Genomic DNA, 288358 nt, shown 5'->3' with positions numbered 1-288358 from the left:
ATAGAAGGTCCAGCAGTTGATCGGCAGAGCTCGATTGCTCGTGTTCGCCGGTTCCATCACGTTCACCGTGGTGGAATTGGCTAACGCGCCGTTGTACCGAAGCGGAGATTGCAGGTTCAAGTCCTGTCGGTGAGCCGTTGTATCTTTTTCGAAATTTTCATGATATTTACGGCTTATGTTCTTTCGTTCTTTGATAGTTCATGTTTCTCTAATTTCTTTCATCACATATGAAAATGTGATCATTTTCAGGTACAAAGATGTACCAAGCGATTTCATAACATCAGTATTGATTTCAACAGAGCAACACCTCCCTGTGTAACTGGTCTGCTCGGAACCTTGAGCGGCACTGATTGCTTCTTCATCTGACCGTAAGTTGCGGCAAACCCGAAGCAATCGACCATGTGCTCGTTCGGCTAAAATCCCGAGTCGATGGGTGGGGTTAGAGAAACAAGAGAGATCAATAGAGGGAAAGATCACATGCGGGATATACATGGTGTTTCGATAGAAGGTCCAGCAGTTGATCGGCAGAGCTCGATTGCTCGTGTTCGCCGGTTCCATCACGTTCACCGTGGTGGAATTGGCTAACGCGCCGTTGTACCGAAGCGGAGATTGCAGGTTCAAGTCCTGTCGGTGAGCCGTTGTATCTTTTTCGAAATTTTCATGATATTTACGGCTTATGTTCTTTCGTTCTTTGATAGTTCATGTTTCTCTAATTTCTTTCATCACATATGAAAATGTGATCATTTTCAGGTACAAAGATGTACCAAGCGATTTCATAACATCAGTATTGATAACAGCATGGTGTTAGATCCTGCTTCAGTGATAAATACAGCTAGTGCTTCACTCTTGGATGGAATGACACTCAATGGAGTGGGTCAACGGAACGGGATACGAAACTCTCAAAATCGTACGCTGGATTTGGTTTTCTCGGATGATTCTATTTTGATTAGCCTCATAATCGAAGTCAGCGATGTCGTTGTCCCTATAGACAGGTACCACCCTCCTTTGGAGTTCTAAATTTCATTCCCGTGTCCCATCGATTTTGTCGAGAATTTCGATGCATCAGCTCGTGACTTCAATCGTGCGGATTTTGATACCATGAACCGTATTCTGTCTGGAGTTGACTGGTCTAACATTCAAAGTTGTACTGACGTAGATGTGGCTGTTGATACATTGAGGGCAATTCTGGATGACGCTTTTGAGAATACCGTTCCCCTGGTGCGACCTCCTCTCCGACCCCCTTGGACTAATGCTCACTGGAAGCGGCTGAAAAAGATACGTTCGAAATTGCTGCGGAAGTTTAGTAACTCCAGATGTCCATTCGTCAAAAGCAAGTTGAACGCTGCGACTAAGCAATACCGAATATGCAATCGAATTTGCTATCGCCGTTATGTGGATCGCACTCAGAGTGAGCTTCGTCGCGATCCAAAAAAGTTCTGGAAATTTGTGAACTCTAAACGGAAGGAGTCCGGGCTTCCAGCTACACTCCAATTGAACAACCGTATTGCCAAGTCACCTGCTGAAAAATGCTATCTTTTTGCGACGCACTTCGCTAGTGTTTTTTCAGATAAGTCGCCATCTGCCAGTCAATTGAATGCTGCCGTAACACGACTACCTGTCGATGTGCTCGATCTGGATGTTTTTGCTGTTAGCGAGGAAATGGTTTCAGAAGCTATCATTAATTTGAAAAATTCGACTTCAGCCGGACAGGACGGAATACCGGCGTGCGTACTGAAAAATTGTCGCAATGTACTGGTGAAACCTCTTACGCGTATTTTTAATCAGTCTCTAGAACAGCAAAAATTCCCTGCCATCTGGAAAAAATCATTTATGTGCCCAGTATACAAAAATGGTGACAAAAAAGATGTTCTTAACTACAGAGGTGTCACATCGCTAGCTGCCTGCTCGAAGGTGTTTGAGAAGATCGTCAACAATGTCATGTTTTCAGCTTGCCGGAACTGGATCTCTGAGAACCAGCATGGATTTGTTCCTAAACGCTCGGTAACTTCAAACCTGATGGTTTTCACATCCTTCTGCATATCAAATATGGATGACGGCAAACAAATCGATGCGATATATACCGATATTTCGACGGCATTTGATTCTGTAAACCACGATATTCTGCTGAAAAAACTGCATCGATTGGGGTTTTCCGAACGAATGTGCGCGTGGATTAGAAGCTACCTAACGGATCGTCGATTGGCTGTTAAAATTGGTTCTGCTGAATCCTCTGACTTTATTCCAAAGTCCGGGGTACCCCAAGGTAGCAATTTGGGTCCTTTACTGTTTACGCTGTTCTGTAATGACATCAATTTGTTGCTCACTGGGTGTGGAGTTTTGCTGTATGCGGATGACTTAAAAATATTCCTAGTCATAAACAGTCAATCTGACTGCCTCGAGTTGCAACGCATCTTAGACACAGTTGTGAACTGGTGCGCTAACAATTTACTTGTTTTGAGTGTTGCGAAATGCTGTATTATCACATTTGGGCGCAGGAAAAATCCCTTTGTGTATGATTACAATGTTATGGGCGAGCAATTGCATCGTGTTGAGGAGATTAAGGATCTTGGCGTTTTGTTGGACAGCCAAATAACTTTTAAGCGGCATTACTCTAAGGTACTCGAGAAGGCTAACCGTATGCTGGGATTTATCATACGTCTGAGCAAAGAATTCACAGATCCGGTCTGCTTGCGAGCTCTGTATTGCTGTCTGGTGCGATCAATACTGGAATCCGCGAATCTTGTATGGTGGCCTTTTGAAGCCGCATGGACAGCACGCTTTGAAGCAATTCAACGTCGGTTCGTACGTTACGCTCTTCGAGAGCTACCTTGGGAGAATCCTTTGAATTTACCGCCATACGCACAACGTTGTGCCATGCTTGGACTTCATACGCTGTCGGATCGTCGTTCCATCGGTCAATCGCTGTTCGTGGCAAAAATTCTTCGGAACGAAACTGATTGCTCCTGGCTTCTTTCTCGCTGTAATATTTATGCGCCAGAACGAACTCTACGAAATAGAAACTGGTTATCTCTGGAACCGAGAAGTACGCGTTATGGAAGCAACGACCCTCTTCGTTCAGCAAAAATATGCTTCCTTAATTATTAAACTATCTTTGACTTTCATGTATCCACTTTAACCTTTCGACGCCGTATTGAATCTGAATTAAGTGTTCAACTACGAAGTTGAGTAAAACTATCGTGCTTTGTACAACTAACATTAAGATGATCATTAAGACACCCATGTCAGATGATTTTATTTTATATAAATAAATAAATAAATAAATAAACAATGTGCTGAAATTCATTTTATTCAGCCCAAAGTTTAAGTTCTTATTGAAATTTTGAAGTAAAGGGTGATACGGTCAAAATTTGGTCAAGGGAAACGCGTGTAAATCGGTGAAATCGTGTATTTAAAAAATCAAATTAAATTTTTTTTTCATGTTTAATTAGTATAAAATTCAGGAAAAATATTCAGTTAGGCTTCCGCTTTTCCAAATTCGAATTGCCGGGCCTTACGCTTAACCCCTGCCAGTTTGCCTTGAACTGCTGCTCGCCCTTGGCAGTTTTTTTGGTCTCCTTTAGGTTCCGCTTGACAATAGCCCAGTATTTCTCAACTGGGCGGAGCTCTGGCGTGTTGGAAGGGTTCTTGTCTTTAGGGACCACCTGCACGTTGTTGGCGGCGAACCACTCCATGGCCTTTTTATCGTAATGGCAAGATGCCAAATCCGGCCAAAACAGTACGGAACAACCGTGTTTCTTCAGGATAGGCAGCAGACGTTTATTCAAACACTCTTTCACGTAAATTTCTTGATTGACAGTCCCGGAAGCTATGAAAATGCTGCTTTTTAAGCCACAGGTACAGATGACTTGCCAAACCAGATATTTCTTCGCGAACTTTGACAGTTTCATGTGCTTGAAAATATCTGCTTCCTATCCCCTTCCTTTTGCCGTATAAAACTCCTGTACCGGAAGCTGCTTGTAGTCGGCTTTGACGTAGGTTTCGTCGTCCATTACCACGCAGTCAAACAGTGTCAGCATCGTCGTGTACAGCCTCCGGGATCGCGCTTTGGCCATCGTATTTTGTTTATCATCGCTATTTGGAGTCACTACCTCCTTGTAAGTCGATAGTCCGGCTCGTTTTTTTTTGGCTCGATGCACAGTTGTAGACGATACACCCAGCTTATTTGCGGCATCTCGGAGAGAAAGGTTAGGGTTTCGCTTGAAACTACCGGCAACTCTCTTTGTCGTCTCAGCGGCTTCCAGTTTTCGATTTCCCCCCGATCCAGACTTCCTGGCTGTCGACAAACGTTCCCCAAACACTTTAATTACATTTGTAACGGTAGATTTGGCAACTTTTAGCGATTTTGCCAGCTTTGCGTGCGAGTAGCTCGGATTTTCGTGATGCGCGAGTAAAATTTTGATACGCAGCTCTTCTTTCTTGGACGGCATTTTGACAACTGAAGAGTGAAGTCTAAAATCAAAATAGGAGCAACATTCTACACACACACCTTCAAAATGAGGAGTGTTCAGTTTTTTTAAATGCTTAATTGAAAGAAATACGTCAAGATTTGGTTAGTATCAAATTGACCAAATTTTGACCGTATCACCCTTTAGAAAGTGGGGAGAGGGCCCCAATACAATTTTGTTGGTATAACTGGAGAAGTAATTCTGCAAATTGAATCAAATTCTGCTTTGCCATGTGGAGAGTAGGAGGAACGAAAAGGGTTCCATATGGAACATAATTTGACATTATAAGATTTTAGATACCGAAAAAAATGGGATTCATACCTCCTTCCAGCAGTTGCTGATGGGAAGGAGAAAAGAGGGGTTTTTGGCATTATTCGAGTTCTTATCAAGCTATAGAGACCATACTTCGTAGGAAAGGTTGTAATTTGAGACCTTCCCTTTAATCTTGAAAACTTATCAGGCAAACAGAGCGGAATGTGACGTTATTTAAATATTAAAATGTATCAATAGTAGTTTGTGAGCTCTTTCCGCATTGAAAGGAAGAAAGATAATGAATTTATACCAGTAATACATACATTTTGGCATTATTAAAGAATCAATAAAGCTTATAAAAATAGACCGAGATGCATCTCTCATTTCAAAGCTGTTGCTTTAAAATTATGATGAATTATAATAAAATTTGATTTCAATTATGCCTATAAATAAAACAAAATGAAAATAATTTCCGAAAATTTCATTTTTTTTGTAAAGTGTAGCAAAGCACACAGGGTCAGCTTTTCTATTTATAAAAAGAAATCAATGCAATATCTATCTTACCTTTTTACAAACCTTGCTTTCTTAACCCATCTTACCGTCTTATGAATTATACTTCCTTACCAATCCAATTTTGTATCATACAATTTGTTGTTTTCAGTGTTCGGCAACGCTAACTGAAAAGTTAGCGGCGCTAATTGGATTTTGAAAAAGATAAGCAAAACACAAATTTTGCAGTCATCTTTTATTATAATATTGACTAGAAAAGTTGTTAAATGATATCAATAGGGGCAGTTTTCGAACTTATTTTGTAATATTTCTTATATCGACAGTTGCGTCAGTCCACTTCTAGTTTTAGTTAGCGTGTTTGGTGGAAAGTAAAAGAAAAAAAAAATCATCATCAGTTATTAACTTATTTTGTTCTGGAAATTTCAATTTTTCGCATCTTTTTCATCTCTTTTATATTCAAAGAAGGCTTATGCTTAAGACATAAATTCAAGCGCAGACAATTAAAAAAGACGCTTATTCCTATGATTCCAGTCAAAATCAAGATCGAATAGCTTCTGAAATCAATCTTTAACGAAAATTTAAATACCTGATCGGATTCAATATTTTAAATCTGAATGATGCCGAATTTATGACTTCATGAAGTCTATGGCCAAATTAACACTTCAAAAAGGTAGCGTTCTCCAGTTAGCGGAACTAAAAATTAACGGAACTTTCTTATCCGCTAGCTGAAGAAAAATATAACGATAAAATTAATTCGCTTACCGAAAATTAGCGAACTAATTAGCGAACTAATTAGCGATTAGCGGATTACCCTTTTTTGCCGGACACTGGTTGTTTTTATGCCACAAGCTTTAATTAACCAGCATAATTAAATGACCAACTAATGATAAAAATGTTTTTTTTTTTGATTTACAATACATGGCCGGGTTTTGACCAGACCGAACTGAGCGCCATTAGAAAATATAGAAACAACAAAATTTGAATCACTTTTCCACTAAAAAATTTAAAAGATTTTGTCATTAGATGAAAATATTTGCACATAAATTTCAAATGTCTCGAAAAAATGCTGATTGCGTTTAGTTCGGTCTGGTCGAGTCCCGACCAAATCCATCAAAATGATCGAAAAATCACTGATTAATCATAAACTAAATTACCTTTAAAAAGAACAAAATCCAAAGATGTATAGCTAATGATGATGATGATTATGATGATCATGATGACTCAATTACGTCCATTTGGAGCACCTGTATCCGTGGTCTATTCTTGGGTCTAATTTATACAAGAATAGGACCAAAGAAATAAGATCCAATCCAGTGAAAAAACTGGCAACCCAAATCGTGTTCCATCAACTATCAACCAAACGAGTAGAAGTCGAAGCTTTCTATCAAACGACAACTTGAAATCCAAGATGGCGGCTTCCACTAAGCTTTAAAATTCTGCAAATGACTAAAAACCGCACTAAAGCTTTACAATATTGGTATTCGTTGAAAGGGATACACTAGAAGAACCGAACCCTGATTGTTTTTGGCAACCCGCTCGAACATTTTGTGTTGTCAAAATCGAACGATTTTTTTCCCAACTTTGTTTTAACTTAGTACTACATTTTTTATCATGTTTTTGATGCATTTAGCACTTTTCATGTTTTGTCGATAGTTTTTGTTTTTTGCCATATTTGCTATTTATGTCATTGTATTATGTCTATCATGCTAAATGGTGATACGGTCAAAATTTGGTCAATATCAACTTGACGTATTTCTTTCAATTTTGTATTTAAAAAACCTGAACACCCCTCATTTTAAAGATGTGTGTGTAGAATGTTGCTCCTATTTTGATTTTGGAATTCACTCTTCAGTTGTCAAAATGCCGTCCAAGGAAGAAGAGCAGCGTATCAAAATTTAGCTCGCGGATCGTAAAAATCCAAGCTACTCGAACGCAAAGCTGGCAAAATCGCTAAAAGTTGCCAAATCAACCTTTTACAAATGTAATTAAAGTGTTTGGGGAACGTTTGTCGACAGCCAGGAAGTCTGGATCGGGGGGAAATCGAAAACTGGAAGCCGCTGAGACGACAAAGAGAGTTGCCGGTAGTTTCAAGCGAAACCCTAACCTTTCTCTCCGAGATGCCGCAAATAAGCTGGGTGTATCGTCTACAACCGTGCATCGAGCCAAAAAACGAGCCGGACTATCGACTTACAAGAAGGTAGTGACTCCAAATCGCGATGATAAACAAAATACGACGACCAAAGCGCGATTCCGGAGGCTGTACACGACGATGCTGACCAAGTTTAACTGCGTGGTAATGGACGACGAAACCTACGTCAAAGCCGACTACAAGCAGCTTCCGGGACAGGAGTTTTATACGGCAAAAGGAAGGGGAAAGGTAGCAGATATTTTCAAGCACATAAAAACTGTCAAAGTTCGCGAAGAAATATCTGGTTTGGCAAGCCATCTGTACCTGTGGCTTAAAAAGCAGCATTTTTATAGCTTCCGGGACTGTCAACCAAGAAATTTACGTGAAAGAGCGTTTGAATAAACATCTGCTGCCTTTCCTGAAGAAACACGGTTGTTCCGTACAGTTTTGGCCGGATTTGGCATCTTGCCATTACGGTAAAAAAGGCCATGGAGTGGTACTCCGCCAACAATGTGCAGGTGGTTCCCAAGGACAAGAACCCTCCCAACACGAGAGAGCTCCGCCCAGTTGAGAAATACTGGGCTATTGTCAAGCGGAACCTAAAGAAGACCAAAAAAACTTCTAAGGACGAGCAGCAGTTCAAGGAAAACTGGCTTTCTACGGCGAAGAAGGTGGACAAGGTGGCTGTACGAAATCTGATGGCAGTGGTTAAGGGGGGGTAGGGTCTAACTGCTATAAAAAAACCACCATTTTCACGATTTTTTTCTAGAGCTATCGTTCAAAAAAATGTATTCAAATTTTTTGCATTATACAAAGCATTGTTAAAAGAACATTTAGTATTTTTTTCGTAGAAAAATATTGAAAAATGAGCCGGTGACGGAGCACTTTCGAGGATGCTTTTTAAAAAACAGGATTTGCGGTGGACACTGTATCTCAGCACAGAATCATCTGAAGTCAAAAAATCAGAGCAAAATATTTTTAATAGATGTTTTTCTGGACCCCAACGTTTTTATTTAACTTAAAAAAAATTTTATGAAATTTTTGTGGCTGTTTGAAGTTCAAAACTACGATTTTTCACGAAAAAAATCCGCCATTTTTCACCAGTAAAATCTCCCCAAAGTAAAAAAAAAACAAAAAACAAAAACGTTGGGGTCTGGTATTTTATATGTAGAAAACATGTTAGTCGCCCCAAAAAGAGAAAACATGTTCCAAATTTGAAAAGAATCGGATAAGCAGTTTTCAAATGACGATGTCCACGGACTTTAAAAATGTGCTTTCGAGAAAAACGCGTTTGAAGTTTCTGCTCTTGCTTTCTTGCAGTCTAAGATAGGAGGAGATAAAGGCCTATAATTTCTACAGTTTTGCTTCAATTGACTTGAAAATTTGACACAACATTCTTGAAATGTTTTACGATAAGAAAATAAAAAAATAAAAAAATCGATTTTTTGAAAGTGTTAGACCCTACTTCCCCCCCCCTTAAGTGTAAGGCCCGGCAGTTCAGATTTGGAAAAGCGGAAGCCTAACTGAATATTTTTCCTGAATTTTACACCATGTAATTAAACTTGGAAAAGAAATTTAATTTGATTTTTTAAATAAACGATTTTACCGATTTACATGAGTTTTCCCTTGACCAAATTTTGACCGTATCACCCTTTAATATGTCTTAATTGTATTGGTCCTATTAAAGCGAAAACTATAAGGTTATGTTGTTTCTGTTATTTGTTTGATTTAGGGACATGTGCCAAAATCGGATGTTTCCAAAATCGAATGTTGCCAAAAACGTCGGGGTATGTATTGTGGTTGCTTTGTGCGATTTTGGGTCACTTACAGCATTTCAGAGTAAAGCGAAAAGAGTAAATCGACTATTAATCGTTTAGCCCTTTTGCCCAATACCAATATTGTTGGGGTTTCATACGATTATAAGTCATATACAACCTAGGATCCGAAATTGGATCATTTCTCCTTATCGTCAAGCGAGAGAATTCTCCGCCGAAACAAACATGGTGTATTTTCTCTCTGCTACAATCCCGCGTGACATTTTATCAGCCTAGAGAGAGTTCCGCAAAGAATCTTGTTTCATTGTATCCTACGGGCAGACGAATGCAACAGATCACCTATCTATAATGAATCAACTCAACGATGATAAGCGACATTGAAAATACAAGTTGTCGCTTATCACCTCTGAATGCTATCTGTGTAGAGCGACTCAAGAGACAACTCTGAGCGATGTATTATCCTTCGTTTGTTTCCGAGCTGGTTTGGTTGTAGCGTTCAGCAGAAGGATGGAGCATTTTTCCTAACAAATCGTATGCCTACACGTATTTTTAATTTATTTGGAATTACAACATTTTAAAGTTTAGAGGCAACCGCCATCTTGAATTTGGATGGCGTCAAATAACGAACTTCGACTTTTACTGGTTCATCTCTTTCAACGGCGAAAGTATGCAATGATTTCTTTTGTAAACGATATTGTTTCGCAGAGAGTTGATACAGCAGAACTACTTTCTAAATTAAATTTTTACGCGCCATCAAAACGACTTCGAAACCGTAATATATTTGCTCTCAATCACCATCGCACAGAATACGCAAAAACTGGACCAATCAACAGCATGATGAACTATTATAATCAACACTGTGAAGCCATTGACTTTACAACATCTCGGCATAAACTCAAAGAGTATTTTAAGTCATTGATATAATTGACTCACAAACATAATTATTTTTATATTTTTGTATAGTTTTAAGCAAAACCAACAATGTATGTGTCTACTAATGATTGACGAAATAAATAAATAAATAAATAGAAGGTTTTATGATATTTTCAGTTATTTACAACTTTGAAAATAAAAGCGGATGCCGCCATCTTGTATTAATGCTGGCGTCAAGTAACAAATTTTGTTCCTCCTATTTGAACCCTTTCACTCAATACTCATATTGTAGAGTTATTCATTCCACTTCCGGTAATTCGAAATTTTCATAGATTTTTTAATTTTTTATTATTTTAACTCAAAATCAACACACAGAATTTTTCAAAAATGTTTTAAAACGGGAATTTCAATTCAAATATGTGCTATCTAATATGAGCGTGTCCTGTTTTGACATCTTGATCGAGAACTGTGACTAAGTTTTATGGCGGTTTAATAATCAGGCACTGAGTGCTATTATAGAACATGCAAAAGAAAGCTTGGAGGAAACTTCTAAGTTTTTGTTTTATTATAGTTGAAACATAGCATTCCTAACTCTTTGTATGTTTAATGGAAGATTTATGAGCATTTTCAAAACTATCTGAAAACAGATGGTCGATTCAAGAATATAAGCATTTTGCATGACCATAATAAAACCATCATAAAATGAACTGCTCAAAAAAGCCATAATAAAACCATAATAAAACATCGAAATGCTAGTTAGCTTGATCTGTGTTACTTGGGATATATTCTGACCAACTCCTTTTCTTAGGAACAAAATTAACAACAATATGTCAGCCTGAGTTCTTAATTTTAACATATCTATACTGATTTAGGATTCTGAAACGAAACCCATGATAATGTTGAAAATGATTGGCTGATTTATATTCAAAAATCTGGATTTAATCCCGGTTATGTATCGCCCGAGCAGGCCATAAGAAAACAGTTTAAGTAACTGCAACAATGCAAAGTTCTGCTGGTACCGAACCAGGGGGAAAATGAAGGGGGCGAGAGAGGAATGTTTTGTTGAAACAAACAACAATGAAAGCAAAATCGTAGGACTAAGCAATGAGTGAACAAAAGCACACAACCAGTCCGGACCCAGTATGAGGGTAGCTATAGCGTTCGTTGTCTCTCTAACGAGAAGCAACGATTCCCAACCTCCCAAGATCTTATCGGGAAGCGCTCATAGGAGGAGCGACCTAATGCTGGCTGGCTTATCTTCATCCTGCATTTGTTTCGTAAATAATAGAAAATCTAGTGGAATCATGTGTTCGAGACACAGAAAGCCTCCGGGGGTCAACAATATGCAGGAATTGGGCCCAAGACCGAGAGTCGGTAAAGGGCGGATGAGCCAACTTGAATACAAATTTGCTCGCATGCTTATGGCCATTATAGTCTCAAACAGTCTAAGTCGTTTCAAGGAATAAGACCTCCCGTTTCGGCCCTTTTGCCCTGCCTGACAAATCTTCATGCCGCAAAGGTATGAGAGCGAGACAGAGTGGAGGGTTTGCCGTGCACATAGCCAGAAATCTATCTTCGTCGTTAATCATAGCCTAAGTTTTTCTGGGTCCGAAGACTTTCCATTCAGTATGCGTCGTCCTTTGAAGGCTTGGCTCATGCTTTGAAACTGGGAAAAAGGTACAAAAACGGCAAAAGAGCAGCAGATGAAACAGCAGATTTGCTCGAGACACTAATTAATTCTGATCTCGAATTTTGTTGAGCCCAATTTGCGGAGGTGGCGGCGGCGGCGGCGTTGTTGTGGAATGGCGGCACGGCGGTTGCTACTTCTGTTTGTCGTTCCCAAGAAAGATTATGGGATGTGGCAGCAAATTAAATTTGTGAGGATGTTCTGGCACTAACCCAAAGACGTTGTAGTATCGTATCGTCTCATAGATCAACGCCATCTGTTTCAAAGGAATAATCCTGGACACATTTCCATTTGATGATTTACCTACTATCATTCACCTACATACAATGATTGTGACAAATCTGAATTGAGGTTATATTTTTAAAAGGGGGGGGGGAGGGATTGATGAATCTCGAAATATTATGAAAACATAAAAAAAACTTTTGATGCAACGTTTCACAATAGGCTCCATTTTCACGATAAGTTTTCGAGTTATGCCTACCCCCCATCTCCCCCTCCATTCTCCTTGAATAAAGTCTGTTTCACATAGAATATGGTCGGATAAAATAGATCATTTCTCCGCAAAGAAATGAAGTACATCAAAAGTAAAAATGTCATTTTGTAGGATTTTTATTGCACTTTAAGGAAAAAAAATACATAAAAATCATTCGTCAGCTTTTCAAATGAATTTTCGAACTTTTTTTGTGATACCACCCATCATTTTCTGCACAGTACTGCTGGTAACCTCATTCGCCATCTTGTTCCACCACTTTTCCATTTGAGCGGGTTTTTTTTTTTCATGGTTCTGCCACATTTCTTCAGTTTGCGTTAACTATTGCCCAAAATTTCTCGATGGGACGAAAATCCGGTCAGTTTGGTGTTTTGATACTTTTTTCAACAAAATCGATCTTGTTCTCCTTATACCACTTAACGACATCCCGGCCGACAGGTCCGACCAGAACTTCACCGGACCTTCGTGGGACCGAATGAATGGCAAAACCCTCTTCTGGAGACATTCTTCTTTGTAAACATTTCCATTCATTGTGTCCCCAGTGATGAAAATCTTAGTCTTCTTCCCACAACTACAGATCCCTTGCCAAATAATCAACTTACGAGCAAATTTATCTGCGAAAACAAACTTGAATCTACCCGCAACATTCCCTTTACGCTTCGTAAGGTGAAATTTGTTACCGGGTATTTGTCCAGAATCCATTTTGACGTAAGTTTCGTCGTCAATCAAAATGCATCCGTTGTACTTGGTCAACACTTTCTCGTACCTCGTCTCCTTGCCCTGGGTTTGGCAACCAGGTTCTTCAGATTTCTCGGATTAGCTATCCAAAAAATTTCAGGCGAGCTCCCTTCCCCTCTTCCTATCTCCCCACCAGAAAAGAGAGGGGTACCAAACCAACATGAAAACATTCTTCGAAGGGTGGGTGTTCCTAATGTTAACATACCTTTTGATTTTGCCTTTTTGAGACTTTATTTTCGACTTGTCACATCTACAAAAAATTGATACGGTTCATCTTAACATTAATTATAAACACAATTTAATTTGCTAGCTCCTAAATATTTTAGTAAAAACCGGTTTATTTTGAAATATGTCCAAATTGCACAGAATTCTTAGCATGTTTCTTATAAAACACAGTTTTAGAAGTGGAAGATTTAAGCTCAACTTTTCAACTAGTTTTTTTGCAAATTTTTGTGTGATTGTTAATAACAATGATTTTTTTAAATAAGACTGTTAAAATCATGTTTTATTCAAGTAAAAACTAAAAAAATGCTATGTCCATAATAAGGAACACTTTTTTCAGTGTTTTCCTAACGATGGACATAGTCTAAGTATTCTAAACTATATCGAAGTTAAAGCTTTTTTTAGATGAATATGATTGACGTAATGTAAATAAAATAAATGATTGACGTTGAGTTGTTAAAATTTATTTTGTCTTATCTTTTTTTCAACTAACGGAAAAATAATTGGTTATACGTTAAAACATGATAATTTTGTTTAACTAAAGTGTATTTCGAAGAAGTTCTGGAAATTGAGAAACCATGGCTATAATTGAATTTAAGGAAGCTTTTAATAAAAAACCATGTGTCTATTCCAAAAGAAAAACTTATCCATATTCATGACTTGATGGGCATGAGCATTGTACAAAAGTTCAAACAAAATCTATGATCAAAAATTCAAATGAACTATTTTTAATCATTGAACCATTTTTTTCTACTTTTACAATACAATCGTTCTCTCGAAAATTGCAGGAGATTTCAATATAAAAATTACTCCAATGTGTATTTCAGCTGAAAACTGATCGAAGTAGAGCATATTGATATTATCGATCTTCAAATACCTTATTGAAGAACAACAGGAAAACTTCTTGGAGTCTGCTACAAACCAGGAAAATCTAAATTTTTCACATGTATTGAATGGGCGATGATAGTCTAAAGCTTCTCAATTCGTTCTCAAATCGAAGATAAATCTGAAAAACCTTAACGCGATAGAAAGCACTCAAAGGTAATTCTTTTATCGAAGAAAATTATCTAATTCCGTATTAATTTTTTTTTATTTAATCATTGAACATGTAACAAACTTGCAAAGCAGATGATTTTTTGGAGCTCTTGAAGTTACCTCAGACGCCACAAAAAAGAAAACATCGTAACTTCAGAATAAATATTTTCCTGTTCAATCAGCTGGAACACGCATTGACGAAATTACAAAAGCAATGGATTCAAACAAGTAGTTTGATGAGGAAAAAAAGGACTGAAGAAAGCCTTTAAAATATTAGAAAATCAAACCATCAAGTTTCAGAGAGCTTCTCAACGAGAACAAAATAGGAATGGAAAATGTGAAATATATTGTAAACTTATTTGTATCCATTACTTAAAATTTTCTACTAATTAAAATATAATAAATGTTAAATGAAAAAAAAAAAAATGCTGAAAAAAAGCAAGTTGAATCTGTCTGATTTTTTTGAAATCATTGATTTTTTATAAGCTCAATACCCACCACTTTCTTCAAAACTGACATAAACGAACTTGTTGTAGAACTTTAAAAGGCATGTTTTCTCCGTTCGTATTTCCAAAAATATTATGTTATGTAAATAAGGGATGTTTTGAAAATTTTCTCATTAAACTAATGAGAAACATAAACATATGCAGAATTAGGAACAAATATTGGGTACGCTGATACACTTTTCCTTTATTTGATGGGACACCAAACTGACGTAGTCAACAAAATAATGGTTTTGTCAGTTTTTTTTTTAAATTTACAAAAACATGCGATTTTCAACCTACTAAGAAAAACGGGTGAGTTGCCACAAACTCTGTAATTCATGAAAAATCAAATGTAAACGTTTGAAAATTTAATGTTTTTGATACATTTGTGATGTCATAACGCATAAAGCACCAATTGCATTAATTTTTGATTTTGTTCGGATGAAATCTTACATTTTTTTCTGTCAAAAATAATTTTAAGAAAAAAGTGTTAATTTGCTGCATACATTTAGGGGTAAAAAATACTACAAAATATTCTGTTATCTTAAATCATGTAAATAAATCTTATGATGGATGAAAACTTAATTAATCAAACGCATATTTGAATTTTGTTGCAATTTGCCGAAGTCAGCTAACTGAATTATAAAACATATTTATTCAAAAAAACTTGGTGATTGTCCGAAAAATATTTATACACCTACAGTGTTGGTATTGGATGATGAAAGCAATATAAAGTTTGTAGGTGATATTATTCAGCCAATCCGTCATACGAGGTAAAGTTTATTACGGCATCGAAAAATGTTAAAATTTGAACATCTATTGCTCGATTTTTTAAATTTATCATGAGAATCAAAACTTAAAAAAACTCTTTCACGATGTTAAAAACTTTGTCATCAACAATTTGTTATCATTCAATGATAACTTTATTACTGTATATTGAAATAAAAATTTAATGAGTGTTGTGGTACACAAATGTTACATCTAACCCTGCTTTTGCATGATGCCCCGTTTGACGGTATGTTAACAATTAGGAACTATTAGTGCCGAATTAGGAACATTGACACACTTTAAAAAACACATGCTTTTTCAAAAATTAAAGCTTAAAATCACCATTTCAAACTTCAACCGAGTGCCTTAAAGAATTTGGAACTAAGGCACCTAAACATTTTATATCTTGCAATTTAAGGTTTGGCTTACTCTTATCCAATCTAATAACTCCTGACAAAATATAGCGGAATAAGGCACACCTACACTACTTACACAAAACCACTCCCATGTTGTAATTGGTTTCAGACAAACAGAAATAAATTCATCATTTAAAAAAATACGTCTATCTGACTGTTTATAAATGTGGGGGTTTCCAGTGAATGTTTAATTATTATCCCGGACTATTTTTTTAATTTTGTTCGCCGAGAATTTGAAAGCTTTTAACTTCAGGTTTAATGAACTCTAAAGCAATATTTTTTCCGAATAAATCATATGTGACTTATAGCAGTTTCAGTAAGAGATGTTTTTTCGTTTTTTTATTTTATTTTAGAAGTTGAAATGCGAAGAACCAAGTGAATAAAATTGTAGAAAATGTTCGGAACTTTTTCTACTGCCATTAAAATATTTCTCTTGATGTTATTAAAAAAATGTCGGCAGTGGAAACGATTAGGAATAAATTTACTTAAGGAGTGTCAAATTGACACTCAAGGTTTGATTAGGGAGTTTTTTTTTGGGCTTTAAGGGAGTGCCCATAAAAAAGCTTATGATGAAAAATGAAAGATTACATGAATTCAATAGTGGCCCCTGATGAAATTATTTTGTTTTGATACACGTGAAAAAAGTTTTAAGCCCCAAAACTTCCAATAGTGTCATATTAACACTCAAGAGTGGATTAGGGTTATGAAAATTTTACTTACTGGACAAATTTGGATGCTTGAAGAATATTTATTCTGCTGCAAAAAGATGATTTTCTCAGCTCGAATCTTATAACTGATCCGACGAGGCTTTCCGAATCGTATATAAATGTTGAGTGCTGAAAAGCGCAAATTCCACTAATTTCCTTGAAAATCCATTAATCAACCTACAAGAAGCGCATTTCAACAAATAACAGCATGTGGACGACTATGCTATTGACTAAACTGAAAATTTCTAATCCATTATGGATAGACCTTTGGACAAAAAAAAAGGTTTGTAAAAAGCTATTTTCGATACCATTTTCCAGTGTTTTCTGCACTGAATTGCAGTGAATAGCAATTAGTAATTTATGCATCAAGTTGCAAAACTTGCATTTTTTCAGCACGAGTCTGAAATTTATCCAACGAAGCTTGTTGGGTTGGATTTTTACGTCGAGTGCTGGAAAAATCGAGTTTTCCCAGCAAACATTTTTGTAGGTATATTTTTTAACAAACTTTGTTTCCCGTTTCATATACCGTTATCCGGGGTAATTTTGATCACTTTTTTCAATATTTTCCGATTGTTCTTCCTGTTAATGAGAATGTGGCATGTTTCATATTTTTAAAACTAGTACTGGACTTCTATGTACGTAAAACATGGGTGCAGAAATTAATTTGACTACTTTAAATTTGATTTAAAAATCAATTTCGTCGCTGTTCAGGAATTGATGCACTATCAGTCTCCATTTTGACGGTTTTAACAAGTTTTCTTGATCATAAATGATACAAAACACCTTCAAAAATGTTCACAAATTCTAATATAACAATTTCACCTTGCATTTTGACGTTTTGTTTTAAAAAAATTCACAATCGAAAAAAAAACAATGATGCTGCATACATCTAGGGGCAAAAATAATTGTAATTGCTAAATAGTTTTAGCTTCAAAATACAAATGAAATTTTACCATAACACATTCCCCTAGGCTCTCCCACTATTTCCATTTTCATTTTCTTTTTTCAAAGCTAATCATTTTATAGGATTCCTATCCATTTTCCCAATAAGGGCTTACTCTCGGAAAATGTCCATCCTTTTAAAATATCAAAAATATATCACTAAATGACTATAAAAATAGCACTATAACTATACATATACAAAGAATAAAAGTTATTCTTTCACATTCAACCACTTGTTTGCTTATAAATACTTTTTGATACCAACAGGAGAGCTGTTTGTTTACAAGCCTTGGAAAAAACATAGATATTTTAAGATATAGAAATTATATTTTTACTAACAGAAAACAATTTCCAATACAAACCAAATGTTGTCTATTTGATACTCATTTGATGGGCTTTCAAACGTAGAAAACAGTTTTCAAAAATTCAAACTATAGACTAAGTTATTGATGATAATGTGGAAAAATTCATTGATGTTAAAAGTTACCCCGGTGGTCAAAGTTACCCCGAAAAAAACAGCATTTACCTGCCAAAATGGAGGCATATACATATTTTTAGCTTTTGGCGCTTAAGCGATAAGAACTATACAAATTGGACGATATTCAACATCTTATTCGTACTTCCTCAAAGTATGCGAAAGAGCACAAGTTTTGCTCAATGCATGTAAACCGTTGCCAGCCAAAGGGTGATACGGTCAAAATTTGGTCATAATCAACTTGACGTATTTCTTCAATTTTGCATTTAAAAACCTGAACACCCCTCATTTTGAAGGTGTGTGTGTAGAATGTTGCTCCTATTTTGATTTTGGGATTAACTCTTCAGTTGTCAAAATGCCGTCCAAGGAAGAAGAGCAGCGTATCAAAATTTTGATGGCACATCGCGAAACTCCGAGCTACTCGCACGCAAAGCTGGCAAAATCGCTTAAAGTTGCCAAATCAACCGTGACAAATGTAATTAAAGTGTTTGCGGAACGTTTGTCAACAGCCAGGAAGTCAGGATCGGGGAGAAATCGAAAACCGGAAGCCGCTGAGACGACAAAGAGAGTTGCCGGTAGTTTCAAGCGAAACACTAACCTCTCTCTCCGAGATGCCGCAAATAAGCTGGGTGTATCGTCTACAACCGTGCATCGAGCCAAAAAACGATCCTGACTATCGACTTACAAGAAGGTGATAAACAAAATACGACGGCCAAAGCGCGATCCCGGAGGCTGTACACGACGAAGCTGGCGAAGTTTGACTGCGTCGTGGACGACGAAACCTACATCAAAGCTGACTACAAGCAGCTTCCGGGACAGGAGTTTTATACGGCAAAAGGAAGGAGAAAGGTAGCAGATATTTTCAAGCACATGAAACTGTTAAAGTTCGCGAAGAAATATCTGGTTTGGCAAGCCATCTGTACCTGTGGCTTGAAAAGCAGCATTTTCATAGCTTCTGGGACTGTCAACCAAGAAATTTACGTGAAAGAGTGTTTGAATAAACGTAGGCTGCCTTTCCTGAAGAAACACGGTTGTTCCGTACTGTTTTGGCCGGATTTGGCATCTTGCCATTACGGTAAAAAGGCCATGGAGTGGTACGCCACCAACAACGTGCAGGTGGTTCCCAAGGACAAGAACCCTCCCAACACGCCAGAGCTCCGCCCAATTGAGAAATAATGGGCTATTTTCAAGCGGAACCTAAATAAGACCAAAAAAACTGGCTTTTTGTGGCGAAGGAGGTGGACAAGATGGCTGTAAAAATTGATGGCAGGGGTTAAGCGTAGCAGGCAGGCCCGGCAATTCGGATTTGGAAAACAGAAGCCTAACTGAATATTCTTCCTGAATTTTATACTAATAAAACTTGAAAAAGAAATTTAATTTGATTTTTGAAATAAACGATTTCACCGATTTACACACGTTTTCCCTTGACCAAATTTTGACCGTATCACCCTTTACAATATTTTTACAATATTTGCCGCTTTTCTCATTAGACTATTTTCCAAATAACCCGCATGCAGAATAAATTTGCAAACATGGCGGACTTTTTATCATATCCGTTTTATTCCGACTTTAAGAAACCATAGGTACAATATCTAATTTGTCTGCCCACCTGGTATCTGAACGGCTTTACATGTTTCGGAAAACTGATCCCAAACATTTTGCCGATACACCATGCTGCAGGGTGATCCCAAACTTTTGAACGATAATTTAAGTAGCTGTTTTATTTTTTCAAAGAACTAGCAATTTTTTTGTACAAAATTCCACGAATGTGTTTTGATAAATATTGAATATGGATTTGATTGCTACTCGAATTTTGAAATTTGGTTCATCTTACCCTGAGATAATCGGGTATGAGTTTTATGTGCAGATTTTGGAAAATGTGCCACAACTTAACTGGTACTAGTCATATTCTTGTTTTTCATGCCTACCTTTACAATCTTCCTTTTTTTTTCAAACGTCGGCTAGTTTTCTCTTTCCGATTTGATTCTGATCGATTTGGTCCGGTAATCGAGTCAACAGTCCGATACCGGACCATCCAAGGGCGGATGAATCCATCGTTCTAGTTTTTCCTTAGCTCAAAAACAGAACAATTACTCAGAATCCATAACTAATTGTATGGCATCATGTTGTGCAACGTGAGGTTTTTTTTCCTCCTGCGTCAACCTTCGCAAATAATACCCTTGAAACAAGATGCCCAACTACCATCGACGACGAAGAAGACGTGCGGTATCTTGTTTTTTAATGTAAAGCAGCAACCTTTCGATACACAAAAAGGAACGATTGTGTGAGGCTTAGAAAAAGAGACAGGAATGAAAGAGGCTATTGTAGCGGAGTGCAGTGGATGCGGGGTTCCGTCGAGGGAGAAAAAGGAATTTCGCTGTTGTGTGACACATATGGAACAAAAGGCACGCTGAATGAATCGCTATCGCATAGCGTCGCTCCCCGGGTATCACGTTTTGAGCCAACAGCAGTCAGCAAAGGCCTAGCTATGTACCTATGTGTATCGTTCGTGTCGTTTGCCTGTTGTTCACAATTTATAATAGAGAAAAAGACCATTCTGCACATGAACATGTACCGACTAACAACATACAGACATTAAACCCGTCACTTGGTGTCTACATGTTCGACAATAAACAAGCAGCAGTAGTGCCAGGGATAGGAAACTTGCTGACAAATCCACCCCGTCCCACCCTGCCCAAACCTCGGCCTGATGAATAAGAAAACATATCCACTCGGATGAGAGTCGGGCGCGGGGAAGCCGCTTGGCCCGGGAAAATGTTACAGAAGACCTTCAAGTGGTATCATGTAACGCACCACCAAAGCAGTAAAAGCAGCAAAGAAGGAACCCGAACGACAAATAGAAGACACTAGGACGGATGAGTGACTCAAAAGAACCTCGTCAGGCAACAAGATTATCTTTTCCGGTCTCTCGATTCGACTGCTTTTTTTTGCTCACTGGCAAGGTGATACAATAATATGGTTGAGAATATCAAATTCATGTTGCCGCTTGATTGCGATTCGAAAAGTAGAAATAATAATAAAAAGTCGTGGAAAAACACTCAATCCGATATGTTACTCATATTTTGTTTACGGTTTCTAGTGCCAGGGGCGGGGGTTCGCCTGATTCAATGTCATGTCGGTGACGCGACTTGTGTGCAGGTAATATAGAGGCGACTTGGCAGATTTATTTTGTTCAATAAATTCTGCTGGTGAAGCATCGGCATCGATGTACCGTTGAAATTGACACGAACTAGTCTACGTCGTCGTTGACATTTCGAAAGGTTTTCACAAAAAAAAGTTTGAAATCGAATTTTATCGCTTCGATGGTGACTGATAATGCTGATAATATATGTATCGTCTGTACACACACTTGAAAAAAATCCCAAAAAAATGTTATAAGATATTATGTCAAAGTAGAATTCGTACCTAAAGGATGTTCGGTTTAAAAAGTGGTTAAACCAAATTTTGTGTTAATAGATAATTGGTTTATAAAAAAAAAAGTATCTTTCTTTTGAAAGTTCAATATAAAAAAAGGAAAAAAACTTTGTTAAGGTTCCGGTCGACCTTGTCCAAATCGGCGAGCCTTTCGTTTCACGGCTGCCATCATATTTTGTACGGTCAACTTATCCACTTTCTTTGCCACATAACCCCAGTTCATTTTAACACGTTCGTCGCCACCCTCATTTTGGTAGTTTTACTAGCCGGGCCCAAAGAAATTTTCAGAGAGAGAAAGCAAAGTGGGAGAACTCTCATATTTGAAACGTGTGGCGAAGCTGAGCGGTAAACTCAAGTAAGAGAGTGTCACACGCTTTTTGATGTGACGGGGCCCCCCAGGAAATACACCCGTCACCCGAATATGGATGCCGTGGCGACGAACGTGTTAAACTGCTTCTGATTGCTAGCAGTTTTTTGGGAATTCTTAAAGTTCTGCTCAACTATCGCCCAACATTTTTCGTTTGTGTTCTGATGTGTTAGGAGGGTTCTTATCCATGGGCACAACCTGAATGTTGTTAGCAGCATATCACTCCATGGCCTCTTTGGCTTTCTTACAGAAAGGCATAGCGAACGGTCAGTTGAGACTATCATTAATTAAGGGTCCAAAACCCACTTTATATATACCAATCGACTCAGCTCGACGAGTTACGAAGATGTCCGTAGATTTGTATGTTCCAATTGAAATTTTGTAACCTAGTGTTTTCCTATTCTGGGTTTTACGATTTTGATGTATTTATTTTCAAAAAATTGGATTTTTTTTCCTGTAGCTCAAATCTTTTTTTTATAATTTCTTTATATGAAACGGCTCATACCTTAAGGATTTAGGGAGCCAAACTCGTTTTGTATGTTTACAATTGTTTGCTTAGGTCTACATCCCTTCATCACTTTTTTCACTTTTTGAAGAAAAAAGAGAATATATAGGGAAATATAAAAATGAAAAGGATTATAGACGAAGATCAATAGATTTTAGAAAAAGGTATATTTCGAACATGTAATCAATGTCTATCGCAGCTAGTACATCTCTTACTGGGGTGCAGAGTGGTTTTCCTCGGGCCCTAGGTCGTATCTTAAAAACAAAAAAAAACATAATAGTTTATAATTGTTCTATTCCATAGTAAATATCATACTTATGTTGGCTCCAAAATAGGTAGCCATTTGCTCAGCAACAGCAGTCAGCAATCGCTAAATTAATTACGGAGGCGATCGATCATGAGAGTTTAGGAGGCTAACCCTGTCGTGACTGATACAATCGATTTTTCCTAAACTTCACTTTCCTACTTTAATTCTCACTTTTCTTTCCAAAACTATCTTTCTTATTTTTCCGACTTGCAAGAAAATTATCTACACTTTTCAAGAACACTTTACTGACTTTTTTTCAACCGATCCCGATTCATTTACTCTCCGAGAAACTCTCCAAACAGTATAAAGATTTGTTCAATCATAGTCTATTCCTCCAAAGGAGCTTTTTCTTCTCTTGACACTCATTCAGCTCTTACCTTTTTATTTCATAGTTGCTAGTACACTTTCGGAAATTGATTTGAATATTTTAAGATGGATTGAAGTCTTACACAATTTCCCATTCAAGTTCGTTTTATACAATAGATATTGTTATTTATGAAATAGAACGTTTGAAATATCCTTACTATCAATATTCTTTACAACATCCAATAATCTCTACAAACCCCTTGACCACTAGTGAGCGTCGAGAAATGTGGCTTTCAAACTTAAACAGTTTGAAATATGTTGATAGTAAATGAACTCGTTGAATATCAGTTCACGTATCCTCCAAAAAACGTTCTGCCCATCTTTTTTGGCTTTCTTACAGAAAGGCATAGGGAACGGTCAGTTGGGGATATCATTAATTAAGGGTCCAAGACCCCACTTTATAGGTACCAATCGATTCAGCTCGACGAGTTACGATGATGTCCGGGAATTTGTATGTTCCATAAAAACGTTCTTAACACATTAACTCCTATTCTAGGTTTCACGATTTTGATGAATTTAGTATCAAAAAATTGGATTTTTTTTCTTGTAGGACCTATCTCAAAACCAAAAAAAAAACAAAATTGTTTAAAATTTTTCTATTCCATAGAACATATCATGCTTACGTTGGCTCCAAAAAAGGTAGCCATTTGCTCAGCAGCAGTAGCCAGCAATCGCTAAATTAATTACAAAGGCGATCAAAAATTTGACAAAAATTTCAAAAAACAGCAGAGAATCGATCCCACGCCATCTAGCATGAGAGTTTAGGAGGTTAACCCCTTGACCACTAGTGAGCGTCGAGATATGTGGCTCTCAAACTTTAACAGTTTGAATTATTTGGATTATAAATGAACTCGTTGAATATAAGTTCGTTTATCCTCCAAAAAACGTACTGGGCACCTTTTTTTATATTGAGTTTAGTAATTTTTGCTATCGATTTTCTTTAATCATAATCTTTTTTATAGATTAATAATAAATAATTCAGAAATAAGGAATCCATTATTGTGTCATTTATTTCCAAAGATAATTGACACTCTGTAAGAAAGCCTCCAATCCACTGATAAGTGTATTAAATCGGGTTTTTTATATTGAGTTTAGTTATTTTTGCTTGTGATTTTCTTTAATCATAATCTTCTTTTATAGATTATTCATATATAATTTAGAAATGAGGAATCCATTATTGTGTCATATGTTTCCAAAGATAATTTACACTCTGTAAGAAAGCCTCCAATCCACTGTTAAGTGTATTAAATCGGGTTTTTTTTTATAATGGTAGGATGCCAAATCCAGCCAAACTAACAAAGACAGGTAATGTTTCGTCAGGAAAGTCAGCTTACGCTTTTGAAGACACTTTTTCAAGAAAATTTTATTGACTCAAGCCACAGGTTGGGAAAGTGAGCCTTAACTTGGCATGCTCCTTATCTTGGCATGCCAAAATGCATTTTGATGATTTAGATGTCAAACATGGGCCCAAAAATATTTAAAAAAAAAATCAAACATCAAACTACACATAGCTTGCCAAACATGATATTTCTTGGAAAACTTTGAAAGTTTAATATGCTTGAAATGTCTGCCACCTTTCTCCTTCCGGTTTCAGTATAAAGGGTGATACGGTCAAAATTTGGCCAAAGGAAAACGCGTGTAAATCGGTGAAATCGTTTATTTAAAAAATCAAATTAAATTTCTTTTTCAAGTTTAATTAGTATAAAATTCAGGAAAAATATTCAGTTAGGCTTCCGCTTTTCCAAATCCGAATTGCCGGGCCTTACGCTTAACCCCTGCCATCAGATTTTGTACAGCCACCTTGTCCACCTTCTTCGCCGCAGAAAGCCAGTTTGCCTTGAACTGCTGCTCGTCCTTAGCAGTTTTTTTGGTCTTCTTTAGGTTCCGCTTTACTATAGCCCAATATTTCTCAATTGGGCGGAGCTCTGGTGTGTTGGGAGGGTTCTCGTCCTTGGAAACCACGTGCACATTGTTGGCGGCGTACCACTCCATGGCCTTTTTACCGTAATGACAAGATGCTAAATCCGGCCAAAACAGTACGGAACAACCGTGTTTCTTCAGGAAAGGCAGCATACGTTTATTCAAACACTCTTTCACGTAAATTTCTTGGTTGACAGTCCCGGAAGCTATGAAAATGCTGCTTTTCAAGCCACAGGTACAGATGGCTAGCCAAACCAGATATTTCTTCGCGAACTTTGACAGTTTCATGTGCTTAAAAATATCTGCTACCTTTCCCCTTCCTTTTGCCGTATAAAACTCCTGTCTCGGAAGCTGCTTGTAGTCGGCTTTGACGTAGGTTTCGTCGTCCATTACCACGCAGCCAAACTTCGTCAGCATCGTCGTGTACAGCCTCCGAGATCACGCTTTGGCCGTCGTATTTTGTTTATCATCGCGATTTGGAGTCACTACCTTCTTGTAAGTCGATGGTCCGGCTCGTTTTTTGGCTCGATGCACGGTTGTAGACGATACACCCATCTTATTTGCTTCCGGTTTTCGATGTCCCCCCGATCCAGACTTCCTGGCTGTCGACAAACGTTCCCCAAACACTTTAGTTACATTTGTAACGGTTGATTTGGCAACTTTTAGCGATTTGGCCAGCTTTGCGTGCGAGTAGCTCGGATTTTCGCGATGGGCGAGGAAAATTTTGAAACGCTGCTCTTCTTCCTTGGATTTTTTTACAACTGAAGAGTGAATTCCAAAATCAAAATAGGAGCAACATTCTACATACACACCCTTCAAAATGAAGGGTGTTCAGGTTTTTTTAAGTGCAAAAAAAAAGAAATACGTCAAGTTGATATTGACCAAATTTTGACCGTATCACCCTATACATTTGGCTTTTTATTTTGGCGAAGATCATTCACCACTTACTAATTTAAAGCTTGCACGAATTGTTAACCTCGTTAAAAACTAGTTATAAATTCTTTTTTACTTTTTCTATCTTCTCCTGAAGATACAGGGATAACTTGTGAAGGAAAAGTTTTTTGCTCTAGATCTGCCAGGTTCTCGCTTAAAATGGTTTTGCAATACATTTTAACCTGATTTTTGTCTGTAGGATGAGCCAGAAAGAAGAATTGACCTTTTTATCACTTATACAATGGGAATGTTCGGATTGCGCTTGATTAAACCTTCAAAGGTGAAATCATGTTCTTTACCTTCAAGAAATCAGTCATCCTCACCTTTATTCCAATTTAAGACCATCATTAAATTCCCTAAAACCCTTGAAACAATTTATAACATGGACTTTGGTCGAACAGTTGATTTCCAGCTGTTTTGGGGTTTTTCAAAGGAACTTTAGTGAGTTTGCCACGATCCTCTCCAAAAAATTTTATGAACTTATTCAAAACAGCTTAAAAGATCGTCACCATATTTTGCACATGTAAACATTCCATTGCTACGTAGTTTCATTCACAAAGAAAGTTTTGCATTTTTTTTTTTTCAAATACACTCCTTAAACGATGGAAGCTTGATTAAAGTATTTTTAATGTTGAACAGTTTCTAAGCAATCAAGTTTCTAAGTAAGTATGCAACTTTCACTATTCATACCACATGGGAGCAAGGTTGCCGAAATCACAGAAAAATCTAAAATTTCACAGAATTTTTAAACTGTGACCCAAAGATGGGTCTTGACTCAAACATTCAGTCAGCGAAACTTTTTTTGTAGAGGAATGAAACCAACTGTGTTAGATGAAATTTCAGGGACTAGATAAGAGAAAATCGATGTTGAAAAACATGCGAAAAAAATTCGCCTTGTCTCCCGGTAGGACTTGAACCATAACTGACAACCCGTGCAGTATATGAGAAGGCAATGCAAATCTTGCCGTGCCTAAAATATCCAAATTTGAGTCCAACTACCGTAAGATGAAAAGATGGGAATAGAAATAGACCAAGAAAAAAGATTATGATCACATGAGAGAACTATTCCCTTCATTCCGATAGACATCTACACTCAACCAGTATAATATTCATACGCCAGGTTGGTCTCCTGTAATAGAATGTTAATACATGGGCCCCGGAGAGGCGCAAGATGTGGGTTCAAGTCCTACCGGGAGACAAGGCGAATTTTTTTTCGCATGTTTTTCAACATCGATTTTCTCTTAAAGTCTGCTTCATTTAATATTGGAACACAAACAATTGCGTGTAGTTCAGTCATTTATTAACGAATTCATAATTTGTTTTTCATACAAATGTAGCATTTTCTTTACTCTTTCATAAAAAAAAATTTAAAAAATTATTCATTGCTGTTTCGAAGAAATTCTCGTACTTTTCCCGTAATACGGCACATTAGGCGGCGCACACCCTTTTCGTCCACCGTTTTGGCGATTTGATTCCACCAGTTCTTCATTTGAGTCATGTTCCTAACAAGTTTTCCCTTTGCCTTAAGCCTCCGCTTTGTGATTGCCCAGTATTTCTCTATCGGCCGGAACTGGGGGCAGTTTGGGGGGTTGAGGTCCTTCGGTATTACGCTGACCCCGTTCGTTGCGTACCATTCCATAACCGTTTTGCTGTAATGGCAGCTTGCGAGGTCCGGCCAAAACATTACTGGACGGTCGTGGGCACGAATAAACGGCAGAATCCGTTTCTGTAGGCACTCTTTTTTGTAGACTTCTGATGTCATTGTCTTGTCAGTGAGAAGGACTTTGGTTTTCTGTCCACAACTGCATATCCCCTTCCAAATCATGTACTTGCGGGCGAATTTATCCGCAAACACGAACTTAAATTTTGCAGGTACATCCCCCCGAGCCGTCGCCAAATAAAATTTTTGACCTGGGATTTGCCCAAAGTCCGCCTTCACGTAGGTATCATCGTCCATCAGAATACATCCGTCGAACTTGGTCAGCACTTGGTCGTACAGCTTTCGAGCACGGATTCTGGCCACATTGTTCTGCTTCAGCGTCAGATTTGGCTGTTTGCTGGCTCGGAATGACCTTATTCCTTCCCGGAGACGAATTCGTCGCACCGTACTGTGAGCGGCCTGGAACTTATTGGCCAAATCGCGGTCTGAAAGATTGGGATTCCTCTTGACGGCCTTGATGACTTTCCCACGCAGTTTCCGGTCGACAGTTCCACTCCGACGCTTCGAATGCGGCTTCCGAGCCGTCGCCAATGTTTCCTTGTACTGCTTGATAACACGCCATACGGTATTTCTGGGCATTTTAAGCTGTTTAGCTAGCTTCGATGCCGACAACAATGGATTTTCAAGAAAACTGTGCACAATTTGATCTCTCCGTTCGGCTTCCATGGCGGTTGTTTACAAAATGCTATCGTTTGGTGTTATGACATAAATACATGGTGAAAGGTAATGAATTTCCCGACACGTGGGTGAAAAAAGTTTCTAAATCCGTCCACTAGGAGCGCCACAATGAGCAAAAGAATTTGTTCCAATATTAAATGAAGCAGACTTTATCTAGTCCCTGAAATTTCATCTAACACAGTTGGTTTCATTCCTCTACACAAAAAAATTTCACAGAATTTTAAGCAAATTTCCATCACAGAATCTGTGTCACAGAACACCGAATTTTGGAAATATCCACAGATTTTAATTTATTTTTTTTTTAAATTTTTTACGTATTTCCGAAATTATAAATTTAATATCAACAGAGATTTTGGATTTCTAGCTTGTTGTTTTCAAACATGCTAAGATTGGTAATGTGAATTGGTTTTACTAAGTGAAATGTAAAAAAGACTCATTTCTTCGTGACTTTCCAAAGAAACTTATGCTGTTTCATCACAGATAACCATCACAGAATTTCTGGGTAAAATCACAGAAAGTTAGTTTTTTTCGCAAAAACACAGATTTTTTATCGGCAGCCTTGCATGGGAGGTGATTTAAAAAATTGTAGTTTTTTATCCTTTTAACTTTATTCATTTTCATTTATTAAGTTTTGTTCTGGTCAACAGAATACACCGTCTAAAACCAATCGGGTGCTAAAAGAGCAGCATTTGACAGAAATATCACGGAAACAGTTTAAAAATTATCTTGATTAACACTATTTTATACATCAAGTCATGAACCTTCCATATTTTTTGAAAGTTTTTTTTTCTATCAGTGCAAATGTGAAAAGTTTTAGCAAAGTTATGGTCAATTTAAAACTTGGTAAGGTTGAAGAATATCTTTGCAAGTATATTCCAGCGTTTCTTGACTGAAAATTTGGTGCGGAAATGTTTGCTTTCTGCAGCCCATAGAGATATTCAGATTTTTTTTTACATGAATGATGAGTAAGCTGTAATAACATTAACACAAAATGAACTTACTACTCCGATTACCATTCTCCAGTAACATTCTTCTTTACAGAAGTTCGTGACAAATAGCTGTTTCTAGTTGTACTCGAAATTACCCCGTTATAAAAATACGCCAAAAAAGGGATTTTCCCAAACTGCCCCCTTCCAAACCACACATAACATTGCATTGATAGTACATAAAATCTACCACCCCACTCCCCTCGAAAAGACAGACCGAGAAACTTTTTACATTATTCCCGGCATTTGCATTTGCATTTGCAGCGAGCTGCCAAACCGAATAGACTAAATGGGAGATGGTGGGTGCACTGAACAGAACAAGTCTGCGGTGCAATCTACGTTTTCCATAAATTTAGAAACACACCCGCGATTGTAACACTTTTATGGGTGCCCATTTCCTCCGGTTGGTCTTTGCCTTCAGGGGTGCCTTCCTAGAACATGGAAGGAGAGGAAGGCCGCTGCCGCTGCGAACGATTTAAATTCAATAAAATGATGGCAATAAAATTACGGCAGCGACAAAACCAGGAGCAATATAGTGTGCGCTACTAAATTGTAATAATGCGGCCAACAGTGAATGGCGCAGATGCCGTTTCATTTTGTTGTGCTCTCGTGGGAAATGGCTGGAAATTATATGGGCTTGCTCAGTTTTGATGGATGTTGTTACTCTGTAGAAAAATAAGGTTGCAAATAAATCTGGCAGTTTGTGGAATCAATCCATAGACCTGAATCACTTAGCCAGTACCTAGCGTAAACATTTAACAGTTTCTGCTTGCTTGTTGTGATATCTTTTCATGTAATTAAAAATTTATGTTACAGAATATTCAAAAAATACATCAAATTCTATAAAATTATATTCCTCGGACACTGAAGATTGCAGCAGAATAATTTTTAATCTTATATCTCAATATTGCATCGCAAATGGCGGGTGTCAATAAACATGGATAACGTTGTTTAGCTCCAAAACTACTTCGCTGGACGATTTTTTGAATTTATGTACTATTGAAAATTCAAAATTACTTACACAATCGAAAAGTTGAAAACTCAAGGCATATCCAGCATTTTTATCAATATTTTACGATGAGCTAACCATTGAAAAACATGAGCGAAGTTGAGGCAAGGTTTCAAAAAAGTACAAATCTCCAGGTTCTTTGATTTTGAAAGAAAATAAAGTTCCACAAACTAAAACAAAACACTTAAAGTATTTGAACAAGTCATGGGTTGTGAAATTTAGATCAGTGGTAGGCAAATTACAGCTGATTGAATTTTTAGGAGCGACTATTTCTGGACCTTGGTAATTTAAGTGTTAATAGAAAGCGATACTTTTACGTGATTAGTTGATGATCGGAATTGTTACTGATAAGAATAAATGTCTTTTACAATTTGTAGCACAAGTATTCAAACTTCTCATACACACATGAAAAATTACCTATCAAACCATCATGAATCGACTATTTTTTATCTTCAGATTATTTCAATCAATATATGAATCAAAAATATCCAAGCGTGTCCGAGATATTTGGATTTTAGTTAGTGTTGTTTAAAAAAATGTCCGTGAGGGTTCAATGAAATAGAAGATGCAAAATAAACAGAAAATTCACTTACCTATTCCTGAAATTTAATCATTTTTGGGTTACTCAAAGATTCGAGTTTATATTTTAAAAATTCGCAATTTTTCAGTTATCCTGAAGTATTCAAAAATATATGCACTGATCAGCTGAGTCGAAAATTTTCGATTTCTTTGAGGAATTCCCGTCCATTTTCACTGCTTTCCCGAATGAGTGGCCGTCCTGACTTTAATAGCTATTATTATCTACTATCTACTATTTTGATTTGGATCATGTTTTTAAATCTAGATTAAATTTGTCACAGTGTTTGTGACAGTTTTGTAATAACATAGTAGTAAGCTGTTTAAAAATAATAAGAGCGTACCTCTTAACTGAATTCTTAAGGTTCCAGCTGTTTTAACAAACTCTCTTTTTTTGGATTGTATCAGCGCTCCAGAGAGAATGTGCGAAATCAGTGTTCAGAGAGAGAGAGAGAGAGAGAGAGAGAGAGAAAATGTGTGAATTGTTGCAATTTGTGAAGCAGTTGTTGAATTTTCATCATTACCATTACCATTATCTCTCTATTTCAATACCTCGTATAAATACCGATTTTTTCGAAGCTTTTAAAACCAAATATATTGAAAAATATTGAAAATTCCATTTTTTTTCATAAGTATTGTTGAAAAAAGGACGCTTAAAACAATTAATTAGAAATTAAGGTTGCTTAGCTTATTCAATTTGTTCAAAGGAAAACCTCACAAGTAAAATTTTAAGCTTTATTATGGTCAGCAAAATTTTGTTAGGACTATAGCATTAATCTTCATAAAAAGCTAAAGCGCATTCTATAACATCACCAGAATCTCTCTAAAAAGCCAAAATCTGACTATTTGACCCTATCTTAGAAACGTTATCATGACCAATCATGATGCTTTAACATTTTGGTCACCAAAGCTTTCATAAACATGTTAGCTATTTTTGTTTTTTCGATTCTGTGAGTTCTCGGAGGTTTTTTTATTTTTTCCAGCAACCATGATGGTTGATGAATGATGATTGCATTATTGAGATAAGATCTGGTTAAAATAAACAGCCAAAACACCAATGTTTAAACCAAATTATGAGCATCTTCTCTCAAGATTTTAGGCGAAATGTGTATGAAATAGTATCTTAAAATAAATGCGCCTCGTCAAATCTAATGGTCAATCATGATGGCCTTTTTTGATGAAAAAAAGACCTGAATAAATATTTTCAAATACTTGCATTATGAATCGAAATCAACATGGCGTCATTTTTCCCTTCGATTTTCAACTAACATTGGGTTAGTCTATTCAATGCTTAGTAGCTTTTTAATGGTCAGATAATTGGCTAATTAGTTTTAGAATGGTTTTATGAGAGCCATATAAAAAGCAAAAATTTGACGTTTTTCTCGCAAGCCAACCAATTACACGCTTAGGGTGAGTTCCTCATATCTGAGTTAACAACTTAAGTACAGTAAATGAGGACAGACTTTTTGAATGAAAAGGGATTGGTTGTGAATGACCCATGGAAACCATGAGTTGAAGTCAAATTTCGTTGTCTGACGCCATCTTGAAATCCAAGATGGCGGTTTCCGCTGAACTATAAAATGTTGTAATTGACTTAAAATCGCATGAAACCCCCACAATATTAGTTTTAGGTGAAAGGGCTAAACTAGAAGAAGTGGATTGCTTTTCTTTCCGAAGCCATCTTGAAATCCAAGACGGCGGCTTCTTTGTACTTTGAAATGCTTTTAATCACTGAAAATCGCATGAATGCCCCACACCCATAAACTGGTGGATTAATGCAATTTTTGTCATTTACAGCATTTAAAACTAAGCTAAAGCCGCCGTTTTGGATACCAAGATGGCGTCAGATAGCGAAATTCGACTTCTACTCGTTTAGCCCTCTTACCCAATACAGACCCCGTTCGTTTTTGGCAACATTCGATTTGGCAACACAAAATGTACGAGCATGTTGCCAAAATCGAACGGGGTCTGTACCAATTTTGTTGGGGTTTCATGCGATTTTAAGTCAATTACAACATTTTAAAGTTCAGTGGAATCAGCCATCTTGGATTTTAAGATGGCGTCAGATAACGAAATTCAACTTCTACTAGTTGATTTCCTTCAACTAATACCCATATTATAAGGGTTTTATGCGATTTTCAGTCATTTACAGTATTTTAAAGTTGAGTGGGGGGCGCCATCTTGGAAATTGAAATGGCGATGGACATCGAAGTTGGACTTCTTCTCGTTTATTACTTTCACCTAATAACCATATTGTGAAGGTTTCGTGTTATTTTCAGTTTTTTACAGCTTTGAAAATAAAAGTGGAAGCTGCCATCTTGAATTAAAGATGACGTCAAGCAATAAATTTTGTTCCTACTATTTGCGCCCTTTCACTCAATATTCATATTGTAAAGATATTCATTCCACTTCCAGTAATATGAAGTTTTCCAAGATTTTTATACATATTTTTTTATTTAAACTCGAAACCAACACACATAACTTATCAAGAATGTGTAAAAATGGGAATTCTTATTCAAATATGTGCTATTTAATCTGCGAGCGTGTCCTGTTTTGACATCTTGATCGGGAATTGTCACTAAGTTTTATGGCGGTTTAATAATCAGGCACTGAGTGCTATAATAAAAAATGCAAAAAAAAAGTACTAAGAGCAAACTTCTAAGTATATGTTTTAATATCGTTTAAACAGAGCATTCATAACTCTTTCAAAACAACTAAAACAGTATGTTTAATAAAAGTTTTAAAAGCGTTTTCAAAACTATCTGCAAACATATTCATGAATATGAGCATTTTGCATGACCATAATAAAACCGGCATAAAACGAGCTGCACAAAAAGTGCGAAAAATAAAAACATAATAAACATCCCAATCCTAGTTAGCTTAATCAGTGTTACTTGGGCTTCGTGGTTAAACCGGCTTAACTCATCTTTAAACTGACAGCGCTGACAATAATGTATGAAATCATAAGTGTGTGAAATTTCATACATTATGGAAATAACTAGACCAACACATTGAGTGTGTAAAAGTATTGCTGCACATTAATGTGAAATGCCGTTTAAGGAACCTAATATGTTCGTTTCACACATTTTTCAAAAACATTTAAAACAATAAAATATGTGAAATGTACATAGCCTAAAGGGTGAAATGTGATAAACTCAAACCCTTCTACTTGGATTATAAGAACGCCGATTCCGATATCATTTCTCGCGTACTGGCCACCATAGACTGAGAATCTGAGCTCGAACTAGCAAACCCTAATACTGCAGCCGAAACTTTCTCGCACATCCTCAACTACGAAATCGACCGTCATGTGCCGGAACGCACCGCCATTGCTAATTCTCGGACTCCATGGGCTACAGCAGCTTTGCGACAACTGAAAGCGACAAAAAGGCGTGCCCTTCGATATTACAACAAGCACAAATCTCCGCATACCAAGGAAGAATATGGCAAACTCAACTTCGCCTAAAAAAATCCAGTCAACGCAGCTTTCAAAACCATCTTAGTCGGATTCAGCAAAACCTCAAGACTAACCCAAAAACCATCTGGAATCACGTCGTGAATCAGCGAAATGAACCTGGAACACCGTCCTGCCGGTTTCTGGATGGCATCATGGCGAACTCTGACTCCGAAATCTGCGATCTCTTTCCCAATAAATTCTCGAGCATCTTTGATTCATCTTCAATAACCGACGATCAACTGAATTGTGCCATCAGGAGTGTTTCACCACTCTTTAAACGGTATTACAGTCGAGGATACAACAATCTCTGAAGCAGCCAATAAGCTTAAAAACTCCTTCTCTACGGGCCCGGATGGGATACCAGCTACCTTCCTGAAGCGTTTTATGCCTTTTTTTGCTGACTCCTATCAGGTTTATCTTCCAAGCTTCGCTTGACCAAGCAACCTTCCCCTGACTGTGGAAAGAAGCTTACATGTTCCCGGTTCATAAAAAAGGAGATAGGAAAGATGTCAATAATTACCGAGGAAATTCAACTATGTGTGCTATAGCCAAACTTTTCGAATTGGTGGTTTTAGATCCCATTTTCATGTTCTGCAAGCATAACTTCTCCAACGACCAACATGGATTTATGCCTCAACGCTCAACTACAACTAACTTGCTGACCTTTACCTCGTTTGTGCATGAAAGTTTTGCAAAGAAATCCCAAACTGATGCCTTCTATACCGATCTGTCTGCCGCATTCGACAAGGTTAACCATGATATTGCTATCGGAAAGCTCGCGCGTTTAGTATTTTGTTGATCTCTTATTGTCTGGTTCCGCAGTTACCTTACTTGATGTAAATTGACAGTTCGTACGAGTTACTGTTTTCCAGGCAGTTATCAACTTCATCAGGGGTGCCTCAGGGAAGACTTTTAGGGCCGTTAGTATTCCTCATCTACTTCTATAACGTGGTGCAACTTCTTGATGGACCAAAATTAGCGTATGCCGATGACTTGAAGCTGTACTACTCTATCAATGGCCAGGAAGATGTGAACTTCCTGCAGAACCAGTTTAACCTCTTTGCCTTCTGGTGTGAAGCCAATCGCCTACCTTTAAACCGTAGTAAATGCGCAGTAATATCATTTTCCCGCAAACGACGCCCGTTCTCAGCCGTATATTTCCTTGGAAACGATGCAATCCCTCGAGCTCAACACGGATCTTTATCTTGGTGTGATACTTGACGTGCGGCTGGATTTTAAGAATCACACCAACTATATCGTTGACAAGGCCTCCAGATGCCTGGGTTTTCTTTTCCGCATTACGAAGGATTTTAAGGACATCTACTGCCTGAAGAGTCTTTACTGTAGTCTGGTTCGATCGATCCTTGAACATGCTTCTGCGGTTTGGTGCCCATATTATCAAAACGGTTCTGATTGCATCGAAGCCATCCAACGACTTTTTTTGAGGTATGCCCTTCGACACTTAAACTGGCAAGACCCTTTTCGACTTCCCAGCTACGAAAGCCGCTGCCGCCGACATCGATACGCTGCAAGCCCGCAGGACCGCCACTCGTGCGTCTTTCCTCGTTGATCTGCTTTCATCAAGAATTGACTCTCCTGCACTTTTCGAAGTTCTTCCACTTAGCGTCCGATCTCGTGGTTTGAGCAATCGGGATCTTCAGCTCTTCGTTGCTATTAGACTAAACAATTACGGGGCCAACTCTGCAATATTGGCGTCATCAAGACTTTTAACCGCTTCTCAAAGCATTTTGATTTTGACGTTTTGAAGGTTGTATTCCGAAGAAGAATTCTTAGTTCTAAGTTCAGTGTAGATTTGTATTTGTTGTTAGTCTCTTAATTTTAAATATCATTTGGATCATATCATTTGGATAATAACTAAACAAATAAATACCTTAATTTTACGGCACCTTACCTTTGGATCGGAGTTTTTATTAAATGCTTCAGCAGCCGCTATGGATAGATTACGCATTCAGATGGATATTCAAACCGGATCGTTACGCGAGTGTTAGCGTACATCATCGAAGTTTTATCGGCTGTTCGTTTCGTGACTTCTTCAAGCACCGCTCAAACATCATGATACAGAAAATATACACAACAGGTACACCAAGCTATATCTATCAAAAGTTTATACCATTCAGAAGTTATCGAGTAAGGAAATTGGTTATCCCAAGAAATTTTACCGCTCACTACAATGGCACACTATTTGTACGAGGCATTGTCTACTGGAATCAGATACCTGATGGAATCAAAATGAGCCATAAATAATATCGTTTTTTTTAAGAGAGAATGTTTAGCCAGGTTAGGTTAGGATAAGATATAATAAGTTTAGCCCCAGAAATTCTAATCACTGTTTTTTTTTAATTTTTTTTTTTTTTGTTAACCCAGTGTTGATCAGATTGTATCTTGAATTGTAAGAATAAATAAATCAATCAAATCAAATCAAATCAAATCAAATCAAACAATAGATCGGGCCGCGGTGGTTTTGAGGTAAAGTATTCTTCCGCTATTGTTCCTTCGCTGTCATCAGATGATGATCGACCGTTCGGCAACGCTGCTACTCACGTCAGCAGTCGTTGTCAATTGTTTCACTTATTAATTTAAAACATATTCCTGGCTGGCGAATTCTGCAGTAAATTTGTTTGCTTTTAATTCATAAAAGTTGTGCAGTTCTGAAGGATAGGTAGAAAACCCAATAAATTACCCTAAACAACCTTGTTTCGCGAAACGAAATAACAATTTTGTTCGATTTCAATATATCATAGACCCGAAAGAAAGTGCTACTACCATGGAGATCAGTGTAATTTTTCCCATAATTTCACCAGTAAATGGCCGAAGTGAGACGAGGCATCTGACTTTGAATAAAAACTTTACCCATGTCCAACGCTTTAGCTAAAAGGAAGTAATTTAGAGAGTAGAGGAAGAGTACGAGTGTTGGGGGAAAATATTCACCCTAGTTTTCCGTCGCAATTTATGGCCCTCGGCCGCTTGGCACAACAGCTATTGGTGCTGCGGCCTCGGCGAGGATGATGAAGTTTCAAATCTTGTGCACACTCTTCCACCAACGAAAAAAAAAATATACATGAAACAACAGCCGAATGCTGTTAAAACAGGGAATAAATTAACTAAATTATCATACACTTCTGATTATATTTCATAAAGTGTAATTACGCCAGAAAAGCGCGAACCCAAATGTATACTGCTCCATCAGAAAAAGGGGTGGAGAGAGGTATAATTCTACCCGGAGATGGGTTGGAGTGGGTCGGTACTTTTATTCCTTGCTTCTCTCCACTGCAACTACCTAGTCGTTAGGATATAAAAATTAAACTTGGTAAACGATATGGCTGCAATTATGGCGCGAAGAGGTGCACGGAAGGTTGGCCGGTTTCCTGAATGGCCTCTGCAGATTATGACTAGATTTTTATTTGGCCCGCTTGCTCGGAAAAAAAAACGTGGTTCTTCAAATCAACTCGTTTTTGGAAGGTTTTTTTGAAGTTTCTCATCGCGAGCATCTGCTAGTTAGAAATTCTTAGACATTGACGAACCGGAACGCCAAACCAAATTAGAAACCTAGAAACCCCATAGCTAGCCATTAGTCGTGGAATCGGAGAATCCTATCCGGTTCATTAAAATCTTGGATGGCGGGTTTCGTTCAGGAAGAAGGTAAATTAAATGTTCAATCTGCTTATTTACCGACGAGCGACGCCAGTTGAGGCTGGATTTCGGCAATATCTACTTATTGGACGGGAAAACGTGTATAGCTGTAACAAATTGAGAAACAATATCCGCTCGCGAACATTTGGCAATTGGTTTGTGGATTCAGGCAAGTCGAACATTTGATTTTGTTCTGTCGAACTCAATTTGTCACACTCTAATTACGGTTGGTTTGGAAATTTTGTACCATCTGCGGGGTTTCCCATGAACCAGATCATTGAGTAAACAGTCTGATGGGAATGATTCAAAGTTGTTCAAAAATTTTGCAAACTTTTGGCGTACCATCAAACGGGGCACCATTAGGGTGTCCCAAAATTGCATTACTTCTGGGAATCTGGGGGCTCACCCTCCAAATGGTAGATTAGGATGTGCCGAACAAACTTTTGTATGGGGCCGACTAAAAAAAATCATGTTTAGAGGTTCCGCAAGCGCGATCTTTAAAAAAAGTCCACTTTCAAAAGATTTGATTTTAAATAAATTCTGGGTCCAAAAATGTTCATAAAATTTATATATTTTATATTTTTTTAATTTTGTTTGAGTTAAAAACTACACGTAAAAAATACAAAATGAACCAAATTTGTATCAAAATGTAAAACTAGCAAGCTATTTTCAAGAAAAAAAATTTTTTTGGTCCAAAAATTTTGAATTCAACTGACCAAAATGTATACCAAGCGTAGAATATTTTTGATACCAATGCCATCAAAAGATGCGGATTTTTGTGCACTTAAACTTTGCTGAACAAAACATGTGGTTTGTATCAACGTGTGAACAGCTATTCACGATTTAATGCTTAACAAAAATAACAAATTAGGATATTTTTTATTTAATTTATCAAATTTGTCTTAATAAATACCTACTTTAAAATCAAAATACTTGCAAAAAAGGACTCTGATGGTTTAAAGGAGTCATCAGAAGGCCATATGCCGAATTTGAGCAGAATCGAACAACAGGAAGGGGTTGCACTGAATCTAAAGTGTGAAAGGGATTCTAAGACATAGTGTTCTAAAGAAGCATAAAAAACTGGTTTTTTATCATACATTTTTGTCTTTATCAATCGATTGTTTGGTTATGTAAGTTTTATTAAAATTTCAATTAAGACTAACATTTCACTTGAAGACTGCAACTCGATTGGACTTAAAACAAAAAAGTTATGGCTGTTCAAAGATTGTATTTTGGTTACAAATTGTCCTGTAAAACTCAATGAGTAAAAAGTACTCATTGTGTGATAAACGACAATTTACCACAAAAATACAATCTTGGAACAGCCATAACTTTTTTGTTTTAAGTCCAATCGAGTTGCAGTCTTCAAGTGAAATGTTAGTCTTAATTGAAATTTTAATAAAACCTTCATAATCAAGCAATCGATTGGTAAAGACAAAAATGCATGATAAAAAACCAGTTTTTTATGCTTCTTTAGAACACTATGTCTCAGAATCCCTTTCACACTTTAGATTCAGTGCAACCCCTTCCTGTTGTCCGATTCTGCTCAAATTCGGCATATGGCCTTCTGATGACTCCTTTAAACCATCAGAGTCCTTTTTTTTGCAGGTATTTTTATTTTAAAGTAGGTATTTATTAAGACAAATTTGATAAATTAAATAAAAAATATCCTAATTTGTTATTTTTGTTAAGCATTAAATCGTGAATAGCTGTTCACACGTTGATACAAACCACATGTTTTGTTCAGCAAAGTTTAAGTGCACAAAAATCCGCATCTTTTGATGGCATTGATATCAAAAATATTCTACGCTTGGTACACATTTTGGTCAGTTGAATTCAAAATTTTTGGACCAAAAAAATTTTTTTTCTTGAAAATAGCTTGCTAGTTTTACATTTTGATACAAATTTGGTTCATTTTGTATTTTTTACGTGTAGTTTTTAACTCAAACAAAATTAAAAAAATATAAAATATATAAATTTTATGAACATTTTTGGACCCAGAATTTATTTAAAATCAAATCTTTTGAAAGTGGACTTTTTTTAAAGATCGCGCTTGCGGAACCTCTAAACATGATTTTTTTTTAGTCGGCCCCATACAAAAGTTTGTTCGGCACATCCTAATCTACCATTTGGAGGGTGAGCCCCCAGATTCCCAGAAGTAATGCAATTTTGGGACACCCTAGGCACCATGCAACAGCAGGATTACATTACAACATTTGTATACCACAAGACTTTTAAAATTTTTGTTTTAATATAATTTAAAACAGTTATCATTATGTGATATTTAAATGATGATGACAAAGTTTCTCTCATCGTGAGATAGTTTTTTAATGTTTTTGATGTTCATAGAATTTAAAAAAAATCAAACAATAGATTAAGGCCGTGCGAAGGAGGGGGGGGGGGGGGTTTAGGGATTTAATCCCCCTCCCCATGGAGATTTTTTCCAAGTTCTAGAAATGAATAAATCGGAGTAGCGGAAAATTACTTGATCATGTGATTAAAAATAAGTGCTAAAAAAATGCCAGAAAATTGGCTCGCCTCCGACGGACTTTTTTTCAAAATTCTTTTTTTTATGTCAATTCAAATTTTAGATAATAATCTTTGAATTCAAGAAATATGATAAAATTGATAATATTAATTCATTTTTCTTAAGTAAAATGTAAAAAGACGCAATTTGACATGACTTTTGAATCAAATTAATGGAAAAAGCATCACAGAAAATCGTCACCGAATTTTTGGGAAAAATCACAGAAAGTCAGAATTTTTCGTTAAAACACAGAATTTTTTTTTCGGCAACCTTGCTTAAGACACGATATGACGTTCACGAATTGATACTAATTTTGATTGAAATTTCGATTTGCAATTCAATAAACCTTTTGTATTGCAACTCAAACCCTACCTCTTCTTTAGAGTGGGATTTTAAAGTGTAGATTAACAAGCTCAGAATTTGAAACCAACAGTTTTTTATTTACAAATTCATTCATCAATTACTAATCTTCTACATTAACAAGTTGGTAGCCAGGTGACAGGTGACAGGCGTTTTAGAAATGCTCAGCACTACATTCAAAAAGAAAGCAAAGAATCCAGCTAGATGCTAATTTTGGCGGCTCTGAATCCGAAATGCAACTTTGAAAATAGATGAAAATCATTTAAGAAATTTCAGCATTTTTTTTTTGTTTCGATTAAAGTCGGTTTACCATCTTTATGGCATTCGTGGCTTTTTATCAACGTTGCAGTTGGCGGACAGTTATTGAAAAACTCATCCGGTACAACTGTGTTCGATATTTTCTCTTTGGCTAGAACTAGCGGACATCGGCTTAGGAAGCAACTGACTTGTCAACTGAGCTATATGACAAGCCCCTGCACATTTTTCCAAAACTGTAGCAAAATGCAAAAAAATATAAAAAAGCTTTTAACCCTATCAGGGGAGATAAGGGTATAATGGCCACCTTAAGTAAAACGCTTATTTAATCATAGAAAATAGCCATAATATGTGAATTACATCATATTTTTCTTGTATTCTAACACTAAAATAGTCTATTTCCCAGTTGGCTGAAACTTGATAAACTAGATAAAAACGATTAAAAATTCATTTTAAATTTTTTTTCCAAAAACTGAAAACCAGTCACTGTAGGGGTATATTGAGAACCCCCCCTGGGGCAGTATAAGCACAATTAATAGAAGCATGATGAGCGTTTTCTGCCGAATTCAACTCGATTAAGTCAGGTGAGTCGTAGATTCATCAAACAAAGAAATAACAAAATAATCTAGGTCTGTTTGTAGAATTCGAACAATTAATACACGCTCATACATTATGTTTCTGGTGCTTTGTTTGGCGGATGATGCTACTAGCCGTATAATGTAACAATAAAAAAATCGATCACAAATGGTAAATGGAGAAAAAAAATCACCTCGAACAGAAATTGAACTCTAGTCTTTTGATTACCTCCCCGGCACCTTACCAACAGGCCACATCGTCAGATGCAAACAAGTCAAGCTGTAGCTCTATAATTCATCGAGTTGAATTCGCTGCTAGATTATACGGCAGAAAACGCACATCATGCTCCGATTAATAGTGCTCTGTTTGCCACGAGCCAACAAATTCAAGTATAAACGTGTTTTAAAATTGATTTAAGTGAAAAATAAAATTGTTTATAATAATTAAAATTGAGAAACAATGTGTACTTCATGTTGCGGTGCGTATATTACAGATCAAGATTCGATTTGATTTGATTTGATTTATTACATCATCTGACAACTTATGGTCTCCATGACAATTATTAATACTACTATTTAACTAACCTAAGTCTATACAATGCAAATAAGCTAGACATGACACATAAATTTAAAAGTCTATAATGAACGATTTAAAAACAGGTTGATACTACTCTGCAGTTCGGAAGATTTTCTGATTTTGTGTTTGAAGGTTTCAGTGGACATCTGGAAGTCGTAGAGAGGGTAGAACCAATTGAATAGTTTGGACATAATTCTTTTTTTTTTTTTTTTAAATATGTCTTTATTTGTATCAAATCATGATTACACTTATATTACATTATTGCATTAAACTGGGTGTTCAGCTCAATAATGAACTGTTCATAGCCCTATAAGTAACTAGATTATAAAAATTTATTTATAAGATTTAAATTTGCTGAGCGCAATCAAGTTTTTAATGTAGGAGAACATCCTGTAATAGCAAAAATATTTTATACTTAAAACTAAACACTATCTTATAATTAAACTAAACATAAAGAGAACGAATCTCTGCGATGGAAGACTGCATCGATTTGCCTCTGAAGTTGGAGATGATTTTGTTGGCCATCTCTTCGATAGATTCAATGCCTGCAATCCGATGAAGATCTTCGGTGCTGTGCCAAGGTGGAAGCCGCAAAATCATTTTCAGAACTTTGTTCTGAATCCTCTGGATGGCCTTCTTCCTCGTCGCGCAGCAGCTAGACCAAATCGGAACTGCATACATGATCGCTGGTCGGAAAACTTGTTTGTAGATGAGCATCTTATTTCGCAGACACAACCGGGATTTCCTGTTGATGAGAGAATAAAGAGATTTAGTGTATTTATTACATTTAGATTGAATATCTTCAATGTGATTTTTAAAAGTAAGATTCCGATCAAGTGTAAGTCCCAAGTACTTCACGTGATCAGACCATTCTAATGAAACCCCATTAAAAGTTATGGAATGATTTTCATTAGGTTTTAAAAAATTTGCTCTTGGCTTATGGGGAAATAAAATAAGTTGAGTTTTGGAAGCGTTAGGAGAAATTTTCCACATTTTCAAGTAATTCAAAAAGGAATTTAAATTTTGTTGCAATCTACTGCGTACCACCCGTAAATTTCGACCTTTTGCTGAAAGCAAAGTATCATCAGCAAATAATCTTCTACCTTTTCCTTCTGGTACATCAGGAAGATCAGAAGTAAAAATATTGTATAAAATTGGCCCAAGTATACTGCCTTGAGGGACACCAGCTCTAATGGGTGTCCTTTCAGAGCATGAATTTTGATAGCTTACTTGTAAGGTTCGGCTAGTCAAATAATTTTGAATAATTTTGGTGAGATATACAGGAAAATCAAATCGAGCTAATTTAGCTACTAAACCTTTGTGCCAAACACTGTCAAAAGCTTTTTCAATATCAAGAAGAGCAACACCAGTTGAATAACCTTCAGATTTGCTAGCGTTAATCATATTAGTTACACTCAAAAGTTGATGTGTAGTAGAATGTCCATGACGAAAACCAAATTGTTCATCAGGGAAAATGGAATTCTGATTAATGTGAATCATCATTCTATTCAAAATAACTCTCTCAAATAGTTTACTTAAAGATGGAAGCAAACTAATTGGTCGATAACTTGAAGGCTCTGAAGCACTTTTTCCAGGTTTCAAAATTGGAGTTACTTTGGCATTTTTCCATTTATTGGGAAAATAGGCCAAGTGAAAACATTTGTTGAAAATTTTAACTAAAAAATTTAAAGTGCTTTCAGGCAACTTTTTAAGAAGAATATAGAAAATCCCATCTTCCCCTGGAGCTTTCATATTTTTAAATTTTTTGAAAATCAATTTAAGTTCATCAATATTTGTCTCACAAGAACTTTCAAACACATTTTGCTTAGAAAGAATATCATCAAATTCTAGGGAAATTTGAGCATCAATTGGACTTACAACGTTTAAATTAAAATCATGAGCAGACTCAAATTGTTGGGCTAATTTTTGAGCCTTTTCTGAATTAGTTAAAAGAAGTTTATCCCCATCTTTCAAAGTAGGAATTGGCTTCTGGGGCTTTTTCAAAATTTTAGTTAATTTCCAAAATGGCTTTGAGTAGGGTTTTATGTCCTCTACTGCTTTAGCAAAATTTTCATTACGAATGAAATTTAAACGACGTTTGATCTCTTTTTGAAGGTCGCAATAAATTAATTTCAAATAAGGATCCCTAGAACGTTGATATTGGCGTCGACGAATGTTTTTCAGTCGTATCAAAAACTGAAGATCATCATCAATTAAAGGTTGATTGAATTTATGTTTAACTTTAGGTATTGAAGCGGCTTTAGCATTGACTATTGCAGTTGTCAAATTTTCTACAGCCAAATCAATATCTTCTATTGAATTCAGTGGAACGTTTACATCTAAATTACGTTCAATAAAATTCATATATCGCTCCCAGTTAGCCTTTTGAAAGTTAAAAGTTGATTTTAAAGGGTTTTCAATGGGACTTTGGGATAAAGAAAATGTTACTGGAAGGTGGTCTGAATCGAGGTCTGCATGAGTAACTAATTGACTACAATGCTCGCCTAAATCCGTTAGAACCAAATCAATTGTGGAGGGATTTCTAATTGAAGAAAAACAAGTATGCCCATTAGGATATTCAACAGTATAATAACCTGCAGAGCAGTCATTAAACAAAATATTCCCATTTGAATTTGATGAAATATTATTCCAAGATCGGTGTTTTGCATTAAAGTCACCAATAATAAAAAATTTAGATTTATTTCTGGTGAGTTTTTGTAAATCTCCCTTCAAAAAATTTTTCTGTTCACCGCTACATTGAAAAGGCAAATATGCGGCAACAATTATAATTTTCCCCATAGAAGTTTCTAATTCAATTCCAATTGTTTCTAAGACTTTTGTATTGAAAGAAGGAAGAAGTCTAAATTTGAGACGACTATTGATGACAATAGCTACACCCCCACCTTGTCGATCAAGTCGATCATTTTGTAAAACTTTAAAGAAAGCATTGCTTTTCAAGTTATTGTCTGGCTTTAAAAAAGTTTCAGTGATGGCAGCAATATGTATGTTTTGAGTTTTCAAAAATAAAAAGAACTCGTCTTGGTTAGCCAGCAAAGATCTAGCGTTCCAATTCATAATATTTAAACATCTATTTGGATCCATGAGGGAATCGTAAAGTCATAATAATTTTGTTAGCATAATTAAAAGAAGTTTGGAAAGCTTCAAACATTGAATTTGCTTTCAACATAAGTTGCATCATTTCCATTAAATTTTGATGCAAAAATTTTAATTTTTCCTCAGTAATCTCACCCAAATCAACAAAATTGTTCGAATCAGAAGAGGAAGGAGAAGAAAAAGTATTTGAATTTTGGGGATTTTCCCAAGCCTTCGCATGAACGTTGAGACTTGGTTTTTTCCCATTTTTATTAGTTAAACCTGAAGAGAGCAACCCATTTTCAACCACCTCTGAGAACGATAAACAACGAGTCTGGGGCGCAGAATCAGCCCAGGTAACATTAAAATCACTTCGGGTATTACCCAGCCGTGATTCCAATGTAGACCGAGGCTGAATGCGAACAGGCAGGTTGTTTGCCGGCCTGACGTGTGAAGACGAAAAAGAGGAAGGAGGAGAAGAAACTTTTCTGGAAACTTTGGGATTTTTCCTAGAAGCAATAATTTTTGCCCTGATGGGACAGTCTAGCGAATTCGAGGAATGATTACCTGCGCAATTTGCACACTTAAAAAATTCTGTTTTTGGCTTATCACCACCAAAAAGGCATTTAGATTTTTCATGATCGAATGAGCCGCAAAATATGCATCTGGCATTCATTCTACAATTTTTAGTGCCGTGACAAAAAGCTTGACAACGACGACATTGCGTAATATTTTGTAAAAAATTGGTATGGGATTTACGAAAAGGTTCAAATTTTACTCGACAATGAAACATAAGACGAGCCTTTTCCAAAATTTTCAAATTATTAACCTGATCCTTTTTAAAATGGATCAAATAAAGTTCAGGAGCAAAACCAACACTACTGGTATTATTCGTGTTGGTTCTTTTCCTCATTTGAATTACTTGAATTGGAGAAAAACCGAACAAAGAATTTAATTCAGCTGTGATCTCATCCGGTGTCTGATCGCCAGTGAGACCACGAAGTACAACTTTAAATGGACGATCACTTCTAGTGTCGTACGTAAAAAATTGGTGTTTTTTATTATTCAAATAATTTAAAACCTTTTGAAAATCATTAAAAGATTCCGCCAATATACGAGCAGTTCCCCTTCGACCGATCTGAAAAGAAATCTTCACATCCTTGACGGAAGTGACGATTTCTTTTCGAAAGGCATTGAAGTCAGGAATCGTGACCGTTATTGGTGGAATCTTTTCGTTTTTAAGAGTATAAGAAGAAGAAGAAGGTTTCTTAGTACTCTTATCAGAATTAAATATGAATATTTCCTCATCACCGATGTTATGAAGGACATCGAATGAATTGGAAATTTCAACTTTTTTGGCAGATGGCCCTGGATTAGGTTCAGCAATCCGTTTTCTTCCGGCCCTTGAGCCGGCCGAAGACTTCCCCATGCTGGAAAGAAAAGAGAAAATATGAATAAAAGAAAATGAAAATAATTTTAGCACTGAAAAGTGCTGATTGAAATACAGGTAAGGAAAAAATAAATAATGTAAAATGTTCCTGCAGGTACACAGCAACGATACGATGCTCCGGCGTACGTGTTGACGGCTCAACGGTACAGATGGAAGTGAAGGACATAATTCTAATTAGTTCGTTCTGCCCGTAGCACGTTCTGCGAAAGTCGATGCGAAGGAACTGACGTTGAAGTTCACACGGGATAGAAGACGTGGGGCATCAGATTCATCGTCGATTAATTTCTTCATGAAAACAGCGCGAGCGATAAAGCGTCTCTCAAGAAGTGTGTTTATATCCAGCAATTGGCAGCGATGTTTGTAATCGGTGAGCTCCTGGTAATTCCTCCAAGGGAGGCGACGAAGGGCAAACTTAACAAAGCGTGCCTGTGCGGCTTCAATCCTGTTCGACCAATAAACTGCGTGGGGGCACCAGATAACGGAAGCGGTTTCAAGGATCGACCGAACCAGCGAAAAGTAAAGAGCTCGTATACAATATGGATCCCGGAATTCTTTGGCAGTTCTCATTATAAACCCAAGGTTTCGATTTGCTTTGGCTAGAATGTAGCAGTAGTGGTCTCTGAAGGTCAGTTTCTCGTCGAGTAGAACACCGAGATCCTTGATGACTGAGACTTGCAACAGCGGAGTGTCAGACATTTCATCTAGTCGGAGAGGATTTTCTGCCGAACGAAATTACCGCGCATTTGGGAATACTTACGGTCATATGATTCAGATTACACCAGTCTGCAAATTGGTCAACATAACGTTGGAGGGTTAGGCAGTCGTTTTCATGTTTAATTTTTGTAAACAGCTTCAGATCATCGGCGTAGACAATTCTGCAATCCTCGGGAAGTACCGCTAGAACATCGTTGAAGAACAGAGAGAGCAATGAGGGACCCCCGATGGACTATTGAACTCCATTGATTCACAGGAACCCAGTTGAACTGACATCCGCCTGTTTGGCAGGTAAGAGCCAAACCAGGAAACAAGTGTCGAGCACACACCCAGGTGTTTCAGCTTTGCAAGTAGAAGTCGATGATTTATACGATCGAATGCAGCTTTCAGATCAGTATATATGGCATCAATCTGAAAGCCATCCTCAATGGCTTTGATGCAATAGGAGGTGAATTGTGTCAGATTAGTGTTGATTGATCTTCCCGGAAAGAAGCCGTGTTGATCTACTGATAGGTATGATTTAGCTTTAATCAGGAGGCTATTTGAAATAAGTATTTCAGTCAGCTTTGATCCTACGCACAGGGACGTCACACCACGATAATTTTGAATATCTTGTTTGTTTCCTTTTTTAAAGGCAGGGAACATCACCGACTTCTTCCAACTTGTTGGGAAGGTACCAGACGATAGCGAACGATTAATAATCGTAGTCAAGGGTTTACAAAGATTCTCAGCACATTTTACGAAAACAATCGGGGCAATTCCATCAGGACCCGGTGAAGCTGATGGTTTGAGCTTATTGATGGCGTGTTTGATTTCTGTTTCACTGTAGATTGGTACATTTACATTCATCGCGTCTTCCACAACGTGCGATAAGGCTTGGGTGATTTCGGCTGGCTCAATATTTTCCGTCGTAAAAACACTTGCAAAGTGTTTCGCAAACAACTCACATTGACCTGTGATCGAGTCACAAACTTCGTTCTCGAGAAACATTTTCAAGGGGAGTCCTTCTTCCTTCCGTTTGGTGTTCGATAAATGACCAAAACCTACGAGGATTTTGCTTCAGATTCATTTGAGTCTGGTTTAAGTAGCGAGTGTATAGTGCACGGTTGTAACGTCCGTAAAAATAGCTGGCGGATGTGAAAGCTGACTGTCGGATTCCGGTGATAGCTCCAGGATTTTAAGGCAGATGCTCTCATACGTTTGAGGCGTCGTAACTGAGGATTTGACCATGGCGGTTTTGGCACAGGACGCTTCAGAGGTACGGTTTGCTGAAGAAAGCTGTTAACAGTGGACGAAAAATGTGCTACTGCATCGTGTATGGATCCCGCCTCAGCGAGATAATGATATCTTTCCAAATAAAAAAAAATTGTAGAATATGATTTTTTTAAGATCATTGTTTTTCTGAAAAAAACAAAATATCATCGATTCATTTATAAACTAATATACTCCATATCACCGAAACAAGAGATGATAGACATAATCGTACAAATGAATCATTTCAAATCAAATATTTCCAAACTAATTATTTAAACATAGCACCAACAATGCATTCCCCTGATAACTCATTTAATTTTATAAATAAGTTTTTTAAATAAGGCTTTTTCATTGGAAATTTTTTCTATTGAACTGTTGAAAACATAACCTAAATTTCACGTATAGTTTTTTCAATTTCCAAAATTTTCAATCTTTAAAATTTTCTTTAATTTTTTTTTCTGTTTAAATTCTGTATTTTTGTTTAAGGAAACGTAATCTTCTTGGAAGCCTATAAATCTAAATTATTAACAAAAAATACCTTTTGAAGCCTAAACTTGTCACTAATTTTCATTATTTCAAATTTTCTTTAAAGAAATGTTCATGATTTTAAATTAATCTTATAAATGTTCGAAAATTCATCAAATTAATTTTGAAGCCTAATACGTAATATCAACTAAAATAGTATTTGATTTGTGCTTCAGTATTTACAACAAAACTTACAATTCATTATTTTTATTTTTATCAGTTTCTTATTGATCATTCAAGAATTCAAATTTCCCCAACTGTACTTTATCAGTATAATCTTCAAATGGCGAATTAAACTTGTAAAGTTAATTTTGTGAACTTAAAAATCTACGTTGTTCGTCTTGATTTTATCAGAGACTTAGAACATTGGCACTCTTGAAATAAAATAAAATATATTCTTTTTTTATCAAATTCAATTCAAACATCAACCATATGTTTTGAATAAATTCTTTTTGTTCAGATTGATATTTCCTTCCTAATAGGAAATTCCTATTTCAACTCGTGACACAACAACTGTTTTCCAATTTCAGGATATTTCTGTGGAATTTTTCTTTCAACCCTTCAAGTAAAAATAAGAAAAGAAATTTAAATTAAGATGATTAATAAGGCTGGAACAAATATCTATTTCTTCTTTTGTCAACACCACCCCCCCCCCCCCCCCTTCCCCCTTCGAAATTTCGAAAAACCCCGAAGGGGGAATTAAATAAAGTTTTAAGTAATTCATGTTAATTTCAATGAAAAATACCAATATATGAAAGATTACAATACCAAAACACAAATTCAAGAAGATGGCAGTTATTTCACCTTTTGTTTTCTTCATTTGATTCAATGATTCTATAAAAAAAAATACTTGATTTAAAGGTTTTGTGCAACGACACAGTATGCAATTTTGCTGAAAACAAGCTTTCGTGCAACTTTTTCCAATTTATTTTCGCACGGGCCTGCAATAAATGTACAAATTTTAACATTTTTCGATGCCGTATAAAACTAAACCCAGTATGACGGATTAGCTTAATAAACTAAGTCGATTTGGGGTCATTTTTGAATTTTTCAAACCCTGGGGTCTTAAAAGCTTTGTTTTGGTTCAAAACTCATCCATGATTTTTTGGGAATTTTTAAGTAACGTTAATTTTTATGTTTGTGTGGGAAAACTGAATATTTTGTACTGAAAAAACAACATCATTTTTGATTCTTCTGTGGAACCAAGCCTGCTTATAGTGTTTGTGCCAATTTATAAATTCTCTAAAGGAAATTTTCCTCTGAATAACAGCATACCGTGGTTGAATTAAAAGGAACCTTTCGATTGCCTTGATTCAGATGAATCCCCTAATTTTGTCAGGTTTTAGATAAAAGAGCCAAGATTTGTCCGGCCAGGATACGTGCCAAGAAAATTCCGACAACCTTATTTTAGGTAGTTACTATATCTTTATTGATTCAATCAAAAGCAGTTTAGATGTTTCAGTGTTAGAATGTCATTTCAACTTAGAGACTTGATATGATATGTAAACAAATCTTATATCAGACTTCAATGAAACAATTTAAAAACCAAAAAAAATGGCCAAATGGACGATAGGTCGAATGGTCCGTAGGCTGAATGTTTGTTGAGCCAATGGACGATAGATCGAATGGTCGTCAGACCGAAATATCAGTATGCCTAATGGTCATTTGGCCAGAAGTTGTTGCTAGGCCGAATGGACGGTAGGCTGCAAATATGTCAGGCCGAATAAATTTCTGATGAAATAGCGTAATGGCGCAATAAGTCATATGACTTAAAGATATTCGCCCAATCCGAGGAATGGATACTAGGCGAATGGACGGTGTGCCGAACGCATGTAAAGCCGAATGCACGTTAGTCCGAAAAGATGGTAAAAAGAATGGATGTTATACCGAATGGTCGTTAAACTTGGCAGCCTTTGACCAGATATTATGTGTATAGCACCAAACCGAATAGCGACAGTAGGACTAGCGACGATTTTTACTAGCGGTATTCCTGTCATTCGCAGGATTGTTTTTCTTTTTCAGTCCAGTAGGCGATTTCGATGTAGTACTCGAACATTGTTTATGTTATTTATTATACATTTTCCTTAGGTCAACAGTCGCATGCTTCTAGTCTCCTAGGAAACTCGCACTGCGTCGTTAATATTTTCAACGTCGCGACGTATGCGACGTGTCGCTAGTAGGTATAAAGCTGCTATGATTATTACCGCTCATATTTCAGATTTTTTCTGCATGCATAATAACTTATTGAACCAATGCGCTACTCCATTAAAATTCATTCGGCCTATCATGTTTCAAGCCTACTGTCCATTCGGCCTTGCAACCATTCAATCTAGTAACCATTAAATCTATCATTAATTCAGGCTAAGGATCATTCGGCTTAACATGCATTCGGGCTAACATCCATTCGGCCAAACAGCCTGCGGCGGGATAATCTTCGTCGGTAAGGAGTCTACGAGCCTAGGAGATAGCGTAGGAAGTTCAGACGCGTATACTGCAAGTATTTTTGAAATGGCTCTTGCGGAATATCTTTAATGCTAAGTGGAACTTAAAACTGAAAATCCAACAGAACCCCAAGGAATCAGACATATGTACCAAATAGTATCCACTACAATCGGAATACAGAAGAATGTTTGTTATTGCTTGCTTAATGTTTAAGAAAATTCAAAATAAAACTTTAGAGGGATCTCATCAGTTCTAGCTTTTTCCGCACTCTTCTGAAAGTTCATCGATTTAGGTTTATTTTTATATTTTTTTAAGAATGATATAAACCAATTTCAAATGCTCAGTTCGAAAGATTTGTTCATTGCATAAATTTTGCGATGCTTTTCATTACACATTCTAAGAATTCAATTCCAAGCTTTCACCGGCGTTTAAATACCAAAACGAGTTACGAAAACGTCAATAAAGATAGGGCTTCCTTTTCCCAACCATTTCACTTTGCAATCCCGTACCGGTTACATTATGAAATCAAACGCTTTGGATGATAGCATTTCAACATTACCAAATCACGTCGAGGCAGAGGGATGTATCGTGCGTTGAACCATCGCCCTTGAGGCTGTTTTTTGTGTGCCGACCCAGGCACCATTCGCTCCGATCAACCGTGAACGCATCATTATCTCGTCAAGTGTTGTATTTCAGTCTCGAAACTCCCACTTCAAACGAATCGCACAATTACATCCTCCAAATCGTGATTACACTTTCCCCGCTCTTCAAAAAGAGGTTTCTACGAAAATCAGAACAAATCCGTGTAGGTACCCTTTTCAGAATTGTTTATTATTCTCCCGAAGCGAGATTACCGAACGAGAGCAGAGCCGCGTTGGCAAAGGACAAAGCAACAAATTAGGAAAAAAGGGGCAGATCAGGCAACTTTTGAACATTTCGGTCCAAGATAGTTTTGGCGGTCGATGGGTACCGAAACGTGCCGAAGCCCGGAGCAACAAAAATCGCACTTACCCGGGGATTTTCAGACAAAGCATCCTTCCGAATCCCAGTAGGCCTATATGAGTAGAAGCGAGCTAATGGGATTAATTTATGAGTTGCCCATGTGGAACATGAGCAGGGATTTTTTCGCTTTGTTATTATTATATTCTAAACATGGCTTACCCAGCTGACGCTCATCGATCTGCATAATCATCCCTTTCAGCGGGAGGTTTTCTTTAATTTTCTAAGCTTTTCGATTCAAACATAAAAACGGAGGTTTTAATTTCTCATTCGTCTGTTTACCCATGTGAATTGATTGGGATATAGAGAAACCTTAAATAATATCATGTATTCAACTTTTATTAACTTTGTTGAAACATGACAAGTACTCTTACACTGAACCTCTACTAATGCCAATATAAGACAAACATACGAATTAACGTCCATTCGAAAAAAAAAATTGGAGAATTCCCAAATCAATAAATGAAATTTTCAATTTTGCATCATTTTCATTAAAGGAGAATACGGATACTTGATCCCCTTTTCTTATTTTCATCATATCTTTTTGGAAAAATTTTGCAACTCACCGTCTTCAGCATGTTCGCACAGCGTGTAATTTCAAGTTTAAATGCTCCTTAAATTAGAACGATACATGAACTCGTAGATGAACTAGAAGCATTGTCGTGATACTAAAAAAATTGTGATGTTTATTAAGTTATAGGAGGCTTGATCCTTAATTCAGGGTGCCCTGACCCTAGGAAAAAAATCTTGTAGAATCCGGGATAAAAGGTCCGGTGACTATTTGTTGCCGTACTAAAGGGTGATACGGTCAAAATTTGGTCAATATCAACTTGACGTATTTCTTTCAATTTTGCATTTAAAAAACCTGAACACCCCTCATTTTGAAGGTGTGTGTGTGTGTAGAATGTTGCTCCTATTTTGATTTTGGAATTCACTCTTCAGTTGTCAAAACGAAGTTTGACTGCGTGGGAATGGACGACGAAACCTACGTCAAAGCCGACTACAAGCAGCTTCCGGGATAGGAGTTTTATACGGCAAAAGGAAGGGGAAAGGTAGCAGATATTTTCAAGCACATGAAACTGTCAAAATTCGCGAAGAAATATCTGGTTTGGCAAGCCATCTGTACCTGTGGCTTGAAAAGCAGCATTTTCATAGCTTCCGGGACTGTCAACCAAGAAATTTACGTGAAAGAGTGTTTGAATAAACGTCTGCGGCCTTTCCTGAAGAAACACGGTTGTTCCGTACTGTTTTGGCCGGATTTGGCATCTTTCCATTACGGTAAAAAGGCCATGGAGTGGTACGCCGCCAACAACGTGCAGGTGGTTCCCAAGGACAAAAACCCTCCCAACACGCCAGAGCTCCGCCCAATTGAGAAATACTGGGCTATTGTCAAGCGGAACCTAAAGAAGACCAAAACAACTGCTAAGGATGAGCAGCAGTTCAAGGCAAACTGGCTTTTTGCGGCGAAGAAGGTGGACAAGGTGGCTGTACAAAATCTGATGGCAGGAGTTAAGCGTAAGGCCCGGCAATTTGAATTTGGAAAAGCAGAAGCCTGACTGAATATTTTTCCTGAATTTTATACTAATTAAACTTGAAAAAGAAATTTTATTTTATTTTTTAAATAAACGATTTCACCGATTTACACGCGATTTCCCTTGACCAAATTTTGACCGTATCACCCTTTTATGCGTCCAAAACGAAATTTTTTGAGCAAGTTTTAAAACATTATCATAAAAATTATCATAAATTTTTTTTAAAAGCCTAAAATTCGATTTAAAAACAGATGATGAAAAAAATTTTTTTTTCATATTTTTCCTAATTTGTGTTGAGTAATTTCTGGGTTTTAACCCCATTTGCAAGGATATTGCCCGGATTTTTGGTCGACATTTTGAAATCAAATGCCGGATTTTGCCAGCTTTTTGATAAGAAAGCTACGATAGAAACACCAAATTGATTAAACGTTTTGTAGTGAATGCTCGAGAACTTCAAAAAATGGTTGAAATTTGTAGAGGAAAAATTCTCAAAAAATAACTATATTGGTAGTATATGAGCCAAAGCCATAAAATGGTTATTTTTAACCATAAACTGTTAAATAAAAACGGGCGTGTGCCGTCTTTCAAGCAAAAATTTTTCAGGTTCGCAATACCGAGGGTAGGTGGCCATATTATCCAGAGAGTGATCGAATTTTTGTTCTAAGAGTAAATCCAGTGTAGTCAGTGCTGTTTCACCAAAGAGAAATAATAATAATATCTCAACTGTTTTCTATGGGTGTATTGAATAGACTAAATTGCATGAGATAAAGCACCAAAACTTTGTTGAAATTCTGAAAACTGATGGCAGTATTTTGTTTACCTCCCAATAGGCTAGGAAGTTGTTTTGATTTAGGTTCTCCCAGACTGGTCCAAGTTATTTTAAGATGTTTATTATTTGTTGTCCAAACAAGTCGATTCTCCCATTTTTTGGTCCTCCGCAATTCACATCCTTGTGAGAATTAGTTGAAAATCATGGTGTGTGGCAGCCAATAAAGGCCAGTGTACTTTTATATCTTCTTTCCTCCTCATTTATTTGTTCTTTACTCCGGCTTAGAAAATAACCATCAAACGTGTCTCCGGGCACATTTAACGTTTTTTCACACCAGCCCGTCCTTTTCCATTCCGCCGACAATTGCTATGTGCCATCCATCGGATGCACGAATAGCTCATCATCATCGCATCCGTTAACAACCGGCCATCCGTTCGAGAATCTTTAGGCCGTTCTCGCTAATTAGGGTTACAGTACCCTCTGTTCATTAGCAGAAGACCTGAAATTAAAAATGAAGAGAAAAAAAACACAAATAAAACCACTCATCATCTAATTCCACCTTTCGGAAGACGAATGCTCAAATTAGGGAAAATTGCCGCTCACTGGAACCGAGACCTGACGAACCTTTCAAGGAGCCCTTTACTGAACGATCCGAATCTCTGGAAGCTCCCTTTGGTTCAAAACCTAGTCGAATTCGTCAAGTCAGCCGTGAATCTCAACTCAACCGAGCGAGAGTCTACGATTGTTGCCAAACGTAAAATTCACGGAACGACTCGACCAGTGCGGTTAGCAAGAGCTTTGAACCCCGGGCAGCTGAGAAGAAGCAACACAAAAAACAAGCTCTGGCCGAATAAGATCGGCATGCGATTATGGTATCGTTCGTTGATCAACCGTCGCTGTACCTCTACACAGAACGACAGGGGGTAAAAGATTAAGACCAGACGTTGTTCCTACCGATGATCATCATCGGTAAATGGCATCAGCACCGTCATCGACAGCGACGCATCGTTAACATCAGGTCGAATTAGGGGCCTCTTCAGTGCAGCTCATCCGTTTGCCATTGCTCATCGTCAGAGTCAGGACCGGAGGAGGCGAGCCACACAAGTCCACAACGCCGTGCATCCGAAACCGGCTCAAATGATTATGAGCTATTAAAAATTAATTATCAGCTTAGGCTAAAGGCAAGGATTTTACCCCCGTTATCGACTGAAATGAAAGGTTGCTCTATAGCTACTGAAAAATCGACGTCGATGAGGTTATTGTAACTTGAGTTTAACGCGTCTTGGTAAGTAATATGGCATAATTTTTTGAGTAACCAAAGCAAAAAAAATTTTTGTATAAGGAAGGAAAAGCAAATGTGGTTCTATGACTTTGCTTTACAACGCTCAGCACAACTCATAAAAAATACTAAAATCTGTCATCAAGGTTCAAAAACGCGTTTCTTGATTTTGACATGATATAAATACCATTTTGTTCTTTCAGGTGTATAGATAAACATATGAAGAAAAACTTCACTCGATCTTTTCACCTTCGTTCTCACTTACTCTCTCCAGGCGAGATCCTAATCGGGAACATACATTCGCAAAATAAGCCTCTAACATTGGAACCCACGCCTTAGAGATGGAATCCTTCAGAGAATCGACACATGGGTGAAAGGATCCAAGGGAATTTGGGTTCATGTCCTTTGGAACAGAATAGGCCTCATACCCCTCCAGGACAGTTTTAGAATAGTGGCGTGATGCCAAATCTATCCAAAATAGCGGAGCTTCATCGTGCTGCTACAAGAACGGCAAAAGGCGCTTCTCGAGGCACTTAGATTTGTAGATCTCGCCATTTAATGTGCCCTTTTTCACGAATGGCTCACTCGAGACCAAACGAGATATTTGAAGGCGAACTTCGACAATTTCTTCTTCTTAAATTTGTCGTCCATATAGAATTTGATTCTGCTGGTGAAAAACTCGAACCCCGGAATTTGCTTAAAATCGTCTTTTAGTTACGTTTCGTCGTCCATCACACAGCAGCCATATTTTGTCAGCATCTTCTCGTAGAGCTTCCGTGCTCGAGTTTTAGCCGTCGATTGTTGCTGCTCATCGCGCTTTGAGAAGTTCTGTAAATTGTACGTAAGTAGTCTAGCTCTTTTCTTTGCATTCTGGACGTAGATCTGCGACATGTCGATCTTTTTAGCCAAATCACGACTTGAGACATTGGGATTTGCTTTAATCATCCACTTCACCTTTCCCCACTTGTTTTTGTTCTCCGGTCCTGGTTTTTTTTCAGCTCCTTTGCCGTGGTCCAAGGTCAACCGCTCCTGGAACCGCTTCAACATTCTGAGGGCTGTTGAATGGTGAATGTTCAACATTTTCCCAACTGCCGGTGCGACAGGTCAGGAAATTCCAGGTGTTTGGAAAGAATTTGTTCTCTAGACTCGCGTTGGTTCACCTCCATTTTCGTTGAATCGAAAAACACGACTTCGAGTTTGACAGCATTTAAACAATACACATCAATGAGAAAGTATGCAACATTTGGTTTATTTGAAAAAAGTTTCTCGACATGACTCTCAGCTGCTGCTTCTTCAACTTAAAGAACAACATCACTTCGAGCACTCGTCGCAGTACTTCAATTCGTACTGTTATCAAGTGACGCTTAGCGTTTGCCTTTGACGATGCATTGAAGTCATCTTTAACCAATCATGAAATGGAATAATTCGAAATACCCTTCCTTAGCCAGCCTCCGGATTGATTTTACAGGGTTTTACTTCACTTCAACGTGAAGACCATTACCCGGCTTTCGTGTACATGATTCATCAAGGAGAAAACGTTTTAGGCTGTAAACAGTCGTTAAATGGCATCCTACAACCACCACAATTTGCTTACAATTCTTTTGGGCATCTTGCCGATATAGCATACACTGTAAGGCTAAAGCATGGATCACTACAAATCTGGACGCACTGTTTATTATACCATAGCGCTCCTAGTTGTCGGATCTAGATTTTTTTGACAGTTCTTTGTTCGGAAATGTGTCCTCTATCAGTGCTGAAAATTTCATTACGATTCGTTTTGTTTAAAAAAAGTTACACGTAATGAAAACCGCGAGACGAAAATTAATTTTGGATACTCAAGTCAAAAACCCGACGTGGTCGGGTTCAAAAATCGCGAAATTGTTAAAAATGGTCAAATCAACCGTATGCAGCGTTCTCAAACGTTTCCGTGAGATGCATACTATCGATCGGCAGGTTCATACCAAGCGTCATAGTGGAATTAAGGATCTGAAACTGCATTTGAAGGTGTTGAGAACGATCGAGGCAAACACAGGGTAGTCGGACTACGACATCGCCAAGAAATTCAACGCCGACCAGTGCACCGCCAGAAGGATTCGTCTGCGCGAAGGAATACGATCCTATCGGGCCAGTAAGCAACCAAACCGGACATTGAAGCAGAAATTAGTAGCCAAAGGACGTACCCGGAAGCTATTCAAGAAGACTCCAACGAAGTTCGACGGATGCATCCTCATGGATGACGAAACGTACGTAAAGATGGATTTTGGGCAGCTTCCTGGCCAAAAATTGCATAAAGCCACTGCAGTGGTGCACTGCACTGGTCATGGTGATGTCCCCGGCAAGTTCGAATTCGTGTTTGCTGAGAAGTTTGCAAGAAAGTGTTTGATCTGGCAAGGTATTTGCAGCTGTCGACGAAAAACTCCGGTTTTGGTGAAAAACAAGACCATGAACTCCGAAATGTACAAGGAGGAATGCCTGGAAAACTATTTTTTTCGTACATTAGATCTCACAAAGGACCAGTTAAGTTTTCGCCAGATTTGGCAAGCTGCCACTACAGCAAAGAGGTACTACAGTGGTATCGGGCCAACGGGTGGATTTTGTCGAAAAGAACATCAACCCACCCAACTGGATTCAGTAAGTTTGTGCTGTAGAGACAACACGCGTTTTTTCCGTCCTGTGTTATTTCACGTGAAACGCGTAGAAAAGTTGGAAGAAGTGCCGGAAAGAAAGTAGTTTTGCAGCAGGCCAGTAGATTCGGTCTTTGATCGCCGTCGTGCCAGATTGGGACAAGCTTGATTCCCAGAAATCGTTTTCCGTTATCGGACAACCAGGTCACCATCTTGGCCTGTTCACCACGTCATCTTCATCAACCGGGAGCTTGGTAGTTGGTTGAGCACAGAAGGTGTCATCAGCATCATCAGCCCAACAGAAAACCATCATCGAGCCATTGTTTCATCGCTCATCGAGGTAGCCGAACGACCACACCAAGAGCTATTGTTAATAGTTTTGGATGCCATCGTCGTTGGATGTCGAACGAACTGGAACGCAGTGGGTTTAATCAGTGCATTTTTTTTAAAATAATCAAACGAAAACAAACATTTGTAAATTTTTATTTTTCAATTTTCAACTAACATTTCTTTATTACCCTATTCTTTTCTATCTCTTGTTTCTTCTATTTTAAACAATTTAAATAAAACGGCGTCCTTATATTTTTCTTCAAATTATGAGTGAGAATGGGGGGTCAGATCAGCCCGCTCATTCTTCACAGGAATCTATGGATTCTGAAGTTGCTTCTCCTGTTAAAAAACCGCCCCGTATAAAAGTTTATCCAGAAGACACGTCTTTTAAGGGTCCATGGGTTGTCTTCTTCCGTCCCAAGCCGAATGGAAAGGCATTGAACGTGGTTCAGATCAGTAAAGATCTGACTAAGTGGACTTCCGTATCAGAAATAACCAAGGTGCGACCAAATAAACTACGCGTCATTGTTTCTAATCAAAAAGCTGCAAATGAGATCGTTGCTAGCCAGTTTTTCACCTTAGAGTATCGTGTATATATCCCCTGTCGAAATGTAGAAATCGAGGGCGTTATCCACGAGATGAACTTGACGGAGGAGTATATTATGGACCACGGAGTTGGGGTATTCAAGAATCTAGACTCGACGTTTGTCAAGATCTTGGATTGCCGCCAACTAAAGACTTCTTTTATGGAAGAAGGGGTAAAAAAATACTCCCCGTCAGGTTCATTTTGCGTCACGTTCGAAGGTACTGCCCTCCCTCACTACCTTTTGATAGATGGAAGGTTGAGGCTTCCTGTACGGCTCTACGTGCCCCGCCCTATGAACTGCGACAAGTGCAAAAAAATTGGACATACCACAAATTATTGTTGCAATAAACCGCGTTGCGTTCATTGTGGAGAATCTCATGAGGACGGTTCCTGCCAGGCTGTTGAGCGAAAATGCGTTTATTGCGGAGGCAGCCCTCATGAGATTTCTACATGCGGGGCATTTAAGAGCCGGTGGGATCAACAGAGGCGTTCTTTGAAGGAACGTTCTAAACGTTCCTATACCGCTATCTTGAAGAGCGCCTCTCCGCCGGCCCATCAACACTCTGGAAACGTCTTTTCCTTGCTACCAGTTGACGAAGTTGATACTGATGCTTCTGATGAAGGACTCCATTACATTACTATCGACAACTCTAGGAAGCGTAAAAAAGTGACTTCACTCAAAATTCCCCAAAAAGTTCCTGTAGCAAGCCCTTCATCAAAACGTGGTGAAAAACCGCCGCCGGCGGAAAAGCAGCTGCCTCCTGGATTTTTTGGCACAAACTGCCATTCTGAAGAACCAGCCGTTGCAGGACCATCGAACACTCCAAATTACAATATATTTTCATCAACATCAGCTTCTCAATCAGGGTTTTTTAAATTAACCGATATCATTAATGGTATTTTAGGATATTTTAATGTTTCTGACTCCCTCAGAGGCATTGTTTCCGTCATGCTTCCCATGGTAAAGACCCTCCTTCAGCAATTGATGCAAACTTGGCCCCTTCTTTCAGTGTTTATCTCTCTCGATGGCTAATTTAAGCCGAGGGGTCGGAGATATCACTGTTTTACAGTGGAATTGTCGCAGTCTAATCCCTAAAATGGATCCGTTTAAATTTCTTCTTCATGAAACTAATTGCGATATTTTTGCCCTTTCTGAAACATGGCTTTCTTCTCAATCTAACATCTCATTCCACGATTTTAACATTATCCGTTTGGATCGCAACGATTCTTATGGAGGGGTGCTTTTGGGGATCAATAAGCGCCACTCCTTTTATAGAATCCACCTCCCATTGATAGGAGGGATTGAAGCTGTTGCTTGTCATACAACCATAAGAGGTAAGGACTTATGTGTTGTCAGTTTGTACTGGCCTCAGAGAGTTGCAGTGGATCGAAGTCACTTAGAGGACCTGTGCTCAGTGCTTCCTGAGCCAAGGTTGATCCTGGGTGACTTCAATTCACATGGAACTGTCTGGGGAGAACAAATTGACGATAGTCGTTCTACTCTTATCTATGACATTTGCGACAGTTTCAATCTAACAATATTGAACACGGGTGAAAAAACACGAGTACCTAAACCACCTGCAAGACAAAGTGCAATTGACCTCTCACTCTGCTCAAATTCACTATCATTGGATTGCCAGTGGAAGGTAATCCATGATCCCAATGGTAGTGATCACTTGCCAATCGAAATAACAATCAGCAATGGGGTCAATTCTTCAAATCCAATTAATATGGCTTATGACCTCACAAGACACATTGATTGGAAAAAATATGCGGATGCTATTATATCTGCCATCGATACTGTAAATGACCTACCTCCTTCAGAGGAATATAACTTCCTGTCAAGTTTGATTTACGATTGTGCTGTTCGCGCTCAAACAAAACCAATCCCAAACTCTTTTCGCCAAAAACCTCCTAACCCATGGTGGGATAGTCAGTGCTCGAAACTTTACAGGGATAAGTCAAATGCATTCAAAGTTTTTCGAAAAAATGGAACCCTAGATAATTTTCAAAAATATTTTGTCCTAGAAAACCAATTTAAAAAATTGATCAATGGTAAAAAACAGGCTTATTGGCGTAACTTTGTGGAGGGGTTGTCACGCGAAACATCCTTAAATACATTGTGGAAAGTGGCACGTAATATGCGCAATCGATCTCAAACGAACGAAAGTGAAGAGCTTTCTCATAGATGGATCTTTAACTTTGCACGAAAAATTTGTCCTGATTCAGCACCTGTGCAGAAGATTATTCGTGCTGTACCACCAGGTAGGAGTGAATTGGATTCAAACTTTTCGATGGTTGAATTCTCACTTGCTCTTCTTTCTTGTAATAATTCAGCTCCGGGAGTTGATAAAATAAAATTTAACTTGCTGAAAAACCTTCCGGATGCCGCAAAAATTCGCTTGTTAAATTTATTTAATCAACTCTTGGAGCATAACATTGTTCCCGAAGATTGGAGACAAGTGAAAGTTATAGCTATCAAAAAGCCCGGAAAACCTGCATCCCATTTCAATTCCTATCGTCCAATAGCGATGTTGTCTTGTATACGGAAATTGATGGAGAAAATGATTTTGTTCCGATTGGATAAATGGGTGGAAACAAATGGCCTCCTCTCAGATACTCAATTTGGGTTTCGCAGGGGCAAAGGAACAAACGATTGTCTTGGTTTGCTGTCTTCAGAGATACAAATAGCATATGCAAAACGTGAGCAAATGGCTTCAGTATTTCTGGACATAAAGGGAGCTTTTGATGCAGTCTCAATAGAGGTTTTGTCAGACAAATTGCACTCCCGAGGTCTGCCACCTCTATTGAACAACATCTTATACAGCTTGCTTTGTGAGAAACATCTGAACTTTGCTCACGGAGATATTGCAGTTAGAAGAACCTCTTACATGGGCCTCCCTCAGGGTTCATGTTTGAGTCCTCTTTTGTATAACTTCTACGTAAGCGACATCGACAGTTGTATCTCCGAAGGCTGCACTTTAAGACAACTTGCAGATGATGGCGTTGTATCTGTAACAGGATCTACAGAGTCGCATCTGCACGGACCTTTACAAGATACTTTGAACAGATTGTCATCCTGGGCTTTGGGGCTTGGGATCGAGTTCTCTCCAGAGAAAACAGAGCTGGTGGTTTTCTCTAAGAAACGTAGACCTGCTCAACCGAAGTTTCAACTCCTAGGCAGAACGATCACTCAATCGAGGTGTTTCAAGTATCTCGGGGTTTGGTTTGATTCCAAGTGCACCTGGAGAGCACACATTGAGTATCTGAAAGGAAAATGCCAGCAAAGAATTAATTTTCTCCGTTCAATTACCGGCACCTGGTGGGGAGCCCATCCGGAAGACCTGATCAAGTTGTATCGAACAACTATTCTCTCAGTGATGGAATATGGTAGCTTCTGTTTCCAATCAGCTGCTAAAACACACTTCATTAAACTCGAACGTATTCAATATCGTTGTCTCCGAATAGCAATGGGTTGTATGCCTTCAACTCACACCATGAGTCTCGAGGTTTTGGCAGGCGTACTCCCTCTTAAAGATCGTTTTTTCTCTTTATCTCTTCGGTTCCTCATCAGGTGCGAGGTCATGAACCCATTGTTGATTGCAAATTTCGAAAGGCTACTTGAGCAAAACTTTCAAGCAAGATATATGACCATATATCATGAATTCATGTCTATGCCGGTTGATTCTTCATCATGTTCCCCCATTCGTGTTCTTCACCCTAGCTACGACAATTCTTCTGTCCAGTTTGACTTGTCCATGCAGCACGAAATCCGAGGAATTCCAGATCAACATCGTCCGCTTATCGTTCCTAGGATTTTCCATGCTAAATATGGGCACGTCAGTGCTGAACGAATGTACTTTACTGATGGTTCTCTTTTGAATGAGTCAACAGGATTTGGAGTGTTCAATGAAATATCTAGCGCTTTTTACAGTCTTCAATCTCCATGCTCAGTATTTATAGCAGAGTTAGCAGCTATCTACTGGGCTTTAGACAACATAGCCTCACAAACTGCTGATCACTTTTATATTGTAACGGATAGCCTTAGCTCTGTTGAAGCTATCCGTTCAATGAGGCACGTAAAGTACTCACCGTACTTCCTCGAGAAGATACGAGAAACACTGAGTGCTTTATCTAATCGCTGTTTTTATATCACCTTTGTATGGGTCCCTTCACATTGTTCAGTATTGGGCAATGAGAAGGCTGACTCTCTCGCAAAGGTAGGTGCCCTTGAAGGTGATATATATCAGCGCCAAATCTCCTTCAATGAATTTTTCTATTTGATTCGTAGAAATACTCTCGCCAACTGGCAGCGCAAATGGGATGCAGATGAGATGGGTCGGTGGCTCCATTCGATTGTCCCAAAGGTGAAGCTTAAACCATGGTTCAAGGGTTTGAACTTGAGCCGGGATTTTATTAAAACATTTTCCCGACTCATGTCCAATCACTGTTCCTTAAACGCGTTACTGTATCGTGTAAATCTGTCTAGCACCAATCTCTGTACCTGCGGTCATGGTTACCAGGACATTGAACATGTTGTTTGGTCATGTGAGGTCCACTTAGTCGCTAGAGCGCAATTAGTAGATTCCCTCCGGGCCCTGGGAAGGCAACCTTATGTACCCGTAAGAGATGTGTTAGCTGCGTTGGACTTAACTTACTTTTACGAACTCTACTCATTCTTTAAATCTATCGATCTTATTCTTTAATCTATCCCTTTATCTGTTACTAACCCTAGTTTAAACAAAGAAATGTAAACATTTAAAAAAAATGCCCGTGGCTCCTTAAACCTACAGGATTAAGCCGTTTCAAATAAACGAATTAAAAAAAAAAAAAAAACCCACCCAACTGCCCTCAATTCCGCCCTATCGAAAAAATTTGGGTAATTGTCAAGCAGCAGATAAAGAAGAATGGTAGGACGACTTTGGATGCAACAGAGATGAAGAGATTGTGGAGCAAAATGGCCGCTGAGGTCAGCGAATAGGGTGTCCAAACTATAATGAGTGGTACTCGACGAAAACTTAGAAAATTCATCAAAACAACATCGGAATAATTTTTTTTATTATTTTTCCTTTAAAGTGCAATAAAAACCCTACATTTTGATTACAAAACATTTTTATTTCGTTTACATAGCTCCGAAATAGACCTGTTTCAATGCGTCCAGATTTGTAGTGATCCATGCTTTAGGTGTTAGCTGATCGGTAGAAGTACAGTGAACCCCTATCAATCTGGCACGCTTACCACTCATTAGACTATGTTGCAGGGAAGTCTAAGACTAAGGTAAGACTCCAAGGCTAACCTTTATTCAACGTTAGCAGTTTCCACCCCCACTTTCTTATAGCAATCTATCTAACCTTTTCACTGTGCTGCGAGAAAGTTGTGAGAACGTACTTCTTTCGGCGTCGAGCTCGGGTTCGTTGAGGACAGCTGAGCGATCGACAGGTTCTCGATGAATGCACCCGGCCCCACCTTAGGTGCTGAACCGGGCACGGTTTTGACTTCGAAGGTAAGCGAAGTGGCGAGTTTCAATGGCATACCTGGCCATACCTTAGGTGCTGAACCAGGTACCGGTGTAGGTCAAACCGACGGCGTAACGGTTGTCGGTCGACGGCGTAGAGCTTAGCGCACGGCGCTCTCAAGTTGAGTTTAAATGGCTTTTAAACTCGGAACAGCGGGATCCTGTTGATGTTCAGGGCAAATTAGGGAACGGTTTTTGGGGCAACGAACAAAATGGCGGATGGTTACCTGATGTTCCGTCAGCTGAGTATCCTTTTCAGCTATCCACTATCACAGGTCCACAAGTTTGACCAATATCAGAATTATATTTGATACTACTACAATTTTGTCTTTAAAAGTAGTGTTCAAATGGTCGTGTCTTTAAAAGCGGGACACTTTGTAAAGATCTTTTGGTGCTTGATCTTTCTGCGTTGGCGAACTATCAGAAAACGCCTTGGGCCCCGATTGTTGCCCTCGTTTTTTGTTCGTATATTTCGCCCGATTGTATATTTCGCCTCTTCACTCTACATTAGCGGCTCACAACTCCTAGTGGCCCTCTGATGGTGGGTTGCCAAACGAACTTTTTCGCCATATCGTTCGCCGGGTTAGGGTGGCTGGGTGAACTACCTCGCCAATGAGAAACCCTTAACCCCCAAGAACACCACTGCAACATTATTTAACCAATCTACAGCAAGATCACTGCGACCTTCTTCGAAAGACTAGCAACGGTTACAACGCTCTGATTCTCCTTGACTCAAATTTGTCGACCTTTCCGATAAACAGTTTGGTCTTCGGAAAGCCCACAGCACGGTGGATGCCATTCGATCAGTCATCGAAGGAACAGACGAAACCAGGCTGAGAAAGAGGAGTGGAGACCGGTGTTGCGCAGTGGTCACCCTTGACGCGAAGAACGCCTTCAACAGCGTCTGTTGGGCAGCGATTGCGTCGTTGCTCAATCATATGAGGATTCCGGCATATGTCTGTAGGTTGGTGGAGTGTTACTTTCGTAACCGCCACTACAGTAAATGGCCAAAGAGGGATTAGAAACAGTCTCGGCAGGGGTTTCACAAGGATCGATACTTGGCTCGGTATAGTGGAATCAACAGAGGAAGTCCAGCTACTCACCAGAGTAGCACAAAAAGGAGTGAGCTTTAAGCCAAACCAAGCAGAGCCAAAATCTCAAGTCATTAGAGGAAAAGTCATTGGTCTCTAGCAGTTAACCTCGAAAAGAGGCGGAGCACACGAAAGTCGTGGTAACCAAGCGAGCCTCGAGTTACGAGTGAAAGCCGGACCTCAAGTCGTCAAATGAGAGGTTTATAACATATGCTGGAGTCTTGACTTGAAGAAACCGAGTAAGCCGATGAGCGCAGAAGTGCGAACTTGGTTTTTCATCCTGTCTTAGTTGCAGATCCGGATGGGAATTATGACCAGAGGCCCCAGATAGACCTTATGGCGTAGAAGTACATAGTATCTTTAGAGTCGACCAATTGCACCCATGGACCCAGAGTAGCACAGTGGGGTTTTCACGCAATCTGAGTTTGCTTTCAATCAGATATTTTTAAGAATCGTCGGAACGGTCTGAGCCAAAACAACTCAGAATAATATGAAATTTGTCACTGTTTCAAAAGAGATGACAGTTTTTAAAAAGAAAAATAGGGTTAATACGGAAAAAAACGGTTCCAAAATACGGTTCCAAAAAAAATCAAATTGTTCACGTACCGTTGGATTTGCTGCAATATTTTAGAGGACATCTGAGCTACTAAGGAACTGCTTAAAACATATGTAAATTGCTCTAAGATTTTTAAACGTCGTATATTAACAATTCGAAATTTTAGAGCAAAAGCGTTACAATTCCTGCCTATCCACCTTTCTTTCAAATTCTAAATTAATAAATTTCTCTCAAGGATATCATCCCGCCGACATGTTCTAAAATTTCGAATTAAAACATAAATTAAAAAAAAATCCATGATTTGATTACCTGACATGGCGGCCTTGTTTTCAAACTTTAATACTATCCATTCAGCCATTACATTTTATTTTAATTCACTATGAATGGTTTGTATTGTCGTGGAGATATTTTAATTGTATGAAATTTTACGCTAGCCAACATACGATCAGCCTCGTTTTAGAAGGAGGACCCAGTTTGTACATGGCTAGCAGTAAGTACTGCAATTGAACAGCCGGGCTCTGGGTCTCGTTGATCCGAATGCTGTTGCCCTTTCGTATGAATTGAACTCCGGTCTCCATTGTCGTTATCGTCATCATAATAATATCCATTATTCAGTCGTTCTTCATGGGGCGGCGTTTATTGTTGAGTGTTTTCAACGATAGATGCGGTTTTTATTTCTTTATTTGCTGCCGCAGTTGCGTCATGGCTCTGCTCGTTCCGACTCCCGGGGAACTCAACTGGGAGAAATTATGGATTTCAATGGTGATCGTTGTTGATCCAATGAAATGTTAAAGATGTACGTAGATATTTTAGAGTTCTCATGTGAACGAACCTGGATTCAGGCTGTGGTGTTTTTTTAAAAACCCATTAAGCGTCTTCTGCAATCATTTTTGAAACATTAAAGAAGTATGTGATGCATTGGAACAGCTCTTCTGAATACATACTGGTATTGTGAACAAACTGAATACCTATAAAATTTCAATTCAGTAAGTATATTATTCATTTACTTTTATATTGCGCATTGTATCTTTAACTGTGGTTTTTTTTTTTCAAATAATGTGGCTAGTGTTGCATTGGATAGCCTAACTTTGTAATAATGATCCTCCATTTACTAAATATGGTATCTTACCATTAAACCTCTTGGGTTATTAACATGGAATGCTTTGAAGCTCTATTTGTCCTGCAACATTTTTTCCTTTCGTTTCAAGGAATGCATTTTTCAAACGGGCAGGTTACGGAAAATACATTATCTGTACCACCTATTATGGAAGTTACAATATGGAACCACAGGGAACCAAATAGTGTATTAAGATTCATTTAAAAATTTCACCGCACTTCAATCTTATGCCTTACTGACAAAAAAACGTACCTTTTTGCAAAATCATCTTTCTTCATTATAAAAATAAAAAAAATAATAAAAAAGAAAGCGATTAAGTCGTCTAAGTCGTTTTTTACACTTGAACGAGGCTGTTTACTAAATAAGTTTTGACGAATGTTATTTAAATTCATTTAAATAGTATTCATCCAATCACATCTGTAATTTTGCTCTCAAATATCGAGTTACGTTATTCAAACGATTTTTGTAACATTTCCCAGTGATTCCTAAACTCTGCCTTTGACACAAAACCGTTTGTCCTTACCACGTATGTATATTTCACATTTTGAAAGTTAAGTTTTCCCCATACACAGGCCGTCTGTTTACAATTCCACTGCATAGAAATCGACTGTCACCTCCAGCAGTGCGTCTCGCCATTGAGCGCGCTGACTCTGTCTGGAGCAGACAATTTCGGGCCAGGCCTTGTTTGAATATTCATTAGCAATGAACATTGAACTTTTTTCCGAGCCCTGGTTCCGTACTGAAACCGAACGCACCCATGTAGCGTACTGATTTTGTTGAACCACCCAGTCATTTTAAATTATCGCTTAGATTGTGATTCTAGTTATTTTTTTTCTACTCGCTACTCGTTCCATTCCATACAACAATTCCGCCTGCCAAAGGCCAAGCCCCGGGTACAAATTCAAATTTCAATTCAAACGCGCTGCACGGTCGCGACCAGCCGATGTCATCCACACCAGCATAAAATCGGGAATAATGATCATGGTGATGAACACTTGCTGTGAACAAAAATGCGACGAACGCTGCTGGCAAAGTGGGAAAAATAAAATAAAATTGAACGGGTCCCACACCATGGCGACCGTGAAAGATGTCTGAGCTTATAACAACAACGATACAAAAAAACGAATAAAAGATGTGAGGAAAGATTTATTTAATGACAGTTTCCTATCAATTTAAGCCTCCATTCATTCAAATAGAGACACATGATGATCGTTTTGTCAAGTTACGTGGCCATCGCAGCCTGGGACAGTCACAAGTTTTTTTTCACCCTCCATTTGCCGCATGCTGTCATCCAATAATCAAGTACATGCCTAATGGTACTGAGAGAGCGGGACAAAACGTATCGAAGCCGTTTTTCACTATCGTTGTTGGATGCTATTTGATCCAATCTCTGGCTCGGCCATTAATTGAATTTTATTGATGAAATATACTCTGACTAACTCAACGAGACATCGTTTGAGAACCGGGAATTAGTTGGGAAAGATTTGAGATCTGATTGTGATTGAATGTTTTATCTTCGATATTTGCATTTGAATCTTTGACTTAATTATATTTACTTTGGTTTTGCTTCAGACTAACTTGTTCTATTGATTTGTATTTCATACATTCAATTCTTATTTGGAGATACATATCAGTGTCCAACACGGTATTATAAAGCTGATTCTAAAAGCTGTTCGAGTGTTACAACTCTAAACAGGACAATACTCTCCATTTGGTGAGTCTTAATTTAGCAATATAAGCCTTCCAGTTCCGTAGAAATGATCCATTCAAAAACTTTCGATTTCCACCAGCAAGAAGCGGGAATAACAATCTGGACCTTGAAAGACAAACTTTCAATTTTATATATGTATGTATGAACTACCCAATAGATTACGTCGATTCGGGGTCAATTTCTTACTGCTTCACTAGGCACCCAGCAGCGGTGTCAATTAAATTTATTGTTTATCAATGCCAAAAGACATACCCCCATTAAACAGTTAATGACTTTTTTTGTCTAATAAGATACGAAGTTACGGTCTTCGAAAAAGTTGTTCAGCAAAAAAATTCCTTTGGAAAATTAACAAATGCACACAAATACTACTAGCAGGCTCGGTTGCACAGAAGAAACTAAAATGGTGTTGATTTTTCAGTACATAATATTCAATTTTCCCATACAAACCTAAAAGTTCACATTTACTCATGTAAATATTATGATCTTGTAATAAATGACCTATTAGCCTAAGTCGTCCATTCAGATTAGAACAAAAAATGGATCCAAGATTTAGCTTTGCAAATGACTTGACAAGTAATTCTGAAATCTAAGTTCCAACCCTCTAGAGCCATAAAAGGAATGTATCAATCGATAAAACCACTAACGAGTTGTACAGGGTGTCCCATTATGTCTAAGCGCGATTTTGATACAACCTGCTCATTCTGGATGACGTTTTAACAGCTGATTTCTACTGTATGTTGTTACTTACAGTTTAACTTAAAAGTTTTTTGTATCGTGAGCTACAGTGTTCATAATTTTCGTGAAAATGAGATGCATTTTCCCGGAAAAGTGTACTTTCCCCAACATCTCGCTGATTCAGTTGACGAAAATGTCAGAAGTAGGCATTGAAGCGGTCCAAAATTCGATTCGGCAGTATCGAGAGGAACAAAGCTTTGTGGAAAAAAATTAGGGCGGAAACCGAGTCCGGTGAACCAAACTTTGGACCAGAAAGTCATGCGTGCTTACACCATCATGAAGGCTGCCTCAGTTCGGGATGTGGCCAAAAAATGAGTTCCACTCTCCATGGTGCCAAGGTAAGATTGAGTCAAAAGATATATGAAAAGCAGAATCAGACGAAGCGGAGTCAAAAACAAGCTGCTTGTTTGTTAGATGCAATGGTTTATCAAGCCATATGTGAGTGTGGCACACTGACAAAGCGAATACAGCTATTTACGTCCAAGAGTGCCTGAAACATCGCCTGCTGACCATGATCGGCAAGCGTGATCACCCCTGACCTGATTTTTCGTCAGTTCACTACTTATAGAAGAATCCTCTCTCAGCATCCATTTCATCAACTCTCCTCTTGACGACTCGAAGCGTGACTATGGTACGATCTTCAGTTCGTCACGTGCCGATCGTGAGTCGCTTTTCTTGGACTTACGCCGTCAAAGCACTTGTTTGTATCCTTATACAACGAATCAGGTGAATTTTGCGAAGACTTTTCGTTCTACAGTGACTTTAATGACTCATCTCCATTCTACCCCACAGGTGAACCTCGCCAGTGAAATAACCTTTTTCCTACGAAATCTATTACGAAGAGTGTCGAATCTTTCTCTTAAAGCTTCAATCGTATGGAACAACAATAAACGAATGCTCGCTCGGAAGTGTAGTTTTCCTACTCACGAGCGCAGTGTATCACCAGATACACCCCTATCACACTGCATAGTGCATCAAATTTGAAGCATCGAGCTACTCACCCAACTCCGATCTGGTCAATCTACTTCAACTGAAATAGATTTCAGTTTAACCCCTTTTTGCATTGCCATGGCTTCAGACCCGCTTTGCAAGGATCAAATTTCTTAAAGATTATTCTAGAGACAACGAGTACGCAGTACGTTGAGCTCGTGAATAATTAGATTCGCTTCCCGTTTCGATGCTATTTGTAATGGGAGAACAGTTAGTAGGTTTTCAATACTCGCTTCTTTTGTGACGGCAATGGCACACGGAACTGAAATACTCTATTGGATATCAACAATCCAATGGTTTCTAAGGTGCAAGCAACTGCAAACGAAAAGACTTAGCCCTCGAACGATGTGTAACCTGTACATGACGCTCATTAGACCGGTTGTTCTCTACGGGTACAAGACTTGAATATTGCTCGAGAAGGACCTTCGTGCACTCAGAGTATTCGAGTGAACCATCTTTGGCGGCGTGCAGGAGATCGGTGTGTGGAGACGGAACACTGGCGCAGACGCAGTCAACCATGACTTCAAAAAACATAACAATTGAGAAAGAAATATGAGAGCACCGAGAAGTTCCCATCCGGAGGTAGGGGTCCACGACGATTTCCAGCTAGGCAGCTTGCTGCCCAACTGGTAAAAACTGGCAGAGGACTCCATAGCGGAACTAGGAAGAGAGATGGGTCCTTCCCGTGTCGAAGGCAACAAAGGAAGCGATAGCAGAAATGAAGGCTGGTTTTGAGCAAGCAAAACATTCATAAGGAGGTCATGGACAGGCTTGTCAAGGCTATAAGCTATGGCTCTTTTTAAAGAGGTAAACAAAGAAATTCTCAAGATGGTTAAGTGCGCTAAATGGTTGCGCTACTTGTAGAGGAACGGAACAGGAGAAATTCTCTAAGGCAAATGCCAGTCACTTGAAACGGATCGATACCTTCGTTCAAACGGTCAGAAATGAGTTCATCACTCCGAGAAGCTCTAAGAGTTCGAAGTGGAAATGAGGGTCACCAGATGATTCAAGGCCTAAAACCATGAAGAAGCGGCCCCGAGACCCAATGGTTCCAGGAGACCCTAGCCAATCGGACGGCAAAAGTGACAGGCTCTACCAGGGAGCATCCTCCAAATGCCAGACAGTGGCGCGTTAACGCGGGAAGGTGAGAGCTACGAAAACAAACCATTAGGGATAAGAAGTAGTATAGCCGCGTTAGAAAAAAGGGTGGAACTATCGTAGTTGATCCACCAGAGAGCACGTACGGTGACATGCTTCTTCAGATGCGAATCGATGATAAGCTTCCTGGACTAGGTGAAAACGTGATGTTTATCAACAAAAAGTGCACCCTTCAAGGTGCTTGCGGAAGAGGTTCCAGGCGAGAAGGCGGAGGTCATGTCATCCGCATCAAAAACCTCGTCGCAAATACGGCAGAAGAGGAAGTCAGGACAGCACTATTTAGTCGATCAGTATAAGATCGACGAAGGCCAGATCTTGATCCCATTGAGACTGGGTCCTCCAAAATCCGGAACACAGGTTGCATTGGTGAGGTATCCAGTGGCAGCAGCAAATGCCGTAATCGAGTCTGCAACGATCTGCTGGTCTTGTACTCGCTTTCTTGGAGCCCTTTTTTATTAGTTGATCACCCAGGTGGTAAATCATTTTCACGGATCTCCCCAGTATGCTACTCTGGGTCCTTAGGTGCAATTGTTCGACTAGTACTATGTATCCCTACGAACTATGTACCCCGCCATAAACACCACCTGGGGCCTCTGGCCATAATTCCCATCCGGACCTGCAACGAAGGCTGTACCCGTGATTGGAGACCAAGTCCGCGCTTAAGCGCTCATCGGCTTAATCAGTTTCAAGTCAAAACTTCAGCATATATACCCTGCCCCTTGGAACGATTCAAGACTATGGACCTCTCCTCTGACGACCAGGAGAGACCAATGACCTTTCCTCTAACGATTTGAGATCTTGGCTCCGCTAGGTTTGGCTCGAGACACTCTCCTCTTCGCCCGTTCGTGTGCCGGTCTAGAGCACCTTATTTATCCTGGACATGCGCTTGTCACAGCACACGTTCGGGACTTGACGAAACTACTCGGACGATTCACCGACTCAAGTGACTCACTCTCCGACGACGTGATGTCACTCTATCCGAAAGCATTCTGCGGCGTGAGTACTCTTCTCTCTATGAGTTCGGCTGTAAAGAAGGTAAAGTCTTATCCTCGCAGCTTCCATCTTACTACTCGGATACTCCGCGTTCTACTCGGATACTTCCGCATTATACTCGGATACTCCGCCGCGGTAGAGGTATCCTACATAACGTTCGCGAAGTATCTAGCTGCTCGGCATACGCATAAGGTAAAGTCTTATCTTTGTATGCTTTACTGCTAGGATCCGTCGCACACTACTCGAAGGTGCTCCACCGAAAGTGTATTTTGGGGCTGGCAACTTTGGGGCTGGCAACCCTAGGCTTTTTGTCCGCCGTGTGCGAAATCAAAATCAGCTTATCCTAGGCTCGCTCCTGTCACAGCACACGTACGGGTCTTTTACGTCTTACGACGGTAATGTCATCCTACCCGGATCGAGTGGCTCATCCGACCGCGAGGTGAGACCACTCTCAGGTCCGAGAGTATTCCGCGGCGTGAATACTCTTCCCTCTGCGAGTTCGACTGCGAAAAAGGTCAGGTCTTATCCCCGCAACTAGATAACTGGTGGAGCACTTCATGGAAGCAATATGTACGTACAGTGCATAAAGATCCCACTACTGTAATAAGCAGCGAGTCTGCTTTGTCAGATATGGTCTTCCCATATTTTGATACGGATGAATAAAAAAAAGCATATTTAAACTCCTACCAGTAAGTATCAGTTTCTCAAGATAATGGACCCTTAAAACTATTGACTGCTTTCATAAAACATGTTACATAGGACGATAAAGCTAACAAGTAGAGCAAGCTGCAGTAGTTGCTGAGAAAGTACGAAACGCGCCATCGTTTTCGTGCCATCAATCTAAATAATTCATGTCAGAATTATTGAGAGCAATTCATCATGAACTCGGGGTTTCAATACCGAGAACCGAGAAGTTTCATCAAGTGAAGGACCCAGAATATGGGAGAAGAAGGCCCTGGGAAACGATACATTTTTCCTCTGTAGGTAGGTACCTACTTCTTATTCAATCACGAACACATCAACGGTGGACAACTGAGAGTGTGCCATTCAAGGCATGATTGATTCCGAAGGGAATCTTCCGGACCACTGCCTCGTCTACTTCGCCCGTTGTGTGTGTTTGCCTTTTGTTGGCACAAGCTCTTCCGTGTGCCTGGATGTGCCTGGATCGGATGACACAGCAGAGCACAGCACAACACGACACAACACAATAACACCGACCATCCATCCGGATCCATTCATTCAGTCATCCATGGAGAGCCACAGCCAGCTTTTGTGTCGCATTTTACAAAAGGACGTGACGCGGACGGTTATCGGCAAAACAGATAATGGGCCAGTGTGGAAGTCAACTTTTCTTGATTTATTGGGGAAAATTTCCAGATGGATATTAATGCTTTTCACAGTTGTAGCACGTATTTGTTACTGGTAGGTTTTAGCGCTCCCGGGCCCTACCCTCAGCCTTAATAGGAAAAGAAACCGCGAGATGTATTGTCGAATTAGTCTGCTTTTGATAAAACCCTCAGATACAAAAAAAATGATGATGATGGTATGTTACGATATAATGGCACTATGATACAATGATGCAGTATACTAAATGTTCCCAATGCAATTTAACTCATTGTTGCGATCGAAAGCGCTAGAACGAGGACGGTATTTTTTTTTTTGCTTGTTTCTACCATCGCTGACCCGTTTTTCTAAAATTATCCGGCCAATTTCGCTTCTCTATTGATCATTTCCCTTTTATCTTCAAAATACATTTCATTGGATGCCTGGTGAACGACAATTCCGAGACACAGAAGCATAAAGCTTAGTTCTTTTAGAAATGGGACACTTTCATTTGCTAATAGCTCGTTAACTAGTTATTGGATATTAAAAATTTTAACAGCATTTTGTTGCCTGTAAAAAGTACTATTCGACCTATTTTTTTCAAAATTTAAAATTTACGCGTTTTTGAGATATGTACGATGCAAGAGAAAAAGAAAAAAATAATTTTGCCCAGTTTCCTATAAAATTCGTCATTATCAAATTGATAGCTGACAAAACCGTTGATTATTCAAAGAATTACTGAGTTTTTGTGGTGGATAAGTATGCAAACACTGTCAATAATGTCCACAAAGTTCAAATCAAGCATTGGAGTGAAGCAGATGATCGGCAACAACGGTTAAGGATCATCAAGGAATGCAAGTCTCATACCAGCATTTTTAATTTTCAATAAACGAAAAACTAAGGGTAGATCGCTGAAATGTCCAAAACAATTTTCTCCGATAAGCTGAAAGTGTTGCCTAATGATGACTCATTGAAATCCAACCTCAAACAACCATTTTTTGATAGTTCCAAAGCTCTTAAGCTGTAAAACCGGTACCGAAAAAAAAAACGTTTAAAAATGTGGTCAAAAATAATCAAATTTGTTCATTTCGAAACAACTGTATCCACTAGAATGCTTCCAGTTTCCAGTTTCCAGGGAAGTATTGGACCAAAAAGTATCAGAAATTGAAGAAGGAAGGTGAAGCCACCTAAAATATAGATTTTAAGAAGTATAAGTTGGAGAAACTGATCAATACCATGACTGAAAAAAGTGTGCGCCGGCCAATGGGAGATACCAAGAATAAAGTAGAAATTTCTTTAACAAAAAACGGTAAATATTTTTTTTCAAATTTTTTCATGAAAGATCATAACATTGCCTTCTTTTTCTTCATAGAAAGTATTTCGTTCAAACGAATGGTTTTTGAGATACAGGCATTCGAAACTGTCCCATTTCTAAAAGAACTAAGCTTTAAACGGAGCCAACTCATAAAAAATGAGCACCAAAAGGAATGGCTGTGGTGTAGCCTTATGTGCCATTTTTTACACTCTTCATTCACTTCAACAATGTTCGAAATTATAAAATATGGACCCAACGACCGTCGCTTTCATTCGAAAAGCCGCATCGGGAAGAAACAAAAGCTTCTCGAATCTTTTTATGCTTTTTTCTGCGTCTTCCGGCATTGTTACTTTTCCGTTAGAATCGTGGGCATCCTGCAGATCGTCCTCGTAACTGTCATCATTCATTTCATACCGATTCGTTGCGATTATGTGGATTCCGTTTATGTTTATTTTCTTTTCATATTTTCGTTTTTGTATGTTCAGTGGCTGTGGCGATGGAGGGTTGCTTTCGTGTCGGGTTTCCGAAACAAATGGAAACCCCGAAATGTCACACATCACGACACGGCGGCATGTGTGTGCCAATTTAATCGTCTTTTTATTCGCTTATGTGCTTTATGTTTCTATCCACGAGAGTGCTCCTGGAATCGAAACGGTTTCACTAAAACTAAATCGTTTGTTCGCTACGTGAGCTGTTTGACGATGGCGGGACTGTCCTTTCGGGTTTTTTTCTGCCATCGACTCTTCACTGATGGAAGGTTTGAAGAATTCGGTTTTTTTTATGTACCTACATATCGTTCTATCACTAATAAAACTAAATAATAGTTAAGATATGTATGCAACAATAGCAACCTTATTTTTATTTAATATCATAGTATACCATCTCACGACATAACTTGACATAATTCCTAACATTCACTCGGTCCATGGCAACCTTTCTTCAATTTCTCGGACATCCCACATTCGCCAGATCACGCTCCACTAAGCCTAACCACCTCAGTCGTCCTGCAGTCTTACAACTTATCCCGCCCAGCATACCCGTCCAGCCTTCGCCACCTTCTGGATACTGAGTTCACCGTAGAGTCACGCGAGCTCGTTGTTAATCCTTTACCTCCAGACTCCGTTCTCCTGCACGCCGCCAAAAATGGCTCTTAGCATTCGTCATTCGAATATTCCGAGTGTGCGCCGGTCCTCCTCGAGCAATATCTACGTCTCGTGTCCGGTCAAATGAGTGTCATGTACAGGTTAAACTTCGTGCGAGAGCTAGGTCTTCTCGACCTCAGTTGCTTGTAGAGTCCACAGTAGGCACGATTTCACGGCTGGTGTCATGCCTGCGGTCACCAGAGAGTCGAAATAGACAAAGTCTTCGACTATCTCCAGCTCGTCGCCGTCGATTGTGACCTTGTTATTACTGGACAAGCAGGCTATGTCGGTATCGGATCCGCAGGCCAGCATATACTGCTTCTTGCACGTATTGATCATTAACCCAATCCTTCCTGCTTCACGTTTCAGTTTACAGTAGATCTCTTCCACTGAAGCAGATGATCTGCCGACTATATCAATGTCATCGGCAAAGCAGATGAGTTGACTGGATCTGTTGAAATCATGCAGGATAGACCATCACCTTGTCAAAGCCCCCTGCGCGATTCGAATGAACTCGATAATTCACCCGAAATCCGCACACAGTTCCATCCATCGTCTCGCCTTGATCAGTCTGATCAGCTTCCCGGAAAAGCCGTTTTCGTCCATGATTTTCCATAGCTCGTTATAGTCGTTCGTGTCGTATGCGGCTTTGAAGTCGATGAATAGATGGTGCGTAGGGACTTGGTGTTCCCGGCATTTTTGGAGGATTTGCCGTAATGTGAATATCTGGTCCGTCGTTGACCGTCCCTCCATGAAGCCTGACTTCCCACGAATCTGTTTGCATGTGGCGTTAGGCGGCAGAGTAGGATTCGGGACAACACTTTGTAGGTGGCATTGAGGACAGTGATCGCTCGGTAGTTCTCACAGTCCAATTTGTCGCCCTTCTTGTAGATGGGGCATATTACCCCCTCCTTCCACTCCTCCGTTGGCTGTTCTATGTCCCAGATCCGGACTATCAACCGGTGTAAGCAATCGGCCAACTCGTCCGGGCCCATTATGATGAGTTCAGCCGCGATGCCATCCTTCTCAGCCGACTTGTTTCTATTCGGCTGGCGAATGGCTTCCTTAACTTCACTCATCGTTGGGAGTGGCTCCTCTACGTCGTTGGCAACGCCGGCGATGTACCTTCCCTTGATCTCCTGCATGTGCGCCGTTCAGGTATTCGTCGAAGTACTGCTTCCACCTTTTGATCACCTCACGATTGTCCGTCAGGATGCCCCCGTTCTTATCCTGACACATTTCGGATTGCGGCACGAAGCCTTTGCGAGATGCGTTGAGTTTCTGAGAGAACTTTCGTGTTTCTTGGGAACGATGCAGCTGCTCCAGCTCCTCGAGCTCCTCCTCCTCCAGGCGGCGCATTTTCTCCTGGAAAAATCGGACTCACTGCCTCTTCCGCTGTCGGTGATTTTCCACATTTTAACGGGTGCCTTTTTGCAACTGCTGCCCACGCGGCATTCTTTTCGTTCATCACCCTCCTACACTCCTCGTCGAACCAGTCGTTCCGTCGAGTCCGCTCCTCATAACCGATGACGTTCTCCGCAGCACTGTTGATGGCTGTCTTGATGGTATCCCAACAGTCCTCGAGAGGGGTTTCGTCAAGCTCGCCCTCTGCCGGCAGCGCTGCTTTGACCGATTGCGCGTAGTCACCGCGACCTCAGGTTGCTTCAGTCGTCCGATATTTAACCGAGGCGGACGCCGGTTTCGTGTGTTGTTCACTACGGAGAGTTTTGGGCGCATCTTCACCATCACCAGATAATGGTCTGATTCAATGTTGGCGCCTCGACAGGATCTGACGTCGATGATGTCCGAGAAGTGCCGGCTGTCGATCAAAACGTGGTCGATCTGTGATTGCGTTTGGCACGGTGATCTCCAGGTGTACTTGTGTGGGAGGCGGTGCTGGAAAAAGGTACTACGGCCATTCGTTTGGAGGCGGCGAAATCAATAAGTCTGAGGCCGTTTTCGTTGGTCAGCTGGTGCGCACTGAACCTTCCAATTGTCGGTTTGAATTCCTCCTCCTGGCCGACCTGAGCATTAAAATCCCCGATGACGATCTTGATATCATGTTTTGGGCAACGGTCGTTTTCACGCTTCAGCTGCGCGTAAAATTCGTCTTCGTCGTCACCGGTACTTCCGAGGTGAGGGGTGTGCACGTTGATGATGCTGATGTTGAAGAACCGGCTTTCTCAACCGGCACATTCGTGAGTTGATCGGCCACCACCCGATCACGCGGTTTTGCATCTTTCCCATCACTATAAAAGCTGTTCCAAGCTCGTGTGTGTTGCCGCAGCTCTGGTAGATGGCACGACTATCTGGGTACGTTCATACCGTGGAGCTCTTCCAGCATACCATCTGCAGAGCTACGATGTCAAATTTGCGGCTGTTCAATTCGTTGGGTATTGCCCACAAAATTTAAAGATCGGCAGTTCCATGTTCCAAGTTTCCAATCGCTATTCCCTTTTCGTCGCGTGGGTCTTTGCCGATTTCCATCCGAAATTTGTTGTTCGTTGTTCATTGCTTATGTTTTTTTTGTAGTCACGGGCTCGCGATACCCGCAGCTAACCCCGCTATATCGCAGGAGGACCGTCTTGATGTTGCTGTTTTGGGTCCCGAACACCACCAGGACGTTGTTGCACTCCGCACGCCGCCCCTGATATGGAGAACAGACGCGTATGAAGCCCCCTAACTCAGTCTGCATGCGACCAAAGCATTAACCGACCGGGGTTGAGTACCCGATCTCCGCTAAGGTTGCTAGCACCACGGGGAGGTAGAGAACCGGAATTGCAGACAAGAGGTGATATGACCACTATTCGAAGGTTGGGTGTATGGGGTCTCGAGTTGCACATGATCTACCGTTCGCTAGCCAATTTCTTTGAATCAATTATCTATTTCTGACTTCTGATAGTGAGTGTTGGATCAAATAATGAGTTTTAGTTCTACAAAGTTAACCTTATTTATTTATATCCATAGTTTCGTTTAATATTTAGCATCAAAGCATGAAAGGAATAAAAGGAGATCTAACATTTCCTCATTTTCGAATTGGGTTTTTATTTACATTGATCAAATTTTCATGGAATAACAAAGATGGTATAGTTCTATTCTCAATCTAACTAAATACATTTTTAACGTTTTGAAAAAAAAACACACGTAAATCAATTCATGGTTGTCTTAAACTTATTAGTTGAAAATTAATATGAACAGAAGATTTTTCCTTAGAATATTTCATTGTAATCTGTTCAGTTTTTTGGAATATGTTGAAACTTTGTCAGTCACACCGTTGAATATTATTTTCCTTGAGTAATATGACATTCTTCAATATGGCCGGATTAGCAAAATAGCGGGGTAAATTGCGGTCATCAGAATTTTTCCCGCACGTATCCTTGCCGGGAAAATCCTAGATATTTTATTTTTAAACCTTACAATATCGGGGCATTTGATTTTAAAATTTTCAATTCAGATTCTGGACAATACCAAGCAAATTTGGGTTTAGTTCACTAACTACTCTACAAATATAAAACAGAAAGCACTTGAATGATTTATTTTTCATCGAAACACATCAGCAGATTTTAAATCGTTTTTTAAGTATCCAGGAACCGTTCATGATAATTATGTTAAAATTTCCTTAAAAAGTTTAGATTTTAAAAGGAATGACTAAATACGAGATTTTTGTTTCATTTTGCAAATAGAGTGAATAAATCCGAAAATATCCGGGCTTTTTTTATCGAAATCCTGAAAACACTGGTCGGCCGGATCGGGGTCTTTAATTTTTTCATTCAATATCCGGGCTAAATAGTCGAGGTAAAACGGGGCCAACTGGTAAGCTTTGGGTAAATCAGCTGAAAAAATGTAAAAGTTGTCTTGATTGTTAAGCAAAAATTACTATTTTTTGTTACTTACGAAACCAGTCTACAGGAAGCCACCACCGACCAAAGACGGAAATCTGTTCTCCAAAGAGACCCTACACAATCCTCTCTCCTTTCCTCAAGTCAAACAAACTCTAACAGTTGAGTCGCCGCGACGATTACGGCTTACAAACACAACACAAGTGAAGTAAATACTCGGCACAACAAAACTTTATGAGTTAAATGCCTTAATAAAACTAATTGTGAATAAAAAAATATTCTAATTTAACGAATGATGACATTTCTTACGAACATTACTGCCTTTATACTACCCCGAACGTGGCCGTCACCCTAAATGGTATACACTGTTTTTGTAGTGGTGTGATTTGTGACGCCACCGTTACTGTACCGAACGTTTTCTTCACATTAGATTCAACAGTTTAAAGATGAATCACCGTTCTTATTGCACTGTTGGAGGATGGTAGTGTAATTGTTTAAAAAAAAGGTCAGATAAGAAACGATGACACGGAAACATTCATCTTTAGGACTAAGGATTTGTTAAATAGGAATAAAAGTAGTCCTGTCACAATAACCATTTATTTTTGATAATGACATTAGTGATGTTTCATTGGACCCGATGCAATTGTTGAGAAAAAAAAACCTATGTAGGTGTATGCCGTCAGCCCAAAATTAATTGAATGTTTCTTTAATTATACCGGTGCCATGTAACGATCAAGCTAACGTCAGTCTAGTTTTGTTTTGTTCAGACATTGACAAAAAAAAATAAAGGTGTCCCACGAAGTGGCTCGAAGCTACTGTAAAATTGAGTCAGCCACATATACCGGCCGGAGTATCTTCACTGACGTGAAATGGCCCCTACGTACGATGTATGTATGGCAATGGCGAAAGCAGTGCTTATAAATTATATTCATTAAAAACTGTTCCATTCTCGGGGTGTGCAAGTGCGCCAAAGTACGTACTTTCAAGTCCGGACAAGACCGGCAGCGGAATTGGGCAGCTCCGGCGAACCACCGGGATCGTGGGACGTTTTGCTGCTTTAATAAGTCAGCTTTGGTCGACAACGAACAGCAGGGAATGGCCGTGAGGGCATGCTTCTGGCAACTTTGTGGTCCGCTCCCATTCCGGCTCTAATTCACGTTACCATTTCGGTCTGGCTGTCTTGTGTTGTCGTCGTGCAGTTTCAGTCGGCCACTCGGTGGGAGAGTTTTCTACATAAATATCGCATTTAGGAACACCCGCCCATCCTCCACTCTTTGCTACATACAATTCACATTATTTTTATTTAGTCTCAGTGCTTCTATTTTTCGGCTTTGGTGGTGACTTTGGCTCCGCCTAAACTTGACACCTCCCATCCCACCTCTCGCTTTCCGAGCACGTTCAGCTGCTCCATTCACGTTGTAAGGTGCTGTGTAACGGCCTGCACTAAACTGGTAAAATGAAATAAAATGTTACATTGTTCATAAATAAACCGCTCAGACCTTTAGCAGGGTTTAGCAACACATACCGAAACACTCTGGAGAATACGTACGGGAATAACACAAAGTTGAGCGAACTCGAACGAATTGGGTTTGGGGCACTCCTGGGGCGGGCGATGATGTAGTGCAATGTGCAAGTTCATGGTGCACGATGCGGGAGCTCTTGCTGGGTGGCCAATTTAAGAATTATTTTTATCTTCTTCTGGGTATAGGAAACTAAACTAATGTTATGTAGCATTTCATAAAACGTGATATTCTGTCTGGCAAAAAATATGGTTACAGAACCAATCAAAAGTTGATTTTCAAATTTTCATTTGTTTGATAGCGGTGAAGCATAAAATTTGGAGCCAACGCTCTATGGTTTGAACATAAACTATTTGAACTTTCATACTGATTTAATTAGTGTAGATTATCACGGTGTCTCTGATAGAAAAATTTCATTTATTCAACCTTTCATTCAACCCTAAATATGAAACAATCAATCAGGGGTGTTGAACGTTCTATTATTTTTTAGATTTTTTAACCATTTGAATGAATAAACCATTGAAGGCAATTCATACTTATCACTGTTGAAACACTCGTCTTACCTTGAGCGTCGTTATTCTAACTAACTCCATGTGTCTAGTAAAATTTCCAGTTGTAAGCCAGGAAAATTTCCTGGCTACAACTTTGTCGAAGACATCAAAGTGATAAAAATTAAGAGAAAAGAATTTTAATGTCGCAAACTGAGTGATATTATTTCATTTGAAAAATCTGATAAAATCAATCATTGTACCAAGTCCAGAAATAGTATCCTAACGACTCAGTTATTGTCTGCAAAGTTTTAAAATGTGTAGGATGGTTTATTTATGTTGAAAAATCAATATTTTGTATAAATTTGATCAGGATTATATGAAGAAAAGAGCATTCATTGGGTTTTATTATAAAAAAAGATGCTTCTGCTTTACTTGAAAATTTTGTTACACATTTCATACTTTGAGGCTGATGTACAACACGATGCCCCATACTGCCGTGATATGACGAAGTGACGTATATCCATTTTTTTCGATTTTGACTTTTTGACGCTATTGTGTGCGTTTTCCTATGAGCTATCAAATGCTTTCAACAAATCTAGAAAATATCGAACAGTTTTTGAGAAAATCGATAAAAACGAATCGCCAAAAGTGCGATTTATACGCCGAAGTGACGTATATCGATTCGTTTTTGAAAGTGATACAGAACAATTTCAATAACCCGTATAATTTACAGGCGATATTCCTCAGATTTGAAATCGGTTGACAATCGGTTTAGAATAAAATAAAAAAGCCACCCCCCTCCCCCTTTCCTCAGAATAAAGGGTTCTCAAACAAAGAAGTTGTCGAGCCTTTTTGATAAATAAAATTTGAATGCAAACGTCGACATCTACATTAATTGAAAAAAATCGAGAAATTATTTATAATTTGTAGAACAAAGCTAATTCTTCATTAATTTAGCGTTGTTTTTGTTCAAAGAAATTTGTTTGAGTGGTCATTTGTTTGTAATAAGTTTGTTTGTCAAGCAACAATATTGTTTTTTAAAGATGTGCACTCGAATTTTATTAACGAGAAGAATTCTGGTTTCAAAAATGAGATAATGTTTAAAAAATTCAAATATTTATTTAGTAAGAGAGTCATAAAAAAAAACAATAGTTATAAATTAGAATTCTTCCAGAAACTTGTTTTCTTCGAGCTTTTCCCAATAATCTTTCTTATTATCTGGCATTAGTGGACAAAGTTTCTTTAAAACCAACTTTAAAACCGAACTTTTGTTCGGGCAATTGAAGCTTGTTTTTTGTATGTTTTGGTTCACTTGCAGCTGGTGAGAGTGAAAATATATTTATATTACATGTAGTATGTGAAGATTCTCACAGAGATTTGGTTTTTTTTTCAAGGAATTATCGCTAAAATAGACAACTGTACGGATATATACGGATGACTGCTTTTCCTGACCTTATTTCTAAAATCTTAAATCATAGACCTCACAAAACCCCCGAGTATGCATTTTCGTCTCAAACATATGCAAGATTTGATACCTGAACCTATTGTTTACCCCGCCTAATTTACCTACAGTTGCGTTCAAAAAAGAATGAAATAGCCTGAAGCTGCGCACCCACTTCAAACTTCGACAAGCTGCCATTTCTCTCTCGGTTGATATTTTTTTATGAAATTTTCACACAATCTAGTTCAACTATTCAACTAACACTCTACGAAATTTGAAGTCTTTACAATGACTGGAAAAAAGATACAGCTATTTCTGTAAAAAAAAGCGAAATTTTAATTGCTTCATTAAATATGCTGTATCTTTGACAATTTTCATTGAAAAATCTTGAAATTTGGTCCAATGAACCTCATTTTCTACCCGGCACCATTTTTGATCACGTTCATTGATTTTGACGAAACTTGGCCTGGTACTAGATCAAACATTTTTACATCTTTCACAGAAAAAAATATGGACTATTACGTGTCATTGAAAACGGTTACCGTTGAAATAATTCAACCTGTAATTCAGAAATCACGTAATTTTCAATTGATTGGTTTAAAATTAAATGTTAAATAATTTGTTATTACAGCAAATGTCCTGTAACAAAAAGGAGCAGGACATGTACCGTAGTTTTACAGGTCGAAGCATTATTTTTAAGTGAGAGCATTATTTACAGGCTGGTTTCGTGCATATGAATGTAGTGTGTCTTCGCTGTTGCTGCCAAGTCACGTTAAGAAAAAAAAAACACCGCAGGCCGTTAATTTCGGAAAACTCCGTTAAAAGACCATAAAAGTACTGAAAACTCAGCGCACCAAGGCCGAAAACATCGCTAGCGATGAAGGTAAGTTTCAAAATCGTCTAGTTTAGCGATAATTTTAATATTTTCTACCCCCCCGTACAGCTCGCAGTAGATGCGAAAAAAGATCTTCACCATCCGGCCAGACAAACACCGGAACAGTAGACTGGGGCAAAAATCCGGAAAAAGGTGGAAGTATCATTCGTGAAGAATAAACATTGGAAACAGGTCAAAAAATTCAACTGCATAATTCCAAAAATTATTTTGAAACGTGAAACATAAAAATTTAACATCAAAGTGTAGTCACAGCGTAATGTACAGTGAACAGTATACAAAAGTGAGATTATTCATTGTTTAAAAAACATTTCTTCAATTGTAGCCAAACAAGGAAAGAACATTATTAAGAGCATCTTCGAGTTTCGAACGTTTCAATGGAAGATTCTAGTGTAGTCCAAATTTGATAAACTTGATCTTCAAAACCATCCGATTCACCAAACGGTAAGTGTATAAACTTTTGTAATTTGGATTTACATTTTGCATATATAGTTATCTTAATAATGCCTAAACATTTTAATTGTGATTTAAACAAGAATAAATTTGAGAAAAAAAAATATGAATTTGCATCTTTCTTAAAAGATTTAGAATCAGAAAGACCGGGTTTCATAGGCATCAATTTTGAAACAGGCTTGCCAAACAATTTCGCATATCTGGTATGCAATGCAGAGTTTTAGATAATCATTGTTATTTTTGAGCGAATCCAATTACTTATCGATATTAATAGACCAGACACGAATGACATGAAAGTGTTGAAGTGTAGAAAGGTCAAAGCCTTTATTGTTACTCAATTGATTGCATATAACTGCAGTCTCAAAAAATTGGCTTCTAGTCCAGTCACAAATTTCAAAACTTAAGATAGATCAATCCTGTTAAATACATACACTGTAGATCACACTTTCATTTTTTTTTAATTTAAGAACAATTCCACTTTGTGATACTTACTTTACGCCACATATGTTTAGAAAACTTTCTTCAGATTTACGTATTACAAATTACTCACCTATCGCTTGACAATTCATTAAATAAACATCCTAATCGTCATAGCAAAATGCTTAAGCGTAATTTTTGTGATTTCTGCTTCAGTGCCTATGCGAATCGTTTTTTAAATCCCCGATTTTGTTTCAAAATCGCAATAAAATTCCTTTTTTCCTGACGACAATTATATCGACTCATGTTGTATGGTGCTGTTAACAAAAACCAACATTAGTACGTGAACCATTTATTCTTGATATTATCAAAATAAATCGTTTACCTTTCAGAAAGTCCTTGTCCAAAGTTTTTTTTGCAAGTAACATGTTTCAAAAATTATTACTGATTGGCCTAACGAAACAAAAATTGAAAATGATTTATTTACCGGACTCATCGGAAATAAGACGAAAGGAAAACACAAAATAAACAAATAAAAAGCCTCATGTCAAACGGAGGGCTTTAGGCGCACGCAGCCCCTTCGAAAAGCCTTTTAAACTTGCTGAAAACAAAAAGGGCATATAGTTATTCATTTGAAATTAGGCTTTTTTTTATATTTTGACTTTAATTTTTGGGTATTTAAATTGCATAAATACATAAAGTCAAACTTTGTAATGTACCAAAATGAACCAAAATTTCAAGTTTAAAAAAACTAAGGGATTTGTCTCCCTGCCCACCTTAAATGTTGTTCCAGAATTTAAGGGCTCAAACTAATACACGTACAAGCATCAGATTACTTCACCTACCTTTCACTCATTTTTCGCTTCTGCCAGATTTGCTTATCAATTTCAATTACCGTGACCGGCCCTAAGTCTGCGCAGTTCATAATTCTATGTATTTAGTTATTTTAGCACACAGATTCTTAACAGATTGTTTTAACTATATGTGTTACGTTTTTTAGTTGACTTCAAAATTGGTATTATTGTTATCTATCTTTTAAAATCTGCAGATGACGGTATCAGCTACCCATAACTAGGGTTGTTTACGGTAATTAAAATCTTTGTTTTGCGTAATATTTACATATAGACACTATAATTTAGAAATTAAAGTGTCTATAGTAATACATCACGAGTATCTACTTTTTTGAATAAACTAACATAAGAATCATAGAAAAGCAATTTATGTGTCAATAGAAATTGTTCCGTGTTTATAGAGTTTATAGAAACATGTAATGTTTTAAACTTCATAGATACTAAACAGTTTTTTCTTTTGGGTAATTGAACAATTTTCGTTGAACGGTAGTAACTTAAATATTAGCCGGTAGGATCTAGAAAAACACTTCGAACTTATTTCATGAATTATATTTATTGTACATAGCTTTCCAAATCAGTTTGCGGTCTTTTATATTATCAACCATATTTTCGAAATTCACAGGTCTGGATGAGAATCGTTCCATGGCTTATGTATTTTTCGAGCGAACATGAATCACCTAGAGGCCGACGTTACTTCAAAGGACTGCTCATCACAGACTTATTTATGTATTCGAACGAAGCCACCAAGTTCGTTGAAAATCATAAAATCTGTGTCAGAAGTGATAAAACTTATAAAGTGATGTGTCACATTTGTAAAGCAGTTGTGCGTTAGAATGTAGATGAATGTGTATGTATATTTCGAAATTTTTAATAATATGAATAACTGAGATATTTGAAATGTGTTTAATTTAACGAAAAACATTCATTCCTCAACTTTAATCGACGACATGTTTGAACTGTTCCTTCGAATGCCGTGAACAAGGCTAAATCTCATGAATTTCCAAATTTATAGTTCACTTTGAATACCCAAGTAACCATAAGCACTAAATCATAGCCCTTAATCAACACTATATTCCCATATATAACTCTGTATTAATGCTTGTTTTGCACTATATGCGTAAATAATGCAGATTTAATGCTAAAAAGGCGAAATAGCGGGCTGATTAAATGCTATCACAACATAGCCTTTAATAAGCATTACAATTGCTGAATTAGTGCACCATCAAAACGTCATTTTTCGTAAGCCGTTTAAAAGCATCAACAATGCATACTTAGAACACCTTTTGTTTACTTAATTATTATTTTTTGAATAATTAAAATGAACAAAAATCAAAAGAATAATTAATTATTATCTACAACATCAATCAACATGCTGAATGGAGAGTTATGCCTGCTTAATGAATTCTTCTATGAAATAAGAAGTGAATATAATTGACATATGGATTACATTTGATGAGTCTCGAACCGAGGATCCCGCAGCAGCCTTTATCTTTCCTTGCGCCTTGATCATTTCGACCACTCTTGATGCTGATAAGGTGGATGAAAAAAACCCGTACTTCAAGTACTGTCCGGGTCACACCACTCTTGATGCTTGTTAACTTTGTAGAGTAGCTCTATATGTGCATATAGTGCTATCATTAGTGCTAATTTTCTGTATTGCTTCTATGCATTAATAATGCTTATATAAAACTAAAAGCATTATGAATGTTGATATAATGCCAACTTGCATTAGAAATGTTGATTTCATGCTAACTTGCATTAGAAATGTTGATTTAATGCTGATTCAGGGTTTTGGCTTAATGCTTATGGTTACTTGGGTAGTATCAACACAATCCTTATTTTCTATAGATTTCACTTTGGCGAAAAAACAACATCATCGAAACAATTCAATTACGTGCAGATTGTTTTACTGGTCGCTTGAAATTACAGGTCGCTTGCAATTACAGATCGCTTGAAATTACAGGTCACTTGATATTACAGGCCTGTAATTTTAAACTATCCTGTGAATTGCCATGTCCTCGGTCTGTAAAATTACGGTAAATGTCCTGCTCCTTTTTGTTACAGGACATTTACTGTAATTTTACAGAAAATAATTTTTGCTGTGTTGGACCTTCCAAGATTTTCCAATGAAAATTGTCAAAGATACAGCATATTTAATGAAGCAATTTCAAATTTCCCTTTTTTTTACGGGAATAGCTGTATCTTTGTTTCCAGTTATTGTAAAGACTTCAAATTTGTAGAGCGTTAATTAGATAGTTGAACTCAATTGTGTGAAAATTTCATGAAAAAATATCAACCGAGAGAGAAATGGCAGCTTGTCAAAGTTGGAAGTGGGTACGCCGCTTCGCGCAAATTCATTCTTTTTTGAACGCAACTGTATGTCAATTTTCATCTAAATCCAATGTAAAACATGATGAGTCATCTACAAATCTGACATTTTCCTTCATTCCTGGTAATAATTAGCACCCACTTATACCGAATTTCAGTTCTCTAGGTCTTATCTTAACGCTAAAACTAGGGCTGAGAGGGCAATTGAGGTCAAATAAAAAAAACTCACAAACGAACAAACGGAAAATGTTTTTTATGTACAAAGAAAAACATACCTTGAGAAGTTTCTCCGACAGCATCACTAAAATTTTCTTCCTCACTCGAATACAATTTAAGAAGATCCAACGCACTGGCCATTTTAACTAAGAACGAAATTTGTTTCAACTGCATGAAAAGACTAAGGATAAATGTCACTCCGACGGAGAATCGTCTAATCAAAACAAACGTTTTTACGCCGAACTGACGCATATCCATTTGAAGTTATTATACGAATTTTACGCAAAATAAAGAGTTGTGTTTCAAAAGGCTGCATTTGTCATCTATCTATGCATAAATTCTACAGATCACATTTTATGAAAAGTCTCAGATTAACGAATAAAGAGGAAAAAGAGAAAATCGCTTTTATTCGCTTAAAACGAAAATGGTTTATACGTCACTTCGGCGTAACACGGCAGCATAGTGGTCATATCACCTCTTATTCACAATTCCTATCTCAACCTCCCCGTGGTACCGGTTAGGGTGCGAGTAACATAAGCGAAGATCGGGTATCCAACCCCGGTGGATGCTTTGGTCCTATGCAGACTGAGAAGCACACGCACACGTCTGTTCTTCAGGTCAGGAGCGGCGTGCAACAACAACCGGGCGTCTGTTCCCTAGGTCAGGGGCGGCTTAAATAGCGTCTGTCTCGCAGCGAGCGGCTGAATTTATGAAATGCAACTCCCGCCGGCTAAGTCCAAGACAGCAGCCCAATCGCGTGATAGGGACCTTAGGCTAACAACCTACTGCTCCCGTTTATTTAATTGTTACGGAATCCGGAAGAAATTACCGACCTGGAACCTTGGCGACGACTTTTTGCATGAAAACACGGACACGAAATGGAACTTGGAACGTTTTAACTTATTAATCCTTGCCCAACAAGGCAAGTTGGCTCAACTTGCTAGAAAAACTAGCCGCCTCAAGCTAGAAATTCTGGGACTAAGCGAAGTCCGTTGGCCTAACACTGGAGAACACAAGAAACAATCCGGGCAAGTCCTGTTTTACTTAGGAATATGAGGAGAACACGGATAAACGAAAGAATAATTGTAGCCAGATTTAGAACACGGGCTATAAATCTTACAATGGTCCAGTGCTATGCGCCAACTGACGTTGCTGATTTGCAGAAGAAAGAGCAGTTATACAGTCAATTGAACAGCGTGGTTGAGAAAATTCCTAAGGGGGAAATTCACTCAGGCGACTTCAGGACCTTGAGCGCATCATGGAGCGCCATGATCTAGGACAGATGAGCGAAACGGAGAGCTGTTTGTTGGAGAATCCGGTGGTGAAAAAAACTTACGTTGAACAGCTAGAATCCCGAGCCTCGGAATTGCCGATAGACGGAACAGTCGAAGAACAGTGGTGTGGAATCAAGAATGCCTTTATAACGACGAGCCACGGTACTCTCGGTAAATTTTGTGGAAGAAGAAGTGAATGGATGTCGGATGAACCCTGGAGGATGGTCGATGATCGGAGAAAGGCGAAAGTCAGAATTGAGCAGGCATGTACCGGGTCTGCCAAAGCAGCCGCCCGCCAAGAGGTTTACAAACTCCTTAGCCGAAGAGGGAGAAGAAGCCGCCGCCAGTGAAGTTATCCAATTACTTTATGACATTTCTCGCCGCCTTAGCGGTGCAAGGACTAATGCAAGAGTGCAGCTAAAAGACCGAGCAGGTCAGTTAATGACTATTCGAACAGATCAGCTCAAACGATGGACTGAGCACTTCAAACAATTCTTCCAAGTCACGAATAGTGATGGCCAACAGAATCCGCAGCTCGAAGCGCCAACAGTTATTCGCATTAATGGCGTCAATTTGGAAGCGCCCTCGCTGGCTGAAGTAGAAGCGGCCATTAAAAACATGAAATGCAACAAAGAACCAGGGATTGATTGCATCCCTGCTGAAATGCTCAAAGCCAATCCTGGCTTGTCAACACGAATGTTGCACCGTCTTTTCGCTGACACTTGGGATACTGCAACATTCCCGGCCGAGTGGATGCAGGGTATCCTCGTTAAGGTCCCGAAGAAAGGAGACCTGACAGAGTGCGGTAACTGGCGAGGCACAACGTTGATCCGTACAACTCTCAAAGTACTCTGCAAAGTGATCCTGAACAGGATCCAGGAGAAAATCAACGCTACACTCCGATGGCAACAAGCTGGATTCCGATCTGGTTGATCATCCCAAGTAACCATAAGCATTAAGCCAAAACCCTGAATCAGCATTAAATCAACATTTCTAATGCAAGTTAGCATGAAATCACCATTTCTAATGCAAGTTGGCATTAAATCAACATTCATAATGCTTTTTTGTTTTATATAAGCATTATTAATGCATAGAAGCAATAAAGAAAATTAGCACTAATGATAGCACTATATGCACATATAGAGTAGCCCACTGATTTATTTGTTTTTGGACTATTTCTTTTTCGAGTGGTGCTAGACGTCGAGGCAACTGCTGAATGGGGGTTTCATCTCTCAGCACAATTTTATGCTGCACTCTGGTTTCCTTTTTGTACTCAGGGCAATAACCGTCGACCAACTGCTTGACTTTTTCCCGCAAAACGCAATCCACAATATGAACATAGAGATCATCGGTATCCAATGATGATGAGATACGATGAACAAACTGTTCATCATTGGGGAAGAATTTGGAACCACTCACTGACACACTCACGTCACCATGCAGAAGGAGGTTACGCCCGAGCAGAATCTTCATGTCGAAATCATCATTGCTGAGTACACTAAACTTCAGGATCATCACTGTTCCGTCAATATCCACTTGCAGCATACAGGTTCCCATAGTCCATACGGGTCCACTTATAGTCTTGAGTTCTTGTTTTTCACTGTGGTTGAGCTGTGATCCCATTTCTTCAAGAAAGTCGAATCGCACTAGGGAAACAGCTGCACCACAGTCGAAGAACGCCTCGGTTTGGATCGAGTTCACGATTACGGTTAAATAAGTTCCATTTTTTACAACCGATTTATCGCCGCACAAATTCACTTCATTTTTCTTCGGGCAATCCCTCATTAAATGCCCCGGAAGTTTGCAATTATAACACACTTTCGGTTCTCCAGGACGCGCAGCAAACGAGCCAGTAACCCTCCCTTGTTTCTTCGCACCGCTTCGCTCATTCCCGGTCGCAACACGAATTTGTTTATTTGACTTTGCGTTTTGATAAATTCGCAGTTTTTCCTTGAATTCATCAACGGTTTTGGCACCATACAAAATAGTTTTTTCAGGTCCATAATCAACTATTCCGTTTACTGTGTGCACTATGATCGATTCAGCGTCCAAATCTGCTTTCGATCCCAACTCGCGCATCAACAGATAGTATTCGGTGACGGACTCCGATTGGAGCTTTTTACGATTGCGCAACTTTTCATGAACAACTGCACTATTTTCAACGCAATCGAATTCACGGATAAGAAAATTTTTCATTGCTTCCCAATTCGTAACGTGACGGACCGTATTCAATGACGACCTCGCGAGACCGGTTAACTTTTTCTTTGCCACCACATACTTCCGAAGCTCCGACAAACCGATGGAGTCTGCCATTTCTTCGAAGTCGAGGATCCATTTCCGAACAGAATAGTAATCTGTGCCAGAAAATTCATTGAATGCAGACTCAACTTCTGCAACTGTGAGCCTCGCAGCTTCATACGTTGCATTGTTTACACGATCGGCGTCAATTTGCCCAGAAGCACTTTCATTCCAAAGGCACTCGTTCTCACTTCTAGCTCTTTCTTCATGATCACTTGGTGTCAAGCTAGGTTGTGTTCGCGGATGACGTTGCGGGGTACTCAAACCGGTAGGCGTATGCGCACGCAAACGCAAATCTTCAATTACACCGTGTAGCCGAGTATTCTCCGTGCGTAAATCACTCATTTCATTTCTGATCTCTTGCAGTTGGTGCGTCATATTTGCAAGAGAAGTGTTAGAGTAGTTTAGCTGATCTATGAGACGAGCGAAATCTTCACCATTTATACTCCAGCGTGGAAGAGGGTATTGCGGAGAACCAGGAGGTCCGTTGAACCCAAACGGGTACATAGTAGTTGTGATAATCGAACGGGTTGTGTGTGCAGCCTCGACAAAAGATTTACGCGCCACGTTTTCCCGCCCTTTTCAACACAAGCCGATATCACACTTTATAAAGCTGAACTGAGATCACTTTTGCCTCGAATTGCTGTTGCCACTAAAAATCAGTAATTTTCACAATGAAACTGACTATAAAGTTTTCTCACGTTCAGATTAAACTGTTCTGCAAAAAAAATCAACTTTTCTAGTTGGTCGTTCTTTTGCCGTTCATACTCAACTTATTGCGGAAAGAAAGTTCTGATGGGTCACGAGGTTCCCGGACGAGCCCCCAAATTTGTCGGGTCCAGGACGGTTCAAGCCTTTAAAACCCCTCAGATGACCACCCAATCCCGGTTTTCGGGTCCGAAAAATAAATAAGACGGCGACTAGATTACAATTTCTTCTATTTCGCACTTTTCGCGACACCGAGTTACTGCACGGTTAGTTGAGTACTGTCCTAGTCGGCACGACACTTGCGAACTAGCTGTACAAGAGGAAATCCAAAAGTTCATATACTCTTAATCTACACTTGATCGATTTTTCTAGGGATGATCAATCCGACATTTATTTATTTTTTGTTCATTTTAATTATTCAAAAAATAATAATTAAATAAACAAAAGGTGTTCTAAGTATGCATTGTTAATGCTTTTATATGGCTTGCGAAAAATGACGTTTTGATGGTGCTCTAATTCAGCATCTGTAATGCTTATTAAAGACTATATTGTGATAGCATTTAATCAGCCCGCTATTTCGCCTTTTTAGCATTAAATCTGAATTATATACGCATATAGTGCAAAACAAGCATTAATACAGAGTTATATATGGGAATATAGTGTTGATTAAGGGCTATGTTTTAGTGCTTATGGTTACTTGGGATGTGTGGACCACATCACAACTCTACGAATAACACTAGAACAAATCAACGAGTTCCAGGTCTCTCTTCTGATGATGTTCGTTGATCTCGAAAAAGCATTTAACCGACTGAACCACGAAAACATCTGGGCTGCACTTTGACGACGAGGATTTCCAGAGAAACCAGTCCATCACATCTTAAACGAGGCATTTTCGGGCCAGCTCCTGCAACTACCGCTTGATTGTAGACCAAACCGAGGATCGCCGTGGAATTCTTCGTCAATGAAGCAATTGAACGATCTTGACCTGGTCGACGATATTGTTTTGCCCGCCCAAAGACGACAACACATGCAGAGCAAACTCGACGACCTCACCGAAAGCGCCAAGGTCGCAGGTCTCATGGTCATTGTCGTAAATAAAGACCGAATCGATGGGAACCAACAAAGAAAATCCTTCCAATTTCGTCGAAGCTGGACCACAAATTGAAATAGTAGACTGCTTCCAGTATCCTGGCAGTCAAATGCAGTGTTAGCGAGTCTCCGAAACATCCCAGATCTCTTTACAAACGGAAATCCGAATCTTCAACTCGAAAGTCAAATCCGTATTGTTGCAAGGGTGCGAAACTTGGTGCACATATTCGGTGACGACGCTAAAACTGCAAGTAAGTATTCGTGAATCGCTGCCTGCGGAATTTCATCCCCGATTGATGGCCTGGCAACTGAGATATGCCGAGATGCGCTTGACTAGAATCCAGACGGGCATCAAAGGAGTGGCAGACATAGAAGCCCGTAGCCGCGTAGTCTAGCCGCTGATATAAGCACAGTTGAAGAGAAGCTTGGCTGGCAGCAAGTGAAGACGCTGGCTCCGGATCACCAGCAGTCGAGATTTGCGAACCTGTGCGTCAGATAATTGGCACTGGACCTTGAGGTAGGTAGCCAATTACATGCCAACGTATAACTAAGAATTGAACTGCGTTTCGTTTTTAATGATATTTTGCGAAGATTAGAATGATTAAATCTGCTGTATTCATGTAAATAAAATTGTATAGTTTATGAAAAATTAAATCACATCGTACGATGTTTGGCTGATAAAGATGTTTAAAAGATGGATATTTAAAAAAAACTATTCTGATGTTAATGAATTATCTGTTTTGATCGTTAAAACTCATTTCTGTGTTAATTAAGCACGTTATATAAAACCGTATTCAAATCTAATTCGGTTCAATTGTGCGAAACCAGAAATACATTCCTAGTCCGGTTGGCATTACTGACAACTTGTAAAAATCGATGTAATGCTAGCAAAAAATATACAACTAAATGTCATTTCCTTAAATAGTCTTTCCTAGGGAAAACATCAGGCAGCCCATAAAATGCCACCTTTTCTTTGAGCCACACCCAACCAAGAGCGTTTAAAACGAGCATAACTGACTCACACCATTTTTACGGGAAAGCGCACAACTACCCAGCAGGAAATTCAAAAACAGGAGTAGTGCAACTCCCCTTTTAAAAGAAACGGTCAGGAGCCCACTTCTTTCTGGTTTGGATTTTTTTTGCCATCATCTACCTACGGCTCGTAATCTATTTAGTGCCGGGGCAGAATGTAACATTAAAACATTTTTGGCAAAGAATGCACCTACCGAGTGATTCAGCAGGACGCTCAACATACTCCCCGTAGCAAGATACCTAAATATAGGAAACGCAGACGCGGTGACCAGCAAGGTATCAACTGAGAATCCGGTTTTATGAAAAAGCTCCGTCAGATCCAAAATGTTACCAAAAAAGTTTGACTGACTCTTGTTCAAAAATTGAATCTGAAATTGCTCTTGAGAAAACACGCAGTCTAAGAGCATTGTCCTCTTTCAAGGACCATAAAACGAGAACAAATATCTTCTTTTGAATTTTCCTCCCAATGTATGAATAGATCATTTTTGTGATATGCATTTAAATCGTAGTTATTCCATTCAAAATCCCCTTTGGTCACCCCAACGGAAGGCGATGAAAAGCAGACATTTCTAGTTCAGGATTCCACGGAACGAGAATATAACAGTAAAAAAGCAAAATGAAAACTGCATTCTGTGCTGGTTTTTCGGAATCTCGTTGGCAGTTTTTTTTGTCGTATGCTGCTGACTTGCTTTCCTCTGTCTCGAGGAATCCCGTAGAAAAAAAATGTTCTGCACTTTCTATTTTTGCGTTGTAATTTCCTTGCGGGGAGTCAGCCACCATTTGCCGTCGTGGCACATTACCGGTACCGACTGTGCTATACTGGTACCGAACCGGCTAGGGCGGTTCGGAATTAGTTTTATTATTTTGAATCGACTCACGGCTGTTTGGGTGTATTCTGAACGGGATACCCGGTGTAACATTTGTGTGTGTATTTCTGGAAGTAATTCATGAAGAACATGAAGAAGTTCGTAGAGCCTCCGCATCACCTTGTAAAAGATGCAAATTTGTGCGGAAAACACAAACAGGCATGATTTTTTTTTTTTATGTTTTATTTGTCTAGTTTATTTTTAGATTATTTAACATTCAGTACTTAAATAAAATTTTAACTCATTTGTGTCGATAGTGCTACTGGTTTGGTTAATATAAACTACTAGCTGATCCCGTACGAACTTCGTTTCGCTTTAAATCATTGGTACGTCAAAATGCGTTTAGAAAATGAATTCGAAACATTCTTTCAACAATTTTGGGGAAAAAAAATCAACAGTGTTTAAAGTCGCTATTAGGGGAGATGAGGGCATAACGAGCACCCGAGGCATAATGAGAACTACGCTTTTCTACGAAAGTGCGTATTTTCTTAAATAAATTTTCATGAGGATTTGTTTCGTACTTCCTATAGTATTAATTTTTCACAAAAAAAGGAATCTCCTTATCATCTTTACAGAGATATTTAAAAAAAAACTAGCTTGGTTCTCAAGTTACGAAAATATTATAATTTTTGAGCACCACGACATAAGCTCTTATAATCTTAAAATAACCTTGATCTATAATGTACGCACTGCAACATGATGTACACATTGTTTCTCAATTTTTACAATCATAAAATTTTTGATTTTTCACTTTTATCAATTTTTAAACACGTTTTTACTTAAATTTGTTGACTAGGGGCATATAGAGCACCATATTATCGAGGCATAATGAGCATTTTCTGCCGTAGAATCTAGCAGCGAATTAAAATTGATTTATAGCGCCACACCTTGACTAGTTTTCATCCGACAATTTAGCCTATTGGTAAGGTGTCGGAGAGGTAATCAAAAGACTAGAGTGACGAGTTTATTGTTACATTATACGGCTAGTAGCATCATCCTCCGAAAAAAGCACATAATATATGAGCGTGCGTGAATTCTTTGTATTCTACAAACAGACTTAGATTATTTTGTTATTGCTTTGTTTGATGAATCTACGACTCACCTGACTTCATCGAATTGAATTCGCTGCTAGATTCCCCGGCAAAAACGTACATCTTGCTCTGATTAATGGTGCTCATACTGCCTCAGGGGGGGTTCGCATTATGCCTCCACAGTGGCTGGTTTTCAGCTTTTGGCAAAATTTTTTGAAATGCATTTTTTAACGTTTTTATCTAGTTTTTCACGTTTCAGCCCGTTGGGGAATAGGCTTTTCAAGTGTCTGAACACGAAACAATAATGTAACCTCCATATTATAGCTATTTTCTATGGTTAAATAACCGTTTTCCTTAAGGAGGCCATTATGCCCCCATCTCCTCTATTACTATTACTTGAAATTCAAATTAAACGGTTGATTGGATTTTTATTAAAATTTATGTGAGAGTGTTTTCTTCTCGATCGGTTGCAAAATCTAGACATTATGGCAGAAACATGTCCTATTTGTTTATGTGCACGACTCTTTTGCTTGACCTTCACACATAAATTGGTATCAATAACTGCCTCGAACAAAATTATTGCACAAAACACTGAACTTTCAATGAAACCCTCTTTTTCTGTCCCATGGCCCGAAATTCGATAATTGAAACCAATTTTACATTCCTCAAAACTCCCTTGTGCCATTTTTTCTTTTCAAATTATATGTAAAATTACGTCAGGAACTTGAAAACAGTGATCAGTGAACATAGACGCCCCTTTCGCCGACCCTTGACACGGAACATGCTACCTGGAGTCAATTGCTCATAGTTTATAACCCTCATCTGAACATTTTCATCTCAATGCATGATCACGACAATATCGCGAAAACAGTGAGCAACTAACATGGACGGCCTTTTTTTACCACGATTCAAAACTTGACACCTGAAATCAGCCATCTTTTCTGTTAAACTACCATGTGTCAATTTTCATTACAATTCTATGCTCAATCAAGAAAATATCGTAAAAATAGTGAACAGATAATAACCCCTTTTGCCGACCCCTGAGTCAAGATTTGAAACCTAAAAGCAAGAGAGCGTCCCTCAAAACTCCTATGCGGAAATTTTCATCTCAATCCAATGTAGAATAACGTCAAAATCGCAAAAACATTAAAGTTGGGTATGGACGACTCCTTCAGCCGACTTCTGATCCGCAATTCGAAACTTGAAATCGATTGCTCGTCCCTCAAAACACTCATGTGCTAATTTTCATCACAATACGATCTATAAAAACGCCAATATCGCAAAAACATTAATCAGTGGATATGGACGACCCCTTTGGCCGACCCCTGACCCTCAATTTGATAACTGTAATCGATTGCTCGTCTCTTAACACACTCATGTGCAAATTTTCATCAAAATCCAATGTAAAATAAAGCCAATATCGCAAAAACATCAATCAGTGGATATGGACGACCCCTTTTGCCGACCCCTAACCCTCAATTTGATAACTGTAATGGATTGCTCGTCACTCAAAACACTCATGTGCAAATTTTCATCACAATCCGATGTATAATAACGTCAATATCGCAAAAACATTAATCAGTGAATATGGACGACCCCTTTGGCCGACCCCTGACCCTAAATTTGATAACTGTAATCGATTGCTCGTCTCTCAAAACACTCATGTGCAAATTTTCATCACAATCCAATGTAAAATAAAACCAATATCGCAAAAACACTAATCAGTGGATATGGACGACCCCTTTTGCCGACCCCTGACCATAAATTTGATAACTGTAATGAATTGGTCGTCTCTCAAAACGCTCATGTGCAAATTTTCATCACAATCCGATGTATAATAACGCCAATATCGCAAAAACATTAATCAGTGAATATGGACGACACCTTTTGCCGACCCCTGACCCTACATTTGATAACTGTAATGAATTGCTCGTCACTCAAAACACTCATGTGCAAATTTTCATCACAATCCGACGGAAAATAACGTCAATAACGTGAAAACAATATTTGTCTTGTATGGACGACCCCCTTCAGAAGAGTCGTCCAAAAATCTAAAAACATTTTTCATCATTCCTGGTCCTAATGAGCATCCATGCCAAAATCTCAGATCTCTAGCTCTTAAGAGCGGCTGAGTCTATAGAGGACAAACAAACAAACAAACAAACAAACAAACATACAGATAATTGCTTTTTATATATATAGATGTAGTTAGAAAACAGTTTCAAAATATCTACTCTTTGATTTAATCCTACTCGTTCAAGCGTTGGAAACAGTAGGTCTTGAAAAGAAAAGTTCATTCGTCTGTCTATAATGTCTTCAATTTTTCTTTGAAGAACAGTCCATGCCGGTAATACTCGAGTACACGTCGCAAATTTATGTTCAAGTGTCTCAGTGTTATTACAGTGATCGCAAAATTCACAGTTTACTCTACCCATTTTATGCAATAACTGTTTGTGCACTACTTTTTCATTCGCTAACATGTAAAGAATATCTCGCTGCTTAGAAGTTAGAAGATGGCAGGCTACGTTTTTCCATGTTCGAGGCCAGTTGACATTAGGATGTTTCATTTTTCTTTTGGGTCTGTCAGTTTGTTGCAAGAACCAACAGTAGATGGATGCCGAGGACGGTCGCTGGCGAAGGTTTCCTGGGAGCTGTAATTCAGTTTGTGCGATGAACTTCAAGCATCGCAAATCACTAGGAATGTTGTGGATTGCACTGTTTGTTTGTAGAAGGGAATCATAGAACGGGATGCTTTCTGATTCGCAAAGATGTCTATTCAGCAGTAGAGCTTTGCTTTTAAGAGCCGGAAGATGCAGGTTGAGTCCTCCTTCGGGAATGCTTCGCGCAAGCTGTTGAATCGGGACCCGTGTGGGAGAATTCCTCCAGAGGAAAGAACCAATCGTACTTGCTAGTTTAGCAGTATGTAGACAATACGGTGGAAGCAACGAAGCAATGTACCAGATCCGAGAGGAGACAAAGATGTTCAGCAGTAGAACTTTCTGATGGATTGTAAGTATTCTGGTAGTGTGTAGCCAAATGAGTTGGGAAAATTTGATCACTATTGCGTTCCAGTTGAGGCGAATCATGACACGGATTGAATTCGCAAAAATAACTCCAAGCACCTTGAGAGTATGTTCCGTTTTTAGTCAATCGGCATTCAGTGGGGATCCATTGATAGCACCAACATCAATAGAACATGTTTTCTGGAGGTTCAACCTTGCTCCCGATACTCGCTCGAAGCTCTCAAAGAGTGTTTTGATTGCTTCAATTTTTTCGGTCGATGTCACAACTACAGTTACGTCATCGGCATACGCAACTACCAAATCGCTCCCACAGATTCGTTCTAGCTCTCGTAATAGAGGTTGCAAATATATTACGAATAGATGCATGGACAGAAAGTCTCCTTGTCGTACAGATCGTTGGATAGGAATTGGGGAGGATAGGTGGCCGTTAACAAGTATTCGTGACGATGCAAAATCTAGTCCAAGCTGTCGATGAAATACCTGGGAACGATGATAGACGGCCGGTTGTGCTTCACGAGCCCCGTCGATTACGCGTGCAAAAGAGTGACAATGGAAATGTTCAGCTGATCAAGGTTCAAAAGTGTACGCACGAACACCAACTTATCGTCTGCGGACCAGACACGACAAGTCGATGGAAATCAACACAGAAAATCGTTCCAATTTTGTGGTAGCTTGGCAACAGGTTGAGAAAGTGGAGTGCTTTTATTTAGTATCTTAGCAGCCAGATTACACCTGCTGATGGTACCAAGAAAGACAGCGAAACCCGGACCAGAAAAGCCCGATTTGCGTCTCCAAAACACCAGTTTTTGTGAATCGCTGGCTACGGAATATCATCCTCGTTTGGTGGCCTGGCTACTAAATCTCAAACGTGGAACTAAATCGCAGGTCATCAAAAGGCGCTAAAAATCGAGATTCGGAAACGTTAGTGGAGATGGATTGGGCACACGCTGCGGAAATATAAAAACGAGAATTGCAGAGTGGCACTTGACTGGAATCCAGATGGGCGTCGAAGAAGAGGCAGGCCCAGAAGCTCGTGGCGATGTAGTCTAGCCGCTGAAATCCGCACAGTTGACGAAAACCTTGGATGGCAGCAAGTGAAGACGCTGGCTCCGGACCGCCAGCAGTGGAAATCTTTTTTTTTTCAGCCTTATGCGTGGAACAATCGGCGCCGGACCCTTAGGTAGGTAGATAGGACCTGTCACGACAGCTGCCAACATCGTACGGAGAGTATGCGAGGATGCCAATACTTGACGCGTGGTCCTGGTCAGCAATGAGTTCAGCCGGATTATGACTGCCCTGCAGGGGAGTTGGAACCAGCACTAGTCCGCGATTGGTGTTGGATGAATCCAACGCCGGGATGCATCCAAGTTAAGTGCCTCCGAACCTAGCAGTAAAGCATACAAAGATAAGACTTTACCTTCTGCGTGTGCCAAGCTGCTAGGTGCGCCATCTACGCTGTGTAAAATATCTTCACCGTAACCGTCAGGGAGTAAGAAGATCGCGCCCCCTGAGACGGAGGCTGCGGGGTAAGACTAGACCTTCTCCGCAGTTCAACTCGAAGGAGGAAGAGTATTCATAGGATGACATCATCGTCGGAATTCATCGGAGTAGTCAGCGAAAAAGTCCCCTACGTGTGTTGTAACAGGCCGCGAGTCTAGAATAAGCTGTTCTCGATTCGGTACATGGCGGGCAAAAAGCCTAGGGTTGCCATCTCAAAAGAAGAAGGAAGACCGGACCACGGATAACGAATAATGTGCCGCTATTAAGCCTACACCTTTTTTGAAGATAAGACTCTACCTTATACGTATGCCGAACTGTTAGGTACGTCGTATACGTAGTGTAGGAAACCTCCACCGTCGTAAAGTATCTGAGAAGAAGGCGCCCCTTGCAACGGAGGCTGTGGAGGATAAGACTAGACCTTTTTTGCAGTCAAACTCGTGGGGGAAGAGCATTCACGCCGCGGAATACTCTCAGATAGAGTGCCTTTTCGTTGTCGGCGGGTGAGTCATTCGAGTCAGTCCAGGATGACGTCTTCCTCGGAAATCACCCGAGTAGTTCCGTCAAGTCTCGGACGTGTTCTGTGACAGGCGGGAGTTTAGGATAAGCTGCTCTCGATTCGGCAAACAGACGGGCAAAGGAGAGGGAACACAAGCAGGGCCAAGACCTCAAGTCGCCAAAGGAGAAGTCTGGTCTCAAACTCTCAAATAGTCGACTCGAATAGAGGTGGAGCCCACGATAGTTGTTGATGAAGAACGGGCTCCAGCTTCGAGTGAAGGTCGAACTTCAAGTCGTTAAAGGAACGGTCCTCAATCTTGAATCGTAACTCAAGACGGAGTTATATGCTGGAGTTGATTTGGGAAAGAGTACCGCCGATGAGCGTAGAAGCGAGGACGTATGGCGTAGTTGCAGGTCCGGTTGAGAATCATGACCAGAGGCCCCAGGTGAACTTGTGGCGTAGGGTACATAGTGTCATAAGTCGTCCAATTGCAGACATGGACCCAGGGTAACATACTGGGGGACCGTGCCTTGGAATGCAAACCGTAAATAGGATTTACCATCTGAGTAACACACTAATAAAAAAAAACTTCAACACAAATCGATTGCCCTTGTACAAAGATATATGGGGCGTAAAAAGATTGCAAGCGAAAACAGATAGAATAAAGTGCGCAACTTCAATTACATCTGCTTACCGAGGTTAAACCCACTAAAATATCTACCCTCTGCAAAAAGACTCCGATTGGGCCGTTTATGAGCACATACTTCATTGTAAGTTGCGGATGCCTCCACGAAATGGCTTGGGGGACGTATACTGAGGCACATAACTACTGCAGCGGTGGTCCATCAAAACGTGTCGTGAGTAATTTCTAATGTACGGAGCCTTCCTGAAGAGCGACTATTGAGTACAGTTTACGTAGCTACAAAGCGAAAGTAATGTACCAGAAACAGGGTTCGCCGTTTTTACAGGTTAACAGATTCGAATATATTCTAAATATTCAAAGTGAGTGAACTTGAGAAATTTAATATGTGATATTATAACCAGTAACCTTACTGCTACCCATAAGTGTTTGATGAGAGCCCTTGTACCTTAACAAGGAAGCGTTCCCTAGTTCGGCTTACTATGGTTAACTAGATCAGATTCAGCCATAGTTGGAGTCAGGGGACTGAGAATCATCGTCAATGATCAAACAAATTTGACAGCCAATGATTGAATTTGTTATAATTTGTGGCAATTTGTTAGAGAGAATTAGAAGGTTTAAGTTAAAATGAAAGAAACCGGTGCTCAGAGAGAGTGAAAATGTGCTAATTGTTGCAAATTGTTGCAATTTGTTAAGCAGTTGTTGAATTATGATCATTACCAATCCAAATGCAAAGAATTCTCTCTCCACTGCAATCCCTCGGTTGGAGCTATCATTTACGGTAAGCAGCATCAACGTGCTCACAAAAACAGGAAGGAGTTGGGGGAGATATTCTTGAAAGGATGCAAAGTCTTTGACCTGCGTATGATGTACAAAAAAAACCTCAATTTTGTTCCGCGTCATTCGAATGGAAGCTCTGAAACTAGACTCCCGAATCTAGGATTGCTGGTAAACGTGAATGTCGACCAAGTGCACCGTGACGTTTTCTTCGGAACAGCGAAGTGTCCCGATGACCCTTAAATCAATATCCTAGATATGTTGCCCTTACCGTGCTTCTCTGAACAAGATGTTTACGAAAAGTTGTTCGCTGTTGATCCAATTAAAGGTTCAGGTCCTGACTGCATACCGCCATCGATTTTAAAATATTGTGCTGCATCCCTAGATGGTCCGATTTGCAGTGTTCTAAATCGGTCACTTAATGAACGATCGTTCCCTAGCGCGTGGAAAATCGCTGCTATTTCTCAAATATACAAATCGGGAAATACGCACACGAAAATTACCGTCCCATCTCAATTCTGAATTCTATTTCCGAAGTTTACGAAGCTTTGATGCAAGAAAGACTGTACGCCGCCGTTAAACCGTTCATATCCGAATCACAGCATGGCTTTGTGAAGAAGAGGTCGACTGTTAGCAACTTAATGTGCTACGTAAGCTCAATCAGTAATAGCCTGGAAAAAGGTTGTCAAGTGGACTCGATTTATATTGATTTTGCAAAAGCTTTCGATCGAGTCCCGCACTATTTACTTATCAGAGAGTTGGACCGACTTGGTTTTCCAACTTGGTGACTCGGGTGGATCAAGTCGTACCTCACTAATCGCTGCGCTTTCACGAAAATTAATGGATCACGATCTAGTATATTCGAAACCCCGTCAGGAGTACCCCAAGGAAGCCATCTCGGACCGCTACTTTTCATTACATTTGTAAATGATCTATGTGAAAAACTCCACTCCGAGAAGCTCCTGTATGCTGACGATTTGAAGCTTTTTAGGATAATTCATAGTAATATAGATTGTATGGCACTGCAAGCTGATATCGCTAGGCTTGAAAGCTGGTGCCGCTTGAATGGAATGCAGGCTAATGCAAAAAAAAATGCAAGGTAGTAAATTTTACTCGCTCACGAAATATCGTCAATTTTGACTACCGCCTATCTGAAAGTTATCTTGAAAACGTGAAGTCCATTTTAGATCTCGGAGTGAAGATTGATGACAGGCTCACATTTGCTGAACATATTGCAATTACTTCCGCAAAAGGTTTTTCTGCATTAGGATTTCTGCGTCGAAATACCGAGGATTTTGACGACATCTATACTTTGAAAGCTGTTTACTGCGCATCAGTACGAAGCATTATGGAATACGCTGCACAGATATGGGCTCCTTTCCAGAGCACACAGAGTTACCGCCTTGAACGTGTTCAACGTAGTTTTATAAGGTATGCTTTACGGCGCCTTCCCTGGACTGAACCGTTTCGTCTTCCGTCTTTCGAACAAGGATGCGCCCTTGTAAATATGGCCACACTTGAAAAACGTCGTACCGAACTTCAGCAAACTTTTATTTATGACACCCTGACTCATCGTGTTGACTGCTCTTACATACTCCAGCGTGTCAATTTATACGTCTCCACAAGGACTCTCCGACAACGCCAGTTTCTTTGGATACCTTACCACCGTACTGCGTATGGTCGAAACCACCCAATCAACAAATGCTGTGAACGTTTCAAAGTTGTGTACCATCTGTTTGATTTTAATGTGTGTAAACGTAAATTTAAACTAGACATAAGTAGAATAACCTAGTTTTTAAGAAATTTGTCTGTATGGTAATTCCTCATCCAAAGACCAAGTAACAAAAAAAAAATAAAATGTTGAGTACAATATTTAGATAATCGGAACATATTAATTGATCATACAATGCACTTAGTAACGGGTCTCACTTCAAGAAGATCTACTGAAAGGTGCGTAATATCACTAAGGGTGTAAGTGTAGTGGACAGAGAATACATTTACAGCGAGAAATAAATAAACATACATGTTGATGATACGTAAAAGTTTTCGGTCTACATCTATGAATGGCTGTGGTCGCCCGTCCAAAAAAAGGAAGACGGATCGCACCGTGTCGGAGTAGATTGCTCTCTCGGCTTGGATATTTCGTGTCGACTGCACCTGTTATAGAAACGAAACTTCTTGGCATTCGTTCGAATTCGTAGGGGGAGAATATTCGCGTCGCAAACACACGAAAGTAGTGGTTGAAAAGCAGCGTTGCCAGTTTTACGGATTTCTTCGTGTCTCCGAAGATCTACGGTTTTTGATCAATGTTCGAAAGCTACGGATTTTCAGTTTTCCCTATGAATTATCGAAATTTGCCAGGGAATCATACGGATAAACGAAAGTTCTACTTGACGACCAAAAAAAAGGTCATCGAATTCAAAAGAAGTACGTTTTTTGCCCTTTAGCCAAACCTACGGATTTGGAAGGTTTGCAATCTGGCAACGCAATCAATGAAAACCGGGTTTAACGTCACGAGTCCTGATATCAAGTGTTTAGAGGATAGGATATCTCGAATCGTGTCAGAAGATGCGGAGTAGTATGCTGAAGGTAGTAGCCTGAGTATGGTCTCTTAGCCATGGATAGAATAACTCTGCAGGATTGACCACCACTAAGTGATAAAATAAGAACGAGTATGCCACTATTACTAGAACAGCTTTGTGACGAAAAGCTGACCCTTAGGCTGATGTCATGCTGAAGCAACTAGCAACGCAACGCGTTCACACGACAAACCAGCTCTGATTTGATCTTCATGGAAAAAGCGCAGACCTGTCATACTGGTCGCTTTGTAAAGCGCTACAAATCTGATGCCAGTGTGTTTTGTAGCGCGACTAGTAGGAAATCCAATGGGAATATTGTTTTTTCTCGTTTATAAACAGTGATTTCGGGTTTTAACCACAATTATTCGAAGATCCGTCCAAATTTGTGATAATAAACGAAATAATATCCGAATCGACAAGAAAATTTTCTTAAATTCTTGGTTCCCGCAAAAATAACAAGGAATTTTGTCGGTTCAAATTTCGGCATTCTTGCAATCCGAGCATGATCTGATAAGTTTTTGACGGTTCCCGAAAGAAAGGAGACGATTCAAAGCATTATCAGATGTAAAGAAGTGATGATTTGTAGGGAATTTTAAAGCGACTTGTCGCGCCAGCATGACATCATAATGCGGTGCAACGCTTTCTTATTGGAACGCGTGAACGCGTTGCGCTGCTAGTTGCTTCAGCATGACATCAGCCTTAATGTCGTTCATATAAATGACGATAATCTCATGTCCTACAGATGAAGCATTTGGCTTAGAGTTGGCCGGACGTATTCACGTATTTCCGAAATCCGAACTATATTTCGTTTACCGGTTTCCGTTCTAAACTTTTCCTTGGCGCGTCTGTACCTTTCAAATATATTTTCTCAACTGAATCTTTCATCACTCCTCCCTACAAGCCCTGAAGAATGTTCACGCACACCAATACACATTCCCCATTCTTTTCGAACCGCGATTCACTAACCGACTTCTGAATTCATTCAAGCACACTCACACTACTCAGTTAACGGAAGGTATCGGCTATCCCTTTTTACGTTATTCGCCAGCACGTACATGCTCAATGGAACTTAATCATCTGCAGCATACACTTAATTCTATTAGCTATTCTTTTCTTTTATTTACTCACTCCTATTCTCTACAGTAGTATCACTCTATGGACGAAGCGTATGCGAGTAGTGTCGTTCCCCACGTAATAGTGAAATCGTGGAAACGAGACTAGACATTCTCCGTAGAGGATGCCGTATGGAATATTTTGCGGACGGGGAAAGCACTGCTAAAAGTAGTTGTGTTGAAATGAGGCAACGTGAGGGAGTCGAGTCCAGTATAAGTGACTCCGTATCGTAACGCCTTTTGATTGCGCCTCTTCCTGACACTGTCTCACCCCACGTGATTCTGTCGCGTTTGGCCCAGGCGTAGCCGGTGCTTCCAGACACCTCACTCGATTCTGAAGCGCGTCTTGTTGCTGATAGCACTTCTTTCGGACACTGATTCGTCACTTGCAACCTCGTCGGGTCTCATCTGAGAATAGCTGGTGCTTTCGATTGCAGCACTCGATGCTTGCGCGTAAGTGGTGCCGGTCGTAGCACTCGCGCCGTGGAAGCAATCACTTCTTGGACTTACGTCGAGATCACCAGATTTGTAAAAACCAACTCGAAACGATGATCAAAGAATGAATGGCCAGACTTGTTCTGATGAAGGAAATCAGAAATTAATGTCGTGCAGATGATGATCGAAGCAAATCAAAAGAAATGGCCGCAATATGACCCTTTTTCTTAAGCTTGTGCTTCCTTCCACCCGATCTTTCTTGGTGGTCTTTCGACTGGAGTTTTTTGTGGTGCTTAGTGGCTTTACTCTTGCCTTCCAAGGTAGCTTGTACTTCCTTCCGCCCGTTCTTTTTGATGGCCTTTCGACTAGAGTGTTCCGTGGTGCTAAGTCGCTTCACTTTTGCCTTCGAGGTAGCTTGTGTATACCAGTTTCTGGAATGGAGTTTCGGGTGTTTGTAGCGCTCTGAAGGGGCAATTGTAGGACTCTCTGTCCCTGGGTCGTCGTTCCGGATCCGTCTTCCTGGACTTTATCCCGATCAATTTCTCAGATCTTCCTTTAGATCCGCCTAATGATGTCCGGATGTGATCGGAACTCGCGACGCTGTTTCGTTTTAGAGACTTTTTTCTTGGGATTTTCAACCAATTGGTTTATTCATCCCCAATCGTTTTCGAGACAATAACCCCGATTCGAATAAGGCGATAACTCATCGCACCGGACTAATTGCTCGCTCACGCTTTACACGTGGTACTCCAACAGCCGGTTCCTGTTTTCTTCCATGCCACGCAGGAATTTTTTTTTTTTTTTTTTTCCTGGGATTTTAAAGCCTGGACGTTATTCATCCCCTAATGCCACGCAGGAATGATGATGACAGTTCCTCTGACACACGCTTAACGTTTTTCACTCATAACTGGATTGGTTTCTAACGATTGTATGCTGAATATTTTCTGCATGGGTTTGCTTCTTGCGTAAGCGTGTTCAATGTTCAGCACGGTGATGTTGCTTTAGTGTGGGATGGATTACTAAAATAAAATGTTTCCTAATTGCTTATCTTATCATTTCAAGAATTCACGACAGAAAACTAAAGCGTACTCCGACAAATAGAATGTTCTACTTGGGTTAAAAAACTGTTTGAAAAAATGTGTTCATGTCATTTCCTTATTTTTTTTACAAAAATAACTCAACTGCTCAAATTTTCAGTGACTTTAAGTGAATAAGAAGGAAAAAGTAAAAAAAATAATTCAAATTTCACATTTGCACTTTAAAGACAGAGCAAAACTCAGTGAATCATCCTAAGTTAAACGGACCGTAAAACTCACAATTACATCTGACAGCCACTACGGGGCACAGTGCAGTGGTTTTCAACTAATCTAATGCACAGAAACGATGACTAATTGCTTCCCAGATCGGACAAATAGAGCAAGATGTTGGGGGCGTTCGTTAGAAGAATGAAAAAAAAAGACGACGGAAAAACTGACTCACAAATGGTAATGCAATATGATACCAGCCGGCCGGCGGTCGGCAGTCTGTGGTGACAAATTAATGATGATTTGAGTTGAAAAATTCAGCTTGAGCAATGTGAAAATGAGTTTCTGAATCTGTTAAACTTGAAAATAACTATACTCTCAGGATTTCCAAAGAAATGTCTGGAACGAAAAAATGTTATGAAGAGGGCGACAGGGCGAAATTGAATTTAAAATGTTTCCCCTCATAGCTTTGTTCAATCGTTCAAAACTTCTTCTATGCTGAATCATCGCTCGATAAAACATGGCCAAAATATTTTCCATTGTCACACATATTCGTGGATATTAAAAAGTTTCGCCACGCTTGATGGTTGCACGAGAAGGGCGTTCTCATCGTCGAGATGTATTTTAGCGGCGGGAAACAGAGCAAACAAAAATTTACGCCACAACTGTCACAAACATTGGCTGCTTTCCGATGACAATTATGATAATCCTCCTAATGAATCGTGCCATCATGCAGCATCAGAAGCAGAGCCAGCATCATCATCATCACGAAGCGATTCAAAGAAGACACGCTGGGCAGGAAGTGTGTTGTGTTGGGGTGGCAGGATCGCCGGAGTGAGTCCAGATTCGATGTATCATTTATTATTATTAACATTTTCACGGTGGGGGAAGCAAATGTCGATCCGACTGCCGTCGAATAATTTGACGGCAGAATATTCAATGGAATAAAATGGTTGAAAAAACCAATGAAGTATCACTGTCTCTCCCTGAACTCATCGCTGTCATTCCTTCCACGGATGGCTGGAGCTAAGGCACTACCTTCTTTGCGACGAGCCGGGATTTTGAATGGGCCCGAGATTAGTTGCGGGATTTTGTGTGTGTCTATTTTTCATCCTAATGAATGCGACCGGGGACATTCAAGACGGCTTTTTGATGAATGGTTCCGCGCAGCAGTTCCAGCTGATTTGTAATTCCGTGCTCATAGGAAGCCTTTAGAAATCCGTATGTACAGAAACGTGAAATTACCATTCATGAGGCAGCATGACCGAGCGAGAATCAGGCGCAATTATGCGAAAGCCGTAGGACGTGAATGTTCTTCGAACCAAATCAAGGAATTGATGGCGGGGTTTCGGTACTTATCTGCAACTGTGTCCTGTATATCGATCGAAGGAGCACCTACTAAAAATTTATTACGCGAAGGGTTCTTCAGAATGAATCGCACCTTTCACGTCATAATTGTATCAGGTTCATCTACACTCAATTCTTTTTAACACTTTACGGAACGCGATGAAATCCTAAAGCGAAAACACCAATATTCGGAGTTTTGTATCCCGACAACCGTTAGGAGACAACATTCTACAAATTTTCATTTTTTTTAAGTTGGTAAAACTTTTTTGTTTGATTACGTTGAATATAGTTTCATGGTTAATTTTACAGCTAAAAAGCTGTTCTTCTAAGTGTACAAGGTATTCGTGGAAATCGAACTACGAAAAATCCCTTGTTTGGTTCCAAATTGTTAAAATATTTTCAATTTGTTCTCTACTAGGGTCTTTAACAAGAGAAACATACAAACCATTTCTTTACAATGGCATTCGAAGTGAAAAACTTGCAATATTTTATTCAAGACCATGTCAAGTTTAAGGCGAAATTTGAAAAATGACAAAAATGACAAAAATGACAAAAATGACAAAAATGACAAAAATGACAAAAATGACAAAAATGACAAAAATGACAAAAATGACAAAAATGACAAAAATGACAAAAATGACAAAAATGACAAAAATGACAAAAATGACAAAAATGACAAAAATGACAAAAATGACAAAAATGACAAAAATGACAAAAATGACAAAAATGACAAAAATGACAAAAATGACAAAAATGACAAAAATGACAAAAATGACAAAAATGACAAAAATGACAAAAATGACAAAAATGACAAAAATGACAAAAATGACAAAAATGACAAAAATGACAAAAATGACAAAAATGACAAAAATGACAAAAATGACAAAAATGACAAAAATGACAAAAATGACAAAAATGACAAAAATGACAAAAATGACAAAAATGACAAAAATGACAAAAATGACAAAAATGACAAAAATGACAAAAATGACAAAAATGACAAAAATGACAAAAATGACAAAAATGACAAAAATGACAAAAATGACAAAAATGACAAAAATGACAAAAATGACAAAAATGACAAAAATGACAAAAATAACAAAAATGCAAAAATGACAAAAATGACAAAAATGACAAAAATGACAAAAATGACAAAAATGACAAAAATGACAAAAATGACAAAAATGACAAAAATGACAAAAATGACAAAAATGACAAAAATGACAAAAATGACAAAAATGACAAAAATGACAAAAATGACAAAAATGACAAAAATGACAAAAATGACAAAAATGACAAAAATGACAAAAATGACAAAAATGACAAATTGACAATGACAAAAATAGCGAAAATGACAAAAATGACAAAAATGACAAAAATGACAAAAATGACAAAAATGACAAAAATGACAAAAATGACAAAAATGACAAAAATGACAAAAATGACAAAAATGACAAAAATGACAAAAATGACAAAAATGACAAAAATGACAAAAATGACAAAAATGACAAAAATGACAAAAATGACAAAAATGACAAAAATGACAAAAATGACAAAAATGACAAAAATGACAAAAATGACAAAAATGACAAAAATGACAAAAATGACAAAAATGACAAAAATGACAAAAATGACAAAAATGACAAAAATGACAAAAATGACAAAAATGACAAAAATGACAAAAATGACAAAAATGACAAAAATGACAAAAATGACAAAAATGACAAAAATGACAAAAATGACAAAAATGACAAAAATGACAAAAATGACAAAAATGACAAAAATGACAAAAATGACAAAAATGACAAAAATGACAAAAATGACAAAAATGACAAAAATGACAAAAATGACAAAAATGACAAAAATGACAAAAATGACAAAAATGACAAAAATGACAAAAATGACAAAAATGACAAAAATGACAAAAATGACAAAAATGACAAAAATGACAAAAATGACAAAAATGACAAAAATGACAAAAATGACAAAAATGACAAAAAGGCAAAAATGACAAAAATGACAAAAATGACAAAAATGACAAAAATGACAAAAATGACAAAAATGACAAAAATGACAAAAATGACAAAAATGACAAAAATGACAAAAATGACAAAAATGACAAAAATGACAAAAATGACAAAAATGACAAAAATGACAAAAATGACAAAAATGACAAAAATGACAAAAATGACAAAAATGACAAAAATGACAAAAATGACAAAAATGACAAAAATGACAAAAATGACAAAAATGACAAAAATGACAAAAATGACAAAAATGACAAAAATGACAAAAATGACAAAAATGACAAAAATGACAAAAATGACAAAAATGACAAAAATGACAAAAATGACAAAAATGACAAAAATGACAAAAATGACAAATTGACAATGACAAAAATAGCGAAAATGACAAAAATGACAAAAATGACAAAAATGACAAAAATGACAAAAATGACAAAAATGACAAAAATGACAAAAATGACAAAAATGACAAAAATGACAAAAATGACAAAAATGACAAGAATGACAAAAATGACAAATTGACAATGACAAAAATAGCGAAAATGACAGAAATGACAAAAATGATAAAAATGACAAAAATTACAAAAATTACAAAAATTACAAAAATTACAAAAATTACAAAAATTACAAAAATTACAAAAATTACAAAAACGACTGAAAGGAATTCCAATCATTTTCAGGCAGTTTAGTTTTAAGCGAAAACAAAAAAAAATGTTTTGTTTTTCAACGCTAAGGGATTTGTATTTAAATCACATGTTTGACAATGTTGAAATAAAACTTTATTTTTGAATTTTCCAAATTTTGTAAGTTTCAATGTTAATATTCCGTTGATTCTTTCTGAAGTTATGCCAACAAAATTGTATCAGGGCCCCCTTCCCTATGGACCCACTGGAAGAAGAGTGGTGTCCCAAATAGTGGAGGAACCATTTCTCGTGCCCTAATTATTTTCCATGTGAAATTATATTCAATTTGTTAGATGAGTTAGACAGACAGACAGACAGACAGACAGACAGACAGACAGACAGACAGACAGACAGACAGACAGACAGACAGACAGACAGACAGACAGACAGACAGACAGACAGACAGACAGACAGACAGACAGACAGACAGACAGACAGACAGACAGACAGACAGACAGACAGACAGACAGACAGACAGACAGACAGACAGACAGACAGACAGACAGACAGACAGACAGACAGACAGACAGACAGACAGACAGACAGACAGACAGACAGACAGACAGACAGACAGACAGACAGACAGACAGACAGACAGACAGACAGACAGACAGACAGACAGACAGACAGACAGACAGACAGACAGACAGACAGACAGACAGACAGACAGACAGACAGACAGACAGACAGACAGACAGACAGACAGACAGACAGACAGACAGACAGACAGACAGACAGACAGACAGACAGACAGACAGACAGACAGACAGACAGACAGACAGACAGACAGACAGACAGACAGACAGACAGACAGACAGACAGACAGACAGACAGACAGACAGACAGACAGACAGACAGACAGACAGACAGACAGACAGACAGACAGACAGACAGACAGACAGACAGACAGACAGACAGACAGACAGACAGACAGACAGACAGACAGACAGACAGACAGACAGACAGACAGACAGACAGACAGACAGACAGACAGACAGACAGACAGACAGACAGACAGACAGACAGACAGACAGACAGACAGACAGACAGACAGACAGACAGACAGACAGACAGACAGACAGACAGACAGACAGACAGACAGACAGACAGACAGACAGACAGACAGACAGACAGACAGACAGACAGACAGACAGACAGACAGACAGACAGACAGACAGACAGACAGACAGACAGACAGACAGACAGACAGACAGACAGACAGACAGACAGACAGACAGACAGACAGACAGACAGACAGACAGACAGACAGACAGACAGACAGACAGACAGACAGACAGACAGACAGACAGACAGACAGACAGACAGACAGACAGACAGACAGACAGACAGACAGACAGACAGACAGACAGACAGACAGACAGACAGACAGACAGACAGACAGACAGACAGACAGACAGACAGACAGACAGACAGACAGACAGACAGACAGACAGACAGACAGACAGACAGACAGACAGACAGACAGACAGACAGACAGACAGACAGACAGACAGACAGACAGACAGACAGACAGACAGACAGACAGACAGACAGACAGACAGACAGACAGACAGACAGACAGACAGACAGACAGACAGACAGACAGACAGACAGACAGACAGACAGACAGACAGACAGACAGACAGACAGACAGACAGACAGACAGACAGACAGACAGACAGACAGACAGACAGACAGACAGACAGACAGACAGACAGACAGACAGACAGACAGACAGACAGACAGACAGACAGACAGACAGACAGACAGACAGACAGACAGACAGACAGACAGACAGACAGACAGACAGACAGACAGACAGACAGACAGACAGACAGACAGACAGACAGACAGACAGACAGACAGACAGACAGACAGACAGACAGACAGACAGACAGACAGACAGACAGACAGACAGACAGACAGACAGACAGACAGACAGACAGACAGACAGACAGACAGACAGACAGACAGACAGACAGACAGACAGACAGACAGACAGACAGACAGACAGACAGACAGACAGACAGACAGACAGACAGACAGACAGACAGACAGACAGACAGACAGACAGACAGACAGACAGACAGACAGACAGACAGACAGACAGACAGACAGACAGACAGACAGACAGACAGACAGACAGACAGACAGACAGACAGACAGACAGACAGACAGACAGACAGACAGACAGACAGACAGACAGACAGACAGACAGACAGACAGACAGACAGACAGACAGACAGACAGACAGACAGACAGACAGACAGACAGACAGACAGACAGACAGACAGACAGACAGACAGACAGACAGACAGACAGACAGACAGACAGACAGACAGACAGACAGACAGACAGACAGACAGACAGACAGACAGACAGACAGACAGACAGACAGACAGACAGACAGACAGACAGACAGACAGACAGACAGACAGACAGACAGACAGACAGACAGACAGACAGACAGACAGACAGACAGACAGACAGACAGACAGACAGACAGACAGACAGACAGACAGACAGACAGACAGACAGACAGACAGACAGACAGACAGACAGACAGACAGACAGACAGACAGACAGACAGACAGACAGACAGACAGACAGACAGACAGACAGACAGACAGACAGACAGACAGACAGACAGACAGACAGACAGACAGACAGACAGACAGACAGACAGACAGACAGACAGACAGACAGACAGACAGACAGACAGACAGACAGACAGACAGACAGACAGACAGACAGACAGACAGACAGACAGACAGACAGACAGACAGACAGACAGACAGACAGACAGACAGACAGACAGACAGACAGACAGACAGACAGACAGACAGACAGACAGACAGACAGACAGACAGACAGACAGACAGACAGACAGACAGACAGACAGACAGACAGACAGACAGACAGACAGACAGACAGACAGACAGACAGACAGACAGACAGACAGACAGACAGACAGACAGACAGACAGACAGACAGACAGACAGACAGACAGACAGACAGACAGACAGACAGACAGACAGACAGACAGACAGACAGACAGACAGACAGACAGACAGACAGACAGACAGACAGACAGACAGACAGACAGACAGACAGACAGACAGACAGACAGACAGACAGACAGACAGACAGACAGACAGACAGACAGACAGACAGACAGACAGACAGACAGACAGACAGACAGACAGACAGACAGACAGACAGACAGACAGACAGACAGACAGACAGACAGACAGACAGACAGACAGACAGACAGACAGACAGACAGACAGACAGACAGACAGACAGACAGACAGACAGACAGACAGACAGACAGACAGACAGACAGACAGACAGACAGACAGACAGACAGACAGACAGACAGACAGACAGACAGACAGACAGACAGACAGACAGACAGACAGACAGACAGACAGACAGACAGACAGACAGACAGACAGACAGACAGACAGACAGACAGACAGACAGACAGACAGACAGACAGACAGACAGACAGACAGACAGACAGACAGACAGACAGACAGACAGACAGACAGACAGACAGACAGACAGACAGACAGACAGACAGACAGACAGACAGACAGACAGACAGACAGACAGACAGACAGACAGACAGACAGACAGACAGACAGACAGACAGACAGACAGACAGACAGACAGACAGACAGACAGACAGACAGACAGACAGACAGACAGACAGACAGACAGACAGACAGACAGACAGACAGACAGACAGACAGACAGACAGACAGACAGACAGACAGACAGACAGACAGACAGACAGACAGACAGACAGACAGACAGACAGACAGACAGACAGACAGACAGACAGACAGACAGACAGACAGACAGACAGACAGACAGACAGACAGACAGACAGACAGACAGACAGACAGACAGACAGACAGACAGACAGACAGACAGACAGACAGACAGACAGACAGACAGACAGACAGACAGACAGACAGACAGACAGACAGACAGACAGACAGACAGACAGACAGACAGACAGACAGACAGACAGACAGACAGACAGACAGACAGACAGACAGACAGACAGACAGACAGACAGACAGACAGACAGACAGACAGACAGACAGACAGACAGACAGACAGACAGACAGACAGACAGACAGACAGACAGACAGACAGACAGACAGACAGACAGACAGACAGACAGACAGACAGACAGACAGACAGACAGACAGACAGACAGACAGACAGACAGACAGACAGACAGACAGACAGACAGACAGACAGACAGACATAAACTTTTTTTTACTGTTGCAGCAAAATGTAGATACATGAATGTTGCATCGAAGATCAAATGGTTTAACCCACCGGAGCAACAGCAGCGGGTCAAAGATTAACCATAAATTTACCCTATCGCTGCCGGAAGTTCAACTTTCCAGTGGATGGTTCCGAAAACCAATATATAACGGTGAATCAGATAAATTTTAATATCAAATGTGGATCGATTCGTTCTGCTGATGCATGTTAAAACGACCTTTAATTCAACCTGTGTCCCCGGCGTTTATTCATTTATTCATTCATTCATCGCTGGCGTTGCCCTTTTTTCCGTTAAGGTAATCGAAAATTGGTCTCATCGAACAATCGAACTATCGCAGTTGAGTGAATCTGACGCTGCTGGGGGAGTTTCGGACTAAAAAAATCCAACTTCAATGATCGAAAAGGTTGATTCTTGTTGCTGCTGACCAGCTGACGCGCAACAACATTTTTCTTCATTTGAATCGACCGATTCCAGAGAGCAATTACGCAGAGCCGGGGGCGCCATAAAGCGTACAGAATGGCACCATTAAAGCCCATGAATCGGGTCTCTGAAATCGTTTCAAATCGTGGTGGCACAATGTGTTTTATGTATTGTCGTTTTTGTTTTTTTTTTCAATTTTTATTGAATTGGCATCAGTCACATTGTCTTGCGTCTTCTTGTGGGTTTTACTTCATGGCGCGGCTGCTGGCTGCCATAAATTCTCATCGGGCGATCGATCGATTGGAAACGGGGAAGGTTTTTTTTTTATTATATGACAGTTTTGATAATTCATTTTTATTGGTTTCTTTAGCTACTTCGACAAACCCCTCGATAATGCTTTGCTTAGGGTTCGTTTTTTCCTTCCGATCGCATCTCGCTAGATTCAAATCTTTTCCGATGAATTTGGTTCGACCGTTAAGATTTCCCAAAATAGGTCGTAAAATAAAAACCGGCTGTCACGGAATTAGAGATGCTACAGACAATTCGATCGGAATTGCAATTAATGGCGATTCCAGGGAAACAGGCATTTTAACCGGCATGTTAAGCAATACGAAAGTAGAAAAATGAAATATCAGGTGCAAATCTTATGTTCCAAATCCAAATTTCAGATTCAGATTTCAGATTTCAGATTTCAAATTTCAAATTCAGATTTCAGATTCAGATTTCAGATTCAGATTTCAGATTCAGATTTCAGATTCAGATTTCAGATTCAGATTTCAGATTCAGATTTCAGATTCAGATTTCAGATTCAGATTTCAGATTCAGATTTCAGATTCAGATTTCAGATTCAGATTTCAGATTCAGATTTCAGATTCAGATTTCAGATTCAGATTTCAGATTCAGATTTCAGATTCAGATTTCAGATTCAGATTTCAGATTCAGATTTCAGATTCAGATTTCAGATTCAGATTTTAGATTCAGATTTCAGATTCAGATTTCAAATTCAGATTTCATATTCAGATTTCAGATTCAGATTTCAGATTCAGATTCAGATTTCAGATTCAGATTTCAGATTCAGATTTCAGATTCAAATTTCAGATTCAGATTTCAAATTCAGATTTCAGATTCAGATTTCAGATTCAGATTTCAGATTTAGATTTCAGATTCAGATTTCAGATTCAGATTTCAGATTCAGATTTCAGATTCAGATTTCAGATTCAGATTTCAGATTCAGATTTCAGATTCAGATTTCAGATTCAGATTTCAGATTCAGATTTCAGATTCAGATTTCAGATTCCGATTTCAGATTCCGATTTCAGATTCCGATTTCAGATTCAGATTTCAGATTCAGATTTCAGATTCAGATTTCAGATTCAGATTTCAGATTCAGATTCAGATTCAGATTTCAGATTCAGATTTCAGATTCAGATTTCAGATTCAGATTTCAGATTCAGATTTCAGATTCAGATTTCAGATTCAGATTTCAGATTCAGATTTCAGATTCAGATTTCAGATTCAGATTTCAGATTCAGATTTCAGATTCAGATTTCAGATTCAGATTTCAGATTCAGATTTCAGATTTCAGATTTCAGATTCAGATTTCAGATTCAGATTTCAGATTCAGATTTCAGATTCAGATTTCAGATTCAGATTTCAGATTCAGATTTCAGATTCAGATTTCAGATTCAGATTTCAGATTCAGATTTCAGATTCAGATTTCAGATTCAGATTTCAGATTCAGATTTCAGATTCAGATTTTAGATCCAGATTTCAGATTCAGATTTCAGATTCAGATTTCAGATTCAGATTTCAGATTCAGATTTCAGATTCAGATTTTAGATTCAGATTTTAGATCCAGATTTCAGATTCAGATTTCAGATTCAGATTTCAGATTCAGATTTCAGATTCAGATTTCAGATTCAGATTTCAGATTCAGATTTCAGATTCAGATTTCAGATTCAGATTTCAGATTCAGATTTCAGATTCAGATTTCAGATTCAGATTTCAGATTCAGATTTCAGATTCAGATTTCAGATTCAGATTTCAGATTCAGATTTCAGATTCAGATTTCAGATTCAGATTTCAGATTCAGATTTCAGATTCAGATTTCAGATTCAGATTTCAGATTCAGATTTCAGATTCAGATTTCAGATTCAGATTTCAGATTCAGATTTCAGATTCAGATTTCATATTCAGATTTCAGATTCAAATTTCAGATTCAGATTTCAGATTTCAGATTTCAGATTCAGATTTCAGATTCAGATTTCAGATTCAGATTTCAGATACAGATTTCAGATTCAGATTTCAGATTCAGATTTCAGATTCAGATTTCAGATTCAGATTTCAGATTCAGATTTCAGATTCAGATTCAGATTCAGATTTCAGATTCAGATTTTAGATTCAGATTCCAGATTCAGATTTCAGATTCAGATTTCAGATTCAGATTTCAGATTCAGATTTCAGATTCAGATTTCAAATTCAGATTTCAGATTCAGATTTCAGATTCAGATTTCAGATTCAGATTTCAGATTCAGATTTCAGATTCAGATTTCAGATTCAGATTTCAGATTCAGATTTCAGATTCAGATTTCAGATTCAGATTTCAGATTCAGATTTCAGATTCAGATTTCAGATTCAGATTTCAGATTCAGATTTCAGATTCAGATTTCAGATTCAGATTTCAGATTCAGATTTCAGATTCAGATTTCAGATTCAGATTTCAGATTCAGATTTCAGATTCAGATTTCAGATTCAGATTTCAGATTCAGATTTCAGATTCAGATTTCAGATTCAGATTTCAGATTCAGATTTCAGATTCAGATTTCAGATTCAGATTTCAGATTCAGATTTCAGATTCAGATTTCAGATTCAGATTTCAGATTCAGATTTCAGATTCAGATTTCAGATTCAGATTTCAGATTCAGATTTCAGATTCAGATTTCAGATTCAGATTCAGATTCAGATTTCAGATTCAGATTTCAGATTCAGATTTTAGATTCAGATTCCAGATTCAGATTTCAGATTCAAATTTCAGATTCAGATTTCAGATTCAGATTTCAGATTCAGATTTCAAATTCAGATTTCAGATTCAGATTTCAGATTCAGATTTCAGATTCAGATTTCAGATTCAGATTTCAGATTCAGATTTCAGATTCAGATTTCAGATTCAGATTTCAGATTCAGATTTCAGATTCAGATTTCAGATTCAGATTTCAGATTCACATTTCAGATTCAGATTTCAGATTCAGATTTCAGATTCAGATTTCAGATTCAGATTTCAGATTCAGATTTCAGATTCAGATTTCAGATTCAGATTTCAGATTCAGATTTCAGATTCAGATTTCAGATTCAGATTTCAGATTCAGATTTCAGATTCAGATTTCAGATTCAGATTTCAGATTCAGATTTCAGATTCAGATTTCAGATTCAGATTTCAGATTCAGATTTCAGATTCAGATTTCAGATTCAGATTTCAGATTCAGATTTCAGATTCAGATTTCAGATTCAGATTTCAGATTCAGATTTCAGATTCAGATTTCAGATTCAGATTTCAGATTCAGATTTCAGATTCAGATTTCAGATTCAGATTTCAGATTCAGATTTCAGATTCAGATTTCAGATTCAGATTTCAGATTCAGATTTCAGATTCAGATTTCAGATTCAGATTTCAGATTCAGATTTCAGATTCAGATTTCAGATTCAGATTTCAGATTCAGATTTCAGATTCAGATTTCAGATTCAGATTTCAGATTCAGATTTCAGATTCAGATTTCAGATTCAGATTTCAGATTCAGATTTCAGATTCAGATTTCAGATTCAGATTTCAGATTCAGATTTCAGATTCAGATTTCAGATTCAGATTTCAGATTCAGATTTCAATTTCAGATTCAGATTTCAGATTCAGATTTCAGATTCAGATTTCAGATTCAGATTTCAGATTCAGATTTCAGATTCAGATTTCAGATTCAGATTTCAGATTCAGATTTCAGATTCAGATTTCAGATTCAGATTTCAGATTCAGATTTCAGATTCAGATTTCAGATTCAGATTTCAGATTCAGATTTCAGATTCAGATTTCAGATTCAGATTTCAGATTCAGATTTCAGATTCAGATTTCAGATTCAGATTTCAGATTCAGATTTCAGATTCAGATTTCAGATTCAGATTTCAGATTCAGATTTCAGATTCAGATTTCAGATTCAGATTTCAGATTCAGATTTCAGATTCAGATTTCAGATTCAGATTTCAGATTCAGATTTCAGATTCAGATTTCAGATTCAGATTTCAGATTCAGATTTCAGATTCAGATTTCAGATTCAGATTTCAGATTCAGATTTCAGATTCAGATTTCAGATTCAGATTTCAGATTCAGATTCAGATTTCAGATTCAGATTTCAGATTCAAATTTCAGATTCGGATTTCAGATTCGGATTTCAGATTCAGATTTCAGATTCAGATTTCAGATTCAGATTTCAGATTCAGATTTCAGATTCAGATTTCAGATTCAGATTTCAGATTCAGATTTCAGATTCAGATTTCAGATTCAGATTTCAGATTCAGATTTCAGATTCAGATTTCAGATTCAGATTTCAGATTCAGATTTCAGATTCAGATTTCAGATTCAGATTTCAGATTCAGATTTCAGATTCAGATTTCAGATTCAGATTTCAGATTCAGATTTCAGATTCAGATTTCAGATTCAGATTTCAGATTCAGATTTCAGATTCAGATTTCAGATTCAGATTTCAGATTCAGATTTCAGATTCAGATTTCAGATTCAGATTTCAGATTCAGATTTCAGATTCAGATTTCAGATTCAGATTTCAGATTCAGATTTCAGATTCAGATTTCAGATTCAGATTTCAGATTCAGATTTCAGATTCAGATTTCAGATTCAGATTTCAGATTCAGATTTCAGATTCAGATTTCAGATTCAGATTTCAGATTCAGATTTCAGATTCAGATTTCAGATTCAGATTTCAGATTCAGATTTCAGATTCAGATTTCAGATTCAGATTTCAGATTCAGATTTCAGATTCAGATTTCAGATTCAGATTTCAGATTCAGATTTCAGATTCAGATTTCAGATTCAGATTTCAGATTCAGATTTCAGATTCAGATTTCAGATTCACATTTCAGATTCAGATTTCAGATTCAGATTTCAGATTCAGATTTCAGATTCAGATTTCAGATTCAGATTTCAGATTCAGATTTCAGATTCAGATTTCAGATTCAGATTTCAGATTCAGATTTCAGATTCAGATTTCAGATTCAGATTTCAGATTCAGATTTCAGATTCAGATTTCAGATTCAGATTTCAGATTCAGATTTCAGATTCAGATTTCAGATTCAGATTTCAGATTCAGATTTCAGATTCAGATTTCAGATTCAGATTTCAGATTCAGATTTCAGATTCAGATTTCAGATTCAGATTTCAGATTCAGATTTCAGATTCAGATTTCAGATTCAGATTTCAGATTCAGATTTCAGATTCAGATTTCAGATTCAGATTTCAGATTCAGATTTCAGATTCAGATTTCAGATTCAGATTTCAGATTCAGATTCAGATTTCAGATTCAGATTTCAGATTCAAATTTCAGATTCGGATTTCAGATTCGGATTTCAGATTCAGATTTCACATTCAGATTTCAGATTCAGATTTCAGATTTCAGATTCATATTTCAGATTTCAGATTCAGATTTCAGATTAAGATTCAGATTTCAGATTCGGATTTCAGATTCATATTCCGAATTCGGATTTTAGAATTCAGATTCAGGTTTCAGATTGAGAATGCATTTTAAGATTTTAGATTCAGATTTCCGATTCAGATTCACTTGGTAACATAGTGATTCAAAATTAAATCCAGATTCCTGATTCGGTTTACGAAAATACGTAGAGTTTTATTCTACAGGAATGCTACAAAGATGATGTTTTTTTTGCATTTGTTTTTTTTTATTTGATTTACGATACTTCACCATCCCTTGTTTTGACTTAAGAGTAAATTCACTGGTGTGTGGTACAAATTTTGACATTTTGAAAATTTTACCATGCAAAAATGTTTTCCAGATCTTTGGGCGTTGTATTTTTTTACAGCACTGTTTCTATTTCAGCCGTATGTGATAGAAATATTGCTATTTTTCCATCACAGCATGCGAAACTACAACACGTGTTGTTAAAAAACTGGAAGGCCACAGATCTTGAAAATGTTCTTGCATGGCGTAATTTTCAAAATTTGCAAAAAGTGACAAAATTTCTAACACTTTTTCCCAACACCAGTGAACTTGCTCCAATACGACTTAAAAACATATAACTGAAGGTTGTAGGTTATATTTTTAAGATAAAAAATTAAAATAAGAATAAAGGTACAGACATGAGAATTTGGATTCAGAATGATTATTTCTAAATAAATAACTTTATAACTTTGATTAAAAATTCGTAGAATAGGATTTCGGTTTAAAATAATGTATTAAGATTTTAAACTACAATTTATAAAAATGCAGATTACGAATTCGATCCGGTTCCCTAGTTGAGAATTTTCTAACTAGAAATATTAAATACCCAGTACTTAATTTTTTCCATAGGATTTTCCTACATTCTTATTACCCATGAGAAATGTTTCCGATTTTTAAATTGAAAATGTGAATATGCATGTTTTTCATAATGATTCGTAACTTCATTTCAAGCTTTCTTATCTTTAAATCACGAGTCTCATACATCCATACATACATACATATGTTCTACTGGCAACGCTGATTTTCATCATGTGCAGCTTTTACTTCAGTTGAAGCTTTCGTTAGAACTTGAATGGGGGGAGAAAAAAGTCTGAGCTTTACTCATTGGTTTCACTACTCGCCGCTAGGAGGTATATTGAGCGCTCGAGTAGCATGAAAAAGCATAAGCATTGGGGTGGCTAAAATTTAAAGGTTTTTATATGAAAAAAATCTTTGTTTTTTTTTCACTTAATTTGAACTGTCAACAAGTAGCAACTACTCTAAGCGAAACCCGAAAATTGCAATCATCGCATACAAATTATATAAGTAGGTACATCGTTCCGGGTAACGATTTTGTTTGTTTATGACGAAAAAGTGTGACCCCGTGTCAGTGGAGAATAAACGGAAACGCTTTTAGAAAGCACATGTGATGCCACGTTTTTGCCCCGATTGTGTATTCACAGTACACTATCCAACTGGTCTACTGCGTTAAGGAATGTGGAATCAAAAGTCAACCACGCTTCCTGTACAGAGTAATCTGTTTTACGGCGTACCACAACTCTTTCATGCTTTCCAATTCCAAAATTCCCTAGACACAATTTTCAACACCTATCCAAAACTTTATCCTACGAAGCTCATCTGATGCTTACCTATCCGTGTGTTTTTCGTTCCATAACAACTTCTTCTATAAACATACTTGAATTTACAAATTAAAAAAGGAAACGAGGTACGATTTTCAATTCTATTGGAACCCATAGAAAAACTTTTTTTTTCAGATAGGAAAGTTTTCTGAGGGAAAATGTTTCTGATTTTCATTTTTTTAAGTTTAAATTAGCTCAAGGATTTCGAAGATAATTTATTAAAAACATTGAAAACCACCTTTTTTTATAACATTTATCTGTGTTTTGTATTTCGATAAACCTTTTCAGTTTTAATTTAACTTGCATGATGTTATTTGATGTTTTTTGTTGCTCTTTTTAATGTTTATTTAGTTCGTTTGTTATTTCTGGAGGAGAGAAAAATCTGGATAATGAGTTTCATTTGCTTATTTGTTCTTCTGACTCTTCTCTTCGTTAGAAATATTTATTTGCTGGAATATATGAGTGAGTTTATGTATCTAATTAGTTTTAAATCCTTCTTTTGCTAGTTTAATCGTCTATATTTGCAGATACGAATCAAGTGAATATTATTCATAAGATACAAATGTGTAAACTGTTTGCGTGTGTGGGTGTTGGTCTCGTGAATATATGTGCTAAAAAAATTGTTTCAAATTGCAGTTGCTGCAGTTCCTTAAACTCTACGTGAAAATTCCTATTAAAAGCATTCTGAAAATGATCCCATCAGTTCAGTTATACTCAGCCAAACTCGTCCAGAAGTTTGACTCTGAGGATGTATGCTGTCGTTATTTTTAGTTGTCTAGTTTAAATACAATAGTGCTTTGAAATGCGTTCTAATTTCTCTGGTTAAAAATTGATGAAATTCCTGACGCGACACAGTATTCTGTTCAAAACTCTTCTTCTTTCAGTGGAATAGCTTCGTTTTTCAACCTATGAATACTTTAAATTCCTGAAGTTTTTCAATAATACAATAAACCTAACGTAACAGGCGAAGCAATATTCTTCGATTTTTTCCGAATTAATCAACATCATTCCATTCTTCCGTTTGTTTTGTGTTTCATCATTTCTGTTTTTCCACGATCATGAACCGTATCAAATCACTTAGGTATGCATCCATGTTATGTTTTTTTTTATTACGAAGTGTTAAAACGCTGTTCGCTCGAAGTGAATATAAAGGTTTTTTTTAACAGATTATATTCGTTTGTTTTTTTATCTTTTTTTTTTTTTTATTCTTGTCTAAATATACAAAGATCTCGATACACATCTATTAAATAGGATAATAATCGTACTCACACCATCTATATTTTAATCGTAATAGTTATCTTCGTTTACTGTAGTTGTTTGTTGAAACATATTCTCATATCTGCTAATATTAATCTTTCTATTTTTATCTCAATATGAAAGGAGGCAAAATTGACCGGAGTGTTTGTTGTTTTGTGAATTTGAACCACTAGGGGATAACATTAATCCATAATAGAACTTGGATTTGATTTTTTTATTTTTGTAAGAATGGAGAGGTGAGGTGAGATAATCGGACATTTAGCGATGTAATTTATTACTGTGTCTTGTTTCCTCGCGTTTCTTTCTCTGTTAGGTCACTTATGCCGAATAATGTATACAGTTTTCGGTTAAGAAAAAGCTAACAAACTTCTTGCCCAAATAGTCTGTTACAAACATTTGCTCGTAAAAAAAGGGTTCGTTCAAGTATGTTATATGAATTTGTTCCGCTCTTTACCACAGTTTTTACATGTTGCTTAAAACTCACTAAACCGTCTACATTCTCTATAAGGTTTTTTTTTGTTCGTTTACTTTCTCCTATCGTTAATTGTTACAATTCTAAAATCTTGTATGTTTCATCTAACAACACACAGTTTCTATAGATTGTGTATCTGTCGTAAAAGGTATAAAAATTATATAGTGTTTTTTTTGTTTCAAAATACAATTTTTGGTCCGATGGGTTCCACTAGTGAAGTTCATTATTTTCCACGCACATACAATTTACTGCTACAGCCCGTAGACGGGAGCGATTCGAGGAGAAGATACACACTTGGCTCAACTACTATTTGACATTTTTGTTCGCACTTTGCAAGAAGAAACTCACGATGGAATTCCTAATTTTTTCCCTAGTATCCACGCCTTGTCTGTACACAATTCCTAAACAAGTAACAACAAAACAACGAAGTGTTTTCTCTTTAATACTCAACAGTTAAAGCATCCAAACGAAAAGATAAAAAAAAATTAAACTTTGCTCAAAACCTGTTTGCTTGATTTAACTATTTTATACACAAAATAGAATTTACCGTGGCAAAATGTATAAAATCAACCCCTTTTTGCTCTACACCTACACATTAGATCAAGATGTTCTGGTTCAACTGAACCGAGTCAATTCCTTTCGAATGGTAAGCAGTCTAATTGGAGGGGTGGGTTTGGAGTCTCAATATTCATATCGTAAAAGGGGGGGGGGGGGGGGGGCCTCAGTGCGCACTGCTTCTTAGTGGACCGCGTCGATGTCCCGCTGGGCCCGGGAAATTTTCACCTTGTCCTTCGGTGTAATGTTCTCGCCCGATTCTAGCGCAAACATTTTCATCTTTTCCTTGAACGACAGCTTTTCCGGGACCGGGGTGCTTTCGGACTTCTGCTTCTGTTGCTGCTCGGCCAGGCGCCTGGTTCTGGGGTCTCTGTTGATTGGGGCAGGAAGGGAAACATTGTTAGTTTGTAATCAGCATTTTCTAAGCGGTACGTTTCAATGAGTATTTTTATTTCATTCTAATTGAAAAAAGCGTTCATTTTTCCCTTACCTAAACACATAATATAAGCAATAGGAATGTTGTGAATAAATTGAAAACTTCTGTGGCTAATCAAAGCAAATTTTAAAGCAGTGATTCAGAAATCACTGTCCTGAGTCAAATTGTATCACTAGAAATACTTTGGTAAAATTCATCGCTAACACGGACATAATTCTGTTGGCCGATAACAAAAAGTGACTAAAAACCATTAAAGCCTTTTGATCAGTCCGTCAGTTCGCTTTGATCCGTCGAAGAGTAAAGACGTGTGTCGTAATTTCTCATTCCATACAGAATTGAATTCCAAGATTTTTTTATGATTGGCAGCAGTGAAAAATGCTGAACCAATCTAGACCAAACTCTTTCTTGCCGTCTTCTTGGATGTTGAAGGAACCGTCTTCTTTGATGGTGGAGGAACCGTCTTCTTGGATGGTGGAGAAACCGTCTTCTTGGATGGTGGAGGAGCCGTCTGCTTATCCATCCTGGTGATGCTCTCACTACAAGAATCGTTAAACGAATGAATCCACTCATTTTTTTTTTTCAAGGAATTTAACAGCAAGCTGTCATTCTTCCCAAAATGAATCCACTCAGACTGGGTACGCTGCTTTTATAGCGTCTAATGCCCGAGAGAGAGAGAGAAATGGGAGGAGCTTAACGCACGAGTTTACAGATATGGAAATTTCTGTTCAGAACCCTTACTGCATTGAATGCATATGGATGACATGTTCTATTGAACAATTTACTTTCCGCTTCCTCATCTATATTCCCTGCAACGTGTTTTCTCGAGTGAATTATATTGGTTTTCTCTCAATCACGGACATACTGATCTAGTGACATTAAAGTGTATTTTTTCTCGAACGGTTATTAGTCTGACTATCCGATCGAAACAATGAGTTTTGAATGTCGGTGGATGTGAAACCACCCTGGGGTGGCCCGCACGGACAAAAAAATTGCCGAACAATGCCCACCTGGATGGACCAAGGTTTATTCGAGCAGGCACAGTTTCTGATCAGCGTCAACAGTCGTCCCGGCCCTGTATTCGATGTAGGCAATGGGGCTCTCCAGCCTGTGCAGTCAGGCAAGTACCCTTCTTCAGCTTCCGTTGCGTTCAGTGACTGCCTCTCAACTTCCAGAACTCGTCCCAACGATCATCGGAACACATCACGACAAATAATTGACGCATCTAATTCATCTAATGGTCTGCGGCTGTACTACCAGAACGTGCGTGGATTGAAATCCAAAATCGCTGAATGCTTCGTTGCTTCATCAGAGCTCGGTTTCGAAATCTACTCATTCACCGAAACTTGGCTCGATTCATCCGTACCGTCAAGTCAGTTATTCGGTTCTGACTATAACGTATTTCGTTGTGACAGAAGTAGTGCCAATAGCCGTCGTAGAAGAGGTGGTGGGGTCCTCATAGCGGTTTCAAGCAAGCTTAGCTCATCAATCGTAGCTTTTAATACTAATAGCATAGAAAGTTTGTGGGTGAGAGTGTCAAATGATCACGGCTCATTTTTGATCGGAACAGCTTATGTACCGCCGGAAAAAAGTTACGATTGTACAATTATCGATTTGCATGTTGATGCATTATCAGATGCTAGACTACAACACCCTGCATGTAATGTAATTCTTCTTGGTGACTTTAACCAATCGCAATTGTTCTGGATTCCGGGTCAGAGCAACAACATGGTGTTGGAATCTTCTTCCATGATAAATTCTGCTAGTGCTACACTATTGGATGGAACGACATTGAATGGAGTTAGTCAACGAAACGGGATACGAAACTCTCAAAACCGAACGCTGGATTTGGTTTTCTCAGATGATTCTATTTCGATCAGTCCCATTATCGAAGCCAGTGATTTCATTGTGCCGATAGACGTGTATCACCCTCCTTTGGAATTTGAAATTTTCTTCCCGAATCCTATCACTTTTGTTGAAGATTTCGATGTATCAGCCCGTGATTTTAATCGGGCGGATTTTGATACTATGAACCGTGTTCTATCTGAAGCTGACTGGTCTGAAATCCAAAGTTGTACTGACGTTGATGTGGCTGTTTGTATATTTAATGCAATCCTGGATGACGCTATTGATAAATCCGTTCCCCTGGTGCGGCCTCCTCTTCGACCTCCTTGGACTAATGCTCACTTGAAGCGGTTGAAACAGACACGATCGAAATTGCTACGGAAAATCAAATTGAACGCGGCTACTAAATGTTACCGGATATACAACCGACTTTGCTATCGTCGTTATGTGCATCGTACTCAGACTGAACTTCGTCGCAATCCAAAAAAGTTCTGGAATTTTGTAAACTCCAAACGGAAAGAGTCTGGGCTTCCAGCTGTACTCCAATTAAATGATCGTATTGCCATGTCAGCTGACGAAAAATGCGACCTTTTTGCGACGCACTTCGCCAGTGTTTTTTCAGTCAAATCGCCAATCGCTAGTCAATTGAACGCCTCAGTAACACGATTACCCATCGATGTGCTGGATCTGGATGTTTTTGCTGTAAGCGAGGAAATGGTGTTAGAGGCAATAATTAATCTGAAAAACTCCACGACAGCCGGACAGGATGGCATACCGGCGTGCGTACTGAAAAAGTGTTGCTCTTTACTGGTGAAACCTCTGACAAGCATTTTCACTCAGTCTCTGTTCGATAACACTAAAGAGTGGACTGTAAACACTCAATAAAAACTTTTAAAAACAACACTTCGAGCGATTAATCAACGCTCCACTGCACTATCACCCCTTTCCGACGATGGGGGAGCAGTTTTGTTTCACTCCAGTACTGGGTTTTCGGATCGAGTTAGAAAACGTACGCGCTCGTTGGTGGTTGCAATCAAACTTAAACTTTATTGCCGTTTGTTTACTTCTACCAGTTCGGCTCTCTGGCACTCTCGCAACATAGCGACGGTGTAACAGTGAGACAAAAAACTTGAGCAAATAAATGACCGTTAGCACATCTCACTTGGGGCTTCTATGAATGACGGAATCTTACTACCATTTCTAAACATTCCGGCCCCCTTGAAATCACCGGATTTCAAAACTAAACTCATGAGTATTTAAGGCAAATTACAATTCGATATTTCTTACATGCTACTTCTATCGTTATATAATAATATTTGCGACATTTTCGCCCAAAAACTTTCACATCTTTTGAGGGTGATGAACCCATTTAATTCCCTTTTTTTTTTAATTCAATTCGAAGTTCATTTTATGTTATACAACTCGAGAATTTTTGATTTCTAGGTACAAATTTCTACGGCATCTATTTAGGGTGATGAACCCATTTTACCCCCCTTTAGCTACGCCCATGGAGAACTCTCTTCCAAAATTCTCTCATCCTTGTGTGGTTTGTTTTGATTCGACAATTCGTTTGACTCGAACTGGATAGAATCAAGCTGCTGATCATTTCAACTGGACCACATTTCGACGATTCCGGTTGGTTTTTTTGGAGTTGGACGTTGCAGATTTCTACAAGGTCGCTTAAATCGGTACCATGCGACCCGTAGAAGCTGGTGTGACCAAGCGGCAACTTCTAAAGGTGAGTTTTTTCCAAGATTTTCTTGCGTGCCAATCATTCTAGATTATTCTCTCGGCCCAGGCCCTGACGATTTTTTTTTTCAATGTTACCGAGAACTGCCAGTAAGTGCACTTGCACTTGTATTTAAATCTAGCCATGATCAGCTACATCCATTTTCAGGTTCTGATGCAACTTCTTACGATGCGTTCAACTAGGCAATCAATCAATGGAAACAGTGTTCTGGGTGAACTCATTCAAGTAAGGCGCCCTCGGTGAGTAGGTTTTCCATCAATTATAAACCGACCATAAGGTGATGACCGATTCACTCCATTTCAGATGTATTGCAGCAACACCTGAGGACCGTCGCACGATGCTACTTGGAACTTGAGGCCTAGGTGTTGACAGTAAGGTGATTAGGCCAGGCTACCAGGTACAGTAGCTTCGCCAAGAACTCCGTAGGATAGTGGAACCCGTGCCTATGGGGTGCTTATGATGATGGACGAAATAAAAATACAGGTACAAAGTTAATAATATTTCGTTTTTTTTTTAGAAATATCACATCCTGCTTTGGGTACTTCGCACCGAGATTACCAATCATGCAAAACGAGATGCACCTTTTCCAATAAGGTTATCAATGAAAATGTTTTCATTCATAAACTGCCACAGACGAACAGACGCAATTGTTTTTAAATGCATTCAAAAATTTAAACGCCGATAATTGCTGCTTTTTTATACCCATCTGACTAACACAATCTGACATTTTGGCACTCATTGACCACGCACAAGCTTCTTACTCTTATTATGAAGCTACGAAAGTTTGTCTGAAAAACTGCTTTGAATTTTCAACCAATATCAAGAAACAGTCTTCTGATTCTTCAACAGTAGTTTTTCGATAGCTGACGTGCACATTTGCTGACCATTATTACGACATTGCTTCAAAAGATGATGCCCTTGCAAACTATAAGTAGATGTTTTATTTAGGATTCCGCCAATAGAGCGTTTGACAACCGGCCCCCGAGGCGCGTCATACCGTTTGAACAAAAGAGTTAAGCTTAGCGATTCTCGAACAACTTTCTACGTAACAATTTTCTCAAATTCTTGAATGTCTTACAAACACAACTCATTCTTTAAACTGCGAACCAAATTGCGTTTTCAACGGACCATCTCGTTGCCACAACCGATTTTCTTTAACAGTAATTCGAGTTTATTTTTTTGCTAATTGACGGGTCGACAATATCTGACTACAGCTGTGGAGCGCAGGTACCAAAAAGCTTGATGAGCTACCTCTGACGCATTACAAGAACCCATGTAACTGTACTTACACAAAATCTTTTCCAAAACCAAATCAACGTGGCGATCAAAATGGCATAAATCAAGATGCATAAAAAAAAAACGTTTCTCTTCGTAGTTTGCGTACTCGATTACCTTCAATGAGGAATGTTCAAACAAAAAAATAGGCTATCCCTGTGTCATACTTCGAACCAAGGTTTTTTCACAGTTGAATCTTAAAAATCAAACTCTAAACTGACTCATAATCTTTCAAATATGTCAGAATTCACTGTCTGCTCCAACTAGACAGCCGTCAAAATAGAAACTATTCCGAAGAATTTTCGAACCAATCTGATGCTATGCTGATCCATCTTCAACTTGCTGTTTCAGACATCTTGTCGCCAAATATGGAGTACTATCACTCCCTTACGTCCCGTCGTCAACTCGTAGGTTTTTTTGCTGGTTCCTGTGATGTATCTCGTCACCTGTCCGCTGAATATGTTGATCCGGTTGCTGTACTTGTACCATCCTGACCTCTTGACGTCGGCACTGATGGCGCATCGGTGCAAACGGAAGCGCATGATGACCGACAACAAATCGTTCTGCACAGTAGGCCTCACCATCAATACATCGTTTAACGGAACGGCCGTTGAGGTGCGACACGACGCATCAAACACTACGCGTAGCTTTGTAGATGTACTTTCCGGTTTCAACACTTCGTGACGTGGTAGATAACAACTAGGTTCAATTTCTGACACATTCTGAACGTTTTTCTGACATTACCTACTTAGATAGGATCCATTCTGACTGAATTCTGACAAATATCAACTGACATATCTTTTTAGCATTCTTTAATATGTTCCATCGACAAATACTGACCGACTCAGCGATCAATTTCCAACACAAGGCCTTAAGTTCTGCCCTTTGCAGATAGCCTCCCAAAGTGAGGAACCGACTCAACGCTTTTTTCCTCCAGATTCACCCAATTGGTGCAACATACTAGGTTTTTTCGGCAATGTGACGACGAATTACTTTCCGAATTTCTCAACGTGATTTCATTGAATATCTGTTCAAAACCTGACTCATCAACTGACAAAATACTGTTTTTTATGATTCAAACTCAAAACTTAGCAATCATGGTTTCCAAATGTGCAGTAAAACGGACAAAACAATCTGAACTTATGTCTATGCAACAGGTTAAACGGAGCAATCCGGAACTCTTCCGGAAACAACCCAACCAAACTCGGTTTCTTGCAGAGTTGGACCATCGTTCGAAACCTTACATTTGTCTGATCGCAACAAATCGCAGAAGTACTCTGCCCCAATAATCATATCTATCGGACCCGGGCTCAAAAACTCAGGGTCCGCCAATACCAAATCATGAGGAATCTTGCACCCTTTGAGCGATACTTTGGTGGTGGGCAGATTACTTGTAATCTTAGGTAACACATGAAAACTCATATCTTCCGAAAATGAAGAAATTTCTGACACACGAGGCCGAACTCTCGCCTCAACTGACTCAATTGATTTAGACGACTTGTTTCCAATACCTTGGACTTTTAAAACATTCCGACTTTTCCGGAGATTCAATCTGTTCGCAAAGCTTTTCGTAACAAAACAATATTCGGAACACGAATCCAACAATGTTCTCGCAAACGCATGGTTACCAAACCGATCTTCAACTCGCACTACAGCGGTTGACATCAAAACTCTAGATGAACGATATTTAGCGCAATCCGGCCTTGGTGCCGCATTAAACGTAAAAGAATTGTCTGTGGTGTGTTGTGGTTGAGTGTGGCGAATGCGTGTTTGTATTATGGGGTAGGAATGAGTGGAATTCTCTTGTGCTTGAGGATTTTTGTACGAATTTTGACTTTGTTGATCCTGTCTAATCAACTCTTGTTCTTGACTTTGACCAGAAGGTCCTGGACGATTATTATTATGATATGATTGACTGTTGACTGTCGACTGGTTTTGTGAAACGGAGCTCTGACTCGAAAAACTGTTAAAACTTTTGTGCAACATCGAATGGTGCTTTCTGTTGCACTCACGACATGGTCCTCTGCTACAACGATCCGCAAAGTGACCAGAACCCAAACAATTGATGCAGAGCCGCTTCATCTTGACCACTCCAAAGCGCTGGGGCACTGACATTGCTCTGAACTTGCTGCACGCAGATGCTGGATGAAACGAATTTTCACAGAACACACAGTTGTTCTGGAATCTTGACGAAGTATGTACTGTTGTCCGCTGTCGACGAATCTCGGTTTCTTCATGCCTACTCGGCACAATCGATTGCAGAACCAACGCTTGATCTCTCAGAAAGTCCATCACTTTCCGGAATGTCGGCACGTCTTTAGAGTTATGATGACTCTCCCACTGACGAAGTGTGACCGAATCCAGACGAGTACATACCATATATGCGAGAATAGTCGACCACTTCTCCGTATCTTCGCCGATCTTGCCCAGCATCTGGATATTTCTGTCAAAATCACTGACTAAGCGATTCAAAGCTTCTCCGCTTTCTTTCTTTAGAGGTTCGATGGCAAAAAGTGCGTCCAAATACGCCTTCACGATTAGCTTCTTGTTTTCGTATCTCTTCTCTAGCATATGACAGGCTATCTGGTAATTATCGGCAGACAGTTCGATGGAGCTGATTTCCTGGAGCGCTTCTCCGCTTATCGCTGACCGTAGATAAGTAAACTTATCGATATCGGAGAGCTGATGGTTGTTGTGGATCAAGCTGTCAAACATATCCCGGAATGGAATCCAATCTCGAAGTTTTCCATCGAAAACTGGCAGCTTGATGTCCGGAAGCTTGACACGGGATATAGTATCAGCTCGTTCTGCAGACCCAGATACACTCAAGACCTCAACCTTCCTCGGACGCAACGCAAGGAGTGCTGCTTTTAGGATGCAGTACTGCTCTTCGACCTCCAGCGTTTCCTCGTCGAATTTGGCTTCACGCTCCGCAGTCTGCTTCTGCAATCTCCGTTTCTTAGCAGCCTCTGACTCCTTCGCATCGTCTTTCTCACCATCACTGTCTGCTACATCCAAATGCACTTCGATTTTTTGTCTTACTAGGTAGTATTTCTTGATCGTCGACTCTAACAGACTCAGTCTGACTTCTACTTGGCTCTCATGCAGCTCTGGCTTATAGTCTCTGACAAAATTGGCGACTCCCTTCATGGAAGCCCGCAACTGTCGCTCTTGCTTTTTCAAGATGCTGTAATCTTCCATTTCGATAAAACTTATCACTCAATTTTGAAAATCGCAGCAAATTTTTCCAATAAAATATCACCAAAATCTCACACAATCGCAGAGCAAGTCGAATTGTCTGTGATATCACTTTCCTTAATTTAGCCAATAGGAATTCTACCAATAATTCCAATCCGACACAAAACTGACTGAATCACCAATCACTTTGTGTGAATCACTTTGATTCACTTAGATATCCAACACAATCTGATTCACATGAATCCTAACACAATCTCTGACCAATTTCAGATAACCGATCTGACTCAAACTCAATGAATTTACTCAAAATCCAACAAAGATTCAGACTAAACTGACTCAAAATCGCTCTACGTTTCACAAAACTGACCTTGACTGGGAGTCGCGACTTGACAGCCAAAGCGGAATCAACAATTCGAAAACAAGAGTATCGAATACCTCAGGGAATTGCACAAAATATTAATCAACTACCCAAAATACAATTAAAATTTCAGTATTTATTTTCAACCACTAAAATCCAAAAAACCACACAACAACAACCACAGACATGCGCTACTTATCCGAAATTATCCAATAGGAACTCCAAATCCGTCCGAAAATCCGAACCCAAAAGGCCAACTCCGGTTGGGATCCACTGTCTTCCACCTCGCTAGGCTCGATCACTAGCGGCTTGATGATGCTCCCAGGAATCCGCGATGGCGTTCAGCAACAAAACTAGCGCTTTGTTCGTCTTTGCGCGTCCAAAATGACGGCTCCTTAACACAATTGGAGCGTCTCAATCACACAAAATGTCCGGTGACGAAATAGGCGACGCTATACCACAACTCAATTGTCCAAGATGTCCCACAATTTTCACTGGACTATCCGGTTCGAAGGACCAAAAATGTTCGATAACACTAAAGAGTGGACTGTAAACACTCAATAAAAACTTTTAAAAACAACACTTCGAGCGATTAATCAACGCTCCACTGCACTATCACCCCTTTCCGACGATGGGGGAGCAGTTTTGTTTCACTCCAGTACTGGGTTTTCGGATCGAGTTAGAAAACGTACGCGCTCGTTGGTGGTTGCAATCAAACTTAAACTTTATTGCCGTTTGTTTACTTCTACCAGTTCGGCTCTCTGGCACTCTCGCAACATAGCGACGGTGTAACAGTGAGACAAAAAACTTGAGCAAATAAATGACCGTTAGCACATCTCACTTGGGGCTTCTATGAATGACGGAATCTTACTACCATTTCTAAACAGTCTCTAGAACAGCAAAAATTTCCTACCATCTGGAAAAAATCGTTAATGAGCCCAGTGTACAAAAAAGGTGACAAAAAAGATGTTCCTAACTACCGTGGTGTCACATCGCTAGCTGCCTGCTCGAAAGTATTTGAGAGGATTGTCAACGATGTCATGTTTTCGGCTTGCCGGAACTGGATCTCTGAGAACCAGCATGGATTTTTTCCTAAACGCTCTGTAACTTCAAACCCGATGGTTTTTACATCCTTTTGCATATCAAACATGGATGCCGGCAAACAAATCGACGCGATATATACCGAAATTTCCGCGGCATTTGATTCTGTAAACCACGATATTCTTCTGAAAAAATAGCATCGATTGGGATGTGCGTGGATCAGAAGCTACCTAAGAGATCGTCGATTGGCTGTGAAAATTGGTTCAGCTGAATCTTCTGACTTCATTCCAAAGTCTGGGGTACCCCAAGGCAGCAATTTGGGTCCTTTATTGTTTACGCTGTTTTGTAATGATACCAACTTGTTGCTCATTGGATGTGGAGTTCTCCTGTACGCGGACGACTTAAAAATATTTTTAGTCATAAACAGTAAATCTGACTGTTATGAATTACAACGCTTCTTGGACACAGTTATAAACTGGTGCGCCAATAATTTACTAGTTTTGAGCGTTACGAAGTGCTGTATTATCACGTTTGGGCGTAGGAAAAATCCATTTATTCATAATTATGATATTCTGGGCGAGCAGTTGCGGAGATAAAGGATCTTGGCGTTTTGTTGGACAGTCAAATGACTTTTAAGCGGCATTACTCTGTGGTACTCGAGAAAGCTAACCGAATGCTTGGATTTATTAAACGTTTGAGTAAAGAATTCACTGATCCTCTCTGCTTGCGAGCTCTGTATTGTTGCCTGGTGCGATCAACATTGGAATCAGCGAACATAGTATGGTGGCCTTTTGAAGCTTCATGGACAGCGCGTTTTGAAGCAATTCAACGTCGGTTCGTTCGTTATGCTCTTCGTGAACTACCTTGGGAGAATCCTTTAAACCTACCGCCATACGCTCATCGTTGTGCTCTGCTTGGACTTCATACGCTGTCGGATCGTCTTTCCATCGGTCAATCGCTGTTTGTGGCAAAGATTCTTCGGAACGAAATTGACTGCTCCTGGCTTCTATCTCGCTGTCATATTTATGCTCCAGAAAGAACCCTACGTAATAGAAACTTGCTCTCCCTGGAACCTAGAAGCACGCGATATGGCAGTAACGACCCTCTCCGTTCCGCAAAAATATGCTTTCTACGTTATTATGCTGTCTTCGACTTTAATGTTTCCATTTCAACCTTCAAACGCCGTATTGAATCTGACATAAGTGACCAACTGAGAAATTAGGAAAATTATCATGTAATGTACAAATAATATTAAGTAGATCATTAAGACACCTAAATATGTCAGATGATTTTATAACAAATAAACAATAAACAACAATCAACGGAATTCGCGTGGTAAGACTAGCCACTTCTGCCACCTTGGTGAGTAATATCTAAAACCGCCCATAGAATAACCATCATCTTTGAAATGGCCCTCTACGATTACCCTAAATATCCCCCACCAATACCACCAAATCTGAAGGAAATATTACCTCACCATCATCAAACTTGCCCCTGCCCCAAATACAATTTACCCTGTCTCATTCCAAATAAATCAAGATACGTTATCCCCCACTAACTCAAACCGAGCCCCTGCCTCTAAAGCTTTCTGCAATTTAGCAATACAGTGCAGTGGAATTCCAGAGGTCTAATGACCCGACTTCCTGAAATTCGAATCATTACCGCCGAATTCTCTCCCATAGTCATTGCTCTTCAAGACATCCTAACTAATTCTCCCGTTCCGGAAAACCTCATAAAAGGCTATGAACTATTGACAACCTCTGATCCGGGACGAAATAGCTAAGGGGCTGCATCAGCCATTAAAAACAATACCCCACACATACCTACATACCTCCAAATACTAACTTTCATGGACTCTCAAAAAAAAAACCACAAGATCTTCTCCCTCAAATTCCTCCCCTTTTTCTCATTATTTCCGACCCCAATGCTCATTCCACAGCTTGGGGCTGCCCATATACCGACAACAAAGGTAATTTTATTGAAGACCTCCTTTTATCAGAAAATCTAACGTTACTTAACAACAACCAACCCACTGGAATAGATCCTTCTACTGGTAACCTGACAACTCTTGACATTTCCATTGCCTCCTGGGAGCTAGGCTCCAAAATGTCATGTAAACCTTTAATGACACTCACGGTAGTGATCACTACCCCTTACTAATACAACTGAAACACCCCACCCCCACTGCATCAACTGAACCTAGATGGAAATATTCCGAAGCTGATTGGATTGGGTACCAGTGCGAAGTAGATCGTCTTCTGGAAATAAATAATCCGACATCCATATCCCCTTTTCATCGAACGCTTTTTGAGCTGATAAAAATATCATTCCACGTACCAGTGGCGTTCCAGGTAAAACCGCTGTACCATGGTGGGGCCCCGAAGTTCCCCGAAGGAAAAGATACCGAATGATGATTCCAGAAAACTGATTACCCTCGAATCTTTCAAGGCTGCTAGATCCTCTGCTAGAGCAGCCGTCCGCTCTGCCAAACGCTCCTCCTGACAGAAATTTACTGAAGAAATCCACCCCAGTTCTCTGGGATAAAATAAAAGTTCTCAGTGGTCAGCCCTGAAAAAAAAAACCCAGTATAATCTGCTACTTAACCAACACTACACTAACGACCCTTTCCGTCTTGCTGAAGCTTTCTGCGATCACTTTTCCTCTACATCCACTTCACCCATCCCATAGTCCAAAATGAACCCAATCATCTTGAAGACAATAACCTCGAATACAACTCAGACTTTAGTCTGGTAGAGCTAGAGTTTGCCCTCAAAAAGGCAAAAGGACACTCCGCAGGTCCTGACGAGAAAATCCTTAAAAATCTCTACCTCTCAGCTAAACCCAGTTTTTTTTAAAATGATCAATCAACTTTGGATAGACGGAACAATTTCTGCAGAATGGAAGAATGGGATTGTAATCCCTATCCCCAAACCTAAACTTAATCCTCACCTACTCGATAACTACCGGCCCATCACCCTAAGATTGCTCAGGCAAAATTATGGAGCGAATGGTTAACAGACGCTTACAAGCCGTATTGGATAAAGACCATCGTCTAGATAACCGACAATATGCCTTTCGCCCCGGACTTTCAACAGAAGACTACTTCTGTTCGCTTGAGTCAATCATAGAAGAAACAATTGAAGATGGCTGTCACCTGGAGCCTGGAACTATTATCGCTTGACATCTCCAAAGCGTTCGATCGGGTTGACCGAGCATTGATTGTCAATACCCTAACCGAATGGGGAATATGTGGACGAATGTTTCAGTATATTAAAAGTTTCCTATCAGACCGCTCCATTCAAGTCCTTATTAACGGTAACCGCTCTCAACCCAAACCTTTTCTTACAGGAGTGCTCCAAGAATCTGTCATTGCTCTCACTCGTTTTCTTGTTGCTATTAACTCCTTTTTCAACCAAATACCCCACAATATACAGACTATGATCTATGCCGATGATATATTACTCCTCTCAACTGCCCCTTTCATAAGATACGCCCGAAAGAGAATGCAAGACGCCCTAAATACAATAGGACAAAGGGCCCCCCTGGCCGGCTTTATTTTTTCCCCCAACAAATCCAAACTCCTACACATTGGACCTAACCGTATAAAATTAAACAAACTCCCTCCCCTCAAATTGCTTGATCAATCAATATCCCTTGTCCGTTCAACTAAGCTACTAGGTGTTTGGATTGATGATCGCCTAAACTTTAAACGACACCTCGATCAAGTTCGAAAAAAATGCCAAAAACAAACTGAACATCCTTAAGTTCCTTTGTAATTACACCAGCTCAGCCCATCGTCATTCTCTCTTCCGTTTTCTGCATGGGTGGATACTCCCACCTGTTTTGTATGGACTCGGATTTGTAAGCCGCGCTAAATCAGCCCTGTTAACGAAGTTGGAGCCATCCTACAACGATTGTGTTCGCACAATTAGTTGCGCCTTTAGAACCAGACCAATCCCCTCCATCATGGCTGAAAGTAGGCAGCTCCCATTTGAATATCTTGTAGCAAAACATCTTACCTCAAGAGCCCTACGCCGGTTAGCAACTTCTGGTTCCGAAAACTCGCCACTAATCATCCGAACATATTCCCTACTCCCTAAATCTTGGAATCCCCCTCCTACACCCCATCTGCCCCAGAAACAAACTCCCTTCCGTTATTGGTTTGAAAAACTCCCTCCTATCGACGAAAGTATATCAAAATCAAAGCCGGCCAAGCCTCTAAAGTTATCCTTCCCTATTTCCGTTATTTGATTGAACACAAATACTCAAACCTTTCCCACATTTACACTGATGGTTCCAAGAAAGATAATATGAAAGTTACCTGCCCTAAACCTACCTATGAACCGTAGCCTACCCTTACCATAAGCTTGCTCTGTCTTCAGTGCTGAAGCGTACTCTATTATGGATGCCCTCGAAAACTCCTGTCCTGACTCACATCCTTCAGTCATCTTCACCGATTCAGCCAGTGTGCTGAAAGCAGTTTCTGGAGGTAGCCTCATACATCCATGGATATCATCCAACTCTCCATCTCTGATCTGACTGTTATGAAAAACGTAACACTTGTTTGGATACCGGGTCAATCCGGCATTCCAAGTAACGAGGCCGCCGACCACTTAGCAAGTGAAGCATCCAATTTAGAATCTCCCTCAATACCAATTCCCCAAAAAGATGCTTACAAATGGACTTCAAACCAAATCCAACTTGCATGGGATATCGCGTGGAACCAGAATAGAAATGCCAAATTACGAGAGGTGAAAAATTCCACGACAAACTGGGTAGACCAAAAAGAGAGACAGAATAGTCCTAACCCGATTGCGTATTGGGCAAACACGTCTCACCCATTCACATCTTTTTGATCGTACAGATCCTCCCATTTGTCCCTCCTGTAACACCCAAACAACAGTTAAACACCTCCTTACAAACTGCACCGCCTATTCCCAACCAAGAGGGGATTATGAATTCACCGACAACCTCAGTCAAATCTTGTCACATTGTCCAGTGGCTTTTAGCCTTCTTCAGAAATATTGAACTATTCCATGAAATATAAAAATATTAAAAAAAAACAACAACACCAACAACGACAAGCCACGAAGGATTTTGGGATGAATAATCCCATTGGGCTTAAAATCCCGGAAAAAAATTTAAGCCTTGTTCACATTATTATAATTCAAGTTGCCTAATGTGAGATCGGGCTTAGGATAGTGTCCTTATTGATGAGAGATAACAACATATATTGGTAAACCCCTCGTTATCTAACAGTGTTCTTAAAAAAATGTCCTTTCTGGTTGCTGAAAGCTTTACCACGTTTTTTGCATTTTGGGATTGGGCCTGCTAAAAAGAATAAAGCTTGCTCTTTACTCTTACACAGATTTCCATAAGAATGACAGCTAATCGGAGTGAAATTGGAGTGAAGGCTATTGCTTTCTCTGTTTAACACACAAGAAATCGTATACCCGGGTTGCGAGCGCGCCCATCGCCCATTCCGCAAAGTGTCGTCGTTGCGTTAAGTTGAGTCAATGAAGTCTTATTACTTAACCGTGTTTTGTAATTTTCTGCCGGATGAATGGGTTCCCATCAGGTTATGGACCCAGGGAACAGTGAAAAAGAAGACGACAATAAATTTTCGGAAGTGAATTTGAAAGAACTCAAAAATCCGCCGGGAGTTTTCCCGAATGAAAACAGAGTTATCCCAAACTTTAAGTTTGCGATTGTCGGTAGTGCGGAAAATTCGAGGCATGGAGAGGAAAAACTGCTGCTAGAAAAAAAAATCAATCAAGTTTCCTCAGTAGATAACCTCCTAGATTTGATACTACGGTTCTATTTTTATTTATGAAGTGATTTAACAATTTCAACCAACTTGATCATTCGTCTATAGATTTTACCATTCTCGGCTTCTTACTGATGCCACTATGGGAGAGATACGTCCTTAAAGCCTAGTCCACACTAGGCAACATGAACTGCGATTTTTATCATGAGACGAACTTTGTTGTCTGTTGTTGTTGGAAACCTGAGACGGTCTCAGTGTCTCTCGAAGAAAATGGGAGACTCTGAGACCGTCTCGAGACAAACCGTCTCCTAGTGTGGACTAGGCTTAACGGAACCCTTCAAAGCAAAACACTCACCGGTAGACTTCCTGAGCTCCGATCACCCCTGGGGTAGCCTGCGACTGCATGCTCCAGCTGGCGCCGCTACTATCGGCATCCGGAGTCGTCGGAGTGTGCAGCATCGCCGGCATGGTTTCGTCGATGAAGCGCTGTTGGAAGGAAAAAAATATGTTATTAGTTCCGAATTCTGCTATCCAGGCATCGAAGTACTTACATCCGGATCCGGTCGCTCCATGATGGTTTCCAGGTCGCCCTGGTCTCCCATTGCACCGCCGCCGGATCCACCGCCACCGCTGCTTCCGATGAGATGTCCCGCCTCGGTGTAGCTACTTCCCATGGTACCTTGCATCGGTGCTGGTCCGTTGTTGTTCATCATGTTGGCAGCCGCAGCTGCATCTTCATCGTGGAAGGATACACGCCGATTGGCGGCAGCTGCCGCTGCTGCAGCAGCAGCCGCCGCCGAGGAGTTCGTTTGATGCATACTGCTATTTTGGGTGGCGGACGAACTGTTATTGGTGCTAGCGGTCGTCAGTAGGTTGCCACTGTATCGCCCTAGGGTGTTACTGTTGTTGTTGTTGATGGCGTTTTGGTGTTGCGGCGGATGTTCCGAGATTAGGTTGCTGTTGAAGGTCAGCTTGTTTGAGCTTCCGCGCAGTTTCTGTTGCTGTTGGGACATGATCTGGTAGGAGCTATTTCTTTCGGGAGGCGGTGGAGGAGGCACCAGCCCACTGTTGTTGCTGCCATTGTTATTGTTGATGCTATCCTGCAGATAGCCGTTCATGGCCTGGTGATCGTTCAGTTCCTCGTCGACGCGATCGGCCAAATTGAGCTGGTTCATATCCATGGCAATTTGGGACATCATCTGATTGGCGTTGGTATTGTTCATTGTAATTTCGCTCAGATTGAGGTGCTTGTCGTAGCTGGCCGATTTAACGGCAGCCGCCGATTTGGACGGGGACGAGGGGGTACTGTTGTGCTTGAGAATACTCTTCGGTTGGATAGCGGCACTGGCCGTGGCAACTTGTTGCTGGAAACTGGCAATGGTGTTGGCAACCGAGTTGTTGGGTTGGCTACCATCGACGGAACCGGAATCCGATTCGGCTACCGAGGGCATCTTGATGTCGACCTGCTTCATTTTGGTGAGCGGAGCCGTGATGGTATTTTGCGCTTGGGTGAGACGGACAAGTTCTTGCATTCCTACCGGATCCTTACCGTAGGGGGAGGGATCGTTGTCAAAGTCGGGATCTTCTTCCATAGCCCGTCGTTCGAAATCTCGTTCCAAGGTAAGGGTTCGCAACTGTTCGTCCTGCTGTTGCGTTCGGTGCCCAAGGGCTTGTAGGTCTTGGATTTGTTGATCTTTCCAGACGCGAATTTGGTCCCGACGGATTTCGGTTTCCTTTTCTTTTTCTTCCCGCTCCCATGGGTTGCTTCCGGGAGCGATCATGCTTTTAGATTGAGGGGGGCCCGTTGGGTAGAATCCAACTTTTGGTGGTTCCGAAGCACTGTACGGTGCATTGAGAGTGGTGGTACTGCCCGGGCCAGTTTTGAACAGTGGATGTGTGTTGGTCGGTGGAAGAGGTGGTTGATCTTGATCCGGGGCTCGAAGTAGGGGTTTCGGGGCTGTCGATGGAGGAAGCTGCTTGTGTGAAGTAAGGGGTGTGCTGGGATGAGGACTAGGACCACCAAAGCCGCCTGGTTGTGGCAATGAGGGAGATGGCATCATAGAAGAATCTGTGTTGTGGGGACGCTGCTGTTGGGACGGAGGTGGGACGACCTGGTTGCGTCGTTTGAGCAGTTCGTTCATTTCTGCTAGCTTGGCTTGACCACGGAGAAGCGAAGCATGGTGCTGTTGTTGTTGATCACCGGGATACAGCTGAGGAGACATCATGGGACTGTTGTTCTGATACCCGAGCCCTCCGGCAATCATGTTCACGTTCTGCATGCTTTGGCTGGCCGAAATGCCTCCCGGATGAGGACCGATCGAATGATGATGGGCAGTTGGCGGCCCCGTTTGATGTTGTTGCTGCTGCTGGAAGGAATGTGCTATGTTTGGCATAGAAGGTGCCATCATTTGGTTCAATCGAAGACTTTGCTGGCCCTGTGCATCCCGTACAAAGGTGTTGGGACCAATTTGTTGCTGTTGCGGCGGCATTTTGTGCAGCCGATTAACCGTGGCGCTGTTGCCGGGACCTGGTTGTTGCTGCCCCGGCATACCATAGCCGATGGAACCAGTTGGTGCCGTCAGGAGCAGGGAGTTGGGGTTGGGATTGTTGTTATTGCTGCTGTTATTGAAATAGGCAGATGCTGGACGGCTTAGAATTGGTTGTTGCTGGGATTGCTGTAGTTGATTGCTTCCGCCGCTGCTAATCGATGCCCCAGGAGAGTTCAGCGATGTCTGCAGTGGCATTGGAGGTCTGTTGGTAAAAAAAAAGAATGAATCACGTGTTTTAGAGAAAATAGTATAGACATTGGGCTTACCTTTCACCTAAATTAGGATGGCTTTGATTCTGGGCACGGTACACGCTAAGGTTCTGATAAAACCCTTGGTCTTGGCTGGAACTTCCAACCAAATTATGAATGCTTCGAGATTTGTTTGCAGAAGCACCTAAAGTTTTGGGGAAGGATAAACTTAATTTTAGTTGCTGTTACAAAATTCAAACAGGAAATCTAACATCACATTCCATTCGTGGAAAAAAAACGAAAAAAAAATGCAAAACATCGTGAAGCACACAAAAAAATTGTTTAAAGCTAAAACATTATGTGTGATGTGTTAAAAAGTGCACTGATTTTACTCTTTTGGACACTAGCCTGTCAGTATCTTACCGATATTGCCCACGTGGTGCAGTGCCGGAACCGACTTGCTGTTGGCCAGCAGTTGCTGACCGGTGCCGCCGACGGATGGTGAAGGAATCGGGGGTTTGTTGATGGAATGTTCGCTGGAGGATGCCGTGGTGCCTATGCGTGTCATGTCTCGTTCGGACATTCGTCTGCCACCTGCCGTTTTCGACCCAATTATGGTTTAATTTCCGATGAGATTCCGACGAGGCCGGCGCATCCAATAATTTTCGCGAATGACAGATGGCGAAAGTTGCAAAATGTGATAGATGGTGCGGTGAGTTATGTGCAATTGATATGAGTAATGGTAAATATTCTCCAATTTCCAACATTAAATTGTTAATCAACAGGCAACAGCAGAAACTACCATAATGTTCGTACTAAATAAGGGGTTCTATTTAAAAGGATTATTAAACAGCAAACCAGGGATTATTCATTCGCAAATACCGTGATCTACGTACATCATTGGTTCTGGAAACTATTCTACCACTTAAAGGATTTGCAAATACGCATGCAGTTCTAGCTACCAGTCAGCAAAACTCCGCTCAATCTATTCGGCCGGACGTAAATCAACGACAGGATCTAACTAAGGGTGGCCGCGTAGCATCAATTGAATGATTTAACTCAATCCAATTGCTACACGTCCATCTGGGCAAATACACGTATATAATTCCGAAAATGGCTGTTATCGTGGAATTGCAGCCGTATGCAGGAATGCTGTCAACGGAAGGATCAACAAGGTGGTGCTTAAATAGCGCTGCGTTTTGGCCGAATGATGCGGTGATAAATCGTGTCCGGTATTTGCACGGTGCTGGTGCATAAATTAATGATTCTAACTAGCTACGGGAACGAAACTCGGAAATTAAGCGTGGATGTGCGGTCGCTAATGCTCCAGGAAGCAATCAGATTGCCGTCCTACCGGTTTGAAATGGAACCGCTTTCGTGTTTGCATTAATTTTGAATAGAACAATTTTAATTAAATTTCTAATTCAAATTCCGAGATTTTTTTTCGAATCGGCAACTCAAGAGATTATTCATTTTTATCTTCTCATAATTTTAAGCTTTCTATTTCTTTTTCAAGTTTTTATTTTATGTTTCCAATTTTGTTTTCTAATGGAACTTCAACTAAAATTTGAATTCTTTGTTTCCATTCTTATCAACGAGGTTCAGCTCTTCAAAAATCTACCAAAGCGACTGTGTTAGGCGGTAATGATTCAATAATGCAAACGCAAAATGATTTCGAAATACCAAAATATATTGAAACGCTGTAAGGTGTTGATGATCATACTGTCGATTATTACCGCTGGGAATGGTCAAATCGGTGGGGAACGAATTCCTTCCGGTTCCGGTGCGTAGGTGCGATTGATGGATTTGAGAATTTTGATGAGGTTCTGTTGCTTTTTGAGCTGTCGTAGGGTTTGTCGATTGCTGCTGGGGTAGGATGGGCTGAGGGGTCTGCTGTTAATTTGGCGCCCAGGAGGTATTTCGTTGAGATTTGGACAACTTTGGGTGTACATCAGACGTAGTTTGATTCGATTGTTTTCGATGTTGGTGCAATTTTTCCTACATAGTTTGACCTTTTTGAGGATAAATCCGTCTGGTGGTTGGTGGTTCCAGTTGTAGTCGACCACGTGGAACTTGTTCAGATTGACGCTACTTCTGGGAATCGGTTTCCTATCGCAGTCCACCTTTCCAAAATTCTCGGTGTTCGAAAGTTTGCTTCCGGGAGTTTCGCAAGACTCCTGGACTTTGTCTAAATTATCGGCCATGGAACCAAACTCACTCCATTCCATTAGTTGACTCATAATCTGTTCCTCTTCGATGGACGAAAGCTTAACGTCGTTTCCGCTGTGATCACTTTTCTGACAATCACTCAAATTGGGCGTCGACGAAGACAGACGGTTTCCCTTGATCAAAGGCGAACTCTCCGGTTCTTCAGGTACGAAATTGTTATTCCGGTCCGTAGCCAAAGAATCGAAAAACTTAGTCAAAGCTTTAACTCGTCCGCTGTTCGATCCAACTTCTTTGGGACTAGCTTCTTCCTGGGGGATGATCGCGGAACTTCTCCACCGAACCTGATTCAAGGGAGATTTTGGACGTATCGTAACAAGAGTTCCTCCGGGCTCGGTACGGGTAAAATCTTCTCCCAATAGCTTTTTGATAAGGGTACAAGCCGTCGGAATAGGCGAAACCAAAACATTCCGTGAGAAGAGGTCGTCGATCGGGTTCGATACTGAGAGCAAAAGCACGATTCAGAGGGAATTAGTGACACACGATTGGCTAGAGGTAGCTGCCGGTCCGGTCCAACGGATTACGGAGACCACTGCCAGCCGATCGTATCGATTTCATGCAGATTTTTTGCTGAAAAAATGTCTTGTGTATCGATCCAATAACGGAACCTAACATGGGACGTGAATGCACACAGAAACGTTCGAGGGAATTGTTTTGATAACTGATATCGAGCGAGCAACTTCGAGGCACCTCCATGGGAGGAGGATTCTGAACATGCCTGGATTAGGTCGGTGTATGTGTATAGCAAAGTGTTGTAATGTTATCCATAACCCAGACTTCTGAACAAAGTTTGACGGAAAAAATTATTTCAAAATGGTTGGTCCTTCGAACCGGATATTTTTTTCAATTTGCAGATCATTTAAACTTTCAGAGAATTTTTCGTAACGAGACAAAGTACCTCAAGCAACCAAACATATTGAATAATTTCAGAACATTTGAGTTCAAAACTTCACCGATTCCACCTGAAAAATTCCATCAGTAGCAATTTATCTCCTTTTAAATAGATAACGATAGAGGATCAACAAATTTACAAAATTGAAATTTTATATTTTTTATGCATGATTAGTTCTCGAATTTAGCCGAAAATGATGCTTCATATAAACAGAAAAAACATATAGGAGAACTCTCCTAAGTAATGTTTCATTCGTATAACTATTAGCAGAACGGATTCGGAGAACTTCATTTCCATACAAACACTTTTCGACGCCTCCCCCTTTCAGCCTTTAAGAACGAAGATACAGTTGCGTTCAAAAAAGAATGAAATCGTGTGATGCAGCTTCCAACTTTGAACAGCTGCCATTTCTGTCTGGGTTGAACGCAACTGTATAAAGGGATCTTGTTGAGCCATCAACTTGGATAAGGTATGCCCAATAGACTGAGTCGATTTGAGGTCATTTTAGAATTTCTCAAACCCTGGGGTCTAAAAAGTCTCGCTTTGGTTCAAAACCCATCTATGATTTTTGCAGAATTTTTAAGTATCTAATGTTTACATGAGTAATTTTAAACTTTTAGGTTTCTATGGGAAAATTGAATAATTTGTACTGAAAAACCAACACAATTTTTGCTTCTTCTGTAGAACCGAGCGTGCTGATAATTTTTGTGTCAATTGATAAATTCTCTAAAGGAAATTTTCCGCTGAACAACTTTGTCCAAGACCGTAACTTCGTATATTATCAGACAAAAAAGTTATTATTTAGGTGTTGAATGGGGGTATGTCTTTTGCCATTGAAAAATAATAAATTCAATCGACATCACTGCTGGCAGGCTAGCGAGGTATTGCATGACTACTTTTCATGCAATGCTTTTCGAGTCACAAGCAGTGATGTCAATTGAATTTATTGTTTATCAATGCTAAAAGACATATCCCTGTTAAACGGCTAATGACTTTTTCGTCTAATAAGATACGAAGTTAATTATAATTTATAAGTTTTCACAAAAACCATTAACAGACTCGGTTCCACAGAAGTAACAAAAATGATGTTAATTTTTCAGTACAAAATATTCAATTTTCCCATACAAACCTAGCAGTTCAAATTTACTCATGTAAACGTTATTTAAAAATTCTACAAAAAATCATGGGTGAGTTTTGGACCACAACGAAGCATTCTAGACACCAGAGTTTGAGGAATTCTAAAATGTCCCCAAATCGACTCAGTCTAATGCCCAAATGTGTATCTCAAATCATCATAAATAGATAATTCTCATATCAATATCTCATATCAAAATACCTTCTCATGCCGTATTTGGTGCCATTTTTATGCTTTAGTTATTTGCTTTCCCGAGTCATGAAAATGATTAGGGATCTCACACTTTTCAGAGTCCCAATTAGAAAAAAGAAGAAATCTCAGAACATGTTTGAAACATTTTTTATTGCCGAATTATTTGGTTCCAATGGCATGATTATACCATGAATCACACTGACTTGACACTTAGAACGAAATCCGCTCATTTTCTGTCTAATTTTGTCACCTATAGTCAGTATTGCGAACCTTGCAAAATGTGACAAAAAATTCCAAATAGGAAAAAATTACCTGTTAAGCCCGATTGTATCGTCAAAATTGCCTACACCACAAATTGTAATAGACTACACCACACTTGTACAAATGTGATGAAACTCGATGAAATTCTGTCGCTGTGAATACGATTTGCATCGTGTATGGCACCGCTTGAAAGAGCGCGCAAACTGAAAGTTACATATTGGCTGACGAAGAGAATCAACTGCCCAATTCTCTTGAATGAACTTTATGTACTCATTTATGAACTTTAAAGTTGCGAAAGTGATTAATATGTACGTAAAATGTGACTTATTTTGTCCAATTTCCATGAGTGAACTATACCCAAGCAACCAAAACTCGCGTTTTTACTTGAAGATGGAACTCCGAAGTTTACATTTGGATGAAAAAATGTTTTACGGGAGCTTCAGGTGACTCATGTCACGTAAAAGTTACTCAGAGGCTTCCATCGCCTTTTGAAAGGTAAAAATATCGTTAACGGAACTTCTAAGTGCTTTTAATGCAACTTCTTTCAAGAAGGTCGATAACGCTCGCTTAACACTTTCTAACGCCCCGTTAAGATACTTCTAGGTGTTTTAAAGAACCTATATGGGAATTTTAAGCGACAGTTAAAAATGTCTGTCAATTTCTTGTCATGGTATTTGTTTTGTTTATATCAATACTGATATTTACAATGGAGTTCAACGCAAAAAGAAAAATGATCAAAGGTTGAAATAACATGGTAAGATTTTTTTTGGATTTTTACCATCGTTGTTTGTTTTTATTTTCAGATCTTTTCCATCCGCATGATTGAGGAGTATCTAGGCTTTCTGTTGGCGATTTCGAATTAAATCGGCATTCTGGCAGCTCAGGGAAAACCTTTCTCCAGGACCGCGTCCCATTACATATGACAACATCTAGCTGGAAACGGCCTGAAACCGGTGCCGTCGTTAAGGACAACATCCAATTCCTGCTGCAAGACAAGCCCCCTGTGGTTGGTAGTAGTTTCCAGCATCCTTATCGTTGATATTTAGTTAGCCTTTTGTGTGATAATGTTTAGAGGTTCAAATAAATTTGTCATGATGAACATTTTTGTGATTATTTATTTAGTGCACCGAAAGTCCTTAAAAATAAATAGAGTACAATCTATCAACCAACCTCAATCATCGCTCATAAATCCGCTCAATCACCGCTCAGTTTAAATACTAATTATTACAGTGGCAATGAACTATTGCTAATCGTAAGTAGCTTCTGTTTTTAAAACTATGTAATTAAAATTGAAATCAATGATATAGACCATGATAGACAGGCAACCTATTAATCTGACATCTGAATGTCAGAGCAATCTGTCAATCGGATTTTTTTTTCGACGCGTGGAAGTTCCTTGACATTCTCTTAGAAGTTGAATAGCGTTCTCTACAGCCACCTAAACGAACTTGAAAGTAGCTTTAAGAACTTAAATTTTGGGCTGATTAGCATTCTCTTTAGACACAAACGAGAGCTGATTAAGCTTCTATGGAAACTTTTTAAGGGAATTCTGGTTGCTTGGGTATGAACTCATTAATGAACTTGAAAGTTGCAGTGCTTTAAACGTACGTTGTACGGGACTTAAGTCACATGAAGGGCACAAAAGTACTCAAAACGGGATTTAATAAGTCACAAAAAGTGCATTGTTGTGCTTTCTTCCTGGCTAGCTGACTGTCTGGTTGGGCGAATGCACCTGCAGGAATGCTACAAAATCATATCACCACTTCGAGATCTAGTTTCAGTTAGAACAACATCTAGGCGTGGTCTTGTGGTAGCGTGTTCGATTCTCACCAAAGGGTTCGATCCCTAAGCCAGAAAGTTTTTTTTTATCAATAAGTAATTTGATACATGAGTGAACATTCTAATGCGATACACGTAGGAAATATAGGAAAGAAGCAATTGAACAAATCTTGGCAAACTTTGGAATCCGGCGCGTGGTATCATGGCAGCTCCATGTCCTGAACATAGTAAATAATCAAGAGAAGGAGATATGAACCGATGCCAAGGGTGCAATTAAGACAAAGAGAGAATTCCCAAGCAACCAAAAGTCACATATTTACTTGAATGAAGGCATTGAAAGTTACATATTGGCTGACAAAGAGAATCAACTTCCCAATTCCCTTTAGTGAACTTTATGTACTCATTAATGAACTTGAAAGTTGCAAAAGTGATTAATATGTACGTTGTATGTGACTTGTTTTGCCCAATTCCCATGAGTGAACTATATGTGCTCATTAACGAACTTGAAAGCTGCAAAAGTGATCTATACGTACGTTATACGGGACTTAAGTCACATAAAGGGCACAAAAGTGCTCAATACGGGATTTGGTAAGTCACATAAAGGGCACAAAAGTGCTCAATCGGGATTTGATAAGTCACATAAAGTGCATTGATGTGCTTTCAAAATTAAATCACCACTTCTAGTTTTAGTTTCAGTTAGAACAACATCTAGGCGTGGCCTAGTGGTAGCGTGTTCGATTCTCACTACGAAGGTCGGGGTTCGATCCCCAAGCCGGGTAAGTTTTTTTTCAATAAGTAATTTTGTACTTGAGTGACCATTCTGATGCGATATATGTAGGAAATGTAGGAAAGAAGCAATTGAGCAATTTGTCGAGTTTGAAATCCGGCGCGTAGCATCATGGCGGCACCGGTACAGAACACAGTAAATAATCAAGAGAAGGTGATATGAACCGAAGCCAACGGTTCAGTTGAGATAGAGAGAAATTTTTTTGCTCATTTTGCGATTTTTGGAAGCTGAATTAAGAGGCCACTTGAAGCTGAATAGAAGATCATTAAGACTTGTTTTGGAACTTGAAAGTATCAATTAGAACTTAAATTTTGAGCTGCATAGAACGCACTTCATATCAATGATGAGGCTGAGTAAGCGTTTTTGTACCTGTTTTATGGGACTTTTGGTTGCTTGGGTTGTTTGCTCATTTTTAGATTTTTTGGAAGCTGAATAAAAAGGTAGCTGGAAGCTTCTGGTTGCTTGGGATGGTGTATGGTGCTGTATGGTGCTGTATGGTACACATTTCAGGCAAATTACTCAGCCTCAGCCAGGGTGGAACTGGTTTTTTTTGTTGGTTGCAGTTGCTGTTGTTTGGATCCCAACCGATTTAACTTAAACCGTTTGCGCCCTCATTTAAGCAGTGCCATACACGATGCAAATCGTATTCACAGCGAAAGAATGTTATCGAGTTTCATCGCATTTGCACAAATGTGGTGTAGTCTAGTTCAAGGGGTCTCGAATAACCATACAAACATTTACAAACGCACACCAACTACAGATTAAGGCAAAACCCGCGGTTTGGAATAGAAAGAGAATTCTTTATATTTTGGAATGGCAACGATCAAAATTTCACAATTACTGCACTGCCGTACCAAGCATACAGTTATGCATGTGACTTTTGGGTCATTTTCTCTCTTTCCCTGGAAACGGTCCTTTTTGGTGTTAACTTTCGAATAAAAGCACAAACAAATATCTAAGCTTTGTTCTGAACTTATACGAAATTTCTATCAAGGTGGTTGTCTCTATGTTGAACCAACATTGTTGATATTTCTTGGCAAAAATGTCACACTAGAGAAAACTCTATGAAAAATGCAAATTTAAAAAAAAAATCTCTCAAGGCTATGATTATTTAAAATCCAGGTAGTTACAAACGTGTGTATTAGAGTGCCCCAAATGACCCGACATTTGAAAAAGTTATGCGCTGTAGGCTTAAATTGATCCTAGGCCTAGTACAAGGTCTCATGCCAAATTTGGGATCACGGGAAAGGGTCGCTCAACGAGCTTAAAATTTGTATGGGATTTTGAGACATTTTGTTCGGGAGGAACATGAAAATCCAGTTAAGATCCAGTTAAGATAAAAAAAGTTATTAAGCTTAAAAAATAGCTTTCTTTTTAAGGGTGATATTCATCACTATTAATGTGAGACACTGCTTCGAACATTGTGACGCAGCATTAACCTTCCAAAGCCGTTCGCAAAATTTCCGTACAAATCTATTTTTGATAAATTTGACCTGCAGTTTACGTACGTTCTCCTGACCGCAAATATTGACCGATTTCGATGAATTTTAATTCATTGTATAGATAATTTATTCTAGTTTCTCAATATTGAAAAATAAAGTCGAAATATTTTACGAAATCACCAGTAGCTGATTCCGAATGAAAAAAGTCCCGAAAAAGAGCACTTTTTAGAATGCCTATAACTTGAGACAGGTTCCAAATATTGCGATGATTTTATAATATTTGGAATTGTCAAGAATAAATCTATCCATGGATGTATAAATTTTTGATGGTCCAAAGGAAGTTTTGGCCGCTATCCCGGAACTTCCGGTAGAAAAAATTCTTACTTAAAAAAAGTCACCCAATTTTGGCTTTGCATTGCTGTATCTCGGTTACCAATGGATCGATTCTCTAAATTCAAATTTTAGTTTTTTTTCGTTAACTTTATTATTATTTTCGTAGAACATAGTTGGTTCCTCAAATATCTCAGTTGTTCAGTATATGGTAATGAAACTCACATCTTTTTTGTCATTTTTCAAACTCCCCCTCGTGTCGGTTGGTTTACGCGATTCATTAGAATCTCCTCTTTCGATTGACATACATTTTGTGTGGTGTTTTGAAAATTTGTAGCAACGTTTTTCGAATTTACTGAAAGCTGCTAGATTTCAACCAGTTTGGTCCTCGTTTTCAACAGGTTGGTGTACAAATCTCGCACCCCTCACGTAGCTGCGGGAGAAACAAATCCTGTAGCTCTCTTTTTGTCGCTCACCAAATCTACCACCCAACCCAGCAGCAGCAGGAACTAACGTCTCGCCGCGTGGTTTGTTGATTGATTGTGCTGATGCTGATGCCTCTTTGCGTAGTAAATTTTTTGATTTTAAAATAGAAAAAGATTATTTTTCCAAATTGAAATAAGCTTCTTGAATCTTTTTAGATATTTTATCATTAGAATTCTTCAGTGATACATTTGTTTTGAATTTTATCATGATTCTTTTCTGAATTTTAGAATTCTTCAGTGATACATTTGTTTTGAATGTTTTTATGATTCTTTTCTTTTATTTCAAGCAGTGTCTACTGCAGGAGACACAAAATCTATGATTCAAGTAACAAATATTCTGAAATTTTAATCAGAAACTTTAAGCAGAAATCGGAATTTGAATCGGAATCTGAAATAAGAATCTGAAATTTAAAATTGAATCTGAATCTGAAATCGAAATCTGAAATCTGAATCTGAAATCTGAATCTGAAATCTGAATCTGAAATCTGAATCTGAAATCTGAATCTGAAATCTGAATCTGAAATCTGAATCTGAAATCTGAATCTGAAATCTGAATCTGAAATCTGAATCTGAAATCTGAATCTGAAATCTGAATCCGAAATCTGAATCTGAAATCTGAATCTGAAATCTGAATCTGAAATCTGAATCTGAAATCTGAATCTGAAATCTGAATCTGAAATCTGAATCTGAAATCTGAATCTGAAATCTGAATCTGAAATCTGAATCTGAAATCGGAATCTGAAATCTGAATCTGAAATCTGAATCTGAAATCTGAATCTGAAATCTGTATCTGAAATCTGAATCTGAAATCTGAATCTGAAATCTGAATCTGAAATCTGAATCTGAAATCTGAATCTGAAATCTGAATCTGAAATCTGAATCTGAAATCTGAATCTGAAATCTGAATCTGAAATCTGAATCTGAAATCTGAATCTGAAATCTGAATCTGAAATCTGAATCTGAAATCTGAATCTGAAATCTGAATCTGAAATCTGAATCTGAAATCTGAATCTGAAATCTGAATCTGAAATCTGAATCTGAAATCTGAATCTGAAATCTGAATCTGAGATCTGAATCTGAATCTGAAATCTGAATATGAAATCGGATCTTAAAATTTAAATCTGATATCTAAATCTGGAATCTGAAATCTGCAATCTGAAATCTGTAATCTGAATCTGAAATCATGGACGTGAACTTTAGAAATGTTGCCCATCCATTAAAATATTAAATAAAAAAGATTCAAGCAATTCCTACAACAATAAAGTATTCATTTCGTTATCAGCATCAGCACAATCAATCAACAAACCACGCGGCGAGACGTTAGTTCCTGCTGCTGCTGGGTTGGGTGGTAGATTTGGTGAGCGACAAAAAGAGAGCTACAGGATTTGTTTCTCCCGCAGCTACGTGAGGGGTGCGAGATTTGTACACCAACCTGTTGAAAACGAGGACCAAACTGGTTGAAATCTAGCAGCTTTCAGTAAATTCGAAAAACGTTGCTACAAATTTTCAAAACACCACACAAAATGTATGTCAATCGAAAGAGGAGATTCTAATGAATCTCTAGGTATATAAAAAGTGACCAATTTGAGTTCAAATTTTAGAGAAATCACGCTAACAAAATCGCGTAAACCCACCGACACGAGGGGGAGTTTGAAAAATGACAAAAAAGATGTGAGTTTCATTACCATATACTGAACAACTGAGATATTTGAGGAACCAACTATGTTCTACGAAAATAATAATAAAGTTAACGAAAAAAAACTAAAATTTGAATTTAGAGAATCGATCCATTGGTAACCGAGATACAGCAATGCAAAGCCAAAATTGGGTGACTTTTATGGAGTAAGAATTTTTTCTACCGGAAGTTCCGGGATAGCGGCCAAAACTTCCTTTGGACCATCAAAAATTTATACATCCATGGATAGATTTATTCTTGACAATTCCAAATATTATAAAATCATCGCAATATTTGGAACCTGTCTCAAGTTATAGGCATTCTAAAAAGAGCTCTTTTTCGGGACTTTTTTCATCCGGAATCAGCTACTGGTGATTTCGTAAAATATTTCGACTTTATTTTTCAATATTGAGAAACTAGAATAAATTATCTATACAATGAATTAAAAATCATCGAAATCGGTCAATATTTGCGGCCAGGAGAACTTACGCAATCTCTCGGGTCATATAGACCCGAACAGCCTAATTATGGATTTTTTTGAGGGAGCACTTCCGGTGGGCACAGGAAGTTGCCTGGTACTACAGATTGTGTATTTCGTGATTCCCCAGGGAGGTTTTTAAAATCAAATTTTTGCGATTTTTTCTCGAAGAGTTATGATGATTTGAATGTGCGCTTCGGGTCATATTGACCCGAACGACTTTGGAAGGTTAACAGTGATGAATATCACCCTGAAAAAAGTTACCCCATTTTTGAAGCTTAATAACTATTTTATCATGAGTCGAATTGAAATGCAATTTTCGGATGAAATATTTGTCTTAGTTTAAGCTTTAAGAAAAACCGTTTTCAAAAGAAATCGGTCGACGGGAACCAAAGTTATTCATGGAAAACTGGATTTCCATGTTCTTCCCGAACAAAATGTGTCATAATCCCATACAAACTTTAGGCTCGCTGAGCGACCCTTTCCCGTGATCCGATCTGGCCCAAATTTGGCATGAAACTTTTTACTAGGCCTAGGATCAATTTAAGCCTGCAGCGCATAACATTTCACAAGTTTGAAATTTCCCATACAAATTTGGGGCAGTCAAGTGTGTATTTTAAAAACTATTTATCCGGATTTGCCCGGATATTTGATACCAAATTTGGGAACAGTCTGGCCCGGGTCGGTTGCCCGGATTTAATTTAAAAATGCACGGGTTCTGCCCAGATTTTTTTCACTTTATTTGGCAAATCAAACAAAAAAATAAATTGTATTGTAATTTTTGTTTTATTAAGCCACCAAAATTTAAAAAAAAATTGACCAAATTTTGCAAAAATAATCATGAAAGGTTTGTTTTAAGGCCTAAAATGCGATTTAAAATCTGTTTATGAATTTTGATCAAAAAAAAAATTTTGTCATTTTTTTAATTGGATTTTTGTGAGAAATTTCTGGATTTTGACAAAATTTGCCTGGATTTTTGGTCGTCAATTAATAAAAAAAATGCCCGGTGCTTATGTCGCTTGGTTTCCAGCATAAGCCCTGTGATAATTAATGCTTCAAGATGGCTCCAAAGTATTAAGTGCGAAAAGCGTGGCTCCAGAGAGTAATTGAACATGGAAGAAAAAGTTTTTTTTTTTTCCATTTGCATTCTAATAATCATAACGCATGTAGTGGGCGTTAAGCAGCTTAACAAGAACTACGTCATGTCAATCTGAAGAAATGGGAATAACATTTCTTACATTTGAAATCGTGGCTCCAGAGAGTTAATATTCGAGATTTTTTTAACCAACCGTTCGAAAGGGAAACAAAACTGTTTACTGACAACCAATCGAACAGTTATTGACATCTCAAAACAGGTCAGTTTCAGGATAATTGAACGGAAATAAATCATTTAAAAAGGTTTTATAGGAAATCCGAGGAGAAAAACTGACAGTTCCACAAAAAACTGCGTATTTAATTTTTTTTAATATGTAGCCTGAATAATTTTGGAGTTTGTTTAATTTATGTTATGATTACTTAATAACGAATAGTTTGCAGTATTTTGAATACGAAATAAATAGGGAATAACACATGATAATATAAGATCATAAAAATTAAGAAAACATTTATTGCGAATTATGTGTGGAAAAAAATTCTACCTACGAGGAAGCTTTTGATATTTTTTTCGCTTTTCGATTACTCTGTTCGTTGCTTTTGTGATCCATATTCAAGATCTGGAGCTCTGATTAACATATTGATTTACTTATTGGCAACCAAGGTACAAAAAGTATCGGCAACTAAATCCTTTTTTTTTTTTTTTTTTTTTTTTTTTTTTTTTTTTTTTTTTTTTTTTTTTTTTTTTTTTTTTTTGGGATTTTAAACCAATTGGTTTATTCATCCCCACAACTAAATCCTTATTTAAGTAAGGCCACACATAAATTTCAATAATTCTTCTTTTAACTCCGACAGTTGATTATTCTAGACAAGTTTCAAAATTTTTATCAAAAAGGGTCAAAATTTGTTGAGTTAATTTAAAAAGTAGTGATCCAGGATAATTCATTCTCATACCTTTATGATATCGTTTGTTATTGGCTAACACTTTGAATTTTGAATTTCGTCATTTCGCAATCCTGTAGACAAAAAGTGACTCTGAGTTTGAGCAGCTAAATTTTCCCTCATTTCTTCAAAAGAGGCAAGTACGATGTGGTCATACGTTAAGTGAGGCACTGATCTTGGAATTTGTTTGATATCTTCATAACACAGGTTTTTTATGTGTTCAAATCTACAAATTCTACCGTCGAAAACAGCATTCTGGCGTATTAGATTTTTACGACTTGATTTGATTAGATGAGGTGTATCGAAAGAACAAAACATTTTCGTTTTCCTATGAAGAAACCATGGTTTAATTGATGATACCCCTAGTTTCTTGAATAGTGCTCCGTCTGTAGAATTCTGGTCGCAAACAAAAGCTTGATGATCAGATCCGTTCTAATTAGACATGAAATCGGTCAGCGTTATCATAATGAGAGTTAAAAAAATATCCGATTGCTTGTTTATATTCTGTTTTTAGCGATTTGATCATAAATGTTAAGGCGGAAGAAGCTCGTTGGTGTAGGTTTTTTTTCGTGTTTCAATCGAGTTGGGAAGCCACAAAAATAATCATTTTTTTGCATTGGCGATGTAAGTAAGTTTTTACGAGATCGAAATCTTGTCAAAAGACAGGGTGACAAGTCTCTCGTCGTGGGGAAGATTGCAAACCTTTAGATTTATCAAAGCCAAAACTGATGATGAAAATCCTTCATGAACCTCCAACTTCGAAACCCATTTGCGAATAGTTTCAATCGAAAGTAGTGCAAAGAACTTACGCATTTGTCTGTAGGCTTTCGAAGAGCAATAATGTAAAATTATTGCCATATTTTTTATTTTGTCGGAGTATCGACAACCAAGTCCCGTGGTTGTTTTGTTGGAGCTTTACGAGTATCGGATTGCTAATTTTACTCGTTTGCTTTTTGAGCTGCTTTTTCAAATTTGCCAAATCCAAACGTAAAGTTTTCATCTCGATTTTCAAACGGCTTTTTTTGTTTTTGATGTCGGCGAAATTTTTGTTTTTAAATTCTTTTTTTATTTTCAAGCAACACAATTTTCTCCAAAGATGTTGAAAACCTCATGCATTGTTAACAAATCGTCTTAAACTTCATCATCAATCACCTCTTCTCGGCCAATGCATCAACAAAAAAATCCATGCTTTGTGTTGAATAACTTTCATCCACAGTATCCGTCTGCATATTTTCCAAAACGGGTGGGGGTGTTAAGGATGGAATTGCATAAAAATACAGACTGCAATTTCAAATAAAATTGTTGAAAATTAAAACTAAGATAAATTACAAAATATTCTCCCTTACGACTTGTTGTCTCCATTTATAAAATCTGTGCCCCGGAAATGAGCACATCAAATCTGACGGTATTTTGTCAGCGATGAGTTCTGACAAAAATCGATCCACTTTTCCGAAGGTCTATAAATAACAATAAAATTTTCGTTGGTAAGATCATGGATAGATGAGAAAAGTTATAACCATTTTACCTATTTTTCGCAAATATGTTGTAAAAAGAAAATGATGTGAATGCAGTTTTTACATTGGGACAGTCGAAAACTGTACATTGTCTCCCCATTCTTGCAAATATTTCCTTTTTTCGAAACTATCCTTTGTTTTGAATCACATTATATCGTATATATGTACTTTCTTCTACAAAAGTATGGTTACTGTGATATATTGTGCATTTTTTGTTGTGAATTATTTTTGCCTCGGGAAAATTCGCTAATTTTTGTTAATATTTCTACGTTTAGTGAGAACCTTGCTCACATGAAGGCGCGCATGGCGTGTCTCCCATTTTTTTCGCGACTGAGGTATATTGGTTATTATTATATTTGTCTATACTCAACTATACATTTTTATAAACAAATAGGGACGTTTTCCTCAAATTACGGTTCAACTTGATTTTTTTTGGGAAAAATATTAACTATAGCCTTTGAAATGTTAGACAAAGTGTAGCCGAATGACAGTTTTTCGTAGAACTTGGAATCGGTATGCGTTTTGATTCTAAATACCTATATGAGAGCCAAAAATATGTAAGCGATGGTGAGCAATCGCTAGAATAACTGACCTTTATTGTATCTAGGTAGTCGTCAGGTCATATTTTCGGCAGTGTGGATTGGGACTTCAATAGGGTCTTGACCTGGAACTCAAAATAAGGGATCCATGATTGTGTTTTAGGCGTTCCTCCTTTAGTTGAAAGAGCCTAGAAAAATGGGGAAAATCCTGAACAAAACAGGCACATCGGAATCTCTGATAGGAATGCACTACTTATCGAGAGCAAAATCGATTATGATAAGTGCTAGCATAGTGTGCTTGCGGATGAAAATCTCGCTCGTGGGTGTCTTCATCGGTGAATTCCCTCACGTGCTCTATCGAATTGTTGATTCTCTCAACTGCCAGCCCACTCAAACAGCGTTTGTTACGTTGCACGTGCATTTTATAAATATAAATCTTGTCCAGGCATAAGTAACGGTATTACATAACAAATTCAACTTATGTTCTTCCATGGCGACCATCAATTTTTTTCAAACAGTTTAAAGAAACTTGCTGGATGGCTTCTTCAGTGACTATCATGAAGGCACCGCACCACAAATGGTTCAAATTGGCTTTATTTCGCAGGAAATTATTCAACATAACTTTTCTGCTTTATTCCAGTCGGATTTGGCGTCTTTAATCCGGAGAACACATCCGTCGAATGGAGTGTCGGGAACAACGTCTAGGTGGTACACAAGCACGTTATCCCTCTCAAAAAGGGTTTTCTAAATTCAGCAATAAACGACTACCGTGAAACGAAACCTCAACAGGCACGATAAATCGATCAAATTTAAGAAAAAAAAATGTAACTGTATCGCTTCTTGGTGGGTTTCTGTGTAGGTGTCTGTGTGTTGTGTTTGTTGCATTCATCCAGGGGAACGGCGGAACGTCAAAAAAAAATCATTCGAAATTCATTGTGTGCCGGGGACATACAAAAATAGACAATAAAAACGTATTCAATCAAGAGTCCTCCTCAACGTCAAGACTTACTCGAAAAGTTTCTAACGTGTTTGTCTAGACAGGTTGATGGTTTTCACCTTTGCTGCTCACTGATGTTGGCCGAACGTTCGCCGTTATAAATCAGTTACTAAACAACCCACGCCTCTGATTAGTTTACCTTTATGGATGTTAATGGATGTTCGATTATGGGGTGCATCATCACTTGGCACGGATGATTGCTGCTCCTCGAGTCCTCCACAATCCTTCAGCAACCGGATGTTCTTGATGAGCTTGCAGTGGTCGTCATCATCTTCATCCGGTATCTCCCTTCCACCGGCTGTCACAGAGCTACCGCTGAAGAAATTATTATTGCTATTTGATTGAGCCAACGAATGTCTGCGTAATTTTGTCAACGAAATTGCCGGAGAGCCAAAATTATTTGAACCGAAATCCCTAATGAGATGGCCTTGCTGCCGGCCAAATGTTCGGTCGATGTCCTCGAGCTCTTCTTTTCCGTTCTCCTGATCCACTTCTTCCTTGTCAACGTTTTTCGGCTTCAAACTATTGCTACCGATGCTGTTATTGTTACCATTACTACTACCGCTACTAGGCTGTTTCGCTTTACAAAACTTGAAAATAGGTTCACTTGGTGATTTTTTGGTCCCTGGTCCTGCTCGCCAACTGCTTTCGCCAAACGCTTCCTGCTGCTGCTCATCGCCTTCGCTAGACAAAGTTACTTCACTGCCGTAATGGTATCGCTGCTGCGATGATGGCGCAATTCGAAAAGCACAACTATACCCGTTATTGTTGCTATTGAAATAGTTATTATTGATATTACTAGTATGGGCACGGTTTTGATGCAATGAGAAAATATCACTGGAGCCGAATTCTTTTCCGCCTGCACCGGGGCCTTCAATGGCGATTGGAGGTGCTTCATCGTCATCATCAGCCAGAATGTCGAAACTCACCGTCTTGCGACAGGACGAGTTGCTCCCCCTCCGGCTGCCGGGATTGATCATTATGCTGGCGATATTGCCTAAGGTTGAGCTGTGCGTGGGTGGGGGACGATTCATGGTTCCTCCCCGGATCGGGGGTGTAGGCGCTCGATTGTGATACTGCTGCTGACGAGGACGTTGATGATAAAGCGAGGAATCCTCGTCATCATAGCTGATGGAATTATTATTGGCATTCGGTGGGTGCTGCTGCTGCTCTTGATGGTCCCCTGGATGTTCTTGATTATAATGATGTTTATGATGGTGATACCTAGTGCCCTGGAGACGCGCGAGGGTTTGAGGCGAGGGACGAAACAACACCAACCAGGAGAAGGCAGTAGTTTTGAAAGAAACGGGTATCAGGTCACAAAACATTAGTGCTAAGTCTAATCTGGCTATTAAACGAAAAAAAAAACGAACGCAAGACTGGTTGAAAGGTCAAATACTGGTCTGGAAATAACGGACTGAAAAACTTTATGTTGCTAAAGTTGGAAAGATCGTGCTGCTATCAATCAAACTAAAAAAAAAAATACTGAAAATGGCAGCCTCAATCAAAAGAGACGATTTGTAATAGAACAAAACATCTTTTCAACACTCTCTGAAAATAATTTCATATTTCTATTATCAAAAATTCGGGTCTACATGAATCGAAACCGTGACATTCAAGTTTTTCAAATTTCTGTTTTTGAAATCTGGATCAGAAATCTTAAATCTGAATCTGAAACTGTCGTCTAAATCTAAAATTTGAAACCTGAATCTGAATCTACAGACTGAATCTGAAATCGTAATATCTCATCTGAATCTGAAATCTGAATCTGAAATCTAAAATCGGAATATAACATCTAAATCTTTTTTTATTTGAAATTACATGGAGAAAAAAGACGACAGTTGTTCCAATTATTTCGGCTAGTTATAGCAATCATCAAAGTGAAGTTTTTTTTCGCATACAACTATAAATATAATAGATTCAAGTACAAACTGTTCATTGACCTTACTCAATCAACTATAAATATAATGGACTCAACTGTTATGGTATAACTGATTCAATTGTAATTATAACAGATTCAACTACAATTGTATGCTTTATTTTAGGCATCCAACTTTAAATACGATAGATTCAACTATACATTTCTGGTTGAACTCTCACATTTAACTATGAATACGGTATTTTTAACAGTCATGGTATAATTGATTCAACTGTAAAAAGGATTGATTCAACTACAAAAGTATGGTTGATTCTAGGAATTGAATATAGATATAGTAAATTCAATTGTCATTATGATTGATTGTGTGATACTTGAATCAATACATACACATCCAAATGAAAAAAAAAAAACAAAAAAAAAACGACAGCATGTCTTTATATCTTTTATAGGTAAATCCTGCAGACCTTGCCGCCTACTTCTTTCGGAAGTTCTTTTGGCTGAAGATGACCCGAAAACTAATGAAGAAGATCGATAACCGGTCACCCTGAGCTGCTACCGAAACCAAACTTTGCAACACCATCCAGAGCCCAGAAGGAGGTTTCTTTGCCCTAGAGAACCTGGTAAACAAACCGAACCGGCAATTGACTGGTAGAAACCTAGAGTCCAGCCAAAATTTGCGTTCTCCGTGGGATGAACTATAGTGGTTTTGAATCACGTTTCTTCACGTGCTTAGCGTTTCTGAGGTAAGCATGGATTACAAGCTTGCCGAAAAAATACCCAAGCAACCACAATTCCCTTAAAAAGGTTCCATAGAAGCTTAATCAGCTCTCGTTTGTGTCTGAAGAGAATGCCCCCCCCCAGCCCAAAATTTAAGTTCTTAAAGCTACTTTCAAGTTCGTTTAGGTGGCTGTAGAGAACGCTATTCAGCTTCTAAGAGAATGTCAAGAAACTTCTACGCGCCGAGAAAAAAATCCGATGGACAGATTGCTCTGACAACCAGATGTCAGATTGCTAGGTTGCCGGTCTATCATGGTCTATCTCATTGGTTTTATTTTATTTGTTTTGATTACAAAAGCTGCTTACGCCTAGAGAATTGAACCGCTGCTCTCTAGGTTGCAATGAAACTTACCAACTTCTCGACCAATCCAGCAATAGTTCATTGCCACTGTAATAATTAGTATTTAAACTTACTGTCATTTGAGATGATTGAATGGGTTGGTCAATAGATTGCATCTTATTTCGTTTCAAGGACTTTCAGTACAGCATATAAATAACTAAACAAAAATTCTCATCATCAAAAATTTATTCGAAAATCTTAACATTTATAAGAAAAATTCGAAAAAATCTTGAATTCCATTTGTAAATATCAGTACAGATATAAACAAAACAAATACCATGACAAGAAATTGAAAGACAATTTTGACATGTCGCTTAGAATTCCCATATAGGTTCTTTAAAACACCTTCAAGTATCTTAATGATGCGTTTTAGAATGTTACGCGAACGTGCTGACCTTCATTAAAAAAGTTCCATTAAAAGTGCCTAGAAGTTCCGTTATCGATAGTTTGACCTTTCAAAGGGCGATGGAAGTTCCTGAGTAACTTTTACGCGACAAGAGTCACCTAAAGTTCCCGTAAAACATTTTTTCAGCCAAATGTGAACTTCGGAGTTCCATCTTTAAGTAAAAACGCGACTTTTGGTTGCTTGGGTATTCTGTGTTTTGGCGAAAAAAAAATCTGACTTTCTGTGGTATTACCCAAAAATTCTGTGATGGTTTTCTGTGAAGCTATTTCCTTAAGTTTCATTTAAAATTCAAGGAAAATTGAGTCATTATTACTTTTTTTTAGGAAAATCAATTAACTTCACTAATATAACCATATTCTTTCAATCTAAACTTAGAAATCCGAAATTTAAATTGACATTAAAAATTAAAATTTTGATACAACGTACAAAATTTAGAAAATCTGTGAAATCCGTCAATATTCCCGAAATTCTGTGTTCTGTGACACAGATTCTATGGTGAAAATTTGCTCAAAATTTTGTGAAATTACAGACTTTTCTGTGACTTCAGCAACCTTGAGAACGAATTGAAATAAAATTGCTCAAGCATAAATCAAATTCATGAATAAAATATAAAATGAAAAGAACGTTTTAACGCGCTGATAAAATCATTCCAAAAAACCATCTTAAGGGATGATAACCTCTAGAGTAAATAGAAGTAAAATCTACTGTTTTTATAGTTGAACGACCAAAATCAACCATATAAATATAGATGAATCTATTATATTTATATTTAAACCAACTGTTCCTGTACAGTTAAACTTACTCTATTTATTGTTAAATGCACAACATCAATCATACGATTATAGTTGAATCAATTCTATTTATAGTCCAATGCATAATATCAATCATACAACAATAGTTGAATCTTTTATATGTATTGTTGAACGCAAAATATCAAGCAGATGAACTATCACATATATAGTTGAAATCTTCCGATTTACAGCTGGAAGAGAGTCAATTAGGAAAAATGGTTGAATATAGGCGGAATATTGTTGAAAAAACTATGATTTTTTCTCCGTCGTTGTATTTATAGTTGCATCTATCATATTTACACGGAGAAAAAGAGTATGGCATTTCCCACAATAATCTAACAGTAATCATATATATATATGATTGATTCTCGAACAACTATAATAATCAAAATTTCAACAATTCGTACAATTCATACATTCAACAGTCTATAATACATTCAACCATAGTTGTATGATTGATTTTGTGCATTCAACTTTAAATACAATAGATTCAACTATAACGTACGATTGATATCATACATTCAGCAATAATTATAGTAGATTAAACTAAAATAATATGATGGATTTGATTCTAAATATGATAGATTCAACTATAATAATAAGATTGATTTAACGAGGTTAACTATAATTACTGTCAATTTCGATTCTGTTTATATTGGAAGTTATCATATCTTAAGATGGTTTTTTTTCGGCCTGCTACACGATCGCTGCCAGGAACTGGTAGAGAAAAATGTTTCCCCATCACTGGAGAGCGCTTGTGCCATCGACGTCAGGAACTGCCGGCTGAGGCCTAAAAACAGCACTATGATCGCTGCAGGGAACACCTACTGGACTCACACTTACGATTTTTTTTTAATTTTTGCTGATGAACACGGATGAATACTATCGTATTCACGAATCATACAATCATTCATGAAAATATAGTTTAATTTACTGTATTTCTAGTTCAATACCTAGAATCAATCTCACATTTGTAGTTGAATCAGTCATATTTACGATTGAATCAATTATACCACTACAGTTGAATCTATCATATTTATAGTTGAATGTAAGAAGTCAACCAGAAATGTATAGTTTAATCTATTATAGTTATACATAGTTGAGTAACTAAAATCAATCATACAATTGTAGTTGAATTTATCATATTAACAGTTTAATCAATTATACAACTACAATTGAATCTATCTTATTCATAGCACTGATGATGTACAAGCTAAACCTTGAAAAGTGTGTAAAGTCCTGACGACCATTTTGAATCAATTTTATGTTTTTTGGTTGAGCCACTAGATGTCTTCAAGGACACCAGAGAGAACTGTCAAGAAGAAAATGAAATGTAAACACAACAAAAAAACAAACTTTTAGTCAATTATGAAAAGGTCGTATTACTAATTGACGAGTTTCGAGCAAATTGATGTTGAAGATTTGCTACACATTTCTGATTTGCGTTATCAAAATTTTTAGCTCAAAGCTGTTTTTCGAATTGCTACAAAGAAGCATGAAGCAGGGGATTTTTTTTTATTATCTGACAATTTGCGCCGGGGGTCTTCAGATTTTCCCCAAAATTGAAAATTTGGTTCATTTTTGCGACTTAAAAACACATGTATTTTTTCAGATTTCTAACATTTTTATTTTTTGAGTAAGCTTCGGTTAGATTTTTTTGTAAATAAAAAATAACCATTTTTCAAAGCTACATAACTCTGTTGTTTCTCAACGGAAATTATAAATTAGCACATCAAAATGCATTGAAATTTTATCAGCTTTCCAAATAGAAAAGTTGAAAAAAATTAAATAATGACCTTCAACATGAAAAGTTGTAAATAAACTTTAAATGGCGTCTAAAAGTACCGTCTGCACCACCGAATATCTTGCAAAAAATACCATTGTATAGCTCGATTCATGATGCAACTTTCATCTGAAGACACCAAAGTGGGCCATTAACACCTTGAAGAGTTATGAAAGAAATAATGACAATAAATCTCTTTTTTTGCATCGAAAACAAACAATGGGGGAACAACTGCACTCACATATGGAGATAGCAAGCACTTCTAACAACATGGAAACAAAATAACTTATCAAAGCAGGTAAAAAACTACTTTTTCGTGCTTTTTAGAGTGTTTGCAGCAAAACTGACTTTAAATTTTAACCAAAATTCTGAGTATCGTATTGTTTATGTGATATAACTTATAATGGGAATGTGATAATGGGAAAGGTGAGAAAGATCATTGTGAAGCATAATCAATGCCAATAGTAGAAGGTTCAGTCCCTGTGTTTGGGATCACAAAAGTGTGATTAAAAAAAATGAAATATAGACGTGCTTTACATAGTTTTTATATCGGGAGCTAAGCACTGGACACCAAAATCCTTTCCCATTGATCAAAAAAGTATGAGAAAGTGGCACAAATGTTGTAGAAATAATCAAAGAGCTCAGTATGGCCAGCCCAGGCTGAAAAATGATGAAAATATGATACTTTTACCGTATTCGTTTTCTCCATTCGCCCAGTTTTGAGGTTTACCATACTAGAACGAACATAATTCGTCGTCAGTGTTTTACTACCTCGATCGCTTACACACGAATCTTCAGTGTTTCACCGTCCATTTTAAATCAAATCTGGGGAATTATGGATGCAAAACTTAGCGCATAAACTTCTAAAAATGACAGTAAAATGTGCATAACTTGTTGTGACCTGGCGCAAAACTGGATATAAACGAATATGTTATTAGATTTTTTGATATAACGTGAAGTCAGTTTAGCTGCAACACTCTACCGCCCCTACTTTAATAACAGTCCCATATGCAAAAACAAGCAAACGAGAAAATCAGCTTTTCCTGTTTTGGAATACATTCTTAAATTGTGATCACCACTTTCGGCATGAACGAAAATCGTTTCTGGGTTGTCATAATAAATCGTTAGACCTGAAATTTTCGAAATTGGGTTATTGGTAAGGTCGAGAGCACCATTTTTATTCATTATGGGACTGTTAATCGACCATATTGGAAATCTTTCTCAAATCTACTCGCATAACAGTCCCATACAGAATATTTTTTTCTCACCAAGCTACTTTCTAAGACTTAAATTTGATCATTTTTGAACTTCTAAATGCAATTGTCAGAAAAAGAAACATACTTTTGCAAAAAAATATCATGAATTCCACATTTTAAGTTGAATCTTTTTACGATTTTTGATTGCATCCGATAGTTTTTCGCTCAGGAAGTCATTCCTAAGAAAGTCAGACCTGCCTTTAAAAACTAGTGTGCATCATTCGACATCAAGTGAGTTAAAAAAATGTTTAAATGATTCAAGCAATAAACCAAAGACTATTTCGCCGAAAGAAAAATTGAAAAGTAACCAAATCCGTGGTATTGCACATATGGGACTGTTATTCAGGTATATTTCATATTGGACAGCCACGAAATGATATTTTTTTCGAAATTTCTAGAACAAAACCTCTTTTTTTAGTCTTTTATGTTGAAGCCTTACGTTGACCTAAAATGACGAAAATTCATATGGGACTGTTATGCGAGTAGGGCAGTCTGAAAAGGACGAAAAAGTAGTGTTTTTTACCAGCTTTGATAAGTTCTTTTGTTTCCATGTTGTTAGAAGTGCTTGCTATCTCCATATGTGAGTGCAGTTGTTCCCCCATTGTTTGTTTTCGATGCAAAAAAAGAGATTTATTGTCATTATTTCTTTCATAACTCTTCAAGGTGTTAACGGCCCACTTTGGTGTCTTCAGATGAAAGTTGCATCATGAATTAAGCTATACAATGGTATTTTTTGCAAGATATTCGGTGGTGCAGACGGTACTTTTAGACGCCATTTAAAGTTTATTTACAACTTTTCATGTTGAAGGTCATTATTTAATTTTTTTCAACTATTTTATTTGGAAAGCTGATAGAATTTCAATGCATTTTGATGTGCTAATTTATAATTTCCGTTGAGAAACAACAGAGTTATGTAGCTTTGAAAAATGGTTATTTTTTATTTACAAAAAAATCTAACCGAAGCTAACTCAAAAAATAAAAATGTTAGAAATCTGAAAAAATACATGTGTTTTTAAGTCGCAAAAATGAACCAAATTTTCAATTTTGGGGAAAATTTGAAGACCCCCGGCGCAAACCCGTCAGATAATAAAAAAAAATCCCCAGCACTTAATATAAACAGATATGATGCGTGAAAATGAACGCTCAGAGAAGCCTAGAATCTGGCTTGCTTCGTTGGATTGTTAATTTGAAGCTCAACTGGATAAAATTACGGGTTCGTCTGGCTTGTTAAAAGTTACTAGTATCTTTAGTAAAAAGAATCCAGTTAAAATGAACCAGATGATTTTACCTTGTTGTGAATATATTGAAGCCGTCCATTCTTCTACGATGCGCTCTTCAGGTACTTCAAAAGTTGATTCGGCTTGTTCAAATGATAGCATTTAAAACTTTGCACACGTTTCTGGAATTTTATAATTCAAGCTTGTACATCTGTCATTTCGTCAGTCTCTCTAGTGAAAACATTATGATGATGCTATTTTTCTCAGCTGAAATTTATTCGTGGTTCATCTAATTATATAGAGCAATTCATCTAATTGTATTTAAATTTATCTATTAATGAATTTAAATACCATTGCGCCCTTTCGAAAAATTCTTACTTTCAAACGAGCTATCTAGAAACAGAGCCATCTATTGCGCCGATCAAAAGTTACTTATCAAGCAATAGATGGCACTGTTTTTTGTAACTTTTTAACGGCATCTTTAGCACTGGAAATTTTACACAAGTTTCTGAAGATTTTTTATTCGAGCTTGTACATCAGTTCATCAGTGTTTATAGTTAAATGTGAGACGTGAAACAGGAATGTATAGTTTAATCTATTATATTTATAGTTGTATGCCTAAAATCAATCATACAGATGTAGTTGAATCTATCATATTAACAATTGAACCAATTATAAAAGTACAGATGACTCTATTATATGCATAGTTGATTGCGTTAAGTCAATCATCAGTTTGTTATTGAGTCTATTATGTTTATAGTAGGGTTCGAAAAAATCAACTGCGCTTTGATGATTGGTATAACCAGCTGAAATAATTAGAACAAGTGTGGTCTTTTTTCTACGTGTATAGTTGAATGCCTAAAATCAATCATACAGTTGTAGTCTATCATATTAACAGTTCAATCAATAATACCATTACGGATGAATCTATCATGTTTATAGTTGAATGTGAGAGGTCAACCAGTATTGTATAGCTTAATCTCAATCAGGAAAGGTTAGATTGTCTAAGAAGTTAAACAAACCTCAAGCTTCTTACCTGAATCTGAAAACTCAATCTTAAATCTGAATTTGAAATCTGAATCTTAAATCTGAATCTTAAATCTGAATCTGAAATCTCACTCTAAATCTGAATCTGAAACCTTAAACTTGAATCAAAAATCTGAATCTTAATCAAAGATGTTAATTGGAAGTCAATATTCGAAATGTGAGTCGGAAATCTGAATCTTAAAAAGCAATGTATAAACCTAACCCGACTCGAAAATTTGAATCTTAATATGTAGCATTGAATGCTACAAAGCTTCAAACAGCTTCAATTTTAATTTTGGATTGTTCGTGTTTCGGTAAAACGAAGATACTGTAGGAAATTAGAATTTTTACAGAGCATTCGATAACTTGATAGAACAGCGATCTTCCACTAACGAAGAAAATAAAATTTACGTTCATTGATGAATTTCGAGCAGAACTCAAAAAAATTTCATATGTTTTTGAAAGTTGGTAAAAAAAATGTTTTTTTTTTTTAATTTGCCGCTAATCGGCCATTCGCATAAAATTTTCTAGGAAGTGTACTGTACACGAGACACGGCAGCACTGACGGGTTGCAAGGTTGGTGATTTTTTTTTGTATTTAACTTCACTAGGGCCGCATCTAGATGCGACTAAGCCACATTTAAAGGAACAAGAGCTATGCGCTGAATTGTCAAAGTAAAGAGATTAGTTATTTTAAAAGATCTATCCCCCCTTTCCGGAATACGTGTAAATATTGTGGAAGCACCCCATCAGCCTACCCTAGCTTCCAGGTCTTCGTCATCATCGATGAACGGGATGTCGTCCAGGTTGACGTCGGCGACGAAGGAAAGATTGGATTCGGTAGACGGTGCCTCAACCTTGATTTCGAAAACCGGAAAGCTCTCCTGCAGCGGCAGGTCGGCGGGTGGCGTTTCCGGTTCGGCCGATTCGTCAATTTTGATCATCTCTCTGCTGCTGTGGCTGCTGCCCCGGGAATCGAAATCTTCCACATAGATCGATGGGGGCGTGTCGTATCGAGCCGAAGCCCTCAGTCCCACGTTGCTACCTCCGTAGGAGAGAAGCGTCGGGTTTGGTCCTCCTAATGTTATGGTTCCTCCGTTAAATCTACCTAAGCTTCCTAAACTATTGCTTCTGGTGCGATTATTGAAACTGTTTAAGCTGACGGTCGATCGGCAATCCCGATAGCGCGGATCGAAATGGATCTGCTGCAGCTGATCATTGGTGAGAATGTCGTCGTTCGACAGAGACAAGCTGAGCCGCCTCGTTTGATGGCTGATGTCCGGGTTTGACATCCTCCGATACACCTCGTGGTGCGTCAAATAGGGCGTTGAAGCCGTGTGGTTCAACATTGTCTGTAGGGGACGCCGAAGAGAACCCCTCCGGGACAGCGACCGGGAGCTGCCGTGAAAGTTCAGACTTTCGTTCGATCGACCGAAATGATACCGCTGATTGCCTTCGTTGTCGAACACATTGCAGTTAAACTCATTTTCGATTTCTTCAACGCGAATGATTACGATTGATGGGTGTATTAAGCGAGCATGCAACAAGCAGGACAATTAGCGTAAGATATGTTACAAATTACCGTTAAAGTTACCATCGAGTGTATAATCACACGATATACAAGCAGCATGGGAATGATTAGCAATATTACTCAGTTAGTAAGGTTCCTTCTAGCGATTTTTTCTTTAAATAAAATCCCTGCACCATTCTCCAACAGATCTGTTAAATGAAACCCCAATCAAAACTCACCTCGCTGAATCACAGGACTGGGTTGCTGCAGCAGGGTTGCCAACCCATGGTAGATGGCGCCCTGTTTGGCCACCTTCAAAGTTACCACCGGGCCGGTCCGCACCAGATAATCGGCGGCCCGTTCCTGGGTGATACCGATCAACGATTGACCGTCCACTTCCAGCAGCTGATCTCCGGCCTGCAATCGCCCGTCCAAATCTGCCGCCCCTCCGGTGACCACCGATTTGATGTAGATTCCTAAGCGCTCCTGGCCGGCCCCTTTAGCTGCCACTATCGAAAGGCCCATGCCGTTAGCATTTTTGTGCAGTTTTATGATTTGAATCTCCGGCTGCGGTAGCTTGCTGGACATGACACTCGGTGATCGGCCCTGCTGCAACGAAAAACACATCATTTTAAACACTTCACAACAGAAGAACAACTTCAACTAAGCTACTATAAAAACGAAACCCATTAGATACCCATTTATGTTTATCAGATGCTATGGAGTGTTATCACTTCTTCTATTTTTTTTATCAGTGCTTGCAAGTGCCGTAATGTGATAAGAACTTTCTACTTAAAGAGTTATGGTTGAACCATTCATTTGAACCCTCGAGATCCTCGATTGAACCGCCGGTTTCTGACACACCTTTTTTAAATTATCTTGATGTGCCTAAAGTAATTTTCTCTGATACAACTGAAGCATTCTAAGCTGATCATTGGATATTCTATGCAAAGCTTGAAATCCCAGTAAAAACCCAGATTTTCCATACATTATTTGCCAAATCAAACTTGAAATTCGGGAGTCATTATAATTTGTGAAACTCTCTACTGATAAGAGCGACAATGGATGTATGGGAAAAATGACACCATCGAATTTATAAAACAGACCATACTCATTAGGTGAACTGAACCAAAAAATGTACCTGTTCGAAATCTCAGCTCAACTGGGGGTTGCCTCAAAGCGCTTAGGTCCACCTAAAGATCACCAAACCCTGGCGCTTCGAGGTACCGTAAACTGTCGGAGCTTTGATCACCGATGTAACATTGATCAACATGAAATTTTTGCAGATAATCATCATTAACTAAGTAAAAAGTTTGAGTTTGAAAGCTGTTCAAAGATAAGCAGCTTACACTGATCTCAGACTTAAAAAAAAACCATAACCATAACGGAACTCTGACAATGATAGTCCTAATAAACCTAGCATTCCAGATTGCGAGGTTTTATAAGGGCTTGTCCGAATTTTCAGAAAGAAAAAAAAAGAAAAGCCCGGTCCATCCCGCTTGCTCGGATATCGAAGGAAAAAAGATTTATCCACAAGATCAGCAAAATCCAAACCAAAAACTCAAATTGAGTTCGCAGGATTAATGTTTTTTGTCAGATAACAACCTTTTTTAGCTTGGTACATCGAAACAAACGCGATTTTTTAATGGAATTGTGAAATTAACGAAGTGTGAAATTTAACGCCGCTGAGGTGCCTGGATAAACAACAGTTTATCATGTGTTTATATTCAACATTTTCTGTCGATTTTTTATTATGAAAAATACGTTGTCTTTGGCCGGATTCGCTGGTTTTGAAATCCAATGCCCGTGATTTCGAACGTTTTTGGTAAAAATTCCGGATACGTTCAGAGATAAATCTGGAAAACAGAAGGTAAACTTCATTTTCACTTCATTTCATGGTTTTTCAATTTTTCATGGAAATTTTTTTTGCGATTTTTCACTTTTTTCATACTAAAACTGTTGAAAATTTGTAACTTTCTGAAACGAAGGTCTTAAATAAAAGTTCTCTTAGCTAGTGTCATAATTCTTTCATTTTTCTCTCCATAAAACTTATGAATCAAGCTTTTTTAGACATATTTTTTTCGGAAGGTGTTTTCGCTAAGCAATGTTTCGAGATAATACCTTGTAAAGATTTTCAAGCATTGCCATAAAAATTTTATCTTTTTAACACTAGAAGGACCGGCAAATTGAATATACCTATTCGGACCGCGACCAGTCAAAATGACTGGTAAAGGGAAAATTTTTAATATCATAATATTTTTAACTTTTTTCTTTTGAAATTATTTTGTTATTTGTTCGATATCTTTTTTGTTTTAAAATCGAAATATTTTTTCACCATGGGTGCACGGAATCACCTCATTTTCGCTTAGCTGACGAATGCGTATTTGTCATAAAATGAATATTTCAAATAATTATCAAAAAATTAAAACACATTATCTATCTAATTATAAAATCATGCTAGATGGTTCTGAGTATTGACCATGGGTGCACGGTTTCACTTCAATTTTGTTTTAGTAGATATCTTCTAGCATCCACTGCTCTGATATTTTACAACACGTTGCCTATAAATTAAACCTGATATTGTAGGTTTTGAAGCAAACTTTTTCTATAAGTAGAGCAATTCACCTTGGGTGCACGGATTCACCGCCATTCATCAAAAATCATTTTTTTTGCATACTAAAGGTAAAGAATAATGGCTTTCATAGATTCAAATGAAGATTTTTAGTTAAATACATGGTTTTCCACTATGGGTGCACGGATTCACTGCGTTTCAATCAAATATTGAACTTTTTGCAAATTTTTAAAAAGCATTTAGACAAATCTTAACTAAACCAAAGTCGAAACCATGTCTTTCATGTTGAGGCATAATGATTTAAATAACGATTTTCATTTTAGGTTCCGTTTTTTCATTCCTGGGAAAAAAGTATTTCGATTTTATCTTGAAATAATAAATTTATTTATTTAATATTAAAAACAGGTTTTTGCAATCGTGTATTTATCTGATAAGATCTGATCATCATCCAAGAAATTTGAAAACGGTTACCATGGACCGAGTGAATTTTAGGAATTATATGCATCAAGTTATGTCGTGCGACGGAAAACAGTGAAAATAAAAATAATGAATCAACATTGTCAAATGTACACGTTGATTTGTTTTTCCATAAAAGTTTTTTGATTGATCAATATTGCATTTCAAATACCTATCATATCGGACTCAAAAATATTTTGTGTACTGAAGAAAGTTGAAAACTATTTATTTCTATATAATTTTCAACGGCGAATTTACAGCCAATCCGTGCACCCATGTTGAAATATCTTAGCGCCGATGTGGTCTATCAGATAGGCTGGCGCGAGTCTGGTCTAGGTATGTCAGGCGTACTGGGTTCGATTCCCGGTATCGGCAAGAAAACTCTTGGGTTCAAAACCCATAAGTTGCCGACAGATAAGATGTGTTTCCTCTTATAATAATAATGTTCAATAAGAATGCTCAATCAGTTGCCAGCTGACCAGGTAAGTGAAATTTGTCGAACCTAATAATCTAAGAATGCATGTGAATGCATACTTGGGCAGAAACTGTGGTGAATCCGTGCACCCATGTAGGTTATCACATATAAAAAATATTCCGTGCAACTATGTTGAAATATCATTTAAATTATTCAGTTTCATAGCTGATGTCTTCAAATTTGAATAAATGAGTACATAATTCATAATTATTTTACTCATTCTAGATTACTATAAAACATATTTATCACCTAAAACAACTCGATTTCGCGAATGGACAAGTATTAAATCTAACATAACTTTTACAAATCTTGATAAAATTTCGCCAAATTTTGACAGAAAGTTTGATAATAGTTGAGCAACAAAACGGACTAAAAAAATTAGGAGTCAAGTACTCGAAGCGCCACAAAGCGGTCAATCCGTGAACTTTTTCTGAAAATTTTCATGACTTCGCATCGAAAATCGATAATTTCATTACGAATGACACACTCCTGCCCACCATAAATCAACTAAGGCTCATTGTCTTGAATGTAGATTGCAAATAAAACCAAAAGCAAGCGAAAAAATTTTATCTTGTTTGAGTTAGGGTTGTGAATTTTACCAGTCATTTTGACTGGTCACGGTCCGAGTGTCCATGGCGAAATTTTTCTCGCTTATTAAAAGAGCAAGTGAAATAAAAATTACACAGTTTTGTAGAGATTCAAAATTCATGAAAAGTCGTATTTTTGCGAATTTTTAGAGCGCAGTGTTTAAAAGATATTCAACAAACAAAGTGTCCAACCAGTCATTTTGACTGGTGCGGTCTTTCTAGTGTTAAGTAAAATCTGCTATAAACTGACAAAACCAGATCAACATCATTTTAAAAAGACAATTTAAAAAAAAACTTGTTTTGCAGCTCGGCTAAGTTATAAATATTTTAGTCTTAAACCTGGCTGTAATTTGATGTGTAATATCGTAATTTCATTGCTTTGCTTCATATTTACTCGTTGTCATTTCAAATTTACGATTTTTCGTGATTTGTGAACGACCTCAAGACCCACGAGCCCCTCCAGCGCCCTCCAAATATCAAAGTTGAGATCACTGCCCCCAGAGGGCGGTGAGGGTTACTTTGAAAACCACTGATGTAGATGATTCTGACTGAACGAAATATTTATAGTTCATCGGAAAACATTGGTTTAAGGGACTATAAACGGTTGAAACATTCGAAATGGTATCAACTACAAACACTGGAGTTGAAAAAATGAAGAGATTTTTGTGATAATTTCTCTATGTTTTCATATATCGTTGGTAGTGATTTTTAACTTAACTTAGCTCGATTGACTACTCACATCCTCCTCTGATCATTGAATTCGAAATGAATCGTAACTAGTTGTAAAGCAATATTGTAAAGCTATGTTTAGTGTACAAACATTTTGAATGCCATGCTCGAGTTCCACATCGTCAATGTTTACTACTCCGTGATTGACTGAGGCAATCAATTTTGTCCAGAGGTCATAAGAATGGTGTCTGGGATTGACAGCACAATCACAATGAACAAAACTGATGCTTTCTCTTTAAACATCAATAACGGCGCCGGCCAAGTCCTAGTAGTCAATGGATAGAAGAAAACTAGAGAAAAAGGATTGAAAGATTTATAACTCATGCTTCAGGACCGAGGTCACCTCTGCATCCTGGCAAAACAATGTTGGTTTGAAAATGGGTGGTAGGATATGATCAAGAGACATTTTTGACTTGTTCGATCCTGGGGGAGGAAGACTGAATAAAAAAAAAAAAAAAATCTTTCAAACGTCAAATTCCTCTCATCAATCTACCGATCAGTGCCAAGGTTCAAAATTTTACTTTCTTATTTAGTGATTTTTAATAAAACTTGTTTGATGCTGAAAAGCACTTGTTTTGCATAAAACAATAATTTAATTAGGTTTTATTTTGCTCTGGCAAATTCTTAGGGGCCGTCCACTAATTACGTAAGCACATAGGGGGGTGGGGGGGTTTCACATTTGCTTACGATCTCTTACTAGTGGGGTAGGGGGGGTTTCCAAAAATCTTACGTAGAAATGTTACATTGATAATTCGTCACAGCCATATGAAACCATATTACTCAGGTTTTATTTTTTTTTCTCACTACCTATTTGTTCGTAATTTTATATGTTATATTATTAATCTTTTAATCTGTTTTAATTTATAAAAAAAAAGTTGCTGGTTCTATAAAATTAAAAGAGAACCAATTCAAACCAACATGTCACCAGAAAAACTGAATCACATTATTTAAAACGATCGTCGCTATTCGCTTCCACCATAACAATCTTTTTAATTGAGAAATTTATATAGTGGGTATAGTGCGTAAATTTCACAGTCGAAAACAAAAATAAGAGAAATTTATAGAAACAAAAAGGAAATGGTGCGTTCTGACACCACGATTTGAAAACCTTTTATTTCGAAAATGACTTCATCAAGAAGAACCTTTTAAAAATGATATGGGGGCTTTCAGATAATAAATTTCTAGACAGTTTTTTCAGTGATACCAACCACGCCACTACCAACTTTAAATTTTACAAACTATTTACCAAAAAAAATCGTAAAACTTTATCGCTTATCGCTGAAGTGAATCTCAGCTTTTAGGTTAATTAACAACGTAATTGTCGTTAAACATTTTCGCATCAATTCTAGTAGATTAGTAGATTTTTATGATTTTTAGTTAAAAAACAAAACATTTTTTATGGTACCATGTGCTAACCTGATCTCTCACTTGTTTTTAAATCGGAATTTAGATTTTATATTGTTTATTCGATTGTGGAAAATTATTGAAGATTATTGTAACCCCGAACATGCTATGTTATCTTTTCTATAATCGTTTAAGACATTAAATTATGCTTTTCAAATGCAGTTATTAAGTTTTACTTAAAAAGTGCTCTGCTTTGAAGCATGGATGACACATTTTTAATATTTTCAAGCTGGTTTTTGGAAAAAACGTGTCAATTTCTTATAGAATTGAAAACGTAAGATTTTACTAGGGGGGGGGGGAGTGGGGGTTTCGAAAAATCTTACTTTTTCTTACCAGGGGGGGAGGGAGGGTTTGAAAATTTCCAAAATCATGCTTACGTAATTAGTGAACGGCCCCTTACATGATCGGGCGTATTGAGTCGCTCAAATTTCGTCAATGTTTTGAAGCTGATAAATAAAAATGGTTTGAATAATGGTTGTTCTACAAATAGCTATATCTATATTTAGCACCTAAACAACTGAGTTACATGACTCGCTAAACGAAACTGATCATCTAAAGTTTAAATTTTAACGATTACAAATCTTTTCAACAATTGTTGGCTTTTTCCGAACAGTAAAAAAACGATACAGCAAATTTCAGTCTTCCTCCCCCAGGTTCATTCTAATATTTGGTATCCCGTTCTTCTGGTCTTCCTGTATTATTTAGATTATTATTTACGTTTTTCATTTTTCTAAATATTTTTTTTATAAGTCTGTATTCCAACTATTCAAGAAAAGTTCGAAATTTTTCATTAATGTTTTTACAGTTTTATTATGATACATTTTCTTTTTTTTTTTTTCTTATTAGTGGATCTAGACAGTTACTTACTTGAAATTCTCTTGTAGCTTGAACTCAATTTGTAAAGTTTCAAAACGAACAATGAGACTTAAATGCTGGTTCTAAGATGAAGTTAACGGAAGAATGGACATTATTACATAAAAAAAGTTATTCTTATTTGATTCCTACATTTACCTCGAATTCCTTAAACGACTTGAAATAATGATGATATATATTTATTGATAAAATTTCAGAATCAGTTTTAATCGATTTTATCACTCATTATAATAAATACAAAACAATATTGATTTTTTTAAAGAACAAAACAAAAACAATCCTACACTTGATGAAGATACTAATGTTATTGCATGAATTTATTGATGAGCCGTTGATCTTTGCCACACATTGTTATAGTGATTATATTAGACGAAATAAATGTGCTCTAAAAATTTAGAAAGCAAGTTTTTCAAATTTACGTTTACTCTAAAATTTTAAAAAATTTCAATATCCATGTTAATAAAAAAAACGCACAAGTCTGCAAACACAAGTTTTCAATCAACAATCAATCAACACTCCCAAAACATCATATTTTTATTTTATGACTTAACGATTTGGTACATATTTTTGTCCAAAAAATATAGATGAAACTGATTTTTTGTTAGAAAATACAGATTTGCGAAATGCCTTGCGACATGTCCTGTGATACGTAATTCTCGTGACTCGACATTCTCCCAAAATTTTGGTTTTGGTATCTGCCGTAAGACGTAATTGTACGACAAAAAGAGGTGTAAAGCCGTACATTTCAATCAATCAAACGTTAAATTAAAAAAATATTGGAGTTTACGTATTTGACACATTTTGGCATCATCAGATTCTAAAAAAAAAAACGAAACACATCGAAATTTCAAAGGTAGCTATTTATGGGATTTTTTGTCAATCTTATTCTTTTGCTTCTTCTTCTTCTCACATCAACATGGCCAAAACTTGTATGCATCCTGGAAAATGAAAAACTTGCGTTCCTCATTTTTCTTTTCAACATAGTATCTGATACATAACATGAACATGCTTTGCAGATACTACTACGGCCAGGCCAACCATGTGATGAAAAACGCAAAAGATACGGGAATAAGGGAGGAATGAAGCGTGGAGTTCCCTGCCAAACGCTTCATATGATTTCATATGATATAATATATAATTTCATAGGGGTATGGTGTTTGTGATTTTCTTTATAGATAATAAATAAGCAAACAAATAAAAAATAATACAGAACGGGCTCACCAAATCAATGGGAAACGATGATTACGGATGATTCAGGACGCAGTCGAAGCTTAAACTGCGGTAAAAGTTTCTGGGAACGTGGCTTGACTGGATCAGGTGAAGTTGTGGAAACTGTCGGTTTCGCTTCTTCGGAGGAACCGAGGCTAAATAGTAAGGCCTCTTTTGGATTGGCGACTGATCAGATCTATTTCTGGACCTTTACCACCATAAGCTTCAATCTTCAAATATTTCACAAATATCACAAATTTCCAAAAAAAAAACTGTCAAAAAAAAAAAAAGTTGACCGTTTTCTTTATGGAATTTTTTGTCAATCTGTATTTTTTCAGATTATTCTAACATCTCAATTCAACTTTGTACTGAATTTTCAGTATGTTAATGCAATATTTTCGCAATTAAATGATATCCATAAGAAAGGTATTTTTATTTTCACATGTCATAACATCAAACCAAGAGGCGATAGCCAAAATCTAGCAAATGATTTGAATTCAGGATGCCAAAATTTTCCAAAATTAGTTAATCATACTCATGCACCAAAAATGCTGTTCCCCGGTGTTATTAGCTAAAGCATTGTTAAGGCTTTTTTCGACTGCCGAACATTTTCAAATGGGCTTTCAAATTATCATTCCCCCTTTTTTTTCTAAAAAAAAAATAACACAACGCCTTCGGCAGGATGATTAATAAAACAGCACGAAATACTACTCACGTTAAATTGGTGCATGTAAACCGTCCACAGTCCGATACTCGTCGGTTGCGACGCTAGCCGGCACATGTTGGCCATTTGGAACGGACTCAAAAAGTCCACCAGCCCGGCGGGGATTCCTCGCACAACATCGCAGCTGAATCCGTCGTCCGGTAGCAACAGTTGCAGCGGCAGATCCGGCGATTCATCCAACCGTATCTCCCGGCCATCGGCCCGACTCAGCTCGTCGGCCACGGATTCGGCCATCCGGACGGCCGCGTCGATGAGATTCCGCGGAATGGTTTCCTGCGACAGGAGCGCCGCCATTTGAAGGGAGTTTAACCGGAAACACGAACATGCTAATTGTTGCACATCGGTGACGGTAGTTTTTGGCGCCTGCAGGAATTGAGCACACTGGTTGATTTTGGCCAGATGGCAGTCGGCAGCCAGTTCCAGGCCCTGCTTCTCGGCCCACAGTTCCAGCAAAGAAAGGCGCTCGCTCAATGCATTGCCCCAGGCACTGGTGCACATGTGTGATGTCGTGACAAACTGGCAGAAAAAAAAAGATAATTAAAACCGTGAATGTCGTTAGCTTCACGCGATTCGTTTTTTGTTGCCCTACCTTGTTGAAGCAAACCACGTTGATGTAGTGGAACAGCTGGGAGAACAGCTGAATCGTGAGCGCGGCATTGACCCGACATCTCCGCAGCAGGGCCATGGCCGACCCCAGCACGGAAAGTACCAGTCCGGCGGCGGAATCGTGATCAATATTTTCCGACAGGAACTGGTTCAGCGTTTGGGACAGTTCGACCTGAAATATCGACACCAAATTGCGGAACGCCGTCTGGACGCTCTCCGCAAGCACTTCCTGTGCCTGAACGCTGAACGCCGAGATGTGCCGGTCGGATTTGAGAAAGTGCAGAAACTCGGAACTGTTGGCCATCCAAAAGGACAGGATTTTGGCATCGGTGTACTGCTCCTGAACGACGTTCTGGATCAGGTTGGCAACGTGATGGAGGAAAACTGTTAACTTATGAGCACGCTCGGTTGGCTGCAGATCGGGACGGTAGTGGGTGGAGGCACGGTATCTGCAAAGAATCGAAATATGAGCTTCCAGCTAAGCAATTGCTTTACTTGAAACCCCAACTTACCTAGCACAAAGGTACAGAGTGTAAACGGGAGCTAGCTTAAAATTAGGTGAATTGACATCGAGCTCGCTGATGACGGCCTGCAGGAAGGCTTCCTGGTGCTGTTCCGGGAATTCCAGCACCGCCGGAAGAATCGGTTCCTGGCCGCCCGGTTCGTTGGAAATCGAGGCGGCCACATGCGATGGTTGCAGCTTCGGAAAGGCACTGGTCCTAGGGGAGAGATACGAAAGCTTGATTTAATCATCTGTAGAACAAAAAAGAATTCTCATCCTGATTGGAATGGTAACCAATCATTGGTTGTTAGAACACCGCTTCTCATTAGCTTGGAAAAATTGACTCTCAAAGTTCTGACACTTTTCAGTTTTATTCTTCCATGATACAAACAAATTTTAAGCTAGAGCCTTACCATAGAACCCCAAGTAACAATTTCAATTTAATCCCAGTTTGCACAATTTCCTTAAAACTATCCCCTTTTTGACCCCTCCTCCGTCCTCTCTTTCAATTTATTTCTGAATTTTGATTTTCGGAGGTGACCATTTTTTTAACATAATATTTTTAACGTTCTTCTTAATATATAAAGTTTTCGAGGTTTTCGCCAACTTGCGAAGTTAAAAAATGTTGACATGAATACTCAACAAGTAACTGAATGTCAAAAAATACAAAAAAATTTCAGATCTTCACTATTTAAGTCCGTTCGAGCTTTTGGAGGAAAAAAGAATAGTCATGTGAATTTTAAACAAAATGGTCAATTACGAAGCATTTTCAGTTACAGGTTTGTTGTAGTGAAAGTTATATTACTTTTTTGGAAGATTGTACTGTAAATTTGATAGCTTAAATTATTTGGAATAATTCGGGAATTTGAATTTGGGAGATAACTTAAAGTTGGAGGGGGTCTTCCAAACAAAAGTAACATTAATGCATAATTTGAGAACTGATTATGAAAATAGAGGAAAGGAAAATTACTAAAACCAGTGAAGATCAATCTAATTTCAAAAAACTAAGGAATCTAGCAAACAAGAAAATTTTGAAAGCAAAACGCAACTACTACAATAGTGAATTTAGTCAGGATATGACACCGAAAGAGTTTTAGAGAAAGCTTCAAAATATTGGCTTAACAAAGCGTAAATCTAGTACGGAAAATGATTTTCAACCAGATATAATCAATCAAAAGTTTCATGGAAGTTTTACTGTAGACCATGGATCTTATGAGCATTATCGTGCAAATTCATCAGGGTTTGAATTCAGCTACATTCAAGAATATGAAATTATCAATGCTTTGTACGAAGTAACATTAAATGCCGTAGGACTAGACGAAATACCCATAAAATTTATCAAGCAAATTCTGCCACTTATCATAAAACATTTATCACACATTTTCAACAAAATAATCGAAACATCTCAATATCAAAAAGCTTGGAAACTTTCAAAAATAATTCCTGTCAAGAAAAAAAAAATTCTTTCGTACCTGGAGGACAGACAACAAGCAGTTTACAGCAACGAAGAATTTTCGAGATTTCTACCCGTGAATTCTGGAGTCCAAGGAACCATTTTAGGTCCAAAATTGTTCACAATGTATACAAACGATCTTCCAAGTGTTGTAAATCATTGTACTCCACACTTATTTGCTGACGATATCCAGCTGAATTTAAATAGTAAAGAACGTAATATTGTCGAAATCTGTCGGTTAGTGAACCTTGATTTAGAATCAATTAATGAATGGGCGAAGAACAATCTGATGACGTTGAACGCATGTAAATCGAATGCCCTTCTGGTAACTCGAACCGCTTGCACAGAAACACCGTATTTGAAGTTAGGAGGAAATGAAATAGTTTTCGTGGAAAAAGCTGCCAGTTTAGGATTTGTGGTAAACAACAAATTTGATTGGGATAGTCATGTTTTCAATCAGTGTGGTAAAATTTACGGAATGCTTAGAAATTCAAAGTTCAAGTCTTTTTTTCCTCACCGGAACATTAAATTGAAACTTTTTAAGACATCATTTTGCCATATTTCATCACATGTGATTTCCTTCTACCCATATTATCAGCCAGAGCACTCGACAGAATGAGAATTGCACTTAATTCATGTGTCCGTTTTGTTTTTAGCTAAAATCGCTTAGATCGAGTTACTCATTTACAACATAAGTTGCTAGGTTATTCTTTTTATAATTTTATCAAAGTTAGATCATGTTTAATGTTCCATAAAATCGTCAATACTAAATGTCCCTTATACCTGTTTGAAATTCTTCAACCCTCCAGTGGGACTAGGGTGAGAAATTATGTCATACCCAATCATGCAAGCACACATTATAATTGCACATTTTTTGTCAGAGGTTCTTTCGAATTCAATTCCAACTTTAACGAAAAATATTTTAAATTTTAGCGCATTCAAGAAACAATGGTGTGTTGTGTGTTGTGAAATGAATAACCAATCAGAAAAATTCAACGAATAATCGAAAATAGAGAAGTAAACCATTGTAAATTTGATAGTGTATTCCATCAATACTTTAAAAAAAGACAATTGTCTTACGCTTCTTTTGATCAATAAACTAAACTAAACTAAACTAGTTTTGACTATTCTTAAGCTTCATTTTTTGCTTACATGACAAGCAGCTAACAATTTCATGAAAAAAGTTATAACCATTTCAAAATAAAAAATCTGAATCCATTGAAAAGTATTCAAAAATGGCAGACTTTGCTTGCTAGAGCTGTTAATAATTGCATGAAATGTTTTTGAAAAGGCTTTTAAATCAACAAACTCTCTGGCAATGCAAAGCAGGTTTTTGAGATTTTTTATTTCCATCCTACTGTTACACAGCTGGGGATTTTTTTTATTATCTGACAATTTGCGCCGGGGGTCTTCAGAATTTCTTCAAAATTGAAAATTTGGTTCATTTTTGCGATTTAAAAACACATGTATTTTTTCAGATTTCTAACTTTTTTATTTTTTGAGTTAGCTTCGGTTTGATTTTTTTGTAAATAAAAAATAACCATTTTTCAAAGCTACATAACTCTGTTATTTTTCAACGGAAATTAAAAAATAGCACATCAAAATGCATTAAAATTTTATCAGCTTTCCAAATAAAATAGTTGTAAAAAATTAAATAATGACCTTCAACATGAAAACATGTAAATAAACTTTAAATGGCGTCTAAAAGTACCGTCTGCACCACCGAATATTTTGCAAAAAATACCATTGAATAGCTCGATTTATGATGCAACTTTCATCTGAAGACACCAAAGTGGGCCATAAACACCTTGAAGAGTTATGAAAGAAATAATAACAATAAATCTCTTTTTTTGCATCGAAAACAAACAATGGTCGAACAACTGCACTCACATATGGAGATAGCAAGCACTTCTAACAACATGGAAACAAAAGAACTTACCAAAGTAGGTAAAAAACACGACTTTTTCGTGCTTTGTAGAGTGTTTGCAGCAAAACTGACTTTAAATTTTAACCAAAATTCTTAGTATCTTATTGTTAATGTGTTGTGACTAATAATGGGAATGTTGCTTTTACAACCTGGTCATATACTATAATATAACTTATTAACTTTTTGATCGAAGATCATTGTGAAGCATAATCAATGCCAATAGTAGAAGGTTCAGTACCTGTGTTTGGGATCACAGAAATGTGATTAAAAAATGAAATAGAGACGTTCTTTACATAGGTTTTATATCGGGAGCTAAGCACCACCAAAATCCTTTCCCATTGATCAAAAAAGTATGAGAAAGTGGCACAAATGTTGTAGAAATAATTGAAGAGCTCGGTATGGCTAGCCCAGACTGTAAAATAATGAATATATAATACTTTTACCGTATTCGTTTTCTACATTCGCTCAGTTTTGAGATTTAACATACTAGAATGAATATAATTCGTCGTCAGTGTTTTGCTACCTCGATCGCTCACAAATGAATCTTCAGTGTTCCACCGTCCATTTTAAATCAAATCTGGGGAGTTACGGATGCAAAACTTAGCCCATAAACTTCTAAAAATGACAGTAAAATGTGCATAACTTGTAGTGACCTGGTGCAAAAATGGGTATAAACGAATACGTTATTAGATTTTTGGATATAACATGAAGTCAATCTACCGCCCCTACTTTCACAACAGTTCCATATGCAAAAACAAGCAAGCGAGGAAATCAGCTTTTCCTGTTTTGGAATATATTTTTTAATTGTGACCACCACTTTCAGCATAAACGAAAATCGAATCTAGGTTGTCATAATAAATCTTTGGACCTGAAATTTTCGAAATTGGGTTATTGGTAAGGTCGAGAGCACCATTTTTATTCATTATGGGACTGTTAATCGACCATATTTGAAACCTTTTTCAAATCTTCTCGCATAACAGTCCCATACAGAATATATTTTTCTCACCAAGGTACTTTCTAAGACTTAAATTTGATCATTTTGAACTTTTAAGGGGGGGGTAGGGTCTAACACTTTAAAAAAAATCGATTTTTTTATTTTTTTATTTTCTTATTGTAAAACATTTCAAGAATGTTGTGTCAAATTTTCAAGTCAATTGAAGCAAAACTGTAGAAATTATCGGCCTTTATCTCCTCCTATCTAATACTGCAAGAAAGCAAGAGCAGAAACTTCAAACGCGTTTTTCTCGAAAGCACATTTTTAAAGTCCGTGGACATCGTCATTTGAAAACTGCTTATCCGATTCTTTTCAAATTTGGAACATATTTTCTACATATAAAATACCAGACCCCAACGTTTTTCTTTTTTGTTTTTTTACTTTGGGGAGATTTTACAGGTGAAAAATTGCGGATTTTTTCGTGAAAAATCGTAGTTTTTAATTCAAACAGACACAAAAATTTCATAAAAATGTTTTTAAGTTAAATAAAAACGTTGGGGTCCAGAAAAACATCTATTAAAAATATTTTGCTCTGATTTTTTGACTTCAGATGATTCTGTGCTGAGATACAGTGTCCACCGCAAATCCTGTTTTCTAAAAGGCATCCTCGAAAGTGCTCCGTCACCGGCTCATTTTTCAATATTTTTCTACGAAAAATTTTTAAATGTTCTTTTAACAATGCTTTGTATAATGCAAAAAATTTGAATACATTTGTTTGAACGATAGCTCTAGAAAAAAATCGTGAAAATAGTGTTTTTTTATACCCGTTAGACCCTACCCCCCCCTTAAATGCAGTTGTCAGAAAAAGAAACATAATTTTGGAAAAAATATCGAGAATTCCACATTGAAAGTTAAATCTTTTTACGATTTTTGATGCATCCCATTGTTTTACGCTCAGTAAGTCAATCCTAAGAAAGTCAGACCTGCCTTCGAAAACTAGTGTGCATCATTCGACATCAAGTGAATTAAAAAAACGTTTAAATGATTCAAAGCAATAAACCGAATACTATTTCGCCGAAAGAAGCATGGAAAAGTAACCAAATCCGTGGTATTTCACATATAGGACTGTTATTTAGGTATATTTCATATAGGACAGCCACGAATTGATTTTTTTTTTTTCGAAAAATTCTAGAACAAAACCCTCTTTTTTAAGTGTTTTATTTTGAGGTCTTATGTTGACCTAAAAGCACGAAAATTCATATGGGACTGTTATGCGAGTAGGGGCAGTCTTAAAAGGACGAAAAAATAGTATTCTTTACCTGCTTTGATAAGTTCTTTTGTTTCCATGTTGTTAGAAGTGCTTGCTATCTCCTTATGTGAGTGCAGTTGTTCGATCATTTTTTGTTTTCTATGCAAAAAAAGAGATTTATTGTTATTATTTCTTTCATTACTCTTCAAGGTGTTTATGGCCCACTTTGGTGTCTTCAAATGAAAGTTGCATCATAAATCGAGCTATTCAATGGTATTTTTTGCAAAATATTCGGTGGTGCAGACGGTACTTTTAGACGCCATTAAAAGTTTATTTACATGTTTTCATGTTGAAGGTCATTATTTAATTTTTTACAACTATTTTATTTGGAAAGCTGATAAAATTTTAATGCATTTTGATGTGCTATTTTTTAATTTCCGTTGAAAAATAACAGAGTTATGTAGCTTTGAAAAATGGTTATTTTTTATTTACAAAAAAATCAAACCGAAGCTAACTCAAAAAATAAAAAAGATAGAAATCTGAAAAAATACATGTGTTTTAAAGTCGCAAAAATGAATCAAATTTTCAATTTTGGGGAAAATCTGAAGACCCCCGGCGCAAACCCGTCAGATAATAAAAAAAAATCCCCAGCTTTCAAACAAGCAGTCAAAAACGATATTATTAAAAAAATGAATTTTGAAAACAAAAATTTTTTAAAACGTTGAATATCTGTCCTAGGGTACAGTTTAGGTTTGTGCTATGTTCACATGAATTGTACTGCAAGAATCAAGGAATATTTTTCATCCAAAGTTATATTTTTTGGAACTTTAAGTACATCTCAGGCGATTTTTGAATGAAAAATTTTGTTTTCCCTTACAAATTTCCGTACAAAATTAAAACTTGTTGCGCTAATTCAGGACAGAATGGATCGCTTCCAAAAATGTTATTGCTATTTCTGGCCGCAAATACAATCAAAAAAAGTTATGGGAGGTGTAAAAATTTTAGAATTTGAAATTTCCATACAAAGCTTGCAGCGATTTAATGCACATATTCAGCCGTTCAATGAAGTTTTCAAAAATTCAACGCAGCAGCATGTTTACGCACAGAGCGCGATGGAGATTGTTCAATTGACGCTCTCACCGCCATTATGTTCTCTGGTGTCCTCACTCTCTTTGGTTGTCCGACTGGTTTTCTAGGCAGGCAGTGTTGCCCGTACACTTGTTATCCATTTCCTTATAATTTGAGCATCAGGATCCCTATCACTATCCCTATCACTATCCTTATTTTTTAAGAACGTTTTGACTACAAAACCACGACGCTCGCCAGTCCATGGCATGGTGATTACTTAAAATGGCGTCTTTCCCCCACCACATGAAACCATCCAAACACTTTGTTCTGTGAATAAATTTTAAATGCATGAATATGAAGTGATAAACAAATTGACTGGTTCGTCTAGATGAACAAGAAACAGACCTCACTTCATTTCTACAAGATCAAAAAAGCTGCCCTCCGGTAAAATAAACAAAATACGGTGGTCAAACCGTGCGCAAAATATTTGGACCGCTAACGGGAAGATATTTAGAAAAATGGTTATGGTGAGCCAAATGAACTCTTTAGCGACCACCCGACAGGCTATTTTCAGATTATTTTTTTTGCAAGTCTGGTCTGAGCATGATGAATCTAGTATGGTGGTCTCACTTTGGCAAAAAGTAGACGAGGGTTGGATGCGGTGGTGGGAGCGAAACGCAACCGAAATTTGGCAGCTGGCTGTTGGCTGGCTGGCTGGGATGCCAGGTGCTCTGATTTTGCCAATCATCAAGATATTGCTAAGACAAAGATTTCGCCTTGATTTTTTGCAAATATAATATGACGTAGCGCATGATGTAGCCTCTACTGCCGCTTCGATGGTGAAACCCCTGAGTCCGACCTTGATGCCAACGATCCACAGTGGTCCAAAAGGGTCTGAAATGGAACTTTTTTCCTGGTGCCTTTGTCTTTCATTTTAGCTATTGGATGTCTTCAGAACATTTACTAGTAGGATTGTTTCCCATAATGTGAAAGTATCAAAAATTAGCCACAGCCTGCTACGATAAAAATAAAAACACTAACTTTTTTGTTTGAAGATATAGAGACCGAATTTGTTCAACAAAGTTGTAGATATCATCAAAATATGAAACTTTGCTGAAATAATAAGAGCTCTATCTCTATTCAGTGCAGAGTTATAAAGCTTTTAGTTTAAAACAAACTTGAAATTTGTTTTTCGTATTTCACTATTGTAAATTTCGAACTTACATAAATATGATGTTCACAACATTTATTGCGATTCTCAATACTCACATTTTGCACTAGATCTTAAGTCTCTACGACCTTGTCTTCCGAAGTTATCGTAATTTCAAGTTTTATTTTTCTTAATTTTGAGAATTTCTAGGGTACAATGGGCCAAATGGATCCATAAACTAAATATCACATTTGAAGTATGATTCAAGTTCAACAAACTAAGCCAGAAAATATTTGTCTCCACGCGCCCGTTTTTGAGTACGGTCGGCATAAATTTGTTGAATTCTTAGATTTTAACGAGAAAATAGAGGTTGATTGTTAATAATTCTGTCATATCTTCTCAAGGAATGAATTTTCTGTTTTGGTGTCTTCAAATGAAAGTTGCTACATCAAGCGAGCTATTGAATGGTATTTTTAAAGGAGTATTTGATGATACCGTTTGTACCTTTAAACAATTTATAAAGCGTTTTTACGATTTTAACTGGAAATGTTTTTTGTTAATTTTTTTTAAATACTAAATTTGAAAAAGTTAATAAAATTTCAATGCGTTTTGATGTGCAATTTGATGATTTCAGTTGAAAACTGATAAAGTTATGTGCATTTCAAACATGTTTTTATTTCAACGATGACAATAAAACTCTATTTTCTCGTTAAAATCTAAGAATTCAACAAATTTATGCCGACCGTTCTCAAAAACGGGCGCGTGGAGACAAGTATTTTCTGGCTAAGTTTGTAGTACTTGAATCATACTTCAAAATGTGGTATTTAGTTTATGGATCCACTTGCCCCATTTTACCCTAGAAATTCTCAAAATTAAGAAAAAATAAAACTTGAAATTACGATAACTTCGGAAGACAAGGTCGTAGAGACTTAAGATCTAGTGCTAAATGTGCGTATTGAGTATCGCAATAAATGTTGTGCACATCATATTTATGTAAGTTCAAAATTTACAATAGTAAAGTACAAAAAACAAATTTTAAGTATGTTTTAAACTAAAAGCTTTATAACTCTGCACTGAATAGAGATAGAGCTCTTATTATTTCAGCAAAGTTTCATATTTTGATGACATCTTCAACTTTGTAGAACAAATTTGGTCATTATCTCTTCAAACAAAAAAGTTAGTGTTTTTATTTTTATCGTAGCAGGCTGTGGCTAATTTTTGATACTTCCACATTATGGGAAACAATCTTACTAGTAAATGTTCTGAAGACATCCAATAGCTAAAACGAAAGACAAAGGCACCAGGGAAAAAGTTCCATTTTGTGCCCTTTTGGACCACTGTGCGATCGGACAAGCAACATGCAACAGCAACGTGTTTCGAATAAAATGAATTCATTAAAATACTCGAATCATTTCTTTGTTTCCGGAAGTCTAATTTAAATAAAATAAAATAAACTAAAACTAACCCCCTTATTCTGCGCCGCGCGTGAGGTGACGATAGTCGAGTCACCCGATTCCAGTAGTCGCTTTAGGTGAGAAACGTCTTTTAGAATGAACTTTTTGAGTTCTTATCCTAATCTAGTAGTCACCGTGAGGCACAAATCGTATGCTCTGTCACATCGGCTTCGAGAATAAGGTGACAAGACTCACGTGACTCCGACTCGACTCGACTATCGTCACCTCACGCGTGGCGCAGAATAAGGGGGTAAATTTGGTTTGGAGTCTTTTGATCTTCGGTCTACTATAAGCTTCTGCACAGACATACATAGACTTTTTTTTCCAAATTTCTCTGATTTTTCGTCTCAAAACTTATTTCAATATTGCTGAATATACGATTTGGCATGTGAGACCACCATATCAGATTCATCATGGGTCTGGGTTTTATAGAGAAAAATAAGGGAAAAATTGAAAAAATTTGATGTCTAGCACTTAAGGTGGCTGACGAATGACACAATGGAAGAAGACTGCCTCCAGATGCTTTCCCTAAATCTTGTCATCGCGCGAAAACTGAAGTGGAGTAATAAAAAGTCAAGATGTAGTTTTTGTGCTGAAGAAGGACAATCTAGAAAATTTACCACAACTTCGAATAAATTTAAAAACTTGAGTAATTTTGAAAAAAAAGAAACAAAAAACTTTACCAAAAATAGCCTTGATCTGTAAAAAAAAGTGGTTCATAGTAAGCATTACAAATGGCGCACTTGTCGCCCAAAGATTTAAGTCGTAAACTACATCATACGACGATATCTCAAAAACCGCGAGAACTACCGCGAGAAATCAAATGTGCTCATACTTTGGCTGAGTTCAAGAGACTTTGTATTTGACACATAAAAAGAGTAGGTTTTTAAAAAAAGATTATAAGGAAAGAATGTAATATTTGACGCAATACTATTAGTGAATAGACAGGCAAATCATTGTTCTCGTCCGATGATGATGATGATATTTGCTTTTATTATTGATTTTTTGTGGCCTTCTGCCGTCAGTAAAGTAAAGTTAAAAATATAGAGAAAGTCATATGTTTGAGCCACGCGCGCGAAATAATACCAGATTTAAAAAATCAGAAATCAGCCCCGGTTTTTTTAGTTTAATTTGTAGGGGGAAGTGTTCCTAAATGCGCATATTGGGTAATATGCGCATACAGCCGATTGACGATATGGCTGGAGATTCATCATATCTAATAAGTGCAGTTTGAGGGTAATATGCTTTTAACACATGGCATGAAAAAATTTAATTGTTATATTGAGTCAAAAAAATTTAAAAATTCAAACCAGATTTTTGTCAGTTTTGTTATAATATATTAAACTTTAATTATCGTGCGTACAGATTCTGTGAACAAAAATTTTACTGGTTTTTCTTTCTTATTCATCTGGATATCGGAAATTCAACAAATTGAAGCTTTTGGCAAAGTTGTGATATTGGAATAAGAGACAGATTCTGAATGCCCATATCAAGGCAGGTTAAATGCCTATATCAAGAAAAATAGATTAGTCTTATAAATTTACTGCTTTTTATCATTTAAACATTAAATCTACGCTCAAATCACGATCTTACAGCGAAAAAAGAAGAACTGCATACTGATCCGATAAAAATACGATATGAACAAAATATCACTATGAAATATGGCCATATGGCATACCTAACTACGTTTCATGCAAAAGAGCTAGTGAGTGATGTAAAAAATTTCACCAAAATTTCAGTCTGGACGCATGCTTAACATCCGTTTCTACCATTTTCAATTAAATAATATCAAAATATTGCAAGTTTTAGTGAAATATAACTAAAAACATAAATATGCGCATTAAGCCCGCCAGTTTCGGAAATCGGCTATTTTGACTTCTTTTGTTATACAATTATTTTCACAAAAACTGTAAGAGATTTTAACAGAAAAATTGCTCTGACCTATATAAAACAGATGTCCGCTCATGTGTACATAGTTTTCAGACTCCTATCTATTGGAATATGGGAGAAAATGATTGCTTTCCTTAATATTCGCATATAGCCCGCCTCTCCCCTATACTGATTCTGATAGAATATTCATTCATATTAAAATTATCATAAAGATAACTCGACCAGCTCAAACCTGTGTAGGGTATTAAGGTGGGACCATCATCACCATGAAAAAAAACAGCTGACAGAACTTCATGAAAAAATTTAAATGTAAACATTAGGCAGCTTCACTGAAAATTGCATCTATTTCCATTAATGCTTTCAAAAGTTATTCACAAAACAGTTTGTTTCCTTTTTTTTAATACACTCCTTTTTCAAACTTTCCATACAAACCTAAAAACTTGAATTTACTCATGTAATGTGATTCTGCAAAAAATCTAGGATGAGTTTTGAACCTAAACGAAGCTTTAAAGCTTCAATCCAAACATTACAATTGAGCTATATTTAAGAATCCTAGGTTCTTTGGTTTGAAGGTGAAATTTTTTGAACTTTTTAAATTTCATGTTTCAAGTTTATTTAGTTTTAAGTATGTTTGCATAAGCAAAGAAAACATGCCTCTACTTATTCATGGATTACGTTAACGGGATTCAAAGCAAACACACCCAGAATTTATTGCCGAAATAAAGCAAACATAGAGAAGAAATGGATGACGAACAATTTTGTTTAACTCAACAAATTTCGTAAAAACGATTACCCTATAGGTAGAGAACTACTCTTCTAAAAGATATCCTATTCAAGTTAAGATTAATGTTCGCTTCCTTCGCCAATATTCTGAGCTTTCGTTCGAAATCAATTTATGCTAATTCTATTCGAAGCTAATCTATCTCTTAAATTCAATCGCTCTCCAAAGGAAGTATTACTACAGCCAAAGCTCTCGTTATGCAGACATTGATCTTTCTTCTAAGCTACTCGAAAAAAAAACAGCAAACGAGACAACATCACAAGGTTCCCAACACTCGAGTGCTCCCAGAAAAAGCTTCCATCCTTCGCTTCTTCTAATCCCCTTTTCCAAACGATCCAACGAACGAATTCCATTTAAATTATTGATTACACCGCCATTGTTTGGCGCGCCAGGCTTCAATCACTCTCTCGGGACGCGAAAAAAAGAGCCATATTCATGACTACAATTAGCCGCTGGAAGTGCTTCCATTAAAAGGTAACAACGGTAGCTAACACAAAGAATTAGATATAGCCCTATGTAGTACAAGAACTTTTTCGTCCTCATCCGATGCATGGATGGGTTAGCAAATAATCATGGCGGAAACTTGAGCCTGTCAGAGTTAATTTTTGCGGTACAGGAAACGTGAAACGAGATTTTCGCTACAATCTATGGTGGTACAAATTGTATGGGTGTCTGGCCCATATCTTTAAATAAGTATACGTGTGTGTTTTTACCAGATCCCTGCAACGTTATCACTGCCCGGCAATGTTATTCAAACCGTGTGGAGCACATCTCTCAGATTTCCCCTTTTTCCCCTCTTTTTTACAGATTTAATCTTTCGTCTCCTATGCTCTCAAGGCAAAAAAAGCTTAAATCTGAGGAAAAAAAAGCTTAAAAACGAGATTCACAACCACTTATTTAAAAAATGTTGGTCACACGATACATAGACAAATCGTATTACTTTGCAGGGATCTGAACGTTACACGATTTGTCTATGTATGTATCGTGTGACCATCGTCTTTTAAATAAGTGGTCGTGAATCTCGTTTTTAAGCTTTTTTTCCTCAGATTTAAGCTTTTTTTTGCCTTGAGAGCATAGGAAGATTAAATCTGTCAAAAAGAGGGGAAAATAGGGGAAATCTGAGAGATGTGCTCCACAAGGTTTGAATAATATTGCCGGGCAGTGGTTTTTACACACAAGGAATTCTTATAAGGAATTCTATTTTGTAAAGCTCTGCTTTTTTGAACATTTATCAGTCGACACTCGTTATTTCGCGGTCCCGGCAACGTTGTACAATCCGTGTGGAGCACATCTCTCAGATTTTTTTTCTCAGATTTGAGCTTTCATCTTCTATGCTCTCAAGGCAAAAAAAGCTTAAATCTGAGAAAAAAAGCTTAAATCTGAGAAAAAAAGCTTAAAACGAGATTCACCAAGACTTAGATGAAAGATGTTGGTCACACGATACATAGACAAATCGTGTAACGTTGCCGGGACCTGGTTATTTCAAACGATGGTAAAGTGAATCCAGGTAGCGCTAGAATTATGGCACTGCGGTTAGAGAAAGAGCAATTCCACAACACAGCACATACGTGTTGTTTTATCCTCCTTTTTCCTATTGGACTTGAGGCTACTAAAAAGAATAAAGCTGTCTCTTTACTCTTACACAGATTTCCATTAGAATGACAGCTAATCGTAGTGAAATTGGAGTGAAGGCTATTGCTTTCTCTGTTAAACTCATGAGAAATCGTATACCAGGATTACGAGCACGCCCATCGCCTATTGTGCTTTCCCAACAAACATTTTTGTAGGTATATTTCTCAACAACTTTGTTATACGTTTCCTATAGATACATTATAGAATGATCGTATAAAACTCGAAAAAAACAGCATCTACTTACAAAAGTGGAGGCAATTTATTGGACGATATTCAACACCTCATTCGTACATCCTGAAAAGAATCAAGAGAGCGTAAATTTTGCTTTCAATTCATGCACACCGTTGCCGGCCACAATAGTTGCTGCTTCTTTCATTGGACAATTCTTTCAAATGAACCCTCTAATATTTAGTAATCTGGTTGCACTGCTACTCGCAGAGAGAACCAAAGGGTTGTTTTCTCACTTGAATCTCACGCGGAAGAAAAGATTTGCAAACATAGCAGACTTTTCATCATATCCGATTTATACCGACTTTAAGTGATCATTTTTACGATCGTTCACTTATTCGGTAGGAATTGCGAGAAATTAACATTATTAGCGACTTAATCTATCATTTCTGATGCGTTTTTATGTTTGCTGGGTGAATTGACAGTCTGTCTGCCAGGTGTGTCAACCAGGTCGAAACGAATTCTACTGCAGAGTTGGATCGGTTTTCACTAGTTTCGATCGATTTCAACTTGCTTCATTGAACAACTACCTGACTAGTTTCGGCCAAAATATTGGCTCATTTAACAACTACCAGTTGACAGAAACCAGATAAAACCAATTTCTACCTACGATTGAACGAAAGCTAAAACAACCAATACAAAACCAACAGTAACGATCCTTCTATGTAGAGAAAAAACAAAAAAAAATCAGAGACTCTCTTTCTGCTCTCCTTCACTTTTCAGGTGATGTGTTCGCTCTTGCACTCACCGTGGTGTGCTCTTTGTCAATGCCGCTCTTCAATGCGGTGTATCATCGACCTCTCCACACAATTGGGCTTCAGCTGAGGAAAAAAAATTGACGCGTAGGTGTATTTTTCGAACGAAGAATCTTCGTGTAAAGGGAGTGAGGAACGCACGTGCATTTGATAAGTTTTTGGTTCTGCCGAGGAAACTCATGCACGGAGATATGGTTGGCCTTTCTCCTCTGAGCTGTTAGAAAAAAAATTCTCATCAGTGAGAATTTATGTTTACCCCTTTTATGAGTTCGTTGCTATGATTGACATTGTTGTCCAATCATCAGGGTTGGGTTGAGATCTCACTCATTCTCTCACCGCAGTGTCTTTACTCTTGCGCTAGCTTCAAGAGCCAGTCGATTCGTCAATGGACGCTTTTGTTTCTCTCGATAAGCACAGTTATGAGAAAACTCCTCGCGTGCCATGTAAAGAGTGAAACGGTCAAAATTTGGTCAATATCAACTTGACGTATTTCTTTCAATTTTGCATTTAAAGAACCTGAACACCCCTCATTTTGAAGGTGTGTGTATGTGTGTGTGTAGAATGTTGCTCCTAGATGAATTTGGAATTCACTCTTCAGTTGTCAAAATGCCGTCCAAGGAAGAAGAGCAGCGTTTCAAAATTTTGCTCGTGCATCGCGAAAATCCGAGCTACTTGCACGCCAAGCTAGCAAAGTCGCTAAAAGTTGCCAAATCAACCGTTACAAATGTAATTAAAGTGTTTGGGGAACCTTTGTCGACAGCCAGGAAGTCTGCAATGGGGGGGGGGGAAATCGAAAACCGGAAGCCGCTGAGACGACAAAAACAGTTGCCGGTAGTTTCAAGCGAAACCCTAACCTCCCTCTCACCTAGATGCCGCAAATAAGCTGGATGTATCGTCTACAACCGTGCATCGAGCCGGACTATCGACTTACAAGAAGGTATTGACTGGAAATAGTGATGTTTAACAAAATACTACGGCCAAAGCGCGATCCCGGAGACTGTACACGACGATGCTGACGAAGTTTGACTGCGTGGTAATGGACGACGAAACCTACGTCAAAGCCGACTACAAGTAGCTTCCGGGACAGAAGTTTTATACGGCAAAAGGAAGGGGAAAGGTAGCAGATATTTTCAAGCACATGCAACTGTCAAAATTCGCGAAGAAATATCTGGTTTGGCAAGCCATCTGTACCTGTGCCTTGAAAAGCAGCATTTTCATAGCTTCCGGGACTGTCAACCAAGAAATTTGCAGGTGAAGGTGGTTCCCAAGGACAAGAACCCTCCCAACACGCCAGAGCTCCGCCCAATTGAGCAATACTGGGCTATTGTCAAGCGGAACCTAAAGAAGACCAAAAAAACTGCTAAGAACGAGCAGCAGTTCAAGGCAAACTGGCTTTCTGCGGCGAAGAAGGTGGACAAGGTGGCTGTACAAAATCTGATGGCAGGGGTTAAGCGTAAGGCCCGGCAATTCGGATTTGGAAAAGCGGAAGCCTAACTGAATATTGTTTCTGAATTTTATACTAATTAAACTTGAAAAAGAAATTTAATTTGATTTTTTAAATAAACGATATCACCGATTTACACGCGTTTTCCCTTGACCAAATTTTGACCGTATTATCCGCGTCGATAATCGATTTCTGCCTAAAGGATAACAAATAAACCTCAGGTTCCATATCAAAAAAAATATTGAAATACGTAAGATAAAAACAAAACAAGGGGCAAACAAAATAAAAATCGTACAAACACCACACAGTGCCAAGTTTAACCCAGTATGCGATATTCCAATTTCCCTGGTAGCACTTGCATATTTACTTGTCTGCTGCTGGTTGGTAACGATACATGTTGGTTTAGGCTTAATTGCATGTGTGTTTGTCTTAATCAACTCGTGATTACACTGTTCCACCGTCGAAAAACAACCAGCAGCGTGGTTGAAACGTGGCACATAAGTGCAATTAACATTCCTGTACCAGAGGGAAAAGAGGCTCGGTAGTCTGGATGGAAGCACATGTTGTTTTGCACTATGAAGAAGTAAACTTTTTTGCAATATTTATTTATTTGCATAGTTTTCCGTCTCACGACATAACTTGATGAACGTTATTCCTAAAATTTACACCGAAATTTTAGTCCATGACAACCGTTCTCCAATTTTTCGGACATCCACATTAGCCACATCTCGGTACACTTGGTCTAACCACCTGTAACTTTCTTCAAGCGCACCCAAATAGCTAAAATTCTTTTTGAATCAAGTGCTTCAGTAAGATAAAATTGCCGCCCTGGGATGAGTGCCACCAAGTTTGCTCCCGAAAGAGATAAATTCGGCAACTATTCGGCAACTCTCTCTGAGAACAGTAACTGGTCTAGTAGGCTATTGTTCTCGAAAAATCTTGATCGAGCATTATTCAAGATGGAAAACCGAAAGATTGTAAATTTTTGTTTACATTCTGAAAAGAACTTAAATTCTTTGGTTACAGAGTTCATTACATACCATCTAAAACTCACCAAACTTCCAAGAAATGGATTCGTCAATTTAGCTATCGTTGGAAGAGGTCCACGGAAGAGGAGGACAACGTTTATTGTATTTCGAACTGACACAAATGTACAGAAATGCACATTATTTCTGTCAGTTGGTGTGGATTCGGCAACTGGGTTCAGCCCCAACAATCAACCAAAAAATTTTAGAAAAGATGGTTTTCTGCATTGGACAGAAAATTTGTCCACGGAAGTTTTGAGAGACAGGCAATCGATTTAAGATATCAAATTCTAAATATTTTCACCGTGGTTTAACTATGGTTTTATTATGGGATTTTTTGTGCAGCCCGTTTTACGACGGTTTTAGTTTAGTAATGAAAAATGCTTATATTCTTGTTTTGACTATTTGTTTTAGTTTTGAAAACGTTAATGAAGCTTTTACTAAACATACTGTTTTAGTTGTTTTGAAAAAAGTTATGAATGCTCTGTTAAAACCACAACAACACAAACTAAGTAGTTTGCTTCAAGCTTTATTAAGCATGTTTTATGATAGCACTCGGTGCTTGATTATTAAACCGCCATAAAACTTAGTGACTGTTCTCAATCAAGATGTCGAAACCGGACACGCTCAGGTTAGATTGCACATATTTGAATTGAAATTGTCATTTTCACACATTTTTGATAAGTTATATGTGTTGGTTTTGACTTTGAAAAACTTCAAACCACCGGAAGTGGTATGAATAAATCTACAATTTGAGTATTGAGAGAAAGAGCCCAACTAGTAGGAAAAAAATTGTTGCTTGACGTCATCATTAATCCAAGATGGCTGCTTCCGCATTTATTTGCAAAGCTGTAAAATACTGAAAATCTCATGATAGATTAACAATATGGGTATTAGGTGAAAAGGCTAAACGTGTAGAAGTCGAATTTCGCTGTCCGTCGCAAAGCTTGAATTCCAAGATGGCGGCTACAGCTAAACTTGTAAAGCTAATTTTGTAAATGACTGAAAATCGCATAAAATTCTTACAATATGGGTGATAGTTGAAAGAGATCAACGATTAGAAGTCGCCTGACGCCCTCTTAAAATCCAAAATGGCAGCTACTGCTGAAAATGAAAATTTAGTAAATGACTTAATATCGCATGAAACCCCAAGAATGTTGGTATTGAGTGAACGGGCTAAACGAGTAAAAGTCGAATTTCGCTATCTGAAGCCATCTTGAAATACAAGATGGCTGCTTTCGCTTAACTTGAAATGCTGTAAATGACAAAATATCGCATGAAACCCTCACTATATGGATATTGGGTGAAAGGGCTAAGCTAGAAGAAGCTTAGCTTTCCGACGCCATCTTGAAATCCATCTTGAACTTTGAAATGCTGTTAAACACTGAAAAGCAAATGAAACCCCCACAATATGAGTATTGAGAGAACTAGCTAAAAATAACTAGTAGAAGTCGAATTTCACTATCCGACGCCATAATGAAATTCAAGATGTTTTATAATAGCTTTATACCAGCTTTGGTGACCAAAATTTTAAAGCATAATGATTTTTTCGAGGTTTAAAAACTGGTCATGATGACGTTTCTAGCCAGATTTTAGCTATATTAGAGTTCTGGAGATGTTCTAGAATGCGCTTTCGCTTTTAATGAAGATTAGTGCTATAGTCCTAATGAAGTTATGCTGACCATAATAGTGTTAAAATTGTTACTTGGGTTCTGTTCAATAGACAAATCGATGAGAAAATTTGTTTAATTTGTCCAATTTGTTTTGAGTAGTTTTTACGAAGGAGGGTTCTCATCTTCTTTTATAGGAATACTCTTAAGACAGAAGTTTTTTTTTAGTGTAAGGAATATCAAGATTTTATTTTGTAACAAATATATCTTATCGTCTCACATTTTGACAGTTGCTAGCGAAACAAAGTTTGTACGGGATCAGGTAGTTTTCTACATATGTATGTATGATTCATGATTCATATAGTATGAAAAGCAAATTTCGTTTGTTCGTTTGTGTGATTGTCTTCAATAGGCTCAGCTGTCTAGAGAGCTAAAATTTGGCATGGGCGCCCACTAAGACCATGAATGATGAAAAATGCTATCGAGTTTTACGATGACTCCTTTCGAAGGGGGTCGAAGGAGGATGAACAATTGCACTTAGGAGTTTTAGGGGACGGGCAATTGATTTCAGGTGTCGAGTTTTAGGTCAGGACTCCTGACTCAGGAGTCGGCTGCAAAAAGGGTTACCCACATGATTTTCAACTGTTTTCCCTGCGATATTGTCAAGATAATTCACACGATTGAGATGAAATTTTGTAATGGGAGTGTTTAGGGACCTTCAATTGATTTTGGGTACATAATTTTTTATTGGACAAGGGTTCGTCTTTATAAATTGTTCACTGTTTTCACGATATTGTAATAATCTTGCAAGGGTTCAGTTAATTGTCACAAGAGGGTTTCCGGGGAAGGGTAAAGGGTGTAACGATCAAAAAGTGCTCAACTCCAACGATGCATAAATCTCATAATCGAACATTTGCGCGTTCGCGCATTAAATTCATCTGTTTCGTCATAAATGACGAGACATACATCCAAACCGTATATTATCAAGTTCCGGGACAGGAATTCTGCAAGGCAACGGGAAGAAGGAAAGAAATATCTGGTTTGGAAGGCAATGTACTCGGGTGGAGAGAAAGGCTGTATTTTTGCAACAACCAGAAAGTGAACGTCAATGTACATTGGCTCTGTGTTATTTTAGCCGAACTTCCACTCTTGCCAATACGGCATGAACGTCCTGGAGTGGTACACGACCAACAACGTCCAATTCGTGCCGAAGGACAAGGTTCCGCCCAACTCTCCAGAGCTCCAATAAATTATAAACGTTATTTTATCCAAGCACTTTTTGGTCGTTCCACCGTTTAGTTTACTAATGGTATCACTTATTCTAAAACGACCCCATAGATTTGATATACCTATGTTAAACGACATCAAAAGCATTATATATTGTAGCATACGATTAAGGCGTTACATGAAAGTTATTTCTTTAAAAGCATACGGACGAGCACAAATGTCTTTAAAAACCGAGTGAAAAGATGATTTTTTAGTGAAAAAAAAATGAAAATAAACTGATTGCAACAAGGTGATTTCGAAACTGTAAAAAGTGTGTCTTTGGAGCGTATAGAGGACTTTTAAGTTAGCTTCGATTTGCTCTTTTTTTTTCAATCTATTTAAAATCGGGTAACCGTCACCTTGGCGTGGCCGTCGCTTACCTGTCCTGGGCCGAACCGATCGATTTCAAGCTGGATACGGATTTGGTTTCCGTTTCGATGTTGCTGCCGCCGCCCAGCTCATTTTCGTTGAAATCTCCGGTCGCGGTGCTCTTGGCATCGTCATTCAGGGCCACTCCACCGGAAGTGTCCACCGAGTCCAGGCTGGTCATGAGAAGGTTCTGCGTTTGGTGGATGTGCGGCGGATGGGTTCCGATGCTTCCGGGAGCAGGCCCACCCGGATGATGGATATCGAAGGACGGCGGTTTGACGATCTGTGGTTGCTGTTGCTGTTGGTCTAGCAATTTGGCCCCATCGGTCGTGTCGAGGAAGCTGTTGCTGCCTGCCTTAGGTCCCGGAACTGGCTGGACCGAACTAACCGGACTTACCGGGCGGCGTTCCTCATCTTGCCAGGAAGCGGGAGAGGTTGGGGATCTGCTACGGGCGTACACGAGTAGGGTTTTTTTTCGATTTGGGTGGTGGTTTCGTAATGATTTGGTTGATGATGACGAACACATAATGAACATAAAAAGAAAACAAAAGAAAAGGTGCACAAAATGTACAACATAAGTAACAAAACAAAAGCACATTTAGCTAGGGGCGCCAACATTAAAAGCAACAATTAATTACTGTACAAAATGCGGTATCGATTTTTGGTTTATTTTGCCGGGCCACAGAGTGCCATGTTGTCTATTTTAATTGCGGATGGGTGGCAAAATCGATGAGCTTGTTAACACGAACAGTGAAAGCCGACAACGTTAAGGCACATAATTAGCATCGATGGGACCGTACAGCCCATTTGGTGGCAAATGTTCATACCGGGACATTTGTTCTGATGCTAGGTTGGATTTTTTTTTACATTCAGAAAAACATGACACCCACCTTTCATATAAGCACGCCGCATCGAGCTGGGACTGGGACAGGGCCAGGTTGTACCGCCCATCGGAGGGAGAATCGACGAAGCGGTAGGACGCCACCCGACCGAACATTACCACCGAACCGTTCTGAAATGGGAAAACAAAAGTGTATGGTAGGCATCAGTAAATAATTAAAATACAATTTGATACCTCAGCAGAGGCAATTAAAAATTTTCAAAGGATTTCATGATGTGCATTACCCAGATACGAAAAATTGGAATGATTAAATGGATTGTTTGAAAAAAAAATGATTAAAACCATTCCCAAACTTTTCAAAAAGGTCCAAAATTATCTTTGTTCGATTTGAAGTTTTTAAATAAGCTGAATTAATTTATCAGAATAAAAATCATTCCCAAACAAACAAAGGAGCAGCCTTTCGAATCTGCGCTTCTTTAGTCCGTCTTATTCACCGGAACAGACATCATTCTTAATCAAACAAAGCAGCAGCCTTTCTTATTTGCGCTTCTTCAATCCGGCTTATTGACCGGAGCTGGCATCATTTCGAAAAAAAAACAAAGGAGCAGCCTTTGTAATCTGCGCTTCTTCAGTCCGTCTTATTTACCGGAACTGGCATCATTTCAAAACCAACTAAGCAGCAGCCCTTCTAATCTGCGCTTGTTTAGTCCGTCTTATTTACCGGAACTGGCATCATTTCAAAACACACAAGGCAGTAGCCTTTCCAATCTGCGCTTCTTCAGTCCGTCTTATTTACCGGAACTGCCATCATTTCTTAACAAACTCAGCAGCAGCCTTTCAATCTGCGTGTCTTTAGCCCGTCTTATTTACCGGAACTGGCATAATTTCAAAACAAACAAGGCAGTAACCGTTTCAATCTGCGCTTTTCAGTTCGTATTATTTACCGGAACTGGCATCATTTCAAAACAAACTTAGAAGCAGCCTTTCTATTCTGCGCTTCTTCAGTTCGTCTTATTTACCGGAACTATCATCATTTCAAAACAAACTAATCAGCAGACTTTGAATCTGCGCTTCTGCAGTCTGTCTTATTTACCGGAGCTGGTATTATTTCTAAACAAGAAAGGCAGCAGGCTTCCCATACTGGACTTCTTCAGTCCTTCTTATTTACCGGAGCTGGCATCATTTCAAAACAAAAAAGGCAGTAGCCTTCCAATACTCTACTTCTTCAGTCCGTCTTATTTACCGGAGCTGCCAACATTTCAAAATCAAACAAAGTAGCAGCTTTTGCAATCTGAGGTTCTTAAGTCCGGCTCATTTACCGGACTGGCATCATTTCAAAACAATCAAAGCAGTAGCCTTTCTCACCTACTTTCCTTTCTTTCCTCAGTCCGTCTTATTTACCGTAACTGGCATCATTTCAAAACAAGCCAAGCAGCAGCCTTTCTAATCTGCGCTTCTTCAGTCCGTCTTTTTACCGGAGCTGGCATCATTTCAAAACAAACAAGGCAGCAGTCTTTCCATTCTGTGCTGCTTCAGTCCGCCTTATTTACCGGAACTGGCATCATTTCGAAACAAACAAAGCAGCAGCCTTTTAAATCTGCTCCTCTTCAGTTCGACTTATTTACAGCAACTGACATCATTTCAACACAAACAATGCTGTAGTCTTTCCAATCTGCGCTTCTCCTTTCCGTCTTATTTACCGTGGATGGCTTCATTTCAAAACAAGCAAATCAGCATCCTTTCCAATCTGCGCTTCTTTAGTTTGTCTTATTAACCGAAGCTGGCATCATTTCGAAACAAACAAAGCAGCAGCATTTTATTTCTTAAGTCCGTCTTATTTACCGGAACAGACATAATTTCATAACAAACATGGCCGCAGCCTTTCCGATCTTCGCGTCTCCAGTCCGTATTATTTACCGGAGCTGACATTATTTCAAAACAAACAAGACAGTGGCCTTTCCAAGCTGCGCTTCTTCAGTTCAGCTTATTTACCGGAACTGGCTTCATTTCAAAACAAACAAAGTAGCAGCCTTCCAAATCTGAGTTCTTCAGTTTGTCTTATTTACTGGAGCTTTCATCATTTGAAAACCAGGCAGCGGCCATTCTAATCTGCGCGTTTTCAGTCTGTCTTTTTTACCGGAACTGGCATAATTCCAAACCAAACTAAGCAGCAGCCTATCTAATCTGCGCTCAGTCCGTCTGATTTAACGGAACTGGCATAATTTCAAAACAAACAAAGTAGCAGCCTTTCTAATCTGCGCTTCTTCAATCAGGCTCATTTACCGGAACTGGTATCATTTCAAAACGAACAAAGCAGCAGCCTTTCCAATTTGTGCTTCTTCATTCCGTCTTATTTACCGGAACTGGCATCATTTCAAAACGAACAAAGCAGCAGCCTTTCCAATTTGTGCTTCTTTAGTCTGTCTTATTTGCCGGAACTAGCAAAATTTCCAAACAAAAAAACAGCAGCTTCTCTAATCTGTGCTCATCGTTTTAACTGCGCCATTCGTCGTAAACGGACGATTAATAATCGCTATTCAGAATCTTGCTTCAACACGTCCGCCTCTCAGATTAGACCAATACATGATTTGTTTTTCTTTTACACTTTGAATCTTCTATTTCAGTGTTGTCACATTTTTGTTTTATTTGTTTTTTTTTTAGCTTTTATTAAAAGTATGTAAATTCTTCATCGCAGCACCACGAGTAAGGGCGTATATACCTGGTAAAATTATAGTCATTGAACACATTGAGTACCTCTAGATGTTTGTCAATCAATTCTGTCAAAACGTCAGGAAGCACCTGAATTTATAATTTTCATGAAAATCCGACCGCATTCAGTGCCTTTTTGTAGGCAAGCATGAATTTAGAAAAAAAAAATGTTAATAATTTTTCGGAGTTCCTCAATTAATTCTTGAAATCTTTGATTTGGATCATTCCTTTTTTATGGACGTACCCTGAAAGCCCAGAAAAAAAACCCTTGAGACCTTGAGTGTCAATTTAACACTCCTCGATTAAAACCGTGATTTCTCTCTTGTTTTTCAATCAATCTGAGAAATTGAAAATTTAACAAAAGGGTCGAAAAACAACTTTGAAAATTGTTAAAAATTCTCTGTTTCGTATTTTGAATATCTAAAAATGCAAAAATGTGCCAACTTACGTCAACTTTTCAATCAATTTTTTCAAAATTTATCTGATGTGATTTTAACACCACTTTTTTACATTTTTTGTGGTCATGATCTTAAAAAAATCAAAAAAAATATCCTTATGCGCAACGCTCCAACTTCAGCTTTCTTGGGCAATAAGTGAAAAAAAAATTTTTTAGCATTTCGTAGCTGATCCACAGTTTTTTTCCGAAGCATGTTTTTTTCGGACTTTTTTCTTAGACTATGAATAACGGAAATCTGGAGTGTTGTAGCTGAAAAATGTCTGGAAACATATTTGAGTTACATTAAGAGGTTACCAATTTTTTGTGAAAATCGTTTGGGATACAAGGGAGATATATTGGTTTAAGTGCGGAGTGTCAAATTGACACTTAAGTAAAAAAATCGAGGGTTAGAAAGAAAACTAATTAGAAATAAGGTTATCACTCGTTTTAAATCACGAGCAAAAAATTCACCTAACATCATTAAAAGGTGATAAACCTGTCAAGCGTTATTATAACAACTTTATAACAGAAGCGCTATGGTATCAAAGATCCCCATTTTATTGCAAACGCCACAGTTTTACAATACGACAACAGTAGCAGCGGCAAGGATTTCAAAAACCGAAAACCGCCATAAATCTCCCTTTAGATTGTGGGTGGCCAAGATTTTCACCAAAACAGCCTTATTTTTAAGCTAGCGGACAACAGATTTTGTTTATGAAAATTTGTCATTATCGATCAACCTGTGGATTCTTTATGTTCATTGAAAGAACAAATGATTTCATAAATTCTGGATTTTTAAAAGTCCAAACCAATTTGGCCCGCTAGGCATAAGGTTTTTGAAACCTAAAGATCCCTGAATGTATGTAAACATTTTTTCTTCCAAGATACATAAAAAGCCTATAGGCGAACCCATGATTCGAAATTTGCTCCAAAAAAAAATCATTTTCTGCTGTCTGCTAGCTTCAAAATGAGGACATTTTGGTGAAAATCTTGTCCACCCATGCTTTAGATCATTCTCTCCCACCCGGTAGATAACCGGTGTAATAAACCGGGTTTTGTTGCTTTCTCTAAAGCATGACTGGGTGTCTTCATCCGGATCGCATTTTGCAAAGTTTTCCATTCATCGAACCACACCAAGCTGATAGGCACCTACATATTTTTGACTTCCAAAGCAGCTTTATTAGCAGCCATCGGGGTTGGTAAATGTAAAATCATCACCTTTCCAAATCCATTGTCGGGGCCGCATTTTTGCTGCCAAGTACATCTGGCCCTCGAATGGGGTACTTTTTGGTTAAGCCAAACGTCTGGATTGTTTTTCCTCTCTCACACATTCTCCGATAAGAAAGGTGCGGGTGCTAAAAGAAGTGCTTGAATATTTCATGGATAGCTCTTTTTCAAAGACGGTGCTCCAACAGTCGAATTTAGGACTACAAAATAAAATTTCTCCCAAAGATTAGAAGTCCTAACATTATGTCGAAGTTTATTGCGCTAAATTATAAATTCTTCCGCTTAGAATTTCATTGAACACTTACGGACAGAATCCAACGACAAGTATCGCAGCACCATGATCTTGTTGAGGTTCAGGCATAAAAAGGAGGTATCTTGCGCTCCCTTTTGGGACAATTTTATGGAACTAGTTGAAAAAAACTTTAGATGGGGAATCAACGGTGCGAGCTTTGTTAATAGTTGTATTGCTTTACCTTTCGGTTATCGTTTCAAGAATACTAAATACATCGGGGACACTGGCCCGTGTTGAAAAGTTGATCTAATCACGTCGAAAAAGACGACCTAATTCTGTAATCACTCCTCTGCTACCTTAGTAATCTACCCAAAACAATCAATGGTTAAGGTGGTTACAATAGTGTACCCCCTATCAATTTTGGACCTCTGACTTATGACTCTACCTCGTTCTAATGTAACGCAGTGATCTAAAGGAGAGATTGACGGGAATACCTATAACCGAATCTTCCTCATACGACCTCTCATTTCAGGTCGAACCTATCCTCCAATGACCCAAGGTCCAACCTCTCCGCGTAGTGACTACGAAATCAACACTTGTGCCCGTCGCGTGCCGATGCTTAATCCTGGTCTCGCACAACTAACACAGCTCATCTTCAGGACCTAGCGCTACGACTCGGATGATTCTCGACGAAGACGTCTGGAGTAATTCTACTTGGAAGGTATTCCGGTGCCTCGTACCGGTACCTTTTCGTGATACCCACTCGTAGAGAACAGAACAACTCAGGTACTCCTCCAAGGAAGAGGAGCTGGAGTCAACGGCAGTCTGCGAACAGTGTAGGATGACTCCATCGCCGGGGAGCATCTGAGTTGTCTTCGTCCGGTCCCTTGATCGAGGTTACAAAGATAAGGCATCATATTCTGAGTAATGGAGGTCATGGGTGCGCCGTGAACGTGTGTAGGAGTTGTCACGTTCGAAATCCTGAATGTGTGCCGTGACAGGCGCGAGTCCAGGACAAGCTACTCTCGATCTGGTACACGACGGCCAGAAAAGTCGCGGCCCAAAAATCCTAGAGTTTTTAGCCAAAGGGATACAAGAAGACCGGACAACGGTCGGAGTAGACTGACGAGTAGTGTGCGTCCGACCCCACGGTTTGAAGCTACCGGGCCACCGGGAAGCAACAGCAAATGTAACCTGGTATCCTGTAGATTGGAAATGACTGCGTAACAGCGAGGTGACACAGCTTATGTTTGAGCAAACGACAACTGGACAGCGGAAAGGTCATGCGTAGCTGCTGACTGCGTCACGTTTTCCCCATCCAAGCCATGGAAGTAGATTCACGAGCAGGATTCGTGATTGCGAAGTTCAACGACATGATCCATGGTCGAAGGTGTTTGAACCACAGTTTATTGGTGGCTATCACGCGATTGGAGGCGGAGCTATAGGTATCAGAATGGGGGTAGGCTTAATAGCGGAACGTTATGTATAGAATTTCTCGAGGCACAATTTTCCCATGTGTTTGGATAACGTGCTGCTATGAAGCCTACCCATTTTCTCATACCTAACCCTAATGCTGACTACGGCCGGCTTACTACGGTAGATGTCGGAAATCGCCTAGTTTCGCCGAGTTCAAATCAAGAAGACGAGTTCAACGGGCAAGTAACCGAGCCTGGTTATCGAGCAACCAGGATACCCCGTAAGCGAGCTATAAGGACAAGCAAAGAGAACTGCTATAAAGCACTGTGCCAAAGCGTAGATGACGACCCATGGGGTCAAGCCTATAATGGTGAACTCGCAACATACGGTGGCCCGAGGTCGTCGACCGAAAAGTGTCCGAGGATGGAGATCGTTGAGCATTTCTTTCCGCCCCATGGCCCGATACAGTGGCTACTAGGTCCGTACGACGCGGGAGTCTACGACATCCGAAGAAAGTTGCGGTGAATAAGGCTCTAGGCCCGGACGGAATTCCGAATTCAGTGGTGAAGGTATCGGTACAGACCATTACGGATACTTTCAGAGTGGTGTTACAAAAGCGTCTCGACTATGGATTTTTCACCAACCTGTGGGAACCGGCGAAGTTGGTGCTACTATCGAAACCTGGGAAACCCCACAGGGAACCCATCGCAGTAATTCCTCATTTATCTGTTGGATACCCCTGGTTCAATTCTAGAGAGGATAATCTTAAACAGACTAACTATCTGCACAGACAGACAGTTCGATTTTTGGAAATGGAGATCCACATGCGCTTATCAAAAGAAGAGGACAGGTGTTCTACATTACGCCGTTAAGAAGATCGAAGTTAAAATTGTCTTCAACATCGCTAGTGATCTACAAGATAATACTAAGCTTTTTCGAAAATCGCGCCTTGACCTACGAAACCGAAACCGGGTTAAGACTACTGCCCTAACAGCACGTGTTCTACAGGGTTCAATTCTTGGACTTATGCTCTGGAATGCCCTTTATAATAAGGTGTAAGCGCTGAAAATACCAGCAGAAGCGCGGGTCATCGCAATTCCAGATAAAATCGTGTTCAAGATCACTAGCAAAACAGTTGAGAAGGTAGAAGACCTTCCAACGATGTCTGTAGAAAGAGTTGGCATCTGGATGTAAGGAGTCAAGCTTCGGATTGCGCACCATTAAACCGAAGTACTACTCGTGACCACGCACATGAAAATTATTGTTGGAGGACACATCACATCTTCGAAACACCAGCTGAAATACATCGGAGCAATGGTCGACAATCGCTTAAGTTTTGGTGTGCATGTCAAATACTGTTGAGATAGTCCGTCGAAGTCGTCGACTCATTGGTGTGAATTATGTCGAACTGCCATGGTCCAAAGAGTAGCAAGAATCGTCCCTTTGTGAGCGTTGCACTACCGAAACTACGATACGGAGTAGCGGCCTCTAGCTCTGCCCAAGAGCTAGAGCGCAACAGATCGAAATCATGTCAAGGCGTAGCAAACTTCTAACCTTCAACGCTTAGAATGTTGTGAATGAAATGTGTCGCGACGAACTTTCATGGCGATTTATCACCGACGAATTTTCGCAGATCATGTGCGATCAGATACGAATCAGGCAGGAGAGAGAATAAACGGAGAGGAAGAGATAGTCAACCTAACTTAACAAGCTAAAGGAATATCTTGGGCCTCTTATGACACCACTAATCAAAAGCAACGCGGTCTTAGGGCGCGCTATTACCCTAATCTGGACTCAAAGGTGAGGTAAGGCTTTGAACGTCTCATGTACTCGGCAACGATCTTTCCTACAGTAAGGAGGAAGAAAAGGGAAAAAGGGTGTATTGTGTAAGTGCAAGATGTAGTATCATAGGTTAAAAACAAGGTGCACATCAAGCATAAGGAGCCCAAGGTGGTTTGATGAACCCACTCACGGCAGATAGATGTTTCGAGGAGATAGAAGACCTTGCAACGGAGAAAGAGTTGGCTTCTGGATGGAAGGAGTCAAGCTTCAGAGAGCCCACTTTAAAAACGAAGTAATACTCGTGTCGTGACCGACAAAAGAGTTGTCCCGCACATGGGTATTACTGTTGGGGGACACATCACATCTTCGAAACATTGTTATTATTGACAATTTGGCAGCTTGGTCGAGTTTGTTTGTGAGTTCTAACTTTTCGGACCCTTGAGTTCACGGAGAAAAAGACGACAGTTGTTCTTGTTATTTCAGCTGGTTGTACCAAACATCAAAGCGTAGTTGATTTTTTTTTTTGCATCCAACTATAAATATAATATACTCAACTACAATCGATTCTCTACGATTCAACTGTAATGGTATAATTGATTCAATTGTTAATATGATAGATTCAACTACATTTGTATGATTGATATTAGGTATTGAACTATAAATATAGTTAATTCAACTTTATGTTTATGATAGATTATGTGATACTTGAATAAATATATTCACATCCAAACACTACATGTGTTTACATAAGTGTAGATAGTGCAGGTAGCTGGTGTTTACCAATGGAAAAAAAAGGTAATTAGCAAAGGTATAATCGAATAGCATCCATTTGCTTGTATAAATAAACTTGTGACAACATTTTTCCTCCCTTTAGGTTAATTCAATCCAGATGGCGTTTCATCGGAAAGCAGGAATGGTGGACAATGCCAAAAACATTGATCGCTAACAAAATCATATTATTATTTGTAACCATAATCTTTTTCGTGCTTTAAATAAACAAAATATTATAAAACCAAAGCGAAAATAATAAATTAAGGCGAGAAAAATACGAAAAAACAACTGTAAATATAAAGTTAAACGCAAGAGTTCAATCATAAAAGTATAATTTATTCAACCATAATTATAGTTTAATCAACCGTAGCACAATAGTTAAATCTACAATATGTATAGTAGAATGCACAACATAAACAGTAAATTATATTGAAACTTATTATAATTATGATTGAATCAATAATACAATTGTAGTCGAACCTATCATATTTATAGTTGAATGTATAAAACAAATCCTACAAATATAGTAGAATATTTAATAAATAAAGTTGGTCGAGAATCAATCATCAATATGATTGAATTTAAGCGGAATGTTGTTGAAGAAACTATACTTTTTTTTCCTCCGTGTTCTGACCTACGAACGAATCCGAAAACGGGCTACGATTCGGATTCGCAGACGATGTAGTACTTATGATGACATTATTGTTTAAAAAAACAATGTGGCGTTTTCTCATGGCAAGAATAGAATAAAATCGCAAAACACGTACTCGAGAGAAAGACATTTTTTATTCTAAAATATCATTTTCAGAGCCTCGTCAGGTTTTTTTCCTCGTGGCTTGGGTAGAGTCTCATCGGTATTATTTTGATCTCGCTCAAATATCATCCCTGTAACCAGGAGGCAATCCGAAGGAAAGGAGGCCGAAAACAAATCGCTATTCTGTGGTCTTGTGAATGTCTAGGGAAGTTATTCGAAACATTACGACAATCGCTTACTACTGGAGTTTGTTGGATACCGAAGATGAGGCTATCATTTTCACACAATCTGACAATATATGGCCGGAGTGTGATTGGCAGCTTAATAAAATCAGCAGCAATGTCGCCGATTCAGGCTCCGGTAGCTCGGTTTAGCTACCGGCAGTGATTGGGTCGTTAAATCGAACGACCTTACAGCTTCTGCTTCGGATTTTCACTTTTATGGTTCTTTCGCGCGAAAACCAATCTAAAAGCTATTACCTAGGTACTCACAGAGATTCGGGAGTCATATGGCAGTGTAATTTGGATTTTTGTCTCAAGAATATATCAGTGCTACTGGTGTATGCCCGTAATTAAAAAAGAATTAGCAATTTTCCTACCATTAATCGAGAGTGTTTTAGTTTCGAAAATAGAAAACCAGCAACTCAACAACCTCCCGTCAACAACTGCCCCAATCCGCTTCATAAATCGTTTCCGTGACTAGTTGAATTTGAATAAATTCGGCGTCACGAAACAATATCATGCACTCAACATGTAACCACCCTCTCGACAGGAACAAACCTACAGCAAGAACTCCACTCAAAACTTACGGAAATGTTTCCCGGTGCTTGTTTAGCAAAACGCTTATTAAACCTGTATTTCCGGTTCTGGTTGAAAAAAAAAAAAACAGCAAAATGGCGAAATCGCGTGACAAACAATCGAATTAGCAAGTAAACAATCCTAATCGCAAAAATAGTATCTCCTCCATGGTACGGAATTTTTGCGGGCGGGGTTCATAAATCAGAGGCCGGAAGTGGTTTATTTTTATGTAGATTTCTTAAAGGAAGAAATTAGTATTTCCTGAATTGGGCAGATTCCCGAGCATCGGGAAATGTGGCAATGGATTTTCTAAGTAAAAATGGCCAATAAATATTTCAGAGCATGTTTGAAAGAGAAAAGACTATTGTTAAAGCATTTTTTTATAGTTTGGAATAAGTTAACCTAATAATTAATACTGGCTATTTTTAGAAGATTTTGAAGAGAGGTTTTTATAAAAAAAAACAAACACGAACAAGATTAGTCAAAGCCGGAAAATAGATTCTACGGTATTTTAGGTGATTTAACAGTCAAAAGGCAAGGTGGCCGGAAAAAATTCTGTATATTACGAAAAAAAATTCTGACTGCGATTTTCCCTTAAAAATTCTGTGATTTTTTACTGTGGTGGAAATAGCATAAATGTCTTTGAAAAGTCATAAGAAATTGAGTTTTTTTTACATTTTACTCAAGCAAAATAAATTAACAATAAACATTATAGGATTGGTAACAAACATGTTTGTCCAAAACAATGCAATGGATTCAAAATTTGTGTTGACGTAAAAAAACTGTGTTTGGAATACGTACGAAATTCCAAAAATCTGTAAAATCTATGGATATTTACAAAATTTTGTGCTCTGTGGCACAGATTCTGTGATGAAAATTTGTTAAAAATTCTGTGAAATCATAGATTTTTCTGTAATTTCGGCAACCTTGGAAACAGGTTGAAAATGGATAAATTTTCAATTTCTATGAACGACTGTCAAAAATATCGTTAGAAATCTGAAAACTGTGGCTATTTATAAAAATCGATTAATCTCAATTTTCTTTAAATTAAAGGGAATTCCCGGGAAGGACACTCCTTTTTGAAAATCAGCGGTTTTTAACAAGTTTTACCACATTCCCACCAATTTACGGTTTTAAGATCTTTGCGCGTTCCAATGGATGACAAAATCAGCTACTGAAAAAACTTTCCTTGATCTCTCCTCTCCTTGATAATCTTAAACTAACTCGAATGAACGAAGCATACTTTTTCACTTACTCGAAGATGGCTTGCTAACCGTTTAAAGTTCTTCATTATTCATCTACTAAAATATATTTTGTCGCCGATGAGATTAAAATGTGGTACGAAAAAGCTATTTTTTAAACGGATAAGCGAAACTTGAAAAGAGGAACATGGGAAGTGAGATATGAGAAATGAGACCTGAGAAGTAAGATGTGAGAAGCGATGCGTAAACGTGAGACCTGGGACGTGAGAAGTGAGAAGAGAGACGAGACGCGAGCTGTGGGACATGGGAAGTGAGACATGAGAATGAGATGTCATAAGAGATGATAAGTGAGACGTGGGAAGTGAGACGTGAGGAGTGGGACGAGAGAAGGGAAAAATCAGACAAGCTGTAAGTGAGACGTAAACGTGAGACATGAGCCGTGAGAAATGAGAAGTTAGATGTGAGAAGTGAAAATGTAAAAATGTAAATGTAAAAAAAAAGACGTGAGAAGTAAGATGTGAGAAGTGAAAAATCAAACAATCTGAAAGTGAGACGTAAACGTGAGACGTGGGACGTGAGAAATGAGAAGTTAGAAGTGAAAAGTGAGATGAGACATGAGAAGTGGGACTTGGGAAGTGAGACATTAGAAGTGAGACGTCATAAGAGATGATAAGTGAGACGTGGGAAGTGGGACGTGAAGAGTAGGACGAGAGAAGTGAAAAATCTGACAAGCTGTAAGTGAGACGTAAACGTGAGACGTGGGACGTGAGAAATGAGAAGTTAGATGTGAGAAGTGAGACAAGACGGGAGTGAGATGTAAACGTGAGACGTTGGACGTGAGAAATAAGAAGTTTGATGTGAGAAGTGAGACGACAATGGGAAGTAAGACATGAGAAACTAGACGTGTGAAGTATAATGTTATAAGTGGATCGAGAGAAGTGAAAAATCAGTCAAGCTGTAAATGAGACGTAAACGTGAGACGTGGGACGTGAGATGTAAGATGTGAGAAGTGAAAAATCAGACAAGCTGTTAGTGAGACGTGGACGTGAGAAAAGAGAAGTTAGATGTGAGAAGTGCGGCGAAACGTGAGAAGTGGGACATGGGAAGTGAGACATGAGAAATGAGACGTGAGAAGTAAGATGTGATAAGTGATACGTGGGAAGTGAGACGTGAGGAGTGGGGCGAGAGAGTTGAAAAATTAGACGAGCTGTAAGTGAGATGTAAACGTGAGACGTGGGACGTTAGAAATGATAAGTGAGATATGAGGAGCGGGACGAGAGAAGTGAAAAATAAAACAAGCTGTAAACGTGAGACGTGGGACATCAAAAATGAGAAGTTAGATGTGAGAAGCGATACAATACGTGAGAAGTGGGACATGGGAAGTGGGACATGGGAACTAAGTCATGAGAAATGAGACGTAAGAAGTAAAATGTGATTAGTGAGACGTGAGACATAAGACGTGAGGAGTGGGACCAGAGAAGTGAAAAATCAGACAAGCTAAAAATGAGATGTAAACGTGAGACGTGGACGTTAGAAATGAAATGTGAGATGTGAGACGTGAGACCTGTCTCATCCTAACTTTGCATGTCTCATGTCTCATCTTTAAAGCCTCGGAGCTAAGCTTCTAACAAATTCAAAATTTTCTAATTGTGTTCTTAGAAAAAGGGGCCAAATCGGTAAGGAGTGTATTCGTATAAAATGCAAAACTTTGTTTTGTTGATAACTTTTGAATGCATAGACGGAAATGGATGAAAATTCCAGTGAAGCTGCTTAGTAATGTGATGTGCACATTGGCAAATTTTTGTGATGTTTTTTCCAAATGATTTTTAAGATAGCGTCCAATGACGACATTTTATGACATTAATGTTTAGACATAACGTGCCACATTTATAATGTGTACTATAATCCACTCTTCTTCTAATCAAGGCTTTTTGGATGAAATTCTCTGTATAAAATATGCTTGACCTTCAAAATTATTCAAAAATTTCAATTTGGTCGAAATTATGACAAATTTAGCCGATTGCTCTTCTTCGGTAGAAAACAGCATATTTGAATTTTTTTCACTCCGCCACAGTTTTCGCGAGATGGCACGATTTCAGCTCCAACCAAAACAGAGATTCAACCTTGTAAGACCTATTGAAGTGCTTTTCAGGGAAATTGGTCGATTTTGAGAGCAGTATTCTTTGTATATTAAGCCGTTCATCGTGTCAATCGTTATGAGACATTTAATGATTTGCAACTTCATTGGATCGTCAGCCTCCTCGAGTACTAGACATGATTTTTTTTTTCAATTTTTCTACTTCATTATCATCGGAACATCCAGACGAGGCTAGTCAATGGAAAATTTCTTTCTGGAAACCCGCCAGGCATTACGGTATTTAAAATCTATCTCTTCACTTGCGGTCCAAATATTTTGCGAACGATTTGACCACCGCATTTGGTTGATTTCACCGGTTGACAACTTTTTCACCTTGTAGAGTAAAAGTTAGGCCTGTTTAGTAGTCAGCTGGACAAACCAGTCAGAAAATTTTATCTTTTTTATCACTTCCTCTATTGAAACTTTTGGATTGCACTTGATAAATACTCTGACATTCCTTAATTCATGGAATCAATGATTTTCACGTTTATTCAAGTTTTAGCTCATTGTTAGATATTCAGCTGTTTTTGGGTCTTCCACTGGGTCTTTTCTGAATTTTTCTCGATCCTGTCCAAAAAATGTTGTCTATGAGCTTTTGTATTCGACAATATTTAAAAAACCACTTGACAGATTGTCAACGAATTTAGTACACGTAAACATTGTATTACTAGGTAGCATTACTGAAAATTTTATCAAATTTCATTCATGCTCTCAAAAGTTATTCACAGATCTAAGTGTTGATTTTTTTTCGAATACACTCCTTAGGGATTGATTGAATATAGCAGAAGTGAAAAGCCTAACTTAGTCCACACTAGGCACCTTGAACAGCGAATTTTGTTTTGAGCTGAACTTTGTCTGTTTGTTGTTGTTGGAAATATGAGAGGGTCTAAAATTTTCCCGAATAAAATGGGAAACATTGAGACCATCTCGAGACCAATGGTCTCCTAGTGTGGACTAGCCCTAACATAACATCAGCTTCACTAAAAACAAACTCTTACCAGGTTATACAACAAAGTGGCAAGCCATCCGAAAATCATTCGCGGTAGTATTATTCAGCAAAAGGTGCCCATTTAACCCCACCTAAAGGTGCCCATTTTGTACCGTGTTTGTAGAGTTAAAATGCATACTTTCTTGTGAAACGTTCTAGCGGCGTTTTTTGAGAATGAATTTGTATAAAATAAATCGATTTTTGCATCACTCATACGGACTATGAATTCGGGTGCAACAAATGAAAAAAAAAACGCCGCCCCAGTAGGCATCTCGTCTGGTTTCCGTTCCATCGGCGACGCGCATGTTGTTACTTTTGCCCTGTACGATAATACAATTATCTATACCTAGACGCTATAAATAGAGTCGGAAAGCAGCGCAGCGGGTGGAGATTGTTCAATTCCCAGCATGGAAAACCGATCAACGACGATGACGATGACGACGAATGGTTTCGATTCTGTGTTTTTGTTGTTGCGCTTTTTCCCATTCAGCAGCAGCCATCGGAAAATCCATTCGAAAGAGAAAAACGAAACAGCAGTAGCAGCTTAAAACAGTTCTCGCAACCCGGTCTGACCTTTACGAGATGATGAGGGGCAATTTGTGCGAAGCAGAAAATCCTTTCTGCTGTTAGGGGAATTGAGGGTTAATTCGCCCACGTTGAATGGAATCTTTTCCCACTCGAAAATATAGAAAGCTTTCCAGAAGTTTCGAAACCTTTTTTTTAAAAAAAAGGGGGCTTTTCGTCACCAGAAATACACAAACAGAAGCACTTAAATAATTAATAAACATCTTAAACGTTTATTTCTTTAGGCCTTCTAAAGTATGATTTCCCTTTTGGTATATATATATAATTCTTTATTTGAAACGGCTCATACGATTATGTTTTAAGGAGCCAAACTCGTTTACTTTGTTTTTTACAATCGTTTTCTTAGCTTTGCACTTTTTTAAAAGAAAAAAGAAGATAGAAAGGGAAATGTGAAAATAAAATAGAATTATAGACAAAGATCAATAGCTTTTAGAAAATAGTAGATTTCAAACATGTAGTCCAAATCTAGCACAGCTAGTACATCTCTCACAGGAACGTTAGGTGATTTTCAGGTGATATAAAAACTTTTCTGAAATACATCTTTTTTTCTCCGCGCATTTTATACACGGTTCCCCCCACAAGGTTTCTTTCGGTGCTTCTTGGCTTCGATAAAGCGCGCGTGGAAATGTATGACGTAATTTTCCTTTGCTGATGATACCTCACACAGAAAGACAAACGTCATTAATATCATTTTGTACGAAATTATTCGCTACCGGAGATCGTTTCCCCGACTGCCTCATCATGGTAAATATGATAAATGGGTTCAGAAGCGAGTGGAAATGTATACAGAAAGCGAATGAGTGAGAGAAAAAAAAATCTGATTCTGTCTCTGGAGGGATAAATATCGGATACATAGGTGCAATTTATTTTCCGTTTAAAAATGAACGTTATTGATTTACTTTTTTTTCTGATCGAAAATTGGAGCAGCGAAGCTGAGTTTGAAACGACTGCTGGTGCAAAAAAGACGGGTTGAAAAGTGAAAACTCATTAATAAATATTTGCCTGATAAAAAACGAAGGGAACAACATCTGGGTGGCCTTCTTCTGATCTGTTATTTTTTATTTGGAAATATTCAAACCACGATTGAAAGCACTTTGAAATTTTACCCTCTAAAATCCATTTTTTTAATATGATCGTACAGTGGTTTAATAATACGATTACAAGAAACTTTTGAACTACGAAAATTTCATCGTTGAGGATTTATATTTATACATTTTTGTTTCAAATATTGAATAAGCACAGAACCTAAAAAAAAACTTAATTTCCGGTTCTTTCGGTTTATGTTGATAAACAGTTTAAAAGAATTTTCCTTAATTTAAAAAGATTTAAGACAGCATCATAGCTTAATGTTTGTTGATTGTTTGTAAATTGTTCTACAAATAATTGAGATATTCCAACCAAGGTTGCCGAAATCACAGAAAAATCTACCTTTCACAGAAAATCTAGATTTCACAGAAATTTTCAACAATTTTTCATTACAAAATCTGTGTCACAAAACACAGAATTTTGGAAATATTCTATGATTTCTTAGTTTTTTTTAATTTCGTACGTATTTCCCAAATTAAACGGTTACCGGGAATAAACCGGGAAGTGAGATGTGAGAAATGAGAAGTGAGACGTGAGAAGTGAGAAGTGAGAAGTTGGAAGTATCCGTGAGAAGTAAGGAGTGATAAATGAGATGTGAGAAATGAGCCGTGAAAAGTACGAAGCCGAGAGAGGTGAGATATGAGAAGTGAGACGTGAGAAGTTAGGACTGAAAAGTTAGATGTGAGCCGTAAAAAGTGAGAAATGGGTCGTGAGAAGTGCGAAGTAAAACGTGAGAAATGAGATGTGAGAAATGAGAAGTGAGACGTGAGAAGTGAGGACTGAGCAGTGAGAAATTGGAAGTAGCCGTGAAAAGTGAGGAGTGATAAATGAGATGTGAGCCATGAAAAGTGAGAAATGATCTGTAAGAAGTTAGACGTAAGAAGTGTAAACTGAAAATTGAGACGTAAGCAGTGAGAAGTGGGACGTTAGTCGTGAGAAGTGAGACGGAGATGTGATGCGTGAGAAGTGAGCCGTGAGAAGTGAGGAGTGAGAAGTGAGATGTGAGCCATGAGAAGTTAGAAATGAGTCATGAGAAGTGCGAAATAAGGCGTGAGAAACGAGAAATGAGCCATAAGAAATTATCCGTGAGATGCCGTGAGGGCCGTGAGATCTGAGAAATGAGCCGTGAAAAGTGCGAAGCCGTGAGAGGTGAGATATGAGAAGTAAGGAATGAAAAGTTTGATGTGAGCCGTGAAAAGTGAGAAATGAGCCGTGAGAAGAGCAAACTAAGAAGTGAGAAATAAAAAATGACATGTGGGAAGTTCGAAGTGAGATGTGAGAAATGAGAAGTGAGGAGTGGGCAGTGAGGAGTAGCCGTGGAAAGTGAGGAGTGATAAATGAGATGTTAGCCATGAGATGTGAGAAATGAGCCGTGACAAGTGCGAAGTTAGATGAGTGAAAAATGAGAAATAATCATTGAGAAGTGGGACGTTAGACGTGAGACGTGGGAAGTGAGACATGAGAAGTGAGCCGTGAGAAGTGAGACGTGAGAGGTGAGACGTGAGAAGTAAGTCGAGAGAAGTGAGGAGTGTCAAGTGAGATGTGGGCCATGAAAAGTTTTAAAAATGAGTCATGAGAAGTGCAAAATAAGGCGTGAGAAATCAGAAATGAGCCATAAGAAGTGGGATGTGAGAAGTTTAATGTGAGCAGTGAGACATGAGGTGTGAGGACTGTATATCGATTCATGATTAAATTATGTTATTCGTTGAAATAGAATTCTGGAATGTTGCTACACTAAGGTTGCCAGAATTTTTTCAGCACGTATCCGGGCCGGACAAACCGGGCAATTTTTATATAAAAACCTGGCAAAATCCGGGCATTCGATTTCAAATTGACGACCATAAATCCGGGCAATATCCGGTCAAATTTTCTCAAAACTCAGAAATTCCTCAACAAAAATTAAGAAAAAAAAATAAAAAAAAAATTTTCATCAAAATTCATTGATAGATTTTGAACCGTATTTTAGGCTTCCAAAAAACCTGAATCTATCATATTCATTGTTGATTGCGTAAGGCAATCAGCAGTTTGTAGTTGGATCTATAATATTTATTGTTGAATGCACAAAATTAATCATTCAACGATAGTTGATTGAAACAATACATATATTATATTGTGGAATGTATAAAATCAATCAGTAGTGTCAGTAGAAATCAATCAGTAATGTATTGTTGAAATTTTGATATTTATAGTTGGTCAAGAATCAATCAGAATTACGATTGCATATTAGTGGATTATTGGTAGAAATATGATACTTTTTTCTCCATGTATGTACTAAAAGATTGATCTGCACCTGCACTTTGAAATCATCCTAGTTTTATTAATGCGAATTGATCTGAAATTTCAACCTGCTCATATACCGTGACCAACATTATTGGGGACGACATTTTCCCAATCATTCCCTGACCAATCGGTTTAGGGACTTTGGAAGTTTATTGAATCGTGGGTATCGTAAATTACTAAAACATCTTGCCCAATGATGAAACAGTTCGTAGTCATCCCAGCCAAACGTATTTCTCGGTTTTGGTCCACAGCTTCCACAGCTCTCAGTTTTTTTTTTCTAGAATCTGAAAAAAAAAACCAAGCGAATTACAACCGATGTGTGGGTTCATTCATTCAAGATTGACTGTCACCAAAGTGGTTGCAACGTTCTCTTCAAAGGAAATCGTCCGATTCAAAGTTCACCGGGCCATGTCGTAAAGTTGCGGGCAATTTGCAATCGGTCACAGGTGCATCGGCACGGGAAAATTCGATTGGCCCATTTGTTTTATTTTCACTTTCGTCAAATATGCATGGGGCAGCATTATGAAAGCAGCAGCAAAAATGAAATTTTAGCTAGTTTGTGTTTTTCCACTGGAAAACTTATAACGTTGCCCCGGGTATGCTGCCGGTGTAAAAAAGTGACTTGCATACTAATTAATTCAATTTGTCAGCGAACTTGTGAACTACAAGTCCATGGAATGAATTGAATTTTCATGTCTTTCGTGGCTGTTATGGTACGGAAAGAAAGGGCATTGCCGTATATTACAAGGCTGCAGCTGGTCTAAAGAATATACAACATCGGAAGGCTTACAAGGTGAAGATCGGTTGTAAACTTTTGTCGCTTCATTAGGCTCGTTACATTGAAGGTTATGTTTAGATATCTTTAACGGACAACGCAACCAGCTGTTGTGAATAATTGCATGGAAATTTTAGTAATTAAATCGTGAGTGAAAGAATTTTTCAGTTTTTATGCACCAATCTTTTTTGTCAAATGGTTTCTGTCTCTATTTTTTTTTTTATTGTACCTTATTGGTCATCTAAGTTTTACTTGTGATTTTTGTCCATTAAACTTGTTTTTAAAATTGAATTGAATCCGTGCAGGGTTTTCGTTTGTGGAACAAACTTTCCACAACGAACCTGACTCGGGATATTTTCTTTCGGCTCAAAGTCAGAACCAGACTCGTGGTTGTCGCTAAAGGGACACAACCATTGCCACAAGTCAGGCTTGTGGCGTTTGCTCAAGGGAACTTATTTTGGGGCACAAGCTAAACCCGTTTGAAACGCAAGCTCTTTACTATAACTAGTCTGACTGGATTATGTTTTAGCAACAAATTTTTCGTGACGAGTCAGGCTCGTGGTTATTGCTCAAAGTAAAAATCTTTCGCCGCAAGTCAGGCTTTTGGTTTTTAGCTTCAGGCACTAATTGTGATCAACGAGTCTGGCTCGTGGATTCCATTAAAGGCACACATTCTTTGTCACGAGTCAGACTCGTGGTATGAGACTTAAAAACTGTTTATAATAATGTGTTGAAACTTACGGTTTCCTATCTATTCCTTCGGCATCCGGTAAAAGCAGCAGAAGATTTTTGCTGCCACGAGCAGAACCAAAACATTGTTTGTTTTTGTTCCTCTTGCTATATCCAGTTCGCAATTGATAATTGCTGGGAACAATAGGATGTTGATGATGATGACAGTAAAAATGTTTACATCATCACACGGTTAAGCGGGACTACTCAAACTAGGTTCGTGGTAACGCAAAGGTGTTGTCAGAAATTCTGAGAAGAAGTACTAAATTACTCATTGAGAAATGTTAACTTTCCCGGTTAGGGATTTTGACAAGCGGAAAGTGACAAATATAGCTATCGCTAATGTAATGGATAGTTATTTAAGGACTTGACAACCAAATGTGAATAAAACATTATTCTATTCCAAACACTGAACTTGTGTTGAATGACTAATTTCAACCTAATGTTTTCCCGGTTTTGAAGCAGTTGCAAAATCGTAAAAATAATGATCAAATTGATTTGAAAAACATTATTCCTAAACCCACTTTATGGTCCTCTCTTTGATACGCCTTAGTTTTGTTTTCGTAAAAAAAAATAACAAAATATACGACAACTTGAAGCTTGAATAATTAACTGAGGACTGAGTGGATGCGACAGTTAAAATCCACGTCATCCGGACGAAAGTTAATCTCGGAAGTATTGCATGTAACCTGCTCTTGGGATCAATCATTTTTTCATGATGCCCTTCCACTTCCATCCGGGAACGAACGGAAGAAACTGTTTACGTAACAGAGTGACGTCGATTGGGAAAGTCAAACATCTGTGTGTGCCGAAGAGTGGCGCTTCTGTACATGTGACACAAATTTGTTTCTTCTATTTTTCAAGTTGTATTCAGTAACAAATTCCTTGAGCATTTGATAGGAATGGAAACTGAAATTGGAAACACATAAATAACACCACTCGTCAAAGCTTATTTGAAGCAAAAATGTGATTCAGAATAGAAAACTATTCTTGTCTAATCGATTCATTGATTGGCCGCACCATATTTCCTAGAATTCGAAATAGTTGACCTTAACCATACAGGCATCCAAATTCATGAATGAGACGCAAGCACAATAGATTAGAATCCGTGGGAAAATCGAAAAACGCTTTTCGGAACGTCTGTTTATGATCGCAAAGCAGAAGTACTCACGTGCAATATCGTCGGCTGCTGGATGTGATGCCCATTGACAAAGGTGGTTCCGTCGGCATGAAGGGGCGTCACCGTACAGACGCCATCGTGCAGCGATATCAGGCAGTGGCGCGCCTGAATGGAGGGTCCGAACAGCTGCAGCGCATTGGTATTGGCCGAACCGACCTCAATCGGTTCGGAACCGAGCTTGATTCGGCGGCCGCCGTCGCCACTGTGGGTAATTTCGATCAGCATCGGTCCCTCCCGGTCGCCGCTCAGATTGCCACCCCCATTCGAGACGCCCAGCGGCTTTTTCTTCCGCCGGCGCGGCTGCGAATCGGCAGGTCGTCGGCGAACGTGGAACATTATGGATCCTGCAAAAAAGTTGAGAAGAAATTGAAAGGATTAAAACATCGGCAAAGTAACGTCAATGAAAGAAGAAATGTCCATTATTAGTGTTTAAAAAAATCTCAATCAATTTTATCTAATATATAAAGATGAGTTGGACTATATATGTTTGTTAGTTTGTATGCACCTTATACAAATCCACACCGCTGAACCGATCAGCCTGAAATTTGGTACAGAGATGTAGTTGAACCAGGGTAAGGTTTTAGTAATAGTTATGAGCTCCTCCCACCTAAGAGAAGGGACCCTCCCATACAACTTTCGGTTTTATTCACACAAACCAAAAGTCATGGCACACATTTTGCTAACAGATTTTCGTTTCCTTTGGCGGTTTTTTTTTTCACCATCTCCATGGGCCAGGCATTAGTAACGACCATTCAGAGTTCATGTGTACTGGACATTAAATCAAAGCTTGCTGAGCCTTAAGGATTTGAAAGGGGAAACTTTGGCGGTTTTTTTTGTCCTTCTACTGTTCAAAGCACGTGGATATATTTGGATGAAATAATGAGTCTACATTTTGCATTGAAAAAATCAACAAGCCTGTTAGAAATATATTAACTTGAATTGTAGTGGTTTTCAAAGTGCTCTCTACCGCCGCCAAGGGAATTTGAGAGACTACAAAAACGTACAGTGAACTGATCAGTGAACAGTGAATTGTCTTCTTCAGCTGAATAACTTTTAGGAATCAATGATGAAAAACGAATGAACATTTTCTAATAAATTCTAGCATCTAAGAATCAACATATTTTTGGAATCCCCCACAAAGAAAGAAAAATAATAAGATTCTGATCTATAAATTGAATGCTTCGATTTCAACGCGTTGATAGCCGTCGGGGAATTTAAGGGGGGAGTAAGGTCTAACACTTTCAAAAAATCGATTTTTATTTTTTTTACTTTCTTATTGTAAAACATTTTAAGAATGTTGTGTCAAATTTTCAAGTCAATCGAAGCAAAACTGTAGAAATTATAGGCTTTTGTCTCCTCTTATCTAATACTGCAAGAATTCTAGAGCAGAAACTTCAAACGCGTTTTTCTCGAAAGCACATTTTTAAAGTCAGTGGACATCGTCATTTGAAAACTACTCACCGATTCTTTTCAAATTTGGAACATATTTTCTACATATAAAATACCAAACCCCAACGATTTTCTTTTTTTGTTTTTTTTTACTTTGAGGAGATTATACAGATAAAAAATGGAGGATTTTTTCTTGAAAAATCGTATTTTTTACTTCAAACAGCCACAAAAATTTCATAAACATTTTTTTAAGTTAAATAAAAACGTTGGGTTCCAGAAAAACATTTTTTAAAAATATTTTGCTCAGATTTTTTGACTTCAGATGATTCTGTGCTGAGATACAGTGTCCACCGCAAATCCTGTTTTCTAAAAGGCATCCTCGAAAGTGCTCCGTCACCGGCTCATTTTTCAATATTTTTCTACAAAAAAATTACTAAATGTTCTTTTAACAATGCTTTGTATAATGCAAAAAATTTGAATGCATTTGTTTGAACGATAGCTCTGAAAAAAATTCGTGGAAATGGTGTTTTTTTTACCTGTTAGACCCTACTCCCCCCTTAAACGGGGAATTAGAAAATAGATGAGATATAAAAATATCTTGATGAAAATAAATAAGATAATAAATATGACAAATCTGAGATTTTTAGAATTATACAATTCAATTAAATTGGTCACTTTTGAATCATTTTTGGTCATCAATGTGTTCAATTCTATCATCCAATTTTGGAAACTTATGGTAGAACCGTTTAGTACTGCGAATTCAAACACATGATATCTAAGAATTTTAACAGTGATCACCCTTCACCCAAATTATTGGGTTGTTTGTGCCCAAGAATAGAAACATTGATATTTAATTTAAATAAAACCTTTCTCTTAACATTATAATGGTAACTTCAGGTTTAGAGATGATTTGTTTTTGATAACTTCAAAAAACTGTTTGTGGAACTTTCAGCATTTAAGGAAAAGTACTCATAAACTCAGATTCGGAAGTCTCTTTAGAAATTTCTAAGCACAGAAACTTGAATATACCATTGTAAATCGAGATCGTCCATTTTGAAAAGGGGGATGAACTCCAAGAGAAATTTTTATTAGATGAGTGAAAGGAAAGATATAAGAAAAATTATCATTTGAAGATAAAAAAAATAAGGCCAAATCCATTCAAGCTTCCTTGAAAATGGTGGGTGAAAAAAATGTTTTTCATGATAGGATGAATAAGTGTTCATGAGACATTATTTTGAATGTCTTTAAATTAAAACCTCACACCTATAAGTTTTTCTTAAATATGAAAACGATTAACACAGTGAATAATTTAAAAAAAAAACTTTAAAAAGACTAACAAACTTTACATGGCTAAACATGCGCCAAATTTTTAATTATGATGAATATAAAGCTTCCAAAATTTTGAAAAGTCGAATGACTCATTTTGATTTATATTTTATGCGAACCCGAGCAAGGCCGGGTAAAATCAGCTAGTTCATAATATTTTTGTCAGTTTAATACTCGGTTGATTTTCAGAGCTTTGTAATAAAACGTTCAGATTAATTTCCCTCCGCACTTGAAGTTTTGCATTGGTTTTGTTCTTGAATATGGATCTTGAGGAGGAACAGTTGATATGCGTGGAATGCAAAGGTGTTGAGACGAATCCCAAAGCTATTTTAACATGTTCATACTGTTTTACTAATGTTCACCCTCGTTGTGGGAATTTGTTAGGAAGTGCCGCCCGAGGAATGAAATCTCAACCATTTTTCTGCAACTCTAACTGTGCGGGTATCTACTCAAAAAATAGTGGTGACTGGGGATGCGAAATACCCAATCCAATATGATGGATGCTATAACAGAGGACCTAAAATTGGCTGTTCAGGGCGCTGTTGTGAACGAAATGCAGGTGATGAAAGCGGAGTTTAAGGCGGTGACTGCAGCTATTGAGGCATCTCAAGATTTTCTGTCTTCGAAGTTTGACGACATTCAATCAGACTTCAAAGATCTGAAAATCGAAAACGAGAATCTCAAAGCTGAAGTTTCTGACCTTAAACTTTCGCAATCATCACTGGCAAATAAAGTAGACAAACTCGAAGGTAACCTAGATAAAATTAATCGAGAAGCAATCTCAAAAAATGCCATGATTTTTGGACTTCCAATGCCAGATAGTGAAAATACGATGGACCTTGTATGTAAAACGTGTCAGCAAATAGGTTGAAACTAGCAACCTGATCAATTGAATTCCGCGGGTAGATTGCTTTCATCTGGAACAAGAGCTGACGTTTTTGCGCCAAAAAACTTACCTTTAAAGAAATCTCGGTTAAGGAGGAAATATTTAAAAAAAACGCATGCATGGAAAATTGAGTTCTACTGCAGTTGACCCTGACTATCAATCGAACGTGTGGGAACGTTATTTTGAGGGATGAATCGACTCCCCTCTCACTTGAGCTGCTGAATGAATTACGCGAATCTCAAAATTTACTAGGAGTAAAATCTATCTGGCCGGGAAGAGGAGGTGCAATTCAGATTAAAAAAGAAGAAAATTCAAAACCAGACATTGTTGAAAACAGAAACGACTTAAGTCACGTTATGAGCAAGTATTTATTATTGTCCGACAGAAATTTACCTTCAAATGGCACTGAAACACCGGCGCCTAAGCGTAAGAAGGCTTAAAGTTTTTAATTATATCCTAATTTATTATTTTAATTTGTGATGTCTGGATTTTAATTTAACATAATGGATAGTTTAATCAATAAGTTTTATTATGATATTTTAGAATTTAATACTTCGATAACTTGTGATAATTTCAAAACGTTTAGAATTTTTCAGTGGAATATACGAACCATGAACGATCTTGAAAAATTTGATAATTTATTAGAAACTATTGAACAGTCCAAAGTTGTGTTTGATGTAATTGTCATTTGTGAAACATGGCTTGTGAATAATATCTGTTCTTTATATAAAATTCCTGGGTACACATCAATATTTTCGTGCCGCAATCATCCAAATGGTGGGTTGGCCATGTATGTAAAAAATAATCAGAAATTCAAAACTGTTGATAATTTTCATATCGATGGATTCCACAAAATCTCTGTAGAATTGTCCATTAATGGACAAATTATTGACGTGCATGGCATCTACAGACCCCCTCCTTTTCCATTCAATACTTTATGTGATAAACTAGAGTCTCTGCTTTTCGCTTTTCCGGAAAAACATTCTTGTCCTTGAACGTTCCCATTAATACAATAAATAACAATTCTGTGATAAAATATGAAACCCTTCTTGAATCTTTTGGCTTTCCCTGCACAGACACTCTACCTACAAGGCCTAGTAGTGGCAATATTTTAGATCACGTATTATGTAAGCATACCGATGCATCAAAATCTGATGCATCACCACCTTCAATCTTAGCTCAAACGAACAACACTTGAGGTGTTAAGCAAAACTATAATACGACATTCTGTATTAAATGAAAGATTTGAGATTTTTCAGAGGGGAATTGATGTAGTTCTTGATGCTGGTCTGTGCATACAAAATATTATATCAACCTACAACTCATTGCTTACTGCTTGATCGAAGAAAGTAACTAAATCAGTAAAACTGAAGGGCGATTACTGCCCATGGATGACTCTTGATTTGTGGACATTAATGAGAATAAAAAACAACTACATCAAAAGAGTTAATAGAAACCCTGAAAATACTCACTTAAGAGAAATGCTCAGCCATATAACGAAAAAAGTTGAATTTTGCAAAAAAAAAACTTATTATGGAAATATTTTGAACAATACACCGCATTCGCAAATCTGGAAAAACATCAACTCAATACTTGGTAGGTCACGTGATAATCCTATTATAAACTTAACTGACAACGATAAGGTTGTAGAAAATCAACTCGAAGTACCGTCAACTGGGGCAACATGCAACATTTTTCAACTTCAATGGCTCCTAAAATCTGAATGCCTACAGATAATCATACCTCTTGTACATCAAAAGTTTTAAGGTTGATGGGACATCAAATTGACGTCGTCAGAAAAATTATTGGTTTACCAGTTATTTTTTAATTTTCAAAAACATGCGATTTCCACCCTACTAAGAAAAAGGGGTAAATTGCAACAAACTCTGTTATTAATGAAAAATCAAATGTAAACGTTTGAAAATTTATATTTTTTTATACATTTGAGATATCATAACGCATAAAGCACCAATTGCAGTAATTTTTGGTTTTGTTCGGATTAAATTTTACATTTTTTCGGTCAAAAATGATTTTAAGAAAAAAAAAAGTGTTAATCTGCTGCATACATTTAGGGGTAAAAATACTACAAAATATTCTATTATCTTAAATCTAATATATAAAGATGAGTTGGACTATATATGTTTGTTTGTATGCACCTTATGCAAATCCACACCGCTTAACCGATCTACTGTTCAAAGCACGTGGTACCAGTTCGAGGCATTTGATTGCAATAATGAGCCTACATTTAGAATTAAAAAAAACTACTCGCCTGTTAGAAATATATAGATAAGAATAGAGGTTGAGAATCTACTAGAATAGCAGTGTGTAAAGTATGGATACATTAATTCATGTTCATTATGAATTGACTTCTTCAGTTGAATAACTATTTGGACTGAAAACTAATGTTCCAGCTTTTAGGAACCAACCATTTTCATATTTTTGGAACTCCTCATAGGGAAAAAATAAAAAATACTGAGCGTTGTAAGTTCGAGACTGCGATCTCAACACTTTGATTGCCGTGTAGGAATTAAATTTACAATAGGAATAAGACAATTAAACGTTCATTTTATGCAATAAGTTAAAACCAAATCCAACGCACGAGACTTTTAGTAATTTAATCTGAAATGTTTAGTTTTATGCAGTTCAATTTCATTTGTCAACTTTTAAATTTTAAGTAATTATTGATCATCGGTGTGTTCAATTCTACCATCCAATTATAAGAAAACTTAAAAAAGCACATTGAAAACATGCAGAGTAAGTCTTTTATAAGGTTTCAGCGGAAATCTATTTAGAAATTTCTAAGTACAAAATAAAACTTAAATGATGGGTAATCCCATCTATGAGGAGATTTTAAAAAGAGGTCGTTAACATTTGTTTACAACCTTAAAACATTGGATTTTCACTAGATAACAGATTCAATTCAAGCTTCCTAAAAAATGGTGGGTGTAAAATAAGGTTGCCAGAATTTTTTTCCGGACGTATCGGGACCGGACAAATCCAGCCAATTTTAATGAAAAACCTGGCCGAATCAAGCATTTGATTTCAAAATGTTCAAACCGATATCCGGGCAAACTTGGTCAAAACCGCGGAATTATTGAGTAAAAATAACTAAAAATATACTTGCAATATTTTTTTTCAACAAATCCCATCAGCAGATTTTAAATTTAAAGTGTTTAAATTGTGAAAAAGCTTTCAAAATTTCAATAAGTCAAACGACTCATTTCGATTTATTTTTTATGTGAACCCGAGCAAGGCCGGGTAGAATCAGCTAGTCATGTAAATAAATCTTAGGATGGAGAAAATTTTAATGTTAACAAATGCATAATGAAAAACAATCATGTACCAGCATATGGAAACACGATTTATGAGATTTAGTTCTGATTTACATTTTGTTGCCTTTTGCCCCAGTCAGCTAACTGAATTATAAAAATATTTATTTAAAAAAAATTCGTGAATGTAAGAAAAATATTTATACACCAACAGTGTTGGTATTGGATAATGAAAGCAATATAAAGTTTGTTGGTGATAACATTAAGCCAATCCGTCTTACGAGGTAAGGTTTTTTACGGCATCGAAAAATGTAAAAACTTGAACATCCATTGCTCGATTTTTTAAATTTTTTATGAGAATCAAAAACATCAAAAAACTTTTTCACGATTTTGATAACTTTGTCATCATCAATTTATTATTATTCAATAATAACTTCATTACAGTATATTGAAATAAAAATTGAATGAGTGTTGTGATATACAAATGTTGCTTCTAACCCTGCTTTTGCATGATGGTCCGTTTGACGGTATGTGATATATTAAATCGTTATTTCACCAGCTTTGGAAAATCGCTTGCAAATAATATTTCTGTTGATTCGACTAGCAGTAGTCTATTAAATGTTGACCGTGTTTCAAATTCTCTTTTCTTGATTCCATCATCAGCTAATGGGGGCATCAATGTCATCAAATCACTTTAAAATAAGAAAGCGGTGGGCCCGATAAATTCTCTACTAAATTCGATGAAAAATCATTATTGATCTTTTTCACACATCCTTTCGAAATGTTTTAATAAAATTTTAGTATCAGGTATATATCCTGAATGTTTGAAAACCGCTAAAGTTACACCAATTTTAAAATCCAGTGACACTCTTGAAGTTTGTAATTACCGCCCAATCTCAACACTCAATGTCTTCAGTAACATTTTTGAAAAACTACTGATAAATAGAATCAATACTTTTCTGGATCGCAATAACGTACTTTACAATCTGCAATACGGTTTCAAATCTGGTTCCAGTACACTGACAGCTATCTGTGAGTAGTAAGAGGTATTGCTAATACATTGATACGAAGCTATTTAACAAATAGAAAACAATTTGTTTGTTTAGGAGATGCAACGAGCTCTCTCGAAAAATTGGACGTCGGTGTTCCGAAGGGCAGCAATATAGGGCCTCACCTTTTCTTACTGTACATACATGATGTTAGTCGAATTCCCCTGCACGGCATACCACGTCTTTTTGCTGATGACACAGCCCTTTTTTATCCCAGCGTATGTCCAAACAACGTGATTATGCATATGGAAGAAGATTTGAAAGTTTTGCATAAATACTTTTCCTCAAATCTTTTGACACTTAAACTTACTAAAACAAAGTACATGATTTTACGCTCTTTTCGTAAAAAAAATCGAACAACATGATGATCCAAAACTCTCGGGTATTGCAATCGAAAAGGTAACCGACTTTAAATATTTGGGAATAATTCTTGATGAAACTTTATTATGGAGCAATCACATACATCATTTGCAAAAAAAAAGATATCATCTTATAGCGGAATTCTATGGAGGGTCAAAGCATTTGTTCCACGTCATGTCTTGCTCAAGTTCTATTTTGTCTTCATACAATCTCATCTATATTACCTAATTACTATATGTAGAAGGGCATCATTCTCCCTTTTATCACGCTTGCAATCCTTACAGAACCGTTGTTTAAAAACTATTTTCAATCTCCCTTTGCTTTATTCAATCAATTTAATTTGTTCCAACAGTTCACACAATATTTTACCATTAAGGGATTTCACTAGAAAATAAGAATGCAGTTCTGTTATTATCCACAAAAGCCATTTTAAGAAAAAAAAATGTTAATTTTAATATCGCAACACAGTCAAAAGTGTCTTCATGATCATATCTAGAGATGTACCGAATATTCGATTGGCCGAATATTCGGCGCCGAATACCGCCGAAAACCGTTAAGCCGAATATTCGGCTCACCGAATAGTTGGGCTAAGTATTCGTAAGAAATTTTTTAAATTTTTTTGGATAATTATTAAAAAAAAATCCAAAGAAATGTTGTAAAAGCTACACAATCATTAAAAACTTATGGTTTTATAAAAACGTCTAAGGTGTATCCGCGTATCTTTCACTGTAGATCGTGCAGAAGAATGCTGAACGGTATCGCTTTATACTTTGATTATAGTTAATTACAGATTTTCTGGATATATTCAAGCTTGCCCATTAATCCAATAAAGAATCCAGATGAGTCAAATTTTTCCGGTTCGTTCTGATATTGTTTAAAACTTCCCGAGTTTTGCTCGGGTTTATTCAGATTATTTGCTAATTCAAATAAAAAACTCAAATTCCTCTTTAAAACTTTGAAAATTTTGTGATCAATAACGTTATTTGAAAAACTTCAAAATATATTTAAATTTTGCCCTTTTTTAATTTGTTTTTTCAAAAATCGTCCTGAATGCCTGACCGTGTGGTTGAAAGTATGGTATGCTTACCCGATCAGGAGGAAAAAACTAAATCATATCAAGATGAGATATTTTGATACTATTTTTTTCCTATCTAAATGAGTTATTATTTAATACTCGTAGGATGTTGAAATATCTCAAATTATATCAAAAAATCTATGCGATCATAGCTAAATTATATCAATTTTAGATATGCTCCTTTCAAGATTATATCTCGTTCAGATAGCATAGTTTGATATTGGGCAGAACAAAACCTATCAAAATTATAACTTATCAAGATATGAGTGTTTCGAGAAAAACTACTAGTGGAATGTCAATAAACCATAATATATGCTAAAACCATGTTCCATTTTTGGTTTCCCAAAAATTGGATCCAATTTAAAGGATCTGTTGAGCGAAACTCATTGATGTACGGTTTGGGCCGTTGACTTCGATGTCCGTGTTTCATAAAAAGTTGTACATATATCAAAATAAGATATAATCATTTTATTTTGGGACAACCCGAAAAAATTCTTTATCGTTGAAAATTATCTCAACCTCATTCAAGTCTGTCAATCAGAATAAGATATAATTCAGATTGGAGAAACTTAAAATCTAAATTTTTCAGTACTTGATTATAACTGAATCAGATGTAAATATCTTGGTGAGATACGTTTGAGTTATTATTTTGATATGCTCTCCTGATCGGGTAAGGTCAAAGATCACCTATCTTTTCAACATCTATTTTGAAGATATCTTTTTCCAATTCGACCTTCATCTTATTCAATATCAGAGAAGCAATTTCAAATAGCTTGGCACCTGATTCGACATGTTTTATCCCAGATTTCCCATGAACGCAATCTCTTTGGTGATAAACGCTCAGAAGCGACTAGTCGTCTGAAGTCTTGTCAGTTATTGGTGGCATTTTGAAAATCAGAAAGACCCCTACTTAAAAAATGTCTTGTAATACATCATCCGCTAATATCATCTGGTTGATAATAATCGACTAAAACATGAGCGGCATTAATATGCAAGAAATAGAAAGCATTGAAATAACTGCTCACGTTTGTTTTCATTAAAAACTCAATAGAATATTCGACCGAATATTCGGCCGAATATTTGTTTAGCCGAATAGTTGAAAAAGTCAATATTCGGTATTCGGCCGTTCGCCGAATACCACTATTCGGTACATCTCTAATCATATCCTTCAACCCACTTTCCCAACAAAAATCGTTTTGCTAGGATGCAGAGGTGACCTCGGTCCTAAAGCATGAATTTTTTATCTTTCAATCCCTTTCTCTCTTTCCATCTATCTATTGACTACTAGGACGTGGAAGGCGCCGATATTGATATTATAAGAGAGAGCATCAGTTTTGTGCACTGTGAATGTGTGCCGATCCCAGACACCATTCGTTTGGCCTCTGGACAAACTTGATCGTGGGATTGAAATGCATTGGTTATAACGATGATTTCAATCAAGAAATTTGTTTTTTATCGAACAAGGTTTTGAAAAGAAGCAGAAAAAACATGAATTATTAATAAAGTTTAGATGATAAAGCATTTCAGGTTCAACGATTTAAGGTGGATGTGAGTAATCAATCCAGCTAAGCTAAGCTAAGCTAATCGATCAATGATAACTGTGAAACAACTGACCGACATGAACAACAAATTATTATTTTTAATCTATAAATTATCTTTTATTAATTCATCGATGCAGATTTTAGGAAAAAATTCCACTAAGTGGCAAATCCCGAAAAAGTGATACAGATTTTGTTCTTAAAAAACAACGATTGGAATACAATAAATTTAACATTTTTTTAAATTCTATAATTTTGTCTAACACCCCCACGGAGTGGAATTTTTTTTGATGTGCAGTTGATGTGCAACTAGGGAAGTTCAAAGTTTTTACAGAATTTCGAGCATTAACGGGTATTTTTTAACGGTTTTTTGCCGCTTGGGGGGAGGGGGGGTGGTCACCCCGATCACCCCCCCCCCCCCATAGGACCGAGCCCGGGCCTAGTGTTTTAACTGGTGATAGAATGACCAGTACACTTTAAACATTCAAAACACTGCGTTAAGGATTCATACCATAAGTTGAATCGAGAAAGTTTCTCGCGGACTAACGATGTCGCAGAAGATTTCTGCATCAGGTCAACCAGAGGTCCTGCTGCCCTTAAGGAAAATAACCGCGGAAGTGGTTACTCTTGGGGTGAATTCACGAAACTCACGATTTGTTAATTCATATATAATCTGGTCGCTCTTTCAATCGCTAGTGCAAATTGGTACAGTATGCTGACATGATGAACTGATATGAATAATAGTAAATTAAATCCCACCATCCCGTCAAAATTCTCGAATTCAACAGTATTAAACTATACTAAATCCATTATTTGTATTCCATCAAAGCAATTCAACAATAAATCTCGAAAACCAGGGTGATCGAAAATTTACCAACTGTAAACTGCAGTTCCAACACAACCCCTCAAAGTTTACCCACCGTGTAGGCTGCATCGTCATCATCGACACAGTGGATCCTACATATGTTCTCAATAATTAGAACACATGTACTGAATGGCCCACATAATCTTTGGCAGCTTGATTTGATTGGACTATCTTCTGGGTTTACTCGGAACAATCCGGGGTGGAACGTGTTTACTTAAGCTTGTTGCCGCTCTCCAAGTACTATTTGATCTCGGTGTTTTGACATTTCCCGTTGGTTTATAGCTGCTCGAGCTAGTCCATTTCACTTGCTCCCACCAAATTTGATCAGTAATACTCTAGGGAAGCATCGAAACAGACACGTCCTCAAGTCCATTTTATATGTTCCCATCCAGCAAAGGCAAATTGCATGGAAAATGCATATCCCGATGACAGCACCCACATCATCCACTGGCATCGGCAGCATCACGATATTAAATTTTGTCCATCTGGCTTCGGAACAGAATTGCTTTTCAATGGATGTTCTACACTGCGCCCGGCCGGAATCCCAACATCTGTGTCACCGAAGAATGGGGTTCCTCCTGGGGATGCGCTCGACTCCCACGCTCACTCTCGTCCTCTACCACCTAGGGTAAATGTACCCGAACTTGGCCCCTAAGGCATGGTTGACTATATTTCCCATGATTGAAGTCTTCCTGTAATATGTACCTTCAAAAGTCCTTCGACAAATATGATTGCTTACTAGCCTGAAATGTAGTAAAAATATGTCCTTGCTTTAAAGCGGTGGATAGTTTGATATAAACCTGATCAAACTATTGATTGAAATGCTCCTTATTGTGGCCCCCGTTCCGAATTGTGGCCCTTTATGACTTCCTTAAATTGGCAGCCTCTAGAAGAAATTTGCCTCACTAATACAACAACAGCCACCACGAATTCGTTGATAATATCCTGGAAGGAAGCACAACAATGTTCTGTGTTGTTTTCAAAAAGTCGAAAGTACGAAATGTCAACCAATTTTTAAAATCGATATTTGCGTGCAGAATTATAATCTTACGTAAAAAAGTTTCATTTGTTTGTTTCAGTTTTTGTTGTGTTTAAAATTTCTATTATCAGAATGACAATCTAGAACAAAAAGGTTCGAAAATATTGCATTGGTTAACATAAAAATGTTTATTAACCGAGCAAACAAATCGTTTGTTCAATTTTTTAAAATGAAATCATGATAGATCTGTTTCCATTGAAGTTAACATACGATAGTGAATGTTCATATTTTTTTATTCCACTCCCATAAAAGGAGGAGAGACATTTTCAAAACCATTATGACCGAGGCAAGAAGCAAGCTAAAGCTAAAACTCAAGTAAGCGAACAATTCTTTGAATCATACCTACATACTTAAAATGTCGCCCTTAGGAATTTTCTAGCAATCGTTTGCGTACACCCGAATAGCAAAACAAGACAAACTATCGCTCACTCCAGCCAGCCTGATAGAAATAGATTGCATCTCACTCGTTCGTTTGGGGACTATAGCCAATGGAAGCGAACAACAAATTTACAAGCTGGGTGAAATTCAAGCTGCATCCCACTCGCACTCATGCAAAATCATCATCCAAACTCGGCAGCGCTTCCTTCGCATATTCCTTTCCTACGGAAAACAAACGTCGTCACCTCTGCTGATGCACAGTGATCCATAATATAAAACAAACTTGGTCAAAATATTATTTTTGATTTCACATGAAATTGAAAACAATAAAATTTAGCTCTTAGTAACATAATTTTTCAACATTGTAATGCAACTACTTTTTTTAATAAACATAATATTTAGAATGTCATAATTTTAACTTTGTAACCATTCCTTTCAAAGCGACACATAAACCACAAATGTTCATCTCCAGCACAAATAAAATGAAATCAAAATACGTTGGACCTTATTTACATTTGTAGATTTCTTTTTTGGGTATGGATAAAGTTACTTCAACGTTGTGATCCAAGATATCGATTCGGATCCGAATCCTGTTGATTTCGTGCTCAGAAGTTGAGAGGAAAAGTTCTAGAAATTTACCAAAAAAAAAGGCAGCTAAACTTTTAGTATTATAATTCCAACTAAGATGCCAAATACGCTTGAGAGATAAATAAATTGATTATAGTCCAAAATACATTTATGGTTTTTTCAAGTTATTTTAATTCAATCATTCTTTTTACTTTCGACCGGTTTTAAATTTCCAGACCACTGTGCACTAACGGCCGACGATTCGGCTGCCGGCTGCCGGCTACCGTCTGCCTGCTAATTTCGTTCTCACACATACATACAAACCTCAATTAGTGGAATTTCATGCCAAGATTAGGCGAAAAAAATGTTTATATTTTCTTCAATTTTAGATCAAATATGTACGTTGTTTGGAGTAGGTTATAATTTTATATTTTTTGCCACGTTTTGCTGTAACCAATGGTATTTTTTAGTGATTTTTTCATAGGGAAGTGTGTTTTTTAAATCGATCCGAAGGTGGCAGATGTACTAGCAAGGTAGGTTCATTTCAGATTTTTTCCGAAAATCGTAATTTTACTTCCAGTTCGTCATGTGAAAAAAAATTATTACGCAGTTATTTGGATTCAATTGCGGGCAAATGCTATGCAGAATGTAGACAAATGCGATTTTCTTTTATGTTTGATTTATTTTATATTTTTAGGCATATGTTTGACATACAAATTACCAAAATGCATTTTGGCATGCCAAGATAAGGAGCATGCCAAGTTAAGGCTCACTTACCCTACACAGCAAAAAATAAATAAATTCACACAGCACCTAATTGAAGAAACGATGCAAAAACTCGACGATTTAATTTATTTTAAACATAAATTTACAACAAATAAGATTTAAAATCTATAGTCTGCTAAACAAAATTCAAATTAGGCTGCCTTTTATTCATTTTTACGTGGTAGCATCTAATGTCAATGAGTTGACCTAAAATTACATAGCGTGATTTAAATTCACACACCCCTTCCAAGACGGCTTCGTCATATCGAATCAGAGATGCCATGTGATTTTGTCAAAAATCAGAACACAGCGAAGAAAATTAATTAGGTATTTTTTCACACTATGGCCGATGACAGTGTGAGTGCGATGCGATGCGGCGAATGCGATGCAATGCGGTGAACCACATGTGAATAACTTAAACCTGAAATACTCAACGCGGCGAAGCAGATGTCAATTTGTTCCGCCGCTCGAGTGGCATAGGCTGCGTCCCTAAATTCGCATCGCATCGCTCTCACGATTGATGAAAATAATATGCAGCTCCTCTTAAATTGCATAAATAAAGTCAAAATACAGGTACTGTAGACGCCTTAACTTATGCAACTAAAGTGAGCAGAATCTTTGCAGGACCGCAGTTTATACCAAAAAAACACCTTTTAAGTTTCATCTGAACCGAGGAAGATCATCTGTTTAAAAAAATGCATTATTTAATTGCAGAATTGATCATTGATTTCATCATTTTACTGCAAATTCAATAAGGCCGGAACAAATTAAAAATCCTTCTTTTGTCACTTGGAGTTGGAACATCGTGAGGGGGGGGGGGACAATAAAAAATAATGCGAAAAACAAATAAATTGGAATAAATTGCACGAAAGCTTGTTTGCAACAAAATGACGTACTATATTGTTGCAAAAAATCTATAAATCAAGTAATTTTTTATCGAATAATTCAATAAAATCAAGAAAACAAAAGGTGAAATAACTCCCATCTTCTTAAATTTGTTTTTTTTAGTCTTGTAATCTTTCAGATATTGGATTTTTTTTATTGGAATTTACATAGATTACTTCAAACTTTATTTATTTCCCCCTTCGGGTTTTTGGAAATTTCGAAGGAGGGGGGGGGGGGGTGACAAAAGAAATAATTGATATTTGTTCCAGCCTTATAATTGAGAAATATTTTTTGTTGGAAATCAGGACAAATCAGTACCTACATTTTGAAAACCATTTATCAAAAAATCAAAACAATTCAAGCGATTTCGAAAAATCGGAATGATCTGTCAAAACTCAGGACAAATTATGGAATTTCAGGACACCTGGCACCACTGCACCGAAACGTCAAACGAAAAAAATCTCTCGTCGTCGTAGGTCGTCGTCGGTTGTCGTGTGGTGCATTGCTTAATTGTTTTTGTGTAATTTGTTAAGTTAAAATTCTGATCGCTTAAAATCTTAGATTCCTTTTTAAGCCAAGCTTCTTCTGGTGTTGTTTGGATTTTGTGAGCAGGCCATTTACATTTGTAAAATGCCATTTGATTTAATAATATCTTCATTTCAGACTTGTATGCCAGTCGTTGTTTTTCTTCCACTTCTTGTGTGAGATCCGGATTGAATGCAGTATCGTATTGATAATCTCGGATAGCTGGAACCATGACTGACGGCGCTGATGTATTTTGCAGAGCATTTGAATCTATTGATGGACAAAGCAGCGCCAAGTGGTATTTCATACGAAGATTCCTCCGCAAGTAGCTGGCCATGAAGAAGAAGAACCGCAAGTCTAAATCGGATACTCCGTCACTGGATGAGCCAGGCAACGTGTGCATCGGACACTTCCTGTGTATATTTTGTTTCACGTACCAACCGGTCAGCAAGGGCGGCCGGGTATGGATGCGAGCCACAGCCCCCGATTATGCCAGAAGTACAGGATTAGATGGTGTAATGAAATCGTTATTTTGAAACAAAATCCGAAGAAACGAAAATCAGTGAGTACATATTCAACATCGTTCTATAAACGTTTTATATGAAAAAAAAAAAACAAATCAGTGTTAAACGTGTTTGAATAAGTGTTATTTATCAGAAATAAAACATTGAAATATGAATACCATCAGTCTTTCTTATTTAACACTAAACATACCGACACTTTGTATATACCTATTCATACCGCGAGCGGTCAAATGACGGCAAACACCGTTTTCGCTAAAACTCCCTTGTTTCTCAACCGATTTCTACCAAATTTAAAGTTTTGAATAGCTTATAATTCGACTCAAATATGTTTCCCAGACAATTTTCATCTACAATCAATAACTTTAAAGTTATTTACAGTACAAAAAAAAAATTATGAAAAAACATGCTTCAGGAAAAAGGTTGTAAATCAGTTATTAAGTGCTCGAAAAAAATTTCACTTAGTGTCTGAGAAAGCTGAAGTTAGAAGCTATATGTTGCACATATGAAAATTTTTTTTGAAAATTTTCTAAGATCATGGCCACAAAAAATGTAAAAAAGTTGTGTAAAACCCGTACTTTTCTATCAATCGACCGCCAAAGCTGTTCCTGTTACAGTAGAAAATTTTGAAAAAGTGAATTGAAAAGTAGACGTAATTTGTCACATTTTGGCATCTTTAGATTTTTAAAATACTAAATACATAATTTTTGACGGCTTTTCAAAGGTAGTTGTTTTGCGAACTTTTTATGAATCTGGATTTTCTGAGACAATCCCTACACTTAAATTCAGCTTTGCACTGGATTTTGAGTACGTTAACGTATAGTTTAGGCAATAAAACTATATGCAAAAGAAAGCAAATTTCATACCGGTTCTAGTGATGTAACTGCATTGGCGGTGCGATGCTTGACAAAAATATAATAAATATATTTCTGAAAGTAAAACCAGAAAATTTGAGCGATTGCTCGTTTTTTTTTTCGTTTCCTTTCACCCGTCTTCGTGTGCAAAATAGCTTTGAGATATTACCACCCACTGCGCCCGTCTACCAAGCAAGAATTTGTGCTGACTTCTCAAAATTCAGAAACTAGTTCACTGTTTTATTTATCATATTTTTGCCAAGCATTGCACCGCCAATGCAGTTACACCACTAGAACCGGTATAAAATAAGCTTTCTTTTGCATATAGTTGTATTGCCTAAATCTTACGTTAACGTACTCAAAATCCAGTGCAAAGCTGAGCTTAGGTGTAGGAATTGTTTTAGAAAATCCAAAATGATAAAAAGTTCGAAAAACAGCTACCTTTGAAAAGTCGTCATAAATTATGTACTTCGTATTTCAAAAAATCTAAAGATGCCAAAATGTGACAAATTACGTCTACTTTTCAATTCACTTTTTCAAAATTTTCTACTGTAACAGGAACAGCTTTGGCGGTCGATTGATTGAAAAGTACGGGTTTTACACAACTTTTTTACATTTTTTGTGGCCATGATCTTAGAAAATTTTCAAAAAAAATTTCCATATGTGCAACATATAGCTTCTAACTTCAGCTTTCTCAGACACTAAGTGAAATTTTTTTCGAGCACTTAATAACTGATTTACAACCTTTTTCCTGAAGCATGTTTTTTCATAAAATTTGTCTTGTACTGTAAATAACTTTAAAGTTATTGATTGTAGATGAAAATTGTCTGAGAAACATATTTGAGTCGAATTATAAGCTATTCAAAACTTTAAATTTGATAGAAATCGGTTGAGAAACAAGGGAGTTTTAGCGAAAACGGTGTTTGCCGTCATTTGACCGCTCGCGGTATGAATAGGTATACCACATACGTTATTCGAAAACCGTAACACTTAAAAAAAAATTAAAAACGCAAAAATACTTGCATTTCAAAAACAAAAATAGTCCTGTCGTTAAATTTGCGAAAAAACAATCATATAAGGCGTAATCATCGTTTAAAGTTCAAAAACCGTCATTTGACCGCCTCCGGTACGTTTAGTGTTAAAACAATATTGCAAACAATAAACAAAACAAACGAATCCACAGCAAGTATTTTTAAATCGTATTGAATACAAAATTCCAATGAAAAAATAGAAGCCATGTAAAATTAAACTTTAGACATTCTTCAGTGATTGTAAATTTACAACCCTCGATGTATTTTTGAATACCCCACCTAAATTTGTATCAAAAGCGATGGTCCAATAATTTGCATCGTATAAGGTGTAAAATTAAACGATGCAGTTTTTGCTGTGTAGAGAAGTGACACGCGGATTTGGCCCAATTATTATCACGCCGTCGTCGTCGTCGTTCGTCGGCAAATTTGTTGATTTACATATCGTTGTACAAATATGTGGCTGCGTTTCTCGTTTGGAGCGTTTGCCCCTTCCCTCATAATTTGCCAACAAACTTTGAGGGTGGTGCCCAACATTGATCAAACAAATTTTCCACAAACCATAGTAGTGGCTTTTCTTTCAATGTACTGGGAACAGTTGAACTCCACGACATCGGGAAACGGGGTTCTATCTACACTTTTCCGGGCAAAAAGTTTAGCACATACATCCTGCTACAACTGGTCCCGTTTTGATCGACAATATTGTCTATTTATGTTTAAATATCGGTCAGCTGATTTACATCCTCCACAGGGAGGGTCAACATTAGTGGAAACAATTGTTTGACCGAAACCACATGTAAACAAGTATTGTGGTAGCTATCGATCCGAAGGAAATGGTGGCAGTTGAATTAATCGTCCGGCGAACGTTACAATGAATCGGCTGTGGTTTTACGTAAATAGCAGAAAATCAGCAGAAGAATTGAAAACTAATTTGAAGGTTATGTTGTTTCCCGGCGCTTAAATTTTCATGGAAAAGCTGGCGCAAGTTCAAATTTATTTAGCACGAAGGCGTTATTATGCTGCTGCCATTTGACACATGTTGAATGAATCTTATTTCCACGGATGCTGTTTCGGCTATTGGAACGGGATAGACAAATTAGATTAAGAGCTTTCTTATAACTGGCATTGTCCTTCTAGCTCAACCGTATTGTTTTTGTCTGAAAGAAACCAAGTAAGACATAAATATCCCATATCCTATTACAAGACAAAGCAGGATGGAAACATTCAGCCAGCAAGTACATTGTCGAATGAGTATTCAAACTTTCATTTGCTAACCGAATCAGATGGTGCACTGGGTAAGATAACGGACTGGTAAGCCGAGATAAGATGTTGCAGTGAGTTCGATTCTCACAATTTTTTTTTGGATGAATTATCTATCCAATAGGCTGAAAATCCCAGATTTTTTTTTTCTTGTTTCACTTGAATGTATCATTTTGCTTGGAAGCATGAGTCTTTATGCCAGTAGTGTTTTTTCAATCATATCATCTTTGGCACAGTACACTTTTCAGCGCATTTTTGGCACAGAGATTTGCTAAAAAGGCATTGGTCTTTTGCAACATCTTCTATGGGTGTAGATGTGAATGCTCTAACTCACTCTTGGCATTGAAAATCAATCAATTTAACTGACATACCTGCTTGTGCCTATAACAAATTATAAATAGTTCTATTTGCCGCTAGTTGTGTTCAACAACACTTTCCAGTTTTGGGACAATCAACCTCAAAAACCATCATGTTTGTCGACCGACTGTCTTTTTTTGTACCGAGAGCGTTTGAGGTTAATTTTCCCGTCTCGCCTGTACACGCTTAGCAAGTGTACGTAAGAAATATCAAAAACACCTCTATTCCTATAAAGATAGTCAAGCAATTCCTCTCTAGGCACAAGCAGTGATTTTTTTTAATGTCAAAAGACATGTCCCAATTCAACAGCTAATCACTTTTATGCCTGATAAGATACGAAATTATGATCTTGGACAAAGTTGTTAAGCGGAAAATTTTCTTTAAGAATTCATAAATTTACACGAAACATATTTCCATGCTCAGATTCACAGAAGAAACAAAAATGATAGTGATTTTTGAGAACAAAATATTCAATTTTCCTATACAAACATAAAAGTTCATGTAAAGATCACCTTAAAAATCTACAAAAAAAAAATCATGGACGAGTTTTGAAGCAAAACGAAGCCCTTAATACCCCAGGGTCTTAGGTATTCAAAAATTACTCCGAATCAACTCAGTCTACGACAATATACATAAATTTCACTTCTTCCTAAACCGAAGAAAATTACTTCAATGGGCGTTATTCGTCATATTCACTGGCGACATTTCATGATGACCAGAGTCTATCGAACATGTTCTAAGTATCGGAACCAAACAAAAGAAAGGGGTTGCCGAGGTGTTTGTTGAACTGATATGACATTTTAAACCTTCGCTGTTTGGCAAGGTTGCCAATCTCAGCGCCAAAACTTTCAACTGCATTGGCAACATTTCTATCTAAAGCATTTTTCTTTGATCTGCTCCATTTTGAATTGGTTGAGCTACCGAAATTATCCTTACAATACGCTTTTATATTTCATGTTGTTAAGCGGTCCTTTCAACTCGCTTCTTGCAATTTCAAACTGTCCTCCCAAGATGCTTGAAATGCAAACATGCATCTTAAAGCGGTCCTCTCAACTCGCTTCTTGCCATTTCAAGCTGTCCTCTCAACCCGCTTGAAAAGCACACATGCATTGTTAAGCGGTCATCTCAACTCGCTTCGGGAAATTTCAAGCTATCTTCTCAACTCGCTTAAAAAGCACACATGCATTGCCAAGAGGTCCTCTCAACTCGCTTCTAGCAATTTCAAGCTGTCTTCTCAACTCGCTTGAAATGCATACATGCATTGATAAACGGTCTTCTCAACTCGCTTCTTACAATTTCAAACTGTCCTCTCAAGACGCTTGAAATGCACACATGCATTGCAAGACGCTTGAAATGCACACATGCATTGTTAAGTAGTCCTCTCAACTCACTGCTTGCAATTTCAAGCTGTCCTCTCAATCCGCTTGAAAAGCACACATGCATTGTTAAGCAGTCCTCCCAACTCGCTTCGTGCAATTTCAAGCAGTCTTCTCAACTCGCTTGAAATGCATTGTTAAGCGGTCCTCTCAACTCGCTTCTTGCAATTTCAAGCTGTCCCTCAAGACGCTTGAAAAGCACACATACATTGTTAAGCGGTCCTCTCAATTCGCTTCTTGAAATTTCAAACTGTCCTCTCAAGACGCTTGAAATGCAAACATGCGGTCCTTTCAACTCACTTCTTGCAATTTCAAGCTGCCCTCTACCCGCTTGAAAAGTACACATGCATTGTAAAGCGGTCCTCTCAACTCGCTTCGTGCAATTTCAAGCTGTCTTCTCAACTCGCTTGAAAAGCACACATGCATTGTTAAGCGTCCTTTCAACTCGCTTCGTGCAATTTCAAGCTGTCTTCTCAACTCGCTTAAAAGCACACATGCATTGTCAAGCGGTTTTCTCAACTCGATTCTTGCCATTTCAAGCTGTCTTCTCAACCCGCTTGAAAAGCACATATGCATTGTTAAGCGGTCCGCTCAATTCGCTTCTTGCCATTTCAAACTGTCCTCTCAACCCACTTGAAATGCACACATGCAGTGTTAAGCGGTCCTCTCGACTCGCTGATATTTTTCTTCAGCCGCATTTTTTTTTCTCATTCCAGTATTTTCTCTCAACGCACTTAACATGTGTTTCAGCGTTACTTTCAATTCGTTGTTTTGGTGTTGCCTGGAGTTAAATTCTTTGGCCCTCCTGTTTTTTAAAACTTCCGTTTTTTTATCTCGCACAAGACGTTAAATTTTATAAAATCTCTCATGTATTCCTATTTAAAAATTTACAAAAAAAAATCAAATAGAATTTACCCCTTAACGCACTTTTGATCCAAATTGGGTAATTAAATTCCTCAATAATTAAATGTTATTTCTGTAGTTATTTAAAAGTTATCTGAATTGAAGAGTTTCAATACGAAATTACAGGAGCATAAGAGAATAGGATTTTAACCCAAATTGCATAACACTAGTCAAAAGTGTTTCCTGATTATATCCTTTTACCCAATCCACAAAAAAATTGTTTTGCTAGGATGCAGAGGTGATCTCGGTCCTAAAGCGTGAATTTTTAATCTTTCAATCCTTTTTCTCTATTTTCCTTCTATTCATTGTCTACTAGAACGTGGCCGGCGCCGTTATTGAAGTGTAAAGAGAGAGCATAAGTTTTGTTCATTGTGGATGCGCTGTCAATCCCAGATACCATTCATTTGACCTCTGGACACAATTGATGGCCTCGGTCAATCACGGAGTAGCAACCATTGGCGATGTGGAATTCGTTCTACTGAGCCACGCCTGCGATCATTGAATTTGAAATGCGTTTGTTTGCCAAATGGGCAGATCGGTTCGTTCTTCCACAGCGGTTCTGTGAGGATTTGTTCATGCGTTGAAAAGTTATCCAAGATGGAACGCGAGAGAGGAGAAGTAACTCAGCACAACCACGTTGAAAACCCAACCTGGTCAGGAATAATGATCGCCAAGGCTCTCAAACTTTTAAAATCGCTGGTGAATACCATGCTCAAACGTTACCAGGATACACTGGCGATAGATTGTGCTTAACAAACAAAAATTTGAAGAGGAAAATTAGACCGAAAACTACTTGCAAAGATCATCAGGGCATTCCTGAATAATCCTGGTGTCTCTCGCTGTAATTTGAAAGGAAAGGTACGGTTCGTCAGTTCAATATGCGCAAAGGAGAACGATTGTATCATGCCAGAAAACAACCAAAAGGACTCTGGAAAAAAAACCTGGTGGAAACGCGCTTGAGTGTAACGGATTGAAAGTCATTGAAGTCGCAGCTTCACGCCTCCTGACGATGGTGGAGCGCAGATTTTATCACAAGCCGCTCTGAAACAGAGCTCTCGTAGATCTTCTCGCAACATTTACTAGTGCTCAATTACAGCACTCACGAAACTCTTAGCAAAACCCGAGAATTTCTCAATTTTAGGCACTCATGTCTCAGCTCGCGATCTTGATGAGTCATTTATTTTGAGTCGGCTATGCACAAAATTGAGAATTTAGTCACCAAACTCAGAATGAAACGGTTAATTCGGCAAAATTAAACTTGATGAGCTTTTATTTGTCGTAGATCCGTAGAAGTGCTTAAAATCAGTAGAACTACGGAAAACCCCGTAGATTTGGCATTGATGCTGGGAGGCATTTCCTAAATTATTTCGAGGCACTCACTCGAGGCACGCATATGGTGAGTTCCTCTCTACCGATCTGAGGTTGAAAATTGAGTTACCTCTATGCCGATTAAGGTTAACTGGGTCCAAGTGAAGCTCACCGATTATTTCGTGGCACTCACCCGAGCCACGAATGTGGTGCGTTCCACTACAACGAAACTAATGTTGTAAACTCAACAGTGTCTCGCCAGTTTATCCGTTAGGAGTTGAGTTACCTCCCTGATGAATAATAAGTTGTAGTCCAAGAATGTTCGAGAGCTGCGTCCTGAATTAGGGATTCTCTCTAAAGTTAAATTGTTATTCTGTTTTATACATAGAGAGAATACTTTTCGCGCTCGCAGGTTTCGTGCTTTCTAATTTCGAGAAAATACTCATAATAATAACATCACATTTCATAATTGTTACCTTCAGACTAAGCAGTGCCACAGAGTACTGATTAAGAATTTTTTTTCTACCAAAATCAAATCCCACCAGGAATTATTCTTCTGGAGTTGAAATGAACCAAGCAAACCCTTCCAACGTTTTACTTGAGTGCGAAATGCTGTTGTCATTTTCTAGAAGAAAAAAGCAACTTTGTTTCTTTCTTTCTTTCCCGAGGACAGACATCCATTCCCTTGACTAAAGTAATTTACTAACTGGTGGTTTTCTGTATCTGCAAATAATCCTGACAGTTATAGTTGTCTTTGTTACCGTTGCTGCTACGAGCAGGGATGTAGTAGGTGTGTTCATTCATACTTATATACCCACCTAGCTAGTACAAATAAACCGGTAGTGTCAGACCAACATAGACACTGCTCGGTGACCCTTTTTTTTCTTTCGGTTGCAATTACATTTTCTGCTTTCATTCCCTTTGTGCGGACATAAAGCGGAAGGATTTACTAGCGATGCTAAGCCGGATGAATAAAGGTGAGAAGTTTCATCGAAAGTTTGAACAAAATCAGAAAATTTGGTACTTATGACTTTACATTGAAATCCACAACATAAATCGCAATACATATATGTACAACTTTGAATTCTGAGTTTCTTTTAAAATCTAAGTTTTTAAATTTTGACGAATTCCATCCAAACGTCCTACTCGTGGGATATTTTAGGACGAATCTCTTATTTAGATTCATCGATCGATTCAAAAAAGAAATGATCTAGTACGCCTATAACACCATCAGAGAAGAACCTCAACTTATGCATCCATCTCACGCACACACACATCTTACACCTTCATCATCTTCGGTCAGCCATTTTCCAACCGATATCCGAAGCGACGAAAGAAAGTGCCAAAGACAACGAAGTGCTCCTTCTAGGAGTTGCTCAGAACATGACCGCACAATTGGCGATCCTTGCCAGATTTGTACCATTTTCTAGAACCAATTGAGGAAATGAGAATATTTTTGAAGGTAGCCATATTTTTGAAGGTGAACATCAGGAAAATAAAAATTTTTAACATTTTTTCTCGAATTTATGAGAACTTATAAGTATGGCGTGCGTGAACTTTCTACGAATCTTGAACAAGTTCATGAAAGGACGTAAACATCCGTTCGACGAAAATATGACGTTAGATTCGATAAAAAAAATCCAGTCATGGAAAGAGTAGATTTTAAAAAGTAGATGTAAAAGCCATGTCAAGTGATTTTTGAATTATTGGATAACCTTATCTACCTTCATTAAAAGAACTGAAAAGTTAGTGTTTTAGTACTATGTGAAAAAAGTTCTGTTTGATTTGGTGCGATGAAGACTTCTGCCTAATTATTTGAAAAACTAAATTGTATTTGTTATGGCGACTTCCGCCTAATTGATTTAAAAAGTGAATTGCATTTGTTTTGGCGCGATGTGGACTTCCGCCTGATTGATTGAAGAAGATGCAGTAACATTTGTTTTGGCAAGATGTGAACTTCCGCCTTATTGATTGAATAATATGGAATAACATTTGTTATGGCGCGATGTAGACTTCCGCCTGATAGATTGAAGAAAATTGAAGTGAATTTGTTTTGACGAGATGTGGACTTCCGCCTGACTAAATGAAAATTATTGAAGAAAGTATTGTCTTTGTTTTGGCGCGATTTGCCTTCACCTGATTGATTGAAGAAGATCAAATTGATTTTTTTTATGAGACGTGGACTTCCGCCTGATTGATTGAAAAAAGTTGAATAGGATTTGTTTTGGCGCGATGTGGACTAACACCTGTTTATTGAAGAAGATGGAATGATATTTTTTTGGAGATGAGGACTTCCGCCTCAATGATTGAAAAAAATTTCTTTTTTTTGGCCCGATGTGGACTTCCGCCTGATTGATTGAAGAAGATGGAATAACATTTGTTTGGCGAGATGTGGACTTCTGCCTGAATGATTGAAGAAAGAATTGTCTTTGTTTTGGCACGATGTAGACTTGCGCCTGATAGATTGAAGAAGATTGAATTGAATTTGTTTTAACGAGATGTGGACTTCCGCCTGACTGTTATGGCGCGATGTAGAAAATGATAGAAGAATTGTCTTTGTTTTGGCGCGATTTGGCCTTCGCCTGATTGATTGAATAAGATTGAATTGAATTTTTTTTATGAGATGTGGACTTCCGCCTGATTGATTGAAGAAAATTGAATAGGATTTGTTTTGGCGCGATGTGGACTTGCACCGGATTTATTGAAGTAGATGGAATGCCATTTTTTTTGAGAGATGTGGACTTCCGCCTGAATAATTGAAAAAAATGTTTTTTTTTGCCCGATGTGTACTTCCGCCTGATTGATTGAAGAAAGTTGATTATGATTTGTTTTGCCTCCTGAATGATTGAAAAAAGAATTGGCTTTGTTTTTGCGCGATGTGGGCTTCCGCTTGATTGATTGAAGAAAGTTGAATGTGAGCTTCCACATTGTTTATAGAAGAAGATGGAATAACATTTGTTATTCAGAGATGTGGAATTCCACTTGAATGATTTAAAAAAGAATTGTCTGTTTTTGCCCGGAATAACATTTTTTTGGCGAGATGTGGACTTCCGCCTGAACGATTGAAGAAAAAATTGTTTTTTTTGGCGCGATGTGGACTTCTGCCTGGTTGATTGAAGAAAGTTGAATAGGATTGTTTTGGCGCGATGTGCACTTACACCTGATTGATTGAAAAAGATGGAATAACATTTGTTTTGGCGAGATGTGGACTTCCGCCTGAACTAATGAAAAAAGAATTGTCATTTTTTTGGCTTCAAATGGACTTCCGCCTGAATGATTGAAAAAAGAATTTTCTTTGTTTTGGCACAATGTAGACTTTCGCCTAATCGATTGAAGAAGGCGGAATTACATTCGTTTTGGCGCGATGTGGACTTCCATGAATGATTGAAAAAAGAAATGTCATTATTTTTGCACGATGTGAACTCCCGCCTGATTAAACAAAGAAGATAATATAACATTTGTTTTGGCGAGATGTGGACTTCCGCCTGAGTGATTGAAGAAATAATTGTCTTGGTTTTGGCACGATGTGGACTTCCTGCGGATGGATTGACGAAGATTGAATAGCATTTGTTTGGAGCGATGAGGACTTCCACTTAATTTTTTGAAGAAGTTGGAATAACATTTGTTTTTGAGAGATGTGGACTTCTTCCTAAATGATAAAAAAAGAATTGTCTTTTTTGGCCCGATGTTGGACTTCAGCCTATTGATTGGAGACGATGGAAAAACATTTGTTTTGGCGAGATGTGGACTTCCGCCTGAATGATTGAAGAAAAAATTGTCTTTGTTTTGGCGCGATGTAGACTTCCACCTGATTGATTGAAGTAGATTGAATTGAATTTGTTTTGGCGTAATGTGAACTTCCGCCTGGATGATTAAAAAAGAATTGTTTTTGTTTTGGCACGATTTGGACTTTCGCTTGATTGATTGAAGAAGGTGGAATAACATTTGTTTTGGTGCGATGTGGACTTCCGCCTGAATAATTGAAAAAAGATTGTCTTTGTTTTGGCACGATGTGGACTTCCACCTGATTTATTGAAGAAGATGGAATAACATTTGTTTTGGCGAGATGTGGACTTCCGCCTGAATGATTGAAAAATTGTCTTTGTTTTGGCGTGATGTGGACTTCCGCCTGAATGATTGAAGACGGAATTGTCTTTGTTTTGGCGTGATGTGGACTTCCGCCTGGTTTATTGAAGATGATGGAATAACATTTGTTTTGGCGAGATGAGAACTTCCGCCTGAATGATTGAAGAATGAACTGTCTTTGTTTTGGCGCGATGTAGACTTCCGCCTGAATGATTAAAAAAGAATTGATTTTATTTTAGCATCCGCATGATTGATTGAAGAAAGTTGAAAACCATTTGTTCTGGCGCGATGTGGACTTCCGCCTAATTTATTGAAGAAGATGGAATAAATTTTGTTTTTGCGAGATGTAGACTTCCGCTTAAATGATTGAAAAAATAATTGTCTTTGTTTTGGCCCATTAAGGACTGTGATGTGGACGATTGATTGAAAAAAATAGAATAACATTTGTTTTGTTGCGATGTGGACTTCCGCCTGATTGATTGAAGAAAGCTGAAACGCTACGAATCATACTGGAACAAATCAACGAATTCCAGGACTCTCTTCTGCTGGTGTTCGTTGATTTCGAAAAAGCATTCGACCGACTCAACCATGAAAACATCTGGGCGGCTCTAAGGCGACGAGGGGTCCCAGAGAAACTAGTCCATCTCATCGAAGCACAATACGAGGCATTTTCGTGCAAGGTCTTGCACGACGGTGTCTTGTCCGAGCCAATCCCGGTAACTGCTGGAGTGAGACAAGGATGTATTTTATCACCGCTACTTTTTCTAATCGTAATGGATGAGATTCTGACTGGATCGATCGACTGTGCACCGAACCGAGGATTGCCGTGGAATCCTTCAACAATGGAGCATCTGAACGACCTTGACCTGGCTGACGATATTGTTTTGCTCGCCCAAACGCAACCGGATATGCAGAGCAAACTCGACGACCTCACCGAAAGTTCCAAGGCAGCAGGTCTCAAAGTCAATGTCGGAAAGACCAAGTCGATGGAGATCAACACAGGAAATCCCTCCAGTTTCATGGTAGCTGGGCAACAAGTTGAGAAAGTGGAGTGCTTCCAGTATCTTGGTAGCCAGATAACGCCTGATGGTGGTACCAGGAAAGACATCGAAACCCGGATCAGAAAGGCCCGATTTGCGTTTGCGAGTCTCCGAAACATCTGGCGGTCACGCCAGATCTCTCTACGAACAAAAATCCGAATCTTCAACTCAAACGTCAAATCCGTATTGCTGTACGGGTGCGAAACTTGGTGCACATATGCGGTGACGACGCGAAAACTGCAAGTATTTGTAAACCGCTGCCTGCGGAACATCATCCGCGCTTGGTGGCCTGACAACTGGATCTCGAATGAGGAACTACATCGCCGGTGTCATCAAAGGGCGCTAGAAATCGAGATTCGAGAACGTAAGTGGAGATGGATTGGGCACACGCTGCGAAAAGATGAAAACGAGATTTGCAGAGAGGCGCTAGATTGGAATCCAGAAGGTCATCGAAGAAGAGGCAGGCCCAGAAACTCGTGGCGGCGAAGCCTAGCCGCTGAAATCCGAACTGTCGACGAAAATCTTGACTGGGACCAGGTGAAGACGCTGGCTCCGGATCGTCAACAGTGGAGGTCTTTTACCACGGCCCTATGCACCGGAGGATCGGCGCGGGATCATTAAGTAAGTAAGTAAGATGGGGATTTCCGCCTGAATATTCGAAAAAAAAATTGTCTTTGTTTTGGCACGGTATAGACTTCCACCTGATTGATTCAAGAATGTTAAATAGCATTGGTTTAGGCTCGATGTAAAACTGTTTTAATTTCAAGTCAACAAAAGGTACCAACTTTTATGCATACGGGCCCTCGACATGAACTTTGTTTCCACTTCTGCGGCCGCTTGATTCGTGCGGGGAGATTTGACGCTGATCTCCTAGCAATCTTGCCGATTCCTTGCCAGTAACCAGTAGCGGTCCTCGGTGTGTCATTTCTGGCTTGATAAATTGTAGCACAAAAGGGATAAACGTCACCGTTAGGTTCTATTTCTATTTGTTCCCTTAAATTGAGAGAGAGGAGAAAAATATAGCTTAATTTCGTACTCGACAAGCTTTCGGAAGTTATACCTACATTCGGTTTAACTTAAAAAAATTCTGTGTTGTTGCTGGTGTGCTCACATGTATATTGAATAAATAATGTCACAATATCTTTTGGAAGGTAGAGATTAAAAAAATATATTCTCGAATGACGTAGTTAGCGTTTTACTGACATTATCATCCTTTATTAAGGTGGACAATAGAATATGAAAACTGTCGCGGAAACTGATTGTGACAGTCGGAAGAGTCCTTCTTCATATTTTTTGTGTATCAATGTTGTGATAGGGTTGAATCAACTATTTATTTTATTCGACAATTTTCAAGTACAACAAAATCGAAATGTCAGGAAAAAGGATGAGGGTTTTTTCTTTATTTATCTCATTTATGAGCTTTTCTCAACCAGAAAACAAATTGAAACATCGGAAAACGAATGGTAAGAAAGCAAACTGAACGCCGTCTTCATTACGTCAAAGTTCACGAGAGGGCTGACGTTTTTCTTTACAACCAGTCACGTTTTTCATTGTACGATAAGAGCTGTTCTTACCGGTTTTTCTCCACGGATAAACCTCCTTCAGGAATTTGAGATTCCTGATGCAGCAGGAAAATCAACCCCATGGGAATAAAACAATTTCGAAACAGGTAGGTATGTATTGCCGCACAACACCACTCTGCGATCCCAGTGCCATCGGGAGAAGATATATGAATCAACTGACGACGAATGGCGACGACACACATCAATTAAAAGAGTTGCTCCCCGGGGCGGTGTGGTTTTCAATGAGAAATCGATAAACTACCGGAGGGTGTTACGAAACCTGCGGCTGGAGTACAGTGATGGTAGATTTTCCAACAGTCATTCTGGAAAATTTTTAAATTTGAAAAAGTGAGACTTTGAGGATAAAACATGTATCTGGCAAACACAGGATTTATACAATAAAAAATGTAAAAACGCAGAAAGATTCGAACCCAGCTCGTGATGAAGATTTATCCAAAAAGGTCAACCACGAGTCTGACTCTTGATGAAAAATTTGCTTGTGATCAAAAATTTAAGTCTGTCACCAGCCGCGAGCCTGACACGTGGTGAAGTTTTTTTTTTATTTCAAAAAAATAAACCACGAGTCTGACTCATGAAAAAATACTTTTGTCAACGGTGTCGGTCCTAAAATCGTTGCTGTTAGAAATGAAAACGACGAGTAGAGTTCGTGGTAAATAATTCGTACCAAAAGATGTAACCCACAAACTTGGCTCTTAGTACTCGATTCCAAGTGTAGATAAATTCGGGATAAGTGTAGAACACTTAAAAATCAATCAGTATCTATCAATGATCGTAGTTACATCAAGCTTTGAACTTCGATTAGCATCAAGAATGGGCTCCTAGAAAAACAACACATTTTAGATGCACAGTACGCGTGCACGTCATTTTTGTCGTGCAATCAAAACACTAATTCCCAGCTCGTGATGGAGATTTATCAAAAACGTCACCCACGAGTCTGACTCGTGATGGAAAACTTGTGTCGAATACGAAAACCACGATTCTAACTTTGGCACGAGCCACGGGCCTGACTCGTGATGAAGTTTTTTTTCATACTTCAAAAAAGAAAACCACGAGTCTGACTCGTGGTAAAAAAAACATTTGCCAACGGAGTAGATCAAAAGTTCGTTTGACTCGTTGTAAAGAGTTGCTGTTGAAAATGGAAACGACGAGTAGGACTCGTGGTAAAAAAAATCGTGCCAAAAGACGTAACCCACGAGCTTTGGTCTTAGTACTTTATTCCAAGTGTAGATAACTTCGGGAAAAGTGTAGAACACTCAGACAAAAAAATCGTTTATGCACCGCATGTATCTGAGCAGCCTAATCAGTATCAACGATCGTGGTTACATCAGGGTTTGAGCTTCGATTAGCATCAAGAGTGGACTCCTGACACACAACACATTTTAGACGCACAGTACACGTGCTCGTCACCCACGAGTCTGACTCGTGATGAAAAACTGGTGTCTAGGACGGGAACCACAAGTTTGACTCGTGGTGAATTTGCTTGTGATCAAAAATTTAAGTACGCCACGAACTTCGAGCCTGACTCGTGGTGAAGTTTATTTTATATTTCAAAAAAGAAAACCACGAGTCTGACTCGTGGTGAAAAACTTGTGTCAACAGAGTATATCAAAAGTTCGTTTAATTTGTTGTAAATAATTGCTGTTCAAATTGAAAACGACGAGTTGGACTCGTTGCTCGTCATTCTCGTCATGCAACCAAAACACTAATGTCCAGCTCGTGATGAAGATTTATCAAAAACGTCACCCACGAGTCTGACTCGTGATGGAAAACTTGTGTCTAAGAAGAAAACCACAAGTTTGATCCGGGGTGAATTTGCTTGTGATAAAAAATTTAAGTATGTCACGAACTGCGAGCCTGACTCGTGGTGAAGTTTATTTTATATTTCAAAAAAGAAAACCACGAGTCTGACTCATGGTAAAAAACTTGTGTCAACGGAGTAAATCCAAAGGTCGTTTGATTCATTGTTTAGAGTTGGTGCTAAAAATAATAACGACGAGTAGGACTCGTGGTAAATAATTCGTGCTAAAAGATGTAACCAACGAGCCTGGCTCTTAGTACTCTATTCCAAGTGTAGAAAACTTCGGCAAAAGTGTAGAACACTTAGACAAAAAATCCGTTTATGCACCGCATCTGAGCAGCTCAATCAGTATCAACGATTGTGGTTACATCAAGCTTTTTTTTCATCATGAAATCAAAACACTAATGCCCAGCTCATGATGAAGATTTATCGAAAACGTCACCCACGAGGCTGACTCGTGATGAAAAACTTGTGTCTAAGGCGAAATCCACAAGTCTGACTCGTGGAAAAAAAAATGCTTGTCATAAAAAAAATAACCCATTCGAGACGGAGGCCTTTTCACGACATTCGAACTCATAGTACTTTGCTCTTAGATAACTTTTATGTCGTTTGATTTTCATCAAAACCACTTCTCAATACATTTTGCCTAACATTTGCGGATTCCATTGGCATAAGAATATTATTTTTTCGAGCAACAGTAAACCCACAATGAATGATTGTTCTGAAAAAGGCACAAAAATTCCATTGCACACACGGTGTGCAATCGGTCTCGAACGGGTTAAGTATGTCACAAACCACGAGCCTGACTCGTGATGGAATTTTTTTATATTTCAAGAAAACAAACTGCGAGTCTGACTCGTGGTAAAAAATTTGTGTCAGAGAAGTAAATCTAAAGTTCGTTTTATTCGTTGTAAAGAGTTGCTGTTAAAAATGCAAACGACGAGTAGAACTCGTGCCAAAACCCACGAGCTTGAATCTTAGCAAAAACTTTAGGTTAAAAACGTGAACTTCGTGCCGTACCTCAAAGCAAATATTTTCCTTCATTCAATTGCGAAGAAACTTTATTTGGCATGAAATTTCCATTAAAATTCCAAATACTTCCATTTCCATTTGAACACAAACTTTAGGTTCGAGAAACTGGCACCACTTCCCGGTTTAAAATTTCCATGAGTTTGTCTCCCACCGATCGTTGCTTTCAATAAATTTGCTAATAATCGCACAGCCATTTTTTTTTTCAAAAACACTGTAGCACTCCGGTTCGTGCTCCATTGCCGCCCCAAACGGGCACCATTTTCACAAGTGTTTACTTGAATTTGGGATCCAAAATGAAACGGCAAAACTTTTCCGAAAGATTTCCCCGCAGTCCCCAAAAGGGTATCCGGGCGACTTACTGCGACAGATGAGATAAATTTTGGCGCCGGTTTCGGTTCAGACGCTCGATGGCAAAACGTATTCGCCCAGCACCACCACGTCCGGTAAGGGGGGATGATGATGCTGCCGGTTTTTCGAGGTTTCTCATCAACACGTGCAACTTGTCACAAGTGGAGGTTTTCTTCTCCGGTCCGGACTTCGAGACATTTTAAACCGAAGGAAAAGTCAAGGCGCACACGAAAGCCGAAAGTCGGAGGGAGGCAGCTTTTGATTTATTTTTGGTTTATTATTGCACTTTTTTACTGTTTCATCGAAAACACTAATCAGCTGACCAGCTTCAAGTGGAATTAACCGAACCGATCCAACTGAAATGTTGAACGTTGTTGCCTTGGCAAACTAGAAACACTGAACAACGTTCGACTAAAAATACCCATCCAACTGGCCAAGAAATCCGATACCAACTGGGGCCCTGGCATTTGGCCGATCAGCCAGGAAGTCCCCTCCAGACTAGCGCCTGGCATCGGAACACACTTTGAAAACCCGAGTGGGGCGGCCTTTTCTAACGATATGTGTATATAGTTCACCATAGTCAGTAACAACAGACTTTAGTATCGGGGAGCACTCGATATAGTTCTTCCGAGGGTAGGAGCGAAAAAAAAAGCAACAGAATGAGGTCACCGATTTCGAGAGCTGCTTCCATTATTCCGCTAACTCCTTCGGTTCTAACAACCGGTTCATTCCTATGTAGTTTTCCCAGGATGGAAAAGCTTCGCCGGTCTCAACTAAGCTGCCTGGTACCTACTTATCGCAGGAGCACCATCTTGAGAAGTCCTTAGTATTGACAGCAGATGATGCCGGGGACCCATGACGCTGCCCCAGCCTGGCTGAGATTTTGCCCAGCTGCTCCAAAGAATATAGTGGAACGTGTCGAATCTGAGTGGCCACTTTTTTTTTAGAATTGACATTTTGAGTTTTTCTGATTGAAAATCCAGTAGTTTCGAAGAGTGTTTTCAATTTTTTTTTAGATTTTTTTTCTAAACTAAGTTGTAATTTTTTGTAGTTGCAACCACGAGCCTGACTCGTGGTAAATGATCATCGTAGTGCCATGAGCAAAAACTGCGAGTCTGCTTCGTGGACAAGGAACTTGTCGCCACGAGCGAAATTTACAAGCCTGGCTCATGGTTATGAAATTAAGGAAAAAACGTGTCGTATATTTTTGATAGCTCCAACATGAGGTAAGCGTTATATTGGCGGACACTTAGTTACAACTTTGTTTGACCTTTAATCACGAGCCTGACTCGTGGTGAAGATTTGATGTCATTATTGAAAATCATGAGTCTAACTCGTGGGCTAGGATCTATGTCGCCCTTGGCAAAAACCACAAAAGTAACTCGTTGTGAAGAAATTTGCGTTATTTATACGAGAAAATCACGACCTTGGCTCGGGGTAAAAAGTTTAGGGAAAGGTGTTTCTGTAATCTTTAACATTGGTTTAAAATTTTCGGTAGTTGATTTCGAGTTATAATTTTCAACAATTCCTAACACATCTTTATTTTCTTTCTAATCAACTCGAGCATCGAAACGAACTTCCCCATTCAGGATTCTAGTTGGGTCTGGTCGAATGGTTTTTGTTTTGTCTGCCAGAAGCAGATTACTAATAATGCCTGAGGGGGGCTACGTTTCATTCCAGTGGCCGTTATCTTGAGCTTCTCGAATGCAAATGAGGGCAAAATTTCGCTCGGAAATTTGAACCAACCAGATCCAGACGCCCGGTTCCGTGAAAGGAATTTACGATTCAATTTTGCAGCAGAGCGCTTCAATCCTTTTTTTTTTTCAGACAGAAAAATGTAAATGTAGCTAATTCAATTTGAAAAGTTATTAGTCATCAACAATCGTGAATCTTTTAACCTTTGAGAGGAAAACATATTCGTTTAGTGGAACGGATGAGAGTTTGTTTAAATACATACTAAATATTTATTAAAATCGTTTTGTCAACAGATAATGTGCCCTTATCGGATGTCAACAGCAGAAAATATCGATTAAAAGCCTAACTGATAACAAAAAGTTTTGCGTACGAGCAAGCAATAATTTGCTTCAATGGATGTATTAAAGTGATATCGATTGCAATTGTTGTTTGAATATTCCAACAACCGTTTTTTTTGTTAATACCCAGGAAAACTCTTTAATAATTTAATACAAGAAAATAAAATCAATCGAATCCGATTGCGTGCTTTGAAGTTGAAGAAAGAGAATCTCAAGTAGCTCTCCTTTATTTTGTAAGCTTGCCATCCAAAATCGATACCACCAATTCGCCATCATTGGGCCGAGACTGTGCTGTGGTTGAGGGCTTCCGCAACTTATCGGAAAAGCAGCAACATAACAACTACCGATCGTAAAATATACTTCCCGTAGCCGGGGCCAAAAACGAATGTCAATTCAAGATGGATTCATTCTGTTTCGTTTTTCGGTAACATTATTTTCGGGGTTTTCTAGTCCTTCGACGTTTGTCGAAAAAGTATTCACAGTTCGTTGCCATCGGTACACGATAAATTGAAATAATTCGTCAATCATTTTGTACGTCATATTTGACGACATTTTACCCCTTTATCGGCGATTAGAGAAAGCTAGACTAGAGTCAGCAAAAAATCCAATTTGAGTGAAACCGGAACTTCGAACCAGTTCCGGGAATTTTCCAAGACATGCCAACCGATTGATGAAGCCCGATCAGGAAGTCACGCTTGGATTAATTTAGTTGTCAGATTGATTCTGATTGACCGAGCGCGGAAGAGATTATTCGATTGGATTCCATCAGAATCGCTCCCGACTTAATGATAATTCAACTATTCCATGAATTTTGGCGTTATCTTCAATCAAGGTAAGAGGAATCCTGAGGAATCCAAAGAACCATTCGGGATATCTGAACAAATGTATTTTAAAAATTAAAAAAAAAACTTTGGGTCAAAAGCTTGGCAGTAGCCGAGGCACTACTTGGTCTTGTTGACCTTTAGCTTGACCCCACATTCGAGCTTGAAAGTCTAATCAGAGTATTAATAAATCCAACAACTGGTGTTCAAAAACTAAAAATGGAAAATCGTTTTTTGAATGAGGGAAATATAAAAATTGAGATCGGGAATTCCGATATCATACATCAGAGAATAGATTCAACTAGATATAGGTGCCAACTTTAAAAATAAAACTAGAAGTCAAACGAATCACAAAATGAAACATTTTTCCGGAAAACTCATAAAACCGTGACACAACAGAAGAAAGCCCTCTAAAACCCTATCAAGATGCCTTCACAAGCATCCGAGAAAATTTTCCACCGTTGCAATTGAATAAAACGATTTGCTTGATGTCCGATCCACAAGAAAAAGAAAAAACTCCGCTCTGTTGCTCCCACAGCTTGAGGTATCAAGATCCAAAACAGTTTTCGCATCTTCCTTCCCAACGAAAAAAAAAACAATCCCATCATCATCAGTATCTCATCCCGGATGGCGACAAGCAAAAAGCCAGCGCCCCCACACCTCCTATAAAATGCACCGGTTTGTTTGTTTAGCTTTTCTTTCTCTGTTGTTGCTGTTGACACTTTTCCCGGCGTATTTCCCACTTTCCGGGACCTTTTCTTCTAGGTTGTACACGGGATGGTGCTGAACTGTCAAATGGAAGCAGCACTTCAACAGGAAGATACCAAAGCAGCAGCGCCACGAAGGTTGACACTATTTCCGTATAATAGAGCACTTAAGTTGCTTCTCCCTACGTTTATGAATGGAAAACTTACTAAGACAACCAGGAGGAATCCTTAGCCACGGTAGGGTTAGCTTCTGTAGAATTTCTGGTCCAGGAAAACGCTGGGACGAGAACTGCTTTCAGAGGATGTGAGCAAATTTAATTTTTTTTCAAAGTCAAAAATCTGGAATTTCAATGCCAGAGTGTTAGATGAATCAAGATTCAAGTAAAATTTGAAAAATCAAGAGAGAGTAATTAAGAATGTGAAATCCAGATCCAGAGTCATAAATTAATGATGAAAGTTAAAAGTCATAAGTAAAGAAAAATCGTTTAGAAAACATAAGAGTCAAGAGACAAGAAACAGGAGTCGAGAGTCAAGAATCAAGAATAAATAGTCAAGAGTCAAAAGTCAAGAATCAAGATGTAGTGTCAACAGTCAAGAGTCAAAAGTTAAGAATCGACAGTCAAGAGTCAAGAGTCAAAAGTCAAGAGTCATAAGACAAGAGTCCAGAGTCCAAAGTTAAAAGCCAAGAATCAAAAGTCAAGAGGCAAGAGCCAAGAGTCAAGGGTCAAGAGTCCAGAGTCCAGAGTCCAGAGTCCAAAGTCCAGAAACCATAGTCCAGAGTTCAGGGTCCAGAGTCCAGAGTCCAGGGTCCAGAGTCAAGAGTCAAAAGTTAAAAATCAAGAATCAAAAGTCAAGAGTCATAAGTCCAGAGTGCAGAGTCCAGAGTCCAGAGCCCAGAGTCCAAAGTTCAGAGTCCAGAGTCTAGAGTCCAGAGTTCAGAGTCAAGAATCCAGGATCCAGAGTTCAGAGTCAAGAGTCCAGAGGCCAGAGTCTAGAGTCCAAAGTCCAGAGTCCAGAGTCCAGAGTCTAGAGTCCAAAGTCCAGAATCAAGAGTCCAGAGTCCAGAGTCCAGAGACCAGTGTCCAGATTCTTGAGTCTAGAATCCAAAGTCCAGAGTCCAGAATCCAGAATCAAGAGTTCAGAGTATAGAGTCCAGAGACCAGAGTCCAAAGTCCAGGGTCTAGAGTCCAAAGTCCAGAGTCCAGAGACCAGAGTCCAGAGTACAGAATTCAGAGTCAAGAGTCAAGAGTCAAGAGTCAAGAGTCAAGAGTCAAGAGTCAAGAGTCAAGAGTCAAGAGTCCAGAGTTCAGAGTTCAGAGTCAAGAGTAAAGAGTCATGAGTCCAGAGTCATGAGTCCAGAGTCCAGAGTCCAGAGTCAAGAGTCCAAAGTCCAGAGTTCAGAGTCCAGAGGCCAGAGTCCAGAGTCTAGAGTCCAGAGTCCAGAGTCCAGAATACAGAGTCCAGAGTCCAGAGTCTAGAGTCGAGAGACCAGAGTCAAGAGTCCTGAGTTCAGAATACATAGTCCGGAGTCCATAGTCCGGAGTCCATAGTCCAGACTCCAGAGTTCAGAGACCAGAGTCCAGAGTTCAGAATCCAGAGTCCAGAGTCTAGAGTCAAAAGTCCAGAGTCCAGAGTCCAGCGTCCAGAGTCAAGAGTCCAGAGTACAGAGTCCAGAGTCCAGAGTCCAGAGTCCAGAGTCCAGAGTCCAGAGTCCAGAGTCCAGAGTCCAGAGTCCAGAGTCCAGAGTCCAGAGACCAGAGTCCAAAGTCCAGAGTCCAGAGTCCAGAGTCCAGAGTCTAGAGTCAAAAGTCCAGAGTCCAGAGTCCAGCGTCCAGAGTCCAGAGTCCAGAGTACAGAGTCCAGAGTCCAGAGTCCAGAGTCCAGAGTCCAGAGTCCAGAGTCCAGAGTCCAGAGTCCAGAATCCAGAGTCCAGAGTCCAGAGTCCAGAGTCCAGAGCTCAGAGTCCAGAGTCCAGAGTCAAGAGTCCAGAGTCAAGAGTCCAGAGTCAAGAGTCCAGAGTCAAGAGTCCAGAGTCAAGAGTCAAGAGTCCAGAGATCAGATTCTAGAGTTCAGAATCCAGAGTCAAGAGTCAAAAGTCCAGAGTCTCGAGATCAGAGTCCAGAGTCCGCAGTCCATAGTCCAGAGTCCAGAATCCAGAGTCTAGAATCCAGACTCTAGATTCCAGACACCAGAGTCAAGAGTCCAGAGTCCAGAGTCCAGAGTCAAGAGTCCAGAGTCCAGAGTCTAGAGTGCAGCGTCCAGAGTCCAGAGTACAGAGTCCAGAATCTAGGGTCCAGAATCCAGAGCCCACAGTCCAAAGTCCAGAGTCTAGGGTACAGAGTCTAAAGTCCAGAGGCCAGATTCCAGAGTCTAGAATCTAGAGTCAAGAGTCCAGAGGCCAGAGTTCAGAGTCCAGAGTTCAAAGTCAAGAGTCCAGTATTCAGAATTCAGAGTCCAGAGTCCGGAGTCCAGAGTCCAGAGTCCAGAGTCCAGAGTCCAGAGTCCAGAGTCCAGAGTCCAGAGTCCAGAGTCCAGAGTCCGAAGTCCAGAATCTAGAGTCAAGAATCCAGAGCCCAGAGTCCAAAGTCCAGATACAAGAGTCCAGAGTCCAGAGTCCAGAGTCTTGAGTAAAGAGTTCAGAGTCCAGATTCCAGATTACAGAGTACAGAGTCTAGAGTCCAGACTCTAGAGTCCAGAGACCAGAGTCAAGAGTCCTGAGTTCAGAGTCCAGAGTCCAAAGTTCAGAGTCCAGAGTCTAGAGTCCAGAGTTCAAAGCCAAGATTCCAGGATCCAGAGTTCAGAGTCAAAAGTCCAGAGGCCAGAATCAAGAGTCGAAAGTCCAGAGTCCAGAGTCCAGAGTCTAGAGTCCAAAGTCCAGAGTCAAAAGTCCAAATTCCAGAATCAAGAGTGCAGAATCTAGAGTCCAGAGACCAGAGTCCAGAGTCCAGAGTTAAGAGTCGAGAGTCAAAAGTCTAGAGTAAAGAGTCCAGAGTCAAGAGTCAAGAGTCCTGAGATCAGAGTCTAGAGTTCAGAATACTGAGTAAAGAGTCAAGAGTCCTGAGATCAGAGTCCAGAGTCCGAAGACCATAGTCCAGAGTCCACAGTCCAGAGTCTAGAGCACAGAGTCTAGAGTCCAGACTCTAGATTCCAGAGACCAGAGTCAAGAGTCAAGAGTCCAGAGTCCAGAGTCCAGAGTCTAGAGTCCAGAGTCCAGAGTCCAGAGTCAAGAGTCCAGAGTCCAGAGTCTAGTGTCCAGAGTCCAGAGTTCAGAGTCCAGAGTACAGAGTCCAGAATCTAGAGTCCAGAGTCCAGAGCCCACAGTTCAAAGTCCAGAGTCCAGAGCCCACAGTCCAAAGTCCAGAGTCCAGAACTCAGAGTTCAGAGTCCAGAGTCCGGAGTCCAGAGTCCATAGTCCAGAGCCCAGAGTCCAGAGTCAAAAGTCCAGAGTCCAGTGTAAAGAGTCCAGAGTCCAGAGTCCAGAATCTTGAGTCCAGAGTCCAGAGCCCACAGTCCAAAGTCCAGAGTCCAGAGTCTAGAGTCCAGAGCCTAAAGTCCAGAGGCCAGAATCCAAAGTCTAGAGTCAAGAGTCAAGAGTCCAGAGGCCAGAGTTCAGAGTCCAGAGTTCAAAGTCAAGAGTCCAGTATTAAGAGTTCAGAGTCCGGAGTCCAGAGTTCAGAGTCCAGAGTCCAGAGTCCAGAAAACAGAGTCAGGAGTCCAGAGTCCAGAGTCCAAAGTCCAGAGTCCAAAGTTCAGAGTCCAGAATCAAGAGTCCAGAGTCTAGAGTCCAGATTTAAGAGTCCAGAGTCCAGAATCTAAAGTCCAGAGTCCAGAGCCCAAAGTTCAGAGTCAAAAGTCCAGAGTCTAGAATCTAGTGTCTAAAGTCCAGAGGCCAGACTCCAGAGTCCAAAGTAAAGAGTCCAAAGTCCAGAGTCCAGAATCAAGAGTCTAGAGTCTGGAGTCCAGAGTCCAGAGTACAGAGTCCAGAATCTAGAGTCCAGAGTCCAGAGCCCAGAGCCCAGAGTCCAAAGTTCAAAGTCCAGAGTCCACAGTCCAGAGTCAAGGGTCAAGAGTCAAGAGTCCAGAGGCCAGAGGCCAGAGTCCAAAGGCCAGAGACCAGAGGCCAGGGTTCAGAGTCCAGAGTCCAGAGTTCAAAGTCAAGAGTCCATAATTCAGAGGTCAGAGTCCAGAGTCCGAAGTCCAGATTCCGATGTCCAGAGTTCAGAGTCCAGAGTCCAGAGCCCAGAACCCAGAGTAAAAAGTCCAGAGTCCAAAGTCCAGAGTCTAGAGTCCAGAGTCATGAGTCCAGAGTCCAGAGTCCAGAGTCCAGAGCCCAGAGCCCAGAGTCCAAAGTCCAGAGTTCAGAATCTTAAGTCCAGAGACCAGAGTCCAGAATCCAGAGTCAAAAGTCAAGTGTTTTGAATCCAGAGTCAAAAGTCAAGTGTGAAGAGTCCAGAGTCCAGAGTCCTGAGTCCAGAGTTCAGAATCAAGAGTCCAGAATTCAGAGTTCAGAGTTCAGAGTCCAGAGTCCAGAGTCCAGAGTCTAAAGTCCAGAGTCCAGAATCTAGAGTCCAGAGTCCAGAGCTCAGAGCCCGGAGTCCAAAGTCCAAAGTTCAGAGTCCAGAGTCCAGAGTCAAGAGTCAAGAGTCCAGAGGCCAGAGGCCAGAGTTCAGAGTCCAGAGTTCAGAGTCAAGAGTCCATAATTCAGAGGTCAGAGTCCAGAGTCCAGAGTCCAGAGTCCAGAGTTCAGAGTCAAGAGTCCAGAATTCAGAGTTCAGAGTCCAGAGTCCAGAGTCCAGAGTCCAGAGTCTAAGGTCCAGAGTTCAGAATCTAGAGTCCAGAGTCCAGAGCCCAGAGTCCAGAGTCCAGAGTCTAGAGTCCAGAGTCCAGAGTCCAGAGGCCAGAGTCCAGAGTCCAGAGTTCAGAGTCCAGAGTCCAGAGTCCAGAGTCCAGAGTCCAGATTTCAGAGTCCAGAGTCCAGAGTCCAAAGTCCAGAGTCCAGAGCCCAGAGTCCAGTGCGTGTTAAGAGTCAAAAGTCAAGAGTTAAGAGTCCAGAGTCCAGAGCCCAGAGTTCAGAGTCCAGAGTCCAGAGTCCAGAGTCCAGAGTCCAGAGTCCAGATTCCAGAGTTCAGAGTCGAGTGTTGATAGTCCAGAGTCCAGAGTTAAGAGTCCAGAGTCAAGACTCAAGAGTCAAAAGTCAAGAGCCAAGAGTCAAGAGTCAATTTTGACTTAAGTAGCTATTAGCTAGTAGCTAGTAGAATTTCAAGCTTATATCTTGTAATGCTATAAACATTTTTTTTGGAAAAAAATTTGTGAAATTTACGAAGTGGCGAAAATTACTTTTATTGCGTGAAAAAAGGATTCATTTGAAATGAACATAATCCAATTCTGCAACCTTTGAATCAAGCAAAAAACCATCCATAAGCTTCAGAATACCGATATCATATTTGCAAATTTTGTTAAGCCAGAATTACACAATTTTAAAGCGACCGAAACGAAAAATACATCAAAAATAAACAATGCATAAATCAAAGGATGTTGCTCGTTCTTTGAGGTCAGCAAGCAAGTCGCATTACGAAAGTCAGATGATTCCAACAGAACAGCGATTTGTGGTCTCCAAACAATGTGCAGCGTTTGCATTTGCTGCTTCTCGCACTAAATGATGAAGCTACGTCTACAGCAAATCCACTCACCCACTCAACGAATTCCGACACACGCGGAATTCAACAGCATCCATCAACAAAAACAATAACAACAACCAAAACAACTGAGACGGCCAGTCAGTGGTGGTCTTTGTGTGGAGTGATGTTCAGATGAGGAATGAGCAACGATATTTTTTGTGTGAATGAAAGAGAATCGGATCAGTCAGTTACTTCATAACTTTCAGGGTTTAGTTGAGTTCGTCAGTTAAATTGAGGAAAATTCCATGGAATTTTTTGCCTAGGTAAAATTTGTAGTAAGATAATGCAATTGATGAAATAATTCTAATTAGTTTTCTCGGAACTTGTTACTCTCTGGAGCCACCTTCGAAACAGTAATTGGAGTTATCTTTTCCTAAAAAATTCCAACTTTCACAAAAGTTCTTCCCCAACGGCAGAAACAAAGGTAAAGCAAACTTCCCAGCTGCGACTTCTTAAAATAATAATATTGCTGAACTTGCTACGAAAGCAATGATTACAATGTTCCCACAGTTGATAGAGCAATTCACACCAACCCCCTCCCCTGCTAAAAAAGATCCAAGAAGGGCTGAGCTCGAGTAAAGAGCTGGTAGCACACGTGGAAGGGAACATCCCCCATCCTCCAGCTTCCAGAGTCTAGGATATCATCATCCCCCCTTTCCCGTGCGGAAGAGCTGCTCGAAAAAAGGATGGTCAATTGGTAGGCGCCATGCCCCGAGAAGGATAACGGATGAAAGGTGCGGGAAGTCGAATCCCATCTTTTAACCCAGGCGGCACAAAACGACACGTTCCGGGAGGACCTCCGACACGGATGAGCAAGAAGCTGCTGACTTTCCACGCTTCGATGATGATGGGTTGGTTTGCTGCCGCATTTCGCCATAAAAAGTCACAAACAAACTCCTCCCTCCCGCATATCCAGTCATACATACATAGAAACGTACGGTCGTGTCATACATACATACACGAATCAGGATTCACCTTTCTGGTCTTTATGAGAATATCAGTGCCGCTCCGTTGAAGTTGGTCGATCGCCTCCGGTATTTGCTTTTTCATTATTCGCATCTAACCGGCTTTGCCTTTGCCACTTTCTCTGGAGGTTTCCCTTCTGCTGTTTCTATCTGGAAGGATTCTGGAGCCACAACACACCTATCTATAGCATAGCTTGAAGAGGAAGAATTGGTGGATTCTGTTCTGGCTAAGCTTGGCTGAACTTTTCCTAACCGGAATGAAAGGATATCAGTTTTGGGCTGGTTTTATTTACATTTCTTCAATGAATTTATAGTGCCAGCCAGGGTTAAGTGCCTGATTGTCTGGCGTAACGCGGTTTATCTTGACGAAGGTTCCGATGAAGTTCAAAAAATTTAGTGCAAGAAAAATTACACAGATTGAATGGATGGAGAAAAACTCAACAAGAAAGGTTTAAATTGGGACTCAATCCGAAGTCATAGAAGAAGTAAATTAACAGCAATCGAAGATTAACTCACTTTTCTTTTTAACTTAAACCACCAACAAAGAAAACCCTCATTTAAAAAATTCTCATCATAGGTTAAAATTTAAAAATCGAAACATATCATATTGAAAATAAACCTGTATGTATATCAAAAACTAAATTAAGAACTTCAAATGGAAGGGAACACAAAATACAGCAGAGCTGTAGACAATCAATTAAAAAGCCGCAAACCATGCTCCTTATATAGAGTCTGAATTCAGAATCTTGAATCTGAAGTCAGAACACTTGAACCTGAGTTTAAGAATCAAATCTAAATCTGAATCTGAAATCTGAATCTGAAATCTGAATCTGAAATCTGAATCTGAAATCTGAATCTGAAATCTGAATCTGAAATCTGAATCTGAAATCTGAATCTGAAATCTGAATCTGAAATCTGAATCTGAAATCTGAATCTGAAATCTGAATCTGAAATCTGAATCTGAAATCTGAATCTGAAATCTGAATCTGAAATCTGAATCTGAAATCTGAATCTGAAATCTGAATCTGAAATCTGAATCAGAAATCTGAATCTGAAATCTGAATCTGAAATCTGAATCTGAAATCTGAAATCTGAATCTGAAATCTGAATCTGAAATCTGAATCTGAAATCTGAATCTGAAATCTGAATCTGAAATCTGAATCTGAAATCTGAATCTGAAATCTGAATCTGAAATCTGAATCTGAAATCTGAATCTGAAATCTGAATCTGAAATCTGAATCTGAAATCTGAATCTGAAATCTGAATCTGAAATCTGAATCTGAAATCTGAAATCTGAAATCTGAATCTGAAATCTGAATCTGAAATCTGAATCTGAAATCTGAATCTGAAATCTGAATCTGAAATCTGAATCTGAAATCTGAATCTGAAATCTGAATCTGAAATCTGAATCTGAAATCTGAATCTGAAATCTGAATCTGAAATCTGAATCTGAAATCTGAATCTGAAATCTGAATCTGAAATCTGAATCTGAAATCTGAATCTGAAATCTGAATCTGAAATCTGAATCTGAAATCTGAATCTGAAATCTGAATCTGAAATCTGAATCTGAAATCTGAATCTGAAATCTGAATCTGAAATCTGAATCTGAAATCTGAATCTGAAATCTGAATCTGAAATCTGAATCTGAAATCTGAATCTGAAAGCTGAATCTGAAATCTGAATCTGAAATCTGAATCTGAAATCTGAATCTGAAATCTGAATCTGAAATCTGATATCTTAATCTGAAATCTGAATCTGAAATCTGAATCTGAAATCTGAATCTGAATCTGAAATCTGAATCTGAAATCTGAATCTGAAATCTGAATCTGAAATCTGAATCTGAAATCTGAATCTGAAATCTGAATCTGAAATCTGAATCTGAAATCTGAATCTGAAATCTGAATCTGAAATCTGAATCTGAAATCTGAATCTGAAATCTGAATCTGAAATCTGAATCTGAAATCTGAATCTGAAATCTGAATCTGAAATCTGAATCTGAAATCTGAATCTGAAATCTGAATCTGAAATCTGAATCTGAAATCTGAATCTGAAATCTGAATCTGAAATCTGAATCTGAAATCTGAATCTGAAATCTGAATCTGAAATCTGAATCTGAAATCTGAATCTGAAATCTGAATCTGAAATCTGAATCTGAAATCTGAATCTGAAATCTGAATCTGAAATCTGAATCTGAAATCTGAATCTGAAATCTGAAATCTGAAATCTGAAATCTGAAATCTGAAATCTGAAATCTGAAATCTGAAATCTGAAATCTGAAATCTGAAATCTGAAATCTGATATCTGAAATCTGAATCTGAAATCTGAATCTTAAATCTGAATCTGGAATCTGAATCTGGAATCTGAATCTGAAATCTGAATCTGAAATCTGAATCTGAAATCTGAATCTGAAATCTGAATCTGAAATCTGAATCTGAAATCTGAATCTGAAATCTGAATCTGAAATCTGAATCTGAAATCTGAATCTGAAATCTGAATCTGAAATCTGAATCTGAAATCTGAATCTGAAACCTGAACCTGAATCACAGGCGGATCCTTAATGCGATATTTTCAGAAAGAAATTCAGTTTTCTGCTGACAGCTATCTTCAAATTATGGCTATTTTATGAGAAGTGAAAGCTCTATTTGAAACTGTCCCCAGGCTTTCTTGTTTAGATTGTGCCAATTTAACTCAAACATCTCCGTTACAAGTCACGTAAATTATCATATCTTTGGGAACTTTAAAGCAGATCATATTAAAAAAAACAAAAGGTGTTCTGCATTAGTTCCTTCGGTTTTCCTAGTCGCACAATCAGAGCGAACGCTATTTCAAACAAACATTTCTTAGGAACCAGATTTACTTCCCACAGTACATGCAAACCACAACAATGAAAAGTATCAAAGTTTACGTTAGTCTAGTTTATGTATCGTCTTAGTTTACTCCGAAGATCGTTAAGAAACTGGCTCCGGCAGCTCCTGGCAGCCGACTAGGATTTCTGTGAATTTTTACCATCAAAACACAGTTAAGGAAAAAACAAATCATGCAACGATCGGGTCTTGGGGAGCTTCTACCAGGGGGGAAAGAAATTCTTCAAGAAAAAACTTACGCCGAATGCCCCAGTCCATCATAGTTGCAATCCGAGGGAGTCACTTGCAGGCATGCAGGCGGTTCTTGCAAAAGAGTTTTAGAATCACCACTAGCTTCTTTTTTTTCTGATCCTTCCCAGTATCACTTTTCTGGTACTTTCCGCAAGCAATCAGCTTTAAGACAGTGAGCAAACTTCTTCCCCGGAAACTGAAACTTAATAGCACTTAAACTCAGCTGCTGCCGCCCTCAGGTTTTCAATCACCTCCGGGCGTTGAATTTTCACTATTACTCATCTCATTTTCACTATCATACTCTGTAATTGGGAATGATTTCAAGAAAAAGGATCAAGAAAACTGCGCAAAACTTTCCCGCACGGAAACTCCCGGCACGCGTTAATTATCTTCGCTGTTTCTGCGCTCCCAGCTTCCAACACTTCACCGAGATAAATGAATTAGGCGAAAGTATTACTCCGAGTTTATCTTTTTCCCTCTGTATTTTTTTGGATAAATAACTTCCGGTTCCTTTCCGCGGTATTCCATTTACGGGACAGCCAACTTTCAAAAATAAAAACTCGTCGATAATGGAGCGCACTTAATTGTCATCGGAAGCTTTCCATTCGAGGAAAATTGAATTTTCCCAGCTGATGGCTGCTACCAGGTAATTTTTTTCCCCCATGCATTCGAGTATGTGTCAGAGAAGTTGGGCCCTGTTATGAGTTTATCGTCGCCATGCGATTGCACCGCAAATTGCCGATAACAAATCTCCGGAAAGGGGGGATGATGATGACTGTGGGGGCGCATCAAACGAATCCGTACCGCATCGGCGAGCCTACGCCTATGCTAATGGAAATGCACTTTTAGTTTTAATTTGTTGAAAAAAAAGGAAAACCTACCGAGAATTTGCGAGAAACATAAAAAAGCCGATAATTTTTAATGCATTCTGTAGCAGGATATTAAAATAGGATTTGAATTTCACGTTAAATTTAGCCAATAAACCAAATCAATTGAATTTTATTGAAAACCATTCTGCCAAGGTAGTTTCAATTTTAGGATTGAGATTTGAAAATCAAATTTAGCTCTTCAATACACAGTGTTGTTTTCTAACAGCCCTGTCAAATTTCAAACATCGCGAACAAACATGAACGCTTTTAAGTCGTATATTCTCAATTAATATTCTAGAGATGGAGAAAATTTATTCATAGAATTTTGGTAGCTTATTTTTATTTAAGTAAGAGGAATTTAAGAGGAGTGGTTTTTGGAAATCTGCTATTACTTCTGCAGATTTAGAAAATAAATTACATTTTAAGTCCCTGAAGAAAATCCAATTAAGATCGAAACGTTGGGAAAGAAAATCAATAAGTCGTCTAAGCTGAAAACATACAGCAGGCCTAAAAATGAACTCCCGAAGAAGAACATATTTCCAGCCGGGTCTTCTATCACAAAAAAAGGAATTCTGGAATAATCTTAAGTAAATAGACATAATTTTTGGTTTTAGTGTATTCCTGCTATCAAGGTTGCCGAAACAAAAATATGTGAGTTTGACGAAAAAAAAAATTTGACTTTCTGTGATTGCCCCCAAAAATTCTGTGACGGTTTTCTGACATGCTTTTTCCATCAATTTCATTCAAGATTCATGTCAAGTTGCTTCTATTTTACATTTTACTTAAGAAAAATCAATTAACATGACCGAATTTATCATACTTTTTTCAATTCAAAAATATGATTCCAAAATTAATATTAGCATGATAAATTCAATTCTAAAAATAAAACGTCCAAGTTTTGTAAATTCTGTGACATCAGTGAATATTTAAAAAATTCTGTGTTCTGAGACACAGATTCTGTGATAAAAATTTGAATTCAAAATATTTATGGTGTAATGGTAGGAAATTATGAGAGCTAGGAATTCAAAAGTGTAGAAGATATTTTGGAATTGCTGCGAAGATGAATAAGCTAAGCATAGAACGTACAGCCTACTATTCTAGATTTTTTTCAAAATCTTCCAGACTTTTTTAGAGAAAAAGTGGGCAACTCTGCCGGCACTCTGACCCCACTGCAGCGTTGCCAGATCTACAGATTGTTCCGTAGATCCACGGATTTTCAGCACTTCTACGGATCTACGGATCTACGGATCGAAACTCGCAATCTACGGGACATCAGCATTTTCTACGGATTATCCAAAAAAAATACAGGGATTCTGCGGATACACAAAAATTCTACCTGACGACAAAAAAAAAAGTCATCAAGTTTCATTTTGTCAAAATCAGTACGTGTTTCGTTTTTCATCAAATCTAAGGATTTGAGCGGTTTGCAATCTTGCAACGCTGCCCCGATTTTTGTGCCTTTTGCTTCGTTTGCTTCATGCAAAATAGTGAAAAATTATCCCTTTTGCGTGAGCAAAAAATTATCCTTAACATCATAAGATTCAATAAATTTGAATCGAAATAAGCGAAAGCAAACCGCTCAAATCCAAGGATTCGACGCAAAATGAAAATGTACCGATTTTGGCGAAATGAAACTTGACGACCTTTTTATTTGGGTCGTCAGGTAGAATTTTTGTTTATCCGTAGAATTCCCTAATAATTTTCGATGACCCGTAGAATTCCTTAGAAAACTGCCGCGCATTCGTAGATTTCGGGCATCCATCCGTAGATTCGTTAAAATAATTAAAAATCCGTAAATTCACGAGAAAATCCGTAGAATATTCGTTGGCTCACTAGTTGTCTTTTCGAAAGAATGATTGCGTAATTAAAGCAAATCGTGCATGGGCACTTCATCATAGCTGTGACTTCCTGCAATCGTAGCAGCAGCCTCAAAATTCTGCGCTCCCTGAGCCAATCCGTCTTTTCACCGGTAGCCAAATCATAAACAAACAATTGTAGCAGGCAGCCTAAAAAACCTGCGCTCCCTGAGCCAATCCGTCTTTTTCTATTAGGACAATTTTTCCGTATGTTTGGACTACGAGCCAGAACATTACAAAAAAAAAAAATGATTGCAGAAGCCTTAATAATCTGCGCTCCTTGAGCCACTTCGTCTTTTCACCGGTTGCCGAATCAGAAACATTTTTTTCGTAGCAGCAGCCTTGAAAATCTGCGCTCCCTCAGCCAATCCGGTATTTTCACCGGTGACCAAATCATAAGCAAACAATCGTAGCAGCAGCCTTAAAAATCTGCGCTCCTTAAGCAAATCCGTCTTTTGAACGGGAGCCGAATCAGAAACAATTTTTATCGTAGCTCCAGTCCTAGAAATCTGGGTTCCCTCAGCCAATTCGGCTTTTCACCGTTGGTCAAATCATGAACAAACAATCGTAGCAGCTGTACAAATCTGCACTCCCTGAGCCAATCCGTCTTTTTTTATCAGCACAATCTTCCCGCATGTTTGTACAACGAAATAACAAAAAAAATGGTAGCAGAAGCTTTAAAAATCAACGCTCCATAAGCCAATCCGTCTTTTTCAAGGTGGCCGGATCAGAAACAATTCTTTCTTAGCAGCAGCCTCAAAAATCTGCGCTCCCTCAGCCAATCCATCTTTTCACCGGTGGCCGAATCGTAAACAAACAGTCGTAGCAGGCAGCCTCAAAAATCTGCGCTCCCTGAGCCATTCCGTCTTTTTACCGGTGGTCGAATCAGAAACAATGGTTTCGTAGCAGCAGCCTCAAAAATCTGCGCTTCCTCTGCCAATCCGTCTTTTTACCCGTTGCCAAATCATCAACAAACAATCGTAGCAGCAGCCTCAAATATCAGCGCTTCCTCAGCCAATCCGTCTTTTTCTATTAGCACAATTTTCACGTATGTTTGAACAACGAGCCAGAACATAACAAAAAAAAAAATGGTAGCAGAAGCCTTAAATATCTGCGCTCCCTAAGCCAATCCGTGTTTTCACCGGTTGCCGAATCAGAAACATTTTTTTCGTAGCAGTAGCCTTAAAAATCTGCGCACCCTGAGCCAATCCGTCTTTTCACCGGTGGCCAAATTATAAACAAACAACCGTAGCAGCAGCCTCACAAATCTCTGCTCCCTGAACCAACCATCTTTTTCTATTAGCACAATTTTCCCGTAGGTTTGGACAACGAGCCAGAACATAACAAAAAAAAAAGATAGCGGAAGTCTTAAAAATCTGCGCTCCCTTAGCCAACTCGTCTTTTTAAAGGTTACCTGATCAGAAACAATTTGTTCGTAGCAGCAGCCTTGAAAATCTGCGCTCCCTCAGCCAATCCGGTAATTTCACCGGTGACCAAATCATAAGCAAACCATCGTAGCAGCAGCCTTAAAAATCTGCGCTCCTTAAGCAAATCCGTCTTTTTACCGTTGGCCGAATCAGAAACCATTTTTATCGTAGCATCAGTCCTAGAAATCTGCGTTCTCTCAGCCAATTCGTCTTTTCACCGGTGGTCAAATCATAAACAAACAATCGTATCAGCCATACAAATCTGCACTTCCTGAGCTAATCCGTCTTTTTTTATTAGCACAATTTTCCCGTATGTTTGTACAACGAAATAACAAAAAAAAAAAAAAATGGTAGAAGAACCTTTAAAAATCAGCGCTCCATAAGCCAACCCGTCTTTTTCAAGGAGGCCGGATCAGAAACAATTCTTTCTTAGCAGCAGCCTCAAAAATCTGCGCTTCCTCTGCCAATCCGTCTTTTTCTATTAGCTCAATTTTCACGTATGTTTGAACAACGAGCCAGAACATAACAAAAAAAAATGGTAGCAGAAGCCTTAAATATCTGCGCTCCCTGAGCCAATCCGTCTTTTCACCGGTTGCCGAATCAGAAACATTTTTTTCGTAACTGCAGCCTTAAAAATCTGCGCTCTCTTAGCCAATCCGTCTTTTCATCAGTGGCCAAATCATAAACAAACAACCGTAGCAGCAGCCTCACAAATCTGCGCCCCCTGAGCTAATCCGCCTTTTTCTATAAGCACAATTCTCCCGTATGTTTGGACAACGAGCCAGGACATAACAAAAAAAATGGTAGCAGTAGCCTTAAAAATCTGCGCTCCTTGAGCCAATCCGTCTTTTTAAAGGTGGCCGGATCAGAAACAATTTGTTCGTAGCAGCAGCCTTCAAAATCTGCGCTCCCTGACCAAATCCGGTTTTTTCACCGGTGGCCAAATCATAAGCAAACAATCGTAGCAGCAGCCTTAAAAATCTGCGCCCCTTAAGCCAATTCGTCTTTTTACCGGTGGTCAAATCATAAACAACCAATTATTACAGTAGACTTGAAAATCTCCAACCACTCCATTGTCATGATTTAACGATTATAAAATATAAATTCAGAAATTCACTCAGACACGGCTGCCGCTCACAAGAATATATCAATGACTGACTTTGTTTTGTATGTTTTGTCTAGTGTTGCCTTGATTTGCGTTTTATTGCCATAGAAATTAATTTTATTTTATTTTTCTTCAGTGATGCCGAATCCAACTTCTGTTTTATTTTATTTATTTTTTGCGTATTCTTAATCTCATCCCTACAGGCAGCTCAAAAAAGTATTCGTTATTTTCACACAGTTGCGACCTCCGATTCTTAAAATTTTCCAGCATTTAATTATGCCATTTAAATCATCTTTAACTTTGAGTAAACACAACTTTTCGGGCCATCCAGCTAAAAACGCACGTTGTATCTATTTTTCCTCCGGAACAATCTTCGCGACGCAGAGCCAAACGAGCCAAAAACGAGAAAAAATACACACTCATACACACAACATCAACAACGCTTGAAGATTCCGAATCGTGTCGCGTCTGTCTGAAACAGGAATCTGTGTGTACTTTTCACAACGTGCCGCCACATAAATCACGCCTCTTTCACCTGATGAGCGAAAAACATCCGGTAAGGACCTTTGCTCCTTACTGCCGCCACATTCCGATTCCTGAATTAGCGAACATCAACATTCCAGGAAACGGGACACACTTTTCCGTTCCGTAGCCCTTTTTTGGTTTGCGGTTCGTATGGTGGACAAAAAGCGAAATCACTTCATTAGAATGATACGACTAGTAAGAAACACGGTCCACGAACCGTTGCCCTTGATTGAGACTAAAAAAATCGTCCCGCGGAAGTTGCGACCTTTAAGCTACTGTTTTTTTAAGTAATCAACACTTCCCAACTTTATGCGTCCTTTTCACCGAGACACCCTTTGGAAATGTGTTCAGTTTACTACGCGGATGAATCACAACTGAATAGTGTTCTGTCGGTGCCAAGCAAAGAAATGCGCCTCAAGTCGAATTTCCCAAACACCACCACCGAACTTCCCACTTCCTTTATGTTTTCCAAATGTTACACTTTCAACTGCTCGAATCGGCTTCAGTCCCTCTCTCAGCTCAGCTGACCGGAAGAAGCTTCTCCGGCTGGAAATTGTTTCTCATTTCTCGCACACATCTGTGTTTGAGGGTGTGCGTGTGAGAGAAATGTTTCGAGCTCGAATCCGACTTCGTGGACTTTGTTGGTGTCCGCTAACACAAATAAATAATTCACCAATCTAAGATAAGGTAATGGGCACATTCCTGAACCGCCATCAGCAGAAGCTGATAGCGGATGAGTGGACAGCAACTTGAATCGGTAGCTTTTTAACCGTAAACATATGTAAGCGATGTATGTCAAGAGGAAAATTGTGTTCTAGCGTTTTTTTTTCGGGAAATGTATTCTGAAGTCAATTTGATTCGATGTTTCCAACATTCAGTAAAAAAACTGATTGTACTGGAGAATTTCGAGGTTGGTTATCGACATCCTTTGGAATTGCAAGAAGTTGACGCTATTGTTTTGTTGTTGAAAATTTTTGATGCAGAACTTGTACGGTGGTAGGATTTGGAATAACATTATTTTACTTTCCTAATTTGCTTTTCTACACTACAATTCATTGGTTGCTTCTGAGTTGTGTGTGTTGTTATTCGTCTCATCGATTGCATCGATTGCAGGCAGCTTCGACAAGACGATGGTCTATCCTGCATGATGTTCAACATGGCGCTAGAAGTGTGAGCACGATTTTCAACAGATCCCGTCAACTTATCTGCTTTACCGACGATATTGATATAGTCGGATATAGGCGTACACTCGGAGTATTCGAGCGACGAGTGTTAAGAACCATCTTTGGCGGCGTGTAGGAGAACGGAGTGTGGAGGCGAAGGATGAACCACGTTATACGGCGAACTCAGTATTCAGAAGGTGGTGAAGGCTGGCCGGATATGCTGGGCAGGACATGTTGCGAGAATACCGGACGACTGGCTACGAACCCGGTAGGAACGAGACGAGCAGGGGCGCGACGAGCGAGATGGTTAGACCCAGTGAATGTCCGAGGAATTGGAGAACGGTTGCCATGGATCGAGTGAATTTGAGGAATTATGTTTATAAAGTTATGTCGTGAGACGGAATACTATGTAAATAAAGAAATGCGATTGCTACGATGAGACAAATCTCAACACTTCACCTCATCACACGTACAACAAACTGCCTCCGGCGGCTCCTTCTGAAGATGGGACTGCTTCTCTTCAACGCTTGCACCGGACCTCAATCATGGCATTCATTTGCACGACCATCTTCGCTCCTTTTTCAGCACGACCTTCCACGGCACCAGTTCAACAACCTCACAATGGCTCTACCCGACGACCTTCCATGGCTCTAATCTCAACGGTCTTCTTGCGGCTTGAAGCTGCGCCTCGACTCCTTCCCTAAGGCTTGACACCTTCCAGTGATTCGTTCGAGCCAGACGGCCTCCACTAGGGTTTCCGGTCGAACGGCCTTCCATGGCACCGACTTGACGACCTTTCGTAGTGGCTCCTGGTTCCACGATCACCACCTGGTTTCTGACTTGACGACCATCCATGGCTCCAGTCCGCCTACCTTGTTTGGTTCAGGCTCGACGCTTTTCTTTCGGCCCGACGCCTCACCAACAGCATGATGACCTTCCTACGACTCCCAGCTAGCCGATTTTTCAACGAATTCCGGTCCGCTCACGATGGATTCGGCACAACTAGCACCCTGCCCGACGATCTTCAGAGTGTCCCTGGCTTGTCGACCGACGTGCTGGACCCATAACCTTGAGGATGCAGCACTTTGGGAAGTGGATAGAAGACACTTGTTAACTACTACAGTAGCTGGAATACGTCGAAGTAATGGTCAACAATCGCTTAAGATTTGGTGCGCTTGTCATATACTGTAGTGAAAGTGCATCGGAAGTCATCGATTCATTGGCGAGGATTATGCCGAACTGCAAGAGACGTCTCACTGCGAGCGTAGCACTGTCGAAACTACGATACGGAGAAGCGGCCTGGAGCTTCGCCATAGTGGTAGAGGTCAACAGATCCAAATTACGGAGCACACATCGGCTTAGAGCCATGCAAATTTCCTGTGCATACAGGACCATTTCAGCATAGGCAGCTTTTGCCATCGCTGGCATGATCACACTCGACATCACTCTGGCGAAGGATAAGAATTGTTGAGAAGCTGGAGCTGTTAGAGAAGTGCGTCAAGCTCAAAGAGCGGCGTCAATGCTCGTGTGGCAGGAGCAATGGAACGCATCAATCAAAGCACAATAAACGCATAGGCTAATACCAGACTGAGTAAATGTAGAGGGCAACTTCTACCAGACGCAGTTCCTTCCAGGTAACGGGTGCTTCAATCAATATCATTACCCTTGTTATCGCTGTACCTCGCAAAGCCTGAAAATATAGCCGATCATCGCCACCGTCTCATCATTTCCCGTCCGAAAACCCAGATCAAAACAACAGCAGCCATCAAGCTCTCGTACCCAGTGAGTATAGCGTCGCCGTCGCCTGATTGTTTACAGCTCTAGCGTCGCCGAAAGGTAAACAATATCCCAATCAACACTAACGACAATTGTTGCTCAGCATTGGAGGCATTGCTCTCGGAGGCACGCTTCAGAAATGCCATGTTATCTGTATCTTCGGTCAATGACGATTTTATCGATTCTTTCAAATTATCATTGAAAACGGAAATTCATGCCAGTATTATTCAAGCGATCCGTAGCAAAATTCGTTCCGGTTTGAAGAATTTCCCGACACCGAAAGTTACTCCTCAGTCCCATCAACTGAATGTTCCTGTGCATAGCACCAATCGCCGTCGATTTGATGATGATCGAAGTTCAACTCCTCGTTCCTCCACTCCTCGCATTTGCGCACAAGGTACTAACTCAGAGCATACATCTCGTCACAGAGTGCTGAGGTCACTGCACCCACGTTTTCAATTTATCTGGCAGGAATCCATCCCATGATGATAGAGTTTTGGAAATGATTCGTACTCATCTTGGTGCCTTTACCGTGCTTCACTGAGCAGGATATCTATGAACAATTGTCCTCGCTTGACCCAACTAAAGGTTCTGGTCCAGATCACATACCCACAGCTTTTTTAAAACTTTGCGCAACACCTTCAGCCAGCCCCAATTTGTAGTATAATAAATCGGTCACTATCGGAAAGATCGTTTCCCAGGGCATGGAAAGTTACGTCCATCACACCGATTCACAAATCAGGAAATATTAACTGCATAGATAATTACCGACCTATATCAATCTTGAACTCAATATCTAAGATTTTTGAAATCCTAATGCATGAACGAATATATGCCACTGCAAAACCTTTTATATCTGAGGCTCAACATGGTTTTATGAAGCGAAGAACAATCGTGACCTGATGTGCTATGTAAGCTCATTAAGTAACAGCATGGAAAAAGGTTTTCAAGTGGGCTCTGTTTATATAGATTTCGCAAAAGCGTTTGAATGTGTCCCGCACAAAATACTTGTAGCTAAGCTGGATCAGCTAGGTTTTCCTGAATGGGCGCTTGAATGGATTGAGTCATATCTCACGGACCGGCGTGTCTTCACGAAAATTAAAAACTCGTGCTCGGAAACGTTTGCCATCCCATTTGGAGTTCCTCAGGGGAGTCACCTTGGACCGCTTCTTTTCATTATCTTTGTAAACGACCTGTGCGCAACTCTTCAATCCGACACTCTTTTGTATGCCGAAAATCTGCAGATTTTTAGAAAGATTCACAGCACTCCTTACTGTCTCACCCTGCAAGCCTCCTGCAAGACTCCTTATGAGCAAAGGTGTGCTCTGATAGGCCTAACTACACTAGAAAAGCGTCGTATTGAACTGCAGGAAGCCTTCATTTTTGATACCTTAACCCACCGTGTTGACTCCGCTTACATACTGCCAATTACATTGAAATATCGAAGTATCATGATTGGAGTAAAGGCTGAACTATGGGTGCATATGTCACTTGATGTCAAAGCATTTAGTTGTATTGTTATTGGAAACTTATGAGAATTTTTCTATAGCTCTAATTTCAACTTGCAACCCTTCTAAAGAAAGGGTTTGACTTGTGTATTACGATGTCACGAGTTCACTAGTACAAGCTGGAAGTGTAAGTACCGGTAGAAGTGATTTTAGCTCTGATTTCAACTTGCAACCAGTCAAGTGAAAGGGTTTTACTAGTAGGTAAAGAAAATTAGGGTGGAGAGTTCACTAGTATAAACTACTAGTGTTAGTATCGGTAGAAATGAGTTTGGCTTCGATTTCAACTTCCGACCAGTCAAGTGAAAGGTAAGTGATGAAAATTAGTGTGGCGAGCTCACTAGTACAAGCTACTAGTGTTAGTACCGGTAGAAATGAGTTTAGCTCTGATTTCAACTTGCAACCAGTCAAGTGAGAGTGTTTGACTTGTAAGTGACGAAAATTTGGGTCGCGAGTTCGCTAGTACCGGTAGAAATAAGTTTAGCTCCGATTTCAACTTGCGATCAGTCAAGTGAAAGGGTTTTGCTTGTAGGTGAAGAAAATTAGTGTGGAGAGTTCACTAGTATAAGCTACTAGTGTTAGAATCGGTAGAAATGAGTTAAGCTACTTTTTTTTTTTTTTTGTTTCGATTATAGTCGTTTTAACATCTTTATGTCATTCACGACTTATATCAACGATGCAGTTGGCGGACAGTCATTGAAAAACTTGTCCGGTACAACTGTGATCGATGTTTACTCTTGGGCTCGAACTCACGGACATCGGCTCAGGAAGCAACTGACTTGCCAACTGAGCTATATCACAAGCCCACTAGAGTTAAGCTACGATTTCAACTTGCGAGCAGTCAAGTGAAAGTCTTTTACTCGTAGATGAAGAAAATTTTTGTGGCGAGTTCGCTAGTACAAGCTACTAGTGATAGTACCGGTAGAAATGAGTTTAGCTCTGATTTCAATATGCGAACAGTCAAGTGAAAGGTTTGACTTGTAGGTGATGAAAATTTGTGTCGTGAGCTCGCTAGTACAAGCTACTAGTGTGAGTACCAGTAGGAATAAGATAAGCTCCGATTTCAACTTTCAACCAGTGAAGTGAAAGTGTTTACCTTGTAGAAAACGAAAATTTGGGTCGCGAGTTTGCTAGTATAAACTACTAGTAAACTACACATTAACTTGTAGGTAATGAAAACTTGTATCGTGAGTTCGCTAGTACCGGTAGAAATGAGTTTAGCTCCGATTTCAACTTGCAACCGGTCAAGTGAAAAGGTTTGACGTGTAGATGACGAAAATAAGTGTCGCGAGTTTGCCAGTACAAGTCAATAGTGTTAGTACGGGTAGAAATTTTATTGCCGTTAATCATTACTTGGATGTTTTAATTTGCGTTTAATCTTCCCAAAATCTAGGCAACTTATTAATACACGCCTTGTGGTATCTTATTTTATTTTTTCCGATCGATAAACTTCATAGCAGTCGAAAAAAGGACATTTGTGACATTTTATTAATGACATTCACACCTACTTAAATCCACGAATTTCATTGCGACTTTCATAGAACAAACAGAACCAATAAAATTCGTCAGGCAGAAATGTCATTGAGGAGAAAAGTTCCGTAACATTTGGGTTGGCAAATGTCATTGCAAAACTCAATGACATTTTTTTTCATTAGCGTAACATTTTTTTGAAGACCGTCAATGTTATTGAAGTCTCTGGGAAATTCTATTGGCAATGTCATAAGACCGTTACGAGTTTAAATATCATTTGACATTCTTATGACATTGTCAAGCCTGATTGTAACAACTTCAGTAGCTTGTTTGAAGCTTTTTAAAAACAAAATCCGATAGCAACTTAGTGGTGTACTTGACAGTGTCCACGAGGATCAAAATTTAAAGTTCGAATCCTGTCAATTACCTTTATTATACGATTTTAGAAGTTGGTACACTGCCTGTTGAATTTCAATTTGAAACTTTCAAAAGGATCCTACATTTCGATTAGGATAGGAATGCATTACGAAACTAGTTATATAATTATTCACGAAAATTATGCTGGGGATTGAAAAACAATGGTCAATGGTGTTTTGTTTCTGTTTTTGTTTTAGGGTCTGACAAATTTGAGAGGTTAGAATTTAAAAAATAATTATTCAACTTAAATAAATGAATAACCATTTAAAAAAAATCGTTAATAACGTCTTTAACCCTGTTCAGATGTTTTCTGAAAATCAGAAGAAGACAATGCAAATGCATCAGCAATTGCTCTACCCTTTTCAAAATAATCATGTATCAAAGGGTTAATCTTGCGATTTATCTAAATTTCAACCTGTGAGATACCTAAAAACAAGGAAAAATTACTGTGAAGGAACTGTTCAATTCAATAGCATGGCGACCGTCATATACCTTAAAAACGAACAGAATTTTCTAGTGACCTAGTAGCATGCCATCAAAATGCCGATAAAAAAAGCATAAACCATTCGACATCATCGGAATGCGGGAGCAATTGTCTGCTGCTCGAATGCATCCGAATTGAAACTCTCGCCTTCTCTCTCCTACCCTCTCTCATTTGCCCGAGCAAATATTCCTTTGAACTGCACATCATCGCAACTATTTAGTAACCGGGTCGTAGACGAAAAACTTCACAAGAAACTACCGATTTACGGGTGTATATGTGCAACTACGATAGAGTATTTTGATACGGCTGTCATCCTCCCCCTTTTTGTAGAATCTGGAATCACTTTCCACGTTCTATTTTTTCCCCTTAGAACGGCACAACAAATCATCCCCCCATTCCACTTGAGGTTTCTCGCGTATCCCATGAGTAGTTGGGAAGAAGGCGGATTTGATCCAGCTTTTTTCAGTTTTTTTTCTCTCTATCTCTCTCATTGAAGACCAATCGAGATTTTACGGCTGATTTACCATCAGTCCTTTCACTAGAACAACTCATGCACTATTATCACTGCAATCCAATCAGAACTGCTCACTTTCTCGTGGACCTTTATCGAATAGCGACAAGACTTCTACCAGTGATATGGAGAGTTGGTTTAAAAAAAAATGCACTCGAATCTTGGTTAGTCCACTTGAGAAGTTTGTCTTTTCTATGATTTTTTTTCTCATTTTTTTACTCGGTCACTTATGATTCGAAGGCATTAGGAATCGTAATGGATGAAGGAGTGTCTTCTCCGCCGATTCTTCGTTCCCTGCCAATTTCCACTTCCTGGACGAATGTCGAAATTAAATGTAATAAGTTTTTCTTTCAAGTAGCCATTAGTGTGTATCGCAGAAAGGTCACTCTCCAAATAAATAGACACGCGACACTGTTATCGATTTGCTTGTCTTATCAATTAACGAGGCATTCATTCGATTTGAGTTACAGCGGGGCCAATGAGAATCCAATTCGAACTTAACACACGCAATCGAAACTACACTTTCCCTGACAAATCGAAGTTCACCGAAAAAAGCTTTACCGCGACCGATATTTTCCAAGCTCATTTACCAATCAATTCCCTTTTGACCACTTTTTCACGAAACCACACTTTTGACTCCAGACTTTGAAAATTCACCCAATTCAGACTGTTTCTGACGAAAAGTACAGAATCTCACCAAAATCAGAAGAAAAAAAATGAAGGTTGAAAAAAAAAAAAACAATTCAAAACAGCACTCTACAAGCGACAAGTATGTGAATTTCCCCCCCGGCAGAAAGCAACGAAAAAATAGATCCGAACTTAGTCCCGTCCGTCGGCGTTGAAAAACGGAACGGTTCTGTTGGAGGAAAATTCGAGCGAAACACCTACAAGTGTCCCATCCATTAAAAGAACAACTCGCTCTCGGCTGGAACTCTGCTCTCATTTTCCACTTAAAACTGCTCGAACTGAGCATCGCCACGGGAGGATACATTCCTTAGGGTGACCATTATTTTCAAATCATAACTAAAAAAGTGTCAACATATTCAATTATAATTCGACAAGAAAAAAAATAAAAACTATGGCGACCGTCATTTTTGATTTTTTTTAATATTGATAATGAGAAGAAATTCAAAACAAAATATAAACAAACTTTCTAAAAATCGAATAATAAATCAAATTGAATAATAAAATTCAAATTTAAAAACGGCATCTGAATTCTGCACCTGAAATTTAAAATCTTAATCTGAAATCTGAATCTGAAATCTGAATCTGAAATCTGAATCTGAAATCTGAATCTGAAATCTGAATCTGAAATCTGAATCTGAATCTGAAATTTGAAATCTGAATCTGAAATCTGAATCTGAAATCTGAACCTGAAATCTGAATCTGAAATCTGAATCTGAAATCTGAATCTGAAATCTGAATCTGAAATCTGAATCTGAAATCTGAATCTGAAATCTGAATCTGAAATCTGAATCTGAAATCTGAATCTGAAATCTGAATCTGAAATCTGAATCTGAAATCTGAATCTGAAATCTGAATCTGAAATCTGAATCTGAAATCTGAATATGAAATCTGAATCTGAAATCTGAATCTGAAATCTGAATCTGAAATCTGAATCTGAAATCTGAATCTGAAATCTGAATCTGAAATCTGAATCTGAAATCTGAATCTGAAATCTGAATCTGAAATCTGAATCTGA

At 38.5% G+C, this 288358-nt stretch overlaps 1 protein-coding gene and 1 long non-coding RNA gene across 13 annotated transcripts; one reads left to right on the top strand and one right to left on the bottom strand.

Annotated features, from left to right (window-relative positions):
- Nucleotides 1-126347: 126347 nt before the first annotated feature.
- LOC129747201 (afadin) lies at nt 126348-287488 on the bottom strand. Of its 12 annotated transcripts, none has more exons than XM_055741387.1 (14): nt 287354-287488; nt 273557-273850; nt 226831-227183; nt 205803-205924; nt 204924-205358; nt 184688-184894; nt 184159-184624; nt 183561-184085; nt 174780-175149; nt 147214-147384; nt 146869-146995; nt 144605-146804; nt 144409-144539; nt 126348-128756 (listed from the first exon to the last, which is right to left on the bottom strand). In XM_055741387.1, exons 2-14 carry the CDS (start codon nt 273576-273578, stop codon nt 128570-128572), a joined length of 5316 nt encoding a protein of 1771 aa, XP_055597362.1. In that variant the 5' UTR covers nt 273579-273850; nt 287354-287488; the 3' UTR covers nt 126348-128569. The 12 variants fall into 12 exon arrangements, 10 of the variants coding, with proteins under 10 accessions (XP_055597362.1, XP_055597287.1, XP_055597521.1 ...); XM_055741312.1 differs by having other exon boundaries at nt 287247-287387; XM_055741546.1 differs by having other exon boundaries at nt 174780-175146; nt 287247-287387.
- On the top strand, nt 132238-132891 carry LOC129747853 (uncharacterized). Its single transcript, XR_008737591.1, has 3 exons — nt 132238-132402; nt 132562-132653; nt 132718-132891. It is a non-coding gene; the product is annotated as an uncharacterized LOC129747853 (long non-coding RNA).
- Nucleotides 287489-288358: the final 870 nt, after the last annotated feature.

The sequence above is a fragment of the Uranotaenia lowii genome, chromosome 1 (genome assembly GCF_029784155.1).
Source record: "Uranotaenia lowii strain MFRU-FL chromosome 1, ASM2978415v1, whole genome shotgun sequence".
Taxonomy (NCBI): Eukaryota; Metazoa; Arthropoda; class Insecta; order Diptera; family Culicidae; genus Uranotaenia; species Uranotaenia lowii.
Note: the sequence above shows the minus strand (reverse complement) of the source record. Positions and strands in the feature narration are given on the sequence as shown.

Bases quoted from the DNA above. Each gene is read 5' to 3' on its own strand.
- LOC129747201 (XM_055741387.1), bottom strand. From the start codon at position 273,578: ATGATGGACTGGGGCATTCGGC. The intron at 205,925-226,830 runs GTGAGTACTTCT...TTCCCATTTCAG, and splicing joins AGCAGCCGACGATATTGCAC to AACGGTTCGGTGGTAATGTT. The intron at 184,895-204,923 runs GTAAGCGACGGC...TCTCTCCCCTAG, and splicing joins ATCGGTTCGGCCCAGGACAG to GACCAGTGCCTTTCCGAAGC.